General features: G+C 48.3%; 5 protein-coding genes across 15 annotated transcripts; 2 read left to right on the top strand and 3 right to left on the bottom strand.

The window, feature by feature from the left end:
- Positions 1-26862: 26862 nt before the first annotated feature.
- TRIM35 (tripartite motif containing 35) lies at positions 26863-48538 on the bottom strand. Of its 2 annotated transcripts, XM_036423792.2 has the most exons (6): positions 48004-48537; positions 36371-36466; positions 33075-33305; positions 31619-31641; positions 30686-30804; positions 26863-29357 (listed from the first exon to the last, which is right to left on the bottom strand). In XM_036423792.2, exons 1-6 carry the CDS (start codon positions 48436-48438, stop codon positions 28780-28782), a joined length of 1482 nt encoding a protein of 493 aa, XP_036279685.1. In that variant the 5' UTR covers positions 48439-48537; the 3' UTR covers positions 26863-28779. The 2 variants fall into 2 exon arrangements, with proteins under 2 accessions (XP_036279685.1, XP_036279686.1); XM_036423793.2 differs by lacking the exon at positions 36371-36466 and having other exon boundaries at positions 48004-48538.
- Positions 48539-55762: 7224 nt separating this feature from the next.
- LOC118710958 (60S acidic ribosomal protein P1-like) lies at positions 55763-56289 on the bottom strand. Its single transcript, XM_036423802.2, has one exon. The coding sequence runs from the start codon at positions 56155-56157 to the stop codon at positions 55813-55815; it is 345 nt and encodes a 114-aa protein (XP_036279695.1). The 5' UTR covers positions 56158-56289; the 3' UTR covers positions 55763-55812.
- Positions 56290-65503: 9214 nt separating this feature from the next.
- PTK2B (protein tyrosine kinase 2 beta) lies at positions 65504-180923 on the top strand. Of its 7 annotated transcripts, none has more exons than XM_036423782.2 (31): positions 65510-65668; positions 133250-133490; positions 151973-152151; positions 152650-152737; positions 153899-153978; positions 156422-156484; positions 156685-156739; positions 157132-157272; positions 157622-157696; positions 158312-158413; positions 159161-159278; positions 159875-159914; positions 160322-160368; positions 161192-161242; positions 161802-161899; positions 162697-162781; positions 163019-163119; positions 163395-163510; positions 164003-164103; positions 164281-164370; positions 165209-165413; positions 168266-168371; positions 169550-169615; positions 170783-170908; positions 175135-175281; positions 175491-175526; positions 175915-175939; positions 177561-177607; positions 178306-178443; positions 178703-178783; positions 180572-180923. In XM_036423782.2, the coding sequence occupies exons 2-31, from the start codon at positions 133287-133289 to the stop codon at positions 180785-180787; spliced, it is 3027 nt and encodes a 1008-aa protein (XP_036279675.1). In that variant the 5' UTR covers positions 65510-65668; positions 133250-133286; the 3' UTR covers positions 180788-180923. The 7 variants fall into 7 exon arrangements, with proteins under 7 accessions (XP_045432919.1, XP_036279676.1, XP_036279675.1 ...); XM_045576961.1 differs by lacking the exon at positions 65510-65668 and adding an exon at positions 87643-87661; XM_045576960.1 differs by lacking the exon at positions 65510-65668 and adding an exon at positions 118483-118500.
- A 587-nt stretch (positions 180924-181510) lies between these two features.
- On the bottom strand, positions 181511-194189 carry CHRNA2 (cholinergic receptor nicotinic alpha 2 subunit). Of its 2 annotated transcripts, XM_036423790.2 has the most exons (6): positions 193661-194189; positions 192487-192635; positions 192003-192047; positions 190230-190339; positions 184847-185885; positions 181511-183676 (listed from the first exon to the last, which is right to left on the bottom strand). In XM_036423790.2, the coding sequence occupies exons 1-6, from the start codon at positions 193731-193733 to the stop codon at positions 183551-183553; spliced, it is 1542 nt and encodes a 513-aa protein (XP_036279683.1). In that variant the 5' UTR covers positions 193734-194189; the 3' UTR covers positions 181511-183550. The 2 variants fall into 2 exon arrangements, with proteins under 2 accessions (XP_036279683.1, XP_036279684.1); XM_036423791.2 differs by lacking the exons at positions 192003-192047; positions 192487-192635; positions 193661-194189 and having other exon boundaries at positions 184847-185880; positions 190230-190342.
- A 10260-nt stretch (positions 194190-204449) lies between these two features.
- EPHX2 (epoxide hydrolase 2) lies at positions 204450-247070 on the top strand. Of its 3 annotated transcripts, XM_036423785.2 has the most exons (19): positions 204451-204653; positions 212899-212983; positions 217132-217291; positions 218259-218449; positions 219626-219748; positions 220575-220655; positions 223011-223106; positions 223622-223700; positions 226388-226422; positions 228017-228043; positions 228978-229063; positions 230885-230996; positions 238997-239068; positions 240736-240769; positions 242643-242745; positions 244410-244479; positions 244873-244953; positions 246444-246502; positions 246640-247070. In XM_036423785.2, the coding sequence occupies exons 1-19, from the start codon at positions 204553-204555 to the stop codon at positions 246716-246718; spliced, it is 1674 nt and encodes a 557-aa protein (XP_036279678.1). In that variant the 5' UTR covers positions 204451-204552; the 3' UTR covers positions 246719-247070. The 3 variants fall into 3 exon arrangements, 2 of the variants coding, with proteins under 2 accessions (XP_036279681.1, XP_036279678.1); XR_004985598.2 differs by lacking the exons at positions 244410-244479; positions 246640-247070 and having other exon boundaries at positions 204450-204653; positions 246444-246489; XM_036423788.2 differs by lacking the exons at positions 217132-217291; positions 218259-218449 and having other exon boundaries at positions 204450-204653.
- Positions 247071-260865: the final 13795 nt, after the last annotated feature.

The raw sequence follows: 260865 nt of genomic DNA, 5'->3' as shown, positions 1-260865 counted from the left end.
ACTGATGGATAATGGTTTCCAGAATCGTTCGCTCTTTCAGATCTGGGGGTGGGTGGGAGAATATGGAATCTAGGGAAGTCAGAAAGCACAGAGGACTCCTAAAAATAGCCTCCCGGAGGGCTTGGTGCCGGTTTCCATCTTGGCCAGAAGGCCTGGTGGGTTTGAACAGCGACTCAGAAGGCAGAGGGGGGCTGGCAGGTGCCTCAGACCGCGGGGGTGGGGACGGTGCGGAACAGGGGCCCCAGGAGAGCGGGGCTTCCTTCTTCCCCCTCGCTGTGCTGCTGGCTGCTCCGGTGGGTGCTGTGGCTGTTTGACCAGGGCGGGTGGCTCCTCACAGCCCAGCCAGCCCATGGGGGCCTTCCATGAGGTCCTCCTGATCCTCCTGGTTGGGACTGAAGCTGAGGAGATCATGATTATCCGGGGGGGGGGGGGGGGGGGGGGGGACTCCTAAATGAGGCGGAACCCTGAGGGGGCAATGGCTCATCCAATGAGTTTCTTTAGTCCCTTCAGGGAATGGGGGCAGGGAGCCCCAGGTGTAACCTTCTCAACCTGCTCACCCTGAGCCGGGCAGCTGGAGGGGCAGGGTGAGAGGGCTGAGCGGGAGGCGGGGGGCCATGGAGCAAGCCCCCTGCTCCAGAATGCTCCTCCTGGAGCCCGTTCCCTGGGCACGTCCTCCATCGGCACTTCACCACCCAGCTTTGCCTCACCCCCTTTTGTCTGGGGTGGGGACACCCTTTTTTTTGGTATATATATATATAAATTTTATGATATATATAAATTTTATGTTATATATATATATATATATATATATATATATATATATATATAAAACATAAAATTTATTATTTTAACCATTTTCAGTGTGCAGTTCAGGGGCATTAAGTACATTCACACTGTGGTGCTACCATCACCACCATCTATCCTAGAGCTTTATCTTTCCAAACCGGAACTCTGTATCCATTAAGTAGTGACTCTGCATTGGCTTTTTTCACTTCCCCACCCCAAACCCTTATCTACCTTTTGTTTAATGATTTTGTCTATTCTAGCAAAGCCATTACCTCATGTGTTACCTCATGTGAGTGAAATCATACAAGATTCATCCTTTTGTCTCTGGCTTATCTCATTTAGCATGAAGTCTTCAAGGTTCAGCCAACATTGAAGCCTGTGTCAGGATGTCATGGCCTCGTCCTCTCCAAGGAGGGTTAGTTCAACCACAATCAATCTCATGGATCCCCACGCTCTACCACCATGCCCCCGAGGCCTGAGAATATGCATTCATGACAAAAGGTGACCTTGCTTTTAAATTCTGATTTTTAAACTACAAGAGCACCAGTGAGCATCTGCAAACTGCAGTCCGTGCGTGAGTAAGAGTGCCGTGTGGTCACTCTGCAGGCGGCTGGGGAAGCAGGTAGGTTCTCAGGCCCTGGCACTGACCCTGGCCTGCACCGCACAGCTGAGAGCCACTGGGTGGGGTCCCACTGCCCAGTGCCCTGTGTGGCTCCTCAGGTGGGGAGAGCAGCGAGGCCGGAACAACCAGTGACCCCAAAGTCTTGGGAGGCGTCAGAGCTCGCCCACATGGGGACTTTTATGTCATCCCCATCCTTGCGGGAAGGCCACCAGCAGGAAAGCGTTCTTCGGTTTGAACAACACCCTTATCACGTCTGCCTCATGCCACGAACCCGGGGCCCTGGCGTGCCTATGAATGTCAGCGTGGTTTCTCCACATGGAGAGACCATAGAGGCCACCGTGTACCCCGGGCTGCAATGGGAAGCCAGGCAAACGCGAACCTTGCAGCTGCCCTTGCAGTCAGGGGAGCCTCCCTCCTCTCCCCTGACTCTTTTTTCTCTTCCCTCCCAGCCCTGGAAGTCTGGAATTCCACACATCTGCAGGCTCTGGGAAGAGAGGGGGTGAGGGAGGAGATAGTGAGTTGCCATGGTGATGGCAGCCAATGAGAGATCCTGTGCTACTAGGCGAGGGGAGCACTCTGTCTGCAGCCTGCTCCTCTCCCCCCTCCCCCCCTTTAACTGACAGATAGGAGGGTGTGGCTGGGACAGGGTGGAGGAATGGACAGTAGAAAGTATCATGACCTGAGGGCAGAGACCAAGGTGGTGGGGGCTAAGGGTAGTGAGGAGGGCTGCCCCATCTCTAGAATTAGCTCAGTTACCATCTGAGTACTGAGCTATGATGGGAAGTGGATGGATATATATAATTTGCCCCCACAGTGTTTTGCTCCCATCACCACTGTTCAGAACTTTTCATCTTCCCAAACGAAAACTCGGTACCCACGAGGCGACAGCACACCTTTCCCTGGTCACACAGGTAGCAATCGGCAAAGCTCACAGCAGCCCCTGGAGAAAGGGCTTCCCCTGCCGCCCCCGAGACAGAAAGCAAAGGTCAATTGCAAACAGCCTGGCTGGGGAGTAGTGAGGCTGGATTGGAACTGTTGTGGGGGAGGGGAAATAGCAATGGGAAGAGGATGGAGAGTTAGAGCCACAGCCACTGGACCCTCCTAAACGCAGTGGCTAAACATCAGTCAAAGGGACCTGGGCCCCCAATGCATAGACTCTGCTTTGTTGACGCCACCTTTCACGGTGCAGGTTGCACTGGGGCAATGATGCTGGGGCGGGGCAGGTGTGGTCACCCTGAACGCCCCTGTGCCGCCTGGCTGCCCCGTGGGCTCGCCACCATTCACCTCCTCCAAGGAGGAAGCAGGACTCAGGTCTCCGCATCCTCTTGTCCATTTCCAAGTGGGAAGTAGCAGCGGCAAACAATCAGTGGATGACTGATTATCCAGAAGGCAGGCGTTGACTTGACTCACAATAACTCACATGCACAGCCCCAGGCCACAGGGGACATGCCCAGTCCCCTAAGGGACCTGCCTGAGCTGCCTGTGGCTGCTCCCTGCTCACAGAGGTAGGTCTGCTGTAGGGCCAAGGGCACAGTCACCTTGGGGACCCCCAGGAAACACCACCCTAGCCTCACACAGGAATTCAGCGTATTGGAACACTGCGTGTGTATCAGCTTCATTCACGCTGGTTTGGTTATAAACACTACATCATGGAAATGGGCATTTATTTTCTGCTTTTATTTTAGGAGGAGATGGAAGCTTGGAGGATTTTCCCCTCCTGTGGAATGTGTTGAACTGAACACTGTCAGGGATTTACTGAAAACAAATAAAGACGTTTGCACTATGAAATGTTTTTTAAACTCTGAAGGCTGTTTCACTTGAAGAGTGATTCATGCACTCTTGTGACGTCAGTGGCTTAGGTATTTTTCAATCAATACAAAATCAGGCAACGGATTGCTGGAGCTAGTTGTTTAAGCTAATTATTTATAAACTGCATTGTAATGGCAGTTAATGATTAGAATAATAGGATATAATGTTTATAAAAGCAACATATATAAAGTGAGCTAAATAGTGTGAGTCACTTACATACCTGATGCAAAGTATGTGCTCAATAAGTGTTAGCTATTGTTATGATTGTCAGTAAAGACAAAAGTAGAAAACCCATGAGTTTGTAAGGAACAGAAGTTCAAACTCATTAACAAAACAGGATAATTATATTAAAACTTGATAGTAAAAACTCACCATCACCCCCATTAGAAAATGGGCAAAAAAATACATCAGTGAGGATTTACAGACAACAAATACAATATATACATAAAAAAAAAGTTCAATAAATTGTAATTTAAAAATGCAATTTATGATGACAATGAGCCCTGGTCAGTGTGGCTCAATTAGTTGCGGGTTCAATTCCCGGTCAGGGGACATAGCCAGGATTTGGGTTCAATCTCCAGTTGGGGTACATGCTGGAGACAGCCGATTGATGTTTCTCTTTCATAGTGATATTTCTCTCTCGTGCTTTCTCTCTCCCTTGCTCGCTCTCCAAAATCAATAAAAACATCCTTGGGTAAAGGTTAAAAATAAAAATAATATTCTCAAAATGACAAAATTATAGAGATGGAAATAGATTAGAAGTTGCCATGACTTAGGAGCGGTAAAAGGAAGGGTGACTACACAGGGAAAGCAGTAAGAAGGTCTTTATGGCATGCATTGTGCCAATGTCCATGTCCTGGATTGATGTTACACTATCGTTATGGAAGTTGTGACCATGTGAGAATTAGTGCAGGGTACATGGGAGCCTTCTGCAACTTCCTCTACACCTATCATTATTTCAAAATTAAAGGTATTTCTTTTTTTGGAGCTAGAGGAAGTGTGTCAGAGATATTTCATGGAATATAAAGCAAAAAGTGCAACCCTTCCTCCTGAGAAGCAAGAACCAGAAAGGCACTCATGAATCGGCTCACTTATCCGACCCCAGCCTCTTTGCAAAGCTCATTCCTTCTTCTCTGTTTGTAGATACCATCCCTGCTGTGGGCACCATCCCTGCTGTAGGCACCATCCCTGATGTGGGCATCATCCTTGCTGTGGGCACCATCCCTGCTGTGGGCACCATCCCTGCTGTGGGCATCATCCTTGCTGTGGGCATCATCCTTGCTGTGGGCACCATCCCTGCTGTGGGCACCACCTCTGGTCCTCCATGCACATAGCTGCCTCACAGCCATGAACAACCCCTTGCTCACATGGCAGGAGTGCTGGAATCCTGTGTAGTTGAGCCACACACAGAAATCCATTCGTTCTCTTTGATTCAGTTCAAAATTCCCAGGAAAATAACATCAACCAGTCCTATGCCTCGTCCCATGCCAGTGGGGCCACGCAGCACAGATGTGTCTGCCACACAAACATCTTCACCACCCCCATCGAGGCCCTGACCCCAGGCCATGTCCCTTTCTCTTCCAAGTCAGTCTCCAGCTGATGTAGTTTAGTGGTAAAACCTGTCACCTGTATCCCACCTGACAAAGAACACGAGGACAGAGAGTGGACAATAAGCTCCCAGAAAAACGAAGAAGGAAGGGACCTCTAAGGCTGAAGCCCCATGTTAGGGTCCGGGTATCTGACAAAGCTCGTGGCAGCTGCCTGGTGTCTCCTGCTGGCCTCTGGAGTCCAGCCACCCCAGGATCCGCTCCTGGGGACACGGTCCTTGTGTGGGGCCCTCCTGGGCCACCCCTGGAGGAGACTGGAGATGAACTGGCTGTGGAGTTAGCAGCCTCTGAGCTTGGGCCTGTGCTCTCCTGAGGGACTGGGAAGCTCCTAAGGTGGATCCGTGTCACTTTAAAAACGCTGCTCTCCAGGCTTGAAGTTTTCCCCGGCAGCACAAAGCCTGTAAAACCTTCGTTAGCAGTCCTTGGGCTTAATTTAGGAGATTCGATTTGCAGGAAGCCATTTCTAGACAGTTGGCTAAGCTGGCCAGCCAGAGGCAGGCTGTATCTAAGGGACTTCCATTTCTTAGGATGCCTGCTTTATTTTTTGCTTAATGGGCTTCACTTCAGGATGTAGAGGGGAGGGGACAGTCTGCCTCCCCTCATTAGCCCCGTGGGGCGTCCTAAGCCTGGTCCTCCGGTGTGCTGTGCGGTGGAGGCACCGCCACCTCCATCCAGCAAGAGGACTGAGTGAAAGTGTTGAAGGATCAGGGTTCCCCCATGCCCCCAACGTGTCCCCGTGGGCCTCGCTGCAATGGCCAGGGCCTGCTGTTTCCTTGTTGGTGACCATAGTTCTCAGTGTCGCTGGCAGCTCAGGAAGCCCCATGGTGGTTTTGAGAATGAATTCGCAGAGTTCTCAGCTCCTATACCATCAGCATGAAGAACACCAGGGGCAGGTTGCGTAACTGACCTGTTTTCCGTTACCGACGTTAGGTCAGACGGCGTTGGACTGCACATGTCTCCGTGCCCCGTACTGAGGTCCCGGGGAGGAGCCGGCTCAGCCGGACCCCCTCCAGGCGGCGTTCAAGCCCCCTGCAGCCTCAGATTCAGGACAAAATGGTCCCCAAAACAACAGACACTAATGTCACCGGCTGCTGCAGTCTGTGTTCCACAGACATTCCTCCCCATCCGGGAGAGGGGGGATCCTGTTCCCAAGCCCGGAAATGAGCCAGTTGTGTGATTGGGTGCAGCTTTATCTCTGGGTCCCAGGTTGCATCTTATTCAGAGTCTATTGGCTGTAAAGGAACAGGAAACTGTTCCAAATTACCTGAAGCAAAACCAGGACGCTCACTCAAGTTTACAGGGAGATCACATAGAGACCAACACGGGTCCTGGCGGGTTTGGCTCAGTGGATAGAGCGACGGCCTGCGGACTGGAGGGTCCCAGGTTTGATTCCGGTCAGGGGCATGTTCCTTGGTTTCAGGCACATCACCGGTGTATGTGGTACAGGAGGCAGTTGAATCAATGTTTCTCTCTTATTGATATCTCTGGCTCTCTATCCCTCTTGCTTCCTCTCTAAAAAAATCAATTAAAATATATTTTTAATTGATTTTTATACAGAGAGGAAGTATATATATATATATATATATATATATATACATATACACTTATATATATATATAAGTATATATATATTATATATATATATATATATATATATATATATATATATATATATATATATTTAAATAAACCAACACTAAAGGACAGCAGGGTTGAACTTGAATCTGGAAACCAACAGAATCTGGTAATACTGACCCCTCTCCCCCTGCCCCTGCCACACACACACACACACACACACGCACACACTCATCACTCACCCTGCCAGTCTTCCTCTCTTTCTCTCCCCTCCCTGTACGTGGATGTGCCTCCCACTGCTAACACCATGTGGTCACTCATGTCCACATCTGCATCTGTCCACAAGGCCATAGCCATCCATCTCCATGACAGAGGCTCTGCTGTCTGCGCAGCAGCTTCTCACTTTTCTTGGGGTGAAAAAGAGACAAACCAACCCTCCTTCAATCCCGATTTCAAATGTCCAAGCAGGAGAACCCATCTGGCCCCATTTCAGTCAGGCGTGCGTGTCTGATGGCAAGGATTTTGGTGGGTGTGGGTGGGTGTGGTGTGAGTGTGGGTGTGGGTGGGTGTGGGTGTGGGTGGGTGTGGGTGGTTGTGGGTGGTTGTGGGTGGGTGTGGGTGGATTCCACAGTGCGAATCTGCCTGGAGCAGGGGATACTGTTCCCAGAGTGGGCATCGGGAAATGCTGAGCAGTCATCCCACACAGGTACGCCATCAGGTTAGTGACTAACAGTAAAACAGCAACACTGTGCTCCTTGCCTTTGAACAACAGGCGATTGCCAACAGCAGAACAATTGAACCAGGTTAGGAACAAAGAGGAAAGCTGGGAACAGGAAGAGGATTTGCCGTATGCACAGCCTGGCCTCTAGCACTACCGCTGCCCCTTCCCCGGTGCAGAATTCCCAGGGGCTGAAACGCCTAGAAGAGGAACTCACAGAGGATGCTGTAAACATGGGAGTCAGAAGGGCTGGGTGCTGGGAGATGAGGGAGCCGCCTGCCTGCTCAGCTAAGGTCACGGGTGGCCAGACACTGGTTCTGTCTGCTGTGAGCTGCGTGCGGCTTTGTGTGTGGACGGTGCCGGATCCAGGGAGCTGGGGCCACCTCTGGGTCATCCTGGCGCGTCCCCTCCGTGGCCCGCTCAGGAGCACAGAGAGAACGGTAGAAAGAGAGCTGATTTGCTCTCACCTGCAGAATTTAGGTTTAAAGGGACAGTAGAGACTGGAAGGACTGGAAAGGAAGCTTTAAAAGAAGGGCAGAACAGGAAGAAACACATACAGTCCTGCCACGATGACAAAAGCCGCGGCTCCGTTCACATACCACGAAGGTTAGGATCGGCCTCGTTCTGCTCAAGGGCTTCACAACCAGGTGAGATCAGTGAAGGCCACATTCCAGCCAAGAAGTCTCGCAGATGTGTTTGCCCGTGAAAAATCAATTTGTATCCCAAGATTAAGGGCGACTAGAAATACCCATAAGCACAACATCAATAACACTTTCAAGTTCTAGCAAAATAAATAAGACATCAGAGGAGAATGGAAACATAAACTGAAGGAGGGGTGAGGAGGGAGGAGGCAGAGATTTTGAACTAATTGAAATATGTAGTCAAAACATTATTTACAATATGCTTACTTTCCAGAGAGAATGAGTATTGGTTTGCTTGTTAGAAGGAAACAAATCACACTTTAAATTGGTTTCTCTCTCTCTCTCTCTCTCTCTGTGTGTGTGTGTGTGTGTGTGTGTGTGTGTGAGAGAGAGAGAGAGAGAGAGAGAGAGAGAGAGAGAGAGAGAGATTAGTTGTTCTACTTATTTATGCATTCGCTGGTTGATTTTTGTATGTGCCCTGACCAGAGATCTAACCTGAAACCATGACATTTCAGGAGAATGTTCTAAGCAAGGAGAGAGTGGCCAAGGTTAAATGGATTTTCTCATTTTCTAGGAAAATAAAAAAAACTGGTTTCTTCTTATCTGGAGAGATTTTTTTCCTGCGTCAGCTTGGGTTGTCATGCGTCATTCCATTTATAGGAAGTTCTGGGGAAAGACAGATCACGTCTGAGTGATGGGAAGATGTCAGGGCTGCCCGGGCGGGTGCGGTGCGGGCACAGGGACCTCTGAGGAGATGGACATGTTCCATATCTTGGCTGCGGCAGTGGTGGCATGGGCTTACATGTTTGTCAAAATTCATTGAACTTAACTTGAGTTTATTGTTGGTAAATTGTTAATAACTCAATAAAGTTAATTTAAAAAAAACAACCAGCTATGGTGTGGGAATGGCAGAAAAAATGATAAAAGAATAGCATCTCGCCCCAAAGCTGGGGCCTTGCCCTTCTGGAAAGGAAAAAAAAAAAAAAAAAGCACCTCTCAGATGAGGGGACAGGGTTTCCCTCGGAGGGCAGGGGCGGGAAGAGCATGTCAGGCTCCGGGTTTACTGAGCGGCGTATTCAGTGAACTATGTAATAGTAAAGCCATCATGAAATTAAACAAGCAAGACCTGGGAGAGGCAACGAATTGTTCCTGGATGAAAATCCTGGCAAGGCCATGATTTCCTGCTCACACTCTCGCTTCCCAGAGCAGCCTCATCAGGAATTAGTACATCCCATCAAGATGTCCACCTTTGTTAGAACTTACCATTTTCTCCCCGCCTCCCGCCAGGGGTGTTTGGGGCTAGGGCCAGCTCCTGCCCCACCCCTCTGCCTGGCTTTCATCCCCTCCTGCCGCAATGGGGGTGAAGGGTGAGGGGCGGGGTGGGGAGTGGGAGAAGCAGGGTCTTCTGAGGCTGCCTGGGGAGGCCGCCTGGGTCCTGATGGGGAGTTGCTGCCCCCGGGGCCCCAGGTGCTCAGAGCTGACTTTCCCTGAGCAGCACTTCGGAGGGTTCCTTAGAGAGCCAGTCACACCCCATTTGTGGCTCCTCTTACTTGTAGCTCCCTTGTAGTGGGTGGGTGGGTGGGTGCCTTTGTAACTGATTGCTTTGGCTCTAGGCCTCTCGAGGAGGAGTGGAGGGTACATGCCAGCCTATTTCTGTTGGGGCCCCTCTCCCTTTCAGGTGGCTTCTTTGGACAGAAGTTAAGACAATTCCAGGCAGGTCATCACGAGGTCATCCGGTCCTCAGGAGATTCACACATCCCTTTTCCCCTTTGTTCCAACAAAGTCTGTGGCTCAGGCTGTCCCCGAGGCAGCAGCCTCTCTCTATTCTGTCATCAGAACAGGTAATCCTCCCAGCGTGATTCTTCAAGCACTAATAAGATGCCAGCCCACTGTGACTTCCAAGATTCAGAGATCACCTAGGTCCTAGGAGGTATTCCAGGTTGTCCTGGTGAAGTTCCCTTCCTTAGGCTGGGGTAAGTGAAAGGCATGCTCTTGATTCTACTGTGGTTGTAGAAGTGCATTGGGGAGCTGGGGAATTGGGGGGGGGGGAAGGTGGGACCCACAGCACCCTAATAATGCTCCTCAGAGAAATACCCCCATTAATCCCAGCCCTGCTCATGGTGTTCAACTTCTCTTATAGGTTGGGAAAGAGGGAGGTCAGCTTGTAACAGTGGGGGATTGTAACCCACCCCATCATTCTTCTGACATTGTTTCTGTAAATGCTGACTCTGGCTAATATGTAGCTTGTAGATAAACAGCATCCTATATAATAAAAGGCTAATAGGCAAATTGTCCCCTCGGGAGTTCAACCAACCTGGAGTTGACTGCTTGCTATGACATGCGCTGACCACCAGGGGGCGGGCTGAACGAAGGAAGGCCCCAGCCAGTAGCTGGAAGTCCTCAATCAGCCCTGATCACTGGCCAGGCCTAGGGACCCTTTCCATGAACAGATTTCATGCACCGGGTCTCGAGTGATGGTATAAGATTCCTAGGAATTCAGAAGATGCAGACTCTGACCTTTAGTCATCACAGTTCCAGGAGATTTCCTAACCTTCAACTGTATAACCAGGAAAGCCATATCAGATGATAAAAACCAGGATGATGCACACCAGACTATCACTTGACCAGTTTTGAGATCCTTATCAGAATGGACTGTGCTGGTCTGCACGTAGAGAACTTTTCAACCCTACCTTGATCTTTCTGTTCTGCTTTCCCGCTCCCTCCTTATAAAATCCTCTGCCTGTTCTGAGATGTTCAGATGGGCTTTGTAGCAAGTGTCTCCCATCTTCTTAGGTAGCCGACCCTTGAATAAATCTCTTTCCTTTTTCACCAGTACCTATCTCAGGAGTTTGGCTTTCATGGTGACAGGCAGCTGAACCTCAGTTTCAGTTATAAGCTGAGGTTTGCAGAAACCTACATGTTGGGATTGACTAGTGCCATTTTGTACACGAAGAAACTGAGTCTCAGGGAGGTTTAACTGACTTGGCCAAGGTCACATTTCTACCTACAGGAGCTCAATGATAAATCCAGCTTTTCTGGTTCTATGCTGAGCTGGTCCCAGAATGAAATACTCTATGTGTGTTGATATTATGGAAACAAAACTCATGAATTCAAAAGCCTTTGAGGAGTTCACAATCCTGACAGTGCAGGAGGGACCCCACTCTCCTTCCAGCCCTAGCCTTCTCCTGTTCATCCTTCCTTCCTCCTATGGGACACCCCCTGCCTTCCCATCCCACTTCTCCTCTCTGGCCTCAGACAGATTGTTGACACTAAATGCTCACAATATATTTTAATTACCTATCTCTTCCTTGGACTAGGGGTTTCTTGAGAGCAAGGACTTAGCTTGCTATCTTATGCAAGAATCTTAGCATCAGGCTGAGTCTCAAAAATTGTGGAATTAAGGCAGGCATGAAAAAGCCATGAACAGGAGATATATATAAAACTTTAGACAATAAAAAAAAATCCTATATAATAAAGAGGTAATATACAAATTGACCGTCACTCAAACACCCAAGATGGCCTCCCCTATGTGGTCAAAGATGGCTGCCCCCATGTGGACACAAGATGGCCACCACAAGATGGCCAGCAAGGGAGGGCAGTTGGGAGGGACCAGGCCTGAAAGGGAGGGCAGTTGGGGTTGACCAGGCTTGCAGGGGAGGACAGTTTGGGGGGACCAGCCCTGCAGGGGAGGGCAGTTAGGGATAACCAGGCCTGTAGGAGAGGGCAGATGGTGCAATCTGGCTGGCAGGGGAGCAGTTAGGCATCAATCAGGCTGGCAGGGGAGTGGTGAGGGGGTGATCAGGCTGGCAGACAGGTGAATGATTGGGAACCAGCAGTCCTGGATTGTGAGAGGGATGTCCAACTGCCCCCAAGGGGTCCCAGCTTGGAGAGGGTGCAGGCTGGGCTGAGGGACATACCCCCTTCCTCCATGCATGAATTTTGTCACTGGGCCTCAAGTAAATAAATTAAGAAAGAAAGAAAGAAAAGGAGAAAGAAAGAATAAAAAACACAACACCATGAACAAATAAATGTCAGGGAATGAATTGGCCTTGAAAATCCCAATCTGTGCAAGAATTTGGACACAAAATTTCATGCTGGGTGATCCTAGGTGTTCTCTGGGATGAGAATTTAAGAAAGGAAGAGAGAATTTAAGCTCCCAGCCTGTAAGATGAGCGTTGAGCTGGGTCATATCCAAGGGCCTTCCCTGGGCATTGCTGTGACTCTTAGGAGAGTCCAGAGAGAAGAAAAGGAAGACAATGCACGGCCTCTGTCTGCTCCCTTCTTTCCTTGGGCTGGTTGTGCATTTCAACAGAAATATGTGCAGGGGTTGGGGATTAGTTCAGCAGACTGTGAGCCCAGAGGGTACCAGAAACACCCTAAGGAATAGGAAACAAAGAAGACAACTTTTGGGGACAGAGGCAGCAAATGGACTCATTCCGAGGCAATAGAAACACTGTTATTACTTTACTGGTTGGGTTTCAAGTTTTGAACACCCATCTCCCAGATGGGCTGCTACAACTCAACATATTATAATTTAAGGTCTGCCTTCACGGACTCTGAGGAGGGCTCTACAGGAAAAGAGGGTGCATTCCAACGGCCGAAAGGAAAGAGTACCCATCTCAGAGGTCTGGTGTTGTTTCACCCTTTCCCTCACGGAGCTGATCTAGAAATGGAAAAAATATAAGCCACTGTCAGCCTCATGCTTGAGGTTCAGAAAGCAACACAAGCCATCGCTGGCCTCTATCTCCACCTGCAGCTCAGCTCACCAGCCTTGGGAGAATGATCTCTGCCGGGGGAGGGGCTTACAGGGACCGGCACAGGGAATACTGTTCCTGGGGACTCAGATCACCTTGAGCATGACATCATCCTGGTCCCTGAGGGTCTGAGGACTCTAATGATGCCTCCAGCTCCCCATGGATGAGCAGGGACTGAGCAGGCCCTGCAAGGACCACAGTGGCTGCAGTTCTTTAAGTAATGAGCACCTTAGCTGTGAAATTCAAGACAGATATCGGCACCTTTTCCTCACACAGAGAATTGTAGGGAGCGGCGATAGGTCAAGCCTCGGACTGACCGGTGGCTGGGGAGTGAAAAATTACTGGCCTTGCCTGGAGGGTAGAAAGTTACTACTCCCTCCCCGTCCTGGACCTGAAGACCAAATCAACAGTCTGGGTTAGTCAAGGCTGAAGGCCAAATCAGCAGTCTGGGATAGTCAAGGCTAAGATAGCAGAACAAACCAAGGAGGGAGATTAGGCCATCTGGCTGATGCATGCAATCACAAGGTTAAGACCCCCCCCCCCCCCCCCCCCCCCTTGTTTGGAATGTGCTTGTTTGAAGAATGCTTAAAAAGAGAGAGACCGCTTTGTAACCGCTGCTGCTTCTGGCCGCGCCATTGCCACGGCGGCAGCCCAGATTCGAATCTGCAATAAAATTTGTAATTAGACTCCGCAATTGGCTAGTTGGAATTATTTCCCGGGTAGGGGTCTCTGCCTCTTGGGTGGTCTCATCTCCATTCAACAGTGGCAGAGCCACATACAAGTCCCAGCTTGGAGGACAGAGCCCTCCTAGCACAGTTAAGCCTGACCTTACAGTCCTCCCTTGTTCCTAGGTAGCTAATGGGCTGTGGGAGGTGCAGCAAGTGCTGCCAAAACAAGGCTTGAGTAACGAAGTGGATTTAAAACTCGCGAGATCATTGTAAGCATGTTGCCCTTGTTTTGCTTTGTGTGATCTGATATAAAATAAAGCTTCGGCTTACAGGCTGGGTCACTGTTTCCTCATCCAGGCACAGTGATCCTACCTGGCCCCAACTGTATTCTCCTGTCTGTCTTCTGGAATCCTTCACCGCCCCTCCTCAGGTTCACCCCTGGCCCTGCTGGACGCGGTTCAGAGAATAACGCCACCGGGCTGGGAGCTGGGGAAGATAAGAGAAGGGAAACCTGTTCCTAATTACACCTTGATCCTCCTTTAAACCCTTCAATGGCTCCCTAGCGCCTACAGGACCCTGTCCAAGCCTCTCTGTGTGTCCCGGAGGCCTCCACTCCTGGGCCCCACCCCTGCCGCACACACACACACAGACCCACCCTACACACTGAACTCCCTTTTATTTTATTTTATTAAATATATTTTATTGATATTTTACAGAGAGGAAGGGAGAGAGATAGAGAGCTAGAAATGTTGGTAAGAGAGAAACATCAACCAGCTGCCTCTTGCAAACCCCCAACCGGGGATGTGCCTGCAACCAAGGTACATGCCCTTGACAGGAATCAAACCTGGGACCTTTCAGTCCGTAGACCGACGCTCTACCGTTGAGCCAAACCAGTTTCGGTCACACTGAACTCCTTTTTTAAAAAAAAATATATTTCATTAATTTTCCACAGAGAGGAAGGAAGAGGGATAGAGAGCTAGAAACGACAATGAGGCATCATTAGAGTCCTCAGACCCTCAGGGACCAGGATGATGTCATGCTCAAGGTGATCTGAGTCCCCAGGAACAGTATTCCCTGTGCCGGTACCTGTAAGCCCCTCCCCGGGCAGAGATCATTCTCCCAAGGCTGGTGAGCTGAGCTGCAGGTGGAGATAGAGGCCAGACCAGCTGCCTCCTGCACACCCCCTACTGGGGATGTGCCCGCAACCAATGTACATGCCCTTGACTGGAATTGAACCTGGGACCCCCCCAGTCCGCAGGCCGACATTCTATCCACTGAGCCAAACTGGTTTCGGCTGAACTCTTTTTTGAGCTGCAAGGAAACATAGTTGGCTCCTCAAAGAAGCTGCCCCATGTCCAACCATCCACCTTTGAATCCCGTCCTTCCTCATGGCTGGGCTGACATCTCACCACCTCTGCCTATTTTTCTCCCTTTAGTTTGTCCTGGGATCTGGACATACAACTATACCAGAATCTACCTTTGCTCTTCATATATTCTGAATTCAAGTCCTTTGTTAGTTATATGTATTGCAAATATTTTCACTTCATCTGTGGCTTGTATCATTAGTTCCTTGATTTCTTCTGATGAACAGACTACATTCTTCATCTGAATGTGGTCAAGTTCATCGATCTCTTCATTACAGTTAAGTTATTTAAAAAAATATATATATATTTTATTGATTTTTTATAGAGAGGAAAGGAGAGGGATAGAGAGTTAGAAACATCGATGAGAGAGAATCACCGATCAGCTGCCTCTTAAACACCTCCCACTGGAGATGTGCCCGCAACCCAGGTACATGCCCTTGACCGGAATCGAACCCAGGACCTTTCAGTCCGCAGGCTGACGCTCTATCCACTGAGCCAAACCAGTTTCGGCAACAGTTAGGTTATTTTGCGTGTTTTATTTTGCTAACCAAGGTCACGAAAATAGTTACATATTTTATGTTTTAGAAGGATTATTTGCCTTTCACATTTGGATCTACAATCTACTCAATACACATACTATTTTGGAAACCATGTGGAATTTTTTTTACAAACTCAAAAATCTTAATTTATTGTAGACTCTTTTCACATTTGTGTTGTAACTCCAGTATTCTGAACATTAACCAATATACATTTGTTTGTTTTTTAATAAAACTCTTCTGTGTCTAATCTTTGCCATAAAGTTTTAAGTCACAAAAATAGGTTTCCTCAGGCTCTGCATCCTCGGGCTGTGCACTCCTGGCACATTCACAGTTCACTGGGCACCAGGCCTCCGGTCTCACCGTGCCAGGGCCCTGTGCTCCCAGCCCCGCGCCCAGTCCGCGCTTCCTCAGCCATCAGTCAGCAGCCACGCTCCACTCTCCCCGGGACAACACCGGGAAAGCCCTGCGCTGGCCTTGATTTTCATCATCATCTGGTCTCTCCTGCTTGGGAGCAGCTGTGCTGAGCATTTATTTGGGCACTTGATCTGAAGAACAAGGAAAATGCTGAAATAAAACGTGTCTGAAGAATTCCGGGGGGGAGGGGACGGGCGCCTCTGTCCTTGCGCCTCGGGCCACGCTGTCCGACTGCCCACCATGGGGCAGCCACAGCCTGGCCTCGGGGTGAGCACCTCCCAAACACCGAGAGAGCAGCTGCAGAAAACACAGAAATCAGAGTGACAGCCCGGCCCGTGTGGCTCAGGGGTTGAGCGTCGGCCCATGAACCAGGAGGTTTGGTTCCCAGTCAGGGCACATGCCCAGGTTGTGGGCTCAATCCCCAGGAGGGAGCGTGCAGGGAGTAATCAATTATATTTCTCCCTCATCAGTGTTTCTATCTCTCTATCCCTCTCCCTTCCTCTCTCTAAATCAATAAGAATATATTAAAAACAGAGTGACAGTAAAAGTAAGTTTTATATCTTTCTGTGAAAAACGTTGTCTGAAAAAATCATCTATTTTACGACAGGCATTAAAAAAATGACACAGAAAGTTAAGACTAAAAGGATGGACCAATATATAGTAGACAAACGGACACAAAAATAACGAGAGCAGCAATTTTCTGTCAGATAAAATGAAATTCAAGGGGCAACTCAGAATGTATTTGTTATTTATTGTTGTAAAAACATTACTTCAAAACTTCAAATGGCAAAAAACATTAACTATCTGACAGTTTCTGATGGTCAGAACCCAGCAGTGGCTCTGGGTTTCTCACAGGGCTGTGGTCATCTGAAGGTTTGACTGGGGCTGGAGGCTCTGCTTCCAAAAATGTTCTCGAGCGGAAACCGGCTTGGCTCAGTGGATAGAGCCTCAGCCTGCGGACTGAAGGGTCCCAGGTTCGATTCCGGTCAAGGGCATGTACCTTGGTTGCGGGCACATCCCTAGTAGGGGAAGTGCAAGAGGCAGTTGAACGATGACTCTCTCTCATCAATGTTTCTATATCTCTCTCCCTTCCTCTCTATAAAAAAATCAATAAAATATATTTTTAAAAAATGTTCTCGAGATTCAGCAAAGTTAGTGACTCAAGAGGGAAAGAGCAGCTGCAATGAAAGCTGCAGACCCTTTACGTGACTTACTAGAAAGTTTCACACCATCACTTCTGCTTCTTTCTATTCCTCAGAATTGAGTTGTTGAGTCCAATCAACGCTTAGGGAGAGAGGAATTAGATCCCTCTCTTCAAAAGAGGAGCAACAAAGAATTTGTGAACACATTTTTAAACCATTACATGAAGCACAGACCACCTTAAAAATGGTTATATACAAAACCTCAAAGGAAGCATCAACAACACAAACAGCAGAAGTTATACAAGCTTCATTTTTTGACTTCAATAAATAAAAACAGCTTAAAGTTTATGTTATGAGAATAACCAACAGACCAGAAATAAAAACCTTCCAGACTATCAGAAGCAACACATGCATGTTCACGAACAGATACATAGCAAAGTAGTTAAAATGCAGAATAAAACCAGAACTCCTAATATAAATTTGAAGACATAATTAAGTCTAAGCGTATTTATCATGATAATTATTACAAGTGCACTAAGCTTGGTTAATTAAAAAAATAGCTTATAGCTGAAACCAGTTTGGCTCAGTGGATAGAGCGTTGGCCTGCAGACTGAAGGGTCCCGGGTTCGATTCCGGTCAAGGGCATGTACCTTGGTTGCAGGCACATCCCCAGTAGGGGCTGTGCAAGAGGCAGCTGATTAATGATTCTCTCTCATCGATGTTTCTAACTCTCTATCCCTCTCTCTTCCTCTCTGTAAAAAATAAATAAATAAATAAATAAATAAATAAATAAAATATATTTTTTTAAAAGTTTACAAATTTGATAGTTATGTGTAAGGATAATTATTGCAACATTTTTAATAGTCCTATATAATAAAGAAGTAATATGCAAATTGATCCTCACTTCCTCGCACAAGACGGCTGCCCCCATGTGGTCAAAGATGGCTGCCACAAGATGGCCGGCAGGGGAGAGTAGTTGTGGGTGATCAGGCCAGCCGGGGAGGGCAGTTAGGGCAATGGGGCAAAGGGGAGCAGTTAGGTGTCAATCAGGCCGGCAGGGGAGTGGTTAGGGGGTGATCAGGCTGGCAGGCAGAAGTGGTTAGGGGCAATCAGGCAGGCAGGCAGGTAGGCAGGCAGGCAGGCGAGCAGTTAGGAGCCCCAGTCCCGGATTGTGAGAGGGCTGTCTGACTGCTGATTTAGGCCTGATCCTCCAAGGGGTCCCAGGCTGGGCTAAGGGACACTAGGCATTTAATAGTAAATATTAGAAATAACCTTAATTTTTCTCACAAATGAGGTGGCTAACTAAATTATAAGTTCCATACAATGGGACAATACATAGTTCTTAAAATGAATGAGGTAACTGTGTATGAATTAAATAAGACACTCTTCAAAACTATCATTTTAAAAAAGCAAAATAAAATATATATGTGATTATTTTGTGGTTTTAAAAAGAGAAAGATGGTGCTTATTGTCAGTCTATCTCTGGAAAGATCCATAACAAGCCAGTAAGAGTGGTTCCTTATGGGAAGAGAAGGCATATGACTGGGGCAGAGAGGAGAGAGAAACTAACCTTGTCTGTCTTCCTTTTGAACTTTGTGTTTGTACCCAAGTGTATATTAATAATTTAAACATTTTAGTAAAATTTTAAAATAAAATTTTAATTAAAACTTTAATTATTTTAACTAAGAATAATTAAAAATTAAAAACTTAATAAAGAAAAGACTAATTGAATTGACTAGTAATTATGTAAGATATTTTATTTTTTATTTAGTTTTTGTTAATCCTCACCCAAGGATATTTTTCCATTACTTTTTTTTTTTTTTTTTTTTTTAAGAGAGGGAGGGAAAGAGGGAGGATGAGAGAGAAACATCGATGTGTCTTGGTTGCCTCTCACATGTGCCCTGACCAGGGCTGGGAATGGTACCTGAGTTGCAGGTTTATGCCCTTGACTGGGAATAGAACCTGAATCCTTGGATGCACGGGTGATGCCTTAACCATTGAGCACACTGGCCAGGGTGTATGTAAGATATTTTAAAAGTGGTCAAAGGCCCTCACTGGTTTGGCTCAGTGGATAGAGCATCGGCTGCGGACTGAAAGGTCCCAGGTTGGATTCTGGTCAAAGGCATGTGCCTTGGCTGCAGGCACATCCCCAGCAGGAGACAGCTGATCGATATTTCTAACTCTCTATCCCTTTCTCTTCCTCTCTGAAAAAATCAATAAAATATATACTTTAAAAAAGTCAAAGAATTACTTCCATTCATGGTTCTGGTTCTTTAAAGCTTCCAGGAACATACTATACAAATTATTCCACACAGAAACAGTAGGAGAGCTGTCCAGGTACAGCACAAAAATAATGGCGCACTGAAAGAAACCCCTGACAAAAACCCCTGGTATGATTAAAAAAACCCTGTGTATTCTCTATGTATTTGTGAAAAAAAGATTCAGGAAAATGCTGTCAGGTTGAAATGACAGATCTTGCTAATGGATTAGAAAACAATAAACTTCCTGATATAAAAATGGGCAGAGAAGACAGATAATTCATAAAAGATATATGAGGCACTGCATACATAAAATCGTGGTCAACATCACTAGTAATGAGGAAATGGGGGGAAAGATTAATGAGCTATCATTTGGTACTAGATCATCAGAGATGTGAAAGGTTAAAAGCACCCAAGTTTGCTTAGGCTGTGAAGAACGGGACACTCTCATGGACTGTCTACAACGTTTCTGAACAGCCATCTGGCCACATGTATTTTAATCTTTGCCACAGGAATTTTGCTTCTAAGAATTTATCCTCAGGAATGAATTGGTCAAGAGTCCTACAGTACAATGTATGTTCAAAAGTGTTCATTGCAGCAGTGACCTGGGCAACTCTGAAAATAAATCATAACATATTCATACAATACCATTCCTTATAGCTGCTAAAATGCCAGTATAGGTGTATATCCTGGTAAGTGCTGCACTTATGAAGTGCCATTTAGTTGAAAAGTTTTGCAGTCAAATACTATGCATTTGAAGATTATTTATTTAATTACAAATTCACAGTAAGTGAATTTTTACAAAGGCTGCAATATAGTGAGTTAATTTCAATTAAAATCTCATCCTTTTTAGTTTAAAAATATAGAAAGAAACTGCATTGAAAAGCTTAATAGCATTAAGTTTGGGTGGTGTGATTCTTTTTACAACTTTCTGAATGAACGTGCATTACTTTTATACCATAAAAATTCTATCTATACCTATTATCCAAACCTGGCACTGTTTTCTCTAATTCGGTTTATTTCCATCGCTCCCCTCCTCACTTCCCTATCCTGGAAAATAGAGTAAAAAAAAAAAGATGAGGGGCACTGTGTCTGCTAGTTCCTAAGGCTCAGAAAGAGTTAACTCCTAATTAACTCCTAATCTGGGAGGAGCAGCTGACTTCAGATTGGATGATGGTGACATCATGCCAGTCGCAGGGGCCAATAGTAGCGAACCTTAATGAGGCATCCGACCAGCTCCACAGACACCTCTACCTGCAGATCTGAACCTCGTCCCTGTTCTCCAGGCACGCTCCACCCTGGGGGCTTCTCCAGGCGGGTTCTGCCTCCCTCTCCCAGCGCCTCAGCCCAGAGCTTCACTACTTTCTTTTCGGACACTCTGCCGCCAGCATCCTGCTGGAAAAAAACCCCAAAAAACCCCCCCAAAACCTCAAGGATTCACAATGAGTCAATGCAAATGGTCCTGTTTGTCCCTGTGTGGTCACCCATCCTCACCCTGGGGACCCAGCCCAGCGGGGACGCCCTCTCTCCCATGTCTCTGTCCAGGCTCCCGGCTCCTAATCTCACAATTCTGAAAGCAGAGCCCTGCAGCAAGGGCACCAGGAACCGCTGAATAGCCACATCCAACACTCCTCTTACTGTGACCCTTTTAAGTATAACGCTGCTTTCTTTGGAAAACAAAGGATGAGGAGGAAAAAAAAAAAAAAAAAAAACACACAGAAGTCACAGTGTAACCACCTCATCCAAAGATAGCTGTGGTTAACAATACTGGGTATTTGTTTCTAAAACACAGTAGATTTATAAAACTGGAATTGCTCTGATTATACTTTGTTTCCTTAATTTGGCTTTTGTCAAGCATTTCATGTCTTTAAATATTTATATATTTCTTTATTTATTTAGTGGCTTCATAGTATGACTGCATATGGAATAATGTATTTACGGTTCCCTTTCTCTTGTATATTAGATTATTTCCAACTATTACCTCTTCTAAATAATTCTGTGATGAACATAAATTGAACATAAATTGCCCCGTATATCTAAATATTTCCTCAAGTTGCAATCTGAGGGATATGATCATCCTTCCTGCTCCCATACACACGCAAAGAAAGTTTTGGTTTAACCCTCTTTGTTATCCCAAATAAAATTAAAATCACTTTGTCTAATTTCAAAACCAAACAGCGAGGAATTTTGATTTATGACTGCTTATTCTAGTCAGTTTCATATCTACATCATCTATATCTATATCTATATCTATATCTATATCTATATCTATATCTATATCATCTATATATATATTTGATTTTAGAGAGGGAGAGAAAGAATGAGAGAGAAATAAAAACATCAATGATGAGGAAATCATTGATTGGCTGCCACGGGGATCGAGCCTGCAACCCAGGCATGTGACCAGGAATCGAACCATGACTTCCTGGTTCATAGGTCAACATTCAGCCACTGAGCCACATTGGCTGGGTGCAGATGGCCTTTAAAAGGGATATATGTTCCCACTGGGTCTTTGGATGGTTCTTCTCCTTTGTTCTGTGGTATTTTGTCATGCCCCGTGTTTTTTTTTTTTTTTGTGTGTGTGTGTGTGTTTAACCAATGGGCTCATCCTCAAAGGAAGTGATACCTAACTAGACACATGGATTCCATCAGCCCCACGCAAGATCAGTGAGGGGATGATGTGTACAACTGAGGGCAGTTCTTCAGGTGCCCAGGTGCCATCACCTCCCAGCTTCTTTCAGCCAATAATATAAAATATCTGGGAGGGTGCTAAAGCCCAGCTCCCAGGCTTTATAATTAGAGGGCATTCCTCCTAGTTTCTGTCAACAGGTTGGCCACCCATCACTCTTCATTGATGTGAGTTTTCGTCTTTTCTATTCTTCACTGGTATTGGGAGAAGCTTGCCAGGAGTTGCAATCAAATCGGAGCAGGTTAATTATTTTCCACCTTCATTTGACCAGACTTTCTGGGTCTTTTGACAATGTTGTTCACTCACTTCTACCTTCAACATGGGGTGTTTTTTCTCTTTTTTTTCTTTCCCACCACCTTCTCTGGTTCTGCTTCTGCTTCTCTATTCACTTCTTGGGTCTTTAACCCAGAGATCTCGTCCCACGTCCAATGTATCAGTGCTCCTCAAGACCCGTCCTGCTCCTTTTATTCTAGACCAGCGGTCGCCAACCTTTCGGAGCTCACCTGTTGGCGACTGATGTTCTAGACCCATTGTCGGCAAACTCATTAGTCAACAGAGCCAAATATCAACAATACAACGATCGAAATTTCTTTTGAGAGCCAAATTTTTTTAAACCTAAACTTCTAATGCCAATCTTCAAAACAGACTCGCCCAGGCTGTGGTATTTTGTGAAAGAGCCACACTCCAGGGGCCAAAGAGCCGCATGTGGCTCACGAGCTGCAGTTTGCCGACCAAGGTTCTAGACAATTGCCAGGTAAGAGTGCAGACTCCGGTAGCTTCAACAAAACAACACTGCCAGCGCCTCACTCTGTATCTCCCATCAGATCCTGAACTACAGAGCTGTATCTAACGGTCTCCTCTTTCACCACCATGTTCCCCCTCGGAACACTAACTTCCTCTGGTCTCGACTAACATGCCACGAAAGCGAGAAACCTGGTCACCACGACTCTCCTGACTTCCTTCACCTGGTCCAGTCCTCACAACACTTCCTGGCCATCTTACCTCCAGTATTTCTAGCTCCCATTTCTTTTTACCCACACTCCCCTTGCCCTACAAGCGGAACTGCCACAATTATGTCACATTTATTGCTATAAAAACCTAGATGTCTTGGGATTTTGGGTGTCACTCCAGACCTGGGATTGAGGTCTGGCTCCACTGTGGATTATTCATGGGACCTTGGACTTGTCTCCCAGCCTCTTGGGCCTGTCTCATGTCGTCATTAGGTGGCAGAGGAGATTAAAATGAGAGGGCACGCGTGGAATGCTTTGTAAGTAAACGAGGACATGTCACAGGTTAGCAGAGTTCATCAAGGACCCCTCTGGCCCATTGCTGACGTAAAGGGGGAGACAAGAGCCTGAGCATTTGTTGAGTCCCAAGTGTGTGCCATGCCCCGGCGGAACGCTGTTCATCCACCACCTTCCTTGATCCTCAGAGCTCCACGTTGCCCCCTGTCCAAAGAAAGAGGGTTGGATCCCAGACTGTCCCTGGAGGAGGGCTGAAATGGAGCCTGACTACCCAGACCCTCCAGCTCCTTTCCATGCGCTGGTATGTTCCTCCTGGGTCCACGTTGTTCCCAGATCGTCTGTTCTTTGAAATACATTATGCAAATCCAAGCTAGCCCAGTATCCATAGAAACCGAAAGCTCCCATCTTCCTCAGCCTGTTCCCTAGCAAAAGAAACCCACCCGAGTGACACCCACCACCAAGGACAAAGAGCATCCAGAGCAGGCGGGCTTCCTTCCGCCCAAAGGCATCAGGCTGTCAGGGTCATTGAATCTGTCTTGCCTGATCCTCCGATTGCTGCTGGGGAAAGGAATGGGAGGCACAGGTCCGAGTAAGCCGATGCGTTTTATTTTTGAAACCTTGGAGGGAGATGCTACAACCCCCCCACGAACAGTCATCGTTTGGCCCGATCCAAATAGCTCTGCTGCCGCTGAGATCCTGTTCATGGTAGATGTGCGTCAGTATCTGACATCCACAGTCTGGCACATACACGCACATGAGCTATCGCTGGGACAAGACAATACAATTTTATTGTGCACAGCTGATTACTAATTTAAGGAGCGATTTCTCGAGACCTGCTCCTCTTTACTACAGACATTAAGACTCTGTAGGCTTCTTTCTCTCTGGACTCAAAACTGGAGGCAAAGCTCCCGGTACCACACCCAGGCTATTGAATATAGGTCGGCGGCAGTCCCCGCTGCATGTAGGAAACTAGGCTTTTGCTACTGACACAATTCGCAGGGCTTTAGAATTGGAAAAGACCTCAAAAACAATATGCACGAGGCCCAGTTTCCCTGCTTATAGAAGTTTACCTTAAGTCTCACAGCTCTTTAGTAGCAGGGCCAGGTCACACAATACAGTAGTAGACTCACAACTACCACGTATAAACCAGACCTTATTCTAAGTGTTTCACGCATTTGTCCATTTAATCTCATAACCACCGTACGGGGTTGGGTTGTCCCCATGAGTCTTAAGGTATCATGTTATCTCCAGCTTTCCCGTGATGAAGCTAAGGCACTGAGAGGGTAGGTAACTCTCCCAAGGTCACGCAGTAGTTGAGTGAGTGAACCCAGCTTTTCCAACCCCATATCCCAACCTCCTAACCACTAGCCTACTTAGGTCACCAGATATGTTTGTGAGGACTGAGCTTTTTAAATGTATATTGATCTCAAGTTTAATGTTTACCTTTTAATGTCAGGAGCAACTAGATTCCCCTTAGTTTTTTCCCGTTTTAAAACCCTAGGGCCTAGGGTGTACCTGGCTGCCATGGCTTAGAGGTTGAGAATCAACCTATGAACCAGGAGGTCATAGTTCGATTCCCAGTCAGGGCACAGGCCTGGGTTGCAGGCTTGGTCCTCAGGGTGGAGCATGCAGGAGGCAGCCAATCAGTGATTCTCTCTCATCATTGATGTTTCTATCTCTCTCCATTTCCCTTCTCTCTGAAATCAATAAAAATATACTAAACAACAACAATAACCTAAGGTGAAATAATTAAACAAGAACAAAAAGCTCAATCCACCAATTGAATTCACTATATGAAAATATCCATGATGAAATTATTTTAATATCCCTTATTTTTTCCCTTTTGTTGGGTTGCTTACTACTTGAGATACAGATCCAGAGCATCTGCTTTTATATTACAGTGTTTTGGGAGAATCAGATATATTCATAAACAGAGTATTATTGTGCAGAATATATCTGGAAAGATTTCTTAAATGGTAGTATGATTGTCCACAAGGAGGGGCGCTGAGTGGAAAAAAGTGGGAGACTGTTCTAGTACTTTCTGTACTTTTGGAATTTACAGCCATGTAAAGGAATGATCTAATCCAACAGTACACACAAATTAGAGACAAGACCCCACTTGTCTTTTTAAAAAATCTTCACCCAAGGATGTTCTTTTATTGCTTTTAGAGAGGAAGGGAAAGGGAGACAGAAACATGGATGTGTGAGAGAGAAACATCCATCAGTTGCCTCCTGTATATGCCCAGAACAGGGATGGAACCCACAACCTTAGTATGTTCTTTGACTGAGAACCAAACCTGTGATCCTTTGATGCCCAGGACAATGCTCCAACCAACGGAGCCACACTGGCCAGGGCCCACTTGTCTTCTTGTGTGTGTTGAATGTCTGTCTGCATAACCCTGAATCCTGTTTTTCTTGGTTATTACAACATAACCATTTCCCATGTTATTGAAATTTTTCATAAACCTAAGTTTTATATACACATCCTTGTTAAAAATCTCAAGAAATTGGGGCAATCCTAATACAGGTAACTTACACGTCTCCATTTCTTTTGGAGTTCTTGATGAATGTGAATCACATCAACATTCAGAACCTCCTACCCTCTGAAGAATTAGCCAACACGTATCAATAAGTTTATACTATTTAAGATAGCACACATGGCATCTGTGCCAAAAAAACTGCCTGACTTAATCCTCACAACAGCCTGAGGTGAAATCGTAATCCTCATCGTAGATGGGAGCAGAGGTTCAAAAGGTACAGGCAGCTCATGACAGCTGGTATTTGGAACCAGGAAACAGTTTTAGGTTCTGGGCCGTGTTCTCTTACTGGAAATGCTGCCGGTTCTGTGGTATTTTCAGGGACAGCCCCCTGGCCTCGGCTACACATTCCGTAAGCATTGGTTACGCCCGGCAGCGGATCTGGAACTGGCCGGAGATGAAGAGTCTGTGCTTCCTGCACTCGTCCCCCTGGGGCAGCTCTGCCACCCAAGCACCCGTTCAGCAGAACGGACAACGCGCAGTGGCAGCCAGGGAGGTCTCCGAAGGCACCACTTTAAGGACAACTGAAGACCGATTTGTGGGGCACAGGCCCTGCGGGCAGAACTACAAGGCAGCTCCCAGGGAAGCGCATGTGCCTGGGGTTCTGGGAGGCTGGGCAGAGTCTGTGCAGAGAAGGGTGGCAAAGGTGGGTAGGAGCTGCAGGGGAGGGCTCTGAATGTCCCTTTAAGGGTAAATTCCAGGATGGAGACCCTGGTACTGCTACTTCACAAACTATGGGGGTCATGAGAAATTCCCAGTATTCTCCTCAATATATTCTTGAGAGAAATTTCATCCATCACACTCAGTAGGAAGCAAGGAAGACATCCACAGTACACTTAATTCTGACCCAAAACATAACTGGTGGCCGATGAGGAGTGGGGTCAATGAGGGAAACATACGTGATCTCCAATGGCTGCCGCTGTGAAGTGCTCACGTGGGACCGCACGGGGCGGCTAGCTGCATCAGACCTTTACAAGGTGGGGGCTGCCCCGCCTTCACAGACGGGGGACAGGAAGTCATGTGACACAGCACGGAAGTGATGCAGCCCCTCTAACGAGGACAGAGGAACCCAGGCCAGGACGTTCCACCTCGGCAGCTGGCTGTATGCAGGAAGCCAGCGGGCCGGAAGGGGGCGTGTGTGTGATGGAAGGCAGGGAAGTGTGGGCCCAAAGGCAGAGCTGGAGAAAGATGGCTGCAAACACTGCCCCGGAGAACTAACTGCACCTGGGCAGGGAGGAGTGGGGGTCCCTCGGACGACAGGTGAGACTGCGTCTTCAGTCAGAATGCAGTGATGAGCAGGAGAGTGGGCCAGAGCGTGGAAGACGAGGATGGGAGAGGGTTCAAGGGAAGATACATGGGTAACTAAAGTGTAGTCTATGCCTACGACAGAATGGCACCCAATAATAAAAAGGAATACAGTTGAATACATGCTACAACATGGATGGACTTTTGCGTACGAGAACACTAAAAAGAAAAAAATGTCCAAACACGAGGGTTTTAGCTCAAATATTTTTATTTTCATAAAAGGGACCTAGGCTATCCAAATTAAGCTGTAAAAACACACACACACACAATGTTTCCAACATGTAAGATGGAAATAAAACCCATTTTTTAAAGTTTACTATCACTAATAAAATTCCAGGTCAAGATAATTACATGGAAATTATATTAGAAGGGCTCGATAAATACTTTGTTGTAGAGTGCGCGCTGGCCTCCCGTGTCTAGTATCAAAGTGCTTTGAGCTTTTCCAAGTCTGAGTCCTCTGCAGGGGCTGCTCACGTGTGTCAGCATCCCCACTCCCAACCTTCACTCAGCGGTATTTCCTACCACGTCCTTCCCGAGGCCCATCCGTCCAAAGTACAGACCACATTTATAACCAATTTATAGTGCTGAGTCATCATGTCTGTATAAAATATCCGCTTCTGTGAGCAGGGGGTGCAGGCAGGAGAAAGGATGTCAATCCTCAGTCAGGAACGTGCTCCCCAAGTGAGAACATTGCTACTATAATTTTTTTTTTTCCTTTTACAAAGAAGCTGTCCCCAGGACCTGGCGATTTGACCATTAGAATTACCTGTAGGCATGCATGAGGAAAAAAAGATGGAGGTGCATATCTGGCAGGCATGGCTGAGGGAGAAGAAATCGGGGTAAAAACACAAAAGGCAGCAGAGCAAGAACGAGCATCTCCCTCCCTTCTCACTCCCCGCGCCCCCCCACCCCGACAGCACCCTCTCTCCTCCCCTCCTCCTACCTCGGCAACAGTGACGGGGTTTCCTCCACAGCGACTACGGAGCCACATCCTCCTCCGGTCCCGCTGCCTCGTTTACAGACGGGGAAACCCAGGACCAGAGAGGGAACAGGCCTAAACCATGGTTCTAAAGTAGTGTTTTTTAAGTGCTCTGGAACCCTCTGTTCAGAGGAAATCGTCCAATAAATATAAAGAATTAAGTCAGAATTGATCTGATGGGCATCCTCACCTTGAGCCTTGAGGAGGCTCTGTGAGGCAGTGTTAAAATACTGGCTTAAGGTGACAAGTAGCCATGATGCCACACACACACACGAGGCCCAATGCATGAAATCCGTGCAAGAGTAGGCCTTCCTCCCCTCGGTTGTGGGCACTGGCTTCCTTCTGGCACCAGGGACCTGGGCTTCCCTTGCAGCCCAAGTTTTGTCTGGCCTAATTAGCATATTACACTTTTATTATTATAGATTCTTGGTACTCTAAAATCTGGAGCTCACTGACTATGGTAACTGCCCCTCCCAGGGCTAGCTAATCTAACCAATCCTAAATCTGTCCGCCCTGTACCTGCCTCATCCGTTCCTTCCTGTGAAAACACCACAGCCTCCCGCCTACAGCCTCCCGCCTACGCACCCCCCTCACTCCCTCCGCCTGCTAGGGAGACCTGGTGCTTCCCTCTGTGCCCCCCACCCCACAGCACGGCCCCTCCTCTTAGGAACTGTAAGTAACAAAAGAGTTTGTTACTCAAGGGCAATTAACTATTCTTGGTCTGTTGGCCTCATCATACCCGAATAATAAAAACTACATTAAAACCTTTTAAAAACAGGTTTCACTCTAGAGGCAACCTTTGTTCCAAGAAATCCTGGAGTTGTTAGAAGGAAGGAAATTCACATCCCGAAGATGCCAGGACTCTGGGGAGAGCCTGGCCAGTAAGCTATCTCTCCTGGATGACGTTCAACTGTGGGTACAGGAAAGACCAAAAATGAAGAGGGGGGGAAGGAGGGGGGGCTGGGGCCTGGAGCCACGGGAAAGGATTAGACAGTGAGTAGCAAGATCCTGGCAAGAAAGCAGGACCTCGAGGTGTCCAGGTGCGTGTGGGCTTGAGAAAGAGGGACAAAGAGAAAGCGGGACCACGGCAGCGCACCTGGGCGGCACCCGGCGGGCTCGCCGCGGGCCTCAGGTGTCCAGCTCCTTCTTGACAGTGATGCGCAGGGGGCAGATGCGCAGGGGCTCGGGCGGCCCGTTGCCCCGCGTGCCGCCCAGGTAGAAGTAGGGCCGCACCTCCCCGAAGCGGGCGTGGAAGGTGTAGAGGTGGCACTGGCGCTCGGCATCGTAGAAGGACAGCTCGCCCTCCTCGCATTCCAGCTCCACGCGCAGGCGGCGTGGGATGGAGGGGACCAGGGGCGACGTGGCCGGGTCGGAGGTCACGCAGTGGTCGCCCTCCACGCCCTGCGTGCGGCACAGGTACCAGAAACCGGAGCGCGTGTCCTGGTAGCAGCTGTGGGAGTAGCCCTCGGGGCCAGTTTCTAGGCACATGCGCACCACGCCCACCCGCCAGCTGGGCAGCCCGCCCAGGTCCACCTCCCAGGCGTGGGAGCCGTGGGAGTAAGAGCGGGAGCCCAGCAGGCAGGGCGCCGAGGAGAAGCGCTCCGGGTTCTCCACCTGCACCCGGTAGCCATGGTTGGTGACGCTGGTGAGGTCCTCGGACACAGCCAGCCAGCCGGCCGCGGTGTTGGGGTCAAAGCTGAAGGGCACTGAGGGCAGAGGGAGAGAGTGGGGGTGAGTCAGGGAACCTCATGTCCTGCCCTTCTGCCATGCCAGCTGATGCCCTAGCCCCCGAGACTGACCAATGGTGTCCCACCTGGCCCCAGTGCAGGGAGGGTGCTGCCCTGGCTGAGGGACAGGGGTATGAGTTAAAACGGGCCCCACCAGAAAAGACAGGTGGGAGTCCTCACCCCCAGGACCTCTGAAGGTGACCTTATTTGTTTCAGATGTAATTAGACTGGAAGATAGTGGGCCCTTAATGCAATGGCTGTTGTCCTTACAAAAAAGAGAAGCAACACAGCGAGGGGAGGTCATGTGACCACAAAGGTGGAGATAAACGTGCTGCAGCCCTGACCCTGGATTGCCTGCAAACGCCAGAGGAGGATTTCCCCCCAACAGGGTGGAAAGGGTGCATGGCCCTGCTGACACCTTGATTTTGGACTTCTCAGCCTCTGGCAGTGTGAGAATACATTCCTGTCATTTTAGGGCATCCAGTTTGCAGGCTGTGATTACGTCAGCCATAGGAAGCAACACGGGCAGAGAGCCTGATGCCTCATTACTCCCGTGCTGCCTTAGAAAAGCCTGGAACATCCCCTGGGTCACTGACACCCTATAAAAGCCAGTCAGCTTGGGTGGCCACAATAAAAGCACCGTAGGCCGGGCGGCTCAAACAGCAGAACTTTATTTATCATAGCTCTAGAGGCTGCAAGTCCGAGATCAGGGTGCTCCCATGGCCAAGTTAGGGCGAGGGCCCTCTTTTTGGTTTACAGATGGCCACTCTCCTGCTGTATCTTCACAAGATGGAACGAGAGAGAGGAAGTCAGCACGCTCGTGTCTCTTCTTACAAGGGCACGGATCCCACCCTAGGGTACCACCCTCATGACTTCATCTGATCCTAACCACCCCCCAAAGGCCCTGCTTCCAAACACCGTCCTGTTGAAGGTTAGGGCTTCAACATGATTTGGGTGGGGGAGAAGGGCTTATAAAAACATTCCGCCATGGCACATGACCTAGTGGTTGTGTGGGCTGGAATCACCTTGAAAGAGGCAATTCCGAGCTGAGGGAGATTTTGTATACACAATCCAGTTCTGAACAGAGGGAAGTCGGTTTCTTTTTCTCAAGAGGTGGCCAAGGGTCAGGACCCGAAGAGGAAGGCGTCCTGCGAAGAGGCGTCTGAGCCGTGGGGCAGGAGCGGAGGAGGAGCAGGGTGCTGGGCCCCGTCCGAATGGGGCTGGAGAAAGTGAGTTTGGCGCGCTCTCTGCCTTGCATGGAGTGCCTCCTGTGCCTGTACCACCTGCCCGCCTGCGCCCCCACTCACCAGTTTCAACAGACATGACCATCTTCTTCCAGACACGGTACTGCAGGGAGTCTAGGTACTTGCAAACGTTGATCAGCATGCCAGGCTGCACAGGCTCTGGCTCCATGGTGCAGAAGAGGCTGGGGAGGGAGAATTGGGTCTGGTGGGCAAGGCCGGGGTCACGCATCGTGGGCCTAACTGGGTCAGCTGGACTTAACGAACAATAAGGACTTCTTCCCTTGCCACAGGCCTACATTCCCCACCACCTCACCCAGGACCAACCCAAACTGGGCTCTGAGGAGAGATGCGCCAGGAGCCCTCTGGGCAACTCATACTGCTTCAAGACTCAGTATTAGGGCTCACCCTGCCCCAGCTGAGATAAATACAGACAGGAGGTACTCAGACATGGCTGCCTTCCTTGTGGGCAGAAATGACACTCCCACATCTGCTCAAAGGATGTCTGGGTCACGAGGGATCCTAAAGGTCCTCCAGTCCAACAGCAGGAAGGTGTCACTGGCCTTGGCGTAAACACCTACAGTGACAGGGAACTCACTACTGCCCAAAGCACTCTCTTCCATGTTTGTACTGCTCCATCTGAGACACCGTTCTTCTTTACTCCTCCCTGTGTTCAACCATCAACATAAACCAGAATGTGACCAGAGTCTCTCGGAGGGAGGGTGTTGACCAAGAAACAAGCTTAAATGTTGGGACGGCCTACTGAGAACTACGAGCCACGTGCAGGATGGCCGTCTCTCTCCCCACCCAGTGGATAACAACACTGCACCAGTGAGATGCCTTGAAAGAGGGCTCTGTATACCTGGCCAGTCACCATCACGCCCTCTGTATTACACCCAGCTGGTTTTATTACAAGCCTGGCCCTGGAGCCACTGGAATTTGCACCCCAGGTATTTCTGCCTGCTCTCTCCCTCCCCTCCATCAACCTTAGCAACTTACCGGCGTTTTCGGCTCTTGTGTTTCTGAAAGAGAGAAAAATCAGACACAAACATAGACACAGAGAAAACATGTAAGTTTTCTGATGAGAGGAGTCATATCCATTTTTCATGGATCAGAAGACTTAATAGTGTTAAGATGGCCATAATCCCCAAACTGACCTGTAGATTCAATGCAATTTCTATCAAAATTTCAGAAACTGATAAGTAGTTCTAAAATTCATATGAAAATTCAAGGGACCCAAAATAGCCAAAACAATCTTGGAAAAGAACAAAGCTGGTGGCTCACACTTCTCTACTAAAAACTTAATAAAAGCAACAGTAAACAAGTTAGTGTGGTACTAACATAAAGACAGACATATGGACCAGTGGACACTGAAAGTCTACAAATAGCCGAAACCGATTTGGCTCAGTGGTAGAGTGTCGGTCTGCGGACTGAAAGGTCCCAGGTTCGATTCCGGTCAGGGGCATGTACGTTGGTTGCGGGCACATCCCCAGTAGGGGGTGTGCAAGAGGCAGCTGGTCGGTGTTTCTCTCTCATTGACGTTTCTAGCTCTCTATTTCTCTCCCTTCCTCTCTGTAAAAAATAAAAAACAAAAAAACAAAAAAAAGAAAGTCTACAAATAAACCGTCACATTTACCTGCAATTGGTTATCTACAGGGTGCCAAAAACATTCACTGGGAAAAAATAGTCTAAACAAATGGGGCTGGGACAATTGGATATCCACATGCAAAATAATGAAGTTGGATTCCCTTACGCAATATTAAAAAATTAACTCAAAATGGGTCAAAGACTTAAATGTAGAGATAAAACTAGAAAAATCATGACCTTGGCTTAGGCTATGGTTTCTTAGATATGACACTAAAAGCACAAAGCCACAGCAAAAGAAAACAGTTAAGAAGCACTTCATCAAAATGAAAAGTCTTTGTCCTTCAAGATGTCATCAAGAAAGGGAAAAGGTTACTCACAAAATGGAAGAAAATATTTATAAATTATAGAGCTGATAAAGGTCTAGTAGCCATAATATATATATAAAAAAAAATCTTACAATTCAACAACAAAAAGACAAACAGCCCAATTTTTAAAATGGCTAAAGGACTTGAATGTACATTTCTCAAAAAAAGATACATACAAATGGCCAACAACTACATGAAAAGATGCTCAATGTCACTTTCCATCAGGGAATTGCAAATCAAAACTGTACGGGAGCCCCAGCTGGCGTAGCTCAGTTGGTTGAACATTGTTCCATGCACCCAAAGGTAGCTGGTTTGATTCCCAGTCAGGACACAGCAGGGGGTATCCAAGAGGCAGCCGATCTGCCCCCTTCCCCTTTACCTCTCTCTCTCTCTCTCCCCCTTTCACCAATGAAGACATATTGGGCTGCCCAGGGCTGCTGGTCTCAGGCTCCCACTGGTTCCTGAACATTTGGTCCCTGTCACTGAGATGATGAGCTCCTCACCATGAGAAAAGAAATATCATCTTCCTTCATCTCCATCTGCAGCCGCTCAATCTCATGGGCTAGAGTCTCTGTGTCTTTCTTGAGCTGCTTCATCTTCTCCTCCACCAGATGCTGCTTCTGCCTCGCCTCCTCGGCCATGACATCCAGGATGGCCTGCTCCTCCCCTCTTAAAAACTCCCGAAGCTTTTCAAACTCCTGCCGGATTCTCCTTTCCAGCCAGGTAGCCTCCACCTGCAGCAGGGAGCCAGAAGGAGGCACAGAGGATCAGACTGTGGTGGGAACCTGTTGTCAGCTAGCCCAGTGACTCAGATTTTTAGCAAAGAAACTAGACTTTCAAAAGAAACCATATGCAGGACCCAAATGGATAAAACATAGATGAAGTTTTCTTAGCACAAATTTACAAGTTTAAATTTGAAGTAAGTCAAATAGCACAATGAAGTTGTTTTTGATTAATTTTTTAAAAGCTGAAATTGCTGCTTATATATGACAACTGTGGTCTTGTAACTTCCTCCATATACAATATTCTGTGTATCTTGTTTAAGCTACACAATAGCAAGAGAAATCCTGAGTCACAGAAAAGAATCGATGCAAATAGAACTATTTAAAAAAATAATTGCCTTCCAATCTTAGGATTTCAAATTTGTTCCATCACAAAAAAGCAGCAGGAAATATTTCTTTAAAAATGGAATCATTGTCCTGGCTGGGTAATTCAGTTGGTTATAGCATCATCCCGATATGCCAAGGTTGCAGGGTCAATCACCAGTCAGGGCACATAAAAGAATCAACCAATAAATGCATTAATAAGTAGAATAAATCGATGTTTCTCTCTCTCTCCCTTTCTTAAATCAATAAACAAACACAAACTGGGATCTATATTATAAAAGGACTATGGCCACAACACTGTAACGCCCAATGACCAGACGGGGAACATGGTGGGTAGCAGCGGCCAGAACAAAGCAGCCCAGTCCCAGGTGCCTGGTGGCGGTGGCTGGAGAGAAGCAGCCTGGATCCTGGGTGGGTGCCTGGCAGCAGCCAGAGCAAAGCAGTCTGGGTCCTGGTTGCCTGATGGCCGGGGTGCGTGTGGGTGGGTGGGGTTGCATACTGGGCTTCTAGTCATTAATAATATGCATACTTAATCATAACCACAAAAAGCTTTAACAAAGTAATATAGGTAAATGCTAAAAAAAAAAAAAAAAAAAAAGGTGAATACATATTTATTAAAATACACAAATTGTATATTTCATGAACACTACCAGAAAAGCACCTCAAAATGTGTGCTCTGGCAATGGAAGATCAGTAATCCACATCTTTGGATTGAAAATTCAATATATGTTTATGGCTCTGACAATCTGATGGCAAAATGATTCACTGAAAAAATGAAAATGACCAAAAACAGTGAAAATGATTCGTTGAAAAGATAAAGTAGGAAAAATATTTTCCCATATATAAATCTAAGGGTAATATGCTAATTAGACCGGACATGTTCCAGATGTCATTCTGGATGTCCTTCCTGATAAAGCCAGCTCAGGTCCTAGGTGCCTGCCGGTGGCAAGAGGGGAGCAGCAGCCCAGGTCTGGGTGCTTGAGGGAAGCTGGTGCCGGCAGCTGGGGGAAAGAAGGCCTACTCTTGCATGAATTTTCATGCATCGGGCCTCTAGTGTGTGTGTGTGTGTGTGTGTGTGTGTGTGTGTGTGTGTGTACACAAATAAAAGAGAAAAATGCTAATTGACCATATCTTCACTATGCCCACAGCCAATCAGTGAGTATGCAAATTAACCCAACAAGATGGAGGTTAATTTGCATATGCAGGCAGGAGCGGTGTGAAGCCTGCTATGAGGGGAAGGCGGGCAGTGAGGGAGCTACTGGAGTGGTGCTCTGGCAGAAACGAGGCTTGCTGGCTCCGGGTGGCCCAGGAGCGGGGATGTGCCGGCTCCTGGGCAGTGGGGGTGGGGAACGGGGACTTGCTGGCTCCCAGGCGGCTGGGAGTGAAGCCAGGGGCCTATTCTTGCACAAATATCGTGCAACGGGCGTCTAGTATGTATATATAAACATATTATTCTTAATATACAAAGTGCTCTTACGTGTCCACAAGGAGAAAAGGTAAATAGTCCAAGAAACACAAAAGGCGATTATACTTGTGATAGGATGTACAAATTTGATAATAGTACAAGAAATGCAAAGGAAGAGAGAGAGCACTATTGAAATATCGAGCTAAAAAGTCTGACAATGTATAGTGGAAGGGAGTGTGAAATCTGGGATGATTCTTATCACACAGGAAGATGAAAAACAGAGCAGGCAGGAAAAGAACAGCCAGAAGACTTAGCTCATTTAAGGAACAGGAAGAAGGCCAATGTTCCTGGAAAAGCACAGGCCAGCCTGAGAGGAGAGGAAGTCGAGGAGCAGGAAGGTGTTGGATGAGGGCCTTGGTGAGGAGTCTGGACTATATGGTGGGTCATGGAAGCCTTGGACAATTATAAAGAGAGGAATGACATGATCGATGCATTTTCGAAAAGAGCAGTCTACTCTGCAGAGAGCAGAAGGAAGTGCCCTAGCTGGTTTGCTCCGTGGTTAGAACATCGGCTCACAGACCGAAGGGTCTTGGGTTCACTCCTAGTCAAGGGCACATACCTCAGATGCAGGCTCGATCCCTGGCCCCGGGTGGGGCACGTGCGGGAGGCAACTAATGGATCGATAATTCTCTCTCTGTCTCTCCCCCTCCCTTCCACTCTCTCTGAAAATCAATGGAAAAACTATACTCAGGTGAGGATTAACAACAACAACAACAACAACATTAAAGAGTGAAGGAAGCATGGGGCTCAGGTAGAAAGGCAAGTGAGAAAAGACGGTGACCCGGATTGGGATGGTGGCAGTGGATACGGAGTGTAGGATGGATGTGATCATGATGCATTCTGGAGACAGAGGGGACAGAACTGTTGATGGAGTAGACATAGGGAGTGAGCGGGAAAAGAGCCCAGGTCATCACTGGCTTGAGTACTCAGGTAGATGGAGAAGTGTGCCACATGCTTCAGTTAGTCTGAAACCACACAGTGCAGGTGGTTTTTAAGCCACTCCTGTGGCTACTGGCATGGTGTGCACAGGTATTTAAAGAGGGCCTGGCAGTACAGCCATGATCAGTGTCTGAGCATGGCTGTGCTAGACCATCAGGGCTGGGGAAGGCTGACTCTGTGTCAACAGCCATGATCCAGGGCCAGCCCACCCCCACCTACCCTCAAGATGGCCTTAGGTCGTGTCTCCCCCCCCCCCCCCCAGTCCCAAGTAGCCAGAGCAATCACTTACCTGATTGTGCTTGGCGATGGCCTCATAAGAGCGCCGCATGGCCCAGAAGGCCTTTGCTTTCTCCCGCAGTGAGTGCTCCATGTTCCTGCACTTGGCCTGATAGGAGGAAGGAGAGAGAAGCAAGGAAGTAGGTTAGGGGTCGAGGCCAGATTGGGAGGACGACACATTTACAATTGGAGTTCCACTTCTACAAGGGTACAGCTCAACCATAATTACTGAACCTACTCCGTTCACACACTGTAGGGAACAGCAGAAAGTATGGCCCTGACCTTGAACCATGTTTACAGCATAAAGGGCCCTCAGATATCCTCTAACTCGACTGTTGCTTTATTCCTGCTACAGGTACAGAGACAGGACTGAGAAAATCAAGGGACCTATTCCCCCTCAAGTTGGTCACAGTACAACAGAGAGGGGATGCAACCTGCTCAGGCCTAGAGCTGGTCCAGGCTCGGCCATGAATCTGGAGCTGAGTGTTTAACTGTAAAGACAATGTGCCACAGCCTCCCTTTGTGACTCTCTTTAAAAAATATATATATATTTTTTATTGATTTTTTTTACAGAGAGGAAGGGAGAAAGCTAGAAACATCGATGAGAGAGAAACATCGACCAGCTGCCTCCTACACACCACTTAGGATGTGCCTGCAGCCAAGGTACATGCCCTTGACTGGAATCGAGCCTGGGACCTTTCAGTCCGCAGACCAATGCTCTATCCACTGAGCCAAACCGGTTTTGGCCCTTCATGACTTTCTAAACTGGACTGGCCTGCAGTCACTAGTCAGCAGGTCCGATTACAGGGTTCATCCAGTTATTCCCACAGGTCCTTATCTAAACCGTCTGGCACTTCCCAACCTTATCCCAATATTCTCATTGTGCTTTGACCATGTGAAATACTTTAATTAGCAGATTCAAATATCTTTTTGTTTAATAGTTTATGTGTTTTAAACTTTAACTACTACTCTAATTTCCTTGGATTCCTTGAGGCACTGGGACTAGTTTTAGGTTGAATTCTCCCCCGTTGTATCCAGAGGCTAGCATTTTCTCTCTCTGACTTCTTCTCTCTACATTCTAAGAAAGCTTTTCAAGTTTTGTTTTGTTTTGAATCCTCACCCGAGGATATGTTTCCACAGATATGTTCGCTGCTGTTCCCAGAGAGAGAGGGAGGGGCGTGGGGAGGGAGAGAAACATCGATATGAGAAACACCGATCGGTTGCCTCCCATACTAGGTTGCCACCCTGACTAGGGACTGAACATGCAACCTTTTGGTGTATACGATCACGTTCCAACCAACTGAGCCGCATGGCCAGGGCTCAAGTTTTTTCTTTGAAAAAAATAAAATAAAAAATAACAATTCTTATCACATTAATTTTTTTAATTTTTTTATTTTACAAACCCTTGTGTCGAGGTTATCACATTAATTGTAAATGACTACCATTTATTGAACATTTACTATTTGCCAGGGGCTATGTTAATTACTTCACAAATTATGCCACTTAATCATCATGTTCCTATTAGGTAAGTGTTATTAGCCCCGTTTTAAAGATGAAGACGAGTGAAGCACGGAAAGGGAAAGTGATTAGGCCAAGGGCGCACAGCTAGTACATGGCAGAGTAAGAATGTGAACCTAGACGGTGGTGGCAGGCAGCCCCTAAGACGGCCCTAAGTGATCCCTCATTCCTGTGAGATGTTTATTGTTTTAAGCTATCAAATTTTGGGGTGATATGTTATATACCAATAGATATCAGAGATTTGTCTTCAAAAGCCTCATCCCCACCTGGACCTGATTTGGATAATGAGATTCTGGATTTTGAGCTGATACTATAAAGAGATCTTAAGAGGGGCCGAGTGTATTCTGTATGTGGGAGGGATATGAAACAGTGGGGGCCAGAGGACAGAATGAAGGAGGCAGCCTATAAAATGGCCCCAATCATCCCTACCTCTGGGTATTCATGCCCTGATAAAAACCCTCCCCTGTGGACTAGAGCTAGTGATTTGCTTCTAACCAATCAAATATGGCAAAAGTGATGGGATGTCACTTCTGAGATGAGAGGACAAAAAGGCTGTGTACCCCTTCTCTCCCTCCCTTCCTTGATCTGGCCTATGGAGCAACCCACGGGGCAAGGAACGGAGGTCTCCAATCAATAGACTTGGGGACCTGAAACCTGCCAGCAACCACCCAGCAAGCCTAAGGGGGGTCTTGGCCTACTTGTCTTCCGCTGAGACCGTAGCCTCTGCAGCACCTTGACAGCAGCAGCATGAGACCCTGGGGCAGAGGCATTCAGCTAAGTCATGCTCACATTTCTGATGCACAGAAACCATGAGATAATAGATACATATATTTTTTGTTTTAAGCTGCTATGTTTTGCAGTAATTTGTTACACAGCAACAGATCACTACCTGCCTATTTGTCCTACTCCACAGCCCATTCTTTTAACTGCTATGCTACAGGAAACAAAATAATGACTGATTTCATTTTCTGCAGGTTTTGTTTTCTTTTTTACTCATTTGGGACATTTTTATGTTCTTCTTAGGATATTTAATAGATTTTTAAAGTACCGTTTTTTTTTTTTTTGTAGTATATCGCCACTTAATGTCGTCTGACACACTAAGGTGGTGTGTGTCCTCAATAACAAAATAACACTAGTATGAGTGTCCCACAAGGCCACTGAAATATCATCCCGTTTTATTTTATTATATTGTTACAAAATCATGCAATAAAGTCCAAGAGGGACAATTCTATGATTGTCCAAATAAGTATGAATGATAGAAGTGAAGCAACTGCCCACACACATCACCTAGTGTTGTGCTGGCCCGACCCTCTGGCCTTCAACCTTGACAGTTAGGGAGCTGTAGGACAATGGAGATAGATAAGAGGGGAGGATAGTCCCTTGTCCTTCCCACACTGCTTAATCATCTGGAGATTTCTGGTTTAATGCAGTTCGTGAGGTCAACCAAAAATGTTATTATTATCAGCAAGCAGTTATTATTGAGCCTGTTACATTCCTACAATGCAGGCCCTGTATTTCTATTATGCAGAGAAAATAAGGCCCATGGGATCTAAGTAACGTATCAAAATTACAGACTGTAGCAGACCCAGGAACTGTACTCAGAACTGTCCAATTCTACAGGCCATATTCTTAACCACGACACTACATATCCTGTTTCAGTATTGTTTCCCTCTTTTCAAGCCTTATAACTTATTTATAATTCCTGATTTACTATATTAGCTAGGATCTCCATTACAAAATTGAATAGAATTGGTCAAAATGGGCATTCCCGTCTTTTTTTTTTTGTAAAATCTCAATAAGAAAGCTTTCAATGTTTCACCATTAAATATGGTATTTGTTATATACTTTTTGTTAGATACCCTTAATCAAGATTAAGGAACTTCCTTTCATTCCTTGTTCACTGTTTGTTTTTCTCTCTCTCTCCTTTTAATTCCAAAAGGATATTGAATTTTATCAAGTACATTTTAAAAAATATATTTAATTGATTTTGTACAGAGAGGAAGGGAGAGAGATAGTTAGAAACATCGATGAGAGAGAGTCATCGATCAGCTGCCTCTTGCACACCCCCTACTGGGGATATGCCCGCAACCAAGGTACATGCCCTTGACCGGAATCGAACCTGGGTCCCTTCAGTCCCCAAGCCGATGCTCTATCCATTGAGCCAAACTGGTTTCGGCTATCAAGTATCGTACATTTTTAATCAATTGATATATCGTATTTAAGTAGCACAGAATTGAATTTTGGTTTCCTATTTAGTCTAATAACTTTTGTCAGTAAACTGGAATATTTAACATAATTACTGATATATCTGCATTTTAAACTTACATACTTGTTCTGTGCTATTTGCCATACTTGTTCAATATTTCTTTTTCTGTCTCTTTTTGCCTTTTTGAAAAATGTACTATGCATTTTTATTTCACTCTTTCCCCTTCTCTGCATTTAGTCGTTAACCTAGAAAATACATTAAAAGTCTGAATTCAAATGATTCTAAACCATATACTTTTCATTTTTGTTTTTGATATTCTAGTTTTAACATACTGTATCACAACTGGACCCACCATTCAGAGACCCCATTACCTGCTTGTAGCCCAAGAAATGCCTGAATGAACAGAAACTATAGGGACACTAGTGAGGGCTCTGATGTGAAGCCATCAGGACTAATAGTTATCAATGGCCTGGATAGCTAAGTGGCCCATGACACATCTGGAATGTCATCCAGGCCCCGAACCCCAAAGAACAAATGAGCTCTGATTTTGGCATCAAATTACATTTGATATTATTTAGTTATCAATACACAGAAAATATGAAGTTTTTATTTAAACTACAGGATTCAGAATGTGATTATATAGCCTATACGGATATTTTTAGAAATTACAATTTGATTCCTTATGCAGCAAATTTCAATAGCATATTTAACACCCCAAGGATTTTATAAAATTATCTTACCCCAAATACGTTAATTCAGATGCTATAACAGAAAATGGGAATGGTGAAGGTGCAGGTAAGAGAAAGAATAACTATGATTTCCCAAGATTGTCAGAGGACCCTTGCAGGTCCTTATCCAAGTGCTAGGGCCGTGTCTGAAGCTAGGGCTATCAGGTCCAACTCAAGTTTTCTGTCCTCTGAGGTCCTAGATATGCTTCTGACTTATCCCTACCTGTTTCACTCAACTATCACATTGTAGCCTTGAAAACAACTCAGGCCTCTTCATTTCCTCCAGGAAGCCAGCTTGATCTCCCAGGACAGTTCAGATGTATCTCCGTGGGCTCTCACAGCTCCTCAATACACCTCTATCATCCCACTCACTGCTCTGGATAATCACCTCACTCTCTTGGAAAGACTGCAGGCTTCCTGGGGGCAAGTCCTAACACCATGTCCTCTCAGCCTACCAGAGTGGCGCTCAATAAACGTTTGCAGGGGTGAAGGCTTGCTCTGCAGGGGTAGAGATTGTTTTGCCTACTGCCTATCCCCAGGTGTTAGCACAAAGTAGTTGCTCAACTAACTACTTGCCTAGTCAATCAGTGCACTGAACACCCATGTTCTCTCCACTATGACATATCACCTCCTGGACTGGAAGTTAGAAAAACTGATTTGCACCCTTATGTGTGTGTGTGTTTTTTTTAATCACTAATCACTAGTGAGAACTTCTCTCTCCGTGGCTGTTAGGCTCCGCAGCTTCAAGATGAAGGCATCAAAGTTTCTAAGGTCTCTCAAATTTTCCCATGAAAATGATGAGTGCAGTTTCCTCTGTTTATGTCTACTGGTCCATCACCAGGATTTCCAACCATCTGTCTCTAGTTCATGTCTTCGTTCCTATCTATTTCAGACATTTGATTTCAGACAGATTGATGTAGTAGCTAAGAGCTCTGGCATGGCACCTGGCCACCCAGGTTCAAATCCCTGCTCCTCCACTTACTAGTGAGTGATCTTGAGCAAGTTTTTTAACTTCTCTGCGTCTCTGGCATCAAAGAATACTACCTAGCTCATAGCTCATAGAATGGCTGTAAGGATCCAATAAGTCAGTCCATGCCAAGTGCTTATAAGAGTGCCTTAGGCATGTGCTGGCTCTTATTACTCTTAAGTGCCACTTATTGCCAGGTAACTTACCTCTCTTATTGGTTATTTTCCAGGTTTCTTCATTTATTAATTGAGATATAATTAACATATAAAATTATATTAGTTTCAGTTATACAACATAATGTTTTGATATTTGAATATATTACAAAATGATCTCCACAATAAGTCTAGTTAACATCCATCACCACACATAGTTATAAAATTTTCTTGTGATGAAAACTTTTAAGATTTACTCTCCTAGTAACTTCCAAATACGCAGTCAGTATTATTAATAATAGATACCATGATGTGCATTACATCCTATGACTTACTTATTTTAGAACTGTAAGTTTATGCCTTTGGGCCACCCTCACCCATTTCACTTACCCCCCTCCAGGCTTCTTATTCTAAATGGGTAACACAAATGCATCTGAGACAACAGATCCCTTTCTTATCCCACTCCAACCCAGTCTCCCCATTCTTCCTCTCCCATGGTGTTCAGCCCTAAGAAGCAGGTGTCTACAATGCCCTGTATCTCGGGAGCAGTGTTCAGTAAGACCCCAATTCTGTCCATGGGCACCTGCCTCGCCAGTAGGAAATGAACATCCTGCAGTGTCACTTGGATCTGGTAGGGCCTGGCGCATGAGGGTTGGAGAGGATGTGAGATGGAGGTGAATACCAGTAGTTAATAAACAAGGGGAAAGAATTGGAAGGGTAAGACTTAAGAAGTGATTGGCCTGGCCGGTGTGCTCTGTGGTTGAGCATTAAACCATGAACTAAGAGGTCACAGGATTGATTCCCAGTCAGGGCACATACCTGGGTTTCAGGCTCAATCCCAGATAGGGGGCATACAGGAGGCAGCCAATTGATGGTTCTCGCTCATCAATGTTTCTATCTCTCTATCCCCCTTTCTTTAAAATAAATAAGAACATATATATTTTTTTAAATCTTAAAAAAAAAGAAGTGCCTGGAATACTCCCAGGTCAGATTGATTCTAAGGTAACCCTGGAAGGAAAAGGGGTGGGGGGAGAAAAGGCTGGAGGGTAGAGAATGGCCATCAGGTCAGTCCCATGGGATGGATATGAAAGGGGACTTGACAAGGCAGTTCAGAGGCCAGGGACTTGGTGCAGTTTGCTTTGGAGATGTAAGTCAGAGTGAAGGCTGGACTGGGGAGTCAGGAAGCCTGAGTTGTGATCCTAGGTGTTCTACATTCAATCCCAGTGACTGGCATGAGTCATTGTATTTCTCCAAGTTTTCCTTTTCTCATTAGTCAAATGTAATCATCTCCTTACAGCCCCTGTGGCTCTGGGTTTAAGCATTTGGGGGATTTGCAAGTTTTCCATGAGTGTTTTACATTAGTGTTTCACTTAGTGACAACCTAAAAAAAACACACCAAGATAAGCTGTGCTGACGCACACTTTCGGTTCCCATTAACTTCAGTGCCAGCATTTGTATTTTCTTAACAACTTCCTTGACACCAGGCTATACTCTTACAATGTCTTGGCTTAATAAAAAACAGAATTCACTTTACAGGTGAAGGATATGTTAGACCCAAACAAGGACAGTTATATCCCAGGAAAGTTTCATTCTGCAAAAAGGGAAGTTTTGGTTGGTGAATCAAGTCATCATTTTGTTAACAGGGAAAAGGGGCTTTACAGCCACCCAGAAACAGCATTTTAGTTCCAACAAAATAAAACCCTGTAATTAATATTTTATTTTTTATTTATTTTATTTTTTTAAATACATTTTATTGAGAGGAAGGGAGAGAGATAGAGAGCTAGAAACATCGATGAGAGAGAGTCATCAATCAGCTACCTCTTGCACACCCCCTACTGGGGATATGCCCGCAACCAACGTACATGCCCCTGACCGGAATCGAACCCAGGACCTTTCGGTCCCCAAGCCGACGCTCTATCCATTGAGCCAAACCAGTCTCGGCTGTAATTAATATTTTAACTAGGACTGTATTGACTTTAGTTTTATGTGTATTTAATCTATAAACTTCTTTTGGTTTTATTATCTTTATGTGGTATAAGCAAGAGGAATTCACACTAGTTTTGAATAGCTTGTATGTAAGGAATAATAATTTTAAAGATACACTGTTGGAATATTTGTTCCTTTAAGATAGGGGTGTCGAACTCAATCAGAGAAGGGGCCAAAATCAAAAATCCAGCCTAAATCGCGGGCCGAATGGTTTACTGAACAGTCATAAACTGTCATTGTGATGGAAACGCAGCAGAGTGCAGTGATGACAGCGCGGTTCGGGCCACATTGCAAGGCCTGGCGGGACGGATTTGGCCCGCGGGCCTTGTGTTTGACACATGTGCTTTAAGAAGAACGTGTATAGCCCTAGCTGGTTTGGCTCAGTGGATAAAGCATCAGTCTGTGACTGAAGGGTACCCGGTTCAATTCCGGTCAAGGGCATATGCCTGGTTTCGGGCTTGATCCCCAGTAGGGGGTGTGCAGGAGGCAGCCAATCAATGATTCCCTTTCATCATTGATGTTTTTCTCGCTCTCTCTGGCTCCCTCTCCCTTCCTTTCTAATCAATAAAAATATATTTTAAAAAAAAATAAGTGTACAAATACTAGAGGATTTTGTAAGGTCCCCTCAAGATCCAACACACACTTCAAAGCTCTGGTTTAAACAATGTCATATTCTGAAAGCTCATCAGTCCTTTCCTGAGAAACTTCTCCCCATGCCCATCAGATAAGAGAGGCCCACACATCCTATTGTCCTGCACAGGAATGTCACAGTCTGATACTGGACTTGATCTTAGCCAAAAGGCCTAGAAGCAGCGATAGGAATATCACAGTCTGAAACCATGTAACTGTTAGCGTGATTATTCAGTCATGCTTATCAGACCCCAAGAAGGCAGGGGTTAGGACACCTTGCCCTGTCTTCTAGTGGACATACCGTGCCTGGACAGAGTAGGCAGTCAGCCCACTGAGACTCTAAATTCCCACATAGTCAACTGCCTTCATAGCTCCTGGAACAGAGGACCAGAGGGGAAAGTTTTACCCATAGACCAGAGAAGCTTCTCTGAAAGCCCATGACCAGAGTAAGGGCTGAACAAGGCCCAGGAGAACTCCATAGTATCCTCTCTGTGACTTTGGACAGGCTACTTAACGTGTCTGAGACTCAGTGTCTCTGACTCTAAAATGAGTTGCGAATCCCAATCCTGGAACTTGTGAGTATGTTGCCTTATAGGGCAAAGAGGACTTTATAGATGTGATTAAATTACAGATTTTTAAGATAGGGTGATTATCCTGGACTATCTGCGTGGGCCCCATAGAATTACAAGGGTCCTTAGAAGCTGGAGGTAGCAGAGTTAGTTAGGAAGGTAATGGGACAAGAACCAGGAGTTGGAATGAAGGGCTTTAACGATGGAGGAGGGGCCTCTAAAAGCTGGACAAGGCAGGGAAAGAAATCCTCTCCTTGCCTCCACAAGGCATGGAGTCCTGCCAGCACCTTGACTTTAGCACTTCTGACCTCCAGACTTGTAAGATAATAAGTCTGCGCTGTGTTAAACACAACGTTTGTGGCAGTTTACTACAGCAGCAACAGGATGTTAATACACAACCTCATAGGGTTTTGTGAGGATGAAAACTGCTGACAGGTAGACACTTCAGGGCACCTGGCACACAGTAAGTGCTCAAAATGTTGGCTGATACAATTTTTGCTGAATTCTTCATATGGGTGTCAACATGATCTTTCTAAAGCACACGTTTTGTCACAAAATCCCTATGTAAAAGCTTTCAGGTGTCCAGAGCACACAAGGGAAAGACCCCCTCAGTGCCAGACCTCTCCAGCCTTCCTATACTGCTCCCTGACAACCACCACCCGCCCACCTCAATCATCCAGAACTACAATTTGTCTATTTACTGTCTGTCTTCCCCCACTGCAAACAGACTCCATGGGGTGAGATCTCTGCCTTAGTGAACTCCACAGCATCAGCACCCGGAAGAGGCCCTGGAACACACAACAGGCCCTTGGTACTCAGTTGTCTTAAGACACGAATGAGCTCCACCCTGCATGAGGCTGAGCTCACTTAGCTTGCACATTCCTTAGATCTTTCAGGACTAGACGCCCTACCCCCTCAGACACTGCCCTGAGGTGCCCATGGATCCGACAGTATCCTTCCTCTGCTTAAAGCCCTCAGACTGCTTCCTATAGTCTGTAGGATAAATGCCAAGGCTCAGGGCCTCCCGGTTCCTTCTGTATCTCCATCCTCATTCTAATTACTCTGTAATGCTTTCAGTCTTGGAAAGGAAGGGACCCTTACACATTGCTGCTGTCCCTCCCTTACCCTCTTCACCTGGCTAACACTTCCTTATTCCTCTGGTCTCTGCTTGAAGCTTCTAGAAGAGACAAAGTATTTATCTTGTGTCCTGTATTGTCCCCAAGGCATCTGCTGAATAAATAGAAAGTTGTCATTAGATCATATATACTTCCTGGTGTCTGGCTCACTGATCTTGAATCTGGCTTAGTCCAGACCTGGGGGTTTTACCTCGGTACCCTTTGCCTTGACCCCTGACCCCTCTTCCTGATCTATACCTCTGCCAGCCCCATGGTGATTACTCATGACTTGATCCTCTACCTCCAACCCAGCCCCAGACTGCTCAGCACTTACTTTAGCTGTCCCAAATCAGGCCCTGGCACCTATGCCCCTGTTGTTAAACAAATAAGGTAGCAGCCAGCCACATTAGTGTTCAATGCATACTGATGACATTCCCCTTCACTTGAACTTTGTCAAAATGTGTATGAATTTTTAGATATCTCAATGTTTAATAATCAACTTTTGACATTTCTTAAGGAAGTCATTAAAACCAACTAATTAAAAGTGTCTGTAAACCAGGCAGTAGGGGATTCTTGCAGCACCTCCTTTTCAATACATTCAGCTTCCTACCATCTAACTGGTGTTCTCTCCATACTGTGGGCCTAACCCATGTATTATAGGTGACGAAATAAATTTGCGTTTCTCACCGTGCACAATTCTTTAAAAAATAAAACAATAAACAAACATACAACATAAAATGCCAGTGTACAATGATCATTTTCACAGAATTTTTGTTTCAACTGGTACATACATGAGTATTCTGGGTCATAATGGAGAAACTATTTCTCACTATGGGCTGAGGTAAAAAAAAAAAAATAAAATTGAAAACTGAGTTGGCTAATCCTTATTTTCTGATCATTTTCCCTTGTGACACAAAAATATTCCCCATGTTAGTTTTGCCCTGTACGTTGCTCCTGTATTTATAGCCATTGGCACTCTAGGCATTGAGATGCTGATCCAGAATAAGCCAGCTGGCCAGGGCCAGAGGCCTCCCCTCAGCTACACAATAGATGGGCCAGCCGGGGAAGCAGGTGACCAATACTGAGGCTCTCACAGCTCCATATCCACGGCCAGGCCTTGGGCTCCTGCACCTCTAACCTGGCATATGTGTTCCTTTCAGGTTTCCTGCGCTTTATCCACATCTGTGCTTCTCAAAGAGGCACGGACCACACCCGGATGGCAGAAAGGGTTCATGGCCTACTATGTGGGTTAGGGCTATCTCCAGACCTTCGTGTAAGCCCAGCTGTCTGCCTCTCTTCTCCCACGTCAGGCCCCCGTGGACCGGCTTTGATGGCGGTGGGGGTGGGGGTAAAGAGGGGGGGGGGGAAAGGCAGCCTCTAGCCCCGCCCGTGTGGCTCAGTGGTTGAGCCCAGACCCCAGACCGAGGAACCAGGAGGAGGAACCAGGAGATAACCTCACCGTTAGATTCCCCCCTCAGGGCACAGGCCCTGGTTGTGGGCTTGCTCCCCAGTAGGGGGCTTGCAGGTGGTAGCCTATCCACCATTCTCATCATGGTTGTTTCTGGCTCTCCCTCCTCCTTCCTCTCAGAATTTTTTTTTTTTTTTTGAAATGGCGTCTCTCTAGGTTACTGGAGTCACCCAGGAGTGGGTTCTGAGGCGACACGAGCAAGCTGGCTGCAGGATGAGGGGCAGGCTGTGGTGGCGGGAGCGGGGGGCTGGGGTCCAGCCCTGACCGGGCCGCCGCCCGCCTCCCTCACACACGCAGCCGCGCTTACCCGAAAGTCGTGGGCAGTGTCCTTCACCGCCTGCACGCGGTGCCCCAGGTGCCGGGGGTCGGCCTGGCACGAGCAGCACAGCAGCTCCTTGTCCTCGATGCAGAAGAGGGTGAGCTGGCCGCGGTGCGTGCGGCAGAAGCGCGGGGAGCGCTGGCCTCCATAGCGCCCGCCCTCGCCATCCTCGCGCAGCAGCTTCTCCACCAGGTTGTTGAGGGTGTGGTTGGTGCGCAGGTCGGCGGGCGCCACCCGGTCCTTGCACACCGGGCAGGTGGGCGTCGTCTGCACCTCCCAGCAGCGGGTCACGCACTCGCGGCAGAAGTTGTGGCCGCAGCGCAGCGTCACGGCATCCCGGAAGGGGTCGTAGCAGACGGCGCAGAGCAGCTCCTCCTTGATGGAGCGGGAGAGCGTGGGGGACAGCGAGGCTTCGGACTCCATGGCACCCGCAGCAGCTCGGGCGCCCGCAGCTTCCGCTGCCGCGCCTCAGCCCCGCCGCCGCTCCGGGGACTTCTGGGGAGCTCGGCCCAGCCCTTTCCCTCCAGGCGCTGAGTGACAGCGGCGTGGGCCAATCAGGAGGGACATGCGAGAGGCTCCGCCCCACTTCCGGTCGGGGCGGAAAACCATGGAGGAGCCCGGCGGGGGCTGAGCTGCTCCAATGACGCTGCCAGTACCCCGTGAGGTACCTGGATTTAGCGAGGAGCAAACTCCCCAGCGGTGCTGTAGATAGGCCGTGTCACCGGAAACCCATTTCCGATTTGAAATGGGAAATGAATTCTATAAGCCCCTTTCCTAAGCAGTCCCCAAAGGTCAGTCAGGCCCCTGAGGCCTGTGAGGTAGGAAAAGCCAGAGCTCCCCAATTCCTGGTTTTGAGGTAGTCTTCTTCTCTTTCTCCCCCCCCCGTTAATCTAAGTCCTCACACGAGTATATTTTACCCCATTGATTTTTTAAAAAATGTCTTTATTGATTTCAGAGAGAGGAAGGGAGGGAGAAATAGAAACATCAATGATGAGAGTCTTTGATCGGCTGCCTCCTGCACGCCCCCTACTGAGGGGATCACGCCCCCTACTGAGGGGATGGAGCCCCAAACTCGCCATGTGCGCAGACCCGGAATCCAGCTGGGATCTCCTGGTTCAGGGTTCCAAGCTCAATCACTGAGCTAGGAGGCCAGGCCTTTTTTTTTTTTTTTTTTTTTTTTTTTTTTTTTAAGAGCGTGTGGAAGGGAGGGGGTGAGACAAGAGAGAAACATCCATGTATCTGTGATTGGTTGCTTCCTGCACACGCCTGGCCAGGGCCTGGGCATTGAGCCTGCAACCCAGGTATGTGCCCATGATGGGAATTGAACCCTTCAGTTGGCAGGCAGATACTGAGCCAAACTGGCTAGGTGAGTCTGTCTTCACAGAGTGGCTAGTGTTTTCACTATTTTGGATTTATAGATCTGTGCCCACTCTTGCATTAGTTGTTTACTTAATATTACCCCCCCAACCGCCCCCCCCCCCCCTTGGGTAAAATCTCTCTTCTCTCCTTGAGATGCTAGGATTAAAGTGAAATAGTAACTATGGAAAGTGCTCATGACATTAGGCAGGTACCCTTTAAACCACATGTGTCAAACACAAGGCCCGCGGGCCAAATCCGTCCCGCCAGGCCTTGCAATGTGGCCCGCACCGCGCTGTCATCACTGCACTCTGCTGCGTTTCCATCACAATGACAGTTTATGACTGTTCAGTAAACCATTCGGCCCGCGATTTAGGCTGGATTTTAGATTTTGGCCCCTTCTCTGATTGAGTTCGACACCCCTACTTTAAACAAAGAGTAGGGACTTCTGCAAAGTTAGCTCTGGGAACTAGAATCCAGCCTAGTATAGCAGGCCTGAATCTCTCCACCTCCCTATTCCTTCCTCAGATGGATCACTTCACAACCTTCAGACATATGTGGACGGAAAGGGGCCACATGCTAACCTGACTAACTCAGGGAAGGCCTTAATGGCAGCCTTGCAAACTCAGAGACCTAAAGTAACCACAAAGGATGGTCTTGAAATTAAAAAGCAGTTTAGCCCTAACTGGTTTGGCTCAGTGGATAGAGCGTTGGTCCCCGGGTTCGATTCCAGTCAAGGGCATGCACCTTGATTTCAGGCTTGATCCCTAGTAGGGGGTGTGCAGAAGGCAGCTGATCAGTGTTTCTCTGTCACCAATGTTTCTATCCCTCTCCCTTCCGCTCTGTAAAAAAAAAATAATAATAATAATTAACGTGTGTGTGTGTGTGTGTGTGTGTGTGTGTGTGTGTGTATTTTTTAAAAGAATCCTCCACTTAAAAAAAAAAAAAGCAGTTTATTTGGGTGATCATGTCCTAGGCTGTCCTAGGCTGTCCTTTCCCTGACAAAGATTAACTTTGATCTTAACTGAGCCTATTGTCTTTTTACATCTATGATAACAGACTTTTGGAATGTCAGGGTAACTAGTAGCTTATATTTTTCAGGACCCCTCAGGGCACAACCAATGTGCCCAGAGAGAGACCACAATTCCCACATTGTTATTGTTCAGGTGTTAATTATTGACTGTTAACTATCCTGTACCCACATATGTAAAAGAAGCATGTGTCTACCATTTTACTTTTTATCCAATTCCAGAGGTTTCCCCACTTTGCTTTCTCCCACCTCCCTAATCTATCACCAATGGATTTCATGCAAACCCACTTATGTCTCTTCCTTTGAAGGTAACTTATAAAACTAGGTGAAAAACTGCCATTCTCTGGAGCATTATCTCAATATGTTGAGGGTCTGCTTCCTGGCAGTTGTTGACAATTTGGCTCAAATAAACTCACAAAAATTCTTTACAGGTTAGAATAGGGGTGTCGAACTCAATCAGAGAAGGGGCCAAAATCTAAAATCCAGCCTAAATCGCGGGCCGAATGGTTTACTGAACAGTTATAAACTGTCATTGTGATGGAAACGCAGTGGAGTGCAGTGATGACAGCGCGGTGCGGGCCACATTGCAAGGCCTGGCGGGACGGATTTGGCCCGCGGGCCTTGTGTTTGACACATGTGGGTTAGAACGTCTCTTACTTTAACACATAGGATTCCTTTCCCTTGACACACACATTCCTGGTTTCTGTTAGAAGACAGTTCCTACATATCTTTTTATTTTATTTTTTACTTTTATTGATTTCGGAGAGGAAGGGGGAGGGAGATAGAGAGAAACAATGATGAGGGAGAATCATTGATTGGCTGCCTCCTGCACACCCCACAATGGGGATTGAGCCTGAAACCCGGGTAAGTTATAGTTCCTGGTTCAAATGCTAACCTTCATGGCAATCTCCAAAAAGGCTACAAGTTGAGGCTAGCAACTCCCTGGAAAAACTTGACTTTTCTTGTTTCTTTCTTCCATTGTGTTCTCTTATCTGTGTGTCCCAGTTGCTCTGTGAATTTGTCTGTTTTGCTATCTAGGTGTTTCATTCTGTTCTTAACGGATTTTCCTTGTTTGTCTTGTTGTTTTTCCCCCTTAAACTTTGAGTGAGTAAAGAGTAGAAATTAATTATATATTTTTCTTTTTAAAAAATAGAATACAAAGGTTAATGTTAAACCAGTAACATTCCCTTTCTAGGAATCCGGAAAAGACTTGGTTCTCCTCCAAGCTCTACCACTTGCTAGGGAAGCGATTTGCAACCTTTTTCATCTCCTGACACACATAAACTAATTACTAAAATTCTGTGGCACACCAGAAAATGTATCATTTTTGCTGGTATGATACATTAATAGGTAGAGTTTTGATTTGTTCACACACAACAGCAATTGTTGTATTGGCTGTCATAATTTTTTAATTTGATAGTCTAAGGGAAAAGAGGTCAGTGCCCTTGACTAACTAGACAAATATTGCGTGTTTTAAAAACTCTTGCAGCATACCAGTATTGAAAATTGCTGAGCTTAGGGGCATGACCTGAGCATAGTATTTCACTTTTCTGACTTCCTTCAACTATGTAAGAAAATGCTGAACGAAATGCTCCCAACTCAGACACTCTGAACTTTTTTATTTTTTATCCTCTGCATAATTTCAGTAAAGAGGGTGACTAAGGTGTACCCAGAGCCCGGGAAGGAGAAATCTTGGGGACTATAACCAATTCGTCACCATCTTCTGTTTCTTCCTTCAGGAGAATGGATCTCCATCAGAGGACCCCAAAGTTCAGTTAAACTATTGCAAAAGTCTAGTGGCAGTTTTCACTGTCTCTCATGTGCCCCACCTCATGCCCCAGGCACTACCACATTTCCAACCTCCCTGTCAGCATGTAAATCTATGTAAGGAATGACAACGATTTTTTAAATTTGCCAGGAAAAAAAAAGTTCCTAAGTGCAAAACCACACCCACCACCTTCTTAAAGCAGTTGACTGCAAAGTGACTGCAAATAAAGGCAGAGATTGTTAGGTTAGATAAAAGCAAGCCCCAACTATATGCTGTATAAAAGCAACCCACTTTAAATATAAGCACACAAGTTAAAAGTAAAAGAGAGATAAAGATATACCATGCTAATAGGAATCAAAGAAAGCTGGGGTGGTGGATGTGTTAAAATCAGAGAAAGCCAACTTCCTATCAAATAATCTTGTAGAGATAAGGAGGATGGCTGCTGAATGCAACTGTTGCAGAGCTGGCAGCAGCAAGAACCATTGCTAGAAATAGGCAACCACAGTGCAGACATAATTGAGTTGGTTTAGTAAAGTGACTGAGGAAATCACTGGTGCTTGATGTGGGACAGAGATGGCTGGGGCCTTCTCTGAGGCCTAAATGATGGAAATAGGAGGGTGGGGGCTCTGAGTTGGCTTGAATATTGCAGGGAGAGCTTCCATGAGTAGTGCTAATGCAAGAGACCAGGGAAACACGTGGGTAGTAAAGAGCCTGCTGTTGGGTCAGATTTGGCAGCAGACATACCGTGTTTCCCCGAAAATAAGACATCCTCCGAAAATAAGACCTACTTACAGGTTTCCTTCTGAGTGAAATAGAAGGCATCCCCCTGAAAATAAGGCCCCCCCAGGCTAAGCATGAGAGATTTGGTCCACTGATTCTGAAAGAAATGGAGTCATAAGAAATTCACCAGGAAATTCAGGAATTGGATTGTTATGATGATGTTCCAGAAGATGATGACATGATTGTCATTGAATAAATGAGTAAATTCTTGATACTGTAGGATTCACAGTTTGTCTGGTTTGTGTTGACAACTACCATACTACCATACCGTATACAGGTAATAAATTTATTTTCATTTAACAATAAATGTGTATTGTATTCTTCTTCATGGAAAAATAAGACATCCCCTGAAAATAAGACCTAGCGTATCTTTGGGAGCAAAAATTAATATAAGACACTGTCTTATTTTCGGGGAAACAGGGTATTTAATCCACGTACTTACCCCCACTGTGTATCCCTTATGATCTTCTAAGCTGCAACTTAAAAAAAAAATATTTATTTTTTTGTATGGCACTGTTTACCACAAATTTAATGATCGGATGGTGAAAAGTGTGCACAAAGGGCTGATGCTTGAGATAGGGATGCATAAGCACAGGTACCAGGAGACAAATGTCTCTCCTGTGAGTCAGTCTGCTTGGTTGATCCTGGGCCTCCTCCAGGAGGTGGATTACCAATACTCAATACTGATAGCACAAGGCCAAAGGACCCTGTGATGGTTGTGATTCAGATACAGTACTTGACTTCTCCGTTAAGATGATTCAGCCCAGTCTATGTGGACGACGGCACCTGGTGCCAGAGGAGGCCTCTAAGCTGCAAGTTTTAAAATGCAACTCAAAGTGATTAACCAATAATGGGATGGATTGTCTCCCATAACAGAAAGTCTGAGGCAAGAAGGCTATGTCCAACCCAATGACATTGAGACCCCAGATTCTTTCCATCCTTCTGGTCTGCCTATGGCTGCCTTTTGGTTGGAAAATTATTGCAGCAGTTGCAGGCATCTTAACCTGACAAAAACCAATGTCCAGAAATGGAACAGGGCTGTTTCTCCTTAGTATGTCTCATTTCAAAGCCAAGAAATCTCTTTTGAAAACCCCTAGAAGACTTTCCCTCTCACCTTATTGGTCAGAACTGGGTCACATGCCCGCCTCTAAGTTCGGCCCCGGCAAAAGGAATGAGACCACTATGATTGACTTGAGCCAATTAGGATTACCCCCGTCACATGGTGGGGAGATGGTCCCTGAGATACACTTGGGGCTTGGCTATTAGGAAAAGGTGCAATCCCATTAGGTAGGCAACTATAGCTTGAGGACAGTTGCTAGCATATGCAAATTGGGAGATTTCACATAAAAAGTCTGATTTCCACCTTTGCTTTATTTTTCTTAAAAGTTTTCAATTGTGCTAAAATAAATAGATCATAAAATTTGCCATTCTGAACATTTTTAAGAGTACAGTTCAGTAGTGTTAACTATATTCCCATTGTTGTGCAACCAATCCTTGGAACTTTCCATCTTGCAAAACCGAAACTCTACCCATTACACAAATCCCTTCTCCCTCCTTCCCCTGTCTCCTGGCAGCCATCAGTCTACTTTTTGTTTCTATGAGTCTGACCACTTTATGTACTTCACATAAGTGGAATCTTACAGTATTTGCCTTTTTATGACTGGCTGACTGGCTTATTTCACTTCACACAATGTCTTCAAAGTTTGTCCATGTAGTAGCATGTGCTAGAATTTTCTTCCCTCCTCCCTGCCCCTTTTAAAAAATCCTTACTAGAGGAGGACAGTTTTTCCATTGATTTTCGAGTGGAAAGGAATGGGGGAAAGAGAGAAAAGACACTGATGTGGGAGAGAAACATCCATTGGTTGCCTCCCACACCCAATCTGGGTCGGAGATTGAACCCAAGACCCTCCTAGTGCGCAGGCTGACACTCTAACCACTGAGCAACACTGGCCAGGGCTTTCCTTCCATTTTTAAAGCCGAATAATAAACATTTGTATGTATATACCACATTTTTGTTTATCCATTCATCTGTTAATCGGCTGCTCCCACCTCTTGGCTCCAGTGAATAATGCTGCTATGAACATGAATATACAATCATCTCTTGGAGAGCCTATTTTTCAATTCTTTTGCATATATACCCAGAAGTGAACTCTGGTTTATATGGTAATTCTATTTTTACTTTTTTAAGGAACTGCCATACTACTTTGTAGAGTAGTTGCACCATTTTACATTCCCACCCACAATGCGCAAAGGTTACAGTTTCTTCACACTGTGAGCAGCACTTGTATTTCTTTTTATAGTAGTGAACTCATATGGTACTTGTCTTTTTCAGACTGGCTTATTTCACTTAGCATAATACTCTCCGGGTCCATCCATGCTGCCGCAAAGGGTAAGATTTCCTGCCCTTTTTTTTTTTTTTTTTTTTTTACAGCTGTAAATGTATCACACCTTTTTTGTTCACTCTACTAATGGACGCTTGGAATGCTTTTAAAATCTTGGCTATTGTAAATAATGCTACAGTGAACTTGGGGTGCATATATTCTTTTGTTATTAGTGTTTCAGGTTTCTTTAGATACATTTCCAGAAGTGGAATCACAGGGTCATACGGCATTTGCATTTTTAAGTTTTTGAGGTAACTCCATATTGCTTTCCACAGTGGCTGCACTAATTTGCATTCCCACCAACAGTGCATGAGGGTTCCCCTTTCTCCACATCCTTGTCAACATTTGTTGTTTGTAGATTTATTGGTGATAGCCATTCTGACAGGTGTAAGGGGATATCTCATTGTGGTTTTATTTATTTTTTATTTTTTATTTTTTTTTAACAGAGGTCAGCTTTTATTGACTGTTACAAAAGAGCCAGTTTAGTCAAAAAGACCAAAGCCCATGTCATCATCAGACTCCTCAGATTCTTCTTTCTTTGCTTCCACTTTCTTCTCCTCAGCTGGGGCAGCAGCGGTGGAGGCAGCAGGACCTCCTGCTGGTGCAGCACTAGCTGCAGGGGCAGGTCCACCAGCCCCTACATTGCAGATGAGACTCCCAATGTTGACATTGGCCAGAGCCTTTGCAAACAAGCCTGGCCAGAAAGGCTCACCATGTACACCAGCTGCTTTGCTGAGGGCATTGATCTTATCCTCCGTCACCGTCACTTCATCGTAGTGCAGGATGAGGGCCGAGTAGATGCAGGCGAGCTCCGACACGGAGGCCATGGCGAGGGTGGGTGCTGGGTGAGCGCTGCCGGGAACGGTGCTAGTCGCCGGATGAAGTGAGGGCCTCACCCCAACGCGGCCTTAGCTTCCTCGGAAGAACCGAGCACCTCAGCGGCAGCTGGGGAAAAGGGCCTCATTGTGGTTTTAATTTGCATTTCTCTGATGATGAGTGACATTGAGCATCTTTTCACATATCTATTGGCCATTTGTATGTCCTCTTTGGAGAAGTGTCTATTTAGGCCCTTTGCCCATTTTTTAAAAATTGGATAGGTTTCTAAAATTAAAAAAAAATCTTTTGAGAGAGAGAGAGAGAGAGAGAGAGAGAGAGAGAGAGAGAGAGAGAGAGAGAAATCTATTTGTTCTTCCACTTATTTATGCCTGCATTGGTTGGCTTCTGGCATGTGCCCTGACTGGGAATCACACCTGCAACCTCAGTGTATTGGGATGAAGCTCTAATCAAGCAAGCCTCCCAGGCAGGGCTGTTTTCCAGAGTTGCGTTGTGTAAGTTCATTATAAATTTTGGATATTAATCCCCATCAGAGATCATTGGCAAATATGTTATTTCATTCACTGGGTTGTCTTTTCATTTTGTTGATGTTTCCTTTGCTGTGCAAGAACTTTTTAGTTTGATGTAGTCTCATTTGTTAATTTTAAAAAATATATTTTATTGATTTTTCACAGAGAAGAAGGGAGAGGGATAGAGAGCTAGAAACATTGATGAGAATCATCGACCAGCTGCCTCCTGCACACCCCCTACCGGGGTTGTGCCTGCAACCAATGTACATGCCCTTGACCAGAATCGAACCTGGGACCTTTCAGTCCTCAGGCCAATGCTCTATCCACTGAGCCAAACCGGTTTCGGCTGTTAATTTTTTCTTTTGTTTCCCTTACCCCAGGAGATATATCAGAAAAAATATATATATTGCTATAAAAAATGTCATGTTTTTACTGCCTTTGTTTTCTTCTTGGAATTTTATGGTTTTGATAAAAATATATAAGACTTTATTCTATTTTGAGTTTATTCTTTTTTTTTTTTTAATGTGGTTTTTTAAAAACCCTTACCTAACCCCTTGTTTGGATGTCCCCAGTGGAGATTACATACTGCTTTGATTCACTACGAAGGAGTTAGAAGGGTGAAATACTTTGGTACAGACAGGTAACTTAGCAACTAGAAAAAAAAAAGAAAAGAAATCTAAGTTGATTTCCCATATTCCTGAAATTTACCTATAAGCACCCAATTCTTTTATGGCAAACATTGGAATAAACTTTTCTGAGATAGTGTATTTTTTTTCCCCTCTAAAATATAAGACGAAGAACGTAATTTAAACTTTTCCTCATGATGTTCAAAATCTATACTACAATAATAAAAGTGTAATAAGCTAATTAGACCAGTGTCCCAAAGCTGGGGCTGGGAGGGTCCCAGTACCTGCCAGTGGCCGGAGGGAAGCCCACACCCCGGTTCCCAGAGGGAAGCCGGTGCCCACAGCTGGGGGAAGGAAGGCCTCCTCTTGCATGAATTTTGTGCATTGAGCCTCTAGTAGACAATAATTACTGAGCTGCTCTGAGTAATATAGGATTACCTTCAGAAGGTAATGAATTGTGGAGGGTTGTTTGTCTCCTCTGATTTGAGGGTTCTTGCATTAGCTAGGCATTTGTTTGTTTGTTTGTTTCTTACTTTTAGGAGGTTCTTCTTGCTACTAATAATAAATCTGCCTGTGGCATTTTGTTCTCACTTCCTAGTTGATGCTTCTAGCACAGTGTGATCTGGGAGCAGATTGCCACATTCAGGAGGATTGTAGAGGTCAACAATGGCAAGAAAAAGTCCATATAGTTACTCCGTTGCTTTAGGGCTTAGCTGTAGGCTGTAGGGAACATGGTGAGCTCACTCAGAGGTGAAAGTAAGGGCCTGAGAGCTAAGAAGGCCATAGTCACAAAAGTCATGGAGCTGACTCAGAGTGCCCAGGGCTGTGGAAACTGCCTGGCTTCAGTGGCACCGAGGCTCTGCCTGTTGTTCTTTAATGGAAAAATGTTTAATGGAAAACATTTGTCTGCCTTCTCCATCTGCCTTCTCTCTTGAGTACCCAATTTAATTTCTCAAAGGACTTGATACAGTTTCATTTTTCCCAAGAAAATTCTCTTTGGATTATGTCCAGGAATTATTTTTTTCTCTCTGTGAAAAGATTTTGTTTCTTGTAATTTTTTTCACTATGAACATTTTCAAGGACAATATGAGAGAGGACAGGATAATTAACCCCCATATACCTATCATCTAGCTTACATTTGTTACCAACTTTGCTATTTTTATTTCAGTTCTCCCCTCCACATGGTGGGGGTCATGGAGTATTTAAAACAATGATTATATTTATTTCAGGGACACATTTTTTTTTTTTTACAATTATATTACAATAAGGATATCATATCTTCTATTTATCTTTAGTCATGAGCCATCGCACTAGCATGGGAATCTATAAGTATTATTTTTAGTCCTCCCAATAACCCTGAAAGGTAAATTATTCCCATCTTTTATACTAATAAAAGGGTAAATGCTAATTATTAGGTCTAGTAATAATTAATGTCGTTTTCTAATACTTTTTTAAATCGAATTTATTTAAACAATACAACAAAATTTAATCAACAATATAGTTGCCGTTGTTTTCTACTACTTGTGCCCAACGCTCAGGAAGCATTTTAATCCCTCTGTTGTAAAATTCTTGTGATTTTGATGCAAAAAATTCGGTCAATGCATTTTTGAGGCATTCTTCATTATTAAATTTTTTTCCAAGAAGAAAGTTTTGCAAAGAACGAAACAAATGGTAATCAGAAGGGGCAATATCAGGAGAATATGCAGGTTGAGGGAGAACTTCCCATTCCAACTGGCGCAGTTTTTCAGCAGTGATTCTTGCAGTATGCGGTCGTGCATTATCGTGGTGAAGAATTACGCCCTTCCGATTAATCAGCGCGGGTTCTTTTTCTCTTAAAGCTTGGGCTAACCTTTCCAATTGGGCACTATACACTGCACTTGTGATGGTTTGGTTAGATGGTAAAATTCATAATGAAGAATTCCTTTAAAATTCCACCAAACACACAACATCACTTTTTTCGCATGTAAGTTAGGTTTTGGCATGGGCTGCGGAGCCTCATTTTTGTCCAACCATTGAGGCCGCCTTTTCAAATTAACATACAGCACCCATTCTTCATCTCCGGTAACAATTTGCTCTAAAAACGGCAAACGGTTTTGACGAGAGAGGAGCGAACTGCAAATTGTGACTCTTTGATTACGGTTGTTGTCGGTCAACTCACGAGGAACCCATTTTCCAAACTTTTGGACTTTGCCAAGTGCACGCAATTGATTGGAAATTGTTTTTTGTGAACAATTTAAAGTTGTCGCAAGCTCTTGTTGGGTAATTTGAGGATTGTGCACCAAAAGAGCTTGAAGAGCTTCTTGATCAAAATTGGACACACGGCCTCGACCACTCTTGTCATCTAACGAAAAATTTCCCTCGCGAAATTTCTCAAACCAACGCTGGCATTTTCTGGCGCTAACTGCATCTTGACCAAGAGCACTACAGATGTTTTTTGCAGCCTCACTTGCTTTTCTTCCTAATTGGAACTCGTAAAGTAGGGGTGTCGAACTCAATCAGAGAAGGGGCCAAAATCTAAAATCCAGCCTAAATCGCGGGCCGAATGGTTTACTGAACAGTCATAAACTGTCATTGTGATGGAAACGCAGCGGAGTGCAGTGATGACAGCGCGGTGCGGGCCACATTGCAAGGCCTGGCGGGACGGATTTGGCCCGCGGGCCTTGTGTTTGACACATGTGTCGTAAAGCATGCAGTGCCGAATATGCTCTTCATCCGCCATCTTCTTAGCCCTAGTTTTGCAACAAAAACCAAACCAAACACAAACTTTTTCAAGCAAAACTTGTTAATTGCACTTCACACGTTCTGTAGATACCACGTGTTTGAAGGTTATGTCAATACAAGTCAACGCCAAGCAAGATTTTAAACGAATGTTTAAAAACGACATTAATTATTACTAGACCCGATAGATCAAGAGACCTTCAGGACATCTTTCTGGACAAAGCCATGGTGGCAGGGCTAAGGCAGAGGAGGTTAGGGGCGATCAGACCAGGAGGAAGGGTAGTTGGGGGTGATCAGACTAGCAGTGTGGGATAGTTGGGGGCAAGCAGACTGGCAGGGGGACAGTTTGGGATGATCAGGCCAGCACGTGGGGGGCAGTTGGGGGTGAGCAGGCCAGCAAGGGGGGTGCAGTTGGGGGTGAGCTAGCTGGCAGGGAGGGCAGTTGGGGCAATCAGGCGGGCGGGGGGGAGAGGGAGGGAGGAGGGGGAATTGGGGGTGATCAGCTGGCAAGGGGGGACAGTTGGGAGCAGGCAGGGCAGTTGGGGGTGAGAAGGCCAGCAGGGGTTTGGGGCAGTTGGGGATGAGCAGGCAGCAGGTAGAATGGTTATGGGTGATCAGGCAGGCAGGCAGGTGAGTGGTTAGGAGCCAGCGTTCCTGGATTGTGAGAGGGATGTCTGACTGCCGGTTTAGGCCCAATCCCTGTGGCTAAACCGGCTCTTGGACATCTCCCAAGAGGTCCCAAATTGGAGAGGGTGTAGGCTGGTTGAGAGACACCTCCCATGCATGAATTTTGTGCACTGGTCCACTAGTTTTATAAATAAAGGAATTGAGGTTCTGCCTTAATTTGTATACAAAAGAAAACAGTCTAAATGGTGGTACTTTAGTTAGAATGCAGTCTAGGCTATGGTAACAGAAAAGCCCAAAATGCAATAACTTGAATAATTCAAGTGGTTTTCTCTCTTATATAAAGGTTCAGCTAGGTCCAGGCTATTTCTAGGACTAGCATGGCAGCTTGATGGCACTAGAAACACAGGCTTCATTTCTCGTGGTGTTCAGCTATTCTTAGCACCACAGACCAAGAGGGCTTCTCTGGTTTCCATCATCAGGTAGAATGGAAAAGGAAATTGTGGAGGGCATGCCCATTCCCCTGAAGGGCCACATCCTGAAGTTGCACGGATAACTTCTCACCAACCATTGCCCAGAACTTAATCACATGGTTACACCTGTAAGGGACACTAGGAAATGTAGTCTCTGTTTTGGGCAGCCATGACCAACTAAAATCAGGTATTCTATTATAAGGAGGAAAAGGGGACAGCCAGGAGTGCTTTCATGGAGGGAAGAAAGGGTTCTTTTGAAGTCAAGGGCATGGTTTTGAGTTCTTCAGTTTTTTGTTTTTTTTCTTCAAATGTGTCCATTTAGTAAATCTAGAGGCACCTGATTAAATTATAGATAGATGTTCTTTGGTGATGAAGGACTTCGGTTATTTAGCCCTGTGCCCATGAGGTTGTTTTTTTGTTATTGTTGTTCCTTTTTTTTTTTGTTTAGAACATTTATAACCATACTATTCTTTTAAAATGAAATTTTATTTTAATAGTAAAATTACATTATGTGATTTAATCCCATTGTCCAGAATGGAAAGGCCCCAATTACTAGTATATACCATAACTGCTCTGCCAATGATGATTTGGGATTCAGCTCTACTCTTTAACACTTGGGTTGTTATAGACAAATTGCCTTCTTTAAGCCTCCTTTTATTAATATTTTCTACAAAACAGGAAAACTACTATCAACCTCAGTTGTTATGAAGATTAACTAGATGATGGATGAAAGTTCAAGATATACAGCGAACACCTGACAAATTGTATCTGTGTAACAGATATATGTGTAGTATTTCCACAAAGATAATCCTATTCTATTTAATTCCTGTCATTTCTAAAATTAATAATTACAAGCATTGGAAAACCTGGGGTAGAGGGGAAGGGGCTGGGCAGATGGAGGGGACAGGAATGGGGACATTTGTAATATTGTCAACAATAAAAATATATTCAAAAATAATCATTATAATAAAAAATAATTATAGTATTTTCATACCTACCACTTAATTTGGGCATCTTGTTTCCCCAAAATTAAGACATCATCCGAAAATAAGACCTACTTACAGGTTTCCTTCTGAGTGAAATAGAAGGCATCCTCCCAAAAATAAGATCCCCCCCAGCTAAACATGAGAGATTTGGTCCACTGATTCTGAAAGAAATGGAGTCACAAGAAATTCACCAGGAAATTCAGGAATTGGATTGTTATGATGATGTTCCAAAAGATGATGACATGATTGTCATTGAATAAATGAGTAAATTCTTGATACTGTAGGATTCACAGTTTGTCTGGTTTGTGTTGACAACTACCATACTACCATATCGTATACAGGTAATAAATTTCTTTTATTTTCATTTAACAATAAATGTGTACCGTATTCTTCTTCATGGAAAAATAAGACATCCTCTGAAAATAAGACCTAGTGTATCTTTGGGAGCAAAAATTAATATAAGACACTGTCTTATTTTCGGGGAAACAGGGTACACAGAGCACTAATACTTACGCTTCTTCTCTCCTAGATTAGGAAATACAAACTCAGAGAGAGATGAATTTGCTTGCCCAAGGTTACATTTCTCTCTTAACTGGATCGTTCCCACTTGGATTTAAACCCATTCCCCTGGCTACCAGGTTAAACAAATGACAAAACAGCTCTCCTTCAACGCCCAACTCCCTCCACCCCTCCCATCTCCTCTTCCAGCCAAACTTTTTGAAAGTTATTGGCACACTCTGCTTCCATGTATTCACTTCCAATTTACTCATCAACCCACCCCATTTGACTTTTTGCCTCTTCACTAGATTTGCTTCTAGCAAGAGCCTGACCTTAACTACTCCCTCTTGTGCCCGCCCCAAACAATCTCATCCATTCCGGTTTCAGATGCCAGAAGTTCATCAGACCACTTTTCTGAGCTCTAGTCCAACTACTCTTGGGGTGAGAGTAGCGGACAGGTTACAAGAGTTTGGTGTAAGACAGAGACCATGAACCAGAAAGGCAATAGGGCTAGAAAGAGAACAGTGAGTAGGAAAGGTGTTGGAGATGGAATGGCCTTGGAGTAATGAAGGAGAAGGGATAGTCAAAGGTGACTAAGATCTTAGCATTCGGTCTTGGGGTAATGTTGTTGACACACACGGAGAAGATGGAAGGGGATATATTTGGGAAGTAATATCATGCCAGTTAAATACACGAATCTGGGGTAAGTATGGGACTCACATTCTACTCTCCTCCCCCTTCCAACTGTGGCCTTCACAGTAGCACTATCTCTGCTTGAGATAATACAGAAGTAGACAGAAGGGAAATAGTTTTGCTTCCCACTGGAGCAGGTCACTATCCCAATCCACAATGAGCCATCGATAGAAAAATTTTAGAGCATTAAATCCTGAAAGCATTTCTGACAGTTTTTATTTTTATACCCTCCCTCACCCCAGAATGAGAGAGAGAGAGAGAGAGAGAGAGAGAGAGAGAGAGAGAGAGAGAGGAGAGAGAGAGAAGAAAAAAGAAACATCTATCAATCTGCAACTCAGATATGTGTCCTGACTAGGAATTGAACCAGCAACTTTCAGTGTATAGGACGACACTCAACTGACTGAGTCACTCCAGCCAGGTTCTGGCAGATTGTTTTTAAAGGCAGGTTACAAGCAAACATATGTGATATGAATACTTCAGCTTTTATATGGGACAAAACATAAGGAGACTTGAATTGGCTATCCCCGGGAGTTTCTCAAGGTGACTCTCACAGATAAAGCCTGTGATTGTGTGAATCTAGGGGCCAGGTTTTGGAGTTTAAAAAAAAAAAAAAAATCGTCAAAAAGTTCCACAACCTCTGACAATGTTGAATACCTGAAAACGTTTCTTTCTGGAATCCGGGCCCAATGAGTTTGTAGTTCATAGATTTGGCCACACAGGGGCAGCATACACACATGCGCGCAAACACACCCCTTTTCTCAAACCCACCAGAGGTTCCTTGTGCATTCCATCCCACAGTCACCACCCTAGCACAGACCCTGAGCAATTCACGCAGGTGTCTAACCTTCACACCTTTATACGTTCATCACCTTACTTTCTGACGCCATATGCCAATTTCCCTCCAGTGTGGTCAGTTAGCCACCTGCCTCTCCCACACTTTCCCTGCTCACCCCAGTTTACTGTCTGACTTGCCTTGTCTCCCCAAGCCCTAGCCAAGATCTCCCTGGACACCCACTTGGCTGTATCTGTGTTTTATTTTTGTTTTTTGTTTCTGTATTTTAAAAGCTCCAGGTATTCCACTGATCAGACTCTCTGGCTTTGTGGTCATGGATGTGTTAACTAAGTCTCCATTTTTGCAGAAAATGAGGAGAATTAAATAATCATGCAAACGGAGTTTCTTTAGCACAGTGGTTGGCAATGACATGCTCACAAATGCTGCATTTCCTGTTGTTGGCCTGGGGTGGCTGCTCCGCTGAGTTTGGAGATGGAGGTCAGGAAGTGTCATGGGGGTGGCTGTGTACACTGGGCTGTCACACGTGCCTGCCATCTTTAGAGCCGACCTTGTGAAGAGCATCCTCCAGAGAGCGCGAGACCCCAGTCCCTCACAGGACGCAGAGTGAACAAGTTTGGGGTGGGGTCCCTGGAGAGGAACTTTAAGGAAGTGTGGGGGGGGGCACTAAGCACCCACCAACTTTTGTCCAATTCATCTCTCTACGCAGGAGAAAGCCTGGCGTCTTTGTAGTTATGGGGGACAGAGTTACAAGTGCCCTGAACCTCACTGCCCCATGGCCTGAGTAAGAGGGGGAGAGGGGAGGCACCTCTCTATTTGGGCAATGACATGGGACAATGTGGAGACGGGCGGGGCGGGACAAGGCTGCTTAGCTTCCAGGACTGTTTTGGGGCCACCCTCTGGTCCCGCCCTCTCAGGGCACAGGCACCTGCCAAAGCCCCTGGCGGTAGCCACGGGAATTCTGGTGCCCAGAAAAGGGGCTGGGCAGCTCAGGACGCGGAGAATCCCGGGAAGGACACAGGTACTGAGAGTGTGGTAAGCAGGTAAGGTTTCCAGCTTTGAACTATCTCTGGATGGAAACAGCAACTTCTAAACGTGGCTCCAGAAGTCTGCTGGTGGAGTGGAAGGAGGAGGGGTAGGGGGAGTGGTAGGAATTAGGGGGCAAATGCTCTCAGCGGGGACCTCACAGCTGGAGCCCCCCATCTCAGGTCCAGGGGCGGCAGGAGCGGCCTCCCCCCAGGTGAGCGCGTGCGGCCAGGGGCTCGCGGGCGGCATCTACTTGAGAGTTTATGGTAAGAGGCTGGAGCAGGCTCACACCCCACCCTTTAAGGAAGTGGGGAGGAGAGCCGCAGGGGTGTGGTTAGCCGGGAGGAGGAGAGGGGAAAACACAAACCTGTCAGCCGTCCTGCTCGGCGGAGGCCTCCGGAGCGGCGGCCAGTGCCCGCCCGGCCACCCCCGGACTCACCTGTGCCCGCCCGGCCCCCGCACCTGGCCCGCCGCCCGCCGCCCCGGCCCGGCGCTGCGTCCGCGTGAGTCCCCTCCCGCGATCCGGGCTGCGCACCGGCCAGAAGTTGGCAGCTGGACGAGGTAGAAGGGATGGAGGGGGCGCCTCGGAGGTGGTGGGAACCTGAACGGCACCGACCGAGTTCCCGGCCAAGCAGCCTGGGACGCAGCAGGCGGGGCCGGGGTGCAGTGACCTCCCGGACTCGCTGGCCTTCCGCAGCGGGGAGGGAGTCTAGGTTTGCAGTTCATCTGAGATTCAAGGGTGCTTCTCCCTCTTTGTCCTCTTAACTACTCCATCCGGGCAGGCTGGGGGCCAGGCTGAGGGGGCACCGAGGGGCCACCTGCCCCTAAAGGTCAGATCAGAGAGCAGCAAGCAGGACTTTTCCGGAATGCCGCCTCTAAGCTGCTCCCTGTGTCCTGCGCTCACCCCTCTCCCCCTGCCCTGCACACCCCCACCCCGGCCAGGCACCCACGGCGCCTGCACCCACTTCTTGCCCCCTGAGAGACCATCTTCTGAACAAGCCTCGTCTGGAAGCGAGCAGGGGTCTGCGAGGGGGAAGAGGCAGAGCTGTGGTGTGTGTGTGTGTGTGTGTGTGTGTGTGTGTGTGTGTGTGTTGGAGACTAAAGTTAACCGCCGACTATTTGTGAACCTGCCTCCCGAATGCCTCTGAAGGGTTAAATTCTGTGCCGCCTTCCCCTGTCAGGCTGTGCGTGGGCAAAGCCTTGGGTGGGTGAACAGGGAACATATGGGTGATGTTCTGAGCCCACCGAGCCCCACCACCTGCCCTAACCCTCAGCCATCTGACACTGGCATCTCCCCACACCCCAAACGTGGAGCTCAGTCCACTTAGACTCCTTTCAAGGGTCAGGGAGAAGGAGAGCAGGAGTGCAGACACTGAGGGGGCGTTCGCAGGAGGGCTGTAATTCGGAGGAGGAAGAGCTTGCCTCTGAGCTGCTGCGGGACTTGAGCCACGTGAGCCGACGGGGCTGGTTGGTGTGGCATGATCAGGGAGGGTCAGGAGGAGGCCTCTCCGTGGCATGGCCGTGGCTACTCTCTCCTCACCTTAGTCCCGGCCAAGGAATTCGGTCATGGACTTTGGCCCAGCCTTTCACAACTCCTCCAGGGGCAGGGAGAAGAGGAGGCAGAGATGAAAAAGTCAAAATGGAAGGGAGGAAGGAAATAGTCAAATACAAGAGACTCGGCTCCGGCAGGATATTCTTCATTCATTCATTCATTCGTTCATTCAATAAACATTTACTGACTTCCTGCCTGAGACTAGGTTGGGTGTGGGGGAGACAAAAGTACATATGACCCAGGCCCTGCTCCCCAGAGCAGCGTGGGGAATGGTGGGGGCCCGGATGGGATGGGGCAGGGTGCTAACTAACCCAGTGCTGGAGGGTTATGGAAGGAGGTGGTAAGGGGTGTGTGCACCCCAGGAAGGCTTCCTGGCGGAAGTGACACTCAGTGTGGACCTCAAGGATCAATAGGAATGAGCCAGGGAGAGGAAGAGAGAGGAGAACAGGCACAGAATACAGCAAGTGCTGAGGCTGCAGGCCAGAAGCAGCATGACACATCCAAGGAAACTGAAAGTAGCTCAGAGTGTTGGTTGTGCGGAGAGTGCAGGGGCGAGGTGAAGCGGGAGAGGTAAGTGGAGACAGTTCCAGAAAGGCTGCTCAGGCTGCCATGGCAACCCCTAGTATTGGAGCAACACTAGGGACCTGAAGCCAGGCATGAGACTTCGCAGCATGCCTTCCGGGTGGGGTGGCCAGACTTAGCAAATAAAAACACAGGACCCTCCGATTTGCACTTCAGATAAGCAACGGATATTATTCAACTATAAGTGTGTCCCATGAAATATTTGGGATGCACTTATACTTAGAGATCATTGATTGTTTATCCGAAACTCAAGCTGAACTGGGTAACTGATATTTTATGGGGCAACTCTTCTCCAGGAGAAAGCCGGGGGTGCGTCGCTGTTGGGAAGCGAAGGATGAGAACTGCCCAAGGGCCGGGGACCAGTCTCAGGACAGACTTACCGTGTAACCAGTCCTCCTGGATTCCAGTCCAGGGCTTCTCCACTGACTGACAATGCTATTTCTTAAAAATAAACAAACAAAAACAATAGTATTAGTTCCTTGGTCAGTTTGTTTATCTCCACAGCTGAAGTATGATGGTTCCTCAGAAAGACACTGGACTTTGGGTTGGACCTGGGCTCAAAAGCCAGCCAGCCACTTGCCTGCTGTGAGGCCTCTTGGGACCACTTAGCTTCTCTGAGCCCAGAATCTCTGTTCTGAAATGAGCACGAGACTATCTATCTGTGTGTCCGGGTTGTTGGGAGGATCCGTACGTAGATTGCCTAGTAAGTGCAAAAGAAAAAATGGTAGATATTAATTTCTGTAACACCTTCTCAAGGTCTCCGAAGGAACATCCTCAAAGTGCGTGGGGCTCATTTATTTCCATTTCTATCGATCGAGCACTCAGAGGTCCCCAGGGGAATATCTGGTGGGGGTCCTGATTTTGGTGATAGAGTTGGTTAGCTCCTGTGCAGACAGCGAGAACCAGAAGCACTTTTTCAGCCCTGCTACTCCCTTCCCACAAGACCTGCTCCACCGGGGGGATATAGCCAGCCTTCCCGTTGAAGGGCAGTGAATTGCGGGGAGAGGGAGAGGCTCAAAGTAGAATTAACCGAAAGAAAATGTGAATGAATGAATTGAAAGAGAGAACAAATATACAACACCCAGCACAGTGCCTGACATGGACAAATGAGTCATAAAATTTGGCTGTCAGAATTTTCACTTTTATAACGAGTACCTTATTAGAAAAATAGAGCTCAGGGGTAGATGAAGTTAGAGTCCTTTTGTGAACCACTTTTTGACATTTGTAAAAGCAAATTAGGGGCTTCCTAAAAGAAAACTCAGAAGGAGTTAAGAATTTGGAAAGAGCCCTAACCGGTTTGGCTCAGTGGGACAAAATGTCAGCCTGTGGACTGAAGGTTCCCAGGTTTGATTCCAGTTAAGGACATATGTGCAGGAGGCAGCTGATCCATGATTCTTTCTCATCATTGATGTTTCTCTCTCTCTCTCCCTTTCCCTTCCTCTCTGAAATAAATTTAAAAAATACATATATAGAATTTGGTAAGAGAAAAAGGAAATGGAAAGTGTGTTTCCCTTGTGGGAACCACTGAGTTAAAAATGGCCCCTCTTTCTACTAGTCAATCTCTCCACCCTCAGCCCAGTGATAAGCGTTTTGTCTTTAGAGCAGCATTTGCCAAACTGTATTCAGAGAAGCTCTGTGCCCTGAGATTGTTCCAGATGTTCCAGGGGTGAAACATTCCCAGTGAGCCCTCTTGGTAATTTATCACCCATATTTGCACCATCAAGATTATGATAAGTCCTGCAGAAAAGATGCCTATATCACAGGGCTTGTTATGATTCCTTAACTTATACTATACAGCCCTCGCAGGGGCATGGCGGGAGGGGACACCTATTATGGCCTTAAGGCCAGTCTCATTCCACATCTAGTGATTGTTGATGTGGGTTTGGTTCTGGGACCAAGCAGGCCTTTCAGAGGACATGATTCATCCCAAAACTCTACCCAGGATGGACCCAGACTCAGCAGTGTCCAATTTACAGAAGAAGCTCAGAGATGGAGCACTCCAGTGCCACTGTCCCAGCCTCATACAGACTCCATGAACATCAACACCTACCCCTGTCAGCCTTAATCTTCCTCCTCAGCTTATGTCCTCTCCCCTTGTTCAGAAGACCCTGGGAGAGGCCTTTAGTCCTCCACGGTGATGGCAGCAGCTCCATGTGCCCTGAACAAGCACAGTTGATGGGGAGGCAGGGAGGAGAAAGGGCACAGGTCTCCCAGCCCCTAGTCCCTCCTCCTGCCCAGGAGTTATGGGCTCCAGGAGAATGGATCGCTGAGGTGGTCACACAGATGCGGCTGGATCATAGATAACCAACTGCTGGCATGCTCAGGGCTGTGGTAATTAAGAGAAGTTGTTGGCTTGGTGATCAAGAGTTTCTCTTAGACTCTGCTTCAGGGCTACAGAAAAGGGGGAGGAGCAAGGAGAGTGGCCACCGAATCTGTAACAGGAACTTGACTGGTGGTCAAGTGCCACACTGGGTCAGTTCTCTGGGTTCCAGCTCCAACTCCAGACTCATTGCGTCACTGAGCCCGACTTCCTCATCTGTGAGACAAAGATGTAACAGGGCTCTGCATGAGGATGGAGTGGGATAGTCAAGTTCCAAATGTGAACAGCCACAAAACCATGGGCAGGATCTAACGGAACTGACAGTAGCCACCGTCCTGAGTGGGATCAGTGAAAACCCCGGGGACGTCTGGGGCTGGAGGAGCCAGGAAGTCAGAGGCTGATGTGACAGACATTGGCCAACTCCTACAGACCATGTCAGTATTGTAACATCCCAGCTGGTCATGGGTAGCAGCTTAAAAATAGCCTTGGCTGTTCATAAAACACTCAGTTCTTTAACAGGTGACACACAGTAGGCATTCATTTTATATATACATATATATATATATATATATATATATATGTATATGTATATGTATATATGTATCTATATATATTTTTTAATTTAAAAAATATGTATTTGCGTATAGATTTTTTTATTTTTATTTTTTTGAGAGAGAGAGAGAGAGAGAGAGAGAGAAAGGAAAGGAGAGGGATGGAGAGACAGAAACATCAACGACAGAGAAACATCAATTGGCTGCCTCCTGTGTGCTCCCTACTGGAGATCCAGCCACAACCTGGGCATGTGCTGTGGCTGGGAATCGAACAGGTGACCTCTAGGTCCATGGTTTGAGGCTCAATTTATGAGCCACACCAGCCGGGCTACATTTTTATATTTATGGTCAATCTGAGCTGAAGGGGAAACACTTTTTTTTCTCTCTTCTTCTTTCCTGAGGAAAAAGGCCAACTTCTGCGGGGTAGGCTTCTCATGGGTGTGTCTCATGGACATGCATTGCATAGACAACAGTATTTGCTTCATCCCCCCCCCCCCCCCCCCGCCGCTCCCTGTGTTTGGTGAACAGCCAGGCCTAATTAGCTCTTTAACCAGCAAAGTCACTCCATCAGACAGGGGAGTCTGCGTGGCCATTGAAGGTGCTGAGAGAGCTGAGGGGCAGGAGAAAATGCTGAGGGGTAGGAGGAGGTGGTGGCTCCACTTCCGGGGTTCCCAGCAGCGCTCTGAGCTGAGCTGAGCTGTGCGAGGGGGTGGCGGCGGGGGAGGGGCAGCCTTTTGAGTCACTGCTGTTTCCCAAGGTGTGATTATTACTCACGATGACAGTTTGATTAAGACAGCAGCCTGGAGACTGCACATTCACATGCACTGTTCACCTAGGCACACGTTGGGGAGAGGACTGCAGGAGTTGTCTCCAAGGTCCCCTCAGGCCTGCTGTGGGCCGGCAGCAGGAACCCATGCTCCTGGTTTTCGGGGTCTCCCCCAGCTCTGACTTTCCCCAGCCCTCAGGCTCCTGCTGCTCTTATAAGGCAGCCAGTCAGCGCAGCTAGAACTAAGGCCACGACTGCCAATGCCCACGGAAGGGGCAGCCTTCCCCTTTTCCATCTTGGCTGCAGTTCACTAACATTTTCCTCCTCTCCAGTCCCCTGCTTCCCTTTTATGTTCCGAAATCCACCTACACAGACTCTGACAACTTCGCTCACTAGAGAGGGGGACCTGGGGAGTGCACCTCACGCAGGGTTTAGAACTCAGGGCTGGCTTTGACTCTTGTCTCCTGGACTGGCCTCCCTTTTATTCCAGGCAATTTTCCCAACAACTCGAGCGTACCAGGACCACAGCCCCTCCCCCTTTTGTGTGCTCCTTTTCTCTCTGAGGGTCTCCCCCCTGACTCTTAGACTCTGAGACGTAGTTCTAACCAGCTGATGCGATCCCACCCGGGCCCCAGAGGCTCCTCCGAGACCTGCTGGGAATTCTGCCCTGAGTTTGGGTTTTCCTCTTCTGAGGGTTCCCTTTCCCAACTGATCCGAGCTGGTCGTTCTATTGTATTAGTGCAGCTTGTCCCTCCTCAACCCCACGCATGTCCTTTTGTTGCCCAGGAGCATCTGGAGTGAGAGCCTGGCTCCTCTCCCTTAGGCTCAGGTTTACACTCTCCCCGCCCTCCGTCCCTGCTCCAGGCAGGTTAGGCGATCTGATCCTCACCAGCTTTGAAAGCGCTCCTGCCAGCATCCAGTTACATTCCCACCCCAGCTTGAGGCAGGCAGGGTCCCTCACTCAGCAGTTTGCCCTCCTGGGTAAGCTAGCTGGAGTCAGAAGCCATGGCTATGGTTCAGATTCATCACTTGCCGACTGTGTACCTTTGGGTGAGTCTCTTCACTCTTCCAAGGCTCACTTTTCTCATTTGAAGATGAAGAAATGGTACTGCGGGACCCAAAGGGGCATTGGAAATATTTGACTTGTGTGAAAATGCCCTGTGAAATAGCTCCAGCCACTCTCCCTGGGAAGAGAGAGTTTGTGGTCAGAAAAAGGTGGGTTTGAGTCTCGACTCTTGCCACTTTCTACCTGGGTGACATTGCAAGTCATGTAATCCCTCTGAGCCTTAATTTTCTCGTTTGTAACTTGTTGTAGGCATTTGTTTAATATTTCTTCACCTCTTCACCCCTTCTCACCCTCAGGGTGTATTTTTATTTCCCCATTTGAAGGACTGTATCTGTCCTCAACAAGTTTACCATCTGGTAGGGGAGGTACTACATAAAGGTAAATAAATAACTCTTAGACAAGATGGGGCCTTATGGTGTCATAGGAGAGGTTCCGATAAAATGCTATGAGGTCAGAAGATAAGAGAGATGACTTCTGTCTGGGAAGTCTAGGAATGCTTCCTGGAGGAAGTAGCATTTGGAAAAGCTCTGAAAGGGTGGGTAGAGTATGGCTGTAGAAACTTGGAATGGTGGTTGTGATCAAAGAAGAATGTAAATAAAAGCAGGTGAGTGGGAAGGCATGTTTCCAATGACTTATTTTTGGTGGAGCCAAGGGAACCAAAGGGCAATAAAGATAAGGTCCAAAGGCAGAAAGTAAGATAAAGGTTGAACCTGGCAGCTGAAGGCTTTGGACATTATTCTGAAGGCTGTGGTGAGCTGCTGGGCTGCACTTTGAAGGCTGTTGAGCTTTGTCTTGGGCGAAGGGACCACGGCCAGATGTAGGCAGCAGCGTGTAAGGTAGGTGTGAGAGAATAGAGCTTGCCGGAGGAGCAGCGAGGAGAGTATTGTGAATAAGTTTCAGTCTCTGGAGTTTGCATACATCGTGTAATCCAGGATGATGTGGGAGTCTTGGAGAGGATCTTGAAGCTTCGACATCCTCTGAGTTGAAATCGGTCTTTAGGTAAATGTAAAAGATGCAGGGTTTGTGGAAGCATCACACTCTTAGGTTATATATGTAATTTGCCTTTCTCTTTAATCTTTTCCTTCTTTTGTGTTCTTTTAAGTCCTTTTTTGTTAATCATCACCTAAGGATACTATTTTCCATTGCTTTCTTAGAGAGAGTGGAAGAAGGGAGGGAAGAGAAGAGAGAGAGAAACGTTAATGTGAGAGACACATCGATTGGTTGCTTCCTGTCCCCTCCCCGACCAGGGCGAGGATTGAACCTGCAACACTTCAGTCTGCAGACGGATGCTTTAATGACTGAGCCACACCAGCCAGGGTAGCATTTGTGTTCTTGATTAGCAGATAAGTCCTTTCCCTCGGACCTCATCTTGGCAAGTTAGGCAGGCACTAAATGTCAGCCTGTCTAGAAGGCTAATGGCAGCATCTGTGCGTCAGCCTCCTTTAGAATCAATGAGGAGCGTGTTTTTAGATCTGCCCCCACCTGCCCTCATCAGTTTAGAGCACTCCTGGGCGCCACCTCCAGCCTGACCCTCCTCCCTGGCCTCAACCCTCCACTTGCAAGTCTGTAAGACATTGGTACTCAAGTTATGCATCTGAAACATTGCAACATGCTGGAAAGTAAACTCATAATTTGCTCATGTCAAACCATCTCTTCCTTCTGGCGTTCTTCCGCCTGTTCATGCGTTTGTCATTCTCTTAGGTACTCAGGTAAAACATGGAGTTATCTTCCCTTTCTCCTCTCCTTTCCTCCACTCAAATCCTTCCCCCTCACTAATGAGTCCAACATTCTTTTTTTAAAATAATACATATTTTTTATTATTGATTTCAGAGAGGAAGGGAGAGGGAGAGATAGATAGAAACATCATTGATGAGAGAGAATCATTGACTTGCTGCCTCCTGCACACCCCCTACTGGGGATCCAGCCCATAATAACCCAAGCATTTGCCCTTGACTGAAATCGAACCCAGGACCCTTCAGTCCACATGCCAACACTCTATCCACTGAGTCAAACCAGCTAGGGCCTACAGGCTCTCTATGTGCCTCTAATTCCCTCTCTATTCTCTGCTGACCCTGCTCCAGCCAAGCCTACTACCTCCTATCACCCCATATTACCCGAGCCTCCCCCTCACCTCGCTCTAGCTCCCACAGGGCCTCTAGGCAAATCCAGATCCCTTAAATTCACTACTCAGTGCCCTCTATAACCTGACCTTTGTCTGCCCTGCTCACCCAATTTCCCCATACTCTCCTCATCAAACCTTTGCTCAAGTCCTGCATCCTTCCTGGAACATCCACCTCATTCACCTTCTCTGGTCTGACTCCCTCTGGCTCAGTTCCCGCCCTGGGAAACCTGTGTGCTCTCCTGCAGCCTCTGGGACTGGCCTTTGGGATGTGACATTCCTATGGGGCAGGGAGGTACTTTCCCCTTGATTTTCCTTCCAAACTCCCTCCAAGAATAGGATCTCCATTTCCCTCCTGCATCCCTGGCTCACCCGACCCAGCTGCGATCTCCCTCACTCCCTGTGCCAGGTGGCACAGCAACCAGTTGCAAAAGCACGGGGATCACTGTTCTCCCTAGAGGTCAGGATGCACTCCGTGCCTCTCTGGAATGTGGAGGTTTCCTGGAGCCTGGAGAGAGGGAGTCAGCGTTTAGAGCTGGAGCTCGATAATCTGTCTACCCAACTCCTTCCGTGTCTCCCTAATCCATCAGATCCTTGCCTTTTCCTTTCCCTCATCCTCCAGCTTCTTGAGCCCATGTAGGTCAGGCTAAATGACAGAACAGAGACAGGGAATAGGAAAAGAGGCAGGATGCCTTTGTAGAGAGGGTGGAGTCACTTGAGGAATACCAGAGAGAGATTTTCAAGACAGAAGTTGGTAGTTTTAGTAACCTGGACCCCCACCTGGCACAGGGCTGGCCACATTGCAGCTGGAGCTTTCTGGGTCTTGCATTCCCAAGATCTGGAACTACTTAGCCCATGTGGGCTCCTGTATCTCCAGAGGGTAGCCCTCTGTTGCCCCAAGAGTGCCTCTGAGCTTGCTCAACCTCTGTGTCGAACAATCCTTCCTGCACCTGCGAACACACAGCTGCCCACCTGTGTTCACTCCCAGAGAGAGGTGTGAAGGACAGAGAGGGCGCTGCCCTGGGACAGGGAGTCCTGGAGGAGTCCTGGGTCTGGTCCCAGGTGGCTCTGCCTCTGCTCCTCCACATGACCTTGAGTGAGTCACCTGGGTAAGCCTGTTCCAGCCTCAGGGTTTGCATTTGTACACACAGCAAGGGGAATGGGCAGGGACTTGTTAACAAGTGGAGACGTTTTTTTAAAATGGATCTTAGAGCCCAGTAAATTAAGGAGGTTACAGAAGGCCCTTCAGGGTTGGTGAGGGGAGGTCTGCCGGACCCTTGACCCCTTCTGCAGTGGTCCCTGAGCCAGATCATCTTGGATCTTACCCAGGTCTCTGTTTCCTGAGGTTCTCATTGCTTATAGGTGATAAGGGCTGGGGAATGGGTCCAGATTCAAGTGAGTTCAGCAAAGAATCATCTCAGGGGGAGGAATCCAACTTGGCCGACGGCGGGTGACTGTGTTGGGGGAGGGGTGTTGTGTACATGCTGGTCCTGGGAGAAGGTGCACTGTCTTCCCCTCTGAGCAAATAAAATGCACGTGTTTATGGGAGGAACGTCCAGAGCTTTCATCTGAGCTTCAAGCCACTTATGGCCTCCCAGATATTGAGAACAGCCCACAAGGCTTTGCGAGCACTTTTACAAACGTTTCATAGTAGTCACCTCAAACCATTTTAATTCAGATGAGCTAGGCTGCAAGCTCCGTTGAGGTCTGAACCCGCTCTGTACTGAGAGCGATGCCATAATGGAGGACACAGCTGGTGCCTAACACACAATTGGCATCTGAAGAATACAATGTGTGCCCGAACATAGGTGTGCCTTCCAATAATTAGGGATGTTAAAAATAATGAATATGTAAATGTTTGAGGGTATATTTAATATATCATCATGGTGACGTGTTTTAAATCACATACTATATAAAATAATACATTAAACTAAAAATACTCCCCCCTCCCCTCCCAACGATCCCTGTTTATAAAACACTAGATGCCCGGTGCACAAAATTTGTGCACAGGGAAGGGGGAGGGTGCCCCTCAGCCCAGCCTGCACCCTCTCCAATCTGGGACCCCTCGAGGGATGTCCGACTGCCCATTTAGGCCTAATCCCACCAGAACTAAATGGGCAGTCAGACATCCCTCTCACAATCTAGAACTGCTGTCTCCCAACTGCTCAACTGCCTGCCTTCCTGATTGTCCCTAACTGCTTCTGCCTGCCAGCCTGATCACCCCCTAACCATTCCCCTGCCAGCCTGATTGATGCCTAACTGCTCTCCCGCCAGCCTGTCTGCCCCCAACTTTCCTCCTCTGCTGTCACCCCTAACTGCCCTCCACTGCAGGCTTGATCGCCCCCAACTGCCTTCCCTTGCAGGCCTGGTCCCTCCCAACTGCCCTCCCCTGCTGGCCATCTTGTGGTGGCCATCTTGTGTCCATATGGGGGCAGGATCTTTGATCACATGGAGGCAGCCATCTTGTGTGTTGGAGTGATGGTCAATCTGCATATTACTCTTTTATTAGATAGGATTGAAACATTTCACTTACATCTTTGACATCAGTGTCCTTCTCATTACAGAACCACTTTTTGAATCAACTGTCTGTGTTCTGACCTATATCATTGTCCCTACAGTCAGAGGCGAGTTGGCTATTTCCTATTAGGCCAGAAGGTGTTTAATTAATTAATTAATTAAAGTGTAGTTAGTATACAATCTTATATTAGTTATATTAATTTCAGCTGTACATTCGGCATTTTTATACCTTACAATGTGATCACCCCACTCATTTTATTTTATTAATAACAGTCTTTTTGAGATATAACTCACATACCAAAAAATTATCTTTTAAAAAAGCACAGTTTGGTCTGACCAGCATGGCTCAGTGGTTGAGCTTCCATCTATGAACCAGGAGGTCATGGTTCAAATCCTGAGCAGGGCATATGCCTGGGTTGTGGGCTCAATCTCTAGTAGGGAGCGTGCAGGAGGCAGCCAATCAATGATTCTCTCTAATCCTTAATGTTTCTATCCCTCTCTCATCCTCTCTCTGAAATCAACGAAAATATAAAAAAGTGTACAGTTTGGTGAATTCACAGAATTGTGCAACAATCACTGCTGTGATTGCAGAACATTTTCATCACCCCTCAAAGAAGCCTGTACTCTTAGCAGTCACTCCTCATTCTCTCTCCCCCCCCCCCCCCAAAATACCTGGCAACCACTAATCTACTTTAAATAGGATTTGTCCATTCTGGACTTTTCATTTAATGAATTGTGCAACATTGTGACCTTTTATGACTAGCTTCTTTCCCTTAGCATACATAATGTTTTCAAGGTTCATTCATGTGACATGAATCAGTTTTTCATTCCTTTTTGTCAAATAATACTCCATTATATGGATTCTAGTGGGTTGGTGCATGAAATTTGTGCACTCAGCATGGTGGTGGTGGGGGTGTCCCCCAGCCTGGCCTGTGCCCTCTCACAGTGTTGGAGCCTCATGATCCATTGCCCCAAAGTGGAAAGGCTCACCCACCCATCAGGGCTCCTCTATAGATTGCCCCAAAGAGGTAGGCTGGAGCCGGGAAAGGCCTCTCTGCCACAGCCCTGCCCCCCGTCCTCGTGCTGCAAGTCCCTGCCCACCCACACCTGCTGTGCACGCAGCCTGCTGATCTGTCGTTACTGTGACAGCCTCCTAACCAATTTGCATATTACCCTATTATTAATATAGATTATTAGTATAGATACCACATTTTATTTATCCATTTATCCATTTATTTTTGGTGAAGATTTGTGTTGTTTCCACTCTTTGATCATTATAAACAATGTTGACGTGAACATTCGTGAACAAGTTTTGGTGTGGACATATGTTTTCATTTCTTTTAGTTATATTCCCAGGAGTGGAATTGCTTGGCCATGTGGCAACTCTATGTTTAACATTTTGAGTAATGGCTGAACTGCTTTCTACAGCACTGGCACCATCTTACATTCCCATGAGCAATGCATGATGGCTCCAATTTCTCCCTGTCTTCACCAATACTGTGTTATTGTCTGCAATTTTGATGATAGCTCTTCTAGTGGACTTGGAGTGGTATCTTGTTGTAATCTTAATTTGTGTTTCCCTTATGACTAATGATAGAGCATCTTTTCATGTACTTATTGGCTATTTGTATGTCTTTTTTTGGAGAAATGTCTAATCAAATTGTACAAAGGTATTTCTTTTAGATATTCACAATATATCATTTAGTATATTGATTTTAAAAATGATCTTTTAAATGTCTTCTCACAACAAAATTCAGGGCTTGTAATTGCGAAGCTATACCCCCAAGAAAAGTTACTAAATCTACATTATGGCATCATGCTTGAAAAAAAACACCCCAATAATTCTATCCAGTGACCTCCATAACCATCCAAGATTTGTATTGACTGAAGTGGTGTCAGGCTAATATTTTCCCCAAACAGTATATTTTTGTTCAAAACAGGGTAATTGAAAAAAAAAAAGACATAATATGAAAGATTCTGTCAGGGCTAGAATATAAACTTTCTCTTTTTTGACAGATAATTTGGGGAGGGGGAGAGCTTTATTGATACTTAAAGATGTATAATATTTAAAAATGAATGGGTGGATGAACAGATAGACAAATGACTTTAGGAATGAACAAATGGATAAAAGAAAAAATGGAAACTACTAAGCAGGTCAATCAAACAACTACATCAATCTAATTCTCTTTGAATTCCTACCCAGAAAATCAGCATCGGTCTATATTTTATATTATACAGGATCATATATGAAATTGCTTTAAAAGCAGATCTGCAGTTAAACGTTGGAAACAGGACCACATATTTTCTGTTGTCTGGAATATCTTTATCATCTTCCTTTAAAATAGGACAACCTGAGTCTGCTCCGTTTCCTGGAGGTGATCGAGAAACCCAAAGACCAAGTGACATGACTATAGGGTTTGATTCAGGGCGATGGTTGCTGGAGCAGGACCTTCAGGTGTGTGAGATGATGCAGGATTCTCTTAGGGTTTTCCTTGTTCGGGCCCCGAGTCCACTGCTGCCTTTCCACCAGCTTGAGGACAGGGTTACTGGTGTCTCATGCACGGCCTGGTGCTAGGCGCCTACCTCTTCTCCCTTCTGCGGTGGGACAGCCACATCCATCTCCCAAACCACACTGACTAGTGATTCACCAGCAAATTCCACACAGAGACGGCCCCTCCCAGTCTTCCCCTCTGGCCTTCTCTTAAGAAGACACATGTGAACTGGAGAAGAGGGTTCTGGGTATTGGGGTAGAGCAAGGGGGAAAGAAAAGAGAAAGAATGGCAGGCAGAGGAACAAAAATGGAAGCTGTGGCAAGACACGTGAAGTGACAGAGACATGGTGAAAGTTGTAGAGGTGGCTTTTAAGGCACAGATCCTGGAGGGGGAATAGTGACAGAAGATACTGCTCTTTAGAAAGAACTTCATGGAAGACAGGCTCCTGTGACATTTCCTCTGGAGTGTGTGTGGCTGGGGTTGAGGGGAGGGAGGAAGGGATAGAGGAAGGACATGTGGACAAGGACTGACTCCTTCTGTTACCCATGGTGGTCCGTAAAGAAAGTGAGGGCTTCAGGTCAGTGTGTATCAGGCAAGTGGCTGGGTCCCTTCCATAGCATTTCAGTCCATTCCTAGATGGGATCCCAGCGACTGCTAGTCTTTCCTTCTGTGCCATGGCCACACTGAGCCTAAACTGCCCCCAGCTAGGTGTTTCCCTTGGTTTTGAAACCTCTTTGAGGAAGGACAGTTTACAGTCAGTCTTCCTCCTCCCAGTCCTGTTCCTTATTCTGAGGATATGGAATCGGCGGCTCTGATGTGGTGAACCTGAGGCCCAGCTCTGCATCGTGTAGCACCTGCTCCGGGCCAGGGGCTGTGCTAGGCTCTGGGGTACAAACGTGAACCAGAGACCACCCTTGAGGTGACAGAGCGGGGCGAGCAGTCACAATAAAACCAGATGTGTTGCAGGAGGAATGTCAAATGCCAGAGGTATGAAGGGCAGAGCTACCAACCTTCCCACGGGGCGGCCAAAGAGGCTTCACAAGTGAGGCGATTCTGGGAAGGGTTCTGAAGAACGGATGGGAGTGCGCCAGGCTGAGAAAGGGTGGAGGGTGCTCTTCCGGGGGGAGAGCATAGCGTACTGAGAGGGAAGAAGGCACCGAAGAGGAGAGGCTTGGAAGCTGTGAACAGCTCAGGGCGGCTGAACCCAGCAGGACCGAGGCATCGCCCTTTGTCACAGAGCCTTGGCATTGGACACTATTCTCTAACAACAGGAAGCTATAGGATATATAAGATGGGCATACATATAGCAGGTATGGCTATAGGGTTCTTTGAGCAGGGAAGAGAGTCAGATTTTTGTTATGGAAAAGAGGACTCTGGACCTGGGTCAGAGCAGCTCTTGTGCCAAACACAGATCAGGCTTTGGATCAGAGAGCCCAGACAGGTGTTTCTAGGGCTTGGGCAAAGGCCGCCAGCAGGCCATGCCTATGGGCTGGTACGTGGGTGTCTCAGCGATCTACACTGCTGGCTGGCAAGAGGGTGGTGGCAAGGGCCAACCTGGAGGAGGAGCCCACTTCCTGCTGTCTGCTCCTGCACATCTGTGTGCAGAGGGTAAGGCACAGAGAAAACAGAGGGGCTTGTCCCGATGAGCCAGAACCGAGCTGCCTCCAGCGGGGAAGTGCAGAAGGTGAGATGGTGCTTCGGGTACAGGAACCAAGAATCCATGAAGAAGACACCCACCTGGAAAGCAAGGGGCCTGGCAGGCATCTATTTCGCCCCCACAGTAGGAATAGGTATCTCCTGGAATCACGGAGCGGGTAGGGTATCCGGGCCTGGAAGACTCTGGTGGAGGCAAAGGGACCAGACATGGGAGGGAAGCTCACATTCCACCTTCCCGGCGCCCCTCCTCCCAGAGCCCTTGGCCGCACCAGCCTTTTCTTCCAGGCACATGTTATCTTGAGATAAAATTATTTTTCACAAGTACGTGCCTTGCTGAACAGGATGGTGGAAGGCGGGGGACCTTGTCTTGTGCCCCTTTGCCTCCCAATCATTTTCTCGCAAAAGTCAGCATATGAACCTTGCACTTGGCCCACGTTCGATCAGATCTGAGGTTTTAGAGAAAGGATCTGAGGAAAAAGTACTAATTTAGACATGGCCTCCGACACCTGTGGAAATGAGGCGCACCAGAAGGGTTTACATGAAAACAAGATACACAACATTGGATCCGCTGCTAAAAGAGATCCATGGGCAGAAGACTTCCGGATCCCGGGGGGTTGGGGAGAGGGGGAAGAGACACTTTGGAGAACATTCTGAGTGGAAGCAGCCTGGACCCTCCATGTAGCTCCTCGAAGGCCAGAGCCAGCAGCACACAGCTTACCGGCTCTGGCTCCAAAGTCACTGCTGCGTCCCTCTAGGGAGCAGCCCGAGAAAATGCATTTTGGACAGTTCTGCAGGCGATGTGAATTCTGCTGGCCCAGGAGCCACACTTTGAGAACCACTGCTGCAGAGCCGGTTCTGTTATTAGGGGGCCATCTGGAGTCAGACCCAGGCAGCCGTGTCCCTTTTTTGGTTTTGCTTTGTTTTGCTCCCAACCCTCTGCACGTGGTTTTGATGTCCACCCTGGTTGAAACATCTACCATGTCCCCATGGGCTCTGCTATGAGCCCACCCTTCATCTGCCCAAGGCCACCCAGGGCCTGACAGACATCCCCTGCTTCTGGTCTTTGTCTGTGGTCTTCCCTCCATCGGGACTGCCTCTCCCAGGCTTCCTACATCCCTACCTCTCAGACCCCTTTAGGCCTGAAATTCTAATCCCAACTCCGCCTGCCCTTCCCCCAGCACCCTCAGTCCGCTTTCATCTCCCATTCTGTCTGCTCCTTCAGCCCTCTTCCTGACTTGGGCAGGACTTCCCTTCTCCTTATTTTACTGTTGGTTATGGTGTCCTCTGTCTTAGCACTGCCACTATCACAAAATATAATACCATGGAGCATGCGAGCGGACGAAACAGCAGCCATATTTTTCTCGCAGTTCCGGAGGCTGGAAGTCTGAGATCAGGGTTGGCATTTCGGTTTCTGGTGAGGGCTGTCTGCATGGCTTGTGGACCTTGGCCTTGTTTGCATGCCGTGTCCTCTCATGGCCTTTCGTTGGTGTGTGTGCACAAGACAGAGCGGGGGAAGGAGGATGCTCTTGTCATTCTTCCTTTTCTTATAAGGACACTGAATCTACCAGATCAGGGCCCACCCTGATGACCTCATTTAACCTTAATTGCTTCCATAAAGGCCCCATCTGTAGATACAGACGCAGTGGTTAGTGCTTCAGCATTCGGGTTTTGGAGGGAAACCAACATTCAGTCCATAACATTGTCTTTTCCAATTAGACTCTCCACTTGCAGGTCCCAGTCATGGTGCCTGTGTCTGCCCTCCACGGCTACGGCGGGAGGTGTTCCATCGCTATCTATCTAATCACTGTGAAGGTTTGAAAAACAGACCAAAACAAGCCAAGACCTATGTGTTTACTTTGGCCCTTACTGGCCCCTAGTCCTTGAAATGTACCCACCAAGGGGCCAAGGAGGCGGAGAGAGAAGGTGTTGGCTGAACCCCATCCATGAGATGGCGTGGCCGGGTGCCAGAGTTGTCAATGGGCTCATCAGCCTTGGAAATAATGTGGTTTCTAATCTGTAATCACTCAGGGAACTACCACCCCCAGAGCCAAATTAAGAATGTTTTCCTCGGGCAAAAAAACCCTGTGCTGCCTTTGGCATCCCTATGTACCTCAGGAATCTCATTACGCGATGGATCCTTCTTTTTTTTTTTTGCTCATTCCCGCACTTCCTCCAGATCTGCACCTTGGGGTTCTCAGATGACAAATAGCCAAGCCCTTGTTCTGCCTTCTTCAACACTTGAATAACTTCCAAACATGGTTCCTCTCCCCAAGACTTGTCTTTGCATTCTTGCTGTCTTACCTCATTCCTTTCAAATGAAGCCACTGGTGTCCCCTTGGCCTGAGGACCCACACGAATCACAGAAGTCTGAGTGACCCAGATACATTTCTTGGAACTACTGCCCTTTGCTGTCTATTTACAACTGCTTAATGCCAAGGTCACAGGGTGGGGCGCGGGGGGGGGGGGGAGAGTGAGTGAAGAGTGGGAGCGGGGGAGGACCCACAAAATGTGCTTATCTTCTCCATCAACCTCTGAGTCTCCTGGTTAAAGAAGAAAAAGAGAAACGTGCCCTAACTTTGGAAAAAGGATTCCTAGTCTCAGTTCTTGAGCTCATCTTTCACTTTTTAGGAAAATGGCAAGCCTGTAAGCTCATTTCTTTGTGCACCATCACCCTACTCCATCCCTTCCCCTCCCCCAGCTCTTTTCCTCTCGGCACAAGCTTGGACCTGATATTATTGCTCCTTTAAATATGGAGCAATCCAGTTTCCCAGTGGAGGCAAGGGAACATCCTCCTTCACACAAATAACTCACGATCCATCAGCAGGCAGTGCTTCTAATGGTTAGGAGCAAGCCCTCAGACTCAAGGTGTGGCTCCTTATTTCCTGGAGATGTGGCCTCAAGCACATTCTTAACCCCTCCAGTCCTCAGCTTCCCCTGCGTGCCTAACCGTGATAACGGTGGCGCTTTCCTTAAAGAGATAGTGCCAAGATTAAAAACTGATAGCCCATTTATGTGTATAAAGCACTTAGCATTGGTGTGTGGCACATAAATACGTAATACATTTAACAATTGTCTTTATCAATGGCGCACACTATTAGAACTCAGAAATGTGTAACTGAAATGCCCCCTGGGGCCCTGACCCCTCATCTATCACGCTTGGCAGGCACTCCAGCTCCATAGCCTATGGCAACCCAAGGTCCTGCCCCAGGATCTCTGTCAGCTCTAGACACTTCCTGGTGCTTCCGGCCACCTCTGTGCTATCAGATCTTGTTCAGCCTTATCACCCCAGGGCATTAGAGCTCAGCCCATGCACCAGTTACCCCGAGAAGCCCAAACACAGAACGTTTGATTTTGTGGTTTTACAGAAGAATTGGAGGGAGGGGGAAGAGGGTTATGGAGAGGGTCAGGTCCTGTAGCATTTGCCTCTTTTTCTGCTCTCCTTCCCCTCCTCTTTTCTTTCCCTTTCCAGAGCAAAGGACACCAGCCCACGCTCCCTGAGCCTCATTTATATGCATTGATTTGGTGGAGGATTACCTTAGTCTGTTTGGGCTGCTATAACAAAATATCATGGACTGGGTGGCTTATCAACAACATTCATTTCTCACAGTTCTGTAGGCTGGAAGTTCAAGAGCAAGGCCCTGATAGATTCTTTGTCTGGTGGGGACCTGCTTCCTGGTTCACAGCTTTTCCCTGTGTCCTCACATGATGGGAGGGGCCAGGGTTCTCTCTGGGGGGGTCTCTTTTATAAGGACACAAATCCTACCAGGGCTCTACCCTCATGACCTAGTCACCTCCCAGAGGCCTCACCTCCTAATACCATCACTTTGGGGTTTAGGGTGTCAACACGAATTTGGGAGAACTACAACTATTCAATAAATAGCAGGGATAGCTCTAAACAAACACAAGTTTTCTTCTTGGAGGAATTCTGTTACCCTCTCCTCAGGAAATATTGATAGAAACCTCAGCACCTTTACTCATGTTTAAACAAAAAAGCTACATCCGCCGAAACCGGTTTGGCTCAATGGATAGAGCGTCGGCTTGGGACTGAAAGGTCCCGGGTTCAATTCTGGTCAAGGGCATGCACCTTGGTTGCGGGCACATTCCCAGTAGGGGGTGTGCAAGAGGCAGCTGATCGATGACTCTCTCTCATCGATGTTTCTAGCTCTCTATCTCTCTCCCTTCCTCTCTGTACAAAATCAATAAAATATATTTTTAAAAAAATGCTACATCCTCAGGGCAGGACTGCCCATGATGACATCCGGGTGAGCCCGGGTGGTGAGTGGCATGGCGGAGGTGGGAGCTGCTGCTCTTCCTGTGGGACAGACGCCCATTCCTGAGCAAAGGCAGACAGAGCCAAGGCTGGGTTTTACTGCTTGTGAAGGGAAGCCATTGCTTTCCCCGCACTGCCGATCTGACTTTCTGGCAATGGGACTCGGTGACCCATCCACGATTTTGAGAAGCAGACAAATTACACAGGGTTGATTCAGGCATGCAAAATAAACAAAACCTGTGACAGGGTTGACACACAGGAAGATGAGTCAAGTAGAAATGTACATACCTCAGGCATGAAGGAGGCCAGGAGCTCATCGTCTGGAAGGTCACCGGGAGGGTTCTGGGCTGTCCTGGAAGCAGCAGAGGCCCAGACCTCTGGCGACAAAGTGCCTGGCCTTTTGACACGCGGTCCCAAAGGTGTGCACACTCCTCATTCCCCAAAGTGGTATTCATGTCTCAAACCTTTGCCAGGAGAGCTGTTTCTTCTACCCAAATGCTCCGCATTGCCCGATACTTCCTCTTTCTTTTTATTCACTCCTTGAAATCCTCCTCAGCTTTTGCTGCACCACCTCTGTGACGTCGTCCTGATCTCCTCTTGCCAGTAGTCAGGATGGCTGGTCCTGCTCTCACTGTGCTCCCAGCACATGGCCTTGGTGACAATGGACGCTTCCTCCTTTGGACTCTCAGTGAGTCCTGGAAGACCATCTTGTCTAATTTTTTTAATTTATTTATTTTTGGTTAATCCTCACCACCTGAGGACATTTTTGTTCCATTGCTCTTTAGAGAGAATGGAGGAAGGAAAAGAGGGAGAGAGACATTGATTGGTTTCCTCTGGCATGCACCCTGACTAGGGCCGGGGGTGAAACCTGCAACTCAGGTACAAACCCTTGACCAAGAATCAAACCCAGGACCCTTCGGTGCACAGGCCGAACTTTTAACCACTGAGCACCACCGGCTAGGGCCATCTTACCCATTTAAAAATCCACTCTCAGCCCTATCTGGTGGCTTAGGCAGTTTCTGGCCTACAGTAAACTCTCCATGTACCTTTAAAACCCCACTCACTGTGATTGTGAATTTATGGAAATACCAGTCTGGTCACTCAAGACCCTGGTGTTTATTGTAGGCTTTTTGCCCTCTTGGAGTGTCCATTTCCCACTAATGGATGAGGAAGAAAGAGCTGAAGAACGGGATTCTGTGAGTTCTAATTTTTACTCTGTTCTCATAGAACTACTTGCTTTCTGCTCGCATGTTGCTGTGAGTAACGGGGAAAGTGGTGGAGCGTGTTCTTTGATCACAGAAAAGTGGGGAATCTTAATGGACTAGAAACGCCCGCATTGGACAAGAATCATTTGGGGGAAGGAGTGGTAGACTGCAAAGTCACCTAGTCTAATCATCTCTTGGAGAAAGGTCTTTTCCTGGAGTACCTGAGAAGAATGTCTCTCCAGAGAACTCTTCATTGTTGGAAGATTCTTATTATTAGAAGGTTCTTACTTTCACAGAACTGAACTCTCTAAAGCACACCTGCTGGAGCTGCCCCCAGCAACAGCCCACACTGACGACTATTTCTCAATATGACATCACTTAAAGATAGGGACCACCTACTCATTATTCCCTGACCCAGACTTCACATGCAGAGTTGTCCCCCACCCCTTCCCTGCATGACATGGTTTTCAGATGCCTGCCTTTCTGGCTCTCTAATTCTGCATAACGGATTTTGTCACCATCTTAAAATGTCACGGCCAGCAGTCCACATAACTCCACAAGAAACAAGACCTCTTCGGTGATGGTTCCCAGGCTCTATCACTGTGGGCCCCTACCTTTCCCCTCTCCAAATGCGCTTTTTGTTTGGAAATTTTCTGTTAATTAACCTTACTGAGTAAAAGTCCATCTGTGACTCCTTTTATGGTTGAATTCCTCAGCCTGGCTTTCATGGTCCCAAGACTCTTCTGTAGTTCGTCTGGTCTGCTCTCTCAGCCTTACTTCTGCCTAGTGATCATTGGTGCATTAGCCAGCCCAGGATGCATGACAAATACCATCGGCTGGGTGGCTGAAACAAAAGACATCTATTTCCCCACAATTCTGGAGGCTGGAAAGCCAAGATTCAAGTGCCAACAAAGTTGGTTCCTTCTGAGGCCTCTCTCCTTGGTTTGTAGATGCCTGTCTTCTTCCTGTGCTGTCACAGGGCCTTTCCACCGTTTATGTCCTTGTCCTAATTTTCTCATCTTATAGGGACATCCATCATATTGGATTAGGGCCCAGTCCAATTGCCGTATTTTACCTTCATTGACTAACGTCCCTATCTCCAAACAGTCACATTCTGGAGGTCAGGACTTCCACACAGGAGTTTGGGAAGACACGATTCTGCTCATAACATCCTACTTTACCTTTGTCCAGTTGAGCTGGTATTACCTTGTCTTCTTAGAACATATCCTTTATTTTTACTTCTGTTGCCTTTGTTCCTCTGCCTCTTGCTCTACCTCCCCTACTTCCACTTCCAGGCCAGCCTTCCAGTAAGCTCACGTGACAACTGGTTGTCCAGTCTGTTTAGACCCACAATGATGCAGAATTCCTTTCCTCCTGAACCAGCCCATTCTGCTGCTTCCACAGCATCCCGCTCCAGCAACCTGGACCTAGAAAGACCTCAAGTTTCACACGCCAGAGGTGCTTTTCCTTCTGCTCTGAGATACTATTCTTGGGGGGCAGTTTACATAGAATGTGGTCCTCTTTCTGTGCTGTGAACACTCAAACGCTTCTTAATTGGTTCCCCACGATTCAGAAGTATTGCCATCGTGTTCCTTCTGCAAGACAGGACCCTCCTAAATGTCACCTGCCAACATCCATCAGTCAAAGCAAAATCAACAGAGCCCACTTTTCTTTCCATGCCGCTCTGCAGTTCCTCCCCAGCATGCACACACTCCAACACACACACACACACACACACACCTCCCAGCGCCTCAGCCTTGTATATCATCTTAATGCAGTTGCTTAGCAACCAGTAAGGGAAGTGTGATAGCACCTCCTAGCACTGTCCCCGGAACACAGCAGACAATACAAACAGTTCCCTGGCTCCTCTCTGCAACCAGAGGAAGGTAACTGTCAGAGGTGGCCAGCATTATGCTCCCGAGATATTGGCTCATCCTCATGGGCCCAAATGGGTTGTTGCTTTGCTTTTACTTGGCATTGGGTAATGTCTTTGTGGGGGCGGCTGGGTAGGTGGTTCTTGAAGGGCCGGATCTCTCTGCTTGCACTTGTTCTCAGGATGCCTGTGATGAAAAAGGGCCGCTTTGCAGAATCCTCTCTGCTCCCACGCAGCCCTGCTCTGCACCAAGCCAACATCCCCCCAGTCCCACCCCCAGCCACCGCGTTTCCTGCAGTCTTTTCCATTCGGAGGTTGTTCCGCAATGATTTGGCACTGCCCTGCCCCACTCCTCCATGTTGAAGCCCTCTGTGCTTCCAGTCCCTGGTGCCTCTGCCTTTCAGACGCTTCTCCATGCTGCTGGACAGCCACTAGCTGCTCAGATCATCCATGTCTCTCCCCTGTCTATGTCCCTTACTTTCCTCACATCCCAGTTTCAGACCCCTGGGCCGAATGCCACACACGTGGCATCTGAAGCCCACCACCTGCTCTCTGTTGGTGTCCTGATTAGAAACTGGATCATGTGACCTGGAATTCCCAGGTATGTCTAGCACGCCACAGTAGAGAAGGCGAGAGAGTCTGGCGTCTGAAAACATATATTCAATTCCAGATGCTCTTTTTTGTTGTCTTGACGATGTGACTAAGGTCAAGTGTCTCTCACTTCTCTAAGTCATTGTTTTACAAGGAGATTGGACTATTTGCCTCACTAGGCTATTATGACAAACATGTATACTGAGTGGCCAGATTATTATGGTCTCTGAACGCATAATAATCTGGCCACTCAGTGTATATCCTCTATAATAAAAGGCTAATAATATGCAAATTGTCCCCTTGATCAGGAGTTCAACCAGCAGGCAGGTGGCCATGCCCATGTTTCCCCCCCCCCCCCCCCCCCCCCCCGGCCAGGCTGATGGACTCCACCCATGCATGAATTCGAATTCTTGCACTGGGCCTCTAATATATATATACTGAGTGGTCAGATTATTATGCACTCAGAGATCATAATAATCTGGCCACTCAGTGTAAACTAATAAATAGAAGGGACCCAACAAATTACACAGCATTCAGCTGGAAAACTCCAGTCCCATCCTCTTCTTCCATCTCTGCCTCTTTATTCTTCCTGTGGCACCTGCTCTTCCTCAAGCAAAAACTAGACTTCTGGTTGGATTTTCGGAGGCAGTGCATGGCATGACTGGGCAGGGAGGCAGACGGGGAGCTCGAGGTCTACCACTCAGTACCTCTGACCTTGAGTCCTGCACTTACCAGCCCCGAGGTTCCTTTTGTGCACCTCTAAAATGAAGCTAACAACACCTGACTTGTCTAATGCACAGAGCTGCTCTCAAGCTCAAAGGAGATAATAATGTGTGTCAATATCCTTTACACACATCAAGGTGTTTCACAAATTTAGAGATACAAGCTTTCTTGGACAAACTGGGCCCTATTCCCTCCACCTTGTAAAATGAAGGTATTAGGTTCCAGCATGTCTCAAGCCCCCTCCAGTTCTAACGTAGCACGCTGAGAGGTGACAGCTGCCCTCCGAAGGCCTCAATGGACAGACGGAGGCCTTCTTCACACACACGGTGTTGGTCTGTGAGAATAATTTGCATCAATGTTCCCACTCTCTAATCTCTGGGGTTCCATGACCAAGATGGCTGGTTAGCACCTCATCAAAACCTTACCCAGAACTATTTTAGAGGCTTCTTCTAGTCCTGGTTTAGGAATGCATAGAGCTCAGTCCTTTCAATAAATGAATTAGAACATGCCCTTAGGATGTTAGAGGTACCGGGAAGCAGTCACTGGTGTAGGTGTGTGAAGTTCACATCACGAGCACTTCCTTGGTGGTTATGTGTTTAGTAAGTGGCCTGAAAAAGATCCGAATTTTCAAATGGAGGATACTTGAGACAAGAGATATCAAAGTATGTGATATCAGTGATTTACTTATAAAAGCACGACCAACAAATAGAATTTGGATGTTATTGAAATCTTGCAGAGTGGGAGTCTGGCCAAGGGCGAACAAACATCCCGAGACATTTGCATTCTCTTGGGTGAGATTTCCCCCCAGGCAATTATAGAGTCTCTTTTTATAAAGAGGATCCCAACAGGAAAGATGGGCGCTGCCAGCAGCTCGCAAAGCTCTGGCTTGGCTTAGAAGGAGGGTGCAACTTCGCTCAGGGACTTCACTGCCAACTTCCCTCTAATCCCATGGCTTCAGGGGGGAGATGAACAGAGCCTTCTGTTAAAAAGTTGGGAGCTCCTGCTTTCTGATAGAGTTGCGAAAGGTCAGGTACAAGTGTCAATGGTTAACCACAGAACCACTAAAAATACAGTTATTTGGTGGGGGTAGCAGTGGGAGGCAGAATTATTTACCCATGGAATCATTATAAAATCAGGGAATGTTAAATGTTGGCAATCACCCAGTACAACCCTTTTACTAACAAATAAGAAATAGCCTCCAACAGGTCAACAGTGATCAGTTGGGGATTGCGGAAATGTGAGTAATTGTTAGTTTCTAGGTTGCTTCTTTTACTTTTCAAATACAAATACAAAACCAAAACTAAAAAGAACAAAACAAAAAGGAAAATAGGAAAATGACTTGCCTAAGATCCTGTAGCAACCTGGAGACAGAGCTTGCTGCATGCCCAAATCTGTTGACTTTTATTTAAAAAATTTTAAAATATATTTTATTGATTTTTTACAGAGAGGAAAGGAGAGGGATAGAGAGTTAGAAACATCCATCAGCTGTCTCCTGCACACCCCCTACTGAGCATGTGCCCGAAACCAAGGTACATGCCCTTGTCTGGAATTGAACCTGGGACCTTTCAGTCTGCAGCCCGGCGCTCTATCCACTGTGCCAAACCGGTTAGGGCTCTGTTGACTTTTATTTGTCTCCTTGTCTCAAGGGTGTGGGTGGAGGGGTGGGGGGTCTATCTGAGACTAGAACTGGGCTTACAATTTCCAGGATAATTCAATAAACATTTTCCTCTGAATAAAACATAGGCTTTTTCTACGGGGAAACGTTAAAAATTAAATGTCAGTTGAAAGCAAATCTCTCAACGCACACCTGGGTTCGACAGGGTTAAAACCACCTGCGGGAAGATAATGGGAAAATAGAGCCTGTGTTTGGTTTTCTTAACCCACATCCCACGTAGCCCATCACGTTAGGGAAGAGGAACACAGCTAATGGGGTGGTGAGAGCACTGTGAATGCCATCCCCCGCACAGGCTCCTGTCTACAGCTTTTGTTCCATGGTCTCCTCAGTAAATATGACTCAGCCTGCTGTTTGGGCTCCACTTCCCCTACGCTCTGCTGTGCCCGTCATGCCTGACTCAGGGGGCGCACGCAGGGGCCTCGCAGGTCCTGCTGCCTCTCATCTCCCCAGCTGACCAGGCTCCCTTCTCGTCTGAGCACCGAGATCCTCCACCCTTCCCAGCTTTCAAAACACCACTTAATACGGATGGTGTCTCCCCACCTCCCCATTTAAAAAAAAAAAAAAAAAGGCTGTATACTTATCTTGACAAACTGCCAAGTGCTTTTTTCACCCACCTACTCATCTACAAAATCCGTAGTCTCCAGCATATGCGTGATACCCAAAAGGCCAAGGGAAGGTCAGAGTGTGTTCCTGTGAACGACAAAAACAAAAGACAGGAAAACCTCCCAATCACCTCTCCTCTGGTAAATGCTTGTTAGAGCAGGAACATTATATTCTTCATGTGCACGGAGGCTGGTCATCTGGGCCAGCCCACACGTGTGAACTTGTTTTGGCTGGAAGAGTCAAGACAGGAGCTTCAGTTTATTCGGAGGCACTTTATTTTGAACTCAAGGCAACAGTGAAATGGCCCAGCACTTTCTGTAACAAATAATGGAAAGCGTTAAATAGGAAGCATAGGAGACTCCTTCCCCTAAGCCACCGAAGCCAGTCACCTCCAGGGGATAGAGAGATGCAGACAAGGAGCTGCGGACCCAGGCTCAGGAGGAAAGGGGATTTCATGCCAAAACTATTTCTGTGGCACCCACCATGGGAGAGGCCCAAATCTCCCCTCAGTTTGGGTTTATAGCCATCAAACCCCCTTCTGGCGTGCCTGTCATCTGCAACTATAAGATTACTGACCAGGACACCGACAGGGGTGTGGCGCCTTCCTTTTCTCACTTCATCCTTGATGGTAAGCTTGTGTCTGATGGCCCAGAGCTCTATAGCACACATTTGCCGTGAACTAGGCATCCGTGGGCTGTTAATGTTGGAGGCTGCATCCAGTCAGATGCCCAAGATAAAGGCTGTGGGGCTACCACATCGAGTCAGTGAGTCACCTTTGGTTTGCAAGATGCCGTGCCCTGTCTGAGAAGGTAGTGTTGTTTGCCGGGACATTTGGGATGGAGTGCCTGCTGCCTGCCCATCTGCGGTAGGATTTTTCTCCCTTCTTTTCCTTTCTTCTCATGGGCTAGGAAGGGCCCACCTTGGCCTAATTGTACATGTTGATTTCTGAGTATAAGGAAGAGAAGTCCCTAATGCATTTGTTCACATTTGAATTTTCTTTCTCTCTCTCCCTCTCTCTCTCTCTCTCTCTCTCTCTCTTTCTCTCTCTCTCTTTTTCTCTCGTCACCAAAATACATCCCCATTCTACGTGTAGATCAGGCTAAGACCAGTCCTGAAACCAAGGAGACACTTCAGTGGTTGGGTTGTTCTAAGGGGATGCTGCTTCCAGGTGTGATTTCCCACGGCCCAGCTGCCTGAGGAGGGATAGCCTGGGAGTGCCAACCCTATCAGTTTAGCCCTATCAGTCACTGAGACCTGGCCAAGGGTGGCTTTGGAAGTCGTTTTCCAAGAGCAGGTGAAATGCAGAGCCATCAGACACAAGCCTGCCGTCGAGGAAGAAATGAGAAAAGGAAGGCGCCACACCCCTGTCGGTGTCCTGGTCAGTAATCTTATAGTTACAGATGACAGGCACCCCAGAAGGGGGTTTGATGGCTATAAACCCAAACTGAGGAGAGATTTGGGAAACAGCTGGACTCAGGGATGACCGCCTTTAGGACCTCAGACTCGGCCTGGTGTCTCTGTGTCTACCACTCTGCCTCTCTCTGCGTGTCGCTTCTTTCAGGACAACTTCTGTGAAAGGCAGGGGGCATAGCTGCTAATGGCATCCAAACTCTCATCCTTGTCCTTCTTGACCATCAGGCAAAGCTTCTTTCCCTAAGCTCAAGTTTTAAAGGTTCCAAAGAAGAACTCGGATTGGTTCTGGACTAGTCACCCAGCCAGGACAGTGGGGAGCCATGTTTGCCCCAGTTTGAGTAATGCATCACCTCCCGTGGTCCAGATCATGAGGAAGAGGTAGCAGAGATGGTTTCACAGTGGCAGCTTCCACTAGAACTAGCCAGTTGCCATGGGAGGAGGAATACTTCTTGGCAAAGATTGCGAGTGAAATTTCTCTGAAGTGGTGGAGGTATTGTAAGCACACAAGACAACTTGGTCCCCTGGAATCAGTGTGTGAGCTTTGATCAGGTAGCAGTGGCTAAGAGCTACATAAAACTTTGCAGAAGGAACAGGTAGCAAGGTCATGAATCATACATCAATAAATCATTTATATACTGCTAGGTTGCTTGACAATCTGATATAATAAAAGGCTAATTTGTAAATTGACCGCAGGGTAGAATGACCAGTCGCTGCACTGACACCAGGGACCAGATGTTCAATGCAGTGGCAGTGGTGGGAGCCTCTCCCGCCTCTATGGCAGCTCTAAGCCTTCAGTCAGACATTGTCTGAGGGCTCCCAGGCTGCAAAAAGGCTCAGTCTGGGCTGAGGGACCCCCCACCCCATCCCCAGTGCATGATTTTCGTGCCCCGGGCCCCTAGTAGTTATTATAGAAAAGAGATAACTGAGCTTGAGTTCCTGGTCGAGTTGACCTGCTTATAAGATTGAAAAGACGGAGCCGCATGTTTACAGGGTGTTCTATCTTTCCTGAGCTTGAACACAATGTCAATATTAGCGACAGTCTTTCCACAGAATTATCCCTGATTTGTAATTGTACTGCATCTGTCTGGAACTGGAAAACAACCTTGCTCTTCCATCTTGAGTGAATGGTGTGTTTTTTTTTCGTGTTTTTTTGTTTTGTTTTTTTCAATCTTCACCCAAGGATATTTTCTCTGTTGATTTCTAGAGAGGAGAGATAGAAGAGAGGGAGGCAGGTGGGGGAGGAGGGGAAGAAACATTTATGTGAGAGAGACACATCCATTGGTTGGCTCCCACATGCACTTCTACTAGGTCTGGGAAACCTGCAACCAAGGCATGTGCCCTTGCCCAGGAATCGAACCCGAGATCCTACAGTCCTTGGGCCCATGCTCTAATAATGTATCTTTTTTTATCCTGCCTTTTAACTCTTCAGACTATACTTTGCTCTTTTTCAAAGGGAGTCTTAATGCTTTAATACTAGTGAATAGCTAGCAATGGCCTTCTGAAGATGTCCACATCTTAATCCAACAACCCGTGAATATGTTAATTGACATTGCAAAAGAGACTTTGCAGGTGCGATTAGATTAAGAATCTTGAGATGGGGAGATTATCTTGGATTATGGGGATGGAACTGATGTTATCACAAGGGTCCTTATAAGGGTGAAAGAGGAGGATCAGTGAAGGCGAGGACAGAAGGAAATATAACAACAGAAGCAGAAGTTAGAGAGTTGAAGATGCTACTCTGCTGTCTTTGAAGATGGAAGAAGGGACCATGAGCCAAGGAGTGTACAGTTCCTAGAAGCTGAAAAAAAAAACAACAGCAAAGAAAAGGATTCTCCTTTAGAAACTCCAGAAAGAAGATGACCCTGAAGGCGCCTTAATTGTGGGACTTCTGACCTCTCAAACAGGGAGGCAAGCTGGTGTCATTTTAAGCCATGACATTTGTGGTAATTTGGTAAGCGACAGCAGAAAACTAATATAACTACTTTTCTGGAAAGCAACTTGGCAACATGTACTAAGAGATACAAGAGTTTTTGCTTCTGACTCAGTCATTCTACTTCTAGGACTCTCCCAAGGAAACAATCAGATATACAGAGATGTACTTATCCACTCAGATGTTCATTACACTATTATCTATAATAGCAAAGCCTTGGAACCACCCGAGGCCTCCGCTGGTGGTCTTATCTTCACTTCAGGCGCAACTTTGTTCCAGTAAGAAAGCATGGCCCACCGGAAGAGGACCATCTCCCTTTAAGATGCTCCTTCTAGAATGTGTTTAATCACAGGTGCAGATCGCCTTTGTTAGAAAAGGTTGTCAATCTACTGCTTCAACAAAAAATGTTGAGCAAGCTGGGGCCTGAGCCGAGGATAGAGAGACCAAGAACACATGGGATTATGGGAGCTGCAGGAGCCTGGCCAGAGAGATGGTTATCAACACGAAGACTTCAGAAAAGGCGCTGTGCCACTTGAAACTTGAAGGGTCATCAGGAATGAGCCGCAACTGAAAAGCCAGGGCATGGTGTGCGGTCATTTCCCCCTGCTGTGCATGCATAGTCCTGAACGTGGAGATAGATGCTGGCTGCTCACCAGGAATTCAGAAGGCTCTGCAGCCTGAAGCAGGACTAGAAGCCCTCTTGTGTAAGAGCTACAGAAAAACGAACAAAAAAACTGGAAACAACCTAGGCATCCTTCAGTGGGTGATTGGTGTAGCCATGCCATAAAATACTACTCAGCAATAAAAAGGAATGGACTATTGGTATACATGCAATCACCAGGATAGATCTGGAGGGCATTATGTGTTATGAAAATGAGTCAGTCTGAAAAGGCTTCATACTGGATGATTCCATTCTTAAAGGAACAAAATTACAGAGTAGAGAACACATCAGGATAGCCCTGATGGGAATGTGTTCTGAGAAAGGCGTTGTTAGGCTATTTCATCATTGTGTAAACACCTTAGAGTGCACTTACTCAAATCTAGATGGTAAAACTTACTGCACACCCTACTGCACGGGATAGCCTATTGCTCCTGGGCTACAAGCCTGTGCAGCAGGATATTGTACACAACATGAAATTAAATCAAGCACGAGATAAAATGATGCAATCAAGAGACGCGGTAAACATGAGATGTCTGAGGCTGCTGCAGGCGATATGCAGCATAGTTTTCGTAAGCAGAAAGTACTCTCTGAAATAATGGAAATAGCACAGTAAACACGTAAACCACATTCATTAATTATCATCATTAGGTACTGTATATAATTGTATGTGCTACACTTTTATATGACTGGCAGAGTGGTAGGTTTGTTTGCACCAGTGCCACCACAGACATGAAGGATGAATTGCAGTACATGCCATTAAAGCTGTGACAGCTCTAGGCAATACAAGTTTTTTAGCTCATCTTAATGAAATTTATGCAGGGTGGAGGGGGTGGTGTTCCTCAGCCCAGCCTGCACCATCTCCAATCAGGAACCCCTTAAGGAATGTCCAACTGCCCGTTTAGACCCGATCCCAGTGGGCCTAAATGGGAAGTTGGACATCCCTCTCACAGTTCAGGACTGCTGGCTCCCAACTGCTCACCTGCCTGACTTCCTGATTGTCCCTAACTGCTTCTGCCTACCTGCCTGATCACCCCTTAACCACTTCCCTACCAGCCTGTTTGCTCTTAACTGCCCTCCCTTGCAGGCTTGGGTCTCTCCCAACTGCCCTTCTTTGCTGACCTGGTCGCCTCCAACTTCCCTCCTCTGCCAGTCTGGTCACCCCTAACTGCCCTCCCTTGCAGGCCTGGTGCCTCCCAACTGCTCTCCCTTGCTTTCCTAATCACCCACAACTGCCCTCCATTGCAGGCATGGTCCATCTGAACTGCCCTCTCCTGCTGGCCACCTTGTGGTGGCCATCTTGTGTCCACATGGGGGCAGGATCTTTGACCACATGGGGGCAGCCATCTTGTGTGTTGGAGTGATGGTCAATCTGCATATTATTCTTTTATTAGATAGGATAGAGGCCTGGCATGTGGGTGGGGGCCAGCTGGTCTGCCCTGAAGGGTGTCCTGGATCAGGGTGGGGGTTCCCTTGGGGTATGGGGTAGCCCTGTGGTGGTTTGCAGGCTAGCCACCCAAGTGGGAGACCCTGGTATCTAAAATTTATTTATCTTCTACAATTGAAACTTTGTAGCCTGGAGCGGAGCCAAGCCTCCTGCTTGCTCCAAGGCAGCAGCCATTTCTGTTGGAATTTATGTATCTTCTATAATTGAAACTTTATAGCCTGGAGTGAAGGCCTGAGCCAGCCAGGGCTGCAGAAGTTTGGCTTCCTCCCTCACCCTGAGAAATTCTAGCCTCCTGCTCTTCCAGCTCTGTGGCTGCCGCCATTTCTGTTGGAATTTATTTACTTTCTATATATGAAACTTTGTATCCTTGAGTGGATGCCTGGGCCTGCCAGGGTGTGTGGAAAGCTTGGCTTCCTCCATTGCCAGGGAAACCCAAGCCTCCCTCCTGCTCTCTGTGGCCGCAGCCATCTTGGCTGAGGTTAATTTGCGTACTTGCTCTGATTGGGTGGTGGGTGTGGCTGGTGGGCATGGCTTGTGGGTGTAGAGTGATGGTTAATTTGCATATTACTCTTTTATTAGATAGGATGGGATCACCATCATATATATGGTCTGTCATTAACTAAAATATTGTTATATGGCACATGACTATAGTTGTGGAAACTAGGAGGCAGGTATGACTATAAAGAGAACAGCTCTGTATTTTGTCTGTAGAGTACTTACGCAATCATATACATGGGACAAGATTGCATGGAACCCCCGCCCCTACACCCTCACCCCCTCCCGCCTCATATCCATGTTAAAAAAAAATGCTTAAAATGGAATTAGGTTTCTTGTCTCAGCACAGCATTATACCAATGTCAGTTTCCTGGTTTTGCTATTACACTACAAGATGTTACCATTAGGGGAAGATGGGCCAGGGTCCACTGGGCTCTGTGTGCTATTTTTGCAACCTCCTGTGAGTCTATAATTATTTCAAAATAAATTTTAAAAAATAGCCACAGACTAAAATTCCTCTGCCTGATGACACTTCTGTCCCCAGGAAATTTTTCATTACTCTAACAGTTCTAGGTCCTTTTCCGTTGGGGTTTAAATACTCCATGGTTCCCTCCTCACTCCTTAGATGTCTGCTCATGGTCACATAGGACAGGGAGGTGATGCCAGCAATTGGTTTCCCCCTCAATCTCCTGTGCCTGCCCTCTTCCTTAACAACTGTCAGGAGCGTTGTTTCCCGACCACCTGTTTGGAAGGCTCAGCTGTGTTTGTGAGTCACCCTGGACATGCTATAAGAGCCTGGCTTTCTTCTCTCTCCTTCACCAACTCTAGATGAGGAAGCAGAAATGGCCTGGACACAGACGAGAGGGAGGAGACAGAGAGCTAAGCGTGAGAGCCATAGAGAGTAGGCGCTCTGGCATAATGGAAAAGGCATCGACGTACTCTCTGAATTCATTTATTCAAGCAGGTGTCTTCGTTCAGGCCTCCGCAGCAGAAATACCACAGACGGGGTGTCTTAAACAACAGTTCTGGACTCTGGGAAGTCCCAGATCAAGGCACTGGCAGGTTGGGTGTCTGATGAGGACCCGCTTTCTGGTTCACGGACAGGTTTTTTTGTTTGTTTTTTTTCTGTTTTTTTTCTGTGTCTTCACTTGGTGGTGAAAGGGCATTAACCCCATTCATGAGAGCTCCATCCTCCTGACTTAAATCACCTGCCAAAGACTTTGCCTCCTAAAACCATCACCTTTGAGTTATGACTTCACATATGAGTTTTGGGGTAACACATATCCAGTCTAGAGCAGCAAGTGTTATCAGGTCCTCCTCGGTGCGCGGCACGGGGTTACACTCTGGGTGCCAATGGTTCCTGGCCTTCTGGAAGTCATAGCAGAAGGTCTGACTTTAAGCTCTCTTGCTCACGTCTTGTGACCTCTGAAAAGTCACTTCATGTCTTTGAATTTTAGTTTCTTCTCTGTAAATTGGGGCTATTGACCCAGCCTTTTTGGATTTCTGTGGGGTTGCATACGTGTTGAGCCCAGTGTCTTAAATGTGCAGGTGTTTAGTCTTTCAAATTAGTTCTCACTGTCCTCCCTCTCTGCTCACCTTCTATGCAGATCGCTTATAACGGGTGGAATCTGGACGCCACGGGGGCAGCCCCAGGCTGTAGACAAAGCTCAGTGTTTCAGGTTCAGTTAAATTAAATGCAGGGGCGCCCGCACAGTTCTGTAGAGCACAGGCCAAATGAAGTTGGGTCAGAAAAAATTCTTTTTGTGTTTCTGTTCATTTTTCCTTTCTATTTTTAATTCTTCGTGTTTGGTGTGTTTATTATTGCATTTTCTTGGTGAAATTTGCCTTGATAAATCTCTGTTTCTCAATCACATTTTAAATTCCTTTTCTGCAAACCTAGCTTGTTTGTTAGTTTATGTATCTATATCAATGTCTTTCATTTATTAATTGTCTGGTTTATATTTATATGTTTCTACCCCCTATTTTCAACTTCCTATGTCTTAATGTTTTAGATTTGCTTTTTGTAAACTACATATGGTTGAATTTAAAAAAAAAAAAAATTGAATCTAGCCGAAACCAGTTTGGCTCAGTGGATAGAGCGTCGGCTGCAGACTGAAAGGTCCCAGGTTCGATTCCGGTCAAGGGCATGTACATTGGTTGCGGGCACATCCCCGGTGGGAGTGTGTGCAAGAGGCAGCTGATCAATGATTCTCTCTCATCAATGTTTCTAACTCTCTATCCCTCCCTTCCTCTCTGTAAAAAATTAATTAAAAATATATTTAAAAAAATTGAATCTAAAGGTCTTGACCTTTAATAGGCAATTTAAGCTTTAAAACATTTATTAAGACGTTATATAGTTAGTACATTTCTACGATATGATTTTATATTTTCTAGGCTTTACCCTTGTCTTTCTCCCACCTCATTGCCTTTCATTGGGTTGATTGTTTCTTTTATTTCTTCCTTATTCACCCTCTTGATTTAGAACTTACATATTATAATTCTATTATTATTTTTAAAATATATTTTAATGATTTTTTACAGAGAGGAAGGGAGATGGATAGAGAATTAGGAACATCTATGAGAGAGAAACATTGATCAGCTGCCTCCTGCATACCTCCTACTGGGGATGTGCCCACAACCAAGGTACATGCCCTTGACCAGAATTGAACCTGGTACCTTTCAGTCCTCAGGCTGATGCTTTATCCACTGAGCCAAATAGGTTAGGGCTCTATTATTATTTTTTAAATGTATTTTTGTTGATTTCAGAGAGAGAGAGAGAGAGAGGGAGAGAGACAGAAACATCAATGATGAAAAAGAATCATCGATTGGCTGCCTCCTGCACACCCCATATTGGGGATCGAGCCTGCAACCTGAGCATGTGCCCTGACCTGGAATCCAACCGTGACCTCCTTGTTCATAGGTTGATGCTCAACCACTGAGACACGTCAGCCGGGCACAGTTCTATTATTTTAATGGTTCTGCTCATTTTTAACACATTGCTTGGACATCTCAATTTAGTCAATATCCTCCTCCTCCTTCCCAAAGTGGAAGGACTTTATGGCACTTTGACTCAAATATTTCTCCCTTCATCTCCTAAGGGATTGTCAACTCCCGTGTCAGTGTTATCAACTTTTCAATACTTCTTTCCCCAGTTTGGCTCTTGGAATTATCTTTGACTTCTCATACTTCTCCCCACCCTAGATGAAATATATTTATATTTGATTAAATTAAATGTAATTTGAATATATTTACATTTGGCTAACTAAATGTTTCAAATATATTTTTATTTTATTAAAGTAAATATATTTCAGATATACATTACATAGCCCTGAATCATTCTATAAACTCCAGTTCCTGATTTTCTAATCTATGAGTGGCATCAACATTAGAGCTTTCTCCATTGTTGATTGTTTGTCTGTGTGGCTTGTAATTTTGAATTATGTGTGTGTATCTGTGACAGGTGGGGGTTTCCATGGATTTGATTGTGAAACCATCCTCAAGTTTTGCTTTTCCTCTGCCCAAATCACTTGTCACCATTTCTGGTTTGTTTTTATTTAACTACTTGACTGAAATTTCCACCGCACATATGTAAAATGTCCCAGGCTTTGTTTTAAATTTTTTTCTTTCTTTTTTTTTTTTTAAAACTGAGCCACAGGCAGAGGTCAAGCTTCCTCACCTTGGTGGCCTGGGTGCAGTGTGCTATCTATTCTCTGTGCTCAGCCCCTGACTCACAGGGTCTGAAGCCGATGATAAATACACCTGTATAACCAGCTCCCACACCTCATAGCTTTGGCTCCACTCACCGCTCTGAATGTGAGTCCCCTCTGTTTCTGATACCTGAAAAATTTCCCCTTTTTCTTGGGTGTGGCTGATATTTTTGGGATTCGGTTTCTCCGGCTTTGCTACACAGGCATGGAATGGGCCTGATCTCCGTGAGGTCAGTCTCTCACAGTGACTGTCTCCTTCTTACACAGCTGGAAGCTCACTTTCATTCTTTCAGTCACCAAAGGTCTCAGAACTTAACACCCAAGGAGGGAGACAGCCTTGAATGTAAGGAATAAATGTGAATGTGTAACTCCGGCAAAGCCAGCTAACAAAAGGCACCACTCTAGGCATGGATGCCCTAAGAGGGGCCTGACCCGGCCAGCAGTCAGGAAAGGAGAAGCCCAGGTGTCTCAGAGGCCAGAGGAGAGCCTCAGGGGGCTTCAGCTGCAAGGGTGGGGCTGTCACCAGGGCCCTCCTCCCCCCCTCATTCCCCTTCACTGTGCCAGGTCTGTCTGACTTGGCTGCTCACTTTCTCCCCAGGGAGGTAGCAGGAGCCCAGGGCGATCAAACACAACGGGGGTGAGGGTGGCTGGCAGGACTTCCCCTGGCACGATGTTCTAAAATGTGGCGAACTACCCCCAAATCATGCCATTTGTGCTGTAAACCAAAAAGAAAAAAGGGATGTGAAACACTAATCTACAGAACCTCGCACCTGGTGTATTTTGATTAGTGGGATGGAGAAGTAAAAAGTCAGAACTGTATTTCCTTTGCCCTTTGGACCTAGAGTTGGGGATTTATTCTCCTTCCGGATGACAACCAGGAAAAAGGACCCTCGATTATTCTCTAACTAAAACATTTTGGTCATTCTGCCGAAACCGGTTGGCTCAGTGGTAGAGCAGACTGAAAGGTTCCGGGTTTGATTCTGGTCAAGGGCATGTACCTTGGTTGCGGGCACATCCCCAGTAGGGGGTGTGTAGGGGGCAGCTGGTCGATGTTTCTCTCTCATCAACGTTTCTAGCTCTCTATCTCTCTCTTTTCCTCTCTGTAAAAAATCAATAAAATATATTAAAAAAATAAAATAAAACGTTTTGGTCATTCAAATAGCCCATGGGGTGATGAAGAGGAGAGTGGGGAAGAGTTGGCTTCTTTTCTTTCTTCTTTAAAAAAAAATATTTTATTGATTTTTTTTACAGAGAAGAAGAGAGGGGGATAGAGAGTTAGAAACATCGATGAGAAAGAATAATCCATCAGCTGCCTCTTGCACACCCCCTACTGGGGATGTGCCCTCAACCAAGGTACATGGCTTAGACCGGAATCGAACCTGGGACCTTTCAGTCTGCAGGCTGACGCTTTATCCACTGAGCAAAACCGGTTTCTGCAAGAGTCGGTTTCTTAAAGGAAAGAGCCCTGGGCTGGGAGAGCCACGGCCCAGCTCTCCCTCCAGCTTCCTGCTGGGACATGGGTCAGGGGCCCCTGGGAGCCAGGCCCCTTCTATGTAAAATGGGGAAGTTACGCTTAGGGGGCAAGAGGGACCCTTTTATCTCTGGCATCCAACATAGTCTCCATGTTGGGGAGATGGGGTGCTGCTGAGGCCCCAACTGTCCTGCCTTCCCGGGGTTCCCAGTGAGCAACAGTCCCCTGGGCCTATCGATTCCCGGGCTTTGGAGCAGCCTCCCTCCCCACCTGCCTGCCCCCACTTCCTGTCACTGATAACCCGGATGAGCCAACATGTTCCCTCAGGAATGTGTCTCATCCTCAAATCCATCTGTGCAGCCGGCTCTGCCCAGTTGTGCCAAGAGAATGCAATCTCTGCGTCATGAAGCGAGGAGCTGAGTGTGCGCCCACGTGGTGTTTATTAACCTGCCTGGGCTGGGTGGTGGGAAGGGAAGGCCCTGGTCTCCCTCTGGAACTTCCTTGTATGGACGCAGATTGCTAACTGGTCCCTGGCAGGCCTGCTCTAAACCAGCGCTGCCCGGAGCCTCCTGCCCTTTGCTGACCCAGTTTGTAACCCCAGAGGCAGGGCCCGCAGGGTTGAAAAGTTTGTGCCTGTGCCACTGCCAGGAGCCTGCACTGCCCAGGCCTGGTTCTTCCCCCGCCCCTTTCCCCAGTCCTCTGTGACAACCTGTTCCCTTCTCTGCACTTCCTGGGCGTGTCTCACCCAGAGGCTCCCTGTCAGCTTGGCAGGTATGTGTCATTTCCTTCTGCTGGGGGGACCCAGACTCTCAGTGCACCTGCCCAGGCCGGGCCCCTCCCCAGGCCGGGGCGCCTCCCCAAGGCTGGGTCTAGGCTGATGGAAAGGAATGAAGGGGCTGGTCCCTGGAGGCCACAGCACACGAAATCCTGATAAGGCTTTATTGTTTGGGTGAACTGATTGCCTGCGGGAGGCTTTCTGTGCTTTCACGGAGAGATGCTTGGGAAAAGCAGGGGCCTGGGACAGTCTGTTTCATCTTGTTTTCTGCCACCTGCACCCCCGTCCCCAAACCCACTGCCGTCCCCAGAACCGCTCCCCGTCCTCCTCACCTGTCCCCTCCCTACATCATTGGGACCCTTTGGCTTTGTGGGGAGCCCCTGGGGAGGCCAGCAGGAGGATGCAGAGCCTGTGACTGGGCAGGAGGGACCCGGCCTCACAGGTCCATCTCTGGCGGAACCGGTGGGTGCTTCTCTCTCAGACCAGGGGGGCAGGAGAGTCAGTGTGCAGGCATGGAGCCATTGCCATGTGAAAGGTAAAACCTCTGCGTGGAAATGAGCTCTGCCAGCATGGTCTCCCTTCTTTGTGTCAAGACAGACCTGCTGTGCCCACAGGGCCAGAGGCGGCTGGGAATTCTTGTGACATTGGTTCCTGAGTCAGGTCTTCCAAGGCAGCAGCCACGCCTGCTCCCCTCAGGGTAGAGAATGGGGGAAAGTGCAGCTCTCCCACGGGGCCTGGGGCAATGCCCCTGCTGGGGGAGGGTCCAGGAGAGGGACCAGCGCATTCTATCTATCGGCCATGGGACTTGTGTGGTCTTGGACCCAGCTCTGAGGGCCTCGTCTTGCACTAGTGGGAAGGAATTTTCTGGGAATATCTATCTGGGGAGGCGAAGGGTCTGAAGATCGCGAGACTGCTTGAAGGACTTGACGCAGGTTAGACGGGAGAAGCCAGGAGGAGCAGGGGAGCTGTTTTCCAAAACCGAAAGGAGGTTAGGGGAAGCGGAATGAGTTCTGCTCTGTGGATGTCCAGAAGACCTGGGAATTGACAGAAAAGTGTAATTGGGGTAAATATAAAAGAAGGCCTTCTTATCGTTAGAGGGCAGAGCAGTGGAACAGCTGTTAGTGAGTAGTGAGGTAGTGAGCTCCTTATCACATAATAGAAGAATTCCAGCAGCAGGGAGCCAGGAGGGAACTCCCGCCCCAGCCGGAAGTTTGGACTGCATGGTCTCTGACTGCTCTCTCCACTCTAAGCCTCTGTGTCTCTGATTCAGGTCTAGCCCTGCCCTTTCCTCCAACTCTACAAGGTTCTTGGAACCCTTCTCTACCTTTCTCACCGCAGGCCTCCTTCCTTGAGCGAATGGAGATGCTGGTCTGGCCGGTGCCCGTGCCTGGGGTGGGCTGTGTGCCGACTCTTAGCAGAAGCCCCAGAAATGTCTGCCACGTGCGGAGCTGGTGCAGTCACCAAGCATTTCTGTTGCCTGTGTCTGTGCATTTTTGCTGGTCATCTCACCCACCCCGAGTCCTGAGGGCCAAGATTATTCTGCCTTGTGCTTGCCGATGAGGAAGTAAGGAAATACTGGGGCCGCTGCAAGGCTAAGATTAGACCTGGACTCTGCCCTCCTGTTCCCGATTCCGTTTGTGGAGCGCTTGTGTGCATGTCCAGGCTTCGAGTGGAATCCCCGTGGCAGCTCTGAAATGGCTGCATTATTGTCCCATTGCACAGAGGAGGAAACCAAGGCTCAGAAGAGTTGGAACTGTGTCTGGGGCACAACTAGGAAGGGACAGAGCTATGCTGTTAGCTCCTTCACCAGGAGCTGCGAGGGACAACCACGCGTGTGCAAGGAGGGTGCCCCAGGCAGCTGCAGAACAAGAACCCAGGGGACTGGCTGGGGCCATTCAGTTCCTTACTCCTAGAGGAATGATGGCTGCTTCATATATTTCTGTTCCTGTGCTAAATGCAACTGGGGGGAAATGTATAAGTTACTATTCCCAGCTTGTGAGAATCCTGTGTTCCCAAGCACTGAGCCTAACGTTTATAATAAGCCTGATGTGCCTGATACAGAGCGAGAGTTCATCTTACTGAAGGATGGGAAGGAAAGCTGTGACAAGGTGAACCTGGAAGTGGGCTTTGCAAAAAGTAGCCATCGACAGGCAGACATAGAGGGCTCTGGGGGTGGGGGACATTGTGTTCAGGGTCACAGGGACCAAACAGAGCCGGGCGCCTGAATTCTTGAGCTATTCTTATGAAAGCGTGATTGCCATGCCCTCCCCCCCCCCCCCCTTTTTTTTTTCTACCACCTATGGGTGGCTCCAGTCCCAGACAGAACTTTCCAGCCCAACCTTCTCAACCTCTGGCTTGGTGAATAGCCTGGCCGTGGACCCACGTTCTGTAGGAGGTTGTAGGTGACTTGGGCTCCTCCTCCAGTTGGCTGCCAATTCCTCTGGGTTCTAGAAGTCTCCCTTTATCCATGCCTTATTGTTGCCTCCCCATTCTGGGGGAGATGGTAATTCTTGCCTAAATCAATGCGTCAGCCACCAGATTGCTGCCCCAGGGTTTTCCCTTGTACATCTGCCTAACCCGGGGCGCTTTGATTGAAGGCTTGTCAAGGAGCCTTCGCTTTTCTGCTGTCTTGCCCACAGTCATTCTAAGTTTTGCTGACAACCTTCCACGCCCACCTCCTTTGTTTACAAACTTACCCGCCCAGGAAGGCCCAGCTGGGAGGCTGCCCTTTCTCTTTGTCCCCGCCCCACCTCCCAGGTATAATTTGACTTGTGCCTCTCTGGTAGCACTTACCACACTTTGCCGTGGAATTAATCATTAATCTATGGACACGTCTGTCTGCCCAGCTTGGTTATAAGTCACTGCATCACAGTTTGCTTCCTTTGCATTCTCTCTCCTGCCCATCCACTGGGTGGGGACGCAGCGATGCTGTGGAGGTGATGGGCATCGCAGCCCCAGGCGGAGCGCGGGCAGAGCAGACCCCGGGAGAGCGGCTGCACCAGCACAAAGCTTCACCTTGGCACACGCAGCACGTGCTTTCTGTGGGAAAAGGAACGCTGTAGCAGGAACAGGGACCGGCCAAAGTCCCGGCTGCCTTCCTCCTCGAGGGGACAAAGTCCTGTGTGCGTCCTGGAGACTCGGTGTGGTGTCCGGGTTAAGGACGGAGAAGACAGACCTGCCGTTTCCTAGCTCCATGACACGGGGAAAGGGGAAGGTTACTTACGGCTCATTGCCTCTGTTTCCCCACGGGAGCATGGCAGGAGAAGAATAGCACCAACCTCTTTGCTTCGTTTTGAGAACTCCGTCAATGCAGGTTTTCCCTGCTTATCCGAAAGTAAAGCATTCCTATTGAAACCCTCTGTAAACGGAAATGGTATAAATGAAGAAGCAATTGCCATTAATGTATGATGTATGAAAAAAAATTTTTTGAGCATTCCCAGATCTCCCCCCCCCCCCAAATAACCTACCCATTCATACCGAATACCACATAAAAGGGAAAATAACACTCACCTGTATGAAAGGCAGGCATGACGGGATAAACACGCAGCCTGTATAACGTGGGGCGGGGCCTTTCTGGGCGTTCGGGGTGCTTGCTGCCTCCATAATGGCTCACTCACTGCAAAACCAACACTGAACGCTATTTTCGCAAAAGTGAGCATCCTCTTGGGATTTCTCCCAGCTAATGAAAACAGGTACTAATGTAGGTCTTTTGTGAAAGCGACGTGGCATGAGACAGACTTGAAAAGTGGGGCATATCTGTATTTCTAACCGGCACACAAAAATACCCAGAAAATGCTTATTATTTTGAAGTTATTGTTACTCATAATCTGTGCCCCACCTAGAAGGCAAGAGCACACATCTGAAAACTAGGGAGGCGGGAGATGCCCCTTGTGACAGGACTATGGATGAGAGGCTGGGCATTTACCTTCCTGTCAGGGGCCACAGAGGGGACACTTGGAGGGTCCGGATGTGAGATAAGGAATGAGGGACTGCGGACTTAGTCCTGAGAAGAGGACTTAAAACAGCACCAGTTATACCTTATTGTTTTCTAGTGTTTGCCATCGACACGGCCACAGATATATGAGACCTCTGGCTGTCAACCCTGGCAGCCCTTCCCCCTCTCCCTCCCCCATCTCTTCTTGACTCTCAAGTTCCAAGGAAGCTTTTCAGCTCCCATTTCAAATAGGACAACGACCCACCTGATTGATATCCCACTTCCTGCAATTGACAGGAAATGTGAAACCCAGAGAAGCAAATCCTGGCTTGGAACTTGGGTCTTAGGGTGACATTCTACACAATCTGCCATCCCTCCACCCCGCCAACGCCTGCTCTGGTCTGAAGGTATCTCCCCACAGACGCGGAGGTGGTCAGGTTGTGAGGGTGGAACCCTCGGGAATGGGATTCCGAGTCCTTAAAGAGGAGTCCCCAGGCAGCCCCCTCTCCCCTTCCACCCTGTGAGGACACACTGAGGAACTTAGCAGCTAGAACAGGACCCTCCACTGACCGCGTTGGTGATGTTGGTGGTCATCCTGCTCTCTAACTTTCTGACCCCGGATCTGTGAGACATACATTTCTGTTACTGATAACCCCTCCGTCTGTGGTATTTCGTTACAGCCACCCAGACGGACTGAGACACCATTCCAGGGGTTCTGCTGGTGGGGGGTCGCCTTCCCCCGGGGGAGGCTGTCTACTTCTTTCAAGGCTTCTGTCCTCCTTCCCAGCTCCACGGGTTTTATTTATGCTGACCTAGTCAGTTTTGTATGTAAACCGCAGGGCCCCTCCAGGTAACACCCAGCTTCTGGATCTTGTGGTGGTAGGCCAGCCTTGGCCTAGTTAGGCTGAGGAAGTCTTTCAGCTGGCCAGGTCAGGGTCTGCCAAAAATGCTGCAGAGTCCATTCGAGGCCAGGGTCAGAGCAGGCATCTGGGTGGGGAGACTTCTAACCTGCATTTCCCCCTCAGAGGAAGTTCCTGAGCAGGGTTCCTGTGCAAGGTCGCCTTTGCAATATGCAAATTGGTTGTGAGCAAGCCTGTATCCCCGAGAGAGGCAAGAAGTCCCCCTTTGAAACTCCTGAGCACACAGCACAGAGGCTGGGAGAGGATCCTGCCAGGTCAGGGGCTTCGGCTCAGGTTTGTCTGGGGTGTTTGTCTGGGGTGTGTGTGTGCGGAGAGGAGGGGGTGCAGTTGTCTTGGATAAAGTCTTCCTTGCTCATTTAACTCCATCTCGTGCAATTTTTCTTTGTGCCTGCGGGTATACACACAATCTCATAAGACAGCATGCTTCACCCTCTTGGGTTGTCCTGTTCTCTCTCCTGCACTCAGAAAAACTTGTGGGGAAGGATATTCAGGAATAGGAAGAAGAAAGCCATTTGTCATGCCTGGCCCTGGGACCCCCCTGTCTGGGAAGAGCTGATCACTCTCACGACGGCCTGCGAGTGACCGTGTGGGCCATGCTCCGCTCTGTAGATGGTCAGCTCTGGGCCCTGGGGACTCTGGGAAGAAGTGCTGCTGCCGTGGGCTGGAGGAAGAAGGGGCCAGCAGGGCGGGAGGGGCTCCTTCCAGGCTCTTCTCTGCCCCTGTCCCTTGAAAAGGGCTGTTCTAACCTTGGTTTCCACAGATTTCTCTGTCATTAGAGGCGTTTCTCAGCATATCTATTTTGGAGCTGCAGCTGGCTGCTTCTCAGAATAAACAGAGCTGTGATATTGGGATAAAAGCAGAAAGGCATAGCATCTCCTCTTAATGCCTTCCCTCTCCCCCATGTTTTCCAATCTCTGCTTCCCTCTTCTTAAAAGTCTCTTTGCCCTCAGACCCCTCCTGCCTCATTCCCTGCCCCGGGGCTGTCCTTCTACCCCTCTTACAATCCCAGGCTCCCCTCCCAAGCTTGTAGGGGCCCTGCAATGGCCAGACTCTTGCCTTGGGGACACCAGGGCCTGCAAAGAACTCAATCTATGAACAGGAGTTCATAGATTCACGATGTAAGCTGAAGAATGTAAGAGCTGGTCCAGCCCTTCATGCTTAGATGAAGCATGAGGTCCCCAGTGGGGATAGGCGGTGCTCCTGGGGTTTAAGGTAGGAGCTATGACACCTTAACGGTGACATTTTCCTCATCCCTTTCCACGTCACTATCAGACTGTCTGTGTTGTTCTGAAATCATTGAAGTGGGAGCTTGCCCCTGCAGGGGACAGGAAAAAAAAATCAGACAGTTGTTTGGGGCACAGCCAATGTGGGGTGCCTGGTGTATTTATGGACTGAAATGGCTTCCATGAGGGACAAAGGCAATGGGGGACACTTTCTGGTTCCCCGGAGGTCGGAGGGTCTAGTGAGTAAGGAGAGAACGAAGAGACTTGTGTACTAGTATGTGGCCACATTTAAGACCTACCGTATTTTTCGGACCATAAGACGCACTTTTTCCCCCCCAGAAGTGGGGGGAAAAAGTCCCTGCGTCTTATGGTCCAAATATAGCCTACACATATACTTAAAAAAAAAAAGTTTTTTTACTTGCCCGGCTCTGTGTGGTCTCTGTGTGCTTGCCCGGCTCTAAAATGGTTCTAAATGCTGCTGTTTGTTTACAGGGTTGATTACATGTGTTTATGACTATGATGTTGGGTTTTAATGCACATAAAATATTTTAGGACACTATTTGTTTCAGAATCTTTTTTTCTTCATTTCCCTTCTCTAAAAACTGGTGCGTCTTATGGTCCGGAGCGTCTTATGGTCCGAAAAATACGGTAGTTACTCACCATTCCTTGCTGTGCCTTCCACCTGAAGTGGGTCTGACAGCGTATCAGTGGTTGTGCAGCCTCGTTCTGGTCTATTGGGACTCCTTCTCTGACTTTGCCTTGGTCCTTTCCCATCTCCCGGCTCTTTCCGGTGCTGGCTGCAGCCTTCTCTTGTGAGCTCTTCCCAGCACTCGCCACCAGGCCTGCGTCTGCAGGCTGCTGTGCAGCTTGACCCACATGGGGTTACAGAGGCAGAGGGAAGGAAGTGGTCGTTTCTAGAAATTGTGTGCATTTCCTCAAAACCTTCTGCCTTACCAGGGCCAAAATGATCAGCCTCACCTCAATGGCTCTATGATCTGGCCTCAGCCTGGGCATCGGACCAGCCAGTCTCCTCTGCCTCCGGAAGCAGCTCCGAGAAAAGGGGACAAGCCAAGGCCACTGCCGTGGGTTTCCTTTCTTGCTTTAGTTTTATTTTTAAGCATGAAACTGTGATTAGACTCTGAAACTAGTCTTCAGAAACCACAGTGGGCCACCCAGTATCAGAACTGTGGGGGGTAAGCGGGAGGCACTGAGCTGTGAAGGTCCTACACTTTGAGCGCCTGCATGGCTGAGAGTTGAAACTGTGAATGTCAAAGTCAGGCACTGGACACAGCCTGGCTCTCCCATGCGCCCTGGGAGAGGACAAAGGATCAGGAGTGTGGCTTTTGAATTCAATTTGTGTGTCTCAGTTCCACCATTTCTTAGCCCTATTGACCTTGAGCAGGTTATCGAAACGTCTCTGAGCGTCAATTTCCTCATTTGTAACATGGGGAGATTAAGAGTACCTATTTTGAATTAACAGTACCTATCCCTTAATTCAACACATAATGTATTGAGCGTTTCCTCCTGTCCAAGCCCTAATCCAGGCACGAGCACACAGTGGTGGGAAGGACTACATGGCACCTGTCTTGGTGATACTTGTATGTTCTGATAAAGGAGAGAAGCAGAGCAGAGAACCAGAAAAGGTGTTTCTACTCTATAAAATGTTTAGCCTTTTCTTCAGATTTATAGTTCTCCTTTGGTTAAGGAGAGCATACTAATCAAGGTTTCCTAAAGAAACAGAACCAGTAGGATATGTATGCATATGTCATATATATGGCATATATATCCCAAATATATGATACATATATAGGACACATATATGTGTGTATATGTATAAGAGTATTTATTATAAGGAATTGGCTCACATGTTTATGGAAGCTCTAGGCAAACTGGAGACCCAGGAGAGGCAAGGGCAGAGCTCCAGTGTGAAGGCTGGCAGGTTTGAGACTTGAGTTTGAGTTTGAAAGGCAGGAAAAAGTCAATATCCTACTTCAAAGGCCATTGATCAGGAAGGATTCTTCCTTATTCCAGAGAAGCTCCGCCTTCTTGTTCTATTAGGTCTTCACCTGATTGGATGAGGCCCATCCACCCTGGGGAGGGCAATCTGCTTTCCTCAGTCTACTGATTCAAATGTTAAGCTCACCCCAAGACACCCTTACAGAGACACCCAGAATAATCTCTGACCTAATATCTGGACACCCCTGGCCTAGTCAGGTTGACATATAAAACTAACTAGCACAGGGTATCATGGTGGGAGGAAGCTGTAGCTGAGAAAGCCCTTGGGCTGAGCACCCTGTCCTGATGAGGAGGATTACCCTGGCTGAGGCCAGGACAGGATGCAAAGTAGTTGACCTGGGGCTGAGTCCAATCCAATGATAGCTGGTTTGGCTCAGCGGATAGAGCGTTGGCCTTCGTATTGAAGGGTCCTGGGTTTGATTCGGGTTAAGGGTACATGCCTCTGTTGTGGGCTTGATCCCCAGTAGGGGGTGTGCAGGAGGCAGCCGTTCAATGATTCTCTCTCATCATTAAATTAGTTCTATCTCTCTCTGTCTCCCTACCTCTCTGAAATCAACACAAATTTATATTAAGACATTAGAGATTTCACATTCAAAATCTCACAAAATCCTAGAAGTGATTGCACGGAGACCAGGCATCTTTCCAGGTCCGAGTGTCCTTTCTTCTCCTTCAAGCTTGACCCTCAGACATGGGTCTTTGTATGAAAACTTCTAGAGCCACAGACTCATGAAAAACATGACTCTTGACTTATGAGGCGCAATGAAGGAACTGGGGGTGCTTAGACAGGAGAAGAAAGGACTCGGGGTACCAAGAGCTGCTTTTACAGTAAATAGCTGTCATGCTGAAGTGGGATTGAACCAATTCTGAATGTCCCCAGAGAGCAGGAGTCCAACCAGGGACTGGCAGCTGTGAGAAGGCAGGTCTGTGGTGAGCATAACGCAGTCTTTCCCAGCAGTGACAGTGCCTCCGAAGAGGAGGCCTGGCGCACGAGGCAGTAAGGCCCCATGGCTGAGAGGGCAGCAGGGGCTAGGGAAGGAATTTTTTTTTTAATCACTTTTTAAAAAATATATATTTTATTGATTTTTTACAGAGAGGAAGACAGATGGATAGAGAATTAGAAACATTGATGAGAGAGAATCATCAATCAGCTGCCTCTTGGCACACCCTCTACCTGGGATGTGCCCGCAACCAAAGTATTACATGCCCTTGACCTGAATCAAACCCAGGACCCTTCAGTCCGCAGGCTGACGCTCTATCCACTGAGCCAAACCGGTTTCAGCTAGAGAAGGAATTTGATTATTAGACCAAAGGTAGACTGGACCAGGAGTTCCAAACCTGTCCCATGCGTGGTACACGGTGAAAACACAGGTAGACTGGAGGGGTTGCACACAGGCCCAGCGGTTCAGGCCATGGCAGGTCTGTTCGAGGGGACCTGGAATTTATTTTAGGCAAGTGTGGTAAGACATGCAGGCTCGGAGATGACTGTCATAAAGGAAGCAGTTTATACTCACAGGTCCCTAGAAACAGGAGGCACGGGTCACTATGCAGGGCCACCTGGGGAAGCACCAGGTAAGTCAGGAAGCAGAGGGGGTGAGGGAGAAATGTGGGTAAGAGTCCTCAACATGATTTTCTTGGGAAGGAACAGGTGAGACAGGGCAAACAGGCTTCAGTTAAGATAGGCAGTTTGGATAATTTCCATGGCGGGGGTGTTGGGGTGGCACAGAGCATGTTTCTAGTTGTCTGGTATCTGGTGGCCCTTGGGGTGACAAGGGCAGGAGCATGGTGGTCTGGAATGTGAAGTAGATAAAGGAGGAGATGGCGGTGTGAGCTCTGGGTCGGCTGGCATGCATATGCAAGGCACCCTCTCAACAACTGGGTTCTCACTGGAAGGAAGAGTCCAGAGTCAGCAAGGCCCAGAGGTCAAAGCAGAAAACACAGAAACTAGGAAACATGGTTATTACAATGTCTGACCACATACCTGATGGTCTCTCCACATTCGCCGGCGGGTGAGAGCACAGAACAGGGTGCTGTCTGCTATCTTTCTGTGCCTGAGCTGCCGTGATCAGATAGCGCATTCAAGCCTGAGGTGACCGAGGGTCCAGACTTCCTTCCTATTTCTACAGAGAGGATGGTGGGAACAGAGAGGTAAACCGGCTTGGTCAAAAGATCACGGCAAGTTGCAGAGCAGGGCCTGGAACCCAGTGCTCTCTTGGTCATGCGTGTAGTTGGAAGGGACTGGAGGTAGCAGGCATGGGGTCCTCATCCGTTAGAGTTTATGATAGGATTACACGACCTACCAGGCTTCTACCTGCAGCCTCCAGGGTTCCCGGGGCAGCAGACCCGGCCTGGAAATCTCTCCTGATTCCCCCTACCCTGCCCTGGACACAGCAGGAAAACTTAGACCCAAGCCTTAGACTGGGACAAGAAGACCTTATGCAGATCCCAGCTTTGCCCTGCACCAAGGCCTGGCTTATTTCCCTTCCCGGGATTAGCCTTACCCACTGTGATCCAGTCATTCCTAACCTGCTGTGTATCACCTTCCCTGTCAAAATAAAGATTTCTGTCCCCTTTGCCCCACCTGCTCGTTCTGATCAAGGATCTCAGGGCAGGCCACCTGTACTTGTAACCATCTTACCCTGAGGGGTACTCACCGGACTGTAAACCACCAGACTGTAGGATCTCAGGGACCCACTCCAATGCTAAATCCTTTGGGCCGGTCCATGGGTGTAATTCATGAACACCTCACGGCAGAAGCAGTGGGGGAGGGGCGAGGGAGCCAAAATGGCTTCTTAAGGTCACAGCCACTAGCTAGGGAAAGGGTGGAAACCAGAGAACCCAGAGCGCCTGCCTGCGACAGTCTGCTGGAGCTACGGAAACAAAATGCCACAGCCCTGCAACCTTAGCAGCAGACATTTATTCCTCACAGTGTGGGAGGCTGGAAGTCAAAGATCAAGGCGTCAGGAGGGTGGGTTTCTCCTGAGGCCTCTTTTCGCTCACAGATGGCTGCCTTCTTGCCACGTCCTCACATGCTCTTTTCTCTTCATGCAGCTGGTAGCTCTCTGTGTGTCCAAATTTCCTCTTCTTCTCAGGACACCAGTCAGATTGGCATAGGGTCTACCCGAATGGCCTCATTTTACCTTAATCACCATCTCCAAATGCAGTCTCCATCCTGAGGTCCTGGGGAAAAGGCTTCGACATAGGAAGCCCCTAACCCTACCACCTGGGCTGTGTCCTTCCCCCAGCTCTGCATGCGTCCCCCGTGGTGGCCTCTCTACCCTCAGGTAGGCACTGAGCCCTGCTCCCCGCCGTTGTGAGCCCAGCTGTGTATATACTAAGTGCACTGTGCCCATCCACACCTGGCTCAGTATTCTGCTTATATGACCTGTTTGTTCCCAAAAGGGCCATGGGCCTCAGCAGAAAGCAGGGAAGCCTGTGTTCCAGACTCTTTATTCCACTCACCTGGCCCACAGCCATGTTCAATTAGGCGTGTGACGAATGATGGCGGTGTTGACAGCCCAGAATAGAACCCGCGAGTGGGAGGTTAATCTGCTCAGCCAGAGCTGTGGGGACCCAGGCGTGTGTGGTTGCCACCTCAGCTCAAGGCTGAGCAGGGACCAGAGTTCGGACTGAGTCCTGAGCAGGAGCCACAGCTGTGCCTGCAAGGCAGTGGGCGAAGGTCCACGGGTGTGTGACTTCAATGCCCATGGAGCTCTAAAATCCTAAGACCCTAAATCTAGACCCAGAGAGCTGAGAGTTTCAGGGCAGGCTCCGGGCAGGAAAGCCGTGGCTGCCCTCCCAGGGCCACTGCTGGGAGGCTGCATGGCCTCTGGTGTCATCATTGGTGTCAGCATAGCTTGTCTAAAATAATTTCTATGGGCTCTAGCCGGTTTGGTCAGTGGATAAAGTGTCAGCCTGCGGAATGAAGGGCCCCAGGTTCGATTCCGGTCAAGGGCATGTACGTCAGTTGCAGGCATATCCCCAGTGGGAGGTGTGCAGGAGGCAGCAGCTGATCAATGTTTCTCTTGCATCACTATTTCTAACTCTCTATCCATCTCTCTTCCTCTCCATAAAAAATCAATAAAATATATATATAAAATAAAATGAAATAAAATAGTTTCTATGGGCTTCTTGAAGTTGACATTAAAATGTGTATGAGCGGCTGGTGGTCCTGGTATGGGATGTTCGGTGCCTTTCTGAGCCAGTGTCCTCTCCCTCATAAAGGGGCCAGCAGCACCTCCGGAGAGCAGAGGAAGTAGGGCCAGCTTTGAGAATTTGTCACTTGTGACTGCATGTGTGCCATGAAAACACAGACTCTCTCTCAGGAAAGGCGGGCACACTGGCTCAGGCTGGAAGAAGCCTCTCCCAATAGGCCAGCCCACAGGGGGCAGCGGAAGGTAAAGACCAGGGAGGTGTTGGATGCAGGCATGGAAGGTTCTAGAAAACAGAGGCTTCCTCCTCTGATTGACTCTGTGGCTGGCTGGCATCATAGTCCATAGGGATCGCTTGGGCCCCAGCAGGTACCAGGGGACTTCCGTTGGGGGAGACGGGCCTCCTGACAAGGACCCAGGTCCTTAGTTCTGTGGTTGGGCGCCATTGCAGGTTCTGCTCGGCTGCCCACAGTGAATATTTCCACCTTGATGTCTCTGAACACAGTTTTCTCATCTGTAAGACAAAGGAAGTAAAAACAGATCATTTCTAAGTCCCTTCAGCCCTAGTTCTCACCACCTGTGGCTTTCTATCTTAGTAGTTATGTTGTCTCTCTTATCATACCCTATATCCTTTTTCTTTACTTCCTAACTACTTCTCATCTTTCACATTTCCCAACCTCAGAACCTTCACGTCTCCCTCAAGAACCCAGGGTCTCTCCTGGTGGCTAATGATTGTAGCTCTTGGAATTTTAAATCCAAAGAGAGCACTTTGGGGAGAATTTAATGTGGTCCAGTGGCTTTAATCTGAAATCGAGAGCCACTGAAAGGTGTTTTTTTTTTTTTTTTTTTTTTTTTTTTGTGTGTGTGTGTGTGTGTGTGTGTGTGTGTGTGTGTGGAGTTCTGCAAACCTTAGAAGCATTTTCAGCTAAACACTGAAGAATTAAGCCACCTCAAGAACCAGGCTATCATTTTTAAGTTTGAGATATTCATGCTTAAGACCTTATTAGAAACACGTTCTTCTCACGTAATCCCCTCATGTTGTAGATAAGAAAACTGAGGCCTGGACAGGTGAGGTGACTTGGCCAAGTTATCTAAGTGTCTTTCTGGCTTTGAAGTCGGATGTGATTCAAACGAATTTAAATGCCCTAGCTGTTGTTTGCATGGTAACCAGAACCTTCTCAGTCCACAGAAGGAGAGGAGTCATAGCTGGAACTGGTTTCTTTGGGGTTTTGGAAGACCTGGACATAGACATACCCACCACATTGCCTTCTCACTCATTTCTGCTGGGCCTCCTGGCTCACCCTTCTGTGCAAGGAGGGCCCACTTTAGCCTCTCCACTGTCGCTGGGCCCTTTCTGGGCTCTGCTCTGCTCTCTCTCCCACCAGCCTGTCTGTGGTGAAGCTGTGGAGAAGTGGGTTGCTCTTAGTTCTTTTCAGACTTCCTGTGTCTTCAGAAACCTCAATGAAAGAAGAGGCAAAGGAAAGGGGCAAAGACCGTTGGGTTAAACATAGACTTACATCCTTCGTGGGGGAACTGGAGTCATGGTTTTTAAAGAACTAAAGCCCAGGATGCTGATGCGCCACGCCCCTCCCTTCCCTAGTTGGCTGCTGGGGGCTGGAAGTAGGTAGTGGGGTCCTGGCTTCTCAGTCTTGGGTCAAACGTATCTATAGAGGGGGCCAAAGTGACTCTTGAGTAGTATTTATCATTGAAACCAAACCCACCAAAAGGAGAACTTAACCTTTCTACTATAATTGTCTGAATTTTGTGTCTCCTTCTTTTGAATACAACCCAGTTGTAACCATGGGAGCATATTTGTGTAGCAAATATGCATATAATCCTCGGAGTTTTCATACTACTTTAATTACATGTGCTTAAGTAGTTTCCTTATCTTTTAAAAAAATAAGTCTCCTTATCGTTTTAGCTTTTTAAAAATATTGTTTACTTATTTTTATTGATTTTGGAGTAGAAGGGAGAGGGAGAGATAGAAACATCAATGATGAGAGAGAACCATTGATCGGCTGCTTCCTGTATGCCCCCTACTGGGGTTTGAGCCCGCAACCCAGACATGTGCCCTGATCAGGAATCAAACCGTGACCACCTAAGCCATGCTGGCTGGGCTCAATTACCTTTAGGACAAACAGGAATTAATTTATGATGGCAATTCTGTACCTGGGTGAGAAAGTCATAATTACGCATCTGTCTTTGCTTCTTTCTTTTCTCTCTTCCCTCCCTCCTTCCCTTCTTTCCTTCCTTCATTTTCTTTCTTTCTTTGCATGACACATTGCTGAGTTACCTGCACATAAACTCCTATTCTCAGGGTCTCCTACTCAAGTTGTGACTCCCCAGGGACCCTAAGGGTCAGCTCCTCCCCGGCCTAGCCTGGCCGCCTGGCTCTGAGTGTGTATGATGTTGGGGCCATGAGACCTTTCTCTTCCAAAGCTCTTTTCAAAGAATAACTGATTTGCCACCTTTCAGGCTCAGGAAATTTCAGGTTGGGTTTTCCCTTAGTATTTTATTATGTTTTTCTAACCAGGGAAGAAGAAAAAAAAAAATCCTATGGCAGCTTCAGTCGTGGTTGGGAAGATTGTGAGAAGGGCTATGAGCTGGGGAATTCCTTGCCACTGCACATAGGGTTACCCTTCCTTGGAACCGTAAACAACCAGAGATCCCCCCCAACTTTCCGATTTTCTGAGCTGTGAGCAGCTGAAACCACCTGTTACTTTTCTTTCTATTTCCCCATAATGGGCTTGGGTAACAACAAAAAGTTAAAACAGAAACCACTACTGTGTTCTGAAACCAGAGCCTCGGAAATACCCAGAAAGGTCCTGCATTTAAAACTGGAAACTCGCTGAGAGGGATCACTACTCCCAGTATTTGTTGATCGTCACTGAGGGGGTGGGCGGTGGGGGGAGTTACAGAGGAGCTGGGAAGGGGGAACCTATTCCAGCCGAGAGTCCTCATAGTACAGTCTCTCCGAAACTCAGTGCTCGCCAGTGAGACCAGGGCTGACCCAGCTGTCCTCCCCTCGCCCTGGGTGTGCATCAGAAATACCTGGGATGGCATTTAAAAATACGGACGGCTGGGCCCCAGCCCCAGAGGTCTCCCTTCACTAGTGTGGGACTACAGCTGGAGATCTGTCCATAGGCATATGTATACATTGTGAAAGAAAAAGTACTCAGACACTTGTTAAAACGAGTACAGCAGACTTCACGCTGAGGAATACTACAATGGGCTTGCGCACGGGAAAGAATGGAGATAAAACGAGGGAAAGTGGGCATTTGTAGCCAGGAGCAGGGTGAGGTGAGTGTGTGAGGAATTACTAAAACGATTGGGTAATCTTTTCTAAATTGGCCTAACCAGATTCTCCCTGAAGGCAGGCAACAGTGATCAAATATCCCCCAGGGGCCGGGGCTGGTATGTGTGTGGGCGAGACGTTTGATCAGATAGAAGTGCACTTCGCTATGGCAAGGGGGAGAATTCTGGCGGAACCCACTGAGCAGGATTCTTGCTGAGGGACAGAGACAGAAGCTGAGGTATTGGTGTAGTCGAGCAGAGGATTCAGAGAAGTCTGATTGCAGTTTGATCGAGGAGAGACTGTCAATATCTACATAGACACATGCCGGCTGCCAGAGTGAAGAAGCCATGGGCCTGAGGCTGTTTGGGGTCCAACAGCCCACTCTTCTCTCCATGAGAATCATGGCCCTGGGGACATTACCCCGGGGTGTCTATGGGCCAGGGCCTCTTTTCAGGGAAGTCCCAGACTCTACTTGCTGTGTGACCTATGGGAAGTCTCTTTTCTCAGCCTTGTTGCCTCAGGGTGAGAACAGTTCCTACCTGCAGATTTGTTATTAGAATCGAATGGGCTGATCGTGCCCAGGGTTGGTCTAGGGCAGTGGTCGGCAAACTGCGGCTCACCAGCCACATTCGGCTCTTCAGCCCCTTGAGTATTCTAATGCCACTTTTTTCAAAATAGACTTGCCCAGGCCGAAAACCAACTTCTGCGCCTGGGCCACGAAGTTTCAATCGCACTGTACGTGCGTGCCCGTACATGGTATTTTGTGGAAGAGCCACACGCACGGGGCCAAAGAGCCGCATGTGGCTCGCAAGCCTCGGCTGGCCGACCACTGGTCTAGGGAAGTGCTCTTTGACAGGCACACAGGAGGGGAGGGAGGGAGGAGGTGGACATGTGCTCAGAGATGGAGGGGAGTCCTGTGACGGTGGGGCCAAGCCCGCTGCTCCCTCAATCCGAGGCGTTGCCGGTCACTCTGTTTTCTTGGAAGATGGCCCAGAGTTGAGGATAACTTTCTTTAGTTCCAGGGTTCTCTGGGCAGATTTTATGTCAGTATCATTCTATCCTATTCACTTTAATCCTGATTTTGGGTAGGATTCAGAAACCTAGTTTTCAGGATCATATCTTCTCTCTAGTCTAGCTTTGGGATAAGTGGACTATCTAGTCTCTGGGCTACATGGAGAATCCAGGAAGTAAGACTGTCTGAGGGAAAGCTAGAGGCAGATGATAGAAAGAGCGCTCACTTCTATCCTTGTGGAAGCCACTTACTAAAAAAAAATAAAAAAAAATCTATATTAACCAATAGAACAGTAAGAGAACTTAAGATTTTTAACTGTATGTAATTCTAAATATAGATGTATTTTTATGTACCTGTAGTTATAATCAGTATGTTAACTTCCTATCCTGTCATTGAGTATTTTTATATAAATATTTTCATGCATTACCACTGCTCATATTGTTATCATAGAGCATATTATTATTATTGATATTGCTAGAATGGCTCCTGAGCATTTTTTTCTGATTTCACTACCTCACTATTTATTAAAAAATAGTACAGCTATGCCTTGGCCAGTATTGCTAAGTGGTTAGAGCATTGACCTGCACACTGAAGGGTCAAAGGTTCAATTCTTGGTCAAGGGCATGTACCTGGGATACAGGTTCAGTCCTTGGCCCCAGAAGAAGCATGTGCCTGAGGCAACCAATCGGTGTGTCTCTCTTACATCGATGTTTCTCTCTCTGTCTCTCCCTATCTCCTCCCTTCCCACTCTTCTTTCTACTCTCTAAAACAACAACAACAACAAAAAATCAATGGAAAAAAGATTCTCAGGTGAGGATTAACAACAATAACCAAAATAGTACCTACCGCTAGGAACATCTCTGTGCAAATGATCCATGCCCACCCGTTTAGATATGTGGGGGGCATTTCCCAAAGTTGGGTGACAAGATTGACACATGTGGGTTGTTATATACTGAACTAGCTTGCTCTTCAGAAAGCCAGCTCTGAATCAACAACTGGCCATTGAACCACTTCAAGCCAATAAACATAAGTTCTGCTTGTTTTCCTCTCAGTAACTTGGCTTGTTGAATAGGTTTGTACTGGTGCCTCGAAGTTGTTTTCCTTAGCATTTTTAACTGCTGAGGATTTTTCCATCTATTTTTAATTTTTCCAAGTCTTTTCACACACAGGTGGCATCCTGTTTGTTTGATGGGGCATCTAAATTGCTGTTTTATCCAATTCGCATGAAAATGAAAGCTGAGTGCTGCAGTGTACAGATGGGGGACATCATCATGTTTAATGGTTTTGATATCTGTTTACACAAAGCAGATTTGTAGTGCATCCTGCGTTTGCAGAGAGCAGCAGATTGGGGCTTGGCAGGTGGAGAAGCTTGTTCAGAAGATGGGTTCATTGTTTTCCGGGAGGGAATAGACGAGGGGACAACACCTGTACCGTTAGACGTGGGCTTGTACTTTTTGGTTGAAAAAAACAAACACACACCACACTACTTGAGCTTACTTTTTAAAAAATTATTTTATTGATATTTTACAGAGAGGAGGAAGGAAGAGATAGAGCTAGAAACGTCGATGAGAGAGAAACATCGACCAGCTGCCTCTTGCACACCCCCTACTGGGGATGTGCCCGCAACCAAGGTACATGCCCTTGATTGGAATCGAACCTGGGACTTTTCAGTCCACAGACCGACGCTCTACCACTGAGCCAAACCGGTTTCAGCTTGAGCTTACTTTTTATTGTCATTTGTTTCTGTGTATTAAACGTATCATAAAATATAACTTAAAAAATTCTATGTCGCCATCATTGTTATACATATTAATACATAAAAAAGCTAGCATTCCCTTTAGGGCTGCATGGCTAGAAACTGATGCGCTTATGTGTTAGTTGCTGTTGGAGCAGCATTCCTGGGGCCGCATGAGGAAAGCAGGGTGCTGAGTGACCCTGTTTTGGCACAGGAATAGCCTTGATGTGTGGACACAGAGGCCAGGGCAGCGGGCTTACTGATGGCACCCGGGCTGCAGGCTGTGTCTGTTGGGCTCAGGTGGGAAATCTGAGTCCTGGTCCTGCCTCCACCACTTAACAAAGGTGACCCTGGGCCAGCTGCTCAGTCACATTTCCTCATCCTCCCAATGGCAGTGACTTCTGCCTTGGAAAACACCAGCAGGACTGCCAGGGGGCCAGCACTCGGGAAAGTGGCGCTGTGTGTTCTGCAAACACAAGAGACCCGCTTCCCTCCTATCTGTTGCACTTTTTTTTTTTTTTTTTTTTTTTTTTTTTTTTTAACTTGGACGTGGATGAAGAAGTTGGCTCTGCCCTTTGCATGGCAGCCCTACCACTGTTTAACACCAGCAATCCCGTCATCACTCCTCTTCCCCTTTAGTTTTCAGGGTCTGCATCATGTGACCAAGTCTCCAGCCACAGGGGCCTCTGAATGTCCTCACCCTAGAACACAATTTTTCCAATTGCGGGGCCCTGGACGGGCAGTGCGCAGCTGCGGTCATGTCCATGCAGAGCCTTGGGGGGAATCACTGCTCTTATTTTAAAGACATGCTGGTCACCTCAACGCTGCATGGACTTCTTTGGCAGCCACATCACAGTGACTAACCATGAGTTCACAGCCTAAGCCCCACTTTAAAAGTCCATGTCATTGCTAAACCACATCTTCCTTGTCCCGGCCTGGGGAAGATTTTTTTTTTTTTTAAATCTACATGAGGAACTTCACATTTATCCCATTTTGCAAACTGCATTTTGTAACGCTGAGCCTGTCTTGCCAGCCTGTGTAGATTTAGGGAATTCTTTGTGGTCTGCCCGAGAGAGAGTCACTCTCTCTCCTACTCCTGTGCTCAGCGTGGTGCTTCAAGTCCTGTAAACACAAACTCCTTGATGCCAAGTGGAAAGGTGTGAACAAGGCCGATTGAAACAGCACTCAGTCCTCAGCTTACTACGCACCCGTGATCAGCGGTGGTGGAGAGGGCTCACCTGACCAGTTAAGAACACCGCTCTTGGTCATCTGGCCTTACTAACCGCTGGGGAAAATGGGGAAGAACCCTGTCAAATACCCAACTGAAGTGTTGACTCATCATGGTATCAAATTTCCCTGCTCAACAGCCAACACCACAGTGCACACAGGGAGGGGACGAGATTCACTGGAGTTGAAGGCTGGGAGAGAAGCAAACGTTTGAGACCATGATTTGAAGTGGAGAGGCTCGAGAGGAATTTAGTTTGGGGTTAAAGATGACAAAGAGAGTGTTTTGAAAAATTACAACTTTTAGGAGATCGGGTAGTAACAGAAGGTCCTTGGAGGGAGGAACACATCTTAAATTCCGTGCTTCCGTGCACCTTGTATCCAGCTGTTTGGAAGTGTGGGGCTGATGCCACTGCAGGGACCAGGTGACATCAGGGCCACAGGCAGGTGTGAGGCAAGCGATTCTGAAATCTGGCCTCCGAGGACTCTCAGTGTTCAGGCAGTGGTGTGCACAGCTCTCACCTCCTGGCAGCACCCATTTCTCCCCAGGTCTCTTTCAGTGAGTTCAACTCGAAATTAGCGATAATGGAAGCATTTACACCAGAGAAATTGGCAAAAGCGACAACTCAAGTCATAATTCCCCCGGGTTGTCAGTTGTGAAACATGCCATGGCCTCACTCAAATTGCTCCTGCTGCCTCCTAGCTCATGCCTGTGCTTTCGCCTATGGCCAGAATTATATTTTTTTAAAATGAAAATCTGCTTCTCCACACGGTAAAGTTTAAATTCTTTAGCCTGCTGCCATCTTCTCATCTCATTTCCCAACAGCCCCTTATCACTCTCCTGGGCAGCCCTATATCAGATCATCTGGTTTCCGCACCTTGCTGTGCCACCTTTTCCTGAATTCCAGGGACCCCCGCAAGCTCTCTTCTGTGCTCTTCTGGCACCGAGCTTAGACCCTTACCAGCTCATATCATGCTCTAGTTGTTTTATTTTCATTGTTTTTCCTCTTCACTAGACTATGAGTCTCTGGTAGGCACGGACCCTCTTCTGTTTATCTTGGTATGTTCAGAGGCTGGCCTGCCTTTCCTCCCACCCCCCACTTTGGCCATAGAAGGCAGGGGCAGGGGTAGTATGGAGGAAAGGAGGAAGGTGGAAGGAAAGAGGGGAAGGGGAGAAGAAGAATAGCAAGAACAGAAAGAAGGAAGTAGAGGAGGGAACGAGGAGGGGGAGAGGAGAGGGGGAATGACTGAGGAAGGGAGAAAGAAGAAAGGAGGGAGAAAAACAGGCCAGCCAAAATGACTCAATGAACTGGCAGATAAGGAGTAAGGTGAGTGGTTTTTTGAGGGGCTGGAGAAGCCGTGGAGGCCACGGGTCACATAGGAAGTAAAGAAAACGCTGCTCAGCAGCAGGGATCACAGTCCTTGATCTAGTGAGGAGAACAGAAATGCCATTAACAAGGAAAAACAAGTCATGTATCCCTGTGTCTCCCCTCCTGCCCCTGAAGCCAGCCCCTGGTCAGCTGGCCTCCCAGTCGGCAGGTACTGGCAAGAGAATGGCCAAAACCGGTTTGGCTCAGTGGATAGAGCGTCAGCCTGAGCACTGAAAGGTCCCAGGTTCGATTCTAAGGGCATGTACCTTGGTTGCGGGCACATCCCCAGTAGGGGGTATGCAAGAGGCAGCTGATTGATGATTCTCATCAATGTTTCTAACTCTCTATCCCTCTCTCTTCCTCTCTGTAAAAAATCAATAAAATATATTTAAAGAGAGAGAGAGAGAGAGAGAGAGAGAGAGAGAGAGAGAGAGAGGGATATGCTGAGTGGGTAACGTGTGTGGAAGTGGCGGGCTGGAAGTGTGTGAGAGTCTCCATAAATGTTTTTGAATGACATTGCATTATAGCTGACAATAATCACAACCTTTGTGGTTCCTTCTTCTGCGAGGTAATGGGGAGGGATGCTTGGAGAGGAGGAGAAGGGATTACCCAAATGATGGCTTGTGCAGCCCTGGAGCAGGCATGATGCTGACCCCTGGGACCTGGGAGCTGAAAGGGCTTGAGCTGGGGGGGAGGGGGGCACTGCAAGGAGCGAGGAGGGCCCAGCTGCAAGGTCACTGCCAAGTTGTTAAGTGGCTGCTCTCAGCAGGCCTTTGCAGAGGAAAGGCAAGTGTGTGTTCCCCATTTTGTTGATGTGGAAATGGCAAGAGGAAGTGACTCAGAGACGGAGTGGAAATAAAGTGTGTCTTGTGACATTTTGGCTTCTCAAGATCCAAAGGGCTGGTGTTTTTGAAGTTGCTGTGAGGTTTCCTTCTACACTTCGGTGGTGTTCTCAGGACTGACGGTGGCACCCTGTGTGGGCAAAGAGTAGGCGGTAGGGGTGATTTTTTCAGATGGGCAGGTGGATGGAGGAAGGCGGATGTTGATGGAATGCACTGGGGACAGAAGAGGCTGCCACAGCCACCTGTCCTGCACTTACTAGGCCAGCTCAATTTTTTGCAAGTGGGAACTATTGGGTTTCTGATTCTTTCTTCTCCTCCTTCTTCTTCTTCTTCTTCTTCTTATTCTTCTTCTTCTTCTTCTTTTTTTTTTTTTTTCTTTTTTTTTTTTTGCCAAGTCATAGGCAAAAAATACATGTGCCAGGGAGTTGACATCAGTAATATCTGATTCTACAGAAAATTCTGTATGATGGGTATTATTAGCCTCATTCCTTAGAGAAGAAATGGAGGCCTTGCAAGGTGACCTTATCCAGGTCAAATAACTAACTGATAAATGGCAGAACTTTCAATCATGGGGATAATGCATTTTAACCTCAAGCTCCCAGTGTCCCCTCTCGTGTCTGGTTCCCTAAAAGGCCAAGTTTCACTTACAAGTTCCAAAGACTATTGTTATTTCATCATTGAATGAGCATTGGAAACCCCAAACAAGGTGGAAAGACATCTATCTATATAAAAGGCTAATATGCAAACTGTCCCTTTGGGAGTTTGACTGCAGACAACGTGTTTGATTGCTCGCTATGACATGCTCTGGCTACCAGGGGGCAGTGCAGAATAAAGGAAGGCCTTGACAGCAACTGGAAGGCCTTGATGGGGCCTGATTGCTGGCCAGGCCTAGGGTCCCCACCTATGCACAAATTTCATGCACCAGGCCTCTAGTAGAATAAAAGACTTCTCTTCAAATGGAATACATTTAATTTTATGATGAATTTTCTACAGTGTCCTTATCTTTTCCATTTTCCCATGGACATGGAAAATATCATTAAAAGCAAATATGATCTACCTACTTCTGCTATTTGGGAACTCTGACCCATCAGAACCAATTAGTGGCAGAGCTGGGCACTAACTCCAAAGCATGGTGGCAGGAGAGCCATGACACCAGCCCTCTGGTCTTTAGCAATCTCTTGGGAAACCAGATGTGAGAGCAGATGCTGAGAGTCCCGAGGGTAAAATGCATTGTTCAGATTTAAGGAGGCATGAAAAGGGACAGTTAGTTAGAAAGGTGGCATGAGGTCATGGGTGGCATGATGTCATCTGACTCATCAAACCTGGGTTTAAAACATGTCCTCAGGGCTGTAGCGTCACACCAGTCTGGGACATTACTCATGAAGGACTTCAGAGCTAGACAACTTAGTGGCCTTAAATCTCTGCCACTTCCTAGTGGTGTGATTTGGACAGTCACCTCGAAGGGCCTTAGTTTTCTCTCTTAAGGTCTGAGGCTAACATTCCTAATCCGAAGGAACTTTCCTAGAGACTGGAGATGACTTACTACGCTCCCTGGCACACAGCATGTGTTCAGTAAGATGTAACATGACCCTACAATGTCTTCAAGTGCAAGGTTGTACTTTTCTGGGATACTGTCCCCTGTATAACCCTGACATCTTCCTATGCCGGGAACACACCCCTGGATACAAACCAGAGAGTCTGAAGGGACTTAAATTCTGCTCCAGTCCCCCCCTTGTTCAGACAGGTGAATGCGTTGCCATTCAGGAAGAGAGTCATTAATTTTCTTCCTGAGGACTTCGGAGATTTTACAACTTTTCTTAGTACCTTTGCAGGTTTGGGCCAAGGCGTTCTTATAGCCAATCAAAACTTTTCCTGTTTTAATGTGAGCCCATTTCCTTGTGTTTGTTATTCTTTGGCTTCGACTTAGGCAAATCTGGTGGTTGGGAGGCGAGCTGGAGCCCACGATGGCTCAGAGCCAGGGTTTTCTTTCACTTGTGTGGCGGGACATTCTCTCCATGATGCTCACAGGGTCTAGGGCCGGCCAGGATGCAGGGTTCAGGTCTGGGCTGGGGAAGGGGGCAGGGCTTTTGGTCACAAGTTGAGAGTCAGAGGATTTTGTGATCACATAACTAAGGCCTAGCTTGGGAAGGGGTATTGCTCTCTAAGCCAAGAAGGGATTTGTCATAGACTGGGGTTATTTAGTGCCAAGATGATCAATTTCTTCTTGCTAAAGTTTGTGCCAACTCCAGTAGTATCAAGAGTTAGCTACTTTCTTCAAAGACAGATAGGAAAGAGGGGAAAACTTTGAACTTGGATTTTAATCTGCTTTGGGATCCAAGTTTGCTATTCAAGAAGTGTGAATCCTGGGCCAGATGGGTTAAACTTTCTTGAGTATGTTTTTTTTCATCTGTAAGTGGGCATAATCCTCCCTGCCCATCTCCCAGGGTTGTTGTGCAAAGCACTTATGTTTCTCTTGAAGTTTTAAAGTTGTAACTATTTTGGAAATAAATAGGTTATTACTGTAAGGGACTAAAGGCATACCGGAGCCCGCATTGGGCTGCAGGTACAGGCAGATCCTGTGTGACTGAAATGACTTGGCTAAAATATTTGATCTGGAGCCGTGCTGACCACTGTGAATGATGGATCCTGAACCAAGGGTCAGGGGAAACTGATGAGGATGAGAGACCAGTGTCCTGCGGGCATGCTGGTGATGGCCGACGCAGTAGATACACAGTATGAGCTCCCATCTGGTGTGGCTCAGTTGTTGAGCATCGACCTGTGAACCAAGAGGTCATCAGATTGATTTTCTGTGAGGGCATATGCTTAGGTTGCAGGCTTGATCCCTTCATATCTCTCTCTCTCTCTCTCTCTCTCTCTCTCTCTCTCTCTCTCTCTCTCTCTCAAATAAACACACACACACACACACACACACACACACACACACAATATGGGCATTTTTCTTTGGTCAGGACTGGAGTAGGGGTTGACTCCTATGTGGGCTAGACACTGCCCAGTCAGGCTGGGCAGGGGGTCAACTATTTGGCTGTAGTTTCTCAGCTTTAATTTTTTCTTAATAAACTTTTTGAAAGAATACTTTCAGGGTCACAGCAAATTGAAAGGAAGGTACAGAGATTTCCTACATAGCCCTTGCCCCCATACCCGCACAGGCTCCCCAACTTTTATCGTCCTCCACCAGAGTGCTACATTTGTTACGATGTGAGCCTACCTATATTGACACATTGTAGTCACCCAAAGTCCACAGTTGAGGTTAGGATTGTGCTCTTGATGCTGTATATTCTGGGTCAGGCGAATGTGTAATGACATGTATCCATCATTCTAGTATCGTACAGACATAGTTTTCATTGCTTAGAAAATTCTGTGCTTTCCCTATTCATCCTTCTTTCCCCCAACCCCTGGAAACCACTGGTGTTGTTATTGTCTATGTAGAGTCATATAGTTAGAATCATAGAGTATGTTGCTTTTGCAGATTGGCTTCTTTTACTTAGCAATATACATTTACTGTTCTTCATGCCTTTTTATGGCTTAATAGAGCATATTTTAAATCACTGAATGATGTTTCATCATCTGGTTGTACCACAGTTTATTAACCCCTTTACCTACAAAAGGACAGCTTGGTTACTTCTAAGCTTTTGGCAATTATTATGAATAAAGCTGCCATAAACATCCATGTGCAGATTTTTGTGTGGACCTAAACTTTCAGCTCCTTTGGGTAGATACCAAGGAGCATGATTGCTGAATGGTATGGTGAGAGTATACTTAGTTTTTGTAAGAAACCGTGAGATTAGCTTCCAGAGTTTGCACCAGCAATGCGTGAGAGTTCCTGTTGCTCCACATCCTTGCTACATGTTTACATCGTCCTGGTTCCTCAAGTTTATAAGGGCCACATTTCATTGCACCTTTGGCTGTAGCTGCGCAGGGATAAAAGCACTGGGGGGAGGGGATCTAACCCCTGCCTATCCCCTCTCTGCCCCAGACTTTGCCCTGGCCTCTGTGCCAGGCCCCGGTTTCTAATCTCCTGCTCTGTCCCTGCTCCTGTTCTATGCCTCTCTGAGAGGGCTCATCTCCTTCACTCTCCTCTTCAGAAAACGATGCCCAGAATGTGCTCAAATGGGGTTTCTTAGATCGCACTCACCAGATCTCATTAATTTTACTGACATCTTTTTTCTCTATATTTTTAAAATTAAGGTATTATATGTGTACATATCTTAACCATTGCCCCCACCCCCACCCCACTCCCATGCATGCCCTCATCTCCCAGTGTTTTGCGTCCATTGGTTATGCTTATATGCATGCATACAAGTCCTTCGGTTGATCTCTTATCTCCCCCACCTCTCCCTAACCTTCCTGCTGTAATTTGAAAGTCTGCTTGATGCTTTTTTGCCTCTGTATCTATCTTATTGTTCATAGGTTTATAATGTTCTTTATTATCCACAAATGAGTGAGATCATGTGGTGTTTTTCTTTCATTGACTGGCTTATTTCACTTAACATAATGCTTTCCAGTTCCATCCAGGTTGCTGCAAATGGTAAGAATTCCTTCTTTTATATGGTAGCATAGTATTCCATTGTGTTGATGTACCATAGTTTTCTGATCCAGACATCTGCTGACAGGCAACTAGGCTGTTTCCAAATCTTAGCTATTTTTTTTTTTAATTGACATCTTATTTCTACTCAACTGTTCTCTCTCATACTCTTCTCTGGTGTTTCAGAGAGACCCTGGAGGGTCTCTCATTGGCTCACTGGCACTGTGGCTCACTGTGGGCTATTTACTTTCCTGTGTGTATATTGTGCCTCTTTACCTCTATGTCTGGAGTGTATGCTCTTTAGGGGCAACACATGTTTGAGTCAATTTCACATCCTGTGGCAGATCTGTCATTGTTCTCTCTGATAGCCCTTTGGGCCTCATCATTGCTGTATTCTCCTACTTACTTCTTCACGCCAGTGTCTGCATCTTTGTGCCTGAGCACTTCCTCTGTCTCCTGAGTCCACTGCCCTGGTGCAGAACCGGCTGAAATGCTGGGAATGGTGACTGTAAGAAGTGGTGTGTATATATTCTTTCAAATGAGTGTTTTCAGTGCCTTGGGATAAATTCCCAGAAGTGGAAATCACTGGGTCATAAAGCAGTTCCATTTTTAATTTTTTGAGGTAACGCCATACTGCTTTCCACAGTGGCTGCACCAATTTGCAGTCCCACCAACAGTACATGAGGGTTCCACTTTCTCTACATCCTCACCCACACTTGTTGTTTGTTGATTTGTTGATGACAGCCATTCTGACACCCCTATGCTCATTGTAGCATTATTTACAACAGTCAAGATTTGGAAGCATCCCAAGTGTCCATCAGTAGATGAGTGGATAAAAAAAGCGATGGTACATTTATACAATGGAATACTACTTGGTCATAAAAAAGAAGGAAATCTTACCTTTTGTGACAGCATGGATGGACTTGGAGAGCATTATGCTAAGTGAAATAAGCCAGTCAGAGAAAGACAAGTACCATATTATTTCACTCACATGTGGAATCTAATGAACAAAATACACTAACAAACAAAATGGAAACAGACTCATAGACAGAGAACAGATTGACAGCTGTCAGAGGGAACGGGGATTGGGGGCTGGGTGAGAAGGGTGAAAGGATTTAGCAACAACAACAACAACCTCCCCCTTCCCCAAACCCCCTTACAACTCATAGACACAGACAACAGCATGGTGATTACCAGAGAGGAAGTGGGTGTGAAGAAGTTGAAGAGGGTATGGGCAGATAACTGGTGATAGAAGAGGACTTGACTTGTGATAGTGAATATACAATACAATATACAGATGATGTATTCTAGAATTGCACACCTGAAACCATCTCATCTTCTTAACCAATATAACCCAATAAATTCAAAAAACTGAAAAAAAAAAAAAAAAAAGTGGTGTGTAAATGACCAGATCCCTCCCTTCCTGGCAGGAGTAGCTAGCTCTGTGGATTCACTCTGCCCAAGTGTTGGTAACTCAATCGATAACCCTCCCTTGGCTGTCTTGCCCTCTCTGTCCCACACTTGCCACTCCTCTAGTGGGTTTCCTCTCAAGGCACTTCCTCTGGAGTCTTTACTGAGGGTCTGGGGAAAGTTAGGCACATGCCACTTACCTAGCAGAGCATTAGCTCACAGGAAATGCTCAGAAGATAATGGTTGAAAATGCACGGATACTTCTAGCATACTCATATTAATCTCTAAAATAAAACAGACTGAAGATTCTTTTCTCCATCTGTCTTGTCTCAAATTCTGGTTGCCCTGTGGACTCAGGCCAGCGTCTGCCTGCCCCCATGGAAGGGATTCACCCTGCTCCTTCCCTTGCCCTCACTGCCCCTCTTTCTGTCTCCTCATACACAGTGGGCTTTTCAGAAGAATGACTCTCTGTGTGTGTGTGCATCTTGCTTGCTGGTGCCCAGTATAGTGTGAATGAACATGGGTTTTACTTCTGCTTCCAATATATTGATTCCACATTTGTATTTTTAAAAAATAAGATCATATAGGTTTCAAGTAACCATTTCAAATGTACTCATCTCTTTAAAAAATATTTTTAGTGATTCCAGAGAGGAAAGGTGAGGGAGAGAGAGATAGAAACATCAATGATTAGGAGAGAATCATTGATCAGCTGCCTCCTTCACTCCCCGCACTGGGGACCGAGCCTGCAACCAAGGCATGTGCCCTAACTGGGAATCGAACCATGACCTCCTGGTTCATAGAGCCACAAATCACTAAGCACCACTGGCCAGACATGCATTTATATTTTAACATTGCCAATTCCAAAATTCTTCTGGTCTAGAAAGGTCCCCCTAAGTGTCCCTCTCCCCCTGTACCCCAGTCTTTTGTTAGAAGGGAGAAATCTTTCTGTAAGTGTGGGTTCAGAAAGAGACCAAAGTTTAGTTTAGAACAGTGGTTCCTAACCCAGGCTGAATGTTAGAAAAATCATAGGAAACATAAAAATACCAATTCCAGGCCTCCTCACACACCAGCTTAGTGGCGATCTCTGAGCACAGGGCCTGGCTTTCTTACCACCTTTGCGGGGGATCCTAATGCAGAGATAAGGCTGATACCACTGATCAGCAGCTGGAACTCCCATTGTTCCCTTCGGGCACCCCTGCTTTGGACCAGTGGGGGGTAAACCCAACAGGGATGTGCTGGCTCAAAAGGACCCATTTTGCTGAGATCCCGAGGATTCTTATCGTCTATAAAAATGTCAACCCCACTGCCATCAGAACTGGGCCGGTCCTCCAGGGGCCCAGCCCAGCTCCCTCCCAGATTGGGCAGCTGGAGTGCTGTTCCTGTTGAGTTCTCCGGCCTGCAGTGAACAATGTGCCGTATGCGCGTTCCTGTGGGCTTGAGGCCTCCTGCCCAGAGAGTTCCAGCTGGTGGTGGCTTCGGATGGAGGCAGACAAAGCCATCAGCTGATAGCCTGGCCACCCACCTGGGCCCTTTCCTGCCGTCTCCGTTCCAGTGCCCTCCAGGCCACCCATTCTCCAATTCTGTTTCTTCTCATATTTTTCCCCCCGTGTCCCTGCTTCTCTCCTGCTATTTTCCACCATCCTCTTTGCTTTTTCTGCTCACTGTGCCTTGGAACCATGCGGCGGCCGCCTCCTCTCACAGCTTCGTTTGCAAAGTGTGGGCCCCTTGTCTAGGATCCAGCGTGGGAAGAGAAAAGGAGTGGAGAGAGGGGGCTCCTAGGAGAGGGTGCACACCGCTTGGGAGTTCCAGGTCTGAGTTTTAAATGGTCCCCGGATGTTTTTGCACACGGATGCTTTGTGTTTCAGCTCCCCCCAGTGCCTTTCAGGGAGGTTTCTGGGCCTGGGATAAGGCGTTGTTTGCGTGGGTCTCAGCTCCTTGGGTGCTGTCCCTGGGGGGTGAGGCATGTGGGCCTGCGTGACTCGCTTCAGGGCTGTCTCTCTGCTGTCCCTGCAGGATTGCGATGTGCTGGTCCTAGCTGCTGTCTGAGAGGATGTCTGGGGTGTCCCAGCCCCTGAGCCGAGTAAAGGTGGGCACGCTATGTCGGCCGGAAGGCCCCCCAGAGCCCATGGTGGTGGTGCCAGTAGATGTGGAAAAGGAAGACGTGAGGATCCTCAAGGTCTGCTTCTACAGCAACAGCTTCAACTCTGGGAAGAACTTCAAACTGGTTAAATGCACTGTGCACACCGAGATCCGGGTGAGTGTGGCAGGCGGTGCCTGCTCCGTCTGTTTGTCTGTCTCTCCCCATCCTTCAGAGCAGCTGAGTGGCCCTCCTTCAGCCTAGCAGGCTCCCCGGCAGCCACCCTGGGCTGGGGGCACCAACTGAGAAGTTCTCAGCCTGCAGAGCCAGGCCTCCTCTCAAGGCGTCTGCAACCTACCTCACTAGTAGCCTGGGGGACAGGTTTTATAGCTTTCATTAGAACCCCAGATCATTTGCTTGGTCTTTGATTCAACTCATTACCTATATATGACAGTTGAGTTTCTGCAAGAGACATAAGATCCCCCACCCTCCAAGAGTTTACACTCAGATGGAGTTGGAATTGAGAGATACACAAGTGATGGAATTGAAAATAGAACAGAAATGGTACAAGCCGTGTCCTGGGTGCTCAGATACAGGAGCTGGTGGGGGCATTGAGAGGGTGATAATGAATTAGAGATGCCCTAGAACAGGTGAGTGGTTGGCAGACCTTTCTGAGGCAATACTTCAAGTGATCGGCTCATTCTCATCCCGGGCCACGGGAACTGTTTTGCAAGTCCAGGTGCCCACCGTCATCAGGACACCTGGGCACCAGGAAACCAGTTCAGCTTCAGCTCAACCACACGTATAAGAACTTGTCATCAGAAACAGAGTTACAATACAGTGATTGATTTAAATGCCTACATTTATTGGACAATTACCATGTACCGCCTGGATCAATTCCTCTACAAACATTATCGCACCGAATCTTCCCAATGACCCCATGAGGTAGATACAATGAGGATATCCCTTTTTGCTGCCCAGAATATTCCTTTCTGACGATGCAAAAGAAAGCCAAATTGGTTCTCCAGAGGCTGCTGGCTGGGATGCTTCCTTGAACAAAGGAAGCAAGGGACTTTTGGGAAAACTAACCAGGCCTGAGAAAGCTGGATGAATCCTCTCATTACCAATCCTTCCCCTGTCCCGAGCTCAGTGAGTGTCTCTTTGGATTGGTGCTGGCAGCACAGGACCTCTGCACATCTGTCTGCTTGGCTGCCTTCCATCTATTACAGCACATACTATGCTTCAACACACCAGAGCAGAATGTAATTGATTAGATCACTGCCTTGGCCAGTTATCACAATTGATTATGGTTTGGTTACTCTCTCTGTTTCCTGTAACTGATTGGATTAGGGCCTTCTTTGCTCATCTCATGGTTCCGGATATATAGGTACAACTGTGTCCTTAGAGTAAGCAAGCTCTGGGCACCTTCTTCCAGAGGGATGTTTTTGTATCTCCTTAACTCCTTCTTGAGCCTTCCTTTGGGTGTATCGTCTTTACAGATAGCTGATGCCATCCACTGTGGGTCCTACTGGTGTAATTTTCAGAAGTCAACCTGACCTCCAAATTTCAGGGCACCTTCCTGACTTTCTACTGAAAACCAGAGAGCATCTGGATGGTCCAGACCAGAATGTGTTCTGTGGAGTTGATGCAAAGGGTCCAGAAGGATAGGCAGATTTGAAGCCAGCTCTGAGGAGAGCAGAGGGCTTTCCACGAGGCAGGAACAGCAAGAACAAAGGCAGGGAGTCTGCTAAACAGTGAGTAGTTCTGTTAGACTGGAACGTGGGTTATATTTAGAAAAGTGTGAAAAGTCAAGATCAGAAATGAAATGTTGATGGCAGATAAGAAAGGGTCTGGAATATCAGGCTGAGGAATTGGACTTGTTCAGCCACTAGGAAGAAACACAGTTTTTAAGCAGGGGAGAGGCTTTCCTGAACCTGTCTGATGTCTTGCTGGGCAATGAGACCCAAAAAGAATGGCTAGCACCTAAGGCACTATCAGGAGGGTTATGAGAAAAGAGATGGAAAACAAAGAAAGTTGTGGGGCCTTCTAGGAATTTATGTTCAAGCCTTCATGTTTTTCCTGTTTCCAATCCTGCAGGCAAAATATCACTTATTTATTACAAGTAGCCATGGCTTTAAAGCCACCTAGACCTTGAGCCAAATACTGCTCTCTATTTATTGTTTATATGGCCTTACACCCAACTCTTAGCCAATCTGGCTTCAGTTTCCTCATTGGGGATTGTGCCCACCTGTAGCTTGTTGTAAGGATTAGAGATGGTAAGTGAGAAGTGCTTACATAAAGTAGGAGCTCAATCATTGGAAGCCAACTGATTATGTGGGTATTAGTTGTTACTCTGCTCAGCAATCTCTAAGAGTTTTTTCCTGGCGTTTATCCACTTACCTGTCATATTTTCAAATAGAGAAGTAAAATGATCAGATTTATGTTTTGAATAGTCCATAGTATCCTGAAGGATATTAGGAAGTGTATCCTGGAAAGGGAGTTTTATGGTCAAAGAATTTTGAGAGATGCTTGATTAAACAATTCTGAACGGACTTCTTTGCAACAAGACTTATCAGAACATTAAATATGCTTATATGCATGGTGGATCACTAAGAAAGGACCACAGAGGGGCTGTTTGCTTAAGCCATTTCTTAATTGCCTAAGAACCCCTTCTTTTGAAAGTTGGGCCACTAGCCGAAACCGGTTTGGCTCAGTGGATAGAGTGTCGGTCTGTGGACTGAAAGGTCCCGGGTTCGATTCTGGTCAGGGGCATGTACATTGGTTGCGGGCACATCCCCAGTAGGGGGTATGCAAGAGGCAGCTGGTCGATGTTTCTAGCTGTCTATCCCTCTCCCTTCCTCTCTGTGGAAAATCAATAAAATATATATTTAAAAAAAATGTTGGGCCACTAGTTCTCTGGAAAAGTAATTTAGGAATCTCTTTTCCCTAAACTTTGATAGCAGTACAAAAAGGCAGGAGAGAGGAAAGGCTGCTGAAAAGGAATGGGGCTAGGAAGCTGTGGCCACAGTGCTAGTGAGAAATGACGAGGCCTTGAAGTAAGGAAGTGGTCTTGGGAACAGAGATGAGTCCATCTAAGGAGGCAGAATCAACAGAATTTGATGATTAACTAGATGTAGGGAGGGAGATAAAGGTAGGAGACTGGATGACTCAAGCTTTTGCCTGGGCAACTGAATGGGTGATGGTACCATTCATTGAGCTAACAGAGAAAGGGTATTCTAAGATTTCAGCTTTAACATGTGTTGTGTTTATTGAAAACACCTTCATGGAGGAAAGTGGACCTGGAACTCAGGAGGGAGAAAGGACCTACAGTTGAAGATTCAAAAGTCATTAAGCAACGGATACCATGTGAATGGATAGAATCACCCACAGATAGTAAGTAGAGTAAGAGAAAAAGTGTTTCAATTAGGAAATCTTAGGAAATCATTTTTATTTATTTATTTATTTATTTTTAGAGGCTGGTAGAGAAGGAGGATCAGGTGAAGGAAAAAGAGAAATCACCCAGAGAAAGATAAAAATAAACAAAAGAACAGGCAGGGGAGGCAAAGGTAGAAGAAAATTTGAGGAAAGAGTGGTTAGTAGTATCAGACACTCAGAAAGATCAAATCAGATAAGGCTAAAAATAGGTTTACTTTATTCAGTAACAAGTGCAATAATGACTTTTTGCTAGAAATCTTCAGTAGAGAGATGGGGCAGAAGACACTGTGCATTCAGAGAAACAATGAATATAAGCAACATTGCAGAGTTTTACCAGTAGAAGGTCCTGGAGTGGTAAGGCACAGGGCATATTTGAGGCTAAAGAATTGCCAAGATTGGCTATTTAAACCATGATTTTGGATTTTGTGGGAAGTCACTGATATCATTTAAGCATATGAATGATGTCAGGTTGCATTTTTAAAAGATCACTTGGGTCACATAGTGGCAAATAGATTGGAAGAAGAACAGAATGGATGTGGGGAGATGTTAGGTGGTATTGCAGTAATTCAGATGATGGTATCTTAGATTGGGATATAGCCATGGTAATGATAATGATGGTAATAATGATGTTTATGATGGTGTTGATGGTGATGGTGGTGGTGGTGGTGACAACGGTGAGGTGTGGTGATGAGGATTGATGATGAGGTGGTGGTGGTGATGATGATGGTGATGATGATGATGATGATGGTAATGCTGCTGCCAAAGGTCAAGGTGGTGGTGGTGATGACAGCAGCTAGCACTTTTGAAGCACAGCTTATGCATTATCCTATTGATTTTTCAAAGAAAAAACCAAAACAAAACACAAAAAGCCCTATGAAGCACATACTGTTATTATTATCTCCATTTTGTATACAAGGAAATAAGGTCCAGAGGAGTTAAGCAAATTCCTAGTTAAGTGCTAGGACCTGTTTTTTCAAAGCCAGTCAACCCACCTCCAGAGTCTACACTCTTAACCACCATGGTGTACAGAGAAAAGTAATTGTAATGCAGGTAATCCAGGAGAATAGAAATGAACGGTTTTGCTGATGGACAAGAGATACAGGAATGAAGAAGAAGAAGGTGTAAAGACTGGAAGCCCTGGTACAGGTGGACAGGGCCCCACTTCCTAAAATGAAGAACATTTCAGGAGAAACTAATTGAGGAGTGGGGCATTCACAAGTTCAGTTTTGGACCCATCAGTGCAATTGAGATGCTCTCACATTTTCATGTGAAAATATTGAGCAGACTCTTTGATACATGATTCTTGAGGCAAGAACTGGGCCAGAGACAGACATTTGAGCATTGTCAGCCTCTGCAGAGTGGTTGAAGCCATGGCTGTGGGTGAGATCACTTATGAACGAGTCCCGAATAATATCATCATTCATTTCACAAGTATTTGTTGAGTGCCCCATGTACCGGCACTGTGCTTGTTATGATATACCCCAAAACACAGATGCACTCCCTGCTTTCATGGAGCGTCCAGGTCAAAGGTGAGCCCGACAGTGACTCACACGAATGAATGAACCTTTACAACAAGTGGAGGCAAGTGCTCTCACAGGAAGAAAGAGGTTCTGTGAGAGGAGAGAGTACAGAAGAGCTTGGCCCAAACATAGAGGAACAGCTTTGCTATTCAAGGGCTCATTGTGGACGCTGCATCCAGGCCTAGAGCTCCATACCCAGCTTCCCCGCCTGAGGCTCTCCTCCTAGGGTGGCCCCTCCCACCCCTGCTTCCAGCCCTCTTCTCCAGCTTTCTTTCCTTAGCTGGGCTTTGTTCTTTGATGGAACTTTCTACTTTTAGCTCCATATCTTCTTTCACCATCTTCCCCCTGCTCAGCATGCTGCCAGCCCTTTTAAGCACGTGGCCTTCCATAGGAACACTCTTGAAGTTCTGGCACCCCCATCTTGCTGTGTCTGATGAAATAGAAGCAATCAAGAACCACCTTGGGATGGTCCATTTGTAGCACATTTCCAAATCACAGTTACTCCATGCATACTTGCTGAATTCATGTGTTCACTTTTATCCTCCACTTTTTTTCTATGCAAATATAATAGCCTCATGATTCTTTCTCTGTGCTGTTAAAAGCTGGGTGAGTAAGTGCTGGCTTTTGTCCTTAGGCCAGGGGTTGAAGAGAATTAAGCAACATGCTAAATGTTGCTCTTCTCGATTTTTCATTTCCCCTTTGTTTGCTATCCATTGGAAATTGTTTAGAGGCTCAGCATGTCTGTAACGAGCGGAGGCTTCTATCACTGTATATTTCTCTCACATGCTAATTTGCTTGTCTGGGAAAGGGGTTAAGATAACACTTTGTAAACAACCAGCACAGTGCCACCCAGACGTGCCCACACAGGGCGTCTCTCTGACTCTTACAGCCTCTCTTTCATATTCTCTCTGCCTCCCACACTCTTCTCCTTTCTCCTTTCTCCTTTCTCTTCACTTACTCTTTTCTAGGGTGTGTTGGGTAAGTTGACCATGTGTCCTGGCTTGTCTCAGACAGTCCTAGCTTACACACACTGTCCAGGGATGACTGTTAACAGTGCCCCTGCCAATCTCAAGAGCACCATGATTCTGGGGATAAATGATATGGTCACCTACTTCTAAGTGCTGCATTTGCTCCTCTGTCTGCCTCACACCAATGTGCTGGCTCGTGGTGGCTCCTCTCTCTGGCTAACCTCAGCTGACCCACTCTCTGCACTGGCCTGATCTCTGTCCATCACCGGATCATCTGTGTCACCCAAGGAGGATCTTAAGCAGCAAAGCAGGCACTTCTCTGTGACATGGTGTGGTTCCCAGGGTGCAGGCAGGACCCCACATCCAAGACCCTGTTCCTCAGCCAGCCTCTATCACGCTAGAAAGCCACAGTCACCCTCATTTTGAAGCATCACCCCACTTAGAACCCATTTTCATTCCTGGGAGGGGATGCCTGAGACAACCCGTGCCCTCCCCACCAGGTCCAGTTGTGTCCCCTCCCCCCAAAACAAGGCTCCCAGGCTGCAGGGGTGTCTGTCGTGTGTCACTTGCCCGATGTGTAAGAAGGGCAGAATCCAATCCCAAATGTAGCCTGTTCTGCACACACTTGTACTCACTGCCCTCCCGAGTAAATTTAGGCCACACAACACATCCCAGAGAAGCAGATTTCAGCTATTGTGGCCCATTCTGCCCTATACTCATTAGAAAACCATCCCATTTAGCTTATTGTTTAAATCCACCACTTAACCAGACACGGGATGTGATGGACTGGGTGTTTGTGTCTCCCACCCCCAGTTCCTATGTGGAAGTCCCAATGTGATGGTATGAGGAGGTGGGGCCTGTGGGAGGTGATTAGGTTTGGCTGAAGTCAAGAGGGCTCCCATGATGGGATCAGTGCCACCCAGACGTGCCCACGTCTTTGACGTGCCCACAGGCTTTGAAAAAAGGTGAAGCGACGAGAGTTCTATCCCCAAAATGTGAGGACACAGCAGGAAGGCTGCCACCTGCAAATGAGAAGAGGGCCCTCCCCAGAAACCAGAACCACCAGCACCTTGAGGTGGGACCTCACAGCCTCCAGAACGATGAGAAATATCTGCTTGTCACTTAGGCTGCCCGGTCTCTGGTATTGTGTCGTAGCAGATGGAGCTAAGACACCCGGCCAACCGCTCCATGTGGTCAGAAGAGCAGCCGCCAGCCCGCAGTGCATCCGCTCAGGTTCTGAGTTTCCGGAACAAACCCGATGCCTTCCTTCAGATGCCACTAGGAGGAAGACCACTGGGTTGAGGTGCCAGAGGGGAGAAAGGCATGATTCCCTGTCCTGGGAAGTTTTTGTTTCTAAAAGAAAGGTTACCCTAAAGAGAATAAATGAAGCCAGCCTGGGGTATGTGAGAATAGTCTCTGGAAACCTGAGAAGAAAGGGTTCAGTCAGGAAACCACAAACTGATGCCACAGAGACACTCACAGTGATACAAAAAGAGGTGCAATCACCAGGACCTTCTTGTTGCGCCCGCTCCCCGTTTCCTGTGTGTGCTCACCAGGCCAGCGCCCTTACCCACAGGTGTCTGCAGATGGGGGCGCGAGGCATGCACACAGAGTTCCGGGCCCCTCTTTGTCTCCGTGACCGCATTCGTTACATCAACAAATTAGCAGTCGGTGCCCGCGCTTACATTTCTATTTTTAATCTGGCAGTCGCTTTGCTGCATGTCCTGGTTAGATAGTCTTTTATCACATCAACATGAATGCTTTCAGAGTGGGATGAGTGATGCTAACTTTTTTTTTATTATTTTGTTCATCCATCACTTTTTAAAAAAATTATCCCTTAGGTTCGTGGTTGGCAAACTGTAGCTCGTGAGCCACATGCGGCTCTTTGGCCCCTTGAGTGTGGCTCTTTCACAAAATACCATGGCCTGGGCGAGTCTATGTTGAAGAAGTTTAAAAATTTTGACTCTCAAAAGAAATTTCAATCGTTGTGCTGTTGATATTTGGCTCTGTTGACTAATGAGTTTGCCGACCACTGCCTTAGGTGTGTTGAGAACTCAGAACTTGTATAGCCATTGCACTTGGTTCCTAGGGCTGAGGTAATAAATTACAGACTAATGGGTGTCCTGAAACAACAGGAACACATGCTCTCACAGTTCTGGAGGCTGGAAGCCCAATCTTGAGAGGTCGGCAGGATTGTGTCTCCCCCAAAGGCCGCATGGGAGGAATTCCCTTCGCCTCCTCCAGCTTCTGGTGGCTCCTGCTTCCGTGGTTTATGGCTGCCTCTGTCTTCACATCCCCTTCTCCTCCTCTCTCTGTGTGTCTTTCCTAAGGACACGTCATTGGACTTAGGAGCCACCCAGACAGTCCAGAATGATCTCATCGTGAGATCTTTAACTTAATTACATTTGCAAAGACTCTTTTTTCCTAATGAGGTCGCATCACAGGCTCCATGGGTTAAGGCAGGGCTGGGAACGTCTGGCCCGTGGGCCGTAGAAGGCCTGCAAAATCATTTGGTCTGGTCCTGTCAAGGTATTAGGGATGAATTAATTAGATGTTTGACTAAATACAGCCGGCTAATCTTTAAGTTGGTAATTTTGTATGACCCGTGAACGATGTCGTAAATATCCAAATGGCCCTTGGTAGAAAAATGTTCCCCACTGCTGGGTTAGGGCATGGGCATATATCTTAGGTTCCACCATTCAGCCCACCTCAGCCATCAGGATCACAGTGTGTGTCGCTGGTACCCCCACTCAGCTGTAGACAGACCTGTGTATACAGTATGCAGGTGAGCAAGCAATTTGCACACCTCTGTGCACCCACATTGAAGCTCAAGACTGTACCGGGAAATGACTACAGAGCATAGCTGTTGAAAGTCTCTTTTCCCCATGGCTGCTCAGGATTCTCAGCTGCCAGGCCATTCTCACCATTTCTGTTCTCTTGGTGAATTGTGTCTCAAGGTACAGACCTCAGAGTCATTCTTGGATTCTTTTTCTCTCACATTCTGTATCCAATACATCAGGAAATCCTGTCAACCCTGCCATCAAAACATACCTGGATTCTGGCCATTTCCTTCTCGCCATCTCCACAGCCTCTACCCTGTTCCAGGCCATTAGCAACTCTTAACTATTGCCTCCTAACTGCTTCTCCCCTTATCCCCCTGTGGTACATTCTACAGGTAGCAGCCATGGGGATTTTCAAAACACAGGTCAGCTAGAGGGATATACTAGTATTTGAGGTATAGCTTAGATCACATCCCTGCTTTACTTTAAACTCTCCAATGGTCCTGCTCAATCAAAGTAAAACCCAAAGTCCTTACTTTGGTCTACAACGGAGGTCAGCAAGCAATGGCCTGCAGGCCAAATATGGCCCACCACCTGTTATTGTAAATAAAGTTTTATTGGAACACAGCCATACTCACTTGTTTACATATTGTCTAGGCCTGCTGTTGAGCTACAATAGCAGAGCTGGGTAGTTGTGACACAAGCCATATGGCCCACAAAGCCTAAACTATTTCTACCTGGCCCTTTACAGGAAACAAGCCTGGCCTAGCTTTCTCCCCTCACTTCCCTTCATGCTCTCTCCTCCCCAGCCCCACTGGCTTCTTCACATCTGCTTAAATGCACCAAGCACACTGGGGCCTCCCAAACACCTAACTTGGGTCTTCTATGCTCTCTGATCCCTTTGCCTGGATGACTCTTTCCCTACAAGGCCACTTCTCTCTTCCTTACTCCCTCTGGGGATCTATGCAGATGCACCTTTTCAGAGAGGTCTTTGCTGAACACCTCATGTGAAATAGCAGCCCCTTGTCTTTCTGGTGCCTTGACCTTCTTTGTGAGTCTTCTTAGCATTTATCTGAACCTGAGATATTATTTATTTATTTATTTATTTATTTATTTATTTATTTGTTTGTTTGTTTTTACTATTTAACCCATCCCCTGATAGAAAATAAGCAGCATAAGAGAAGGACTTTGCTTCTGTTTCTCCAGTCTGTGGAATTCATTAATGGGTAATTATTTAATGATGAATGAATGAATCAATGGGTGGATTCTAGTTATAAAGCCAACAGAGGCTGGCTGAAATCCCCTATCTCAATGTCCAAATTCCAGCGGAGGAGAAGGAGTTTCTGGATGACCTAGTGTATTCTGGGGGTGGTAGCTTGGGTCTGTGGCAGCAAATGCCCAAGAGGTGCTGTGAATAGGGCAAGCAGGTGGGTTCCCAGCTGAGGCAGATGATCTGAGTCACGGAAGAGTTTTTAAAGTACGAGGATGCCAAGTCCCATTCCCAATTCACCGAATCAGAATCTCAGGGGTGCTGGGACCCATTGCTGCCCCACCTCTGGATGCAGGACACCCAGCTGGCTCACGCTCTCTGGGAAAGGATTATCAGCAATCCTGGAATGGTGGAGGGCTCCAGAGTATAAGGACATTGTTTTAGAGTCTGAGAACTCACAACGTAGTGAGTGTGAAAGGATCTACGAGAGGGCGACAGAAGAGGGCTGGCTGGGCTGAAGGGAAGAGAAAGTCTGCAGATGGGCATTGCGTGGTTGGAGGTGGTGCCAGAGCACTCCCATTTTCATCATTCTAGCACTTGTCTGTCTCGAAGCAGAAGTGGCCTCCTTGTGTGGGGGCTATGTCTTATTTGCCACTGTATCCCAGTGCCTATATAGAGCCTAAGTCAGGAGATACACAGGAGATATTTGTAGAATGAATAAATGAACTGATGCCTAGAGAATACTCAAATGAGACCAGTAATCTCCTGCATCATTTGATATAAAGACCAAGTAGGAAGTTAGCTAGAGGGAAGATTAGCAATCATAGGTGATAGAGTATAGGATATAGGAGGGTTAATAGAATTTCAGCTCGTTTAAAATAGAATTCCTTATATATCCTTGAGTAAGTCACCTGACTGCCTCAGGTCTCAGTTTCTTTGTTTAAAAACAGTCAATTTTAAGTGATCTCTAAATTTATGTAAGGCTCTAAGATTCCAGTCTAAGTTTTATGAGCTTAATAAACGTTTGAACATATGAGTATCTATATAGTTGTAGATTTTATTTTATAATTAATATTATTATTTTTGTTAATCCTCACCCTAGGATATTTCCCCCATTGATCTTTAGAGAGAGTGGGAGGGAGGAAGGGGAGAGAGAAACATTGATGTGAGAGAGACACATCTATTGGTTGCCAGGCCCAGTGCTGGGGACTGAACCTGCAACCCAGACTTGTGCTCTTCACCTGAAATTGAACCTGTGACCGTTCGGTGCATGGGCTGACACTCTAACCACTGATCAACACCAGCCAGGGCTAGATTTTATTTTTGTGGCTATGCCAGTAAGGTCTGCTTTTACATCTGATCTTTTAGTCTCTAGAAGGCAAATTATCTGTTCAACTTAGCTTTTATCAAGACCTGGGTGAATTTTGGCTATTCTCTTGCTCTCTTAGCCTTGTGACATTTACTATCTAGTCAGCATTTTTGTTTTAGAGAATTTATTCACCTCTTAAAAACTGAGCTTATCAGAAGGATTGAGGTCCCACTTGCTAGCACGTGAGCCAAGCATGTAGGCATAAGCTATGGCATTTGTCTCAAGTTGGAAGATGATGTCTGCTCCTCTTATTTCACTATGAATTTTTCATGCCTAATCTGTGAAACCAAGCTTATCACATCTAAACTTAAACATTTATTTTTGAAGAGATTTTCTACAATTATAAAATGAATATATGCACAGTATACTACAGACCACCATTGCTCATGAACATACGTGCAAAAATCCTTAACAAAATATGAGCAAATAAAACCTAACAATATATAAAGTGAATACATGTTCATTCAATAATAATAATAATAATAATACATTTTCTTTATCACTACTGTATGCAGAGCCCTATGCTAAGTTCCTTACTGATACCATCTCATTTTATTATCAAAAGAACCCTATGAAAGATGAATATTTTACATTTTACAAATGACCAATCAGAGAAGTTAATTTGCCCAAAGTCACAAAGTACATCAGAGATGAAATAGTTTCTGACTCTGAGGCCATTCTCTTAACTACCACATTATATATAAAAGTTCAAATACAGGAAACCTGGGAGAATAAAAATTCTCATGTACATAATTGCACTAACCCAAGAGAACACTGTTCTCATTTTGATATATTACATTCTGAAATAGTTTGTTTCTGCTTCTATTACTGCCATACTTTGTATATTATTTCATATACTATAGATCCTGTTTATTATAATACAAACAAACAAGAAGTCCAAGAGTTGAGTGATGCATGGAAATCACCTTAGAAGGTGGAAGGGGGGGGGGGGGCAGTGTCACATGCTTATAATTTAACTAGAGGCCTGGTGCACGAAATTTGTGCATGGGGGTGGGGGTGGGGGGGAGGATGTCCCTCTGCTCAGCTGTACTCTCTCCAATCTGGGACCCCTCCGGGAATGTCTGACTGCTGGTTTAGAATTTAAGCCCACAGGAATCAGGCCTAAACTGGCAGTCGGACATCCCTCTCACAGTCTGGGACTGCTGGCTCCTAAGTGCTCACCTGCCTGCTTGCCTGCCTGATTGCCCCTACCTCCCAGCTTGATTACGCCCTAACTACTCCCCTGCAAGCCTGGTTGACACCTAACTGCTCCCCTGCTGGCCCGGTTGTCCCCAACTACCCTCCCTTGCTGGCCCAGTCACCCCAACTGCCTTCTCCTGCTGGCCTGGTCGCTCTCAACTGCTCTCCCCCGCCAACCTGGTCACTCCCAAGTGCCCTCTCCTATTGGCCTGATCGCCCACAACTGCCCCCCAACCCCGCCAGCCATCTTGTAGCAGCCATCTTGTGACTACATGGGGGTGGCTATCTTGTGCGAGGGCATGACAGTTAATTTGCATATTACCTCTTTATTATATAGGATATCTGTTCTTTTTATTTATACCACATGTTATCTAATGCCATCCAAATTCCCATAACTGAAAAGTTATTTCCCCCATTTTACAGACGGGGAAATGGAGGTCAGGTGCCAGGTCCTGTAGACTTCAAAGCCTGTGGTGGTATCTATCACCATACTCCTGATCTCTTGACTATTTTCGATGGTAGGTCACTATCCTTCAGAACCTCAGCTTGTTATGCAGGGAGCTGGCCATTATTCATTTCCTCAAGTAGTTGAGGGCCTTCCCTGTGCCAGGCCTGGGCTTGGAATTGGGCATGATAGCATATGTAAGGCTTGGCTTCTGACCTTGATTTGAAAGGTTAGGAAGACAAATATGGCCAATAGTCTTAATTTTAATTGGTAAATGTCTATATTAGTTTCTTAGGGCGTCATAATATAAAGTGCCACAAATGAGGTGACTTGAAACAACAGAAGTTGGGCTGGGCTTCTCTGAAACTGGAGACTAGAAGCCCAAGATCAAGGGTTTCAATCCTCCCTCTGAAACTCTTAAGAGAAGGATACTTCCTTACTTCTCACAAGCTGCCGGTGGCTTGCTGGCAATCTTCAGCCTTCCTTGGTTTGTAGACACAGTACTCAAATCCTCCATCTTCCCCTGACATTCTCCCTCTGTGCCTGTCTATGTTCAATTGTCCCCTTTTTATAAGGACATCAGTCATATTGGATTGGAATTATCCCAATGACCTCCTTGTAATTTGATTAGTCTGTGAATACCATATTTACAAATATGGTCACATTATAAGATCCTGGCTATTAGAACTTCAAAATACCTCTTTTTTTTTTTTTTTTTTTTAGGGACACAGTTTAATGATATTTTACTAGCCTGGCTGGTGTGGTTCATTGGTTGAGCATCAACCCAGGAACCAAGAGGTCATGGTGTTGACCCATTAGTAGCTGAGTTTTTAGAAACATCATGTGTGGAAACCGGTTTGGCTCAGTGGATAGAGTGTTGGCCTGCGGACTGAAAGATTCCAGGTTCGATTCTGGTTAAGGGCATATACCTTGGTTGCGGGCACATCCCCAGGAGGCAGCTGATCGATGTTTCTCTCCCATCGATGTTTCTAACTTCCTATCCCTCTCCCTTCCTCTCTGTAAAAAAAAAAAAAAAAAAAATCAATAAAATATATTTTTTTAAAAAGAAAGAAAAGAAAGAAACATCATGTTCCGCATATCCCACAACCCGAGCATGTGCCATGACCAGGAATCCAACCATGATCTCTTGGTTTATGGGTCAACACTCAACAAATGAACCACATAGGCTGGGTGGTGTTTTGCTTAAATAAAAAGGTGGACAAGACTATAGTGATTGCTATCGAAGTTATAAAATGTGTCTGAGGTATAAGGATAGACTATTAGATCATAGGAACAGAAAAAGAGGTGAGAAACATCCCCACACATATAGTTAGTCACCTAATGTTAGACATCCTTATAAAAACAAATTAATTTTAAACCATTCCTCATGCTGTTTACAAAAATTAATTTCTGACGGGGGGAGGGGGAATGTAGCTGAGTACAAATAAAGGAAGAGAAAGTGGATTGAGTAACTAACTGCTTGGGTGACATTTTTTTTTTTGGGTGGGAAGAGGGGGGGGGAGAAATTACCATGGGCATGGGGATAAGCATACAACCCTTCTTTGTTTCTGACCTAGAAGAGGAAATGCCAGAGAAGAGGGAGAGAGGCAAAGGCAGTTTGGGGTCTTCACACCACTTGATAAAGACAATAAATCAATGTTAATCAGGAAGGAAAGCCATAGAAATCCCCCTGTTTGCAGTGAAGCACCAGACGCTGTAAGCCACAGGCAAACTGATAGCTTGCTTTTCAGAAGCTCTCTTATGAGCAGAAGTAAAGGTTTTCCTGTAGCAAAAAAGAATCCTGGTCTTATCTAAATGGCAACTGATAAAATTAAGACAAGCTTTTTCTTTTTTTCCTATTATGTTACATATGGCAATTTAGTAAGTAGGTAGACATCTTATATTGTTGTTTTTTAAAAGTGGTTTATTAATCCTATGTAATAAAAGTGTAATATGCAAACCGACTGAATGGCAGAACTACCGGTTGGTGGGGGGTGGAGCAGGCCAGCCAAGGCACATGCGAGTGGGCAGAGGGATGGGGACAGCAATGGGGAGAGGGTAGCAGCGGAGGGGTGATAGTGGGGGCAGGGCCCACCGCTTGCTGGTGCTGATGCCGTCCCCTGATCGGCCCATCTGGTAAGCTCCCACAGAGGGAGGTTTACGGCAGCAGTGGCAGGCCAAGTGGGCCTAAGCAGTCGGTCGGACATCCCCTAAGGCCTCCCAGACTGCAAGAGGGTGCAAGCTGGGCTGAGGGACCGCCTCCCCCAGTGCACAAATTTTCATGCACCAGGCCTCTAGTAGAGAAAGAAATAATTGACTTATTATCTGCAATCTGAGCTGTGGGTAGAGGGCTGATTTTGGTGTTCCCACCATTTGCTTGAGGAGCTATGGGAATATTTGGGAAGTGGCAGTAAAGGGTGAGGGAAGAAGGGCTGATCCAAAAGTCTCCACAGTGAGATCATGTCAGACCTCATTTTTTTCTTCATTTAAACTGATTCCCACCCTGGTCAGTGTGGCTCAGTTTGTTGAGTGTTGTCTCATGCACTGAAGGGTTGCTGGTTCAATTCCAGGTGGGTTTGATCTTCGGTCAGGGTGCCTAAGGTAGGCAACCAATTTCTGTTTCTTTCTCACATCAATATTTCTCTCTCACCCTCTTCCTTCCTCTCTCACTAAAATAAATTAGAAATATTAAAAACAAAACAAAACAAAAACAAAACAAACAACCCACAGACTCCCTACCTAACTCTGGGACATTCTCAATTTAAGCTACTTTCTTCTGCCTAACCACTAAACAGAAGCTTCTTGAGGGGAGGGCTCTGTGTGGGCACTGGGCTCCTAACAATGCTTTGCAGAGTGAGTGTATCATAGATTGTCACGGATGGTTTGAATGAAGGAATCATTCTGCAGCATCAGAAGGCAAGGGTAGAGACAGCAGGAAGGAGACTGTGGCTCAGGGTGTTCGTCATTCTATTAGAAGGAAGTGTCAGAACTGGGGTTAGACAGGATTTGTGTGACTCCTAAGTGAGTTCTCTCTCTGCCACATGTGATGGTTAACCTGATTGCTGTCCAGGTGCTCCTGAAGGATTGGTGCACTTCACAATGCAATTCTGGAGGTAGCACAGACTGCGCAGGTTGAGGGCACAGTCTCAGATCTCAGGATTTCCACGTCGCCCACACTTCTGACAAATTTGACACAAACGTAAGGGTTCCAGTTAGCCTCTCAGGTCCAAGAATATACAATGCATTTAGTTGTCCAAGCTCTTTGGTCTTCTCCAATCTGAAAGAGTTCCCAAGTCTGAAAGGGTACAGGCCTTTTATTCTATTTATCTCTGAGAAGACCCCCCTCATCCTGGGTGTCATAACTGGACTCAGACATGAACCTTTGGCAGAAATATCTCAGAAATGGTTAAGGGTTCGTAGTGATCAAGGGGAGAGACGCTGTTTACCTGTCTACTGATGGTTGATGTTAACACTGATTACCTTTTGTGTCATCCAGGCTTTCCTTGGTATATGATTAGTTTCTGAAGGGGTAAGGTCTGACAATAAATAGGATATTGACATGATCTTAGCATATCATGTCAATATCCTATTTATCATCAGACCTCACCCCTCCAACAGTATCATCCATTGATGAATCATGCTTAAACCAACCAACACCATTTGTTGCTAAATGGTGATTTTCTATTTCCATCCCTTCTACATTTACTAGTTGGCATTCTACTATAAGGAAAACATTTCCTATTATTTATTTATTTATTATCTGTCTATCTATCATCTATCTGTCTATCTCAGATTCCATTTTATTCAGTGAGTGTAATCTATTCCTTCCTATCTTGTGTATTTTAAAGTTTAGGTTGTCCCAGATTTGTCCAGTGCCAGCCCCTTTAGGCTGATTCTGTTTGCTTGTTATATAGCCCCAACATTCTCTAAACTCTTTCTTTTTTTCCCAGCACAAAAAGGTATTCCAGTATCATCTGTTACTTTATTTGCCCTAGCCCTGGAATCAGCCATTTCTTCCAGGAGCACTGTATCTTTTTAGTGGAGAAGGATATTTGGAAACTAAGACTCAGTGTTTGGTATACAAATGACAATCAGGACATCATTGATCCTCGGTTCTTTCAAAAGTAAATCACTCATCTTTCTCTCCCTCTCTCTCTCTCTCTCTCTCTCTCTCTCTCTCTCTCTCTCTCTCTCTCCTCTTTCTCTCTCCCCAATGATTCTCTCTAGCCTTTCCCTCTCCATATTTCAAGTACTTTCTCCAATAGAAAGAAACCCATCTTCCATTACCTCAATATAGTTACACCTTTGCTCAATCCTCCTGTAGGTAACCAATCACCTAACCACCCCAGCCGTCTCTGCCCAGCCCCACCTCCTCCTTTGCTCTGATTCTGGCTTTGCTGCCACTACCAACCCCTCAGCCTCACTGCTTTGACCTGTGGTTGTCTCACCACTTCCAAGAGAAGGAAAAAGAAAAAGATTTAAAAAAAAAAAAAAAAAAAAAAAAAAGGTGAAGGAGAAGAAACCAGACTTTTCTTTTGTTTTCCCAATCTTTGTTTTTACAAAAGCATCAGAATCTACACTGGATTGTTATATCAAAATAATGCTAACATTTTTCTTAGTATTTATCTCATGTCAGATTCTGTCTTAAGGACTTTTATCTAATTCAATCCTTATAAAACCATCCAAAAGAGATGCTATTGTTTTCTATGTGTTATAATGGTTGTATGTAGGCTTGGTGGCATACACACTGCAAAGATATTCAAAAGAGGAAGGTCATTGCTGGAGAGTTTTAAAAGTTGCCTTTGGGGGTTCTCTCTGCTCCACCAGGAGTAGGCTGGATTCTCCAGTTAAGTATGGAACCACGTGAGGAACTTGAGTTAAACTGGAGCCAGTGTGATTCAGAACTAGGCACGGCCTTGTAGATGGGCTTCCAGGCAGCCGCCTCATTGTCCTCCTCCTAATCCAGCTCTGGCTCTAGGCCAGGAAGCCATGGCATCAGGATGTCGGGAAGTCTGACTTCTGGTCAAGAAAGTAGGAATAAAGAGGGCACCTAGTTTCTTATCAGCACTCCCTTTCCTCTGGTCATGCTTCTTGTGTGGGGACTGTGCCACTTAATCCCTTCATGTGAGTCCTGTCCTTCTCTCTTGTCCAGCCCCACCATCCCACAGAGCAGCTTGGTCTAGTTGAAATCCTCAGAGTCCAGTGGACCAGAGTTAAGAATCCCAGGTTAATCCCATGTGCTGTGTGGCCTCCTCAGTTTCCTCATCAGCCAAATGGGGGATGTAACACCTACTTACCTGTGTTGTATGGATTTAATGAAGCAATATATGCAAAGTGCCTAGAAGTGCCTACTGCAGACCCTGAGTAATGCCGACTAAATTGGAAACCACTCAAAGTGCGCTTTTTACATGGTGGTTGCTCGGTAATTATTGTTTGGTTGGAATGAAATGCAGAAGCACAGGATTCGTGTTCTTTGCCTCGCTGCGTTTTCTCCTTCGCTTCTGCTCTCTCCTCTTAGTTCCTCCATCTCTGCCTCATTTTGCCAGTTTGTTCATTCATCACATAGAGCACACAGTGTACCAGGCCTTACACTAAGTGCTAGAGAATCACAGATGGATAAAACATTAAGCAAGAATCTCACCCTAGAGAATCATACCTCCGGGGCTGCCTGAGGACTGTGGGAGCCTGGAAGGAGGCACCTCTGAGTCATGCCCCTGTCTTCTCCTCCGCAGGAGGTCATTGCCTCCATCCTGCTGAGCGGGCGGATCGGGCCCAACATCCAGCTGGCTGAGTGCTATGGGCTGAGGCTGAAGCACATGAAGTCAGATGAGATCCACTGGCTGCACCCGCAGATGACAGTGGGTGAGGTGCAGGACAAGTATGAGTATCTACACGTGGAAGCCGAATGGAGGTAGGAGAGAAGCCTTAGGCTCTCGAATTGGGGGAGATTGGTGTGGGATGGGAAGGCCCTGGAGGTGCTTTCTTGGAGCACTTCCCAACCTCTGAGAGTCTTCTAGAGCATCTGAGTGACGTTTTAGGCTTAGTCTTCCTGCAGCGTCCAATGCATGTACTTGCCAAAGCTTAGCATGGGCTCACAACACATCCCCATCCAAGGCAGGTACCTAGAAACATCCCCAGACAGGATGCTGTTGGTGCTGTGGAAAAGGAGGAAGAGAATTCTGGGAGAGGGGTGAGCCAGGCCAGAGGCTGGTCCAAGGAAATTGGTGGCCATAAAGATGAAGTGTGGGAAGTCAGCATCTGTTGGCCGCCCGTCTGTCCTCTGTGGTCCTCCATCCAACCAAAAGTCCTAACTGGGTGGCCAGGAACCACATGTGGTGGGTGAGGTTGTGTCTGTTTTGGCCAGCCCTACTCCTCCTTTAAATACAAGAGTCTTAATCTCCTGTCCTAGGTATGACCTTCAAATCCGCTACTTGCCAGAGGACTTCATGGAGACCCTGAAGGAAGACAAGACCACGCTGCTTTATTTTTACCAACAGGTAAGAAATAACTCCTGTGCCCAGGGTCCTATTACACCTTAAATGCCAACTATTAGCTAAGCTCTCCTAGGAGATAGAAGGACAAAGCCTTGGAGGTCCTAGTCCAGGAAATTTCTCTTGGAGATATTCCTTGACCCCTGGTCAACTGTCTAACTCGGCCTCTCTCACAGCTAATTAAGTGCCAGCTAACTCCACCCCAGACACTCACGGCTCCTCTTGGAGTTTCCTAATGGCTATTTACTGCCCAGGAGACCTGGCTGGTGAAGCAGGCAGAGCAGGTCTGCCATCTGACACACCTGGTTCCTCGTCCAGCTCTGCCATTTTCTAAATTTGTACCCCTGAGGATTTCACCTGCATAAAGCTTCTATAAAATGGGAATGATGATGATGATGATGATGATGATGATGATACCTTCTTTATAGGGTTATATTATTGAGGATCAAATGATATTATTAAGAATGTGCTGGTAAACCAGCTCTCTGAAGAAAAACAAAACAAAACATAGAACTTGCCAATTTCAATGGTGTAAATAGACCTGTTTCAAGCTACCGATGTGATATCAGCTTTAAAATTTTCAAAACATTTAATAACTGGCTTTCAATAGCTGTTTGGAGTTGCTCCAACATACCAACTATAGTGCATGTAAAGTTCCTGGCACAGAGTGAATGCCAAGTAAATGTCAGTTGCCTGATCTTAGGTCCCTCCTTTATCTCTTTCCTGGTTTGCTAGAGACCATGCCAGCTTCCCTTGTACAGTGTATGACACCTGTCACTACTTACCAGCAAGGCCTTGGGTAAATTCCTGACTCCTCCTCCAAATCCCAGTGTTCATGTCTCCAAAATGAGGACTGGGAGAGGGGAACTGGAACTTCCTGCCTCGTGGAGCCAATGGGAACATGTCTAAAACACTTCAAAAACCCTAAGGACCTCAGCCTGTGGAGGTCCCTCAGCAGTCAGCACTGCTCAGGGTTCTGGAGGGAGGCAGGGGCAAGGAACCAAGGTTGAGCCTCCCCGTCCTGCTCTTAATCTCCCGGTATGCATTTGTGCATGGCTGGCATGTGAGAGAGACAGGCGGGATTGTGTTCCAGGCATCCTGGGGCCTCTGCTTAGGGAAACAGGGAATGAGGGTGGGAGTCTCAGCCTCGGCTTTTCTTCCCGCCAGCTCCGGAATGACTACATGCAACGCTACGCCAGCAAGGTCAGCGAGGGCATGGCCCTGCAGCTGGGCTGTCTGGAGCTCAGGTATGTGGCCTCTGGGCCTCTCCATGGAGGGGCCCATGCTTCTCCTCCTGTGCTGGACTCCCGGCCAGCTGACTTTCCTCCACGGTGGGAAGTAAGAGTGGATATGTGAGAACCTGGAGGGGGCAGTGGTGGCCGACAAAGGATCAGGCCCTGAGGTGCTTGCCTGCCCGGCTGGTCCTCTCTGCCTGGAGTCCCCTCCTTCCTTTGGCTGCGCTGCTTTTGCATCCAGGGTGCCTGCTTCTTTCATCTCTCTGTCATCCTAGGGATTCAGTGATGTTTCTTTGAGCCTTAAGTGAGATTCTGGGAGATATTCAAATGTTGGGTTTTCTAATCTGTGTTCACCCACTATGTCCCCACCTCAGGTGGGTACAAATAAATATGTATGAAATTAGTGACTTATCCAAGAGGTCCTCAAATTTACAGTGTTTTGGAGGTGACAGGTGTGTCTACAGTTGACCATAATACAAGGCAGGATGAAATATGTGCCAAACAGATGTGCCTAGAGGAGCCATGGATCCTGCTGTAAGGCATTAGGAGGGGGGGATTTGAACTGCTCCAGGAAGGAGGAGAGAGATTTCCATCAGTAGATAAGGGGGAGTTTTGAGCAGGGGCGTATGCATTCCTGGCTCAGGGACCAATGGAAGGGAAAGAACAGATTGGAGGATAATGGGAAATGAGTTGTGGGAGGTAAGTTGGGGCTGATGATAACACTTTGAATGACACTCTAAGAAATAGGCCTTACTCTTGGCTGCTCTCTTTAGCTGGGTAAAAGTTATGGACCTGTGCTTGTCCATAGGCACTCTGTCCACCTGGTGTGTTAGCCAGTTAAAATGGCAGGCCTGGATTGGGGAGAACCAGCCAGGCACTAGAGGGCCCTCCTAGCAGGTGCATCCTCATTCAGTGATGGCAGTTGGGGCAGATTGGGAATAATTGGGTGCTCACTGGGAGCAGCTGAGATGGGGTTCAACCCAGAATATTGTGAAGTTCAATCTCTGGAAAAAGCAGTACATCTGATTAGCAGTGGTGACTGGTTCCCCCCGATATCCCAGTGATTTTCAATTGTCCAAATGCTAGAGACACACAGAATATGAGTGGTTGGGTTCCTTCGTCAAAAATAACTGATCTTCAGGGCATGAGAGGAGAGCAATCAAGGATATAGGGACTGCATTGGATTTCAAGAGATTGGAATGACCTCGGTAAAAACCCGAGTTACCTTTTTCCTAATTAAACATTTTTCCATTTGCCACCTCCTTAATCATTCTAAAATTGCTATTTCTTTCATATGTTTTAATTCCTCAGTGTTCACTTCAAAATGTGTTAACCCTTGCATTTAGCCAACCCCAGCTTTTATTTTACTAAGGCTTATTTAAATATTCTAGTCCTCAAAATTATTTTACCCATCCCCAGTATCAATACTCATTCATTCATTCATTCATTCACTCAACAACTATTATAAGCCAGGAGTGACATTAAGAGACCACTGTGTCTGGGACTTGGAAGCAGCTCTTCTCCCCTTAGTGAGTAATACATCCCCTTTGCCTGGCATACTCTTCTGATGCCTTTGTTCAGCCCGGTAAACTGTTCTTTATTCTGGAAGCTTTAGAAAATTTACCAAGCCAGTGCTGCCTGCTTGCCCACTGCATTCACAGAAAACCTCAGAGCACACCTGTGAAGTGTTGTTAATAAGCAATATGGTGGCCATAGGCTCTTCCTGCAAAGCCAACTCATGTGCTTTAATTGGGGATGTCTGCTATGATTTCATGATTTAGATATTCTTCCCAATTCCATGGCTTGGGAATATTTTCCCAGATTTTCTTGTAATTTTAAAACGATTTTATTGTTACATTTATACCTTTAATTGGTCTAGAATAAATGTTTAGATCAAGTGTGAGATGAGGAAATAATTGCTATTCTCCAATCATAATGAATTGTCTAAATTCATATCCTTTGAATGTTAAGTTACTTGCCTCTCTCTCTGCTTATAGTTTCAGCACAAACTGTTCTCAGATGTGTATAAAGACAGCTGGCTCAAGGAACACTGAGTCACTCTAGTGTGGGATTAAAAGTGTGACAATGTCTGCAACAGTCAAAATGACTAGATGTGGTGATCCTGGCAGAGAATGAAGGAGACTCAAGTGGGGACATTGGCTATTTGGTCTCTACTCAAACAATTGCTCAACTAAATAATAATTAAAATCTCCATCAAGACATATACTTAATGGGAAATAACATATATTAAGAAATGAATAAATGTATTTTCTAGGAGTGAGGTTTGTGTGTTTTCCTTTTCTTCGTGGTTTTCTAAGTATCAAATTTTCTACTCTCCTAATCTTCTCCCTCCCAATGGTTCTCACATGTGGCAGGGGAAGGGGACTGGGCAAGCAGGGTCCTGTGGCTTTGTTCTCCAGCCATCGGCTTCTCCATGACGTCTCTCTTTCTCCAGGCGGTTCTTCAAGGACATGCCGCACAATGCACTTGACAAAAAGTCCAACTTCGAGCTCCTGGAGTAAGTCCTGAGACTGGCCCCTGCCTCTCCTCCCTTCTCGCTGCCCTACTTTTCCTACTCACCCCTCCTTCACTCATCCCCAGACCAGAGCCAGGCAGGACCCATCTCCCCAGTCCTTGAGCCCTCTCACCTCTCCCGATTGGCCAGAACCTGGGTTGAGGGAGAGGGGTTGTCACATGATGCTTTCCTTCTTCTTTTAGGAAGGAAGTAGGACTCGACCTGTTTTTCCCAAAGCAGATGCAGGAGAGCTTAAAGGTAAGTGAGCAAGGAGCCCAGAAAGACCCCCGTTGTGCTGATCCCCAGGACTAGGGCTAAAGGTATTGGGCTGGGATATAGCCAGAGTATCTGTGCCTTCTTGGGCCATTTGGACTACAAAATGCATATAGTGGGCCCTTTCCATGGCTGGGCCTCAGGAATCTTGGCTCTAATTCCATATCAGAGGCCAGTTAGCTGTGTGGCCTGATCACTGGGGCACTGCCTCCCACCCAGGGCTATGGTGAGCCTCCCTAGAGACAACAGACGAGTGCTCTAGGTGAGAGATGGCCACTGCTCTCCTGGCAGAGGCCTGGGACCTTCCTACAGAAGCAGGCAGGCTCTCAGGGAGATCCCTAGGGAAGGAGCCTGCTCACCCTGGCCATCTCTCCCAGCCCAAGCAGTTCCGGAAGATGATCCAGCAGACATTCCAGCAATACGCCTCGCTCAGGGAGGAGGAGTGCGTCATGAAGTTCTTCAACACCCTGGCCGGCTTTGCCCACATCGACCAGGAGACCTATCGCTGTGAACTCATTGTAAGTCTCTCCTCCACCTGTGTTCCATGGCCTCTCGGGAAAAGGGAGCCAGGAGGCGGTCAAGGGGGGGGGGGGGGGCTGGGAAGGGGCTTTGCTTGCTTGTACTGACCTGGCTAAAATGCAACTACCGTTAATCTACTCACATCAGGAAAGAAAGGGAAATCTTGGCTCCCGCTCTGGGAGGTGGGCAGGGTTTGGGGAGGAGAATAATCTTTATGGGGAGGTGGGGGGTTTAGAGTGGAGGACCCAGGAGGTAGTAGTCTGAGTCCAGTGTAGTGGCCTCTTCAAATTTCTGAAATAGGAGCCGGGCAGGGCTCCAGCAGCAATCCCCTCTCTCCTTCTATTCCAGCAAGGATGGAACATCACCGTGGACCTGGTCATCGGCCCCAAAGGCATCCGCCAGATGACAAGTCAAGACGCAAAGGTAGAGAGAGACTGGGAGCACACCCCACCCAGCCCCAGGCTGTGCTGTCTCCCACCCTGGCCTGCCCCATCTGTTCTTCCTGCCCCATTGCCGAGAGCAGAGGTCCCTGGTATGAGCAGCGGGAGGGGAGTGTTTGGCATAACAGCATGGGGCAGGAAGACAGCACCAACTGCTGTTGGTTCCTTTCCCCCCTGATTGTCTCCTGCATAGAAGCTGGGAGAGCAGGAAGGCTTGGGGGTGCCGGGCAGAGGGAAGGACACTATGGCTGCTTTTCTGGCTCAGATACAAGCGTTGTTCTTTCAATGGCAAGATGGGGCCACCACTCTCTTGGGAGTCAGAAGACCTGGGTCCAGTCCTGGCTCTACCACCAACTTGGCATATGGCCGTGGGCAAAGCCTGGCTCTCTCCAGACCATGTTCTCGTCTGCAAACCATGGGGCTTAGATTAGATGATCCTTCCAGTCTTAATGGTCTTTGATTCTCTCTTCATCCTTCTGAGATACTCCCAGCTCCCACTTTTCCTTGTGCACTCCTTTTCCCCCATACTGAGCAATTTCCATGGCCTGATCTCAGGAGTGAGAGGATCTGAAGCCCACCTCCCCATCATTCCCCACAGCCCACCTGCCTCGCGGAGTTCAAGCAGATCCAGTCCATCAGGTGCCTCCTGCTGGAGGAGGGCCAGGCAGTGCTGCAGTTGGACATCGAAGGCGCCCCCCAGGTGAGCATCTCTGCGAACCCGGAAGCTCTGAAATGAGGGGGTTACAACTTCGAGTTGGGTGTTCCTGTTCAGATGCTCAGAAAACCAGGAATTCTCTGGCTCCTGAGATCTTGTTAAGAAAACTGCACCTAGTTCTTGGACAAGGTACCAGGATGTTGACACATGAGAAGGAAGCTATCTCAGGAAACAAAGCTGTTTGAAAGAATGTCAAGATAAAGCTGAGTTTATTGGGGGGGGCGGGGAGGGGAGGGGGCGTAAAGGTGACCAGAAATCAAGGTACTAATCAGAGGCCTAATGTTGAACAAGTGAACAAGGATGCAGGACCAAGACCGCAAGGACACCCAGGGTTTTTGTGGGTGGGAGAATCAGAGAGACCTCGGACTGAAAACAGATTTCTATCTCTCCTCTCATTCATCTATCCCCTGCCCCACTCCCCCCACCCTTCCCCTTTCTGTTTCTGCTCTTGCATATTTTGTACCTACCAGGTACAAGGCATTGTGAGACCATAATAAGGCAGACCAGGAACTGGCCTTCCTAGAGTTTAAGGCAATTCAGTTGGGAGGGATGACAAGAGCGCCCCCTGGTGGCTATAGGGATTGCAAGTCAAGCCTCAGAAGAGGCACAGATGGGTTCCTGCTGGGGATGGATGGATGGATGGCAGGAGTATGCAGTTTCTTCTCTTTTCCTGTGAGGTAGACTCCAGCCAAGGCTCTGGGGTCTCATGCTTAGCTGGTCTCTTCTCTGCAGTCCTTGTCCATCAAAACCTCCTCTCTGGCAGAAGCCGAGAACATGGCTGACCTCATAGATGGTTACTGCCGGCTGCAGGGGGAGCACAAAGCCTCTCTCATCGTTCATCCCAGGAAAGGTGCGTTTCCACTCAGAGGCACACTGGCCCAGTGGGCAGATGACCGCACAGCTGAGCCAGGCTGCCTCTCCCCAAGCCCCACCCCACTCCTGCCCCCTCTGCCCCCCCCACAAGGGAAGCTAAGCCATTGACCAATCTGTGACTGAAGTGGCTAGGATAGTGTGTGGCTCACCTAGCCCCACGGGACATTGCCTGCTGTCCCATTCTGGGTCCCAAGCTACAGACCTTGGCCCATGGGACAGTGGCGGCCTGAAGGCCAGTTTCTGGGGGCGGGGAAGATGTTGGTAGCCCCAGGAAGATTACGGCTGTTGCTAGAACCTGGCTGATCCCTCTTGTGTCTCTGCTTTGGAATGGGATCAGGAAGCAGGGGTCTGGGCTGGGCCTTGTGGATGGTAGGAGGAGGAAACCAAATAATGTCAACAAAGAGGATTTCAGTTCAGGCCAAAGGCTGCCCATCTTCCACTCAGACTCTCAGAGAGTGCAGAATGGCGGGGAAGGTCTCCCTCGTGTGGGCTCACTGGAGCAGTGAGGTCAGCCGTCCACCCAGGACCTCGTGTCCCTGGCTCCAGCTCCTTTTCTTCCTTCCTTCTTCCCAGATGGTGAGAAGCGGACCAGCCTGCCCCAGATCCCCGAGCTGTGAGTACAAGCAGATGGCAGGGAACAGGCCCTGCACTCAGCCTGCCTCCCGGGAGAAGGCAGAACAGCCCGTAGTGTCTGGGCCCCGGCATTTCACAGTGGAGATTTTTTTTTTTTTCTTGCCAGTAAATTTCTCCCAGTAAATTCCTGTAGGGATATTTCTACATTCTAATGCCACCTGGCATCTCATCCTAGGGGCTATTGCTGCTGTCCCTTCCCTCCTGCCCCCTGGCAGCCTGGGCCACGCTCCCAGGTTATTGCTGCCAGGACAGGCTGGTTCCCCGGGCAGGCAGTGGGCACAGTGCAGCGGGCCCTCCAGGCGGAAGGTGGGAGAGGGTGGGCCGCCGAGGGGACCACTGCCAGGCTCTGAGCTCACTTGGCTCCTGCCCTCTCCTCTCCTCCTACAGGAGCCTGGAGGCGCAGCGGCACCGCCTCTCGGAAAGCTGCAGCATAGGTGAGCTGTCATTCCTGCGCCCAGAGCCTCTCTCTGCCTGCTCTCGTGACATTGTCAAGGATCCCCTCCAACTGACAGAAAAGTGAACTTCCCCTCCGAGGTCTTAAAGCATCATCCGTCACACTAGCCAACATGTTTTGAAGAGGTAGCATGTGGCACCATGTCTGTCTGGGCCAGCTCAGGCTGCCCTAACAGAACACTTCGGGCCGGGGGCGCTTAATCGACGGACATGTATTTCTCGCAGTCCTGGAGGCGGAAGTCCACAGTCACGGTGCCGGCAGGGTCAGGCCCGTGAGTGAGCACTCCCTTCCTGGTTTGCATGGAGGAGAGATGGAGAGATCGGGTCTCTTCCTCTTCTCCTCAGGGCACTGTTCCCACCCTCGGGCTCCACCCTCATGACCTCATCTAACCCGAATCACCCAAAGGCCCCCCTTCCCAATACCATCCCACTGGGGGTCAGGGCTTCAACCTGCGAGGTTGGGGGAAGATGGTCACAAACAGTCCATCCATAACAGTGTTAAATACAGAGCAGGTATTCTTTCATTTGATCTTTAGGACATTCCCCAGGAAGATTCCGTTTACAGGAAAGGAAACCGAGGTTAAAGGAGGCTAACCAACTTGTACTGAATAATGCAATGGGGCAGTAGCAAGCGGGACTCTAACCCTGCCACCAGAGCCTGGTTCTCGCCTGGCTCCTCCCCTTGCCCCCCCCACCGACGGCACCTTTGGTTTCCGTGGCCTGACGTGGGAGCCACACACCTGGTTCTGGTGGTGCCCTCAGAGGGCATCTTGCCCACGGGATGTTCTTTTCCTGTCCTTGCAGAATCAGACATTTACGCCGAGATTCCTGACGAGACTTTGCGAAGGTCAGGAGGTAGGTCCTTGACCCCAACATCTTGGCCACAGCCACGGCCCTATGAAGTGACATTATGGGGATGGGGACACATGTGACACCACAGGGGGACTTAACTCTCTCTCCCTTCCTTCTTTCCTTCCTTCTTTACTTCCTGCCTGCCTGCCTTCCTTTCTTCCTTCCTTCCTTCCTTCCTTCCTTCCTTCCTTCCTTCCTTCCTTCCTTCCTCCTCTCCCATGTGTGATTCAGACAGGAACAACCTGAGTGAGGCCCCTTTGATTTAAAAACCAAGATCATTCTTTTATCCCCACACTATTGTCCTTCATGTGCCTGTGGAGAGCCTCAGAGCGTGGACATGGGACCAGCTTTCAGAGGGCATAGGGCGATGGCTCTTCCCCGGGTCTGAGACAATCGAATAGACTAGAGCCCCTTGCCCAGCCCAGCCCCTGGCTCTTGGCTGAGGTGTTGCCGGGGGTCTGGTTACACCTGAGCAGGGCCTGGCATTGCAGCCTGTGGACACTCAGGTTCCCGGTGTCGGTGGTTTCTGAATTCTGGGACTCTGCTTTCTCCACCTCTGCAGGCCCACAGTATGGCATCGCCCGGGAAGATGTGGTTCTGAACCGTATCCTGGGGGAAGGCTTTTTCGGGGAGGTCTACGAAGGTGCCTACACGAATCACGTGAGTTCTGATTCATCCCTGACACTCCCCTTCCATGTTCTGTAGGATAAGGAGGAGGGCGAATTGTACGGGGCTGGAGGCAGCGGTCACGACGTGTGGGTCCTCACGCACTTGGCATTTGCAGTATTCATGAAATACCCAGGGAGTGAGGGAAACAAGAGTCATTGCCAAGCAGGAGAGCGATGCCAGGGATCAAAATAGAGGCAGCACCAGGAGAGGGGCCTCTGGCTCTGGGTGGGGGAAGACAAAGCCCAGAGGCATGACGACATGCAGTTCTGAGAGAAGGAAGGTGGATCTGAGGCAGGAGTCTGTGGGGAGGCCACTGACGGGCAAGACACGGTTGGTGGTTGTGTTTAGGCCTGGGGAAAAGGCAGAGCTGAGGGCAAGGGGCAGGATAAATGTAAAAACTAGCAATAAAGAGAGAAGGAGACCTGGATGCCATGTCTGATGATGGCCTTACAGGTGCTCCACACACGCCTGCCAACCTCGGGCAGATCCCTGCCCCCCCTTGGCCTCAGTTTCCTCATCTGCACAGCCAGGGACTTGAGCTACCTGATCTCGAAAGTCTTCTCCAGTCCCAACACGTCCTAGTCAAGAAGGAAGAGAGGAGGAAGGAGAGGACGGGCAGAGAAGAGAGGAGAAGGGGCGAGAAGAGGAAGAATGGGGGAGAATGGGCTATGCAGAGACCCAGAGGCCAGGCGTCCCCTGCCATCCCTTGGCTGGGAAGATGATGGTGATACCGGGAAGGGACATGTCCCTTTTGGGGCACTCGGGCCCTGAGCTCACTCTCCCTGCAGAAAGGGGAGAAAATCAATGTCGCTGTGAAGACCTGCAAGAAGGACTGCACGCAGGACAACAAGGAGAAATTCATGAGTGAGGCAGGTAGGTGTCCCCCGAGGAGGAACACAACCCCTATGGGCTGGAGAAGACCATGAGGTGACATAGACTTCCAAGACGAAGAGGGGCCTGGAATTCCGGGAGCGGGTGGTGTGAGCAGTGCTGGGACCCACACGGGAGGAAGGCTGTCCCTCCCCGTCTCTCTCAGCCAGGACAGAAAGCACGACTCTCCCACGGGGCCTTAGATCCCTCCGACTCCCCCCCTCCCCCCACCAATTGCAGTGATCATGAAGAACCTGGACCACCCGCACATTGTGAAGCTGATAGGCATCATCGAAGAGGAGCCCACCTGGATCATCATGGAATTGTACCCCCACGGGGAGGTGAGCTGCAGGTGGCTGTGGTAGAGGGGGCTGTGATGACGGCTGTGCCACAGCTGGGCAGGGTGGCCTGTGTTTAGGAGGGGCCCTTGACTCCCAGCTGCCTGCCTTCTGTGTTCAGCTGAAACACCCCAGGGACCCTTTGTGAAAGAGATTCCTGGACCCTCTTGCCAGCCAGGGTTCGCCCTCCCCTTGCCCTCACCCCTGTTTGCAGTGGGGCTCCTGGCTCGTGCTGAGGCCATGCCCAGGTCTTGATGGCACCTTCTTCCTTCCCACAGCTGGGCCACTACCTGGAGCGAAACAAGAGCTCCCTGAAGGTGCTCACTCTCGTCCTGTACTCGCTGCAGATTTGCAAGGCCATGGCCTACCTGGAGAGCATCAACTGTGTCCACAGGTGCAGCTGGGGGGAAGCCGGGCCCCTCGATCTGATTCTGGAGTTTGGGGTAAAGCAGGGTCTGGGTGTCACACAGACCAGAGCGGAAACTCCAGCTCCGGTCCCACCTAATGGGACAACTTGAGCACCTGCTGTGAACCTGTTTTCTCATCTGAGAAATGGAAACAGGCATGTGTACCTCTCAGGGTGTTCTTCAGGGTGAATCTGAAGCCCTGGGTGTCTGATTGTAACTCAGTGCATTCAGCCTGCTTCCCTGTGGGTTTTGAGAGAGGACGATGGGAATTGAAGCTCCACAGAGGAAAGGGGTGGCTGAGGGCCTGGAGCGTGACGGGGGCTTGAAGGCCACCCCAGCTCCCACCTGGGCTGGGCTGACGACACAATCTGCCTGACTGTGCTCCCTGGCCAGCACTCTCCTTTGTGTCTCTGTTCATCTGTGTCTGTCTGTCTGTCTGGGGCATTCTGAACCATCTTGTCTTCATATCCTTCTTCCAGGGACATCGCCGTCCGGAACATCCTGGTGGCATCCGCGGAGTGTGTGAAGCTGGGGGACTTCGGCCTGTCTCGGTACATCGAGGAAGAGGACTACTACAAAGGTGAGGGCGGCCCGCCCCTGCTGTGCCCTGAGGGTTTGCTGAAGCCCCAGCCCCAGAAAGCACGGCGATGGTCCGGGGTCGGTAGGTCCTTGGGTCTCCAGAGAATAGGCTGTCTTTTTGGATAATTCTGGATCGTTCTTCCCTAACTGTCTCTGGAAACCTCCACCCCACCTCCAGCCTCGGTGACGCGGCTACCCATCAAGTGGATGTCGCCCGAGTCCATTAACTTCCGCCGCTTCACCACGGCCAGTGACGTGTGGATGTTTGGTGAGTGGAGTTTCGGGAGGGTGTGGAAAGGGTTTTGAATCTCACCTCGGTGACCAGGCCAAGAGTTGGTGCGGAGAGCAGGGGCTGGGCCCCCACGACTGGGTTACAGGGTTCTGTTTGGCTGCAGCCACTGGGACGTGTGAGAAATGAGAGGCCAGGGGTGGGGGGGGGGGCACGGTTTGGGGTGATATGGGCGGAGGGCCGGCCCGGGCAGTGCTGGCTAATCTTCCTGGAGGAGGTTCCCAGGGACTAGTGTGGGGACCCTCAAAGGCAACTCTGAGGCTTGTTCTGAGAAGGAGGTGCGGGGAGAGGCGAGGAAAAAGCCGGTGACAGACAGCCCCTTCAGAGCACACGGCCTCGTAGGTGACCCCTCTTGGTTCCCTGCGATCTCATTCTTCTTCCCAGTTTCCGCAGAAGGTGGCTGAGGCCCGGGCAGGCCAGGGCCTTCCCCTCGATCACATAGGCAGCAAGTTTTGGCTTCAACCCCTAGCAACCCCTAGCTCTGAGAGAAGGCACCAGTGGTCCCTCCACCTGCCTTGGGCTGCCCCACCCTACCTCACAGAACCCCAGTAGATGTGTGTGGAGGGGACAGAGAGAGGGGACCTTAGTTCACTTACAGATGCAGGTGGCTGGTACCTCGGAGACCGCCATGGTGAATAAAACTCCGGGGATGCTCAAGGGGGAGGTGAGGGAACACGGGAGCTCCTCCCCGCAGGGACACAGAGCAGATTCCTCTGGTTGTTCTTGGAGGGGCTGGACTGACCTCTCCAGGGGTGGCACTCCCCCCCTTCCTCCCCACACCCCACATGGGCCCTGACCCCTGTCCTCCTGCTCACAGCCGTGTGCATGTGGGAGATCCTGAGCTTTGGCAAGCAGCCCTTCTTCTGGCTGGAGAACAAGGATGTCATCGGGGTGCTGGAGAAGGGCGACCGGCTGCCCAAGCCCGACCTCTGCCCTCCTGTTCTCTACACCCTCATGACCCGCTGCTGGGACTATGACCCCAGCGAGCGGCCCCGCTTCAATGAGCTGGTGTGCAGCCTCAGGTGAGCCTGGAGCGGGGGTAGGGGCTGTGGGCACGGGGCCCCAAGGGGGCCCGGCTTCCCTGCAGCAGCACTTAGAGGTTTATAATGTACTTCCCTAAACAGGAAGCGTCCTTGGTCCCACCCTGTGCATGAGAGGATCAGGTTCAGAGCTGGGGACTCTCCCTGGGCAGGGACAGGTGGGGGCTGGCACTTGCTCTGGGGCCTCCCCTCTGGCAGAGCCACCCAGCAGAAGCTCAGAACCTTTGTTCCTCCAAGATTTTCAGGAAGGAGAGTATGTGTATGTGTGTGTGTGTGTGTGTGTGTGTGTGTGTGTGTGTGTGTGTGTTTAAAGAATGTTTTTATTGATTTTTCAGAGAGAGAGGAAGGGAGAGGGACAGAGAGATGGAAACATCAATGAGAAACATCGATCAGCTGCCTCCTGCATGCCCCCTCCTGGGGATTGAGCCCGCAGCCCAGGCTTATGCTCTGCCTGGGAACTGAACCAGGGACCTCTTGGTTCAAGGATTGATGCTCAACCACTGAGCCACACTGGCCAGACAAGAGAGTCAGTTTTGACTGTGAAGACAGTGACCCAGGGGTCACCTCTCCCTTCTGAATGGAGCATCAGTGGCCTAAGGGTCTGATCCTTCTCAGATGTCCCAAAGCCATCATTCCCCTGGTTCTGGGGGTGGGGGTGGGGGGAGGGTCCCTGGTGAAGGGTGCTACTGGAGTCCATTTTGGAAGGTCCCCTGTTTCCTTCGTGGCCGGCCTGACCTCCTCCTCCTCGGGGGATCTGACTTTGGGCATCTTTCAAGGCAGACTTTCCCTGTAAAGGGCCAGATAGTTAATATTGTGGGCTTTATAGGCCGTGCTGTCTCTGCTAGGAATGCTCAGCTCTGCCCTCCAGCTTAAAGCATCCATGGGCAGTATGGAATGAATGCGTGTAGCTGGTTCAATGGGACTTTATGAGTGGATGCTGACATGTGACTTTCATATAATTTTCCGGTGACATGAAATATTTTTTCTCTTTCCAATCATTAAAACACTTATAAACCATTCTTTGTTTGGGGCTGCATGAAAATAGGCAGTGACCAGAATGGCTCACAGGTGGTGTCTGCTGACTCCTGACTTAGGGAATCTAGTGCTTAGTTGATGAGAATACTGCAACTTCAAATCCTATTGTTAAGTTGCTGGCTTATTTTTAGGGCAAGAATAGCCCCTGGGCACTGGGAATAACACTTTGTAGGGGCAGGGGCGGCAACCAATGTGCAAGACCCCAGCTAAAAAGGCCATTCGGATCCTGCCTGCCCCTTTATTGACTCTCCCCGTTAATTCTAGGCTTGTCTCTTGGACCCTGATAAGAGAGACTTGGGAAACTGAAGGATTCCAGGAGAAAAGTATTTGAAAGATGTAACTTGAGAAAGCAGACACACTGGGGTGATGAGTTGGTGGGGGGCCCTTAATTCATTCTGGGGCTTGCGAACCAGGGGGAGCTGTGACAGGGTGCCTCTCCCTGGGCCCAGAAGCACACCCTCAGAGCACTGGGCCAGCCCCCCCATCATGGATGGAGCGAGGAGATGACTTTTCCAGTGTGGTCTGAAGGATACCCAAAGACTCCAATGACCCCAGGATACCTCCCCCAAGCCCCAGCCTGGCAGTCCGCCATTAGAGTTAAGAAAGGATTAATGAGTATTTCCCAATCTTCTGGGGCAAGAAGGACCCTTTTGATATCAAGCTTTGAGAATTCATCCCTATAATGTTAGTTACACTTCCGACTGTTAAAACAACTTGTTGATTGACCAAATGCAGCGAACTGTATGATCAATTTCTTATTACACACAACATGACACATATAAATCTGAAAACACAATGTCATCTATTGTCTGGTCAGTAGTACTGTTAAAATGATTAAAAAAGACAATTTAGGTGATACACTTAATACTCCATGAAGCAGGCAATCTCCATTGCCAAGGGTCAGAGAATTGCGAGGTGGGGCAGAAAATAGGAAACTTTTGCAGGATAAGGATAAGGAATAGGAGCAAAGAAGAGAAAAGCAGAAAATGAATAGGGAACAAGGGAGGAAGTGTAGAGCCCCGAGCTGTCTCAGTGTGTGGGGATCGGCTGACTAGATATGCTGCATTTCTGGTTCCACGGAGCTCTTAGAGGGCCACAAAAGCTATCTGAGTTGTGCTTTGCTGGGGTGGCACCCCAGAGTGACTCCATCTCAGGCCTAGACATTTACTACAATCATACGTAATACTTGGTCTGCAGACAATGTGTGTGAGGTACGCACATGAGCATGTGAATTCATGGGCCCTTGCAACTATTCCAGGTCTGTGATTCCCAGGTTGGAAACGCCTGGATGGGGTGAGAAAGGCAAGAAGCATGCAGGTAGCCGAGATGGGAGAGATCCACAGCCCTTTCCCATCAGCACACAGCAGGAACGCGCTGATGGAACGTTTCATGGGAAAAGGGAGATGTAGAACCCAGGCCTTGGTCCTGACATTGGCTGGGACATCAGAAATCTAACGTAGGGGATCAGTGCCCGCAGCAGGCACGGGAGGGCAAGAGGCCCAGGAGGTGGGCTGGAGATACACTTCCACTGTCCCATTGGGCTGGGACTGTGTCTCCAAGGACTTTTCCCCACCTCGATCTGTCCCTGTAATCCTCCCAGCCTCAGAGTGGAAGCAAGCTCAGGATCCACATTCTAGCCTGTCTCGCAGGAGCCTCCCCAGCCCACGCTGCAGAGGAGTTGGAGATGGGACTTGGTGGTCATCCTCCAGGCCCTCCAGGCTGTGGTGGGGTGCAGAGAGGAGCCCCAGAAGCACCTTTGACCTTGTCTCTCTCTCCTATCTGACCTGACCCCTTGGCAGTGACGTGTATCAGATGGAGAAGGACCTCGCTATAGAACAGGAGCGGAACGCTCGCTACCGACCTCCCAAAATCTTGGAGCCCCTCGTTCAGGAACCCCCGCCCAAGGTAAGCTAAGGCCTGGTCTCCTCGGGCCCCTGATTCACAGCAGAGCTGGGTCCTCATCTGGCTACTCCTGGCCTGACCCAATCACTCCTCTCTCACAGCACAGAGAGTATGCGCCCCTGCAATTCTCCCAGCCACTCAACCCAACCGTCCCTCAGCACTAAGCGCAGCCCCTGCCCCATCGACGCCCTGGCAGGTGGGATCTGAGATAGCAAGTTAGCCAAGCCTGCGGGCAACTGGGACAGGGAGTCACCAGAAACTCTTCCCTTGAGAGGCTCGAGCACTTTTATTTCCGGCATTTTTTTAGGGACAAGTTAGATCCCCGTGAGGGCACATGGATGAGGCGTGTCCCTGGACCCCTCAGGTGCAGCCTTCATGACCATACCCTCCATGACATCCGTGGGCTCAGGAGCCAGTGCCCTGAGCCACACCCTTAGGTGAAGGACGGTGCCTGTATTAAGCCTTTCGGGCTGCCGTAACAGAACTCCATAGGCCAGGTGGCTTAGACAACAGGCCCCTGTTGGGGCTGGGAAGTCCAAGATCCAGGTGCTGGCAGATCCGGTGTCTGTTGAGATTCTTCCTGACTCGCAGACAGCCGGCTTCCCGCTGTGTCCTCTCAGGGCAGACAGAGCGAGAGCTCTGGTGTCTCTTCGTAGAAGTATAAGGACACAAATCCCACTCTAGGGCCCTACCTCATGACCTCATCTAACCCTTGCTTCCCCAAGGCCCTGAAATCAAGTACTGTCACACTGGGGGTGGAGGGTGAGGAGGGCTGCAACGTAGGGATTTGGTGGGGACACCGATGTCAGTCCATAGCAGAGCCCTTTGCCTGCTGTGCCTTTCCCCTTCCCTGAGTCAGGGCTCAGCTCAGTTTCCATCTCCTCCATGAAGCCGCTGTGAGTGCCTGAGCGCCCCGTGGCCTCCTACTCTGATGTCTGTGGCTCCCCCCTGCTGTTGGGGAGGTGCTCCCACACCCAGAGAAGCTACACGCACAGAGCCCAGTAACCCCTCCAGTTAGCGATGGTCCCCCCCTGTCCCTGCCCATCACTCAGCAGGCAATGGGCGCTCCTTAAGTGAGAACTATCCCTCAGCCTTTTTATTCTGAACAAGTCCGCCCTGTCTGACCGATGCTCACCTCAGTGAGAGACGGGGACTGACTCCTCTCCGCGTTCTCTCTCCAGCCCAGCCGGCCCAAGTACAGACCCCCTCCACAGACCAACCTGCTGGCGCCCAACCTGCAATTCCAGGTAAACACGACCAGAGGGCCGGGAAAGCTCGGGCTGTGCCTGGTCTCGGTTTTTCCTGAAAGTCTGTTCTCGTGCTTTTGAGGAGCAGTAACCAACTGCTCAGGAATGGAGAAGGCCAGCTTCGGTACCAGAAAAGAATAGCACTCAGAGATCAAAGGAACCAAAAATGCAGTTCCTCCAGGCTGTCCTCAGCTAAGACGTGCCTGAAGCCCAGGGCACCTGGCCACAGTGTTTGCTGCTGCTGCTGCTGCTGCGTGTCCTGCCTCCAGCTACTCTCCTGCCCTTCTACCCTGAGCAGAGTCTTCTGAGAAGGAGTCTCAGGCAGTTGGGGACCGTTGATGTTCCCCTAAAAACTGAATTGCTCCATGGGGCTCCCCACAGAGGTCCTGGCCAGAACCAAGGTGGCCACTGAAGAGAGAGAAGGCTCCTCTCTGCTTCCCTCCCACGTGTGTCGTTACCAACCACGGAAGCTTCCCAGGCTGCAGGTCCCGTCTCAGTGTCTCCGTCCTGTCTCCCTCTCTCTCTCTCTCTCTCTCTCTCTCTCTCTCTCTCTCTCTCTCTCTCTCTGGCATCTTGGTCACAGGAGCCGGGGCTCCTCTCTTTTCTTCTCTCACATCCCTCAGCTCAGAGCCACTGCCTCGTGCCAGAGCAAGCCCAACTGACAGCCAACAAATCCTGTTCATTTAAGAAAAATCTGGACGCAAAAGATAGAGGCAATGTCGCTAAAAAGAAAAGTTACCTGTTGTGGTGTTTAAAATAGTGACTAAAGACACATCCGCGGGCTGATTCTGTCTGTCAGTGTGTAACATGACTCTGAAATATAACGCTTCTCTCAGGAGCCCTGAAGGAGGGGACATCTACTTGGTTGGTCAGTAGCACGCGTGAACCCATCGCGTGCAGAGCCGGACGGGAGGGCTGTGTGATGAATGGGAGGTCGCAGCGCCCGTGCTGACTCCTAGCCAAGAGCTGTGTCTGTCGCTCCGCCGTGTCTTCCACACGGGGCCGAGGACTCGCCCATGTCACACTTTTTTTATTAGGTCCCGGAGAGCAGGCCCTGACTCGCCCCTGATGCTCATGCATCGTTTCTTTGTGCTGAGTGTGTAGCCGCCAATTGTCTACCTTCGTGCCTTGTCCTTGTGCCTGTGCTTCTCTGCTTCTCCTGAATAGGTCCCCGAGGGTCTGTGTGCCAGCTCGCCTACGCTCACCAGCCCCATGGAGTACCCATCTCCCGTAAACTCGCTGCACACCCCGCCTCTCCACCGGCACAATGTCTTCAAGCGCCACAGCATGCGGGTAAGAGGGCTCTGCATGCTGGGTCCCCGCCCGGACGGAGGAGGCTGATGGAGGGGAGGTGCCTGGGACACCGGGAGCCCCACAACCTCAGCTCAGGAGGTGCCCTCTTGCTTCCATGCTCTGGTCAGGCCACCGAAGGAGGGGCTCGGCGACTCTCTCTGTCTCCTTTGCAAACACATCGGGGGCCGGGGGCCAGGCCAGGCTCTGCCCCCGAGGACACCCGCTGGACCTGGACCTGCCCCGCCCATACTCTAGGGCTGGGGCAAATGATGCAGAAGCTCCCCCTCTCCTGAGCCCTGGGTGGAGTGAGGAGTCTTGTGGGTGGAGGACAACCAAGCCCGTTGGCACCAGAGAGTAAAGATCCTGGGGGTTCTGTTCTGCTCTGCCCTTCCTGCCCAGGGCCCTTGGCTGTCAGTCTCTCTTCAGGCAAAGGAAAGGCTTCCTTGTGGCTTCCGTTCCTGCTGCTTTTGCAAACGTTGCTGGTGTTTGGGAAGGAGCTTAGGGGCTGGTGAGGAGCTATGACCCCCGCTCCAGTCACCTCTTTGCTGTAACTGCCAAGATGGGGCCCTGAGTACTTCATGGGTTAGCACCTGGTGGTCAAGGTGTGCCCAAAATAAATAAATAAGGGCACCGTGGCTTGCCCACTTGTCACTCATCACCACCCATTGTCAATACGGATGCCCCTGAGGCTGCCATACACATTTAACATTGTTTACCAAGCCGGGTCCTGCTCTGCGACCAAACAGACCGAAGCCATTATTATTTTAGCTCTAACTCTGGTTCTAGAGGCGTGACATTTCACGTTCCGTGTACGTGACTCTATAATTTTTTTTTTTTTTTTTAGAAAAAATAACATGATTATTCCCATCGATTTAGAAAATGTAGGGAAGTACGTATGTCGATATATTCAGTGCCGTTATTTTTACTTGGGTAAAAAATTTTCATATGAGTAATATAACTCAGAATGCTAGGCATCAAGATCTATTTTATGGACTACATTTCCCCGTTTATAATTTAAACAATTTATATCTTAGCACACACTTAACGGTAATAAAACTGCATTCTGAAGTGTGCTATGCAATTTAAGCCGTGTTCAGTTCCTCCACCCTCCCGCCCTGGACTCTTTATTTGTAATTAATTGAGTTTTTGTGAGTTCTGCTTTACAATGTGACCTTTTAGAAAGAAGCTGTTCTGCCTGCGTGCGGGGTGGCATTGCCTTTGTCTAAGCTGCTTCCCCAGGAGGGCTTTGTTCACTTCCTTAAAGACAGGCTGTGCAGCAGGGAAAAAAGACCTTTTGTGTCAGGGGTTTAGAAAGACTCTCCATAAGGAAAGTCTGCCTAAAAGAACATAATGAACATCTCTTAAAATAAACGAAAAGAGGTTAAAAATATGAACTCCATTTTATGGGTTATATCGGAAACGTGGATAAAGCCCCATCCAGGTGGATTGCTGAAAAGGTATAATCGGCTCCCTGCAAAGCATTTGAAAGCATTTAACAAAAATCGGAGATGGTTTTCGCATAAAAAAAATAAATAAATAAAAAAATAAAAAACAATTTTTCTACGATTGCCTGATTTACCTAGGAATCTGTGGGATGCCACACCAGAATGGGAGCAATCTCTCCACTGAAGTTTAAAATAATAATAGAAACTCAATAAGCCACACCCTTTGCAGGAATGCTTTGCAGGGAGCTGCCCTAGGTGCTGAAGGGAGGCCCAGGCGGGTTTGCCTTCTGGGAGCGGACAGTTGGCCTGAAGAAACAGGCCAGGTGCACACCTATCTGTCATGCCAGCCAGAAAACTGTGAGTGTCACACAGAGACACAGCAAAAGGCGCAGCGGGAGTTCAGAGAGGAGAACTCCTCTCTGAAGCTTCTCTGTGTTACTGGCCTGGAAGGATGGGTAAGATTTGGATAGGAAGAAACCTGGATGAGGGGGCATGAAAGAGGCCGAGGTATTAGTAGGAGCCAAGATTGAGTGATGGGAAACCATAGGGGAAGTACAGGAACTGTGCTAGAGGCTAGAATAGAGGAAGAATGCATGCAGGGGTAGAAATAAGGGTGGGAGTGGCCAAATTCTGGGATGTTCTCAGCTTGTGGCAACATTTTAAAACACCACCAGGACCTGATTCCTTTTAAACAATTAAGTATTTAGTGCCTGAAAAGAATATCTGAGGTACGTTTCAGACAAGTAAGCCCTAAAGAGATTCAATTTTTTTTAAAAAATCTCATTTTCTCCTTGAATTTGATTATGAAATCGTAAGACATAGGAACAGGTCTTGGAATGTATCTTACAATGTTTTGTAAGAAAGACACTACCCAGGCCTGGGGCCATTAGAGTGGAAGGCGCTTTCTTTTATTGATAGCACTTACAGATTACATGGTGTTTACTTGACTCTGGTAACTCCTCCTACCAGGATTATCTCTAGGGACAAATTAGATCCTCAGTCCTCACATTTTTCTTATGCCTGGGGATTCCTAACTATAGTCAAATGTTTGGTACTTGTCTCCTTGCTTGTCAGTCTTGGTCAGTAGCCTGAGTAACCATACATTGTGTTTGCAGGTGTTAACATTTAACTGGGAATATTTATAACCTTAAAATTCTCTCATTTGGAGTAGTGTCCTCCGAGAAATAAATCTTACGTATTTTTAATAATTCTATGATTATAAAATGCTCCTGTGTTCTGAAATTTGCTTTCTTAAAGTCTAAGTCAGTAGCTCTCAAAGGAGGCTGATTTTGCCACGTTTGGTGATGGCTGGAGGCATTTTTGTTACAAGCAGGGGGTGTGCGTGTGCGCGCGCTATAGGGTGGAGTTGTGGCTCGGCAACCTACAATGTCCTGGAAGTCCTCCCCCAGTAAAGATCTATCTGGCCCCAAATGTGAGTAGTGCTGAAGTTGGGAAAAATGGTCTAGCTATTGTGTACCATGGCTACCCTCCCAGCCTGCCACATAATAGTTTCTTAATAAATAGTTGTTGAATAGAAAAATGAACAGAGAATAGTTTACCAAGAAATCAAAGCTGTGGGAAGAAATATTGTTAGAAATTGAGAGCAGTAATTGGAATCGAATAAGCACGAGGAAAAAATGTTCCAATATAACTAACTCTCTTATGATATTCAAGTGTGTTTTAGAGGGTTCAGTGAGAAAAGTATTTTTAGAGATTCGGCAGAGATTCCTGCTTGCTAAATAGATAGAGAGTGATTTTTAGCATTTTATGCAAGTGTCTTGTATGTAAACTGGCCACTTCAAAGGCAAGGAGCCGAGGGGCCTGCTTGCCAGATGTTCTAGGGAGGTCCCGCCCCTGGCAAAGGCCCCCCTGGGCTTGATGCAATCCAGCAAACACAGTAACACTCAGGGAGCCAGGGGCAAGGAGTGCAGCGGAAAACAAGTGGCACCACAATACTTAGAAGGGGCTGAGCAGAAAGTTACACAAATGAACCCTGGGGAAGAGTGAGAGTAAAGCAAGTAAAAAGAAAACACACAACACCTTCTTTTTGGGAAAATAGGTAAAACTATGAATAGGTTCCAAGTCTTCCAAAAGAGTTAAAACAAGGGTTGGATCAATAAAGCTAGGAGATAGGTATTGCATATCTCTACACTTACATTTCTTTAAAATTTTGTTCTTCGTCTCTTAGCTTATGCATTTCTTTAAACTTTGGTTAAACAATCCAAACTATTATCTCGATAAAAAGTGTGTTTTTAACAAAAAGACTCGATCGATGGGTGTGTGGTCAGGAGCTCCTTCTCTCAGGCCCCGTGGGCCCCACGGTGGGGCTGAAGGCAGCCCATTGCCCCTGTGAGCTTCCAGACCTGCCCCAGGGGTGCTTGGGTAGAGAGAAGTGCCCAGGGCTTTCCAGGGGGCTGGTTTTCACGTCTAAATTTATTAAAGTGACAGCGACCACGAACAATACCGGCTGAGAAGAATAACATGAGGGCAGTAATTTGAAAATAAAATTGTCTTCACCGATCATGTAATCATTTGCACACAAGGCATGTTAATGCGTGTTCTGGGTTTGGCATTCCGCTGCAACACAGGCATGTACCTGGGGGTGACTGTGACCCAATAATAACTGCATATATGGCTGTGAACTTAAAAGCATCGTTACAAAAAAAAAAAAAAAGGGCCAAGTCTTGAGGCTGCACAAGGTTCATCAGAGGACTGTCCCTCCGCTGAGTCTGGGTACCAGGCTCACGGTGTCCTTTCCTCTCACCCCCGCTGTCCTCCCAGGAGGAGGACTTCATCCGACCCAGCAGCCGGGAAGAGGCCCAGCAGCTGTGGGAGGCCGAGAGGGCCAAGATGCGGCAGGTCCTGGACAGGCAGCAGAAGCAGATGGTGGAGGACTACCAGTGGCTGCGGCGGGAGGAGAAGTCCTTGGTGAGCAGCCTCCGGCCACGGGCGGGGCGGGAGGCATTCTCAGCTGCTGAAGACAGTGTGATAACAGTGTGCTGGGAGAGATGTCCACGCCACCGTGTCCTTTTGTGTCTCCTCGGCCTCCCCAGCTGACCCGTGTGAGGGCTCCCCCTGCATTCCCAGGGCTTCTCGCTCTGGAATGCTAAGTGCTTTGCTTGTTTCCTCCCCTGCAGGACCCCATGGTTCACATGAACGACAAGTCCCCATTGGTAAGTCGCCGGGAGAGGTCTCTGCCTTAGAGAGAAGGCCTGGGAGGTGCTCATGGGCAGCAGCACCCCAGCTCCAGGCCCGGGGCCTGCTCATCGTCCCTTTTCTGCCTCTCACCTTGGGAGCGAGTCTCTTCTGCCCTCTGACCTCCCCAAGGACCCTTTCCTGAACTCTCACTTGATCTACATCCAAGTCCCCTCAGCCCCTTGGGAAAGAGGGACACACCCCCAGGTCACTCTTGGTCAGGAGCTCCCCAGAGCCTCCCCTTCCCATGGCCATGATCTCTAAGCCTCTAAATACACTGTTGAGGGGGGCGCGGAACAGGTCAAGGGGGGAAGTGGGTGGTGCCCAGAGCCACGTTAGTGATCGGTTCGCTTTCCTTCCTTCCAGACCCCGGAGAAGGAGGCCGGCTACAGTGAGTATTGGCGTCCTTCCTCCTGGCGGGAGTGCCCACTTGATACCTTGGGCTGAGCCGCCGTCCTTGCCCACGGCCACTGCAGAGAGCGGCAGCGTGCACTTGCAGTTTTTTTTTTTAATATAATTTTTTGAGTTTTTACAGAGAGGAAGGGAGAGGGATAGAGAGTTTAGAAACATCGATGAGAGAAAATCATCAATGAGCTGCCTCTTGCACACCCCCCACCGGGGATGTGCCCACAACCAAGGCACATGCCCTTGACCTGGGACCCTTCAGTCTGCAGGCCGACGCTCTATCCACTGAGCCAAACTGGCCTTGGCTATACTTGCAGTTTTGCAAAATGTCTGCCTTGTTTTCACTCGGCTTGTCGGAGAAGCTGCGTCCTAGAGCTGACATCCACTCCCCTCCCCTCATTCCATCTGTCACCCTCTGTCCCCCCTGCCCAGCGGGTCTCTCTCTCTCTCTGACCCGGGGTCCTTAGTCCTCTTTCCAGTTTATCTCCTTCTCACATGTCTTTGGAGGAGGTGATGGGTCTCTCTTGCCGCCCCTCAGTCGTTCTGTAGGAGGCTCCTCCTGTAGGGAAATAAGGTAGTTCCGCTGGCCTCTCTCCCATGATGCTCATCTTCCCTGAGCCTGAGGGATGAAGGGAAGAACGATGGTGGCCAAGCCATCGGGTCTCCCCAAAGGCCTCTGCTGGAGTGGGGGCGGGGAAAGGAGACAGCAGCATGACAGGCTCATCTTCATCATCCTATCAATAGATGGGTGGGGCTGGTGATGGTGAGGTGACAGTGGCAGTGATGACGGAGACAGCAGTCACAGAGAACGAAACACAGTCCACACACAGACTCAGGGGTAGCTTTCAGAGGTCAGCCTGTTTCCTCTCACGGCAGCGCTGAGGTACAGGTTATCATTACGCCCGTTTCACAAAGGCCGAGAGACCATGCTCAGGAAGGTGAAGTAACTCACCCAGTCACACGCCTGCTGATCAGCACAGCTCAGAGGGGAGCCCAGGCGGTCTGGCTCCAGGAACCCTTCTGAGCAACCCCCTTATTTGCAGATGGAAATTAAGGTCCAGGGCTTGTCAGTGAGCCGCCCGGGGTCACACAGCCAGGCCTCGTGACTTCCGCTCCTGGCTGGCTCTCCCGGCGGCTCCACAGGGCTCGGTGTGTCTTTGCTTCTCACAGTGGGGCATGGATAGTGTGGCTCTTCTGCCGTCTCACTTCCCTGACTCCACACATGCTCCAAGCAGACCCCTGGGGACTTCTCACACACCTGCCCCGTTAGCTGCTGCGGAGGCACCAGGCCGGGGATTCCGCGGCCACCTGCTGCCTTCACAGAGGGAAGCTTGTTCCCCGCGATAGTGATTGCCAAGGCCACAGGGTGCGCTGCCCAGGCTGGCAGGGCCGGCGCCCCCTCGCAGTCACTCCATCGCTCCTGCGACTTGGCTTCTTCTCTCTGTCAGAGGACAGCTGTGCTTGTCCCTGACTATCAGAGGGCCGTCCTCTGGAACTAGAGTCCTGTTTCTCCAGATCCTCCGGTGACAGAGGGGAGGGGGTGGCTTGGCTCTCAGTGGGCGCGAAGGGGAGGGCCAGGGTGATGAGAACTCTTCCTCCTTTTGCAGCGGAGTTCACCGGCCCCCCACAGAAGCCGCCGAGGCTGGGCGCACAGGTACGTGTGGGCTCTGTCAAGGCTCCCCGAGACTTAAGACGGCCAAGACTTCAGAGCCCCCCCCCCTCCCGAAATAATCTAGCCCAGTGTCCTCTTAAGGCCCAGAGAGTCCTGTGCCATGCCTAAGGCCGCACAGCGAATCTATGAAAAAGCAAGGAAGACCAGTCTCCCGTCTCCCGTGTCTCCTCCCCAACCTGAAGGGACAGCGCATGGGTCCTGCCCCGGGAGCAGGAGGTGGGGGCCCCTGTCTCCCTGGCGCATGCCCCCTTGGCATTCAGCACCCACATGGCTCCTGCAGCAGCCTGGGCTGGGCGCTGGCTCTCCTCACTCGGGAGCAGCGGCTCTCAGCTGTGGCTCTCCGTTAGAATCACCGAGGGGCTTTTGAACACACACACACACACACACACACACACACACACACGCCCAGCCTCCATGCCAGGGGATGGCTCAGTGGCCTGGCGTGAAGCTGGCCACCAGGATTCTGTAAGGCTCCCGGCCAGCCGAGTCTGATGTGAGAAGCACTGCCCGGAAGCAGAAGGAAGGGGTGCCCCCCCCGCCCCCCCCCCGGACCAGGCACTGCTCTTTTGGGGAAGATTCTTTTCAAACTGGGCCGGTGGCTGCGTTGGCACCTCGAATGCCAGCCCAGGAAGGAATGGCAGCATTTCCCTGACTCCAGACACTCCCCCCCCACCACCCAGTCCATCCAGCCCACAGCCAACCTGGATCGGACCGACGACAAGGTGTACAGCAATGTCATGGACCTGGTGCAGGCTGTGCTGGACCTCAAGAACGAGCTCAGCCAGCTGCCCCCCGAGGCCTACGTGGGGGTGGTGAAGGTGAGCGCCGGGGGCAGAAATGGGACCGGGTGGTGGAGGCTGTGCATCCCAGCCCTGGGAGGAGGGGCGAGGGTGGAGCTCCCTGGTCGGCCCCAAAGGTGTCTTGACCCAGGAAGAACCCCCTTAGCTCAAGGTGGTCAAAGCCCATTGAGTCCTGGGAAGCCTCGGAAGGCAGCTGCCCATCAGGGATGCTCTCCCAAGGGAGCATGGCTTCCTCCACAAGCAGAAGCTGACCGGCGCCCTGCCCTTTCTCTCTCAGAAGGTGGGCCTGAGCCTGCGGAAGCTGATCGGCAGTGTGGACAGCATCCTGCCTTCCTTGCCGGCATCGTCGCGTACGGAGGTGAGCGTCCTTGTCTCGGACAGAGCCTCTGGCTCCTCTTCGCCTCCACCTGCCCCAGCTGAGTTCACCCAGGAGGGTCACAGGCCCCTGGGCAGCCTCCTTGCTGCCTGCCAAGCCTCAGCAGGGGCCTTGACGGCACGTCTGAGCTTGTTCCACGAGGGAATGAGTGGGTGCCCAGGGCCCTGGTCGGCTTCCTAGGGCCAGTTTCCCAGTTTAGGACTCAGTAGCTGCTGGGACATTGTCAAGTGTGAGGACACACGAAGGGGTATGCATCTTCCCTCTCGCCCCTCCTGCGGTCCTTGATCTAGTCTCCTCCCTGCTAAAGTGATGGCAAGTGTGTTGTGGAAACAGCAGTTCAGGTTGCTTTTGCTGGCCATTGAATCTCATTTTCTTTATTTAAGTGAGAAACGATCACAGAACACTAACATAGGAGGCTTGGCACTCTGCATTGAAATGGTGCCTGTGTAGGCAGAATAACGGCCCCTCAAATCGCTCCCTGTCCTAGTTCCCCCAAATCCGGGACTCTGTTACCTCCCTTGGCAAAGGGGACTTTGCAGATGTGACAAGTTAAGGGTGTGGAGGTGGAGAGATGGCGCTGATTACAATGTAGTCACGGGCCCACGTGGGAGGATGGCAGAGCTCTTGTGAGAGGCCGAGACGGAGGGTGATGAGAGAAGCAGAGGTGGGAATGATTTCAGATTTGGCTGGAAGGATGCACAGGCCCAGCTGGACAGGCAGGGACGGAGTCTCCCCGGAGCCTGCTGGAGCACGGCCGGCCGTTACCTCGGCGTTAGCCCCGTAGAACCTGGTCCAGACCTCTGACCTCCAGCAAAGTGGGAGGACGCTCTGTGTGGCTTTAAGCCACTAGATTGGCGGTGCTCCATCACCGCGGCGATAGGAAGCCCAGTCCGTGCTCTGACATCTGTCTGTCTGGAAACCAGACGCAGGCCCTGAGGAAGCCCACGGCCCCTGAACAGGTGACCACCGGAGCCCCCAGTCTGTGCTGCTCCAGACAGCACAGTGTGGGGAGGGGGTACCCGGCCTCCCTCTGGGTGGCAGCAGCAGCCCACAGAGAAGCCCGGGCCGGGCTGTGCCGTCTGACATGAGAGCATCTTGCCCTGGGCACGAAGGCCCAATCACTCATGTCACCCGATAAACACACTTGAGTGCTGAGCTTGTGCTCAGAACTGAGCTAAGCACCGGGCACAGGTCAGAAAACAAAATCCCACAACTCCATCCTCGGTCCCAGCGCTGTTGATTTGACGATAGGCAGCTCACAAATGGATAAATGCACTTGACCTCAACCATCCGCTCGAACACTGGGCCAGCCCGAGAAGACACTGTGATAAGAGGAGGGCCTGTGGGGTTGGATCAGATGGGGCTGGCATGGGGTGGGTTAGGGTCTAAGGTAGGGGTGTCGAACTCAATCAGAGAAGGGGCCAAAATCTAAAATCCAGCCTAAATCTCGGGCCGAATGGTTTACTGAACAGTCATAAACTGTCATTGTGATGGAAACGCAGCGGAGTGCAGTGATGACAGCGCGGTGCAGGCCACATTGCAAGGCCTGGCGGGACGGATTTGGCCCGCGGGCCTTGTGTTTGACACATGTGCTCTAAGGTGTCTACAATGGCAGTCCTTGGTGACTGGGCTCCGGCCTGTCCAGGGCCTTGCCCGGCCCAGGTCTGGGTCTGACTTGTCCCCAGAGAACTTCTGGCCGCTCGGGCCAACACCAAGGTGCACACGCGCATGGCTTAGGTTCCCAACCTCTCCTGTGCGCTCCTCCCACAGATCGAAGGGACCCAGAAACTGCTCAACAAGGACCTGGCAGAGCTCATCAACAAGATGCGGCTGGCCCAGCAAAACGCCGTGACCTCCCTGAGCGAGGAGTGCAAGCGGCAGATGCTCACGGCCTCCCACACCCTGGCCGTGGACGCCAAGAACCTGCTCGATGCCGTGGACCAGGCCAAGGTCCTGGCCAACCTGGCTCACCCGCCTGCCGAGTGAGGGGCGGTGGGCCGCCCGCCCGCGTCTTCGCCCCTTCTGTCATGTGCCGCCCTTGCCCCCAGCCCCGCCCCGCCTTCGGCCACATGGGTCTTCTCAGGGGGAAGGCCGAGAGGAGTCCTTCCCTTGCCACTTTGCACGACCCCCCTCTCCCCACCCGACACCCAGACTGTGCTGCTCAGGCTGCAGCTGGACAGAGGGGACTCAGGGCAGTAGAAGCCACGGGGGTGGCTACGAGGGCTCAGAGGGAGCACCGCGGCCACTGGCCATGTCCTTCTCCTACCGGCCGGGCCTGCTGGGGGTCCCACTGATGCCCCTAGTGGCCACGATGGCTTTATGCATGGACATAGCAGGCCATTTGGGAACCAAGCCATTCATTCCTCTTCCTCTTCTGCCCACGGAAGTGCCCCCGATGCAGAGGGGACTGAGAGGGGCTTTCTTTTGCCGAAGGGGCTGGTTGGTGAGATGAGAGCTGGACCTGGCTTTCTTGTACAGTGTATATTGGAATTTATTTAATGTGAGTCTGGTCTGGACTGACAGCCATGCACCCCTGGAGCAGGGACCTGGGACGCTGTCCAGCCACAAGCTAGTGGGAGGCCGGGCACAGGGCGCCGTGTGGCCAACGCGCCAGCTGTCGAGGAGAAGGGGAGTGGAGGCCACACGGGACTTGGACCACAATCCACTTTCCTCCTCGAGCCCACTTTTCTCTTCCTTCCTTATTTTGCCTCCTCCTCCTTCTTTCCTCTTTTCTCATTCCTCCCTTTCTCTCCCCTTCCTCACCGGCTTCCCCCACCCTCCTCCTCTCTCCTGTTTGTGCAGATCACCCTTTATGTTCTTTCTATCTGCCTTGTGGATGAATTAAAGTGTACTATTTGCTTTGTGGTTTGACTGCTTTGCTTGTTTGACCTGCTGTCAGTAGGGGAACACTGACCTCAAACCACAGCCCTCCCTCGAAGAAATGGATGGTGCTCAGCTGGGCAGAGATCAAGGGCTGCTGCCTGGGCTCATCCGAGGGGCACCTGGTGACACCCAGGCAGTGGGGTCAGACATGAGCCCCAGCCCCTGTGCCCCTGCACCTGACCAAGGGGGCATTTTCCAGGGGGGTCCCAGGGCAGCCCCCCGCCCCCCATAGGCACGTGAGGATTGCCAGTGGAATGGCACTCTCGCAGCGGGCATGCCCACAACCAGGGCTCTGGGGGAGGTTCTGGGGATGCTGACAAGGGGTCCCACAGAGCAATGAACAGCAGCTTTCATTTCGTTTGATTGCTTTATTCACGTGCAAGATGGATGGGAGCCAGACTAACGTGGGGGAACATCTCGGCAGCAGGAGATCCAGGCTGGAGGAGCCAGGAAGGGGGGGGGGGGGTTGGGGCTGTGTACACTGAGGCAGGGAGGGGTCAGAAATCAGAATGGACCACTGAGGAGGGGGGGGGGTCTTGGGAGAGAACTGAGGAGCAGAGGCTGGGCTGAGGTGTCTTGGGTTTCCACTTGGTCTGTCAGGGAACGGTGAGTGGGGACTTTGGGAGGAGAGGACCCCAAAGGCCGAAGGGAAATTGGAGGCTCGCTCTGCTCGGCTTTCTGCCTGGGGTCCCCACACTGACCCAAGAACCCAGTGCCCACATCTTTGGCTGCTGGGGACGTGGGTCTAGATGGGGCGGGGGCGGGGCCTGATCACTGCAGCCAGGGCCAGGGACTGCTGGATTCCGAGGTTCAAGAACAGACTGCTCAGAGCTGGTCAGAGTCCCATGGGGCTTTGGGAAGGTCAGGGAAGGCCTGCTGGGCAGGGAAGAGGTCCTGGGTCCCACGTGTCTGCATGTGCACAGCAGTCTCGGGTTCAGAATAATCCCCTCACTGCCCTCAGCCCCTCCTGAAGGAGGGAGGGAGCAGGCTGTGGGCTTGATGTGGCTCAAAAGTGGCTCTGGGTGGCCTGTGATGTGTCCACATGAGTTGAGAGGCAGATGGTGCCCTGTAGACAAGGACCCTTAACCTCTTGGGGTAGCTGGTGCTGAGCCGCTTTTCGGGGGTGGGGGGTGGGGGTGCAGGACAAGGCTAAAGGGCATGTCTCAGGACTCACTGGAGCTGGGTGGGCTGGCCCAGTACCAGCATCCGACCATGTACCCTCCTCCCTCTGCCGAGGGTCCCCCTGCATTTCCCCTCCACTGCCCTGCCTCCCCTCCTCCCCTTCCAGAAAGCCTTCTCCGCTCTACTGTCAGATCTGTGGTCTCAGACTCTGAACCCCTTGGTCTACCTGGTTCAGACACCCCAACCCACCTTCCCAACCGCCAGCCTCTCTCTGCTCTCCACACTGGACCAAGCCCACACTTCAGGCTCATTCCAGAACCCACAACGTGCACCCTGCAGCGCCTTCTCCCCCCTCATCCCAATGACGCCTCCTTTGAGGTCTGTGTTCTGTTCCTCCTCACCTGCCCCCACCCCGCCCCTGCCATCTGCTCCCCCTGCTCGGCCCTCCTGTCACTCATGTCTGTAGAGCTCCTTCAGGGGACGCTCACGAGCTTCACGTCGTCAGCGCCGCAGCATCGCCTTCTGCAGAGCAGCTGCCTCCTTTCCTGCTCCTGGGCATCGAAATACAGCTCCGGGCCCAGGAGCGTCTCCGCACGGAGGGCACTTCCGCCAAGTGAGTGGGGCCAGGAAGTCTTTGGTGGCTGGGATGCCACGGAGAGGCACCCGCAGTCACGTGGTGTGGACCCCAAAGGTGGAGTCTAGAGGCAGCAGCAAACACGGTCGGCGGAAGCCAGGGATGGGAAGTCAGATCATTCCGGCCAGGAGCGGGGGCAGGAAGAGACCCACGGTCCCCAGAATGCAGACGATGATGAACAGCCAGAGGAAGATCCTGTCAATGACCATGGCCACGTACTTCCAGTCTTCTTTGACCTGCAGGGGGAGGGCACTCAGAGATAGGCCCTGGCCTAGGAAAAAGGCGGGTCCCACGCATGCCCAACCCTTATGAAAATGGCACGGGGGGGGGGGGGGGGGGGACGCAAGGGGTGCCTCAGGGAGACCGTGAGGAGCTAACATGGGGGTGAGTGTGGAGTAGCGTTGTCTCAAGACTCAAACAATATTTTCCTAAGTGATTCCAGCCCTGTCCTGCCCTTGACATAGGCCAGAGCTTTCCCGAGGCTCTCAAGTTCAAGGTGAGAGAGGCTGGAGGGGACTAGCAGGTTCTGGGACCACCCAGGGCCCACAGTGGCTTAAACACACCACCCTGTACTTACAGATGGGGAAGACTTCACTGCCCCACATTGCTCCCGCAGCCCCCACTCACCCACCTACCCTAGAAGGTGGAGAGAGGGAGGGGAGGGGAGGTATCCAGAGAAGGTTGGGGGAGTTGGGGGGGGGGCGCTTTGTGGGTTTGGGGCTCACAGTGCAGGTGAGAGGGTCTGAACTCATAGCTGCTCCCAGATTAGATCATGATGAATGTTTCTTATCTACTCCACAAGGCCACCCAGGAATGGCCTCCGGGACTTTCACCCTCCCCTGGGTTGTTAAGAAGAATTCTGTGATCCTGGGGAGTGGCCGGCTCACCTAAGACTGCCGGACAGGGCAGAGGCCAGGGAGGGGGCCCACCTGGTGGACAGTGAAGCTCACAAAATGCCCAGGGCCCACAAACGAGGAGGGAGACATCAGGACAAAGGAGGAAGCAGTAGCCTGATGTGTGGTCTCTCGGGATGATACTCCCTCTGTCCCCCACCCCCACCCCCCCTCACACACACCGCAAACAAAACAAAACAAAACAAAACAAAACAAAAACGGGGCAATGGTGAGAAATGGCGGAGTGGCGTGAGAAACTCTGCGCCTGCAATCCCTCCCTCCATCTAGCTGCCTCCCAGTCAGGCTTTGCTGGTCTGCCACCTGCCAATTCATGTCTTAAGAGCCGCCGACTAGACTTTCTCCCTCACTATTTATTTCCGACTCCCAAGGCCATGACTGAGGGCGATGGGTCCTCTCACGGAGGAGACTGGTTTGGCCCAGCCAACACCCTGGGGTAAGGAGATGCCCTAGGCTGGTGGGGTCACCCAGGGGTGGGGCCCGGCCCCAACTCACTGAAGAGTCTGCGTCCTCAGACCGCAGGTGATCAGCAATGTAGAGCACGCCTTCCAGTGCCTCCTGCAGGTGAGGTGACAGCAGGAGCCCACCCTTCCGCAACGGGGCCTTGGCCTTGGGACCGGAGACCCTTTGGTGCAGACCACCATGGCTGTAGAGGACATCCATGGAGGAGGATGACACCCATCTGTCCTCCTCCTCCTCCTCCTCCTCCTCCTCCTCCTCCTCCTCCTCTTCCTCCTCTTCCCCCCTCTCCTGTGCATCCATGTTGGTCTCCAGCCAGCAATAGGAGGGGTCCAGCTTCAGATCTGGGGAGCCCTGGAGCTCCAAGGGTGGCAGAGGCCGTTTCATCAGGAGCCACCGGGACACGTGGCTCAGGAAGGCCCCTCGCACCCAGCGGGGCATGTTGTGGGTGCGGGGGGAGCGGTGGTGGACATTGAGGACGAAGACCGTGATGACGATGGACAGGGTGACGAAGATCATGGTGAAGAGCAGGTACTCGCCGATGAGCGGGATGACCAGGGAGGTGGAGGGGATGATCTCGGTGATGAGCAGGAGGAAGACTGTGAGCGAGAGCAGCACGGAAATGCACAGAGTGATCTTCTCGCCGCAGTCGGAGGGCAGGTAGAAGACCAGCACGGTCAGGAAGGAGATGAGCAGGCAGGGGATGATGAGGTTGATGGTGTAGAAGAGGGGCAGGCGCCGGATGACGAAGTAGTAGGTGACGTCGGGGTAGATCTCGGCGCAGCAGTCGTACTTCTTGGTGTTGTAGGTGGCAGTGGCGTTGATGATGGCCCACTCGCCACTCTCCCAGTAGTCCTGCAGGTCCACCGTCTGCTCCATCGGCTGCAGGTCAATCTTGGCCTTGTCGTACGACCAGGAGCCGAACTTCATCTTGCAGTTCTGCTGGTCGAAGGGGAAGAAGGTGACGTCGATGCTGCAGGAGCTCTTGTAGATGGCCGGGGGCACCCAGTGCACGGTGCCCGAGGAGAAGAGGTGGGCCTTGGTCATGTGGTTCACCACAAACGCCCCGTCGGCACTGAGGAGAAGAGGGGAGCTGGAGGGCCTGGCACACCCCACCTGCCCAGACCAGGCTGCAGCAGGGGGACCCGACCACAAAGCCAGGCTTGGCCAGGTTATTGGGTTTTAAGCCAGTGTGTGAGGCTCCCCAAGCACACTGCCATTTATAGCTATGGGGCTCTTTCAAGCGCTCTCTCTCTCTCTCTCTCTCTCTCTCTCTCTCTCTCTCCATATATATATATATATATATATATATATATATATATATATATATAACAAAGCAGAAATATTGAAGAATATAAAAATATTCCAAGAATGTCAAAAACAGCCACTATTAACATTCTGATGTTATATCCTATATAATAAAGAGCTAATATGCTAATTAGACTGAACAGCAGAATGATCATCTGGATCAAGCCGGGGCTGTGAGGGCCAGCCAAGGCTGCGAGGGGCTGCGAGAACCTACTCTTACACGAATTTTGTGCATCAGGCCTCTAATATATATATATATATATGTGTGTGTGTGTGTGTGTGTGTGTGTGTATATATATATATATATATATATGAATATATGTATAAAATAAAAGGCTAATATGCAAATGGTTGTCATGCTGTGACATGTAACAACCGATCAGCAAGGACCTGAGGTCACTTGGCACCCAGTGGGCTTGACTGGGAACCTCAGGTTGAGCACCCCCCGCCCCCTCCCCCATCCAGGCACGGGGCTGGGGGACCTCAGGCTGCACCCCCCACCTGGCAGGGCTTGACAGGGGACCTCAGGCCATGCTCCTCACGTGGGGAGCTTGATAGGGGACCTTAGGCCACATCCCCCTGCCCCGGTGCCTGGCTGGAGACCTGGCCACGCCCCTCACCCCAGCACTAGGACGGGGAACCTCAAGCTGCACCCCCTGCCTAGCAGGGCTTGATGAGAGACCTCAGGCCGTACCCCAGGATGGGGCCAGCCAGGTCTGGGTCTCCTGCGATTTCAAAGCACATGCGGGCGAGCAGGGACTTGACTCTGAGTCCTGCGGCATGCCCCAGACTCTGACAGGAGGGAGATTTTCATATACATTTTACTAATTTTCTTTCATCTGTGACACTTCTATTAGAGAAAGGGCAAATAGCAATATTAAAATATTTCCTCTAATTAAGTCCCTTTTAATGTGCATGAATTTTGTGCACTGGGCCATTAGTATACATATAGAATATAGAATATAGAATATAGAGTATAGAGTATAGAGTATAGAATATAGAATATAGAATATAGAATATAGAATATAGAATATAGAATATATCTTTTTGATTGCCCTATAGATCATATATATATATATATATATATATATATATATATATATATCTCGATATGTTTATGGGGTAGTTTAGCTTGATTTTTCTGTTTGTGTCCATTTACCCGTGTAAAGTGATTATTTATGAGTGCATTTTCTCCCCCGCAGCAAATGGTAAGGACCTCCACTGGGGGTCACACCTTGTCCACCTGGGATCCTGAGTAGCTTGCTGAGAAGAGACCCGACATCTTTGCTAGTAAAGGAAGGTAATTCCTGGATGCCATCCATTTACCGAGCATTTCTGAGCCAGCCTCACCCACTGGGCCTACAGGGAAGCTGTGGGGGGACAGTGTGAGACTCAGCCTGCCCTGAAGGAAGCAGGAGGAATGGGACACAGCCCCAAGCACCCACCCCCCAAGGGAAGTGGTCTGACAGCAGCGCTCTGAGGGCTGTCTGAGCTCTCCTCAGGAACTGCGTGGGGAACTCGCTTCTGGCTGGAGTGAGCAGGGTCACCATGAAAGCTGCCACTTGAGCGAGGCCCTGACTGATGACAGGACTTGCTGGGAGATGAGGTGGAGAAGGTCCGAGCAGAGCATCCTCCAGAACAAGGAACAGGAGGCGAAGCACAAAATCCATGGGGTGTGCGTGGATTAAAGGGGCAGGGCCTGCTGCGTCACCGAGCGAGGCATCTAAGGACCCACCTGGGCTCTGGAAACACTGGAATTGGGCACCTGAACCCCTGATTCCCTCTAGGAGGTGGCACAGTGTTCTGCTCCCTAGTCCTATGTAATAAAAGCATAGTATGCAACTTGTCCCCTGGACCCGGAGTTTGACCAGGGGGCGGGGCCGGCTGGGAGAAGAGAGGGAGTACCCTGCTGGCAGCCAGCACTGCTAGGGACCCTACCAATGCATGAATTTCATGCATTGGACCTTTAATCTTTAATAATTCTCAAGGTCAATCCTAAAGGCAGGAGAACCAGAACATGCAGGAAGAGAATTCTTTCCCATGGAGTCATTCCAAGCTAGAGATTAGAAAACCGGAAACTTTAAAAAACAAAAACAAACAAACAAACAAAAAACCCCACTGGCCCAGCCAGGGGCATGGCACAGTGGCTGAGTGTTGCCTATGAACCAGAAGGTCAAAGTTCGATTCCCTGTCAGGGCACATACTGGGATTTCAGGTTTGAGCCAATAGTGTGGGGCATGCAGGAAGCAGCTGATTAATTATTCTCTCTCATCATTGATATTTCTATATCTCTCTCCCTTCATCTCTGAAATCAATAAAAAATATATTTTTAAAGAAAACGCTGGGAATTTTGAAAGAGAATCACAGATCAGGCAAAAGTTAAAAAAAAAATTTTTTTTTAAGGCATTGTGTCTTCACACACAGTCACCACTAGATGGCCACATGCCCCCTATTTTGAGGAAGGAGAGTGGGATTTCTTTGATCTTTCTGTAACCCTGGAATGGGGTGTTTCCGAGGCGGAGATCCTTCTTCAAATATAAGAATTTGGTTTGCACTTTTGTCCTATCGTAAGATTCACCTGTTATATTCCAGTAACACAGGCCAAAGCCTGATTGGCAATCCTCAATCCCCAGGGCATCTGTGATACTGAGGACTTGGCATCTGACCTGTGCCAGAAGCACATGAAGCCGAAGGTCTTGGGTACTGGCTTCAGGGCACAGAGATATGGGGGAGGTGCCTGTGATTCTGGGCAGCAGCAGGCCCTGGGCCCGTGCGGTGTGGACTCCTGGTAGCCCATGCTGACTCTTCACAGAAATGGCTCCACTGAGAGGCAATCCTTGTGGTTGCTCTTGGATCCAACCGGAGGCACCAAACCTCCAAAAATGTATCTTTTCCCTTTGTCTTATTGTTTTTAAAAAACGGTGTTTCCAAAGTTGGCTCCAACAAATCGGGAAATGCCTGACTGGATTGGTTTCCTGCCTGCACAGCTTCTAACATTGAGATGCTACTGAGTGTACTGACATTTCCCGAAGGACTGGGAGGTCAACATGGAGGCGATGTATGTTATCCAGAATTATCTGGCCACAGGACCATTTTTTCATGTCTGTTCACATCTCCAGGTTTTCCTGAGAGCCCCACTTTAGACAGCATCCCATGTCAGATGAACACAATGCCAAACACCTTTTCATTTTAAACTCTAGCCTTTCCAATGAAGAACTACCTGTGGCCAAACACCATTTGTCCTTCCCCTCCCTCCTCTGTTGCCGGGCTCTCTAGAGACCATCTGGCCTTGTCCTGGCTTCTAGTCATTATGCTCAAAGTCTGGTCGTGTTTGGTCTTGAATACAAGGCAACTGTAAGTGATATGATTTTTGAAAATACCCAGGCCAAGGGAGCTTGCTGCCTTCGAGGGTGGTAGGTACCCCAGCCGCTGCTTACCTGTTCCAGCAACACTACCATCCTGCAAGAGCCCAGCCTGAGGCATTGCTTTCACAGCCTGCACCAACCGCGTTTTGCAAATAACAGCGTTGGGAAATCCGTATCCCACAAGCACTGATACACAATAGGTGCTCAGTACATTCGGGTGTGGGTAATGATAGATCCTCCCTTCCTCCAATTGATGGACAGAGGTAAACACCTGCAGCCGGACATTCCTGAGCATTGAACCACCAATCAGCATCTGCCAAATACCCCAAGCCCCCAATTCCTAAGTCCCTAGGTCCCTAATCATAGGCCTTACATGAAACCACCAGTCAGCATGTGCTGAGTGCCCTAAGCAACGTCCCCTATCTTCCCCTTAAAAAGGTGCTTGTACCCCAGCCCTCGCTCTCTTCCGCTCTTTCTCTGGAAGCAGCCGGCAGTGGTACTCTTCTCTTCAATAAAGCCTGTGTCCTGGCATTCCGGTCTCCGGCCCCTCTCCATTTCATCTTTCAGGTAAGAGAGCAATACGAAAGAGATAAAGGCCTCTAGAGAAAGGGTCGGAGTAGGAGCCAGTGATAGCAAAACAGGACTTCGGAGGAGGACGTACAGGTGAGACACAAGGGGGCGCGCTCTCCCAGTCCAACCCACAAACTCCTCCCAGGGGCCCTCCCCAGGCCGCAGCGGCCTCCTACTTGTTGTAGAGGACAATGTCCGGGATCCAGATCATCTCCGAAGGGACCCGGAGGGACGTGATGTTGCCGAACTCCGCCGGGTTCCAGCGCAGCTTGTAGTCGCTCCACTCCTGTGCGTGGGGAGGGAGGTCAGGGCGCCCGGTGCCGGCGGGGAGGAGGTCTCAGGGCAATCGTGGGGCCGCCCGGACGCCCCAGCAGCCGCGTTCAGGGGCACCAGAGCTGGTCACCCAGCCCCACCGAGCAGAGGGGCTGGAGCTGGGAATCGGGAGTCTGGCCGGACGTGGCCAATCTCTCGCTTTGCCCAGCTCTCATGTTCAGAGTCCCGGGCACACTTAGACCCTAAGTCATCCTAGTCCCGCTTCTAGGCATCTTCGTTCTGCTACTCCCTAGCCTAGAGGGACAACGTAGCAGAGGGAGAAGGGAGGACCTCACTCATTTGCAGTAATTTTTTTTTTTAAGCATTACAATTTACAGGGGTTTTTTTTTGCACCCGGGCAGGGAATGCCAAAAGGTGGAAGTATTTCTCCATTTCACAGATAAGGAAACTGAGGAGCAGAGAGGTAAAAACCTGCCAGAAGCCGAAACCGGTTTGGCTCAGTGGATAGAGCATCGGTCTGCGGACTGAAAGGTCCCAGGTTCGATTCCGGTCAAGGGCATGTACCTTGGTTGCGGGCACATTCCCAGTAGGGGGTGTGCAAGAGGCAGCTGGTCGATGTTTCTCTCTCATCGACGTTTCTAGCTCTCTATCTCTCTTCCTTCCTCTCTGTAAAAAATCAATAAAATACATTTTAAAAAAAAAACCTGCCAGAATATACAGCTAAGAAAGGTTAGTATTATTCACTCTCTGAAGTTTCCTCTAAGGCACTGTCACAAACGGTAATTACATGTGGACGTGCGTGTTTGTTGATTTAATGCCCCTGTAAGGTCCATGAAGACTAGGACAACATCTGCATTTCTAGCACCTCGCCCCTGGTAGATGCTCAATAAATGAATATCCCAGCAATGAAAAAACTCCCAAGTTGTAGGGTCCTATTTCTGGGAGGGTTTCCCGTGTCCCTTCTGGACCTAAAAGGAACAACCACTCCCAATAGAGAATGACTGGCATTGACATACAAGCCTGTCCTTGCCTCATGGGGCTTATAATCCTAATATATAAAAAGCCAGGGTCTGTCAAGACCAAAACAACCATACGAATGACCGAACAGCAGGCTGTGTGGGGGAATCAGGCCAGCAGGGGAGGGGGTAGTTTGGGGCTACCAGGCTGGTGGGGGCAGTTGGGGGTGACCAGTCCAGCATGGGAGGAAGTTGGGGATGATTAGCCCTGTAGGGGGGAGCAGTTAGGGGCAATCAGGCAGGCAGGCAGGTGAGCAGTTAGGAGCCAGCAGTCCCAGATTATGAGAGAGATCCCGGATTGGAGAGGGTGCAGGCTGGGCTGAGGGGGACCCCACCCCCCATGCACAAATTTTGTACATCGGGCCTCTAGTAATTAAAATAATAACCACTACCATCTATAAAGTCAACTTTGTTGGCAGCACTGGGGCTTGAACCCTGCCTCCTGGTCCATGGGCCAGTTTGCTTTTGTGCATTTGCACTAAAACGGCGCCATGTTGGAAAAAGCCCCATGCGTGATGCCGTTTCCCCTCTGGGAATAGTCGTGTAACATTTACACAAATGAGTGAACCTAGGGAGGGGGGATCCAGGGAGGAGAGGAAACTGGCCCTTCAGAGGAAAAGCCCTGCCCCTACTCCTGCCTTCACCAGGAGGGGCCCTCACCTGCTTTAGCCAGACGTTGGTGGTCATCATTTGGTTCTTCTCATCCTGGCCAGGAGGCAGTGGGAGAGAGGAGAGGAGATGTTAGAGTGGCAGAACCAGCCCCAGAAGACAGGGAAACCTGGGGGTGGGCTGACTCAAGCCCCTCCCTCTCTAGAAGGCCATCTTACATGATACAGCAAGCCCAGCCCGGCCGAGACCGTCCAAACACTGTGGCCCTCACTCAGATTCTTCAGGATCACACAGGCCACTTGGGTCTTCTGGGCTTGTGTCCAGTGAATGAGCAAAGCATCTAGACAGCCCACTGCTAACTCAGTGTCCTCCCAGGAGGGGCCCCAGGGCTAGGAGGGAGGTAAGCTCTGATTGGGGTGGGCTGGGGGTGCACAGGGACAGGCGCTGGAGCTGAGGGGGGAGAGAGGACCCCAGGAAGGGGTTCTGTGATCTGGGGGCTGGTCCCTAGGGCTCAAGGGCAGTGGGACAGCCATACCACATCGATGAGCTGGGCTATGGACAGCCCGAAACGCACGATGACCACGTCCGAGGAGTGGGGCACTGGCCGTGCCCAGCGGTTGTAAGCCCTGAAGAGGTGTTTGAAGAGGCGATCCTCGGCTTGGATGTGGGGGGCTCTGTGGGACACTGTGGGACAGGAAGGAAGAGTGGGGGCTCCAGGAGTCCATGGTGGTGGCTGCCCAACTCCCTCTCCCATCAAACCAGAGCCGCTCAACCGCACCCAGCCTCAGTTTCCTCATCTGTAAAGTGGGGACGCTCTCCGGAACCTATCTCACAACACTATTGAGGATTCCATAGGATAATGCAGTGGTCGGCAAACTCATTAGCCAGCAGGGCTAAATATCAACAGTACAGCAATTTCAAAAGATTGAAATTTCTTCTGAGAGCCAAGATTTTTAAACTTAAACTTATTCTAATGCCACTTCTTCAAAAATATAATAGACTCGCCCAGGCCTTGGTATTTTGTGGAAGAGCCACACTCAAGGGGCCAAAGAGCCGCACGTGGCTCACGAGCCTCAGTTTGCTGACCACTGGGATAATGTTCATGCGAACTTAACAACCAGCACATGGTTGGAACTCAAGAAGTGTCCGTTGCTCTTTGACTATTCTCTCCGAAGGCATGGAAACAGTGCCGAGGAGGGGTGTCAAGGCCGAGGAGTGAGGAAGAAGTCAGACCGAGAGACCGAAGTGCAGCCCAGAACTGAGGAGCTCAGGGAAAGTGTCCCTAACCTGTCTGATGGGACTCTCCATGTCTGTTCTGTGGACAGCTTCACCTCGTAGGTTCTGCTGCCTGAGCGGGTGGAGGCGAACATCTGGAGAAGCACATCCATAGCAGCAGTCGCCATGCATCCAGCATGACTGTATTCCAGGTGCCAGTCACAGCCTCTCATCGCATGGGGATCCTTCCAGCCCGCCTGGGAGGGTCACAGCACGACTGGCACTTGTGGATGAGGGACACTGGAGCCGGGGTTCTGGGTGCTGCAGCTGCCGGTGTCTGACCTATGTGCGCCCTGCCCCTCACTGTGGATCTAACAGCTTAGAGACCCTGAAGATCTGCCGAGCGCCCCCCCCCCATACCCACGCAGGAGTTTCCTCCACAGCATGTGAGCTCGCAGGTGTGACCTGATGTCCTCATGATGACACTCACTCACCTGCTGGGGTCAGAAGGAGCCACCACAGGCCGAGCTTGGCCATGGGTGGGAGTGCAGGACGGGAGGGGCCCATGGCTTCCGAGGAGAGGTCTGGCTGCCCCGAGCATCAGAAGGAGGACAGGCCAGGACTTTGCTATGGTTGAATCTTGGCTGCCTCCCCAGCAGGGCCTCGAGTTGCTGGCATGACAGAGCTCCTGCTGGATCCCACGCAGCTCCCTCTCACCGCCAAACCTGAGCAAGCCCAAGGGAGGGTCTTAGGGACACGCATCCTTGTTACAGATGTGCCTTTGCGCCTCCCACTCCGCACAGGTGTAAAAGGTGAGGACCAGGCCTCCTGGGAGGGAGGGCTCTTGGGCTCTCCTTGGTTTGAGGACCAGCACCTTTCACGTTCTCAGGGTCAACCAGCTATTCTGCCCTCAGATAAACCTGAGCTCGCTGGACCGAGAAGGCACAAGATGACACCAAAGTCTCCATTTTTCCGTTCTCAGTGTTGCGTGTGTAAAATGAGGATAAGCAGGCCAGGCAGTGTACCTCAGTGGCTGAGTGTCGACCTTGAACCAGGAGGTCAAGGTTCGGCTTCCAGTCAGAGCACATGCCCAGGGTTGCAGGCTTAATCTCCAATGGGGGCTGTGCAGGAGGCAGCCAGTCAACGATTCTCTCTTATCATTGATGTTTCTATCTCTCTCACTCCCTCTCCCTTCTTTCCTGAAATCAATAAAAATATATTTAAAAAATAAAATAAAATGAGGATAAACATACTGAAAAAGGGAAGCCAAAAGGAGAATTCTGGTGCTACTTATGCTAGCCAAGGGGTGCAAGTGCCCAAATGCCAATCAGCTGAGGGCTGGATGGACAAAACATGGTACATCCATAAGATGGACTACTGTGCAGTCACAAAAAAGGATGAGTTGCTGACACATGCTACAGTATGAATGAACCTTGAAAACATTATGCAAAGAGAAAGACACCCGACTCAAAAAACCATATGTTCTACGATACGTGCATGTGAAGTATCCAGAATAATAACTCTATGGGGACAGAAAGTGATTGCCAGGTTTTGGGGGGAAGGGAGAAAAGGGAGGGATTGCAAATGGCGCAGGTTTCTTTTGGGGAGATGAAAGTGTTCTGTACATAGAGATGATGATTGTGAATTGTGATTGTGAATATAATAAAATTCACCACCTTGTACACTTTAAACATATGCATGTTATGGTATGTGAATTATATCTCAAAGACGCTGTTATTAAAAAAAAAAAAAAAAAGCTTCAACATCTTCTGGAATGATAAGAAATAGCCAACTCTGTTTAGGCTGTGGAGACGAGACTATAAACCAGACTGCTGGCAGCTGGTTCAAACTGTGCTTCTGGTTACGCGCAGGACACTGATGTTGAAGATGTGAGTGAAGCGTGGAGAGCGGGGGAGAGCCGTGTTTTTAAGTGAGTGTATTGTTTTATACAGTATGTGAATGATAACATGTGCCACTGGAAAATATATGAATATTACCCTAAAAAGTTTACCTATTCAAGCTAGTGTTTTAAAAAGTCAAAACCTTCCTCATTGGGAGGCTGGGGTTGTCTTAGGTTCAGGCACATCTTCTTCACATCAATGTGTTAGGCTCTGGCCAGGTCCTCAGCACATAATCTGACTCTCGATACAAATAGTGGGCACCAGGGTTTCCTTTTAGGATAACGAGAATGTTCCAGAACTAGATAGGGGTGGCAACTGGCACAACATTGTGAATGTACCAAATGTCACTAACGGCGAATTACATGTTATGTATATTTTACCACAATCTAAAAAGAAGAAAAAAAGGATATGGCTGGAAGTGCATTAACAGTGTCACCACCGAGTTCATGTGGGGGCCAGATTTATTATTAATGGGGTCATAAAATGCGTTCGATCTGGCTCCCTCTCTTGCCCCCAGGCCATTCAGTCCCAGCTCTTGGAGTAGGGGTTCCATCACTGGTGCTTCACTTCTCCTCAACCTGTCACCCCAACCTCCCGCCCTCCATGCAGGAGAGGCGTTTGTAAGTGTGGCTTTGAGTCTTGGCCCCACCACCTGCAGGGCAGCCTTGTGCAGGGCACTGGACCCGCTGGCATTTTGTCTTATCTAGAAGAGAAGGACGGCACAGTCTCTATCCCTGAGGATGTATCCCGTCCCTTCCGAACTTCCCTGGGGCCATCAGTGACTGCCTGACTACCTGACCTCTTCTAGCGCCACTATCTAGAAGTTTTGTTTGCTTCTAAAATAAAGAGGAGTTTTAAAATTCAGTCGTTTAGCGCTACAATCACACATACACAAGGAGTCCCCGCTTTGTTTTCCGTTCGTTGTAAGAAGACAGGGCCGGGAGAGCACAAGGAGAGAAGATTCTAGGGTCCCTTGCCTGACAACTCCTAGAGGATCTTCCTAAGGACTGTTGGCATTTGTGCAACTTTAAGGTTTGCAAGGCATTTTCATGCCCTTTCTTAGACATCACATCACCTTGAGGAGGGCATGGGGAAGATACATTATTACTGTATTTTTCGGACCATAAGACACACTTTTTTCCCCCCAGAAGTGGGGGGGGAAAGTCCCTGCGTCTTATGGTCCAAATATAGCCTACACATATACTTTAAAAAAAAAAGTTTTTTTACTTGCCCGGCTCTGTGTGGTCTCTGTGTGCTTGCCCGGCTCTAAAATGGTTCTAAATGCTGCTGTTTACTTTACAGGGTTGATTACATGTGTTTATGACTGTGATGTTGGGTTTTAATGCACATAAAATATTTTAGGACACTATTTGTTTCAGAATCTTTTTTTCTTCATTTCCCTTCTCTAAAAACTGGTGTGTCTTATGGTCCGGAGCGTCTTATGGTCCGAAAAATACGGTATCCCTTTTATATAAATTTTAAAAATATTGATGTTCAGAAATAGTGACTGATTTGCTTCTAAACTATGATGCAGTAAAGCACTACCCAATGGTACCAACCAGGAGGGGAATTTTGTGAGCACCTGGGCCAGCACTTGTGACAGGTCTAGCACTAGGACTGTCGTTGCGAAGCCACATCAGGACAGAAGTCTGCAGTGGGCAGGTGGTGAGAAGGGATAGGTACCCCACTCCAAAGCCAGACTCACCTAGATCCACGGTTGTAGGCGGTTCTTCTATGTGCAAAATTCACTCCCTGCTCCTTCCAATCAAATGCACTAAATAAAACAAATATCCCCCCCCCCCCTCGTTAGTGAGAATAGGAAGGAAAAATAGAAATCCAGGCGTGCTAAAATTGCATCCTATCAAGATCCGAAGAGAGGCACCCAGGACCCTCTGGAAGAATGTCCAAAGGTGATTTCAATGGACTCTGGAAGACACATCCCTGCAAGATGCCTCAAAGTTACATCCCTTGTAATTAGCACACTATGATAATTTCATTAATTTGTCACGGGAAACCAAAGGAGAAATTGTTCCAGGTAATTGACTGTCATTAGAGTGACCTTCTACTTCCTATTAAAGGAGAAAGAGCCCTAAGCACTTTGGTCCTGGAAGTGGCTGGATTGGCAGGCTTATGGGAGAAGTGGCTGTGGGGTGATGTCCCTCTTTGTAAAGTGGGTCTGAGTGAATGGAGTGCACAGAGAGATCCACACAAAAACATTGCACAAAGGGCTCAGCACTAACATCCTCGCTGAGCCTGTATTACTGTGTCAAGGTTCCTTGGGCTTGCTTCTTTGTCTATCTCCCTACGGCAGTTGGTTTACAACCTCATACCCACCAGGCCACGTTCTGTCCTTTTCTCAAGCACCAACTTCTCCAGAAAGCCTGTTTAGATCCCATCAGCCCCTCCCTGCCATTAATCCCCCACCCACTCAGTATGGGAGTCTCAACTCCCCCGCAACCATCAATACCCCGAAGAAAGCCCCTTGGTTAAAGGAAATGGAATTTCCCCCCCACATAATTTCGCTAAAGGTGCTTGGGAATGGGGGTGGGGTTAGTGGGGGAGCATTGTATGTGGTAGTTTGTATAACTGCTCTGCTCAATAAACTGAGCAATCGCAGAAGCTTAACATCTCAAGGTTGGGCGAATCTTAAAGGTCATCTGGATCACCACACCGGCTGATCTAGGAACGCTCTCCAAATTCTAGCCTTAGGAAAAAAAAAAACCCAAAAAACCAGCAATGAAGAACTTGCTACCTCCCGAGTCAGTGAATACCATTGATGTCTGTTACTCATTATTTAAAGGACATAGAGTAGCGACTGAATGAATCAGTACACGACAAAGGAAGGAATAGGAGTCATAGTGACATAGGATCAGATTTAATATAGTCTATAGTAAAGCTATAACTCCTGAAGCTAGCTAGCTCCCCTTCTCAGTGGGCGGGGTTGACTGTCTGAACAGCCCCAGCGGGGACAACTGGAAAACTACAATTTTCCTAGGAGCCGGTAACTTCCAGCATTCTGACATACCCCCTCCTAAGTACCCAGAAGCTATTAATCTATCTGGTAATATCCCTTTGACCTCACCCCCACAATGTCCCCACACCCACAATGTTCCCAACACAAGCCATGTTACCTGAGGCCGCAGAAGAAGACCGGCCATTCAAAGAATGCAGAGAATCAGCCTGGAGATCCCGGACAGCTGGCAAAAGTCCCCCAAAACAGAGAGGCAGGTGCAGAGCAGAGCTGGGTGCCTTCATTTCGTGCTCACTCTGAGGCTGACGAGGACGACCGGATTCTGAGAGTCAGGCTGGCTTCCTGGGGAGGGCCAGACAAGTTCTACAGACAGGTCTGTCTGCCTGGGGCTCCCTGCAAAGCCTCAGGCAGGTGCTCCGGAGGAGGGCATTGTGGAGAGCTGGACACAAAGGCTTCTGCAGGTAAAAGGCAAACCCGTCCACAGGAGGCACTGCTGCCTTGGCAAGCACACACACTCACTCTCATCCTCTCTCTCTCTCTCTCTCTCTCTCTCTCTCTCTCTCTCTCTCTCTCTCTCTCTCACACACACACACACACACACACACACACACCCTCTCTGAAGGGAAGGAGGAGGAGGAGCCTGTGACTATTCAGTCTGTGTCCAGAGGGGACAGACAACAGATTTGCTTTCCCTTGTCCAGAGGAATGCTCTGCTTTTTGCTCTGAAGGATCCCAGGCTCCTGGGTCACTGCCTGGGCCCCGACCCACCCTCAGGTGGGGGATCTCCTGAGTCCTGGGTCTGTGGGTCAGCAGAGAAGTATAGTTTTGAGTAAAAGAGGATGGAGTCACTGAAGAGCCAGCCTACAGTTTTCTCCTTGCCCTTCCCCCCAGAGTCCCCATCTTCCCCAGCCAGCCTCCTGTGGGGACACCAGGTCACTCCTGCTACCACCCGGTTGGCCTGCCACCTCTCAGCCTCCTTGCTGGTGATCTTGCCTTCCATTTCTCAGAGAAGCAAGGTTAGACTCATCCCAATCGCAAACAGACCTCTGGCATCCTCTCTTCCAGCATCAAACAGGGAGTTCTGTTCCTCCTTCCGTGCAGGCAAAGTTAGCACCTGTGGTCTGGAAGGTGTCCCAGCTATTAACTGTCCCCAGGTGTTCTCAGGTCTTCACCTCCCCCTCAGCCCATAAATAAGCTCATCCTCCATCCTGAAAACACTCTGAGACTTCTGCCTCCCCCTTAAGCTACTTGCTATTTTATTTAAAGCAAAGGGCAGCCTCGGACATGACTGCCAGGGATTGGTTTCCGGCTCTGCTCCTTGAAAGCTCTGTGATTTGGGGCAGGTCTCTTAAGCTTTGGGTGCCCCATTTCCCTCATATGTAACAGGAGGATGTTTGTTAGGAGGAGTCAATGAGTTAGTGTGTATATACTAATAAAAGGGTAATATGCTAGTTAGACCCGATAGACCATTTGTATTCCAGATGTCCTTCCGGACAAAGTCGCAGTGGCTATGAGGGTCGAGGAGGGGTGATGGAGGTGGTGCCTTCTCCTAATTGGCAGGTTGCCTCCTGCAGAGAGAGGCCAGAGGGGAGTAGCCTAAGTCATCAGTAGGACATTCCCTGAGGGCTCCCAGACTCTGAGAGGGGGCAGTTGGGCTGAGTGGACCCCCACTCCCAGTGCTCGAATTTCGTGCACTAGGCCTCTAGTGTATATATGTATGTATATATGTATATCCTATTTAATAAAAGAGTAATATACAAATTGACAATCACTCCAACACACAAGATGGCCACCCCCATGTGGTCAAAGATGGCTGTCCCTATGTGGACACAGATGGCCACCACTAGATGGCTGGAAGGGGAGTGCAATTGTGGGCATCAGGCCAGCAAGGGAGAGCAGTTGTGGGGGACCAACCTTGCAGGGGAGGGCAGTTGGAGGGGCCCAGGCTTGCAGGGGAGGGGCGATTGGGCCAGTAGGGTAGCAGTTAGGTGTCGATGAGGCTTGTAGGGGAGTGGTTAGGGAGTGATCAGGCCGGCATGCAGAACTGGTTAGGGGCAATCAGGCAGGCAGGAAGGCGGGCAGTTAGGAGCGAGCAGTCTGGATTGTGAGAGGGATGTCTGACTGCCCATTTAGGCCTGATCCCAGGCAGTTGGACATCCCTTGAGGGGTCCCAGATTGGGGAGAGTGCAGGCTGGGCTGAGGGAACCCCCCTTCATCTCTAGTATTCAGAGAGAGAGAGAGAGAGAGAGAGAGTCTATTTAAAATTATGTAAGTATTTAATACATACATTCTCCAGAGAGGAAGACAAGAAGACAGAAGAGGAAGGAAGAAAGGAATGTAATAAGAAAAAGAGAGACAAAAATGAGGAAAGAAAGAAAATAATCATAGATTGAATCAATCAGGGTTCTTGATTATAAGCAATAAAAGCCTAGTGATTTATTTTTAAGCACCCAATGACTTTATCCAAGGATGATGGGTAGTTCACAGAAACACTTAGAAATCTGGAAAACCTGCTTGGGCACAGGTGAGAGCAGGGAAACATCAGCCAGACTGGAGCCAAAATCCCAACCACCACCTGCATGGTGGACCCTGCAGCCACAGTCCTGGAGGCAAAGCCTTGTACTGTTGCTGGTGCTGCTGTCGCTGCTGTGCCTGGGATCCAGCCATTCCTGCTGCTGCTGCTACACTGCTGCCGGAATTAATTCTCCTCTGTCCCTCCTTCCTCCTGTCACTAGCTCCCTGTACAAAGGCAAGGACAGACTCGTCTGATTAATTATGTGCCCGTTAGACAGAAGGAAGGGTGAGGAAGCAGGATCAGGTGTTTTGAGCTTCTATGTGGAACCTTCATGGTGGGGACATTCCTGAGATATTTAAAAGAAGTTTAAATGCTGGGAAGCTCCTCCAAACCTAACTCTATGGTTCCTAACATCAAGGCACACCCGTCTTCATTGTTACACTTTGAAAAAAAATGCCGACACTTTACAGTTCTAAAATCTGTACCCAGAAATGGTTTATTAAGTACGGTAAGACAAGCAGACAGCAGAATGATTGCCATGAAAAAATTGTTGTCACAGGTCCCTAGAAGCAGGAGTCATGGTACACGGGACAGGGTCGCACCGGGCAGCACCAGGGCCAGCCAAAGGCAGGAAGGGCAAAGAAGAAAGCATGGCCCAGGGTGTTTATCAGAGTTTCTGCAGGAAAGACACGGAGAAGGACAGGGTAAGCTGCTTACGAGTGGATGGTTTGAATAACGTTGGCAAGCTGTGTGCATTAAGATGATCTCTCGTTGTCCGCTACCTGGTCCTGGGGTGATTTAGAGCAGAGCAAACACTGGTTTGGTGTGTGAGAGGGAGACAAAGGAGGTGGTTGGGGGTGTCGATCAGGATTGGTTGGAGGTTTGTAATGTAATTTTTGTACGCCCATAAAAGCTGCATCACAGGGGAGACATAAACAACCCTGGTTATTTGCTTGGCTCTGTGAGTAATGGATGTCAAACAGGCAAATACAGAGTCTAAGAAAACGCAGTTAGAACACCAGCACAAGGCAGCCGTACCTCACAGAAATAAAAGCTCATCCTAACCCAAAAGCCTCATAAGTGACTCCATTCAGCTTCATTCTAGCCTTTCTGGGCAATGCCCATTCTTGCTCCACTCCTGGCACATTGTCACCTTGAAACATGTTTCCCATGGAGTAAACTTTGAAGTTTATCAAAAGCACGCTGCCTATAAAGGAATGGGGAGGGCAGAAAAATAACACAAATTAACAAAGTAAAGAAAGAAACAGAGGCAGAAACAGCTCTCATTGTTGTAAAAGATCATTAAGTTAGAGTTAGTCTTTTTAAAATATATATATTTTTTATTGATCTTTTACAGAGAGGAAGGGAGAGGGACAGAGAGTTAGAAACATCGATGAGAGAGACATCAATCAGCTGCCTTCTGCACACCCCCTATGGAGATGTGCCCACAACCAATGTACTTGCCCTTGACCGGAATCGAACCTGGGACCTTTCAGTCCTCAGACTGGCGCTCTATCCACTGAGCCAAACCGGTTTCGGCTAGAGTTAGTCTTTATAGCTTCTCCCTCCACACATTCTCCATAAGTAGAGAATTTTATTCTACAAAAGACAAGCCGTTGCCCCTTCTATCATGGAAGGGGTTCAATGTAATCAGCTTGCCACCAGAGGAATAATTTGAGTCCCAGGCCTCAGGGGCCTTCTTTGGAGCTCAGGGTTTGTCACTGCTGCTGGGGAAGGTGGGCATTTTGGCCGTGGCAGCAATGGGGCTCACACTGGGATCAGCATCTGTCAATGGAGGCACTGACTTGAGTTTACAACAATCCACTGACATCCTACAAAGACCTTAGGTCGAGTGGTAGTAACCAACATTGCCATCCCTGCCGCATTCTTCTGGTCTGTGAGGGTGTTCCTAACCCTTGTGACTCCCCCAAAGACATGGTATTGATTTTATTTATTATCTTATCCCAAGACTGATGAAGATGTATCGTGTACTGAAAAAGTTTCCTTAACTCAAATCTCAGTGCAAACCACAGTACACACCCCTGATAAGTAATCAAGATGATAGTCTTCCCACACCGCTGTATTTTCCAAGACCTTGGAGAAGGGAGTATCTCATGAGTTTTCTCAGATGAGGAGGAAAGTAGCAGGTCATACACTTGAAGCACCTTTATTTCCCCAGGTCTTCCATTTTTGCTGTGCTCATTGTCACTTCGCACAGACTACAAATAGAACAGACTGTTAGTTACCACCCTGTGATGATTCATTTTACATGTCAACTTGACTGGTCTTAAGGATGCCCAGATAGCTGGGGGAAAAAACATACACCACATTCTTTCTAGGTGTGTCTGTGGGGGTGTCTACCATTTGAATCAGTAGACCATGTAAAAAACTTTTATGACAAGAGGTGGGTACTATCCAATTTGGGGGTGGGGAGGCTGAATAGAGCAAAATGGTGCAGGAAGGATGAATTCACTCCTTCTGTTTGGGCTGGGACCCCCATTTTCTCTCCGTTTGGACACCAGTGCTCCTGCTTTTCAGGCTTTTGGTCACAGGCCGAGGCTTACAGCATTGGCTCCCACCCCAAATTCTCAGACCTTGGGCTCTGAGTGAGTCTTTCCTGGGTCTACTGTCCTTCCTGGCTCCCCAGCTTGCAGACAGCAGAGCATGGGACTTCTCAATCTCCATAACCATGTGAGCCAATCCTAGAATAAACCTCATCATATGTATCTATCTCCTGGAGAATCCTGACTAATACAACCTCCCCCGCACCACCAGCTGTTCAGACGTGTGGACTAAACCAAAATCTCTCAAAAACACATCCCCATCAGTCACCAGATCTTATTGCAACTTTCTGTCCTTGGTCCATACCTTAAGAGTCCACTCCCATGCATGTTTACCAGATCGTGGACATAAATGAGCAGTTTGGGGTGTGTTTGTGTCTCCTCCCAAGTTTATCCCTAGAACCTGCTTTCTGGGACATGTGGGGACCTGACCCTGCAAGGAGGGGTAGTTAGGATGGGAAATGAAGGAAAGTTGGCTTACCTGGTGTGCCATAAATCCATCAGGTGAGGGTGTTTGCACTTAGGGTAAAGAGGTCTTAAGGGTAGATCCCAACTGATGGAATTAGTGTCCTTACAAGAAGAGTCCCCAGAGAACTTGCTGACTTGCCTGTTGGTTCCCAAGAGGTCATATGAGCCCATGGTGAAATGGTGGCCACATACATATTAATACATGAGAAGAGAATGAAACCTTTCTGGCCAGCTCCTTGATCTTGGACTTTCCAGACTCCAGAACTGTGAGAAATAAATATAGTAAATGTAATAAATAAATGGCCCATCTTCAAATATCAACCCAACTGGGATTAGGACTTCAACATAGAAGTGGGGGGGAGCGGGGAGAGACACAAACATTCAGTCCATTATAGAAGAGATTACTGGTGATAGGGGAGGAGGGATTGTCCCTGTGCCTACAAGGGTTCTCTCTCTCTCTCTCCCTCCCCCCCTCTCTCTCTCTCTCTCTCTCTCTCTCTCTCTCTCTCTCTCTCTCTCTCTCTCAAAGGGTCTATGAGTTACTGTGGGAGAGCGCGGGGGGGGGGGGTATTTTTTACTTTAATTTTAGGCGACAGGTGTTTCATCCAGAAATGCAAATCTAGCCCCAACTCCGGGTGCCTGTAAACTATGGAAACTGAGTCCATGAGGGCGCGATACATCCCAGGAACCCTGGGAGGCCGGGTCCAGGAGCGAGCCCAGAGCAATGGGACGGCAGGGCGAGGGGTTGCCAATCCCAGGGCAGGGGCGGGGCGGAGACTGGCACCTGGGCGGGGCTGGGGCAGGGGGCGGGGCGCAGAATGAGAGGGTCTGACCAATCCCAGGGCAGGGGCGGGCTGGCGCGGGGGACAAGGCGGGGCTGGATCTGGGAGTAACCCGCGGTCTGCAGGGCCAGACTTGAAGCCTCACAGCGCTCAGTGTCCCAGGCGGGGTGGCTGAGGCTCGGGCCGCCATGGCGCCGCGTGCGGTCGTGTTCGACTTGGACGGGGTCCTGGCGCTGCCATCGGTCGCGAGCGCCCTCGGCCGCGCCGAGGAGGAGTTGGCATTGCCCAGGTAAGGGCACCCGGTCAGCGCCCCGTGTGTGGGCGCCGTAGGGGCGGGATTCCGGCCTAGAAGTTGCCTTTCGGGATTTCCAGCCCGCAGTTCAGATCGCTGTAGTGTGAGAGCCCCGCGGAAGGAGGTTAAAACATTTGCCTGGCTCTAAACCAGTGTGTGTAAGTAGAGACTATCTTTCCAAATGCTAAGTCATTAACCCTCTCCCAGGACTCCAGAATTGCCCTCTGTCTACGGGGAGAAAGCTTTTCCTGAAATGAGAGGAATTACTAGTATTCCCAGAGCTGCCTGCTGCCCGCCTGATCCTGTGTGATGGGCTGGAACTGGATCTTAGAAACTGCAACAACAACCACAACAAAACAAACAAACAGACAACAAAAAAACCGCCCTGAGATTTCCAAGAGAAAAAGGTTCCTTGCCTTGCAGTTTTGCTTATGATAGCAAACCAGAGAAACAGCTTCCAAGTCTAATCATTGGGAAATGGCAAACTAGTACCGGCACCACTAACCCTGTCTTTCAGAATAATATTTCAGTGGCATTGGACAGTATGTGTTAGGTTTAATAACTGAAAAGAACAGACCCACCAAAATGTCACACTACCTATACATTGTGGTTTCAACTATGGGGAAAAAAAGCTACATGTAGAAAAATGTCTGAAATATCCCCAGATAGCTCTGACATTATGAATCCCAAGTGGGATTATGAATGATTTCCTCATTTTCCTACTTTTTTTGTATTTTCCAGTTTTCCTACTTATGAACATATGTTACTCCTACAGCCAGAGGAAAGGAAGCATATTTATTTTAAAAGGCAAAAAAGAAAGATCACCTTGGCAACCCAAATTCTAAAGTACTGGCAAGAATAAGGAGTAGGGTAGAAACTTTGAGAGTTCTGCTCCATCTACGGAATTCTTGATTCTTGTGACACCAAAGACCAACAGGTCCTTTTAACCTACAATCCTTATAAAGATTTCTAAAAGATTGGTGTCTGCAAGTACACCAAGCCAAATGACGTTGCAAAATCTAGAGCAGCCCTCACTTTTGCAGACTTGGAAACAGGCTTGGCAAGGGGTTGAACTTGATCACACGATGCTTAGACATTGGCTGTGGAACCAAGTTTTCTGCCTCTCAGTCTAAGACTCTTTCCTCTCTGGTTCATTGTGACTTCCCAATCCCTTGGCCATTCTGGGAAGGATATTAATCTGCAGAGGGTAAGGAAATGCATTAATAATGAGTATATCAATTGTAAATTGATATCAATATATCAACATCAACAGTAAACCTACCAATAGTTCTTTGTTGTCAACAAACAAAAGTAAGGTGGCTACAAAGTCCAAATCAGAATAAGCACATCCCAGGCAGTTGCCATTTGAAGTATTGAAATGGAAAGCCACCCCTGCTCCAGACTGATCCATTCAGATAGTTTGATAGGAGAAGCCGAGGGCTAGTGAACTTATTTACTAAAAACCATAGTGTTTGTTTGTGTGGTATATTATTTTTGTGTGTTTGCTTTTTACCTCTCACCTGAGGATATGTTTCTGTTGATTTTAGAGAGAGAGGAAGGGCAAGAGAGAGAGGAGAGAGAAACATCGGTGCAAGAGAGAAACATCAATCAGTTGCCTCTGAAGTACATGCCCGCCCAGGGATTGGGTGTGTGCCCTGACTGGAATCAGATCTGTGACCCTTCCGTGCACAGGGTGATTCTCCAGCCAGCTGAGCCACAGCGGCCAGGGCAGAAGCCACAGTGTTTTAACCAGAGTGTTGTTTTATTTCCTTTTGACTCATGAGTTTGATATTTTTTTTAAAAAGGCATAAAAAGTGAGTAAGCAATGAATTATATTTGTGCCTGTAACCTCATCAATGTGGGGATGAATGTGGCTTGTGAGGTTACAGGTCACAAGTATACAAGTTTTCAAAGGTGGGGTGTTTAAAAGAACATATGAAGTATAGTAACATCCATTTGTATAAAAAACATCTCTGCTATTGTTAGATAGTCCTTAGTCCTGTAAACTCTGTCCTTATAAACTCTGTCATTTTAAGACAGTCTCTTATTCTATAAAAAGACATTTTTAGTTCAAATAATAGAAAAAGATAAACTTAACTGTCTGACTTTGCAAGCTAGCCATCCGATGTAATTGTCTAATTCCTATATAATAAAGAGGTAATATGCAAATTGACCATCACTCCAACACACAAGATGGCTTGCCCTCATGTGGTCAAAGATGGCCACCCCCATGTGGACACAAGATGGCCACCACAAGATGGCCAGTAGGGGAGGGCAGTTGTGGGCATCAGGCCAGCAGGGGAGGGCAGTTAGGGGGACCAGGCCTGCAGAGGAGGGCAGTTAGGGATGACCGGGCAGGCAAGGGAGGGCAGTTAGGTGTGATCAGGCAAGCAGGGAAGGGCAGTTAGGGGCAACCAGGCCTGCAGGGGAGGACAGTTAAGGATAATTGGGCCGGCAGGGGAGGGCAGTTAGGCATCAATCAGGCTGGCAGGGGAGTGATTAGGGGATGATCAGGCTGGCAGGCAGAAGCTGTTAAGGGCAATCAGGCAGGCAGGCAGGTGAATGGTTGGGAGCCAACAGTGTTGGATTGTGAGAAGGATCCCAGATTGGAGATGGTGCAGGCTGGGCTGAGGGACACTCCCCCTCCCCCCATGCATGAATTTTGTGCACCGGGCCTCTAGTACAGATAATAATTCCCATTTATGCCAAGTATAAACTCATTATGTATTCAAGGTTACAACTGTCTGTAACAATAACTCAAACAGAGCCCTTTGTAATATCTGCAAACAAAGAGGCTCAAAAAGTATAAATATGGGAGACTTCCTGTATGTGGTGCTCAGAGATTTGGAAAAGACACCTCCCTCTGGGTCTCGCACAATAAACAACTCCTAATTAATTGGCTCATTAAAGCATGTTGTATCTCATTTGCTGATTTATGGTACAACACATTTACCCATTATTGGAATGTTTCTTTCCATCTGGGTACATTTTTCTAGTTTACAGACAGTATAAGCTTAGGGTTGCCTCTGAGAGCCATAAGAGCTTGGTTATATGGAACCTTTGTCCATTTCCTTTTGTAATGGTAAAACAGATGCAGCATCAGCTAAATAATTTCCTTTTGCTTTCATGGTGGCAGCTTTAGAATTTTTGGAATTTTGGGTAATTGCCAACTATTTTAATTTCTGTATGACATCTAACAATTTTGCAACCTGTTTTTCATAGCTACTGTCAGGGTAAATATTGACTATTTGATCTTTGACTAATGAATAACCATGATTTAGAATAATTAGGCTTGTTGGACAGATTTTATTCAGGTAAATAAAAACTTTTAATATGGAAGTTATTGCATATCCTGCTTGTTAACATTCCTACTTATCATTTTCATCTGGAAACCAAATTATATCAGCATTATTAAGGAGTTTCCTATAAACCATTTCTAGGAATAGGAAGGTGGTTGGTAAGCAAAATGCAATTGCGGATGTCTTTATCCTGCAAAGAAAGTAGCAAAGTTTCTGGGTTAAGACTGTTACAAGAAGTTTAAATGAGATCAGGTGCAGAAGGCAGGGCCGTTTGGCTGACAGAAATGTAAAAAGTGATGAGAATTCAGTGGAACTTTAACATAATGGGGAACATAATGGAGAGCCCATGGCTATCTTTTGCGCTTGTTTGCATAATCTGTGTATGGCCTGATTGTCATGCAGTGGGCCTTTGGCTACTGAGTAGTTGCTGACTATTATAGCCTACAGATCTATGGTCTCTATAGTTTTTAGCTAAAATTTCTAAAGGCATTTCTTTCATTACTACATATAAAAAGTTAGAAACTTTGTAATTAAGGTGTCGAGAGTGGAAGTTTTAGATAATTCTTTAGAGATTCTTTATAGCTTGTTTCTCTTCTGGGTGCCACTGAATTAGATCAGGTCAATTTGATTTTTAATAAGATATACAGAGGCAGGGCCATTAATGAAAAACCTGGAACCCAATTAGGACAATATTTAGTCAAACTCAGGAACCCTTTAAGCTGCTTTCTTGTCTTCAGAAGAGGACAAGCTGCAGTTCCTCTGAGTCTTTCAGGGTTACTTAGTAGCCCATTTTTGGATATTAGATAACCAAAGTATTTTGCCAGAGATAGACTGAATCAGAGCCATGGCCCTTTATTGCTAGCTGTTGTAATAAGTAAATTGTGTCCTTTGGGGAGTCTAGAAATTTTCTGGAGCATAAAACTAAATCATCCACATATTGGATGAGAATGGAAGCTCTAGGAAATTTAACATCATTTTAATTAGATTTTAGTATCTTATACAATAGGTAGTGTTAATGTAAAAAACAACAACATTCAAACCTATAAAGAATTTTTGTGTTTATTTGAGCCAATCCGTTGACAATTGACAGGAAGCAGAACCTCAACGAATTGAGATAATGCTCCAGAGAATGGTGGGTATCATCTATATTTATACATTGCATTCAAAGGAAGGGACATAGGTGGGTTACATGAAATCCATTGGTGATAGATTAGAGAGATGGGAGAAAGCAAAGTGGGGGGTAAATCTCTGGGACTGGATAAAAAGCAAAATGATAGAAACATACTTAGGTGGGTGCAGGAACAATTAACATGCTGATTTATGTAATCTGTCCTGGCATCCAGCATATTAGGTTGTGCATTGATAGGTTCAGAAAAAGGGAAGTTACACGTTACCCAGACATCTCAAGGGTATTTATTCTAATAATAGACAAATATGTAAATTGACTATACCTCCATGATGCCCACAGCCAATTAGGAGTGAGTATGCAAAATAACCTGACAAAGATGGCAGGCCTCTGGGCAGCATGCATGCACATAGGCATTGAGCAGCCAGGTGTTCCTGTCTCCCGGCTGATCAAGTCACACAGGTGCTGAGTGGCCGGGGGTGGGGTTGGATTTTTTGTCTTCCTAGTATAGATGTATATGAGTTCTTTGTTTTGTTTGGAAAAGAAACCCTTATCCAATATATCATTGTTGAATATGTTTTCCCATACATTTTTAATTTTAATTTTGTTGATAGTTTCTTTTGCTGTGCAGAAGCTTTTAGTTTGATTTCGTCCCATTTGTTAATTTTTTTTTTCATTTGTTTCCCTTGCCTAGGCATGTATCTGTGAAAATACTGCTACATGAGATGTCTGTGATTTTACTTCTTATGCTTTTCTTTTAGGATTTTTATGTTTTTACAACTTACATTAAAGTTTTTTATCCATTTTGAGTTTATTCTTGTGTATGGTGTAAGTTGGTGGTCTAGTTTCATTTTATTTTTCCAGGTACCTGTCCAATTTTCCCAACGTCATTTATTGAGAAAACTATCTTTACTCCACTGTATGCTCTTGCCTCCTTTGACAAATATTAATTGAGCATAATGGCTTGGATTGATTTCTGGGGTCTCTGTTCTGTTCCATTGACTTATATGCCTGTTCTTGTGCCATACTGAGCTGTTTTGATTATAATGGCTTTGTAGTATAGTTTAATATCTGGTATTGTGATCCCTCCATCTTTGTTCTTCTTTTTCAAGATTGCTGTTTGGGTTCTTTTTTGGTTGATATAAATTTTTGGAGTATTTGTTGTAGATCAGTAAAATATGCCATTGGTATTTTAATAGGGTTTGTGTTGAATCTATAGATTGTTCTGGGTAGTTTGGACATTTTAGTTATGTTATTTTTTCTTATCCATGAACATGGTACATGCTTCCACTTTTTTGTGTCTTCCTCTATTTTCTTTTTCAATGTGTTATAGTTTTCTGAGTACAGATTTTTTACCTCCTTGGTTAACTTTATTCTCAATTTTTTTTTTTTATTGTTGCAATGGTAAATGGGAATTTTTTTTTTTTTTTTTTTTTTTTTTTTTTTTTTTAGTTTTTCTTTCTGAGGGCTCATTATTGGTATTATTTTGTATCTTGCTACTTTGCAAATTTACTTATTATATCTAGCAGCTTTTTGTGTGGAGTCTTTAGGGTTTTCTATGTACAATATTATATCATTTATGAATAATTACAGTTTTACTTCCTTTTTTTCCAATTTGGATGCCTTTTCCAATTAGTATTTCTTCTTCATGTCTGATCTCTGTGGTTAGGACTTCCAGTGGAAAGAGTGGTGAAAGCTGACATCATTGTCTTGTTTCTGATCTTAAGGGAAATGCTTTTAGTGTTTTTTCCATTGAGTATGATGTTGGTTGTAGGTTTGTCATATACACTACGAACTACTTTTGGTTAAAAAGTTTTAAATTTCTGACCATCCTATGTGGCTATTTTCGGTCTCTGAGTTTGTAAGGCCACCACCAAAGTCTCCCCTGAGTTTGCCTGGGTTAGTATGAGGCCCCTTTTTGTCCACAAGCCTGTGCTGACTCTTGGCAGCATTGAATGGCAGTACACTGACCTGATGTCGGCCAACACTGGTCTTCTGCCCCACACCGCCACACCCGGGTCTGTTTAGCTTTCCTTCCTTTCAGCTTCCCCCACTCACTCAGGCCAAAACTTTCCCCAAGGCAGGTGAGTTACTTTGCCTTCAGTTTTATCATAGGACAGATCTGCTGCTTTCAGCTGGTCTGCCCAGTACTTTATCAGTTATGAAGGTATGGATTCAATATGTATAGAATCCCTTTGGGGGATGGGTAATGAGTTTTAGATATAATGGTAAATTTCAACCATTCAGTTATGTAAAAATCACTAACAGATTATTGTAGTTAACAGTGTAAGATTACATTTCATATATAGTTAATTATTTGTGGGAGCTTGAGGAGGTTTCGAAATATATGCAAAGTAATCTGATTTAAAATTATTGCTGGAGGGGAATGGGGATTTATGGTTTAATGTGCAGATTTTCCGGTTGGCAAAGATGTGAAGATGAAAATGTTCTGGAGATGGAATGTGGTGATGACTGCACAGCATTGCGGATGTACTTAATGCCACTGAGCTGTACACTTAAAAGTGGTTAAAATGTGCTCAGTGGTTGAGCATCAAACTATGAACCAGGAGGTCAAGGTTTGATTCTTAGTCATGGCATATACTCGGGTTGCAGGCTGGACCCCACTGGGGTCATGCAGGAGGATGCTGATCAATGATTCTCTTTCATCATTGATATTTCCCCCTCTCTTCCTCTCTGAGATCAATAAAAATACATATTTCTAAAAAGTGGTTAAAATGGCCCTAACCGGTTTGGCTCAGTGCCTGCAGACTGAAGGGTCCCAGGTTCGATTCCTGTCAGAGACATGTACCTTGGTTGCAGGCACATCCCCAGTAGGGGGTGTGCAGGAGGCAGCTGATTGATGTTTTTCTCTCATTGATATTTCTAACTCTCTATCCCTCTCCCTTCCTTCCCCTCTGTAAAAAAATCAATAAAATATATATATTTTTTAAAGTGGTTAAAATGGCCGAAACCGGTTTGGCTCAGTGGATAGAGCGTCGGCTTTCAGACTCAAGGGTCCCGGGTTCCATTCTGGTCAAGGGCATGTACCTTGGTTGTGGACACATCCCCAGTAAGGGGTGTGTAAGAGGCAGCTGATCAATGATTCTCTTTCATCGATGTTTCTAACTCTCTATCCCTCTCTCTTCCTCTCTGTAAAAAACCAATAAAATATATATATTTTTAAAAGTGGTTAAAATGGTCAGTTTTATGTTATGTATGTTTTACTACAACAAAACATGATTGCTAAATTTCCAATTTTATTGAAAACTAAAGTCAGTATTTTATTTATAACTATTTTGTTGAGGAATTTTAAGATTTATCTCTCTTAGCAACTTTTAACCATACTGTTCATTACATCTACATTGTGGTGGGCAGTTAGACAGACATGAGCAGAGCAAGGACAACAGTCCATGTACAGAAGGTCTCCAGGGTGGAAAGCCCCAGGTGCCTATCAATGGGAAAAACTGGGAAAATAAGGACTTTGCCCTCAGAGTAACCTTTCCTCCCCTAGCATATCACTGGTCATGAGGTTTAGACCCCCTGACCTTTCATATTGCTGGTCATGAAAGACACCCCCCCCCCAAGAGGGGAAATGAACTGGGGGGCCAGAGAATAGCCCTTAAGCATTAAGCCCCCAGGACATTGAGGTTCTGACCCTCAGTAAATACATTTAAGCATCAGGTGTATTTCAGCTCCAGGCCCATCATCCTCGCTCTGCTCATGTCTGTCTAACTGCCTACCACAGATATAAATGGTGTCTGTCCCCATTTGCCCCTGTGATGAAGCTGTCGGACATTTATGACATTGTGTCTTTCAGAGGCTTTCTCAATGAAATTTTCAAGAAAGGAGACCAGAATAGTTCCAGTTTTCGTCTCATGAGGGGAGAGATCATGTTTTCCCAGGTAAGTGACACCCTTGAGAAGGCATTCAGGGCCTTCATGTCCATCTCCTGCACCGACCATGGCCCTATGAGGGCAGAGCAGAGAGACATAGACATACCTCAATGACTGAGGTCTATGCCAGGGAGTTACAATAGCCAAAATAGCTTTTTTTTTTTTTTTTTTTTTTTTTTAATTGTGGTAAAATATACATACCATAAAATCTACCAACTTGATTATATTTAAATCTACAATTCAGTGGTATTAGTATATTCACATTGCATACCATCCATCTCTAGAACTCTTTGTCTTGCAAAATTGAAATTCTATACCCATTAAACAATAGCTTCCTTTTTATCTCTCCTCAGCCTTTAACTGCTGTTTAACTTTCTCTTTTTATATATTTAGGTACTTCAGGTGTCTTATGTTTGTGGAATCATGCAATATTTGTCTTTGTGTAACTGGTTTATTTCATTTAGCATAATGTCTTCAAGGTTCATCTGTCCTCACAAGACACCTGTCCTTTCTTACAGGAATGGAATTATCCTACCTAATAAAAGAGTAATATGCAAATTGACCGCACCTTCACTATGCCCAAGCTACATCCACCAGCCAATCAGGGCGAGTATGCAAATTAACCCAACCAAGATGGCGATTAATTTGCATATCAAGACAGTGTAGAAAGAAGCCAAGCACTGCAGAAGGGAGTGAAGCTGCAGAGAAGCAAGCAAGTGGGGCAGGGGGGAAGGAAGAGAAGCAGGCAGGGTGGGGAGAGGGAAGAGAAGCAGGCAGGGCCGGGGAGAGCACAGCAGGAAGCCCTATTGCAGGAATCTTCCTGCAACAGGCTACTAGTCTACAATAATAAAAGAGAAATATGCAAATTGACCATACTCCTCGATGCCTACCAGTTAATCAGGAGTGAGTATGCAAATTAACCTAACAAAGGTGGTGGGTTAATTTGCATATGCAGGCTTGTTGCAGCTGGGGACAGGGTGGCTGCTTGCACACGTGCTGGTACCAAGCAGCCTGCAGCCTGGGGACAGGCATCCTTGGGACCCAGGCCCCTCTGAGCCTGTAGCTCCGTGTGTAGCCCTGGAGCAGCTGAGGTCCCAGAATGACCCCTGGCCACTCTGGTTCTACACACAGAGGAGTGGAGTGGCCGGGAGAAGGGGGTAACATCCATGTCATGACAATGTGGTGGATATCCCTGCCCCACGGCTGCTTACACGCAGAATCACCATGCTGTTTTCCATAACTGATACACTATTTTACATTCCCCCCAACAGTGTACAAAGCTTCCAATTTTTTCACGTCTTTGCCAACCCACATTATTTTCTGTTTATTTTTTTTATAGTGGTCATCATTGGAGTAGCTATTGCCACTGGGGAGGGGTGTTAACTAATAACTATATAATGTGTGGACTGTGGGGGTCAGAGATCAGGATTTGAACCATAGTTCCCCCTTATAGATTGAGCGACCCCAGCAACTTGCTTAACCTCTCACAGTCTCAGTTTTGCCATCTATAAGATGAGAGTGATAATACTATCAATTTCACAGGTTGTTATTAAGTTTGAAAAGTGCTTAGCAGAGTGCCTGGTGCAGAGTAAGTGCTCAAAAAATAATAGTAATTACTGTTATTACAACCTCAATTATTTTTTTTAACAATGTCATCAGGATTGAAAACCATTTGAATTCTCTATTAGTGCGTCAAAGAAGAAAGGCTATTGAGAATCTACTCTATAAATACAGATAAAACCATCTATATTTTAAAAAATTTTTATGATTTACAGCCACTTATAGGTCAGCCAGAGAATTTTGGGCTTACTGTATAGGAAGCAAGAGCCCACTTTTTTTGTGAAGGCAAATGTGGTCTTAGTGTTTGGAGTATAATGAATTGCCCTTTAAAACTCTCTCTCTCTCTCTCTCTCTCTCTCTCTCTCTCTCTCTCTCTCTCACACACACACACACACACACACACACACACACACACAGACACACACACACACACAAACACACACACATTGTGGCAACTAGTGAATGAAAACTGGAATGATATTGGAAATAAGTATTACTAAGCTTGAACCAATTAAAAAGCTACAGTAATACTGTTGGAAAGTAAGGAAAGAAAGAAATACTATATATTTTCAATAAACATAGAAATTATAGAGAGAGTTTCTAGTAATTGCAGTGAAAAATCCTATACCCATTTAGTCTTTTTTTAGCCTGTGTATAGTTTCTAGGAAACATGTATAAGTTAGAGGAAAAGAGCTGAAAAGCCAGTTATACTAAGATAAAGGCTACTTAGATTCCATTTTTCTTTTAAAAAGTCATTAGAGGCTCAGTGCACAGATTCATGCAGTGGGAGGGGGGTTCCCTCAGCCTGGCCTGCACCCTTTTGCAATCCAAGACCCTCAGGGGATGTCCAACTGCCAGTTTAGACCCAATCCCCACAAGGCCGGGCCTAAACTAGCAGTCAGACATCCCCCGAGGGTTGTAGCAGTGCACCAAGCAGTGCAGGCGGCCAGGGCGGAGCCCGAGCCAGCACTAGGCCCCTTGCACTTATCCCGACCCGCTGTGCCTGCCGCTGGCCGCTGGGCAATGTTGCTGCGAAGTTGGGAGAGGCTGTGGAGTTGGAATAGGCTCCCACCGCCACAGCTGCGCTGGCCAGCCATGAGCATGGCTTCTGGCTGATCAGCACTCCCCCTATGGGAGCGCACTGACCACTAGGGGACAGCTCCTGCATTGAGCGTCTGCCCCCTGGTGGCCATTGTGTACCATAGTAACTGGTCGACTGGTTGTTCCAGTCATTCAGTCGTAACAGTCACATAGGCTTTTATATAGATAGATAGATAGATAGATAGATAGATAGATAGATATGTACCTTAGGAATGAATTCATCTTTGAACATTTATGTATATTGTACAAATAAAAAGTACAGAAAATATATGGCATGATGAGTTTTCACAAACTGAATATACCGTATTTTTCGGACCATAAGACGCACTTTTTTCCCCCCAGAAGTGGGGGGAAAAAAGTCCCTGCGTCTTATGGTCCAAATATAGCCTACACATATACTTTTAAAAAAAAGGTTTTTTACTTGCCCGGCTCTGTGTGGTCTCTGTGTGCTTGCCCGGCTCTAAAATGGTTCTAAATGCTGCTGTTTACTTTACAGGGTTGATTACATGTGTTTATGACTGTGATGTTGGGTTTTAATGCACATAAAATATTTTAGGACACTATTTGTTTCAGAATCTTTTTTTCTTCATTTCCCTTCTCTAAAAACTGGTGCGTCTTATGGTCCGGAGCGTCTTATGGTCCGAAAAATATGGTACCCTTGTCACCAGCACCCAGAAAAGAAATAAAACATTAACTTCAGGCTGGTGTGGCTCAGTTGGCTGAGTGCTGTCCCAAGCAATGACAAGTCAATGGTTCAATTCCTGGTCAGGGCACATTCCTGGGTTTCGGGCTTGATCCCCAGTAGGTGACATGCAAGAGGCAGCCAATCAATGTTTTCTTCTCTCTCACCAATGTTTCTTTCTTCCTCTCTCTCTAGAATCAATAAAAATGACTAAAAACAAATAAAACATTATCAGCCCCTTCTTCACACTTGCCCTCTAAGACTGCCATCCTGACTCTAACCTTATAGATTACTTCTGCTTATTTTGTACTTCATGTAAATGAGATCATGTAGGGACACTCCTTGGCATGTAGATGGCCATCTGCACCCCGTGTCCTCACAGCCCTTCCTCTGTGTGTGTCTGTTTTCTAATCTGTTTTAATAAGGACACCAGTCATATTGGATTAGAGCCAAACTATGACCTTATTTTACCCTGATCACCTCTTTAAAGACCCTATTTCCAAGGACAGTCACATTCTGAGGTCCTGGGAATTACAACTTCAACAAGAATTTAAAGGGGGCAGGGCACAATTCAGCTCATAGAAGGGCATTTGAGTATTTTCCAGTGTGGGGCTCTTAGGAATAATATTGCCATGAACATTTTGTACATGTTTTAAGTGAATATATGTAGACATTTCCATTTCCTGTAATGTATGTGTCCAGGAGTGAAATTGCTGAATCACAAGGAATGCACATTCAGATTTAGTAAATGCTGCCAAAAGCTTTTCCAATTGATTGTACCAACTGACAGTCCCTGGACAATTTACTTTTACAGTGGGTGTCACTTGTGGAAGAAGACTATAGGAAACACGCCGAGGATTCTGGAGTCAGCCTCCCAGAGAATTTCTCTGTCAGTCACATCTTTGGCCAGGCCATTTCAGCAAGGAAGGTCAACCACTCCATGCTTCAGGCAGTTCTCGCTCTCAAAAAAAAGGGTAAGGATCTAATACTGGCCATTTTCTGACCCAACCACACCAGAACCCCTGGTAGGGATACATCTAAATGTGTTTTGAGGTCACAAATTGTCTGGGCCTTGATGGAAAACTGTCATTAAAATATAGCCTCAAAGTAAGTTATACCAAATGGCAAAAAGCAGCACTATCAGAATGGCTGGGGAAATGAAAGAATTGAATTTAATAAAGTGATTGTTGCCAGAGACTGCCTTGTGAGCAAAATTCTCTCCCTCTGGTGACATCAGTAATGACCTGAATGGCCCAACCTCTTATCAGAGTGATGACATAAGGCCTTTTAAACAACTGTGACTTTTTTCAACCTCTGGTTGTCACAGGGATGGTCTGGATTCAGATGGTTTCAAATGGTGTAAGACATGAGATCATGTTCATTCAATGGCGATTTATTTAATATCAGAGCCCAAATCTTCATGAGTGTATTTGAAATCATTCCACCCACTTATCAGTAGATTTGCCTGCCTGTGGCTAAGGCACCCCATATTTCTCACTCACATTATGTGGAAAGTGTCACACCATCGACTCAGCTGTGCCTCGTCTCCAGTATCTCGGGGTTCTTGCTCCCTCTGGTTAGGCCGAGAAAGCCCGGGGCACTGCTATCTCTGTTTATCACCTTTCTCTCGTTTTGAAATGGGAATGCAGTCTCTGAAAGCCAAAGCAGGTGTTTTGAAATGCAGTGACACAGAGTGGAAGGTGTATGGGAAGGGCAGTCCGGAGGCAGATGCAGTATCTCCATCTGAGCCTCTGAAAGCCCTTAATATGCACAGTGGGCTCACTATCGTGTCCCTGTGTCAGGAGGTGCTTAAGGGTGACGATGATTCTTTCCCAGCATCAGGAGATTGATGTACGTGAGTAGAACCCTACGTGGCTCCAGGCAGAGCTTCTCGGGGCAAAGTTCTGTAGTGGGTCCGTTCACTGGTGACTTCTTGCTCAGGGTTTACAACCTGCATCCTCACCAACAACTGGCTGGATGACAGCACCCAGAGGAGCAGCCTGGCCCAGCTGATGTGGGACCTGAGGCCGCACTTTGACTTCCTGATAGAGTCATGTCGGATTGGAATGGCCAAGCCTGACCCTCAGATCTACAAGTTTATGTTGGACACCTTGAAGGCCAGCCCCAATGAGGTACATGGTAGATGCTTCCTTTCAGTCACTGGGAAAGAATGCTCTAGAGATATTGAAAACACACACACACACACACACACACACACACACACACCAAAAACAAACAAAAAAAACAAAAAAAAAAACTGAAGAGGAGTGAGCAGGTTGGGGATATCTGGGGCCTGGCAGGAAGGTTCTAGGTCCAGTGGCAGGTTCTACTTCTCTCAGGCCAGGACTTCTAAAGGACTTTTACCCATCTCTTCTAGAAAGTTCTACCAAAGATAGGCATCTGACCCCTCTTTGTGGCTTTTATAGGACCTTGATCAAAATAGGTATTATTGAAAACTCTTAGACCAGCTGCTTTCGTTTACCTATAAAAACAGGTCTCAACCCTGAGAGATTTTCCCAAGGCCACAAGGCCAGTCAGCGTCACCCCACCAAAGGGTGAACAGGAATGCGCTCCGATATTGCCATAGTCATCTAAGCACCCCTGTACCCCTAATTCCTGTCTTTATCCTGTCTCTAGATGACCTATTCTAAAACACTTTTTGCATTGTATTCCCCTACTCTAATCTAAAAAAGGTGATTGGGCCAAGATTAAATTTATTTCCCTGACATTTCTGACTCTTTCTTATTGGCCCCACCTCACCCACATCTGATCTGATGAAACCCTGAGTTCCATCATTGGGAATCCTTATCAGGCTCAATGAAAATCAGGAAGGCATTTCTCTAAAGCTTAGCTTCTGCTCTCCTAATTCCCCAGGTTAAGCATTATAACAATGCTCTAAATTTTTATATGCACATACACTGAGTGGCCAGATTATAATGATCTCTGAATGCATAATAAAAGGCTAATATTCAAATTGTCACCTTGACCAGGAGTTCGACCAGCAGGCAGGCAGGCCAACTGCCCATGCCCCCTTCCCCTGGCCAGGCAGGCTGGACCCCATCCATGCACAAATTCAAATTCATGTACTGGGCCTCTAAAATATGTGTGTGTGTGTGTGTATATATATATATATATATATATATATATATATATATACACTCAGTGGCCAGATTATTATGCATTCAGAGATCATAATAATCTGGCCAATCAGTGTAGATAGTCAATATGTATTTATTTTGGTGTTGTCGCTCATACATGAAGTTTGCTTTGGTTGAAGTGATGCTAGTGTCCATGCTATTTGGATTCAGGTTGTTTTCTTGGATGACATTGGGGCCAATCTGAAGCCAGCCCGTGATTTAGGAATGGTCACCATCCTCGTCCGCGACAGTGACATGGCCCTGCAAGAGCTGGAGAAAGTCACCGGGGTGCAGGTAACGCACGTCTGTGCTGAGTGGGATATCCTGTTCCTTGTCTCTGTTTAGGTACACGAGACAAAACAAGCCAGAGGAGAACCACTTTGGAGGCAGTTCACTGCTCCAGGCATGGTTCCCAGGGACCCACTGTGCAAGCACCATGGGGTTCTTGAAGAACACCTTGTTGCTTTCTCTGCAGAATAATGCTCTGAGAGCAAGAATCTGTACTAGTCAGAGTCAGGGGAACCAAGACAAGAGGGGGGCTTTTAAAGCCACCCCATTTTACTCTTTAGAGTGAATATTGAGAATCTAACTGCTAGGACTGCCCCAGTAGGCGTAGAGAGCCCAGCCCTCACCTTGTGTGTGCCAGGTCATGCTGCTGGCACTCAGGTATAGTTGTCTGGTTCCTCTTGGTTTACACCCTCATGCCAGTCTGAAGGAAGGCTGTGAGGTAAAATCTGTCCCTCACACTGAGGATGGGATATCCTTAATCACCTCCTGGGCACTGCCTGGCAATTAGCCTGCTCTGCCAAAGCTGAGGAACCTTTTGCTCTTTTGAGCCTACCTAAGATCACCCATCTCACCAAGTCCAGGAGTGACAGTAACACAAACCTTTTGCATAATGCTGTGCTTTGCTCAGGGTCGTTAGTGTAATGGAAGAGGAGGGAGGAGGTGGTGCCGCAGGAGAGGAGGATGGTTGGTCAGTCCCTGATGGAGGCTGTGGAAGGTGATCTGTGAGTTTGCTTCTAGGACCAGCACTCTGGAGTTTTGGACACTCACTCTGAGAACCCCTCATGAAAGGAAGCTGAAGACACCTCTCTCACTATGTACCTTCTACTTTCAGCTTCTCAAAACAGAAGTTGCAGCCTCTCTCCCAATCCCATGCAATCCAAGTGACATGAGCCATGGATATGTGCCAATCAAGGTGAGTGAGCACTTTCCCTCAGTCAGCTGAGTACTCTAACCAGGTCTAAAATGATTATGGAGACATTTGTTCAATATCAAGGGTAGTTGAATAGCCACTGATTATAGGGAAATCATATCTCCCACAAGCATAATTTCTCAAAAATCAATAGAAGACATGGACCATATGGGGGCAGCAGCCATAAATGTGGGCAGTGGGGTGCAGCCGACATGGTAAAATGGGCATCAGAGGATGAGTAGGATTTGAGTGTAAGAAAGTAGTCCTGGAAGCTACAGGTCAGAGTCAGTGTAGCCCCTCCTATAATCCTGGGTGGCCTAAAGGGGTGAACATTTCATAAGGCTCCTTCAGACCTCAACTCTATATTGATGAACAGTGAGGGGCTCATTGCCTGGGGCTGGGGCCTGGGCTGTAATCTTGTGTCTTCAACCCCACAGACTGGCTTATTCTTGTCATCCTCTTGATGCATATCCCACCACTTGTGATAGATTCCTCATTTTGCCTTGAAGAAGGGTGTCCAGAACTGTTTTACTGCCCCTGCCACCACCCAGATTCAAGAGCTGGAGCAATGACCTCTGGGGAGCCCCAGCTGAGCCCAGGCTCAGGGGGTGCTGTTGCATGCTTCTCCCTGGATAATAATGCAACCCAAACTGGGTTGTAATAGATCTTTCCCATTTTCCAGCTTTAAGGCAATTTTGTTAACTTGTCATTTAAAGCATGGGAAAGCACTTTTGCTGAGCTACTCAGCTGAGTCAAATACAAAGGAGCAAAATGGGCCTTTCGTTGGGATCCATTTAGAACAGAGGTTGATGAGGATCATTTGAGTGGACATCAGTACTATAACATTTTTCAATATAAGGAGTATGGAGTTTAAATTCCCTTTGCCAAATACTAAAGGGAAGACTGTGGAACATATTCTTTTTAAAATTTTTATTGACTAGAGGCCCAGTGCATGAATTCATGCACTGGTGAGGTCCAGCAGGCCTAGCCAGATGGGGGACACTGGGTTGGGGTGCCCACTCCGCGGCAGGGCCAGCAGGGGCGAGGGGCTATAGGCGTTCACTCTGTTTCATTCTATTTGCATATTACCCTTTTATTCTATAGGATTTGAGAGAGGGAGAGAGAGAAATATTGATTTGTTGTTCCACTTATTTATACATTCATTGGTTGATTCTTATACATGCCCTGACTACAAACCACAATCTTGGTATATCAGGACAATGCTCTAACTGAGCTACCTGGCTAGGGCAGTGGAACATATTCTGATAAAAAGATTGTAGTTCATGAATGGGTTTGTGAAAAGCCAGCCTAATATTTTCTTGAGCAAAATAGCTTGTTGGAAATCATGACCCAAACTTCCAGTTTGGAACACCTGCTTGGAGAAATCTGGGATGCAGCTAAACAGAATTGTTCTGAGTGAATTTCTATCATGTGAAGATGGTTTTTCTCTTTCATTTCCAGCAGTAAGTTGGAGAAAGTACATTTGAGAAAGATAGACTATATTTTGACTATATTTTGTATTGCTTTGGTTGGTTTTCTTAGGCCCCACTGCACTAGTCAGAGGAGCCTTAGCGCTATCCTGAACAACCAGCTTTCAGTGGCTGAACACCAGGTCTGCTTCTTGAACAGCACGGTCTAGTGGGGTGAGGAGTGGGCTCTCTCCACGCAGTCATGCAAGCATCCAAGCTCTTTCTTCTGCTGGTTCCACCTTCCTCAAGGCCCAATCCATTCAAGTTCAGACAGAAACAGAGAGGGAGGACTAAGCCCGGGAGGGTCTGGATGTAGCACACCTTTCTTTCACTCATGTCATTGGCCAGAACTCAGTCACATGGCCACACCCACTGCAAGGAAATGGGGGGAGATCTGAAGAGATCTCTGATATTGAGCCCTAGCAGCCTCTGCCACACCTACGTAGCCCAGGAAGGACTAGAAGTGTAGTAAACTTGGGGGGGGGGGGGGGGAATCATATTCAAGATACAAACAGCTTTTTACCAAATAATCCTGGTGTTCTGTATGTTAGCATGAATACTACACTCTGCACAAAACTGATCCCCAGTTTTAAATATTAAGAACATGACAAACCACACCAGAAACTCTAATTGTATAAAGGTCTTTTAAGGAAGATGCAAAGTTGTTTTGGTTTTGGGTTTTTCTCCCCCAACATTATAATCTTCCTTTCAAGTTTGACTAGTTGCCTCTTTTCAGACAACTTTCAGCCTTGGGATCTTAGGCTGAGAAATCTGGTCCATACAAGATCTGGAAATATGCTGAAATAGCCTAGATGGTCTGCAGAAGAGGGGTCTAGTTCTGGCTGGCCTGGTGCTGTGGTCACTTCCTGCTCACCTCTCTCTTCCACAGCCCGGGGTGCGTCTGCATTTCGTGGAGCAGGGCTCTGGCCCTGCTGTGTGCCTCTGCCATGGATTTCCTGAGAGCTGGTTCTCTTGGAGGTACCAGGTAAGGAAAACTGAGCAAAGGTACACCCCAGTCAGGTGAGACAAGGAGAAAGCCTAGATGGTGTGCCCCAGCCTGAATGTCATTAAGAAGCAAAACCTTACAGTGGAGCATTATTGCCAAAGTATGGCTGTGATATCGCAGAAATGTTGGGGCTGGAGATTGCTCCAGACCTCAGCTGTGTTAGCCCATGTGCCACCTTTGCAGATTAAAAAAGAAAAAGCAGACTTCTTCAAGACACTTTATGCCACCTGCCGGAAGTCTTTGCAATGATTATAGAAATCTGCAAAGCCTTTGCTAGGAAAGGTGCTCCCTTAGATGCGGCATTAGATGCAGTGCACAAACCCTGCCACCAGTGGTCCATGGCAGCCCAACCCAGGTGGGCTCGTTCCAGCTCCATGGAGATACCTGTTCATGTCAGGTGGCACTTTGGATTGAGCCAGAGGAAGCAAAGAGGGAGTGTCAGCCAAACGCTTATAAGACTATACTGGTAAGTACTTGAGTTGTTTGTTTTCTAGATCCCAGCTCTGGCCCAGGCGGGTTTCCGGGTACTGGCTGTGGACCTGAAAGGCTATGGAGAATCCTCCGCTCCTCCTGGTGGGTTAGCTGTTGGCCATGCCTTCTGACTACTGTTCACGCTCTCCACTGCACTGGCTTCCTCTGGTTCCAGGCCAGAGCAGGCAGTCCTTCAAGGGTGCCGACCATGTCCCTCCCCGTCCTGTAGTGTCCTCGGTTGATGCAGTTTGGGTCCCAGATGTCTCTGCTCCTCCTACTCTGGATGACTATGAGAAGCCCAATAGCCTGTGTCCTGAGGGTGTCTCCTGCTGGCTGGTGGGGATGTAGAGTGTGGGATGTACCATCCAGCTCCAGAACATTTTCATCCTGCAGAACTAGGACTCTATACCCGTTAAATAATAACTCTTCATTCCTCCTTCCCCAGTCCCTTGCAAGGACCCTTTTGCTTTCTGCCTCTTTGAAGCTGACTACCCTAGGGGCCTCATATAAGTGGATCAAACAGTATTTATCCTTTTGTGAATCGCTTATTTCACTTATGATAATGTCTTAAAGGTTCATTCATGTTGCATACAATTCCAATTTCCTTCTTTTTAAGGCTGAATAATATTCCATTGAATAGATATACCACATTTGTTTATCTGTTCATCCATCAACAGACCCTTGGGTTGCCTCCACCTGTTGACTGTTGTAAATAATGCTGCTTTGAACATGGGTGTGCAAATATCTGTATGAGTCCCTCTTTTCAGTTCTTTGGGTTATAAATCCAGAAGTCAAATTGCTAGATCATATGGCCATATTCTTAACCCAACATCTATGGATCCCAGTGGAAGTCTAACCAAGGGCGGGTATCAAGGAGCCTGTGAATCCCTGAGACCACATGTGGGTTTATGAGCATTTTTCATTGTTTTGATAAGTTTCAGAGGGGTCTTCAGCCAAGAACTGTTTAAGAACCCTAGGTCTGGAGGCAGGAACCTGAAACAACCAGGTTTGCCGCAAAACTCCTGGTCCCTCCAAGTGTCAGCTGTGCTGTTAGCCAACCCAGCTGTTCAAAACCCTTTTTTTGAGCTGCTTCCCCAATTTAAATTTAATTATTCCCCTAGTAATTAAATTGTAAAATAATTAAAATTTAATTACTAAAATGTCTATTCATCTATACTGCAATCTTCCCTGAATCCCCTAGGCATAACTTATAATTTATCATTCAGTCTAGAACATTATTAAAAGTAAAAGAAATACACTATTAATAATAGCACATATAAACTGAAACTGGAACTTACATTCACACCTGAATTATAACTCATTTAAAAAAAATATAAAACCATAATTTACACATTAACTATTGTTGAATATTTTTGTATAACATGAATTCTAAAGCCAAGCATAATAACTTAAAATACATACACACCAAGTTCACATCTTTTGTGTATAAGCTTTATATAATTTGTTAATAGGTTTTAAGTAACAAGTTATTTTCCCTAAAATTTTGAAGCCTTTGTCCCACTACTTTCTAGTTTCCCTGTTGCTACTGAGAAATCCCATGCCATTCTAGCCAATAGCCTTTCTATGTGACCATTTATTTTTTCTTCCTTACTCTTGATACTTCAGGGTCTTTTCTTTATCTGTTTATTATAAAATATTATGATATTATGCTTTGATATAGGTGTTGTTGTTTTATATACTTTGCTGGATACGTTTATCTTTCAGTTCTTGGAAAAATTTTTGAGTCATTTCTTCTGTAATTTTTCTTCCTTTTTCTTTTTCCTTTCTGGAATTGCTAATGTTAAAATAGTCATACTACTCAAAACAATCTACTAATACAGATTCAATGCAATCTCTATAAAAATCCCAATAGCTTTTTTTACAGAAAAAGAAAACACAATTTTGCATTTCATGTGGCTCCACAAAAGACCAATAGTCAAATCAACCAGAGAGAACAAAATGGAGGACTCACACATCCTGAAATATATTAGAAATATATTAAACCTACAGTAGTTAAAACAGGATGGTACTAGTATAAAGACAGATTCACAGACCAATGGAACAGGATATAGAGCCCAGAAATAAAGCCACCCGTATATGGTCAACTGCTCTTCAACAAGAGTGCCAACAACACACAATAGGGAGAGGATAGTCTTCTCAACAAATAGTGTTGGGAAAATGAAATATTCACATACAAAAGAATGAAATTGGACCCTTATATTACACCTTACCTTACAAAAAAAAAAAAAAAATCAACTCTCCTGGCCAGTGTTGCTCACAGTTCAATTTCTCAGGGCACATCCCAGTGTGGAGCGTGCAGGAGGCAGCCAATCAACTATTCTCTCTCATCATTGATGTTTCTATCTCTCTCTTTCTTCCTTCCTCTCTGAAATCAATAAAAAAATATATTTTTTTAAAAATAACTAAAAATGGAATAAAATTTAAATGTAAGACTTGAAACTAAAACCACTAGAAGAAAAACATAGGGAAAAAGCTTCATGACATTGGTCTTGGTAATGATTTCATGAATGTAACACCAAAACAATGATTTCTTTGATGTGGCGAAAACAAAAGCAAGCAAATAGACTGTTTTGATCTAAGAATTTAATAAGATTTATTTATTTTTGACAAACAGGCCCTTTTAGTTTGTTGGTAATTTTTAATCATGCAAATCAAATACACACTCACACACACACACACACACACACACACACACATATATATATATATATATATATATATATATATATATGTATATATATATATATATTTTTTTTTTTTAATTGCAGAAATAGAAGAATATTCCATGGAAACATTATGCAAGGTAAGAAGGGTCTTTGGGTAACATCTGTAATATCTTTTCCATCCTGGACTTTTTGCTGTTATAAGACAGAAATGTGGGTACTCATTTAAATCCTAGGGAAATGTCATTTCACAGAATTTAGGTGTAAATTCTTACTGAAAGTTGAGATGGCATTTCAGAATGATAGCCAGCGTTTGCTGTATGGAAGAGGAAACTGAGTCCCAGGGAGGGAAAGTCATTGTCTGAGGTCAACAGCCAGGAGAGCCACGTTTGAACCCTACAACAGCTCCCCCATCTCTCCTCTTAGCCACACCACCGGATTGTCTTTCCCTCCTGGGAATTTTAAATCACTATATTTTGGTAAAAGATGTTGGTGGCCAGACCTAAGGATTATTGTATGGAATGGTGACTGTAGTGGCATTCCTATTGTAAGATGGCCATAAGCACCTTGGGGGAGGAGGACCCTCATCTCTGAGCTTGCAGGGGGAGAAAGGGGCAGACTTTCTTAGAACCAAAGCAAAGGCTGGAGGGGTCAAGGGGAAGAAACAGGAAACTGGCAATAATGCTGATTACACTCAAATTACAAAAAGCCACCGTCTCAGAGTCACCACTCCTATGGTGCTGCCCCCATTCAGCCCTTCACGCAGTCTTTGCATCTCATAAGGGAGCATGGGTAAAAGCTTAATTTCCAGTTAGGGTTGTTTTTCCTTCCTCAATTTCTAATTCTTTGCCTCCCCCACTCTGTCACTTCTGAGAGGATGCTGGAAAGGGAAGGGAGATAACTCAAAAGCCAGTGAAATGATTGAATGTTGTGTTAGTTCCCTCAGGCTGACATAACAAAGTACTACAGACTGAGTGGCTAAAGCAACAGCAGTTTATTCTCCTGCCATTCTGGAGGCTAGAAGTCTGAGATCAGGGTGTCAGCAGGGTTTATTTGAGGCTTCTAGATGAGGCTTGAAGATGGCCATCTTCTCCCTGTGTCTTTACGTGGTTTTTCCTCTGTGTGCATCTATGTCCAGATCTCTTCTTCTTTTTTTAAAATATGTTTTTAATTGATTTTTTTTTTGAGAGAGAGAGAGAGAGAGAGAGAGAGAGAGAGAGAGAGAGAGAGAAAAGGAAGTGGGGGGGAGAGAGAGAGAGAGAGACACACACACAGACAGGCAGACAGACAGACAGACAGACAGACAGACATTGATGAGACATCTATTGGCTGCCTCTTACACACACCCTACTGGGGATTGAGCCTGCAGCCCAGGCATGTGCCCTGATGAGGAATTGATCTGGTGACCTCGCAGTGAATAGGACGATGTTCAACCAACTGAGCCACACTGACAGGGCTAAATCTCCTCTGCTTATAAGGACACCAGGCATTGGATTAGGGCTCACCCTAATGACCTCATTTTAACTTCCATCACCTTTTTAATGACCCCATCTTCAAGTACAGTCACATTTGGAGGTACCAAGGGTTAGGGCTTCAAGGGTTAGGGCTTCAAGCTATGAATTTTAGGGAGATCCAATTCAGTCCTAAACAAAGGCTGACACGGTAATTCTAATCTGGAAGTGGCTGAGGTGGGTGGATATAATTTCTGATTTTTTGGTGTGTTTTCTTTCTTAGGACCTGGTAACCTTCCTAGATAAATTGGTAAGTAATAATTTTGAACTGATCTCTCTGGAGAATTCTGTTTGGGTCTGGGCAATTAAAACAAGATGTAAGCCTTTCAAGGTGTTAGCTTTTGGAGCCCTCAAGCGGAGTAGCAGGTTCTAGGAAAGGCACACCTTGGGACAATGGGAGATGGGTGGTTAACCAGGAGAAGTTAACAAGGCAGAGATGAGTATTTATTTATTTATTTATTTGTTCATTCATTCATTCATTCATGAAAAGCATCTACCAGGGAATAGGATACTTCTGTTTGCTTGAGTCAAGAAGTTTGGAAGTTATCCTATAGGCTAATGTTTCACAACTTTTTAAAACTTACATTTCTTTTGAAATGTCTAAAATCAAATGCCTTCATTTAACATTATTTGGAACATCAAACTCAAAACAAATCAACAAGGGCGACCTATGAATATGCTTTTGCAGAGCACATGTACTATTCCTGAGATAATTACTCAGTGACAGCCTCCTCCCCTCCTCAGTTAGGCCATGGTGGAAAATGAAAACAGGGGAGGAGCAGCTAGGAGAGTGGGATTTATCACTTGCTAAGGGGTGTGAGAGTCAAGGGAAGAATCTGATATAGCTAATGAGTTCCAGGACAACACCCAGGCAGGGTTCCAAGTACTAATAAGTGAGGCAGATATGCCATGGTCCCTGACCTCTGCAGATTCTCAGGCCTAGGAATTGGCACTGGAACTTTTGAGTACACTGGGGACATCTAAGAGGACATGACCCAGTGTGGGCACCCCAGGCCTGATGCTGTAATGACCCTACGTGGTGTGATCAATGGAAAAGTCCCCAGGAAGTGACTGAGAGAACTGCATCTGAGGGTTGGGCCTAGGGGAGAGCACAGGCCTTGGGCTCTCAGGACTTCACCCCAGAAACCTACCCATATTTGCCTCCCTTCTTTATCCTTTGCTAGGGTATCCTGCAGGCGGTGTTCATTGGCCACGACTGGGGTGGCATGCTGGTGTGGAGCATGGCTCTCTTCTACCCTGAGAGAGTGAGGTAATTAGGCCGGGAGCAATAAGAATTTGGGTAAGACTGGAACTAAATTCCCATCAGAATTCATCCTTGAGTCTCAAACCCCAGAAAACGTCTTGAAAACAAATAGGTTATCTGGGAAGGTACCACCTTAGCTCCTTTATGCCCTTTGACACATTAATAAGGATGGCTTAATGAGCTAATATCTTAGAGAGTGAGGCCTGTCCCAGTTACTGGTAGTGGGACAGGTAATTCAGAGACAGTATTCAGTGGGCATTCGGGAGAAGGAGGGGAACGTGGGGGTGGGGGTGGGGGCACCCACGACACAGCAGGGGTGTTGGGTTTATAGAATTAAGCATCAGGAGAGACTAGTCCTGGACAGGGAGTCAGAAAATGTGGCTTCCAATTTTGCCCTGAGTTGGCTGTGTGACAGACAAATCACTTCATTAGGCCTGTGTCCTCAGCCACAAAGTGGCCACCTGACTATGCAGCCTGCAGCGTGCTGCACAGATGTCCGGCTAGAAAGGCATTTCACGGTCGCCGTCATATCTTTCATGATTGTTCTTAGAAAGGCGTTCCAAAGCTGCAGCGGGAGCTTTCAGGTGGGTTTCGAATCCAGAGAGGGGTGGTATTTGCAGCCACATTCCTTTGGAGCTGGCAACCAAAATTAAAACTTGTCTGATTTCCCGTTTCAGCCTGGGATCTTAGCAAGTTAAATAAGCATTATCCTTACCCGCCATCTGGACTTCTCTAACGAATCCAGTTCCTTTTTATTTGACTAAGTTTATGAGAACGGAAACACAGGAGAACCAGGTTCAGCTCAACCCCAGCTCAAATGGTAGTGTGGGATCAAAGACTAAGAAAAAGCAAACATTTTCTAAAATATGTAAATATAATTTATTCACACTCTTGCTTTTCTGATCTCTTTGGTTTCTCTCTGTGTCCTCCCTCATTCAAAGGCAAAATAAGAGCTCAGTTCTTAACAATAGGATTCATCAAAAAGTTTCTCTACCTACCGGGTGAGAAGCCAAGTTCAGATTCCCACCAGGTCTTCCATGGCACCCAGATCCAGAAATGTTTTACCCCCCTGAGCGACCACGGGATTCTGTGCTGTTCTCACGCTTATATCACAGTCTGTCTCATAGTAAAGTCATGGGTGTATTTGTCTAGCTTTCCTTATTAAGTTATAATAAGCTCCTTGAGTACTGATTTTGTATTTTTTTTCTCCCCTAGTATATATCATGAAATTACACTCAATACAGGAGAGACACAGTGAGTGAAGGAAGGGAAAAATGCTAAAAACTAGGGAGAAATTGTAGTGTTCAATATTCTGATCAAGGTTGATACACTACATGTAAGTTGTGTGTGTGCTCTGTCTGCAAGTGAGAAATACTGCAGTTTAATGGGGATGGGGTAGGCTGGGGAGGGGATACACTGGGATTGGAGTCAAGAAATCTGAGTGCGGCCGAAACCGGTTTGGCTCAGTGGTAGAGCATCGGTCTGCGGACTGAAAGGTCGCAGGTTCGATTCCGGTCAAGGGCATGTACATTGGTTGCGGGCACATCCCCGGTAGGGGGTGTGCAAGAGGCAGCTGGTTGATGTTTCTCTCTCATCGAAGTTTCTAGCTCTCTATCTCTCTCCCTTCCTCTATGTAAAAAATCAATAAAATATATGTATTTTTTAAAAAATCTGAGTGCAGATCCCATTCTCGCACACACTGATGTGTAAGAGCTTGTGCACATCACTTTCCCGCTTTGAGCTTTGGCTTGATGTGTAAGGTCCTTTCTGGTCCTTATAGACTGTCGTCTTACAGGGTCTAAGTCTTGGTGCCTCTTCTTCCCATAGGGCAGTGGCAAGTTTGAATACTCCCTTCATGCCAGCAAACCCCAATGTGCCCCTGATGGAGATAATCAAAGCCAATCCTGTTTTTAGTTACCAGCTCTATTTCCAGGAACCGGTAAGTTTGGGGCCTTGAGATCAGTGACCCCAGCAAGGTATTGTTCTTCTTTCCCCTTTCTCTCCCCTCCCCATTGGCTTGATGTAACGCTGTCCTCTTTAATTTTCTGTGGCTTTAGTCATAAATTATTGTACAGGTGGGCTCAGGTGAAACTGACTCCAGAGCTCAGCTGGTCCTTTCCAGGTGATGGCGTGTGTGTGTGTGTGTGTGTGTGTGTGTGTGTGTGTGTGTGTTTGTATTTGGGGTGGTGAGAAGAACCGGGTTCTCCTGCTTCTCCACAACTGTGGAGTGGGAGCTGAGCACTAGTTTGGAGCTGTTTCCTCTTATTCCTCTGCCTGATATTGGGGTAGAACCCACTTCTTGTTGGTGACAGCCCCTGGCCTCTTGCTTCCCTCCTTCCTTCCTTGATGGGGAGGGACCTGGTATATCGGCTTCTTGAGGAGTAAGGTTTGTGATCACAGGAGCCTAAAAGCCCTGCACTGGCCCTTTGTGTGCTTTGGGAGATGTGGAGGGGTTCTTAGGTGTCATCCCATGTGCCCCAACACCCAGGATGCCTCTTGGAGCTTGGGTGATATGTGTGATGGGGTGTCACGGCCACATTTCATGGGGATTCACTGAGAGCAGCAATGTGAGCCAGCATCATCTGCCTCCCTAACCCCCATAGCTGACCTCAGCTGTGGGGGCACCTGCTCATCATTCATTTGTGGACTGTGGACCCCAATGTCCGGCTATATCCGGGTAATTCCAGAAAGGATAAAAGAAGTTTCCTTAACACTGTAAAAAGAGAAGATGGATTCAATTCATTAATCAAGAACACAAGAGTGTTTCCTCACGTCTCTCACCCAGCTTTTGACTTTCCGATGCTTGAAGGTCGTACCATTTATAGCAAAGGTCACAACCAACCCAGTTTTAGTGTGTGTGTGTGTGTGTGTGTGTGTGTGTGTGTGTGTATGTGTGTGTGTGTGTTTTATAATATACTAGAGGCCCTGTGCATGGATTTGTACACTGGGGGGGGGGGGGAGGAGAGAGAAGAGACCCTCAGCCTGGCCAGTGCTCTCTCACAATCCAGGACCCCTCGGGGGATGTAGCAGTGTGCCAAGCAGCAGGTGGCCAGGGAGTAGCCCAAGCCAGGGCCAGGCCCTGTGTTCATCCCAGCCCACTGTGCCTGGTGCCACCGCTTGGTAGCACTGCTACCGAGCTGGGAGAGGCTCTCGCCACCTCCGCCACAGCTGCTCTCACCAGCCATGATCCCAGCTTCTGGCTGAGCAGTGCACCCCAGTGAGAGCACACTGACCATCAGAGGGCAGCTCCTGCATTGAGCGTCTGCCCCTGGTGGTCAGTGCGTGTCATGGCAACTGGTTGACGAAATGTTCAGTCTTAACTGTCACTTACACTTTTATATATATAGATTTTTACTTATTTCTGAGAGGACAGGAGAGAGAGAGAGAGAGAGAGAGAGAGAGAGAGAGAGAGAGAGAGAGAGAGAGAGAGAGAGAGAGAGAGAAATATCAGTGATGAGAGAGAATCATTGACCGGCTGCCTCCTGCATACCCCACACTGGGGAATCAAGCCTGCAACCTGAGCATGTGCCCTGATCCAGATTCAAACCATGACCTCCTGGTTCATAGATTGATGCTCAGCCACTGAACCATGCTGGCTGGGCGACAACCACCCCAATTTTGATTCAGTGAGTAACTTTTCTCTAAGAGATGGTGCCTCGAAAGAGGAAGTTTTTATTTGAGCACTAACCTAACCCATTCAGTAAGATGCCAGATGTGTCCAGCAATATCATGAAAAGACACTCAAAGTATCACATTCTCCACTGAAGCCAGAGCCCTCCTGAGCCACAGCCTGGAGTGTGGGAAGAGTCAGCTTCCTCACGTTTGAATGGAGACAAAATGACCTTAATTAGTCTGAAGCCGCCCTGCTCTTGAAGAAAGGGTATGATTAGGTGGCACAGTAGTCAGTTAGGGCTTCCATAGCAACGTACCGTGGACTGAGTGACTTAAACAACAGAATTTAAAATATATATATATTTTATTGATTTTTCACAGAGAGGAAGAGAGAGGAATAGAGTTAGAAATATCAATAAGAGAGAGTCATCGATCAGCTGCCTCTTGCACACCCTCCCACCGGGAATGCGCCCGCAACCAAGGTACATGCCCTTGACCGGAATCGAACTCGGGACCCTCAGTCCTCAGGCCAATGCTCTATCCACTGAGCCAAACCAGTTTAGGCTTAAACAACGGAATTTAATATCACTGATTTCTGGAGGCCAGAAGTCCAAGATCAAGGTTCTACTGGGCTGGTTTCTACAAAGCCTCCTCCTTTGTTTGTCGATGGCCCCCTTCTCCCTGTGTCCTCATCACATGTGTCAAACACAAGGCCCGCGGGCCAAATCCGTCCCGCCAGGCCTTGCAATGTGGCCCGCACCGCGCTGTCATCACTGCACTCCGCTGCGTTTCCATCACAATGACAGTTTATGACTGTTCAGTAAACCATTCGGCCCACGATTTAGGCTAGATTTTAGATTTTGGCCCCTTCTCTGATTGAGTTCGACACCCCTACCTCACATGGTATAGCCTCTGTGCGGCTGTCTCTGTGTCCAAAATTCCTCTCCTCATAAGGACGCCTCTCTCAGACCCTATCTCCCAGGACCGTTACTTTCTGAGCTGCTAGGGATCAGGACTTTATAGGAACTTCGGGGAGACATAGTTCAGCCCGTAACAGGTGGGTAAAGGAAGAAGAGACTGTCCCTTGTGAAGGAAATAGGAGGATGACAACAGGAGGGGGACAGTGTGGAAGGAGGGTGGGGACTGTGAGAAACAGGCATTTGGGGATGCAATCCATGAGTGGGACTGGAAGGAGGTAGCTTCCTTGTGGAAAGGAGCCCCAAGTTGTAGTCGATGTCAGCGGAAGTGGAGCTCATCACCCTATCACAGGTGGCCCGTGAAGATCCTCTCAGCTGGACTAGAAGCCGGAGGCCAGTCTAAGGTGTGATGTTCTGCTTGTCGCCCTTTCCCTGGGGTTGGCTTCACCTGGTACCACACGCTGGGGAAGCATCTGGTGAGGGAGAGGAAAGCAAATGGTGGATCTTGGTTCTTGAGTGGCAGCTGCTTGGCCTCTGGGAATTGAGGAGGGGACAGAGCGCCACACTAAATTGGAAAGCTGGTTTGGGTCCCTATCACCTCTTATTTGACCCATTTTTAATCTCTGGCTCTGCGTGGCTCCCACCACGGGAGTCCAACCCCTCCCACTGCCCTCTGTGTGCCCAGAGCTTCCCTCCCAGAGCACCCACCCCACAGGCCTCTGCATGCACCTTTGTCACTTCTCACCCTTGTACCTTCTCCCCTAGCCCCGCCTCAAGCCCTGTGCATAGGTTACAATAGGCCCTCAACACTCAGGCCCCGCCAGTGGGGTCCCCCGTGTGGAGAATCCAGAGGGAGAGGGAGGGGGTGGGGTTTCGGGTCCACTTTTTTCTCTTCTACCTCTTTTTTTTTCTTTTCTTCTCTTTTTCATCCTTTTGACTGAATATTTGTAAGAGGACTCCTAGCTGCTGTGAAACAAAGGTGCCCTGTAATGAGGGATTGAGCATTACAAATATGTTCAACGGTCAGAAATGTTTTAACTAGTATTACTTGTGAAGAATTAATATTCATCATTTCATCTAGCGCATATTTGTGCATCTTCTAGTTTGTGCCCTCAAAGGGCTACAGGGTTCCCCAAGGTTTCTTCAGACTACACTTTGAGAAATACTGCTTTAAAAAAAGCAGTATTTGTGTAATTACAGGAAATAGAAAAAAGGAAGTAATAGCTTCACTGTATATGGTGTTTTGATCAAACTTAATCAGTGGGATTAAGCTCATTAAAGTTATTTTTATTTTTATTATTTTTATTACTTTTAAGTTGTAAAATACACATAACATCAAATTTACCATTTTAACCATTTCAAGTGTACAGTTCAATGGCATTCAGCGCATTCACATTGTTATGCAACCATCACCACCATCTCTCCAGAGCTCGCTTCATCTTGCAGAACTGAAACTGTTCCCGTTAAACATTAACTCCCCACTCACTACCCGCCCCCGCCACCCCCCCCCCCCAACCCTGGCAGCACCCATGCTGCTTTCTGCCTCTGAATCTCACTCCTCTAAGTGGAATTCTCCGGTGTTTGTCCTTTTGTGTCTGGCTTATTTCACTTAGCAGTACGTCCTCAGGGTTCATTCACACTGTAGCACGTGTCAGAGTGTCCTTTCTCTTTCCGGCAATGATAGCCTGCTGTACGTGACCTTGGTTTCTTCATTCGTCCATCGATGGACAGTGGGGTTGCAGCTATTGCTTTTTTGAGTGTCGGATGCGGTTAGTTGTGTTCACAACAGGCCTGTGGCATCTCTCCCTGCTTTCCCGCTGAGCAAGCAGAGACTGACGAGCTTACTAACTGGCTGAGAATAGGTGCACGACGGGTTCAGGATGTTGACCTGGTCTTACTTGACTTAGAACCCATGGTGGGAAGGAGCTTGGACTTGATTGTGTCTTGTGTGTCCCAGAAGAGAGGGGAGGAGCAAGCGAGGATAAGCTCGAAGTCTTCATTGGAACAGTGACCTCAGGGGAAAGGCAGTTCCAGCGGGACGGTGAGGTTTCAAAGGTTGATACAGTCATTGTGAGAAAATCAGTACCTCTGTTGTTCTCTTACAGCAGCTGGGTGTAACATCTAGAGTAGGGGTGTCGAACTCAATCAGAGAAGGGGCCAAAATCTAAAATCCAGCCTAAATCGCGGGCCGAATGGTTTACTGAACAGTCATAAACTGTCATTGTGATGGAAACACAGTGGAGTGCAGTGATGACAGCGCGGTGCGGGCCACATTGCAAGGCCTGGCGGGACGGATTTGGCCCGCGGGCCTTGTGTTTGACACATGTGATCTAGAGGAAGAGTTTGGGGGTGGTTTGTTCTTAAGAGCAAAGCTTCTTGTCAGGGAAACGGTGGGTGTTGAAACCAGTGGTCTGGCCACCGCCAGGAGCCCAGGAATCCTGCTGGCATGCTCTGGGTAAGCACAGAGCAGAGTCTTAAGGAGAAACCGTGCACCTGGTTCTGCCAGCATGCCTGCTACCTACTGAGAGATGGAACAAGTCCCTTCCCATCTCTGGCCCTCGGCATCCTCTCGGAAAAAGGATGGTCTCACTGGATGGTTTTCAAATAGGTTATAGCTGCAAATGTAAGCTGAATCCAGGCCAATAACTTAAATATGACAGGTACAACTGTGCTTCAGGGATGGCTGTTGGTAGACAGCCTTCCTTCCTATCTCTCCTCCCAAATCGGTTCCCATTGCTCTCCAGCCTGGAGGAATCATCCCTGAGGGCTCAAGGTCATTCCAGACTCTTTCAGCCTAAGGAAGGCTCCTCTGTGCCGCCCTTTCCACCTCCTGCTCTAGTTTGCAGAGCACTGTGGGGCGTGGCTTAGGCACATTCCAAGTTTAGATCCAGCCCCACCCTCAGCTCTTTGAACCCTTAGCCCACGTGTTTACTATCTTGCCCTGAGAATGTGCCAGGTCTGGTGGAAACCAATACTAAAAGGTGTGTTTTTCTTTGCTTGGTGAAGAAGGGATAATAGGCTTTGCATTTGCACTAGTAAGAAAAGGAGGACGAGGAGGCAGCAAAGACAAAAAAAAAATGAGCTTTTAAAAAAAGTACTGAGTTGTGTGAAATAAGTCAAATCCCCCTTCCCTCATCTAGAACTAGCTACTGTGAATGGTTTGGTATTTCCCATTTAAAAAATAAATGCTTTTAAATGTGTGTGTGTGTGTGTGTGTGTGTGTGCACGCACATGAATGTATACATATTTTTTAGTATAAATTGAACCATTTTGCTTTTTTATTCAATAGATCTTAGACAGATTTTCCTATCAGTACATATAGATTTACCTTATTCCTTTTCAGATGGACTATGATTCATTTCACCCGTCTTCAACTTTATCATGGTTTTGTTTTTGTGCCATTCATGAAAGACACTCTTGGCATTTCATTTTTGTTTTCTTCAGTGGGTGGTATTATGTTACAGTGAAAAGAACCAAACACTGAGGGGCTTGAGTCTGGGGTTCTCGTTTCCAGCCTGGCCATTTATAATCCACCTTCGAACAAGCTCACACCTCAGCCCGAGGGTCTTCATCCTCAGATGGCCTTCCCATCTCAGTGCCGTGTGACCAGCGAGTGTGGCATCAGAGTGACGCGGGAAGCCACGGCCGCTCTGAGGCCTGACTCCTCTATCTCGTCTGCCTGGCCCAGCTGCGGGGAATAATAGTTTTCTCCTTTTGCCCAGGCATCAGATGCCTCTATCCCCTGGCATCCTCAACCCAGAGACAACCCTGTTTTCTGGCGTGCTTTGAGAGAACTTGGCCCAGAGTTTCACAGAAATTCCAGTTATCATCAAGTAGACGGAACATGAATCAGAGCTGCTGTCTCCGGCCCGCTGATGAGAGGGCGGCTCCCATGTCCCCTGTGAGACAGCGCCTGTGGTCTTGGCTGCTTAGGCCCAGAAGCTGCCCACACTCACGCTTTGTGGGAGCTCCCTGGATTTTCTATGGACCCTCTTGGCATCTGTTCGCTCTTGAAGGACCATTTGAGAGCCAAAGCCCCGCCCAGACCTCTGGCCTGCGACTATGCCTCCACGCACTGAGATCCACCCCTGGGCTCCTGAACAGCCGTGGTTTCTGGGACGGGGCTGCTCTCAATAAATAAGCGCGATGACCCGTGGCGACAGGGCTGACGGGCTTTCATCCATCACTTTAAATGTACTTCCTCCCGTGGCTGATTCTTGCCTCGGCATCCATCACATAGCAGATTGATTCTCCATCATAATTGAATCTTACAGATGTAAGAGATTGTAATTAACTCGGCAACATCACTTTCCTCATAAAACCACAAACTGCAGACCCAGCACCGCCTCATGACAAATGTCCTTTGCTGCGGTGCTGGCATCCGGTGGATCCAGAGCTCTCATGGTCTGCAATATGCAGAACAAACAACGCAGTGGGGAGAAGGGACTCTTGCAGTGTGCTGGGACGGAGGGCGCTGGCCACTGCAGTGCCTTATTGCCTGGCCTATTGGACCCTCCTCTCTGGGAACAGTCCTCGGAGAGGGATGTACATACCGTCAGCCCCTACCCAGGACCAGTCACAGATGATCCCAGGAACAAGATGAGTAGATGCTTCCCTGCTCTCAGGGAGCTCCAAGGAGACACATCAAAGGCTCAGTGGGAGCCAAGAAAGGCAGTTATTTTATTATGAGGGGGGAGACAGGACTTCATGGAGAAGGCAGTGTTTGGGACAGATGTTGAAGGCCAAACTGAGGGATGTAGGTGTTCTTGGTGGGAGCTACAATATTTTAAATCAGAAAGGTGGGAAAGCAGGGCACCCATGTAGAAAATATTCTGCAATCCAGTTTAGTTGTCACCTGGGTGAGCAGTTGAAAAGGAGGAGATAAAAATAGATTGGCACTTTGCTATTATAGACGGAATGTTTGTGTCCACTCCCCGCCCTCATCCCACCACAAATTCATATCTTGAAATCTAATCCTGATGTGATGTTAATAGGAGACGGTTGGGTCTCAAGCGTGGAACCCTCACAAATGGAATTAGTGCCCCTGTAAAAAGAAACCCCAGATAGTCAGTCCCCTGCCCCCTCCCACTATGTGAGGACACAGTGAGAAGAAGCCATCTGTGAACCAGGAAGTGAGTTCTCACCAGACACTGAATCTGCTGGGGCTTTCGTCTTGGACGTCCCAGCCTCCAGACTAAATAAGTATCTGTGTTTGTAAACTACACAATTTGTGGTTCTGTTGTAGCTGCTGGAATAGACTAAGACACACTGCCATGCTCTGCCTCAGTTCCTTCCCCTGACACTGGTCCCTCAGGGGCTGTGTGGAGGAAGGATCTCTGTTATTTCTGAGTGGTGCGCCTGGTGGATCCGTGCCTCAGAGACAGCTGACTTCCTTTACACTTTGTTTTAGGGAGTGGCTGAGGCTGAACTGGAAGAGGACCTGTATCGGACTTTCAAACTCTTTTTCAGAGCAAACGATGAGGTGAGGGGTACGGGGTGGAAGGGTAGAAGGGGGCTAGGTGGCAGGGAGGGGGAGCTGCAGAGGTGCACAGGTCTCTGGATGGCCTCCCTCGGAGGATGGGGTGGGAACTGGAGCCTGGGAATGAGCAAGCTGGCCTTCTTCCCTTTGGTTTCTGTAGTCAGGGTGAGTGGGATCCTCACTCTACTGGTCACACTAATGAGGGAAGGTCACATCCTCACTGCCACACACCAGTAAAGCTTTGAAACTAAAATCAAAGAATGGTTATAATAGTGACTGTGGAGAAATTATACCGACATGCATAATTGTTTCTCAAAGCCCCAAATTAATTGCTGTTTCGACCCTTTTCATGAACAACCACAGTTGCTTATAATGGTTTATCTCCATTTCCTCCACCCACCCTCATATAGTCAGCGCCTGCTTAGTCTTTCCAAGTCTGCCACTTTCTGTGCTGGCCACTTCTGGCATCTCACTTTTTTATATTGAGTTCAATCGCTTCTTTCTGAAGGACCTTCTTTTGTAGTTAGCTCTTTCCAGTCTGTTAGCAGTAAACTCATAATTTTTTATTTATTTATTTATTTTTGGCCAGAAAAATGTCTTTATTTTGCTTTCAATCTTGAAGAATAGTTGAAATATGAAATTCTAGGTTGACTTTTTTCTTTTCTTTTAGAGGCTCCTGTCATTGTTTATGCAAAATCTGCCTCATGTATACCCTATTATTGGTTTTTTTAGTGGTGTTTAATCTGCAGGATAACCCATCTTTGAAGTTTTGTGTGTGTTTTTTGTTTCAATGAACATTTTCTGAAGTTTATGAGTTTTATTTGGTTCCTTTTCAGATCACCCCGATCTATTGTTCTGTTCTTGTTTTTCAGTTTCTTTTACATTTTTAATAATTTTAAGCGTATTCATTTTCATTCTTCCCATCTCTCACACAAGTTCTATCATTTGATATTCATTATTTGCTATGTTTGCTGTCTCTTGCGATTGGATTTGGAGGAAGGGGTGGGAGAGAGAGTTTTGTAATTTTAGTTTGTGAGCTCACTTTCAAGCAGCACCAAATCTGCGCCTATTGGCTTCAGCTGGGATTGAGGAAATGGCCTCTTGTGTTTTAGCACTGGCTGCTCTCAGGCATCCTGGTGGTGTTACCAGCCCCGCCTCACTTTGTTGTGGTTGTTGTTGACTTTGCTTCTTGGGGATTTCCAGATCATGGAGTGTAAATCCAAACCCAAGCACTGGTGAAGGCAGGCTTGTAGCCATGAATTTCTGGGTGAACATTTTTTGGTTTTCTCACAGTTCCAAACTGAATGGACTGGCACCACAGATGGGTGGCACCACAGATCTACTGTGGAGGGTCTTATTTTTAACTTCCATCGGCCATAGACCTAAGGTCTCATCTCTTATTCCCATTGGTTGACATAATCAAGTTCTTATATCACCAAGACCTGCAAGGACTTGGGATGAGGGGGTGGAGGTGGGCCGGAAGGAAGGGGCCGGGGGGGTCAGCCTGGGCCCAGAGCTTTGATTGTTAGCTATTTCTGCTGTGACCCCTGAGAACTTGCCTACCTCTCGGGAGGTTAGCATGTTTGTACTAGTCTGATGGCACTAGTAGGTGACCTGTTCCAGTATGTTTTATTTACCCATGACATAATCTCCACCTTTTCTTCCTACAGATGGAACTCAAGACGTACAATGTCTGTGAAAATGGTAAGAGGTGTTCTTAGGAGGGAAGGGAGACAGGAGGGCCATGGCAGGAGCCAGCTGAGCGTTAAATGAGCATTTCTCCATCTGACTCTCTGAGCAGAAACAGCCACCTGCCCACTCTGAACTGTGACTTGCTTAACATAGGGTTCCCCGTGGGTGACTGACACTCCCCTTAGCCCTGGGCTGGCCACGGGGCCTCAGGTTCCTTTCCTTCAGGGACCTTTGAGTTCCAGATGTTAAACAGTAAGAGTTCAGAGGACTCTTAGAGCTTGTCAGGTCAATCCCAGCCTCTGCTGACAAGGACTGATGCCCAAGGTAGGAGCCAACATCTGCAGGGCCACCTGGTGCAGGCAGAGGGAGAGTCAGGCTAGACCCCAAGCCAGGTGTCCTCGGTCACAGTCCACTGTCCTCTCCTCCATCCCAGCCCCATGTCCTGTCATCCAGTCACATCACATTTCCACCCTTGTCCTCCCTCCTGGGTTGGAAACAAGTGAGGAGTCAGAGCAGAGAACAGACTGGAGTTCATCCTTGGCTCTGAGATCCAGCACCTTTCCCACAGACCCTAACTTAGCCCCACACTCTGGCCTTGCCATTATTCACTTGTACTTTTATTGATAATGAGGACACTACTACTTGTTTGTGCACCTACTGTGTGCATCGAATGCTGGCCTCGCCCTCTTTAGATACATTATTTATAACCCTCATGACACTCTAAAAAAATCCCATTATTATCTGTATTCTACACGTGAGGACAATGGGGCTCAGAGAGTTAAGGAACTTGTCCGAGTGGCCGGGTTGGGCTCCAACTCCTCTGGCCCTAAAGGCCATACTCCTCTCACTGGTCAAGACCACGCCTCCCTTTCCTCTCGCCTCCTCCTTCCATTCCTTTTCTCGGTCACTCAGTCACTCTGCATCCCTTTGTTCTGCAGACAGTTTGAACTCACACTTGGTGAGGCAGGGACAGACATCCAAACACATGCAGCGGAGTCGTGGAGTCCAAGGGGAGGCGGACGGACTGCAGGACACAGGGAGGGGGGCGGTGGGGGATCTCACCCCGGCCCCGAGACAGTAGAGAGTTAGGAGCTCCGGAGGCTCAGTGCTTCATCACAGAGGCACGTGCTCAGGTAGCCCTGCGGTGTAGCTCACAGAAGGCTGCACCCCAGCTCCCATGCCTCCAAAGCTTCCAGCCTGAGACCGGGGAGCCCCATGGGACTGACCCCATGAAATGGCGGTGGTCCCTGGGCTGTTCATCAGCATCATGGGGTTGCCCCCCTGCAAGACGGGGGACTGCCAGGACACAGTGTACACCCCTGAAAACAAATAGGATTCCACACCGGGGACACTGAGGGAGGGTCCGTGAATGTGCCCAGGGTAGCAGCACGCCTGTGCCCTGGCCGGATGGTTTTCCAGGCTCCGAGGACGATCGGAGCAGTCACCTGTGAACATTCTAAGACTCGCATGGAGACATCTGAAGAGGGATGGAATTCATTAAAGGATGGGGCAAAGGCTTCGTCTCGGGGAGTGGGAGAGCTGGAGGGCTGGCAGGGCCGAAGTCAGGTGTCACCCTGGGACGGAGGTGTACGTTTTGGAAGGACAGGAGGCGGTGGTCAGTCCTCGTGTGTGTCCTAGGAGCTGAGGCCTGGGTGTGACACTGTTGGGTTCTAGAATGTCAGAGGCAACACAGACTTCTCTGACAGAGAGGAAAGGGGCTTCCTGCGGGAAAGGGGCTTCCTGCGGGTAAGAGCGAATGGAGGAAGGAGCACCAGGGGAGGCAGGCGGGAGGCAGTTAGGGGTCAGCCCCCGTTGTGAAGGCCGGCGCTCGTTGCTGGGACCCCTGGCCGAGGGCGTGGGGTCGGAAACAAGCGGCTGTTTGCAGGAGGACTCTTTGTGAAATCCCCGAAAGAGCCCAGCCTCAGCAGGCTGGTGACCGAGGAGGACATCCGGTTCTACGTGCAGCAGTTCAAGAAGTCCGGTTTCAGGTAGGTGGAGAGGTGCCGGGGACACAGGAGGGGGCTGGTCTGCACACGGCTGCTGTGCTCTGAGTGCAGGACAGGCCGATCACCCCCACCTTGGCCCCGCAGCCCCTGCTTACCTGTCTCCGGGGTGGGAGGTGATCGGGCCTGTCCTGCAGGTGATCGGCTCTCATTGAGGATGGCTCACCTCCCTGTACCTATGGGCCCCCTCAGAGCAGATGCTTTTAACCTTTTTTCAGTCACGACCCCTGTGCGAATCAAATGACAGTTCTGAGTTCTTCAGAAAAACATCGAAAACTCAAAACTCAAAAACTGCCTCCATTTTTAGGGGGATTGGAGACCTCTCTTTCTTTTTAAACAGCTTTGTTGAGCTCTCGCCCATAGAATCCACCCTCTGCAAGCGTCCAGGGCTGTGGTTTCAGCCCGTTCACGAAGCCGTGCAGACATCGCCCTGTTCCATGTCAGGACGATTTCATCGCCCCAAAAAGAAACGCCATTTCCTTGAGCAGTCAGCCCTCCTCCACTTCCCCTGCACCCCCTAGTCCCAGGCAGTCACCGTCTGCCCCCCATCTCCACGGACTTGCCCACCCGGGCCTTTCACATTCATGCCGCACAGTGTGTGCCTCTGTGCCCGGCTTCTCCCGCCCAGCTCGTGCTCTCAGGGGTCTCCACCTGTAGCAGGTGCCCAGCCCAGGCCTTTGGCCCAGACCTGTGCTCACGCTGATGCTCTGGGCCTCTGCTCTGGAACCACAAAGAATTGCTCCAACAGCCCCTTTCCCGCATAGCCCTTCGAATATTTACATGTTGCAAGTCTTGGAAACTCACGGTTGCTTCAAGGCTGTTGCAGTTCACATTTGCATCCTTCTTCTCTCCCTCCTGCCTCTCTGCTTACACTTCCATCCTTGACTCCAACCCAAGGACACAGAAAGCCAAGCCCTGGGCACTGCCTTGGTCAGCCCCGCCCGGAAGTCCTCTATACTATAGCCGGTGGCCCCCAGCCTTTAGCCCCAGCATCCCTTGCACCACTACAACCTTTTTTAAGCTTTTTTTTTTTTCTTTTTCTTTTTTTTCTTCTTCTTCTGAGGTGAAGACAATGTAAGATCCTCAGGTTTGAGGACAGATTTGCTCTGGGAGGGAGCATAGAGATAATGTGGTCTCGCGCCCTCCTTGAGCAGGAGGAAAAACGAAAAGTCCCAAAAGGGCATGTGGCTTGTCCAAGGTATCCCCAGGGCCTAGAGCTGCGAGACCCAAGAACACCAACCCGACTCGGCCCAAGGACTGGGAGAGGGTTCTAGGCCCAGCCCAGAGCCACCCTGGCTGTCCCTGTGTGCCACCCCCTAAAGTCCCTTTTCCAGGGGTTTCCCAGGGCAGGGGCGTGGCCTCTGGATGGTGAGGGCACTAAACAAGCTCCCACCGCTTACATGCCAGCCTGGGACGACATGGAGAGTCCTGTGGGGCCGGCTTCCGTGGGACAATCCCCTCCACAGACCCTGTCCGCGAACCCCATGTGTCCCCAAGCTGGCACTTCGGCACGATTGTCCTGGCCTCAGTCCTCTTCCCCCCAGAAGCTTGGCTCTCCCTGGGAGACTGGTGCCTGGTGGGTCCGCAGCACAGTCGTGGACTAAAAGCTTTCCTCTCTTTATTCCCTGATCTGCACCCCACACACACAGGGGTCCCCTAAACTGGTACCGAAACTTAGACAGGAACTGGAAGTGGGGCTGTCAAGCCACAGGAAGAAAGGTGAGTGCTGGGTTAGTGTGGCTCCCTCCCCCATGCCCGCACCCCCACCCCAGCTTCCCAGGGCCCTGGGTCCGAGCTGCGGGTGGGCAGACTGGCCTGCTGGCTTCCTCCTCTCTGTCCTCTTCCTCTGGGCTTTGGGAAGGGATCCTCAAGGGTTTCCCTGGGGGCTGCTTTTGCTGACGCTTCTCTTGGAACGGGTGATGCCCTCTTCAGGCCAAGCGTGCCGGAGCCAGGGCCACGGTGCTCTGCTGGGCCCCTCGGCGGCGGCGGGTGTCAGTAGTGGGGAAGCACGCCTCCTGCCCCAGAGGAGGGAAGCCCTGAGTTGTGGAAGGTGCAAGGAGGGGACATTTTCCCCTTTTCTGGCTGTCACCACCTCCTGTCGTCTCTCCCCAGATCCTGATTCCCGCCCTGATGGTAACTGCAGAGAAGGACCGAGTGCTTGCTCCCAAGATGTCCAAGCACATGGAGGACTGGGTAAGGGCGGGGGCTGCCTGGGGCCCTCAGTGCCGTCCTGGGAGGGAGAGGGCGGGTATCCTCCAGGAAAGAGGCAGCTGAGGGCAGAGAGCGATATTCTCGTGAACCACTTGCTGGACTAGGGCTTCCCCAGTGGCATCACTGTCACCTCCTGGGAGCAGCAACATGTGTGGTGCCTCCTTTTCCTTGCACCGATGCAGTCTCATTCATTCACTCGCTCCTTCGTTTATTCATTTCGTGGGCTTGTGCTGTGGCCTTACGTGTGTTGGGACCGTGTTAGATGCTGAGAAGGTTAAGATGAGTAAGATACGGACTCTGCCCTATAGGCGCTCCCCGTCCTGCAGTATTAATCCTATACTCAACCCAGGTCGAGAACGAGAACCCTGGGATGAGAGGGTGTTGAGGCGAGGAGCATGCATGCTGGGAGAACGGCAGGAGCTCCATGAGGCCTGAGGACCTTGCTGAGCCCTCTGGGGCAGGCTGAGCTGGTGGGCCACGGGCCTGAGAGCCACCGGAGGGGCATGATGGGATTGGAAGCTCCCTCTGTTAAAAGTGTGGAGGTTGGTAGTGACCGGGGAGGCCTGCAGTGGGATGACCGCTGGCTGGCTAGCTGCTGAGCGCGGCCTGTCCCCAGGTGGCTGTGGCCTCGTTGGCAGCATCAGGCACAGCGGGGAGGGTGCGCACAGATTGCTGCCACGTGTGGGCTGTGGATCCAGCTCAGGTGCTGCGGAAAGCTGTGAGCCCACGGGCCTCGCTCCCTGGTCCTGACCCTTGAAGGTTTCTGTAGAAATTCAAGATCTCCTGCTGGTCCATTCCAGCCCCCTGTATCTGACTGCTAACCTCACTGGGGTGTGTTATGCTTCTGAGAGGAAAAGGGCATTTCCCCCCAGCCTTTCCCACACATGGTCAGGGTTCAAGGCTGTGTCGGGAAGAAACCCACGTCCCAGCTGCTGCACTGCTGCTCCCTCTGGGTCCGGGGTGCTGGCTGCAGTGGCCCACTGTGGAGTTCAGGTTCCAGAGGGGAAGCCAGACGGCCCCCAGCGAGACAGCCGGAGAAGAGGACACCATCACGTCTGCATGGCGAGAGCCAACAACAAGCAGGCACCTCCCAGGCAGTTAAGGGCTGAGAACTAGTGATTCTGAAGGGAGACAGTTGTGATGAGCACAAGTGAGCCCTGCATTTGAATATCAGCTCAGCCACTCTGTGTGGCCTTGGGCAAGTTCCCAACCTCTCTGAGCTTTCCCATTACCGAACAGGATTATGGGTACGCTCCAGTGAGACAATGTATGTAGAGCACCCAGGACATAGCAGTTGCTCGATACGTGGTTATTCCTTTCCTAAAGAACGCAGTTTTTCAGGACAGAGCTGGCCTGTGGGGAGCAGAGGAGAAGGTGCCTCCTCACTGGGGCTCCCTTTCACGTCGCACTAACCTGAAACCAGACCCACTGGCACTCTGCCATTTACTTTTCTGGCCCGTGTTTTCTTCCAGATCCCCCACCTGAAAAGGGGGCACATTAAGGACTGTGGACACTGGACCCAGATAGAGAAGTAAGGAGATGGGGTCCTGGGCGGGGGCCATCGGGACTTCCTGTTCACCTCAGTAAAGGCCTTCCTGGGCCAGCCGTTCACCTGCGTGAGGTGAGTGGGTCCAGACGGGTACGAGTCGTCTTTCATTCCCTTTCCAGGCCGGCCGAGTTGAACCAGATCCTCGTGCAGTGGCTGGAAACCGATGCCAGGGACCCGCCAGTGGCCTCGAAGCTTTAGGGTGTGCCCTGGGCCAGCCCCTTCATCTGCTGGGCTGCTGCTCTTGGCACCATGATGGGTCTTACCTGCACCTCTCAGAACCAGCAGCCTGCTTCTGAAGGGCTGTTTTCTTTAAAGGAAGTGAGTAATATTGGACGTAATTGTAGATACAGGCAAAGGCTATTAATTCTCTGGGCACAAATGCATCGCTTTCTCTCTAAGGATGATTCGTGTTCTCTGAGGGGACAAGGGGGTGGCTAAGGGGGTGACTTCTCTTTGACTAGGCCATAGTTTTGCAGCAAAATCAGCAGGTAATTTTGGAGCATTTCCACAGAGATCGGAACTTTTGTTGAATAAAGCTAAGCAATTGTGATCTCGCTGTGTTGGGAGGGGGAGTTGCTCTAAGAATGTCCCTCTGGCCTCCCCTGGGAGCCACGTCGCCCGCCCACCCTGCTCTAAGTCCCCCGTCTCCCCGTCTCCCGCCCAGTCCTGCCACCGCAGCCTCCTGACTGGTGTCTGTACCAGGTCTGATCGGAACATTGCAGGGCCTCCCCGCTGCTCCCCTAAAAGCTCGAGGTCTGCCTGGCCGTTCTCCCCCTGACCGGACCCAGCTGATCACTCCCCGATTCCCAATGGCCCCCAGCATCACCGAACTGAATCCCTGCACCCACCACACTGATCCTCCGCGACCTCCCCCTGAGCGAATGGTCCTTTAGCCTGCAGTGTTCCCACCTGCATCTCCCCCGCCCAGACCCCAGCGGGGGCCTGAGCCCTTTCCCCCTGCCCCCAAGCCTGGCGTGCTCCCAGATGGCAGCGGACCTCCCTGGCTGCACTTCCCGCAGGGAGAGCTGGGAGGGTGGGCTCTCTGAGCTGAGTTATGAATCATGATGAGTATAAAGTAACCAGGCCAAAAGGATATGGGTGTCCGTGTGTGTATAGAAAGTAAGGGGAAGGTCAGAAGTGGTCTCAGCTGTCATTAAGTGCCCTGTGTGCCTGGAGCCTTACATACACTGATGCCAGGGACCCGCCAGGGGGACCTCTATGCTTCCCATCTCACAGAGCGGGAAATTGAGGTTCAAATAACTTGCCCAAGGTCCCTTGGCTAGTGAGAGGCAGAGCCTCGGTTTAGATGTATGCTGTCTGGTTCTGTAGGCTGAGCTCCAGATACTTCGTGGTGTTGAGCATCTTTTCGTGTGCTTATTGGCCATTGTCTATCTTCTTTGGAGAAATGTCTATTCAAGTTCCTTGCCCATTTCTGAATCAGGTTGTTGGTTTTTTGGTTGTTGAGTTGTAGGACTTCTTTATATATTGTGAGTATTAATCCCTCATAAGATATACGATTTGCAGATACTTTCTCCCACACTTTTTAATCAATTAAAAGCTACCTTCCATGTTCAAAGGGTCACGGGTTAGGACTCAGCCTCTGCTTTTCATGCAGCTACTCACTGTGTTCCGTGACATTAGTGCCAAGACGGAAGGGCAGAATGTGTCCACGTTAGGACCCCTTGGGACTCTTTGGCTTGTGTCAGAATTTGGAAGGCAGAAACAATTCTTGGCTTATGCAACTCAAAGTAGAAAAATTCCAGAGAAAGCCCAACACAGTGCTCTTAGTTGGCATTTGAATCGATGAAGGGGTGGCATTGGGTCACTGCCTCTGTCACGTCTTCTGGATTCAGATGGAGAGAGCTGTGAGAGGCAGGGGAGGGCTTAGAGCACATGTGTCAAACACAAGGCCCGCGGGCCAAATCCGTCCCGCCAGGCCTTGCAATGTGGCCCGCACCGCGCTGTCATCACTGCACTCCGCTGCGTTTCCATCACAATGACAGTTTATGACTGTTCAGTAAACCATTCGGCCCGCGATTTAGGCTGGATTTTAGATTTTGGCCCCTTCTCTGATTGAGTTCGACACCCCTAGCTTAGAGGGTGCTGTGGGGGAGGAAGGAACGTTGCTCTACTCTCCAGGCTCTCTCGGCTTGTCCAGTGGTCCAATAGACATGAGACAGGTTAGCAAGAGAAAATAACCAAATGTAACATATACACGCGTACGGGAACTCTGCACACAGGAGACAGAGACCCCACATGCATGAGAGGTTCCGAGACAGACAGGGAACATGGGTGTATTAGACATCCCAAGCTAACGATGACCTTGGGGCTTCAGAGGGGAGGAAGGTCACTGAAGGATGTTTAGAAGAGCAGATGATCAGTAATTAGTGGCTTGCTCTGCCATATAGATAGGTCATAAAACATCACCGCTGATCATCTCTGATTGTAGGCAAGCCCCTAATTCAAGTTATTCTAGGCAGGTGAGAGGGTGGGGCAGAAGTTTCTTTTGAGCCCACAGAGCTCAAAATAATCCACATGTCACACAGGAACATCTTGGGGTAACTCCTCCTGAACCCCCACGGTGCCTTCCCATTTTGTGTTATATGTTGAATTAACTTTATGCCCTGGGTCAGATTTCTTTTTATTTATTTAATCTGGTGGGGGCAAGGGGGGGGGAGCATCAGTTTGTTGTTCTACTTAGTTGTGCATTCATTGGTTGCTTCTTGTATGTGCCCTGTCCCTGACTTGGAGATCAAACCCACCACCTTGGCTTATGGGGACGATGCTCTAACCCACTGAGCTACCTAGCTGCCCTCGTCATATTTTAAAGAGAATGAGCTGGCTGAGTGGGACAAGGAAGTAAGATCTGCAGGTCAGAAAGCATTAAATTCCTCTTGTTTCAAAGATGAGTTGAGTTACCACACACCAATTGTACTTGGAGTTTATTCTCACTGATTCGCAAGTACAGGCAGGGAAGAGATCAAAATACAAGCTTCAGTGACCATCAAAATAGTAGCATTAATTTCCCTTGCCAACAACAGTGTGAAGAAAGTTAAGACTCAGCAATTATTGGACAGCTGAGCCCATCAGAGCAGAAGAAATGAGCAATAAACCATCGCCCTCGACCATGGGATGATGGCAACGGAGATTGAATAAACTGATACACATCGCTTTTGCTGATTTGTATATTTCCATGTAATTTTATTTTCTTCAATAGAGGCAATTTATAAAATTGATGTGACTGGCTCGGGGTAGGGGAGGAAGCGTCCCCTCCAAGGACAAATGTTCAGGGTCAACAAAGAGAACCTGGTATGGCTCAGCAGAGGAGGGAAGAGGGCCCCTTCCCCAGGCCCTCCCACATCATGGCACAGTTTCTGTGATGTCCCAGGGCAGACTGCGTTCAACAGAAGGAGAAAACTTGGGTCTGACTATGGTCCAAAGGGGCATTTGTGGATGCGAGCAGGACGTACTTTGTCTGAGGTGGTAGGGACTAGGCTTGTGGGTGGATGGAAAACAAGTTATTTGGGATGACACTACGCTGTCCCTCAGCACTGCTTTCCCTTCCCTCCTGCCCCCTCAACCATCTTCTTCCACCCCCCTGCCTTCAGGCTTGATGCTTTTTCACCTCCTGGCCACAGCCCAGGACCCCCTTCCAGGGCTTCAGGGAGGGGACAGTGGTCAGTCTGACAGGTGGTTTCTCCACCCCAAGGCCTTACCCACCAAGCCCAGCCTTTCACAGGCAGAAAGTCAGGTTCTGTGGGGGGTCTCTGAGCCCTCTTCCCTCCGGCAGGGATGGAGCGGGCTGCACAAGCCCTGCCTCCTGCCTTAGCCCAAGGGAAATGCGCGGAGGAAGGAGGCCCAGCCCTTGCTCTTCTCTCTCACAAAGGCCCTGGTGGAGACCCCTGCCCCAGGGGCTGACAGACATGGTGTATTAGTCAGCTGGGGCTGCCACAACAGAGTGCCACAGACGGGGGCTTCAACAACACGGGTTTATCTTCTCTCAGTCTGGAGGCTGGAAGTCCAGCATCAAGGTGCTCGCAGGGTTGGTTTCTCCTGAGACCTCTCCTTGGCATGTTAGCAGCTATCTTCCTCCTGTGTCCTCACAGGTCTGTGTCCTAATCTCTTACTAGGACACAGTCATACTGGATCAGGACCCATCCCAATGCCCCCACTTGGACTTACTGCCTCTTTAAAGGCCCTATTGCCAAATACAATCACCTTCTGATGAACTTGGGCGGCACCCAATCCAGCTCATAACGCAACCCTTCCCCAAAGTTGGCTCTGCTCTCTGGTCTGGAGCTCCACAGATCCCTCACTCATCTCTGGGACACCCATCTCTGGGACACCCTCTCTGTGACTGAGCTGCCTCTGAACACTGCTGTCCACTAGCTGGGGTTCCCTGTGGGGAGCTCATAGTCACCACCACCCCATCCCCACTCCCGCTCCTGCCTCACCCCTGCTCCCGCCTCACTCATTGGAGGGTGTATTTTTGTGCTTACATAAGCACATATGGACTTGGCAGCTCAGTGGAAATCTTGGTTTGACTCTGACCTTCCCCCACCCCCATTCCAGGACTTCTCATGTGCGTATCTGACCCCAGATCCACTCTCAACTCCTCCAGCTTGGCTTCTCTTCCTCCAAAATTCCAGAGCTGCTGATCATGTTCCCACTAGACACCAGGTCTTGGCTTCAAGGATTTGATAAGCCAAGATGCCCAGTGGCTTATTAATTTGTCACACAAACGTGCATCAGGCAGGGGCTCTGCCAGGCGCTGAGCTGAGGGTCGGTGCTGCGGGCAATAGTGTCCCGCAGCTCCTGCCAGGCCAGCTCGCAGCAGCAGGTGGAAGAGCTTGCTGCCACTTCAAGCTCTAAGTGTGTCTCCGGAGGCTCGTGCTCCTTCTCTAGCCTTTATATCAGTCCAGAGAGTTAGGCAAAGGTACCCTCACCTCACTGAGGAGGAAACTCAGGTTTGTGGGCCAAAAAAGGGGGTTCTATGTGTAGGAAATAGGATAGGCCTCTGCGATCGATCTTCAGCCTAGTCCACTTTTAACGGAAACGTTACTGAATTTCCCCAGGGCAAACCGAATTCAGGAAGGAGGCGAGAGGGTATAAGAATAAAGAACTGTGTACACGAGCCAGCATCACGGGGAAACCCCCAGGTGCTCAGGACAAGACACCTGGCACCTGCCTCAACTAGACTGGGGAGGTGGAGACAACTAGAAAAGGCCTCAGCGCCCACCCCCCACTCCTTTTCTTAAATAGCCCAATAAGAGACCATTGGGCCATTAAAAAAAGAGAGAGAGAAAAAGACCTAGCGACATAGGAGGAAATTATTAACCCCATGGAACTCAGTCAATGAGGAAGCGGAGGAGGGACTCTCACTGCCTAGGGATACACAGCCTACTGCTCCGTGTGTGCCTGTGACCACTGCTCCGTGTGTGCCTGTCAACTGGACACTGGCTCCTGCGAGAACATAGTGAGTCTCATTTTGTGCCATACTTCTGTCCCCAAGTCCATTATTTGAATTCGGACAGGTGAGCATTTCTCACTGGGTGATCATAAATCCCCAACGGGCCAGGTCATGGCGGGGAATCAGGCCCCAGGCATATACCTTCGTTAGTAAATGGTTTTCCATTGCCTTAAGCAAGCCCTGCCCATTGCTCTGTGCACCTTTGAAATAACCACCCTCAGAGCACAGAAGGTTAACTATCCCGTAATCCCATTCCCACCTTGCTTTCCCCCAACTCCTTGCAGCCCCTCATGTCAACTGCAGAGAACAAACCGAAGGACTGTTATTGGGAGCATCGGAGACCTCACTCCCTGGGGAGTTGTCAGTTTGGCTCTAATCAACTCACACAAATTCTCTGCAGGCTTGGACATCTCTTCCGTCAACAGGTTCACAGAGTTAATCAGCAACGCGTGGATGAGGAGCCCTGGTCCATCTGCCCTGAAGATGGGGGAGGGGAGACCTCAGGTAGACCAAGCCCTGCCCCTGTGCTTCCCAGGCTAGGACCCCGCCCTCCCATCCCAGCATTGCCAGCCAGGTGAGAGCTCCATACAATGAGGACCTGGGGTGGCCAGCACAGTAGCCTGTAGCCAGGTAGTGGGCCACAGAGGCCCCAGGGCTGCATGGCTTGGGTGCCTGCCCCCTGCAGGCCCTGCGTCTTGGAGAAAGGCCTGCGCACTGGGGCTGACTCAGGCATTGCCTTGGCAGGTGCTGGCTCTGGCCAGGCAGTGAACAGGTGGCTGAAGGCGGGGGGGGAGGGGTACTCGCCCTCAGACATTGCCTGCACTGATGGCTTCATGACCCACATAGGCAGGATGAACTGAGTCCCCTAGGTCCTCTTAGCCGTCTCCTGCCTGCCTCTGCAGGCCACCAGCCTCAGCCTCCATCCCAAATTCCAGAGCAAGATTCCTTAGCCTTTTCTCCCAGGCCAGATTCCTCCTCACCCCTGAGTCCCAAAATGACACTCCAATTCCTGATCCGCTAGTGATCACCATTCCCCAGACCCGTTTCTGGGCTTGCTCAGGCCTCTTGTTAGGTCTGTGCGCCCCCTGGTGGCCATGGAGAGAATGTCCATGCCCCTCTCCTGCCAGAGCCTCCTCTCTAGTACAGGAATGGTTAAGTCAGGCCCCTAAAAGGGATGAGAAATTTGCACTTAACTGGTTTTACATATGGAGAAACTGAATATCAGAGAGGATGAGTGACTTGCTTAGGGTCATACAGCCAGTCAGCAACAGAGCTGGGCACAGACTCAAGAAAACGACACCAGCCCTGTGCTGGGATTCTGTCAGTGCCAGCCAGCCCTCGGTGCCCCCAGGGCCTGCCAGGAGACTAAGAGCCTGACAGGGGTGCCCCATGCTCATGCCTTCGCAGGGCGCCTACTGTCACCTGACAGGCCCTGCCCCCCTGGGATAACCTCCTCGAGCCCAGCTAGTTTCTCCGCTGCTCAGGCTGACAATTTCCACCTCCTAGAAAACGTTCCGGTCATGAGATCCGTCACGGCGGTCATGGACCCTGATTGCTCATTAACGAGGACCGGCTCCAGCAATTGATTTCGCAGCGCTCTGTTCTCAGGGCCCGTGGAATGAGCTTGTTTGTTGGAGTCCCACAGATGTGGATTCTCATCCCCGTTTCTCCCCCCACCATGTTTGCGTGACCTGGAGCGAGTGGCTTCAAGCCCCTGAGCTTTGATCTCCTCCCTGTGAAGTGAAGAGAGACTGTTTCTACCTCCCAGGCTGCCATGCTAGGCTCAGAACAGAACCCATCTTGCTCGGGGCAGGAACTGAATAGATGTTACTTCCCCTGGCCTTTCCTGTCCAGTTCTCCTCTTTGCCCAAGTCCCCCCAGGATTAGAGTAGGTGGCGATTTTGAACTCCATCCAGCCAAGCCCAGCAGCCCCTGCAGGGGCGGGCCTCTCCACATCTCTGCATGGAACCCCACCTTTCTCGTCCAGGCAGGGTTGGGAGGAAGTGCAGCAGTGGCTGCCAGGAGGCCTGAATGCTAGTCCCAGCTCTGCCAGTGACCTTGGGCAAGCCCCTTCCCTGCTCCTTATTCCCTTTCCCTGTGCAAAGGAAGGGCTGCCCGGAATGTTCGCAGAGCTCCAGCTCTGCCCTAGCCCCGCCCCTAGCCCCTTTGGCTGCTGGCAGTGGGAAGTGGCGGGCGCTGGCTGCAGGCTGGCACAGATGTGCTCTCACTCACAGGGAGCTAGCCACAGGGCAGGGCTGGGCGATGGCCCCCTCCTCAGAGCCCCTGCTGGCCTCTTGCAGGAGGACCCGGAGAAGGAGCCGGTGACTGTGGAGGCGGGCGTCCTCCTGGCTGGCCTGCACCCGCAGCTGGGTAAGCGTGGCCTGACCTTGTCCCAGTAAGAACTACCTTCTCCACTCCTGGGTGGGCCAGTGCTCCCAGCACCCCTGCCTTGGCCTCGGCCGGGCACTCAGGATCTGGCAGGTTCAGTGACTTTAATGTGGGAATAGAAAGAAACAGGCCAGGGACGAGCTAAGCATTCAACGACAGCCTTGCACAGGGGGCGGGAAACCGTGGATTACGCTCCCCTGCAGGGGCTCAGCTTCACCACAGGCCACGTGACCTCTGGCCTCTGGAGGGTCATGCTGAGCCCGGGGTCAGCTGATGCATCCTGGTTCCACCACTGTTGTCCATGTGGCCAGGTGCAAGTCTCTGCCCCTCTGGCTATGGCAGATTGCCGCCCTGGAATATGGGGGTGATCACCACTCTCCTAAGCACCATAAGCCCATGGGGTGCTTAGGAGAGTGTACACAGTCAGTGCTCAGGGTTTGTGATGGGCTTGGGGCGTGAGACAAGGCCCCAAGCACTGGCTCTGAGGGAGAGACACAGAGCAAACACTGTGGGTGGAGCCGGGCCCCCTAAGGTCCAGACTCAGGATCAAACTAAAACCGCCCCAAAGGCAGTTCCTAAGGAATTCCCTTTGTTTTGCCAAACACCAAACACCATGAGAGAATTGCTATCTAGGCCTCACGTTGTTCTCATCAGCAGGGAACACGCATGTTGGCTGCTCTTGTCCTCCGCCCCCGCCCCCCCTCATTCTACCACAAAAGTCTCAGAGAATCGCCAGGCAAGCCGGGGTGGGGGAGGGGGGGGCAACCTGAGGGATGAGTGAGCGGGAGGGGAAAGCCTGAACCCCGGGTTCATCAGCCCCCGCTCCCACAGGTAAGAGCTGTTGCCACCAAAGCATGAGAGATTGTGTGGGTCCTGGTCCCCAGGTGCTCAGAGCCCCAGATAGATGTGTCCTTACCCCCCTCAGAGCCGGCTTCACTGCCCAAGGGAATCGGGGGTGAAGGACACCACAATGACCCCCACCCTCAAGATTTGGCCGCAGTCCTGGCCCACTATCCAGGGCTGATCTCACATGGATTGCCTCCGTTTCCCAAAGCGATGAGCAGAGGAGGGCAAGAACTCCGAGTGGCCACAAATCAAAATTCAAACAAGATTCACTGGCCCTGTCTCCCAGGGAGCCCCATGAGCAGACTGGCCTCTGGACAGCAGTGGGAGACCCACTGTGTGTGTCACACGTTACGCCGCCCAGGGCAGGGAGTGAGGGCGGGGACCGGTGTTTCTCACAGCCACCGCGCACCGGGCGCTTAGCTGATGCTGCCCACACTCTCTCAGGGAGTTACCATCCTCACTCTGCAGGTGAGGAAACAGAGAGGTAAAGAACTCGACCGCGCTATACAGCTAGTGAGCCGGTGCCCAGCTGTGTTCGTGCTGGGCCTGCTGACGCTGTCACCGGCTAGCCCTTGTCCACTGCTCTGGATCTTACCCCAAACCTGGCTGCTGTAAAAAAAAAAAATCGTTCTGATGCCCTCTCTCCCACAGGGGGCCGTTTCTGCCAACGTGTCCTCTCTGGTCCCGGTCACTGTGAATCAGAATTAGTTCAGCTCCATCTGCTCCCTCACCCCGAGCACCCAGCCACCAGCCACACACGTCAAAGGCAATTCCCATTCAATTTGGCAGGTGGCGGCGTGTGGGGAGGGACGTACAGGGCCATGAAGCAGGCGTCCTCTGGAGGGGGGGCCAGGGGGAAGATACTGGAGCTAAACATCTGTTCCAACAGCGTCCGACTCTTCGTAGGAACCCAGAGGTTCCTGGTTGGGCGTGGCTAAGGAGGAGAAGCTGGTTCCGGAGGCAGGTGGGTCCTCAATGAGGGGGTGGACTCAGCTCGGCGGAGATGGTGCCAGGAAGAGCAGCGGGCAGAGAGAGGCTGCAGGGGACACTGGATTCTGGGGCTGTGGGTTGGGACAGCATAGCCGGTCCTCCCCCAGATGCACGCACACCCTCCCTTTGCCTTCCCAGGGCCTCCCGCCCTTGGGAGCCCAGTCTCGCCTTAGACCTCCTCCAGGCCGGAGAGCTGGCTGCACCCTGGCTGTGAGGCCCGCAGCATGGGCAGGGCAGCCAAGGGGGAGACCAGCCACTGGGTCCTGTGGAACCACACGTGCTGGACGGCCCCCCTCCCTGCTGAGGGCTGATGCCTCCCTGTCCCCACATCTCCTTTCTCCCTTCCCAAGACGGACACTGCCCCAGGCTGTGACTGTGGACCCAGCTGGGGAAGTCCCAGTGGCTGATGACAGTGACCTTCCAGGAACGGGTGATACAAGGACACACAGGAAAGCGAGGACTCGATCCAGAGTGTACGGGAAATGCCCTCCGGGGTCCTGAAGCGGCTCTTCTCCCAGTGCCAGGTGGTGGCGCTGACCCTGCTGGGGTGACAGGGCCATCCTGGGATCCCCGAGTCCAGCAACGCAGGGGCGTGCCTGGCCACGGGGTGCACCTGCACTGCCTTGGAGTCGCCCTCACCTTCCCTGTCACCCTGCAGCATGTGCCCCAGGCCCACCTGCCGGAGGCCTCCTTCCCTCCTCCCTGAGAGAGGGCCCTTGCATGCCACCCCTCAGCCCCTCTGCAGGGACCAGGAACGCCCCGGGAAGGGAGCCACCCCCTGGGGAGGCACCAGAAGGGGGTGCTGCAGGGAAAGGGTTCTCTGAGCCATCGGAAGTTTCACATTTAGAAGGGTCCCCTGCAAGGAAGAGCTTATCTGTGGGTCTCCGGTTCCTGAAATGAAGCCAGGGGCAGGCGCGACTCCGAGGATGGAGCCGTGTACACTGGAGAAATAGCTACGAGGACCCTAACGCCAAGGGTCCTTGAGGAACCCATGCACTAAAGCACATGTGTCAAACACAAGGCCCGCGGGCCAAATCCGTCCCGCCAGGCCTTGCAATGTGGCCCAAACTGCGCTGTCATCACTGCACTCCGCTGCATTTCCATCACAATGACAGTTTATGACTGTTCAGTAAACCATTTGGCCCGCGATTTAGGCTGGATTTTAGATTTTGGCCCCTTCTCTGATTGAGTTCAACAACCCTACACTAAAGGGAAAAAATGCAAGGCAGCGTCTGAGCCAAGTTCCGAGAAACTCATGAGCCTGGCTCACCTGAGTGTACACTGGCCTTGTTCCCACGTGGCAGGCTCTTCTCCCAGGTCAAAAAAGGCCCAGAAATTTCCAAAACGGAATGGACAAAACGTGGGTTTGTCTTCATTTTCGATACCCACAAAAGAGCGCCCTCACACACAGAGTGAGAGAACGCCGTGCTGTGCTCAGGGTGCTGCTTTCTAGACAAATCCCTTCTGCTCTCAGGCAGGTGAGCAGGTGCCGGGATGCAGCCTGTGTTTGGAGCACGAGCATCCTTTGATGATGTCAGTGCATCCCTGTGATGTCATACACGTGAACATAGACAGGCTGGGGGCAACTGTGGACCATGCGTGAGCCCTCAGGGGTGGGTGCGGGCAGGAGGAGCCGGGCAAACTGTACCGTTGCCCACCCCGCACTGAGCAATGTCATAAAGTAGGGGCATTGTGATGGAGGAGCTGAGAAATCTCAGAGGCAAACGGATTTCAGTATTGACCTCATAAATTTGATCCTGTGGTCTGGCATTTACATTATCAACTTGGCTGATTTGATAATCATCCGTGATATTGATAAGCCCTGCAGAATTGGGCCCTTCTCCAGTTGCTGTGGAATTATTGAATGCTTCCTGGGTTTGCCAAGATACCGCTAGAGTATAGCAGGCAAACGCTGGGTCTGGATAGGATACTGAGGAGGGACGCTCTGGACACCTACAGGATGTCACGGAGGGCCTGTGGAGGCCGGAATCAGACCGGGTTCAATCCCAACTTTGCCACTTACCGGCTGCACACCTGCGTGGCCCCTATTATTTCCACAGCCTCACGCTCACTCCCCTCTCCCCGGTGCGGTTCACGTGTGAACTTTGTGCTTCCTTGTGAATAAGAGTTCCTGGAATGCTTTTATTACAGAGTTTCGGCTCATTTGGGGGCACACATGTGAAACCATCTCAGTCATTCTGACCACTGTTCCCATCACTGGATAACATCTCGAGCAGGTTGTTTTATTCCTGAAAATGTCGCAGTGAATAAACAGCCTGCTTACTTTGGACTGCCAGCCTCATGTGCAAACAAAGCTCTGCCCTCCCCCATCAGGGGAGGCGGGTGGAGGAGGTGAGGAGCATACACTCCGCTCTCTCACGCCCCCCCTCCTGTTCTGAGGCCCTCAGAGCTGAGTAGGAAAGGGGCCTAGGTGGGCTCTGGACCCCTCCCAGCCTCCTCTCTCTCTCTCTCTCTCTCTCTCTCTCTCTCCCCCTATCTCTCCAAGCTCTTCTAAGGTTATCTGAGGTGGCAGGTGTCTTGCTTGGTCTGGTGACTTAGGTGGCTACTGCCAGGTGGTCTCCTTCAGACAGAAGCTAGTTTCCTCAGACAAGCCCTGACCTTCACTCAGCACCCCCACAGTGTGGCCCAAGCCCCCAGCCCAAGCCTCCAGCTCCCCGGGGAGGGACAAGGTGCTGTCACGTGATGAGCATTTTCTTTTTCTCTTTTGAATTGAGACTATTTTAATGTATTACACTTGTAACCATGAACGATAAAATGCTCAGCTTCTTAACAGTTTACACAGCAAGCCCCTGCACTGAAACATTTACCTGACCAGGTAACACACATTTATTCTTTCTTTAAAAAAAATAAAATATTTTATTGATTTTTCACAGAGAGGAGGGGAGAGGGATAGATAGTTAGAAACATCAATGAGAGAGAAACATCGACCAGCTGCCTCCTGCACACCTCCCACCGGGGATGTGCCCACAACCAAGGTACATGCCCTTGGCCGGAATCGAACCTGGGACCTTTCAGTCTGCAGACCGACGCTCTATCCACTGAGCCAAACCGGTTTCGGCCAACACACATTTATTCTTTAAACAGAATATTAGGGGGCAAATGTGTTCACACCTGGGAAATGCCCTATATTTGAAGTCTTGCTTAGAAAATCCTCTTTTCAAGTGTCTACGTGACCATCTTCTGAAAACGAATGCTGACACCCCAGTATCTTGCGCTGTATTTGCCCAGATGAGGGCTGCAAGGTGAAAGCTGATTGTGAGAGGACCCAGGTCCCAATCTGACAAATAAGACACGTCTGCGTGCATTCCTGGTTGTTTTGTTCTCAGCAGCCCTCCCGCCTCCTCCTTTGTATATTTTTAAAATTGTATTTTTAAGCCCAGTTTACAATCAGTAACATTTTGTATTAGTTTCCGGCGTACAGCATGGTGTTAGACAACCACATACCTTATAAGAGGTCCCCCTGATAGTTCCAGTCCCCACCCAGCTCCAAACACAATTGTCACAATATCGTTGGCTGTGTTCCCTACACCGAACTGTACGCCAGTCCTGACCATTTGCCTCTGAGATCGCGGTCTAACCCCAGTGGGGACGATGTCAAAAGCTTAATTGGAGGTCCTTTGGTAGGCTGAAGTCTGAGGCCAATGGGCCTTCCATCACCCCCACCCGCCACTGGGTGGTGAGCTCTGCTCTGCGCGCGCGCGCGCGCGCGCGCGCGCACACACACACACACACACACACACACACACACAGGCCTCCTGGCTCCTGCCCCTCCCCCTTCCCTCTGCTTCCCAGGGAAGGACAGGCAGCCAGAGGCCCTTTGGCAGGGCCGAGGGTTCGAGGGTTTGGTGCTTTCTCATCCAGTCCTTTCTGGTCACAGACCCTTTCTAATGCAGGTCATTCCAGGACGCCTGGTAACCTGCGGGCTGAGTAACAGCCTTGAGGACAGCTGTGGGGACTTAATGGGATTACGGGAAGCCATTGGCCCAGTAGGCCACTTGGGTTGGGTCACGGCTGCCACTTAGTTATGCAAGCTGCACCCTGCACCACGTGGTGCCGTTTCAGCCTCCAGTCCTCAGAGAAGCAGCTCTTAATACATGCCTGGCAGAGCCCAGTCACGTGTCTGCACAGGGATTCACCCCAGGGTTGGTGCCACCCTGCAGACGCCAGGCCTCTTTTCTAGAATGTCAAGGCCTGCTCACAGTTTGCTGCAAGAATCCTAGAAGCCGGCAACCAAGGGCTCATGATGCACATTATTACCAACCAGGATCACCCCCATCTGTCCCCCTGCTTTCGTGACCTCACGTCTTGCCTCAGTCTAGTGCCTCAGGCTGGAACTTCTGTCTGGGCTGGTGGGACATCCAAAGACCCTCAAACCAGGCCCCTGTGCCAAGGCAGGCAGAGGATGGAGAGGAGGTCCCAGGGAACCTTGGAGTCGGCTTTGGGCTCTGCCTTTTCAGATGCTAGTCTAGGCGGTTCATAAAAATGAACAACAGGTAGATATACAATGACTGGTGGAATCTAGCAACATAACAATGAAAACAGAAAATAATTTTGGAAACATGTATGACAATCCTCCTATCTAATAAAGAGGGAATATGATAATTGACTACCCCACCCACCCTTAAAGATG

This window comes from Pipistrellus kuhlii, unplaced genomic scaffold (assembly GCF_014108245.1).
Source record: "Pipistrellus kuhlii isolate mPipKuh1 unplaced genomic scaffold, mPipKuh1.p scaffold_m20_p_8, whole genome shotgun sequence".
NCBI classification, from domain to species: Eukaryota; Metazoa; Chordata; class Mammalia; order Chiroptera; family Vespertilionidae; genus Pipistrellus; species Pipistrellus kuhlii.
This window is presented reverse-complemented; position numbering and strand designations above follow the sequence as displayed.

Excerpts from the sequence above, each read along its gene's own strand:
- TRIM35 (XM_036423792.2), bottom strand. The coding sequence starts at position 48,438 with ATGGAGTCCGAAGCCTCGCTGTCCCCCACGCTCTCCCGCTCCATCAAG. Across the intron at positions 31,642-33,074 it reads ATGATATTTCTTTTCTCATG|AAACACAAGAGCCGAAAACG; the intron begins GTGAGGAGCTCA and ends TCTCTCTTTCAG. Across the intron at positions 30,805-31,618 it reads CACAAGAGCCGAAAACGCCG|CCTCTTCTGCACCATGGAGC; the intron begins GTAAGTTGCTAA and ends CTCCCTCCCCAG.
- LOC118710958 (XM_036423802.2), bottom strand. The coding sequence starts at position 56,157 with ATGGCCTCCGTGTCGGAGCTCGCCTGCATCTACTCGGCCCTCATCCTG.
- PTK2B (XM_036423782.2), top strand. The coding sequence starts at position 133,287 with ATGTCTGGGGTGTCCCAGCCCCTGAGCCGAGTAAAGGTGGGCACGCTA. Across the intron at positions 161,243-161,801 it reads GACTTTGCGAAGGTCAGGAG|GCCCACAGTATGGCATCGCC; the intron begins GTAGGTCCTTGA and ends CCACCTCTGCAG. Across the intron at positions 178,444-178,702 it reads CCTACGTGGGGGTGGTGAAG|AAGGTGGGCCTGAGCCTGCG; the intron begins GTGAGCGCCGGG and ends TTTCTCTCTCAG.
- CHRNA2 (XM_036423790.2), bottom strand. The coding sequence starts at position 193,733 with ATGGGCCCCTCCCGTCCTGCACTCCCACCCATGGCCAAGCTCGGCCTG. Across the intron at positions 192,048-192,486 it reads TAGCCCAGCTCATCGATGTG|GATGAGAAGAACCAAATGAT; the intron begins GTATGGCTGTCC and ends CCTCCTGGCCAG. Across the intron at positions 190,340-192,002 it reads CCAACGTCTGGCTAAAGCAG|GAGTGGAGCGACTACAAGCT; the intron begins GTGAGGGCCCCT and ends CCCCACGCACAG.
- EPHX2 (XM_036423785.2), top strand. The coding sequence starts at position 204,553 with ATGGCGCCGCGTGCGGTCGTGTTCGACTTGGACGGGGTCCTGGCGCTG. Across the intron at positions 239,069-240,735 it reads TTTTCAGAGCAAACGATGAG|ATGGAACTCAAGACGTACAA; the intron begins GTGAGGGGTACG and ends TTCTTCCTACAG. Across the intron at positions 246,503-246,639 it reads CACTGGACCCAGATAGAGAA|GCCGGCCGAGTTGAACCAGA; the intron begins GTAAGGAGATGG and ends TTCCCTTTCCAG.